Raw genomic sequence first — 288,358 nt, 5'->3', positions numbered from 1 at the left:
AAGTACCTATTACTGGAGTTGACCTCAAGTTGTCACTAGAAAGTAGTTTTGATACCTAAAGTGGGGGTCCTCAGCTGGACCATCAAAGCCAGCTTGGGAAATTTAATCAGCATGCAACTCCACCACGCATTGATTTCAACCTCTCTATACTTGGTTTTTTTCCCTAACGTCTACAAAGTATTTAATCTTGCTTACAATATATTTAATCATTATGGGGTTGGGGCTGAGATGCACAGTATTTACTATGGCTCATATTAATACAAGCAGGCATAGGGCATGATTTAAGGATGTAATAGTTGTGAATATTTTGGCTTGCACTGGAAAAAGCAATTATTTTTTCACATGCACTTTGAAAATTGAATAAAGCGCAACTTGAGGAGGGGCTTTCTGTGATGGTCGCGTTTAGAGGGTGGTTCTCTTACAGAAAGAACAACATTGTCCCTACAGATGTTCTTTCAGAGGTGGAGTGCCACAAGGTTGCAGGCTGTCCAGTTTCACAATTTATAAGAAGGCTGCATTATATTTTCATTTAAGTATGTGCTTTCCAAACTGTGGTGACATCAGTTATCTGTTACAGCCTAGCCTGCTTCATTAATGTAAGTGTGGAAAAGAAAATTCCACCCTGTATCCACTGAATTAGACAAGGAAAATGGGATTCTCCCATGGGCCACCTCAGAGTATTTTCTAAAATCCCACCCATGGAGGGATTGTACAAACTTGTAGCAGTCAGTACCCGCAGAGTTAAGGCCTTCCTTAAGTCATGGTTCAAAATATCTAAATTAATGGATTCAGCATGGGGAAAGGAAAATCAAAAGTCAGGGAGGATTGTGAGGTTTGTGTCTTCTAAACATTTTTGGTCTGGACAGTTTGTTCACAATTATAGCATCTCAAGGCCAAATTGTCTGGTTTGTGTCATTCATCTTGTATTATACAAAGTGAATGTATTCCAGCCAGGCAGAGGGATTCACTGCTGGGGAACTCCCACAAGCCGGGGCAGTCTTTGACAACTTCAGACGCCGCAGGGAGAGCTCTGCCATCCGTCCCCCATGCCTGTGTCACCACCTGCTTTCCTGAACACTCATCCCCTGCAGGAAGGGAAAACGGCACAAATTAATATTTTCCTTGTGTTTTCTATCCAGGGAGATTCAACACAAGAAGCAGGTTTATTTTATAGAGAGTAAGCTGGAGGCGTGCTTCTCACAGCCAAAGAAGCCCCCATTTTTCAAGGCCCAGTTGAACGGGGCACTTGTCTCGCAGGGCGGTTCCTCGGTGTTCAGCCTCTCTCCCTTCTGCAGGAAAAGGCTGTGAAAAGCTGCTCTACCATCATGTCATGGTTTAATCCCAGCCAGCAACTAAGCACCACGCAGCTGCTCACTCACTTCCCACCACACCCAGTGGGATGAGGGAGAGAATCAGGAAAAAAAAAGGTAAAACTTGTGGGTTGAGATAAGAACAGTTTAATAGGACAGAAAGGAAGAAAATAATAATGATAATAATAACAATAATAAAATGACAATAATAATAAAAGGATTGGAATATACAAAACAAGTGATGCACAATGCAATTGCTCACCACTCGCCAACCGATGCCCAGTTAGTTCCTGAGCAGTGATCCTCCCAGGCCAACTCCCCCCAGTTTATATACTGGGCATGACATCATATGGTATGGAATACCCCTTTGGCCAGTTTGGGTCAGCTGTCCTGGCTGTGTCCCCTCCCAATTTCTTGTGCCCCTCCAGCCTTCTTGCTGGGTGGGCATGAGAAGCTGAAAAATCCTTGACTTAGTCTAACCACTACTTAGCAACAACTGTAAACATCAGTGTGTTATCAACATTCTTCTCCTACTGAACCCAAAATGTAACACTATCTCAGCTACTAGAAAGAAAATTAACTCTAACAACCCAGCCGAAACCAGGACACATCAGATGGATGCACTGCCCAGCCATGCCACCTTACATATCCATTTTTCCTCTGCTTTTACTAATGCAGGGTTACCCTTCTAGCTGTTCAGAAAGTTACTACAATCATCATTTTCCTAATCCATCTCTTTGACTGCTGTCACCTTTCTCCTTGCAACTTAAACTGTGTTTCTTTACTCTTTCACATCAGAGAAAAACTTCAGGCTCCTCACTAGCTAGTTCCTATCTCCCCTACTATTGCACCTATACTGATAGTCAACTTCCATCTTTTGCAGTCACATAACTTCACATAATTGAATTTTCAAATATGGTCTTGAAAGCAAAAGCATTTTACTGGTTTCCTTCAAATCCCTATTGAAATCTCTCTTTTGACAAGATGCCTGGGAAAATCTTGGCATAAGTTAGGCTACCAGAGGGTTGACATTGCCAAGATCACTGAACATACCTGTAACCAGTCTTCTGCTGGTATCCAGCTCTGTCATCTTCCTTCAAAGCAACCATAAATTTGTAGGAGAGTCATCCCCTTTTGATCTCACCCACCAGTGTTCCCCATGTTGTGTTGGTAGTGTATGACTATGGCTCCTAAGCACAATGCAGACATTACCTCAAAAACGTATTATTAGTAAAAGTACTAGGCAGGGTTTTTATAGCTCACTTTTCCATTACAATTAGTTCAGGCATTCAGGAAGTTTCTCTTTTGTCAGTCACACACTTAAATCTCCAGAGCAGTATTATTCATAACTCAGCTTAGTTTTCAGAACAATAATAAACAAATGTTATAAATTAATTGATAAATTAATTAAATAAATGTGGCAGTAGTTTCCTCACATTTTTCTAGTTGGAATGTTTACAGGAGCATGCAGACACTGGCTTTTCCTAAGTAAAGCCCAGGATGAAAACTTCTTACAGAAAAGAGTACAGTTTGACTAAGTTTGTAGGGAATTACAAGATCATCCTACCAAACTCTTTAAAGGGCCTCAGCCACTGATACAGTCAATATATTTTAAAGTGATTCCAGTAGAACTCTAATGTCTTTAGAACATGATTGATGTTATTCAAATCATACTCTTCAAATCTTTTACATCAGAGATATCAGCACACCGGACACACCATAAAATGACACCCAAGAAGACAGCCTGTGTCAGAGAAGTGGTGCCTTGCTTTTCTTTTTGCTCACTAGTGAAACAATATGGATACAGATCTCACGGAAAGAAAAATGTCCATGTTAATTGGAAATTTGGTAAATCTGCTCTGTCTGTTCCTAATATTCCTTTCCTAATATTCAGCTTTTCCCATCTCTTAGAAAAGGAATAAAATTACCCATCTATTCCCTGCCAGGCACCCTGGATTACCAGGCTGGCAAAAAGTACATTCCTTGCCAGTTCTCACAAAGTCACAGCTGAAGAGGATGCTAACAGGAAAGCTGTTCTGTATGGAGGCTACCTCTCAGCTGATGAAGATTCATTTCTGATGCCATATATATTTGATGTGGGGCATTTCAACTGGAAATAGAAGAGTAGAGTCACAAAATCAGCAAGGCTGGAAAGTTGCCGTCTTCATACTACTGTGGTGAGGACATCTGTACAAAACAGATCCAAGATCCCTCCTTCTCTCATCCAGCACAACGCAACGAACCAAGGAGTAGCAAGCAATGACCATAGTGATTCACTGAAATTGAATTCTCCCCTGTTGAGGTTTGTTTTACCTTCTACCTCATTCTTAACTATTTGGAAGGAAAGATGAAAAGTAAATGATTCTTCTGTCTGGCAAGTGATTGATCTGTGGTGTGATTTTTGGAAAGTCACATCATATTAATTTCTTGTCCTATCTTTTAGTTGTCAGGATCACTTTGATCACTGACTTTTAAGGGCAGAGCCTGTCTCTCACCATGTGTTTACACACAGCCTAGTGATGCAGGCTTCAGTTTGGATCAGGGCCTCTAAGTACTACCATCGTATAAATAGTCATTCTCAGAGAAACAAAAATCAAACACGAAAACTACGAGGAGATGAAAAGCAAACATGGTTTCCTGGTGACTCATTTTGCACAGTCCTGAACATGTTGTTTTATTTTGCTCTCAAAGGCCAAGTCACATGTGGTGCCCTCCAAAGAAGAGTAAGGATGCCAGCATGGAGGAGTAACTAACAGCAGAACTCAGGGCAAGCATTTAGGGACTGGGCTGCTTTTTCTCCTTTTTTTCCTTCGCTGAGTACTGCATCACTAAGCAAGTATCTCTCCCTGTCAGTTATAAATAGGCATTAGTACCTTATCATGTTCTCTCTCACTGGGAAAGAATGTGGATCAGCTAAAGAATGAGACACCCAGGAAACCTGCTGAACAGCAACAACAATTTTTTTTTTTAAACCCTCTCTCCTAGAGTCAGAGGCATACATTCTTCGGCAGTGAGTTTCTTGACCTGGTAAATGACATGATGCTTTATATACAAAAATATTAAAAAGAGATTAAGTCACTGGTAAAAATGTGCTGAAATGAGGCCTTTCCCTTTTGCAAGCCTTTAAAGGAACTTTCCAAGCTTACCAAAACTGTGCAGTCATGCTGCTGACAGGCAGCCAAGTTCACATAAGGACCAGTCCAAGGGCACCTTCAAAGCCAGCATACTGATGGACCTTCCATATATAGTGCAAGGTGTGTTAGACATCACACTGCCAACATGGGATCTCAGTAACCAGAACCCAGAAATAATTATCTTCCTTCTTTCTTGTATCACAAGGTGAATCTTGAAAGACTTTTAAATCAGGACTCCAGGAAACATAGAGATGATCAGAGAAAGAGAAGGTGTTAAGACAAGGCACTGGATGGGGATCAACAAGACACAGGCGAAGATCCACATAGGTTTTTAGATTCCTATCCTTCCATCAATTTCACGGTGAGCATTGGTGCCTAAAAAGGAGTTACAGTCTTAAATCCTTTTGCAGATTTTGGTCCTGTTTTATTCCCACGCTTGTTCAGCTGACAAATCAACTCACCTCTTTGTAGAGAGTTCACGGTTCATAACTTGTAAAACATGTGCATAGCACTCATGTATCACAAGCGCATCTCCACAGACTCAATGTCATGACAAGAAGGATGACAGAATATCCCCAGGCAAAAAACATTTTGGTCAAATAATTGAACATCTGTTCTGCTTGCGTGGTAGGAAGTACTTAATATTTCAGCAGGTACTTCCAACAAAGCAAGGCATCAGATTTCTCTTAGCAGTTCAACTGCAGCCATAAGTGATAGACAGGCCAGGGATCTTTTTATTTTTGAGCAGGGGAGGGCAAATTAATTTGAATATTGTCTCTTTGGAGACACCTGTCCTTTCATTTCTCCATACAGTAAGCACATAACTCAAATTGCTCCTGCTTTATTCAGAGTTTCCAGGTAGAAGTTCTATGAATTGAATCTTTATCATCCAAGATCTTAGGACTACAACAAACTTAAAATAATTTTAAAAAAACCCAAACCATTGTATATAAATAAAAATGTGATCAGTATTTGACCCCAAAAGGAATGAAGATTAATAAAAACCGAAAAATAATGATCCTCCTTTTCAGCTTTGCAGTTTGGTTCTGCAGGAGAATTTTAAAAAAAATATTCATTATTTTAAGCCTTAGGAATGTCTTACCTAAAGCATGTATAGAGCCAAAAGACAGAGCTAATTTTACAGTGATATTTCTCAGCTTGTTTTGGCAAGGTAAATGCCAAAGCATTTGAAAGACTTGCGTCCCCTGAGATTATAAACTTTGAGAATACACAGGTCAGCCCCTGTCCTCAGGGAAGTTTGGCAGACACCTACCCACAAGAGAAAGCTTTCCAGAAGGAAACTTACTTCAATAACCTATTTGCTGGGAGTCAAGTATCCAGGACAAAGTAATACCCACCATTGCCCAGGGTTCTATAAAACAGGCCATTAGTACTGTATTTTCTAGATTACTCCATGGTTCTCAGTGTTTCCTGAATCCCTTGCTATAACAATCCATCCCCTTCAGACATTAAAAAAAAGTGATGTTGGAGATCTGTTTTCTTCCACTAATACCCCAGAACTCTTTCTGGATCTCAACAGCAACTGCAAAAGACTGCTCTGGTTTCAAATCCAGCACAATTTCAGAGGAAAGGGATACTAAGTGAAAAAGGATCCCTCAGTCACAGATAGCTGTCCCACATACAAACAAGATAGACAGCAACAAGAAATGTTCTTCCCCATACACCTGAAGTTTCATCTAGCGGATCTTCTCCTACCTCTGGTGGGAGCCATGGGATAGTGCAGTAGCTTCAGCATGAAGATTAAGAGCACCCATTGGCACTTCATTCCCTCCTGATGTTGTAATCAGAGGTCACCTAGTACTTCTCGAAGCCACCCAGCCTTCTACAGTGCCTTTCCTTTCACGTGCTGCTTTGTGGTAGTAAGTAAAAAAATGGGTCCACTTAAGCATGCAGAGAGTAACAAGGGATGAAGTAGGTTAGTGTTACTGTAGCAGCTAGGAGACCTTTGTTTTTCAGAAGCAGAATTCTCATTCTGATTTTACTAATAACTGTGCTAGAATAAGGAAATTTTTGTTTTGATTTTTTTTTTAATACCATCAGAGACATTTTCTAAAATAAACGTAACTGCAGACAGGAATCTAGGCTAGGTATGGTAGAATTACACAAGCAGACTGACTTACATCAAACTTAGAAAACTGCTCCCAAAATGTATACACACCCTTTAAGCTTGAAAGTCCTGGACTTTGATCTCCATTTCAATTTAAACCACAGCCAAGGTCTAATTTCCCTTTCTTCACACTTTTAAATTCTCAAAACCAACTCAGCAAGTTCTCATCCTCCCCTGCACCTGGGGAGAAAAGAGGCCAAAAAGGCAAGAGAACCAGCCAAAAGGAACAGGGGTGTTCCTGGGTTGCTAACTAATTTTGCTCCGAGAGAGGGGAAAAAGGTTGACCCACTCCTAGTAGGTGTTGTCGCTCCAGTTCCCACTGACTTCCATATGTTTTGGATGCTAAGCAGAGAATTAATCCTCTCTGACAGTACAACATGCTGACATGGACATGCTATCTAGTTTTTTGTTCACAAGATTCTGCCAGAATACTCTTTTTAATATATCTGGCTGTCTCCATATACATCTGTTCTTGGCCACATAGTAGAGGGACCCTCAGATCAACCATGCCCTTTCCAAGTTCTTCAGCTTGTTATGCATCTCTTAAAAATGTTTGGGAATAGTATTAGAAGAAAGACTAACATCTCATGTAACGGTTTCTCTGTTGTTTTGTTGTTGGTTTTTTTAATCTGAGAACTTGCATTTTTTAAACATACACATTAATGAAACAAAGATTCTAGCCCTGCCCATAAAATTCCTTTATTCAACAGCTCCCAGACTTGAGTTCAATGTAGGACACTTGCTTTTCAGATCTGGGAGCCTGTGCTTTTACAAGGACAACTCAGAGTACTTCCAAATCTCATCTATTTATCCCTCTAGCATATTATAAAGGAGCCTTTCCTGAGAGGACCTTGTCTGCACAATGTCAGCCATGAAATAAGTCTACAAGGACAGACAAAATCATGGTGGCAGCGCATTGATACTGTCTATAGCTGTGTGTCAGAGCCTTCACAAGGAGTCTGTGTCCAAACATTCTTTGCAGCACGTTCAGAGGCTTTTCCACAGTCAGATGAGAGCAGAATTTTATTCCCTCACAGTGCGAACATGCAGCAGTTCATGCTCAAAGCATGGTAGAGACATACGCAGCACAAAATATCTAGAGATGGGTACAGTCCTTTGTGCATCTGCTCCATGGCTCCAAAACAGACATAAACCAGGTGTAGTTTGGAAGTTGAGCAATTACAGAAGTGCAACACTAAACTCAAACCAATGTATCTGTCGCACAGCAAAGTTAATCAGCTTTGACTCAGTATTGTATTAATGTAGTCAAAGCTTGCTGTTGGCTCGACAGCTCAGCTGGCTTTCCCCTGCTATATACCAGAACTCTTTAGAGTACTTGGACAGTGTAAAGAGTCTTAATGTGAGTTTACCTGTAGTTTCCAAAGATTTTAATGCACGTTATTGAAGCAGAATATGCCGAAGGGTGTCCGTGGTGCTGTGAAATGAAAGTTGGACTATTGCACTTGCTAGCGTCACAGGCGAAAACTGGGCAATTTTACTTAATTTAATTAATTACCAAGTAACAGAAATTTCTGATCACTTATCCAAGTATTGAGAAAAAACAGAAAGAGACAACATAAACAATTAAACACTTAACATCTTTTCTACTCCTTCCTCACGCTCACCTTAAGTCAAACACCTATCCTCCTTACTTCTTAGTCTCAATTTCTTTTACTCTTGCTGTGGGACACACTCAGTCCTTCCTAACTCCTGCAGTGAAGCTGTGGGTAAGTTAGATCCAGGAAGTTGGATTATGCGCATAACAGCTTCTGCCTGTTGCTCTGTGCTCATGGCTTCTTTCTGCCCCACTCTGCTTCTTACTGGTTTTCTTCAGCCACTCTGGTGCTTCTTCCTGGTTTTCCAGGATTGCCTCCTCCAAGCTCAAGAATGGTCTGTCCTGAAAAGCAGGAAAACAAGCAAAGGTGATGGGAGGCCTGCATGGATAAACAAGGATCTCCTGATAAATCTCAAACATAAAAAGAGTGTATACAAGAGGTCAAAGCAGAGAGAGGTGACCAAGCCAAAGCCCACCTGGAGCTGAATCTGGTGAGAGACATGAAGGACAACAAGAAAAGACTAGGGAAAATTTGGGCCTGCTGCTGAATAGGGTAGGTGCCCTTCTAACAAAAGACATGGAAAAGGACACAGTATTCAAGGTTTTCTTTACTTTGGTCTTTACCGGCAAAAACAGTCTTCAGGAATCCCAGGCTCCTGGGATCAGTGGGAAAGTCTACAGCAAGGAATACTTACCCTTGCACAATGAGGATCAAGTCAGGGAACTTCTAAACAAACTGGACAAGCATAACTCCATGGGACCTAATGGGAAACACTCATGAATGCTGAGGAAGCTGGGCAGGGTCACCACAAGGGTACTTGCAATTTGTCTTTGACAGGTCTTGGTATTCAGGGAAGGTTCCTCAGGATTAGAAGAAAGGAAATTTCAATTCTATCTATGGGACGCAGTCACCCAGGGGTGTCTCTGCTCTGGTGTGGGTCATCCTTGGCAACAGTCCCTCAGGGGCATCCCTGAGCCGGGGTGGATCACCTGTGGCTGCAGTCCCTCAGGGGTGCCCATGTTCCAGTGTGGGTTAGCCTTGGCTGCAGTCGGTCAGGGCTGTCGCTGCCCTGCTGTGGGTCACCCACAGCTGCATTCCCTCAGAGGTATCTCCTCCAGCACAGAGCACCTCCTCCCAAGCCTGTCCCTCTAGCCACCTCCTCAGCAGTGTCACCCTCCATGTGTCCACCATCCCCAGCAGCTGATGCTCTTTCTCAAATAGAAAGTGGGGGACATGTAAGTGGGGACACCAAGGGTTCTGCTAACCAGCCAGGGCTTTGGCATGCAGTAGATAATGGGGAAAACAACAGCACGTGGAGTAAGACCCATAAAAAAAGGGAACTAAGATATACAGAGCAAAGAAAAGAGATAAGGCACAGAGATGACAGGCATAGACTTGAGAGGTCTATTCATATTTCTGGAAAAGCCTCCTTTATTGATTTTATTAATATTATAAAAAAGGAAAAAAAAAAAAAGCTGATGGACTGGATCCCCAGTGATCAGATTCCAGTCAGGACCTGAACTTCATTATAGTTGTGGATTGTTGCGGCATTAAGAGTGTTGCCTGCTCTCTGTTGTATAATTGCATCGCTTGAATAACAGGCCTGTATTCACTACAAAGAATTTGAGTATGTATTGTCTTTCTTTTCACTGGAGTAAATCTGGTTTGAAAAGTAAGTTAATTGCACAAGGTAGGCTGCAGTGTCTGTCACCATTTAATCCCTTTTGTAAACCTGATCAAGTTTCCACCTTAATCATAGTGGGAGGAGGAAGAATAAGCATTTACTTGGAAATCTATGTAAACTTTTCAGTAAAAACAACTTAATTGATCATGAAAAGAACATACGGAATTAAAATAGTTAAGAACTGAGGAAAATCACATTTGTGTTACATAAAATGAAATGAGTGAACGAGACAGGAAGACACTGCTTAACACTATAAGAATGCTATTATAACTGACTACCCACATTTAGAAGTTGTAAACACCGTAAGGTGAGGCGAATTGCATATAATTATGAGTGATAATATGACATTGAGCAATGCAAAATGTTGGCTTTGTATCTGGAAAACAACCCTCTTTATTAGAGACGAATCTGCTATACAGCAGCAGACCTAACTCCACCTTAGTTTTCTGCAAGTGTTCCAGTGTCAGGCTAGGGAGAGCTTTGGGCAATGTACCATACCCAGGGTACACTATCGGCAGAAGGATAATCATATTCTTCTTGTCCCTGAGAACTAGAAACATCACTTGTTTAATGTCCATATCATTGTTCCCTGTTTCCTGATACTGCATGCATCTTCCTTGCATTCAGCAAGCTGTGTCTTAAAACTAGTTAGGTTCCTTGCCCCAGACTCATCATACCTCTGCTAAAACTTTGCAGTACTGCCAGTTCTTTCAGTTTCTAACCCACGGTGATTCACAGTCATATTAAAAAAAAACCAACCTATTTTTCTCCTGTGCAACACGGTCTTTAAGCTCAGATAGTTCCTTCCCCTGCTTTCCTTTACCCATCAACATACTTAGACAGTGCAATCCTGTCCTTTGTTTTACTGTGCTAGGCTATACAAGCCAGTCCTTCTCAGTCTCTATCTTGTAAGACAAGACTCTCATCCCCTTGCCATTTCAATCATCCTCTCTGCACATGTTTTGTTTAAATTCACCTTGCTGCAGAAAATGTACTAGTTGCCAGAGGCAAAATCCCCAGTGATGCTTCAGACTCATCTCCAGGCTATATTAGAAACATCATATTTGATAATCTTAGGATGATGTGTGCCTTGTTCAGGACTGGTCCTGTCCATGTTTCATAGACATCCAATGGCTGACTAACACCCTCAGCTGCTGTAGCATACACTCCATCCTGATTTCCAACAAATGAACTCCCAGCTTCCAAAGGAAAATCTTACTGTTTACTTCTGGGTGTGTAACTTCTGCACTTTGACAATTAAAATGCAGGACAGGTTTCTAAATCACCTAATAGTGCAGAACCACTGCAGCTGCTATGATTCTCTCTGTCTTGAGAATGGTTAGCTCTTCCCCTTTTATGGAGAAAAAGAATGACCTAAGTAGAAATACAACGCATTGTATGTTTGCATGACCTCACCCTTGTCTTGTCTCTTTGGAAAGTACCCTACACTTGACATGCATTCCAAGTATACACTGCATTGTAAATGTTTTTTATTCCTTCTTCCCAGAGCTTATTTTAAGCTACTAGTTCCTAAACGAGGGTCACAACCTTACTTTTATGCACAAGCTTGGCAGTATAGTTGGAAATGGGGTCATGACCCCAGAAGTGGGTCTTGATGGACAGATGTTCTGAGATTCAAACCCCTTTCTGACCCCTTTTAACACCGTTAAAGTCTCTAGCAGTGTGAAGCACATCATGAATGCAACAGGAGAAGATGAAGCTCTGCTTACCATCATTTGAGCAGTTCTGATGAACTCTGCAGCTCTCAGCCTGAGCAACAGTCGTGTTGCTGCTCTCAGGACATAACTCTCACGTGTTTGCCCAATTAGCAATACAATTTTCTTTGTGTCCATACAGGGTATTTTTAAGCAAGTGCAATGCAAATAATATAACAAAGCTCTTAGTAATACACAGCACTTCGTGAAGGCTGTGGGTTTATTCTAGGCCTCTCTACTTAAGCTGTGAAATTATTCTGACATGCTGATAAAGTCTTTCCAGGCTTCTGCAGGGATCATATATATCATTCCTCTCAGATAAATTGCACTCAGTTATTCCTGTGAGCTGAAATAGTTTGGTTTAATTACAGAACAGTTCATGCCCAGAGAGTGCTCTGGAAGGAATTCAAGGGCAAACATAGCCATTTTCCATAGAAAAGGGACAGAAGCAAAATAGATGCAGCCTGAGTCCTGTTGTCACAAACATTATGTAGGTCCATATTCTAGGACACTCATAAAATGAAGAAGTGCCTTATCATATTAGGGTGGGTGTGGACCAATGATGAAATGTGTGACAGAGCACTCTGGTCCCACAGTTGTCTGGATAGTCACCCTTCTCACTCAAGTTTCCTTCTCAGAGCAGTCAAGGCATGAGATCGCCTTTCTCTCACTTCAGAACATGGCTGGGAGGCAAGGGGACATATATCCCGATTCTGGAGTTGAGAAGCTCTCTGAAGTAAGAGTGGAGTGGATAGTAGAGACTCACCACTCTAAGTAGTTGAGTCCACCTCTTTAGACAATGAGGCTATGTCTACACTAGTAAGGTAAACAGTGCCCAGGAACAATCCCAAGCACTGGAATGCAATTGTCTATACAGTTCCCTGTCCGAGGCTCCCAGGCACGCTTTAAGTCCTTGCCAGCCAGCACCCCCAAACAATTCCTGGACATGGTCTGGGGTCTGAACATTCCCGGGATCGTTCCCAGTGGGGACTTGCATGCAAGTCCTCTGTTTTGCAGGCTGAAAGAGTTTATTAGAATAGACATAGACTATTCCTGCCAGTAAGCTGGTTTAAATTACATATGTAGAGTGTTAAAAGTTCCATTACCTTCACTAAAGCTATTCGTGATGTAACGTGTTATTGTGGTTAAGGTGTTGCGATCCTCACTGTAGGAAGACAGTAAAGAGGCTTTCTGAAATACTCTGAGCAAGAAGCAAGACTGTGAATGCTTTTAATGGACCTGAAGGAGGCAGAAGTATCCACTTTGTTCTTGTTGTTGGTGTGTATCTGCTCATAATATCAGTCCTGCCTCCACAGAGCACGGAGACAGACCTGGCAGTCATGCTTGGGGAAGTATATGCCAGCCAAAAGCATAAACTCTTGCTGGTGGTGGATCGTCTGTGACAAAGGGCACCCACAGTACAGCTTAGCCCTTTTTCTATTCTGACTAGCAAAGGCGGTAACTATCAATGTCAGCCAGAAGTCTAGCAGCCTAGTGGTTCAGCGATGTATCGATGTATGCCCTCTAATAAGAAAGTCTCCACCACCTCAACTAAAGGAGCCTTCACTTTATGTATTAATACTTCTCTTCACTCTATCATTTATTTTATTTCTTTCCTGAAGAAGAATAGCTGACAACAAATAGATTAATGTTTTTTTCTGTCATGATGATATTACCTGCTTTTCCTTTTTGGTGGGGACTTTTTTCTCCTTGTGAAGTACTGACAGCTTTTCTTTCTTTTGATGCTGTGTTCTCCACTTTTAATTCAGGCCTGTGTTTTGACTCAGTGGTCCCCCTGATTTTTAAGTAGTTTTGCCACAATTCCTAATTATTATCCCAAATTTGCCAAAGGAAATGAACATGCCTTCACAGGGGTAGTACTTACCCTCTTTAAACTACTGCAAATGTCCATGTCTAGGACTTAACAAAAATAAATCATCCTCTGCTTTGATACCATCAGTTCGAGGTCTGTGGCTCTGAGCCCAAGTGTGTTGCTGGTACCCAAAGCCCACAAGCCAGTTGGAAGGACTGTGCATCAGCAGCCAGGCAGGCTTGGTCTGGTGTATTTAAACTGCTCTTGACACCTGGCACTTTTGTGAGTATTTTTCCCACTGTGCTTTAGCACATACATTTAGCTACAGAGCAGCTCTTGAACATTCAGAGTCCATTTGTATTTGTATCTGAATTTACTAAAGTCTGGTTAAGTGTCTAGTGTGTGCTGCCCCTGGCTTTTCCAGTCAGAATGACTGAAAAAACCCTTCTCAGATGACATATTTTCACTGAAACTTTTATCCCCTTAAGATAACACAAAAAATCTGGCAATGAATATTCATGCCCACTTGAGTACACAGGTCTGGTGACTATACCTACACATGTAACCATATGGAGAACTCAAACAGTGGGTGACAAAGACAGCACAAACCTTTGAGAAGGCCTAAATCACTATGCAGCGGGTATAGCAATTGAATCGTATGTGACAATACCTCTCATCAGTGTGTCCTCCTGTTCTGTTCATCAGTTTGCTTTTTTATGAGGAACATGATTGGAATTTAGGCTACAGAAAACAGAAATTCTTCTAAGTTCATGTTGCTCCCTGTTTGTTGCCTTAGTATTTATGTTGTGATTAAACTTCTTAAAAACCTCTTGCAAGGATCATCTCTTAGAGTCAGACCCATGTACCCAGCCAGTACCATCAGTGGCTAAGTGAAAAAACAGAACTTTTCAAAAAAATTCCATCTGCAAACCCTATGGCTCCTTTGTTTCCTGGAAAGTGCTTCCACATTATATTTTGTCAGGCAGCAAAAAGCAGCTGACACCTATTAGTGTCCTAGTCATGCCTTCGGCTGAGGCAACTCAACTGTTTTCAGTGTGTTGCTTTCTGTCCAAGGTGAATGGAATACTTGGGGTGTAAAAAAGGTCCTATAAAACAAAGGTGCACTTTTTAGTCCAGATAATTTTATTGATATGATTAGAGCACAATGCCACAATTACATCAAGGCACTGGAGGGTGCAGTTGTTCTTACCTTCTCTCAGCAAAGACTTTCCTTTCCCTCTCCCCTTTCCCACTTTCAGCTGGTTAACGTCACCCCAGGGCTGAGGCCAACTGCCCTCCCAGCTGTGCCAGAGCAACTCTTTGTGGGGTTCCCCTGCAAACCCTGCACTGAAATGGCCAGGGTGGGTTTCACCCTTCCTGAAGCAGTTGCATTTCTGCCGTGGGTCACAGGCTGGACTGCTCCAGAGAGAGCTGCACGGGCACTGGTGGGAGGCAACCGCTGCGTCATGGGGAAGGCAGTGGGCATGAGATTTTGTATACCAGCTTTACCCTCAAAGCTTTACTCTATGTCTTGACAGCACCTAGCCCAGGCGTAAGCCTCATCAGGAGATGCACATCAGGCCCAGTCTGGGAGTCCTCTGGCCACCACTATTCTGGATAAAGAATTACTCTCACACAATAACGTAAGAGCTTGCAGTGGATCAGACCACAGGACCAGATCAGCTCCAGAAGTGTCTTCAAGCAAATGCTGAGGGAACATCCTAAAAATAAAACTAGCATGCACGATGTTTGCCCATTATACTGTCATAGCCTCCAAATATTTCCATCTCAGTGGAATCTTGAAGGAGATAGAATTTCAGTGTGTTTAGAAATTCTCAACAAATTTCCCTGAACTCATCCCATCTCCCTTTGAACTTAGGTCAGCTTGGACCACTACAACCATGTTAATAACCTTCTCTCCCCACCCCGAATCTGGCTATTACTAGCACCATTTCATGTCCTGTGGTTTTACTGTTGGAAGACACATTTAAATCACACCCACCACTACTTACTTTTTCTGTGCGACTCAAGAGTTTATAGACCTCCACTACATCGGCCTGAGTCATCTCTTTCCCAGGCTGAAAAATTTTAGTTTACTTAATTTTTTGTCATGCAGAAGGCATTCTGTATCTCCAGCTATCCCTGTAGCTCTTCTCTGAACTCTTTCCAGTTCTGATACACCCTTTTTCAGATGACAGGATGAGAGTGGCATGCAGCATTCAAGGTGTGGGCGAACAAGTGCGTAATGCTGTTCCCTGTTTTATTCAAACTTCCTCACCTTCTTACCTGCACTACATTTCCATCTCCCGAGGATGGCACTCATTGTTGCTTACTTCATCACACAGCTAGAGATAGGAACCTGACGATTTTTTTTTTCTTCCTATTTAGGCCTGAAATTTCAGCCTGTACAAATTTGGTGTTACTCATCAAGGCAGTAAATTTGTTAATTTGTTAATCTACCTTTACGTTAGGTTCTCATTAACTTCTAATATTACTGCAGTGCCAGAAGAGTTTACTATGTTTTCAGGTATATTTTGTACCACCATGTGCCGTGGTGATCTTTCTTCCCCCAAAGCTGCGGCATATCCAGTGTCAAGATTTTCATGAAGGGCTGTGTAGTCCAGTTTTCTCATCTTCTTTATTAGACTCCTTGCAATCCTCTGGAAGCAGGCATACCACTCTTTTGGTACCTAGCACTCTAAATGACAGTTTTCCATTTCTTATGTGATTTTTGATCCTCTGATCTGTCTCCTATTTAGACACAGAATCCAGAACAGAAGAATTGTCTCAAACCATGAGCTCTTCTATACCCATCAGCTTCCTTTGCTGCTCTTCAGTTTAAAAACTCATTCACAACCTTCTTCTTTTAGGTGCTAGAATTGTGGTTTCTTTGATGTCTATACAAAGCCTGTATGCCTGTATATGTCTCCTATACAACAGAAGGACCCCCGTTCCTATGATCCTGAATCCCTGCTCATCTACCATCTTTTCTGCTGGACATTAAAACTCTGCCTTTTGGCTTCTCTCTCCAGCCCTGCACAAAGTACTGTAAACCTTTCAGAGAGCACTGCCATGGACGCCTTGCTGTTTTTAAGGTGCCTAGAATTCGCCTCCCAAATCTCCGTCCTGCCTCTCCTTCTGCCCTTGGTGCCTATGTGGACTAGGACGCCAGGATCCTGTCTGGTGCATTTTACAAGCCAGCCCAGAGTCCTAGGGAGATCTGCCACTTTTGCAGCCCTCCCCAGTCTGCTCCCAGCTGCTGGTCACACCTGCCTCCCAAAGGCAGAGTGGAACCTCAGCTCTGCTGGAGCTCTGCATGTGCACTCGCTCCCCAGCCCAGATCTTTGGGATCCAAAGCTTTGCACAAGGGGCCAAAATACTGGAGTCACTGGGATGGCAACAGACCAAAAAAACCCGCTTTGCAGAAGGGAGAAGTTCAGCAATGTTCTCCTCTTTCCCTAACCAGCGTGGAGACCCCATGAACTCTCCCCACTGCCCAAAGAGCCACCTGCATTGCCAGCAAGGAGCAGCAAACCCAATTAGTCCCTTCCCTTTCAAAAAGGACACAGGCCCTTGGGCCATGCCAGGTGCAGGACACTGAGCCCTGTAAGAGCTGGAGCACAGGCAGGCCCAAGATGGCTTGCTTCCTTTTAATTACTTACAGTTATAAATCTGAGAGTATAAACTCTGCAAGGCTAAACAATATCTTCTCCCATGACTTATTAAAGTTGAATGGCACGCAGTCTTGTTCTTTTGCCATGCTGCTTCACAGAGCTCCGTCTCAGACCGGTTGGCGAAAACTCACTTTAAGATGAAAAGCTTTTGGAAAGAGAACAGCACATTCTGAGCACATAACAAGTACTCTGAGGCAAGAAAGGCTTTCTCATATTTTTAAAGTTAAGCTCATTAGGGATTGGGCTCATGTTTTGTAAGTGATGTTGCAATGGCAACAAAGCTGGCTCCTTAATTGCTCTAGGTGGAACAGACTCACCTTCTCACATCTCCCTCCTGCATACTCCTCTCACTCCCCAGATACTCTGTTCCTCTGACTTTCAAACCCACTGACAAATCTGCAGGCTGTGCATCCCTCTCACTCTGCCCAGGAGAGTTGTGTCTGACTGACTGGCTGATGATCGCAGACCACTTTTAGTGTCGCTCGCTGAGTGTATGGTGGTCTTCTGCTGAAGCAGTGGAGCAGATGAAACATCCTTTAGAAGCTGTCTGCAGCTGTGTTCTGTATATCCACAGCTGTGCTTGTCATACTCTCTGCTTCCACTGCTTTCCAGTATTGCACAAGGAGATCATGATATTTTAGAAGTCAAACAATATCACAAGGATATGTAAAGCAGAATCAAATCATCCTTGGCCCCCTTCGGAGAAATAGGTACAAGGGACCATCATGTGAAGCATGCTGTCACTCCTTGTTTTCCTGCATCACCCTTTGTTTGCTGCCTCTCCTCAAAGCTGCACAGTTTTGAGCGCTTACGTGCTCCAGTATGTCTGGGTAGATCCCAACACTCTGCAATACTCTGTGTTCAAGCAGAAAGGATAATCCCATGAAGAATGAAAGCTGGAGGCTTTTCCCTGGCTGTAGTACTTTCTGTGAACTATTTTGCCTTGTTCTGCTGTTTCCACGTGGAATGACAAAGGTAACGCTATTACGGTCTGCATTATATTTGTATCTACTCATTTACTACTTCTATATTTTCCACTGGACAGAGGACAGGTTTTTTGCCCCTTTTAAGTAGTAAATAAAAAAGAATGACAGATTAATTTCTCTACTTTGTCATCTTTGTCTCAGATAGAGGACTAGTTTTATTTTGCAAAATCTCAAGTAGTTTTGGTGATTAAACTCACAAAGTGACTCAGGAGCCAATTACTTTTCTAGACCCCAGTATTTGAGATGTAGCATTTCAAAATTCTTCTCCAGCTGCACCATCACAACTTTTACGAGTCTGTGAAAAATAATGACAAAAAATATGGGGTATCTCTAGGGAAAAATACTGACTGTGGTGTCAAAAAGGACATTGACTGTGACATCATGAGAAAAATATACTTAAACATTGTGTTCCAGGCAGAAAAAAATGAGAAGTCTTGGCTTGAACTGATGGTGAAAGTTGCCTTGCTGGAGCAATTTGCCTTTGTCCATGCTACTGTTAAGTACATATATATGCATATAGAAATGTTCCCATGAGGAAAAAAATTCAATTTGGTAATGACAAAGTGTCAGCATCATATTCTGCACTGGATTAAAATATTTTACATCAGCCAGATCAAAGTAAAAATTTCAATAAAAACTGACAAATTATTTCCTTCAGCTGGGCAGAAGAGAATGAAAAGGAAAACAAAAAAAAAAGGAAAAGAAGAAGCCACAAAGGCAATTAAAAGTAGAAGAGGAGCAGGGCACAGATTTTATCAGATGGGCATACAGAGAAGCTGGCTGGCATGACAGTGCGTTAGGAGCTGGAGAACAAAAGCTTGATGCTGTGAACACTCCGCTTTGCTTTGATGCGGTCACTAGCATCCTACCTAAGAGAAAAGACACTGTGTACAAGTGCCACACCATTTTACGAGCACTTGACACAAGGCATTAATCATTTTTCCTCACTAGAAGCAGCTTGCCAAGTATTGTTCTCTGTTCTGGGAGTGAATTCAATGAGCACTGCACCTACCTAATAGAGACTGAAAGCTGGCCCAGGGTTTCACTTTGAAGGCATTTTGCTGGAGCTTTCCTGTCATAATGCATTCATTTCTATAGGATTCGAAATCTTTAGCTCCTTAAAGAGCTACATGGGGACACAGATATGTAGGGGTCACTCCATGCAGTTCAGCATCCTGCCTCCAACAGCCTCCATTTACCATCGCCCTGGGAAAAGATGGAAACCACCCAGACAACTGCATAAAGCTCTTGTGGTGGGAAATGCCTTCCTGGTTCCTGCAGAGATCAGCGTGTCCCCCGAAGCATGAGATTTGATTACCTTACTCCAGAACATAAAACTTCTAATGCTATTAGAAAGCCTTCAGGCTATTAGGCATTTTCCTGAAATACAGCTACCATGTCTAGCTTGATGACCCCCTATAGAACAGTCCATGTGCCTGGTATTTCCTTGTACTAATCACCAATCATTAATATCATCGCATGAGCCTTGTTCATAACCAAATGTCCATTTGCAAGAAGCCAAGGGCCACCCTGTCTTAGCTTCCACCAGAAAAGAAAAGGCTGGTCTCGGATTCGGGACTAATAGGACAACTTGCTTACAAGAAAGGTCTATTCCTCTACTTCCTATGTGCGGCTGCACACCCCCCCCACTCTGGAAGCCCAAACCTTCTCTGCAGCAGGGACATCCTCTGAGGAAGCATGCACCTGCCAGCTGTGCAAAGTGGGTCAGCAGCCTGGCCATTAGCATTTCATCCAGAGGTTTATTTATTTTCAACCTTACAGTGCACCTGCTTTTCCCAGGGGCTTGGACAGAAAAAAGTCCTGTGAAGTAACTGTGATTTGGAGAATATCAGGTCTGAGCTATTCTGGGAGGAAAAGAAAGAGGAAAGATAGAAAGACAAAGCAAGATAGTTTACTGTTGGCGAAGGCTGTGATCCCTTGTAGTAAAACTGACAGGCAAACTGCGCACCTATAGGCAAAAAATGTGATGTCATTTGCTTGCTCTGCACCAAAACCACAGCTCACTCCAAACAGTATAGGGAATAGATTTTTTTTTTTTTCCTCTAGCCCCATCTCCTGCAGATCATTCAGCTGTGAAGAGTTCTTACCTTCCCCCGGAAGAGACAAAATGCACTTCTTTAGATCTTTGCTCAAAGTAAGGCCCTGCATCTTGCCTGACCTGATCTGACCTGGTAGCATCTCTGGCAAAACCCTTGCTGCCCTAAATGAAACCAGGATTTCATTCCCTACCCCTTCAAAAGCTCCAGGTTCTGCAATTTCTTTACAGTAAGATCTGTGACTCTCAGAAACCTTTTCTCTAGGTTACCCTTTAGGCATTTTTCCACCATATGCTAACAGGCATTACAGCCGTGTAGTCAGCTGAATTGTACCAGACAGTGCTGGGCCAACTCACACGGTGGCCCTGCAAGCAGAGTCCTTTCCTCCTCCATACAGGTCTTTAACAGAACAAATAGCATGCAGAAGGATGCAGCATTCTCCTCCTACAGGGATTAAAAGGACATACATCCAAAGATGTGTGTATATTTAATGTTACCAAAAGATCTGAAAATAAAAATAACTACCTCTGTATTGAATAATTGTGTAGATGGCACAGAAGATCTGAGAGAAGGCAAACAATGATCTCTGCCATACCATACAGCAATGATCTCCTCTCTGATTAGAGATATAGATGACTGGAGAAGGGATTTAAACCCTTACAGTTGCCAGAAAGAATACCATATGCTTTATTTTTCAAGTTGTGCTGGAAGGTGTCAATATATAAATATATTTAAAATAACAAATATATAGCTGGATATATAGCTCAACATAAAGATTTCACGATTTCAGAAAAAGTATGAAGAATTGAGACAAAAATGACCAGGACTGTATGGGTGATACATTGGTATCAGAATGAGAGGAAAATCTCAACATCCTCCATCTCACAAAATGACTGAAATTAGAATTAAGGGAGGTTTGTTTTTCTGCTTAGTGTCTGTGTCTGCTTAGTCCTTTATGTTGTCAAATCTTAATTTTATTTGAATTTTGTGTTGAAATAAATGCAAGAACTCAAAATTAAATTAAGCTAGAATAGCAAATTTTGTCCAATTTTAAGATGACATCACCTGTTTTTACAGGATTTCTACCTGAAAACAGTTTTCACCCATGCATTAGATAATGGAGAAGATCAACTGAGCTACAAAACTGAGATCTGGATTTTTAACCTCTTTTTGTCTTCAAAGCTTCAGAGAATTTGGAGCAAGGCTTTTTGTTTTGACACAACCAATTTAAACGACTGCAGATGTTTGTGAATCTTTGAATACATCTGCACTATGAAATTTTCTCTGTAACGGGACACTAGACAGATTTAATCTGCCTCCAGTCTTCGGAGAGAACATTCTGAACCCTTTAGGCCTGAATCAATTGTCACTAGCTCAGGGCAGAACTATGTCTTTCAGAAAATACAGATCTATTCACATGCAATGTTCTTTGTATGAACTGAAGAAGTGCATTTTTTCTTTCTGGCAAACTTTTTTCTGACAACATTTCATTTATGCACTTTCAATATTAAACTGGGGCAATCTATCAGAAATGAACTTCTGCTAAGAGGAGATCTGGCAAAAGCCAAATTAGAAAAGTGTCTTATGTCTATGTAATAATCAGTTTTTCATTTAATTAGAGGAGACAGTACAGGATAAGTAGGGAAATGATAGTAGTACTTTAAAGTAAGCATCTTACGAACATTCTGTGACTTCAATTCCCTGCTATACATATAAAGTAAGCCAAATGATTGTTAAAAACATGTTTATTGAGGATTAACATTCATGTAAAGGATGCATGCTTCCTAAGCCTTGGCAAATCTGTTTTTAATGATCAACTGGCATGCAATTAGCCAAGAATAATGAACCTTTAAAATCTACATTAAAAGTGTGTTGGAGACTTTTGTTTCAAACTGTCACTGAAATATTTCTTAGCTAATGGCACCAACATTTTTATTCAGAAATACAGAAATAATCACAGGCTCTTATTTTTATTGCCTCTCACTGAAGAAGGCCTGATTGGAATAATTAAGTATGTCATTTTAGATTAATCCCTTCTGTTTCTTAGAAGATGAAAATGGATTCCTCCCCACATTTGCATTCATTAAAACCCATAAGCATTGTCTCCTGTTCATGCCAGCATTCTAATGACTTCTAAAAGTTAACAACATTAAGGTTCGAGAAGAAAAGCATTCATTAAAATAACTCTGTTCTCGTAAGTTTTCTCACCGTAGCAGCTCACTAAAAACTTTGCAGGTGACATTGGTGGGTAGGAAGAAGCCATCACGCTGAAGCTGTCACTGCTGCAGAAGAGTTTATGGTTGCACTGCGCTAGCAAAACTGAGCATTAATTTTTTAAAGCAAGCAACCGAAGAATAACTTGTCCTCTTGAAATATTGTCTTTCCGGCCAGTAGTTGTTGCCGAGTTTGGGTCAAGCTGTGGGGAAACTTTGGGCCAGTTCTGTTCTGCTACTCACCCTACCTGGGTGCTGGCGGCTCTCGCACTTCCCTTCAGCCCCTAGATCACAGGGCCGACTTTCCCACAACAGCAGAGCACTTACATTAGATAATTGCAAACTGATCCTTATGCTGGTTCACTCAAAAAGCCCCGTGACCACAGTGCTTGGGTATGTTTTGTTATTTGCAAAAGCCCACTGTCCTAACTCTGACTAGAGGCAATCATTTCCATTCCTACCTGTGAGGGCCCAGGATCGGGACTTACATTTACCAGTTTGCTGGTAGATTTGGATAGGTACTTGGCAAGAAGAAAGCAAAAGAATTATTTAAATGAAATTAACTGTTTCTTATCCTCCTGTATTTCTAAGTTATACCTCCTATCAGTGGACTCTAAATCCCACAAAACAAACAAAAACAGTCAGAAAACTATCATTGGTGAATTCTTTGTGGTAAGAAATACACTTCCAGAGGCATGTCAAGAAATGAATACTAAGTGTTAACAGTTACTGTATTAGTTTGTGCTAAGTAGTGGGTTGATCTTTTTCTTTTTAAGAGGCTGCAGCTCTCTGCTTCCTGAGAAACAATAAAGCTTTGGATTACTCAACACGAAACCCTAATTTTTCAGAAGAATTTATTATTTCAACCATTCTTTTACCCTTATTCTTCTGGAAAACCTAAGGAGAGAGGAGCAGTTTGTCCCAACAAGGTTGCAAGGATTTGTTCATCTCTTCTGGGTGAAGAAATCCTTTTCTGCCACTCCACAGCACTTATTCTTGTGCTCAGACTGAGCTTCCTCATGATGAGAATAAACAAATAAGTAAAAGCAAGTTCTCTTGCTATGTATCTTTATGGTCCCCTTCAGAAGTCTTAGTTTAAACAGCAATATGGCCCTCACTACAGCAAATAAGTAGGAATGTCATGATTTGAATTTACATGAACTCATGCGATAGAAATCCTATGCTTCACATTGGACAGATGTGTAACTGAAGCACAGAAACTGAGGCAAATGCAGCCTGTTGTAGCTCTGTGGCTCAGTGATTTGTGCAAGATAACACAGGAAATCTGTGACACAGATTTTAATGTAGGTTTCCTACATTTGTGGCTACCATCCTGACCACCCTCGTGCCTTTTCCCTCTCGTCGGTAGTATCACTGGACTGATCAAACATATATTTGGAGAGGAAGTGAGAGGTAGTTGCTAAGGCTAAAACGAAAGTCCATGTTTTAGACAGAAAACAAGCCCTGTACTCTCCAGCTGGCACCCATAGTTCGAAAATGAGCTTCGCTTTCCGTTCAGGGTGCAACTGAAAATGCTATTTGGTTTGGACATATGCAAAATATGCATAGAGGAGAACTGTCACAAGCTGGGTAATAAAATAACCAAGCAGACAACACCACCGAGCCTTGAATACCCTGAAAACTGCTTTCTTTAGAAAAAGGGCAGAGGAATTGTGAGGACTTTTCCACTGTTGTCATTTCTCTCCTTTTTCTGTGTGCAAAAAGGAGGCTTCCCCTTGCTGTGCTCTTCGTCTCGTGACCTAACTGAGAAAGAAACCCTCCTCGCCTAAGTGGCACCGTGGCTGGCCTTCAGAATGTAAAGCTTTCTGTGTAAAACATCCATGTTAATTTCATAACACACCACTGCTGTGGAGAGACATGCTGAGATTGGAAATTGTGCTTATGAAGTAGCCTCGCATTCCTGTGCATCTCTGGCATGCCATAACCCTACCCAGTCTGCTGCCTCCAGCAAAACAATGCGGTTTTATAGAAAAGGCCCCTAGCCACAACTGCAGTTGAGGGTCTGTTGTTTTGAAGTGACCTTAGACATAGGCCACATCCATTCACAGGGCAAAGGAGAGTAAGTCCTCCTCATTATCTCCTCCAGAGACAGGCAAAGCATGTGAGAAGGTAAAACTGTACAGTTATCACTGACAAATATACAGTAAAGAGGCAAGTCTGCTGTAAAACTCTGCATTCTTTTCAGTAGTGGAATGAAACTGTGAGATAAGGCTGAGAAAAGTAATTCTCTGAAACTTATCAGGAAGTCGTTGTTGTTTTTTTTTTTGTTGTCACACACAGATGACTTTGCCAGCACAGTGAGAATCCAAGAGAACTTGGTGTCCCCGTTTGGGCTGAAAATGGCCATGATAAACAACTGCAGGGTGCTGATAGCATATTGCCCTACATGCATTCTCCACAATATCCTTGCATTGCTCGTTTTAAAAGAAGAAAAACATTTCCTGCCTGGATACATAACAGGGGAGGGCAAATGTTCTGGAATGACCTGAGACAAAGGCAGGGGGTTTGTTTTGTTTTCTTTTGTTTTAATGAGACTCGGAGAATAATAATGGTTCAGGATACCAGCAAACAGCCCAGTTGGGCTTTTGCCCTAGTTCTCAGAAGGAAGAAAAACAATCTCCCTGGACTGCTGATATTTTTTCCCTGTATCTATCTTACATCTGACCAGGAAGGCCTGCTAATACTGGGAAGGTGGTATTGCTTGTGCTAGACTTCATAAAAAGGCCTTCAAGTATTAAGATTCCTTCTTTATGTTAAGAGTGATGGAGTTGCCTTTTCTCAAGATGTTTCCCCACTGCACAGGTGTAGTTGTAGCGGCAGTGGTAATGACTGTAGTAGCCAGGCATAGGGCTGACCTATTCATCAGCACTGAAACAAATGCACAAAAAAGTAAAAAAAACCCCTATCTTCCAAAGCTTCTATTCTGATACTTTTTAATTATTTCACATAAGAAACTAACTGGTGTTTGAAAATGCATATTTTTATTCAGTTGAAGTATTTTAAAATATCTTGAACAACATATTAACTCATCAAAGTCAGAACCAGAGAAAGCCAGAATTTGGAGAATCTGCTGGATTTTCCCATCAGAAGCAAGAGGCCTGGCTTTGAACTTTGACTAGTGTTTCATTATTTTTGCTCAGCTGGCTTGCAGAGAACTCTTAACACCACTGTTAAGTGCAATAGGAGCCAGGGTCAATGTTTTGATTGCATTCAAAAATAATTTCTTGTGTAACAGAAGAATATATACAAAGATATTCAACTCCTGCTTCTCAGCCCAACCTTCTGTAGGGTATAATATCAACAGTCACAAGAAGTTTCCACTTTCCTCAGCTCTCAGTTCCATGAAGAAGTAAAAGCAAGAGGCACATGTGGGATGATTCTGCTTTCACATCCCTGAAAATCAGGACTAGTTCCAGAAAGATCAAGTGAGCTGTACTAGCATAATGTTAGCATAAGTGAGAACACAAGTGATACGTAATACTGCTGTAATTGTTGGCAGTAAGGGTTCTGCCCTCTTGTGTATTTGTTCTTGTAATTTTGACTGTCTGCCTAGTACCTTTTCACATGCTGAATTTCATAGTTATGTTAGCCCCTGTTTATTTCTTTTTGTCTGGTGACACCCACTCTCAGACATTTTTTTTTCAGTTTCTCCTGATAAGGTTAGGAAATCTTGGTAGATCATGAAATTTGAAGAGTGTTTTAACATTGAAAGAAGACTAACATTTTCTCTTTCTTTAGGCCAAAATTGCAATCTTTGCTATAAATCTCTGGATGATTTAATTTTAAAAGTCTTGATAAACAAATCTGAACAACTAATAGTAACTCTTGTATTTCTCTGTTCAACACTGCCATTAAATTTTCAGGAGCCTTTTTCCTCCCCACCTTTTTTAGCACAGAGAACACTTTGTTGCTAATACATTGTGCAGTACCAGCACCTTTAGGTATGCCCCCCTCCATCTTATGAATGGAACTGGTGGCACACAGTATTGTCTCTCACTTCAAACCTTTTTGCATCATCCAGGTGTCTAATACCCAAATATTATCCAGATCTGGAGTAGGACTCATCTCACATAACCACCCCAAAGTTATAGGATCTGGTCAAGTCAATTCCTCTGTTTTCTTCTGTAGTTAAAAGAGAGAAACAATTATGTTAAGATACAAGTCTTTCCACCTTAAGATCAGTGAGCTGAATTGCCTTACATCAATTAGAACCTTACCCTAGACAGCTAGCTTGTACTAGATGTCAGCTTTCAAGTGGCAATGATTAAATGAGATGAACCTGAATTCTGGTCACAGGAGTTGAGGTCCCCAAGCACACAGTGAATGGAAAAGGATAACACTAGAAATAGTGTTTTCAAGCAGAGAAATTATAAATTTCACCAGATTCTTATCACACCATTTGAAAATATCTCCAGGGCTAATATGATAAGGCTAAGGGCAGCAGAAATTTCATTAAGGCATGTTTTTGCAGTATGTACAGGTAGAAGTCCAAGTTTATTGTGCACAGGTACAGCCACTTAAATGGGTATAGTGACCTATATTCAAGTGAAAATGAAGTACAAGAAGACTTCTTAAATGAGGAGTGCTAAAAAATTTACACAGAAGGTAAGATAGTTGTTTGGTTGGTTTGGCAAGACAATGCGCAGGGAGTATTTTTCCATTTTCTACAAATGAGACGCAAGGCAAAAAATAAAAACAAAAAAACAAGGAAGAAGATTTAAATTAAAGAGTGGCACTGACAGAAGTCTAGATGGGAACACAGGGACCACAGACACACTTAGGATGCTTGTCAGAATGGCACTGTAGGAACAGTGCAGCAGCATGGCTTTGTGGATGTGTCATTAACTCTCGGCTTTATGTGTGATCCCAGGAGAGAGGCTGAGAGCCCTCTGTTCAACAGAAAGTGGGTTGGAAAAAGAAGTGTGAGGTCTTTTGGAAGAGGTACCGTGGACACGTATTTACAGAGTACTCAAGCCCCTTTTTGGTACTGACACAATACATATCACTGCTAAAACCAAATTTCTTACAATGGTTAACAGAGTAAAAAAATAACACTGCTCATCACTTCTCCACCCAGTCTATGCTACTTTCTTTTTAAAGTGAAGATTTTGCTAACTGCTGCCACATGTAGTTTTAATACATGAACGAATGTCTTAGAAAAGTATCTAACAAACATTAATCTAGTTTGCAATTTATATCCAAAGTCACTCTTCCAAGATAGGAAAAAACACTTCCACGACAGCCTTCTGCTCAAACTGCTGGTAGGAAGGTCATAACCCCTTGAAAAAGAGTGTTGAACTGGAGATACTGGCAACCGTTTCAGCAGAAGATCCCCATTGTACACTGCTATAAGAAGGATATGGAAAGAATGATACTTATGACATCAGCTATCACTTTCTTCAAGAGCTTAAAATTTTTTCCATAAAGTGTTTTTACCATCTTACCAATGCTGTAAAAAATCTTGTTGCATCTCTAAATGTGGGCCAAATTAGGCAGCCAAAAAGGAATTAAAGCACCATTACTTTAAACAGAACTTGCTGGTGCAAGTAAGCACTTTTTGGATGTAGTGAGTGCTGTAGAATCTGACCCAGTATTAATAGACACTAGTGGTATGCTCTCCATTTATAACTTTATGCTCAATTTAGAATAAACAGTACTAATGAGGAGTGGTTTGAAGTACATGAACGCTATGCCGAAGTGTTTATTCCATGTCAGTGCCCCATTAACAAAACTCCATTTGGTACTGGTGGACATTTTACCTTCCAAATGACCACTTAAGGGGAAGAGACATTACAGAGAATTACAGATTCTCTTCTGCTATATTTTCCAAAAGGAAAATGTGTTTTGACACAGAACTTGACTCAGCCAAACATACTTGCTTGCTGAAGGTCATAGGTCAAAATAAAAATAATCCCCTAAGGGATCAGGAGTGGCAAGGCTGGGGATAAGAGGAATACATGCAGGTGCAGACTAAGGCACAGGGTACATGCAGTGTGTATGGATCAGACTGGACATTAGATCCAAAAGCAGAATTAAGTTCTTGAAGGACAGGTATTGCAACATTCAATTTTTCTGGCTGTGCCCAAAAGCTTAGCTCTCCAGTTTCCTTTGTACTACGCCTCAGCAGAGCTGGGCACCTGGGTCTTGAACACTAAAGCACCTGCACTCCATCACCTGCAGCTGCCTAGAGCCAGCCAGGTGGGACAGACTGAGCCTTGGTACCTGCTTTCCTCAAGTGTTCAGTCGATGCCCATAGAAAGGTGAGTCACTTTTTGCAAACATTGGGTAAAACATAGAAACTGCCCCACAACCTGCTAGCCCTTAAGCGTCATGCTCTCTCTCCCTCTCGTCCTGGCCCAGTGAGTGCTGAATTCCTCATTGCGTAAGGTTTCCTCTTTAACAGAAGCTGTGGAAAACAAGTTTTCCAAAAGCCAGATGATTAAGAAATTCTTCAAGGACATCTGAAAGCAGACAACCCACAGACTGGGCAACTGTACTATTAGATTAAGTAACTTGTTGAGGACTAAGTAAGGCGGGATAAATCCTACCCTAAGTGTCCATCGAAGTGTAAGATGCTCCTTAAAATCAGAACTGGACACTGCACCCCTGATTCAGAACTATCTGGTGTCCAGGCTGCTGAAGCTCAGAGATGGCTAGTTTTGAAAGACTTAATTTTAATTAGCTCTTTGTTTATTTGTTTGTTTTTATAAACAGTGATCTCTACTCAGAGATCCACAAAAGTAACAGCACAGCACTTTGAGCCTCTTCACACCCATTCACCACAGGAACAGATCAATATTTTGTTCTTTTTATAACATACTTTTTATATCATGTCTTTTTGCATCTGGGGCCCAGTAACAGGGATACTATTTCATGCCATGGAGTACATATTCCCTTTGAATACCTTGCATCCTCAGAAAGGCCAAAAGCAAGCAAGCAACAAGAGAGGCCAGACCCTCACTGCCAGCCCACCACACCAGACTTCTGCTCAGCAGTGAGGACTGGTACTGACAAAGCAAGAGAGTTTTCTGCTAAATACACCCTCTACTTTGGAAACTTTCTACAGGCTATCAGTGGACCCCGGGTGTCCTTTCCCTGGGCAGAATGGACTCACCACCTCAGGAAGCTGCTCTCACAGCAACACGAGGGGGATTGAGCACCTTATGGAAAATGACTGCCTCTTCTCCCTTGGGTGCAACCTAGGTGCAGCCTAGGACGGTGTTATCAGCCCAAACTTGATTCTTATGGTACCTGTCATGAACATGATGGTCCCAAAGACAAATGTATGCTTAGGAACTTCTGTGCCCTCCTGAGCCTCAGAAAGTTAAAACCCTTAGAGCTCAATCCACCTGCATTTTGGTCAACCAGAAGATTCCCGTCGGCCATAGTCAGGACTGAACTGACAGCGATGCTTGCTGCCAAGAGCAGCATTTCCTTAAACAGCTGCTAGGTAACCTGGAAGCTTTCAATCATGGTAAACAACTGGAAGCTGTAATGCTGTGTGCCATAAGTATCCCCAGGAATTTGCTTAGGAAACGGAAGCTGAGGATGTAAAAAAATTCCTTTGTTTTAGTCTTCAAGTATCATAACAGATTAATTATCTCTCGCAATATTTAATCTCACTTTTCCCAGCAAAATACTTTTATGAGGCTTTTTTGTATTTAATCTACCTGTTAGCTTCTGCACTTTCTCACTAAATCCATCTCCCTCCTATTAAAATGAATAAAAAATATATCCTGGTCTGAGCTTTTGTCCCATCTCAAGGTAGGGCACTTCTGTGACTTGGAAAGTATTATGTCCCACTGGTTTTGTGGTGGTATCTGGCTCTCATGGAGATGCGGTTCGTACTCACTCAGCTTTTTTTGGACTGTTGCGTGCATGCTGAAGGACATTATTACAGCAAAAATGATATCACCTTGGACAAACTGCAGCTTAGAACTTAAAAAATCCTGGGAAGAGAGAGAGCCTAACACTGTTCCTGTGGCTCACACTGTCTCAGATGCAGTTTCTGAGAAGATCCAACCCTATTATGGATCATGTTTTTTCATGGCCTACCGCTATACTGCATTAAACAAACAAACAGAAAAAACATCGAGAGCTGCCTTGAGAACTGGGGTTGAAGAGGAATAAATGTAGCATAGTCTTTCCACAGAAAATTTGGTAACAAATTAGCAAAAATATTAAAATATTAGAAAATTTCAGCCTTCACTGGAAACAGAAGAGGTATCATAATACCTTAAACATGTTATAGTTGGTGGGCTTTATGCTCATACTTCCCTCTTCAGGCATAGCTCTCTGGTTAAACCACATTTTCCACAACACACCACAGCCTCCTCACTTGGAGAGGAGATGTGGTTCATTACAGGAGCCAGAGGTCAACACAGGAGTGTGTCCTTTTATAAAAAAATTTGAACACAAAGATTCAGCTATACTGCTGTGCCCAAAACTAACTTGTTTTGACTCTTGACATTCTGCTTTTCCATAGCTAGCAATCTACATAGATATACAGGTAGGTAGGCAGGTAGGTAGAGAGGCAGACAGACAGACAGACAGAATTTCTACCAAAGGTAAACATTTTCTCATGTATTGTTGTTTTTGAAAAGACAGTTTTCAAACATCTGTAAAATGACCGATTATCAAAGAGTAAACAAAATTTGCAATCAGCAGCAATTGAAAGTCAAATTACAATGTACAGATTCATAACCCACCTACAGCTCTGTGGTTCTGGTCACATCTGGCTGTTCATGCTGAAATTAGAAAATGTGCTGTAAGCCTGAGACACGGTCCCACAGGGCTAAGAGGAAGCTGAATGCTGTTTCCCGTAGGAGCAGCAGACATGCCTGAGTTCATAGTTCTCAAGGTGCATTTGATGTCTTGCTATGGAAATGTTTTCCTGGCCCACAGCCAACAACAAAACTAATGGTGTACCACATGCCATTCTCCTTGGCCAACTGCACTGATAATGGGGTCTCCTTGTGACCTTTCACAGGACATGTTTGAACACCATACTACATTGTTATTATGTCTCTACAGCTTTCAGGTCAGAACTGGCTGGGCAGCTTGGAGGACAGAAACAATTATTCAAGTCTAACCTGTACCCATTTAGAAAAAGATGCCCTCGTAAGACTCATCATGTCTTTCCTGGATGTTTTATGCAGGCAACACCTGAAGTGATGTAGAATCAACTATGTGGAAGGAAAAGGGAATTTCACTTCAGAGCTCATACTCTTAACCAGTGGGAATGACTCCTTCTCTTGTCTCTTTAATTCTTTTTTTGAAAATGTAATTATTGTCTGGGAAATCTGACTCCAGTTAGGCACCTGCCAAGTACTGACTCACATCTGAGTACAAGATGTTCCAGCTCTTGTGCATGTATTTGTATCTATTTGCAGAAGTATGGGATCTGCTACTTTCTGCGTGCACAGAAAGAAAGTGGAAAGGACCCCCAGCATAACCAAAGGGGGAGGTTCTGGGGTTTCCTTCCCTCCTACTTGCTCCTGCTTGCAACTTTCCACTCACGATGCATTTTGACAAAATTTCTCTGTGTGGCTCAGAAGTGCTGTCAGGGACTCACAGGCACCACTAAGTCATATGGCAAATCTCTAGTCTTCACTTTTGATAAGATGCTGATTAATTAGTCTACTATGAATATATGGTGTCTTGATAACAAGCTGGCTGAAATGGCTTAGTTCCTGTTCCTGAACTACCAGATTAGAGCATTTCCCTAGTGGTGGGTGGCAGTTTTACACTTGGTAGGATTCCTGAAAAGGCTTAACTGCTAATGAACACTAAACGTCACTCATAATCAATCACTTAGATTGGCCTTGTGCTTTGGTTCAATCTCCCATCAGGGTACTTAGCACACCTGAGGGATGCCCTGAGGGGAAGAGGAGGACTCCTGAGAGTCACTGCCTGGTGCAGACAGAGCAGAAAGTCCTTGCACCCAGAGCCCTAACATATACCACTGGGTAACAGTCAAGCAACCTCTCTTAAATGTTAGACTAGCCTGTCAGTAATTTATGCAGACTAGGAAAGAAATTCCTGCTGGAGCTTGTGATTTGTTTCTTGTTAGTCCATTGCTGGCCTACCTGTTGGTTGTTCTTGCAGTATAGCACTCAAGGAAACCTGAAGTTACACTGTCAGGATTTGCAGCCTTTCACCTGATGAGCTGCAGAAGACGCTGGAATTTTCCGTAAGTTGGAAATAGCTGGAAATTGCATGCATTGAGCCACCTTCTGGGAGCAATTCAGAGTCCGTCTTGTCTTCAGAACTGTGTTTTGTCTGAGGAGCTTGCTTTCACCAGTAAGAGAACCTATTGTACCTGGGTCTCCAATTATTTTCTTTAATTTTCATTTGACAGAAACAAGATGGAAAGGGAAGGGGAAGGGGAAGGAAAAGGAAAGGGAAGGGAAGGGAAGGGAAGGAAAAGGGAAGGGAAGGAAAAGGGAAAGGAAAGGAAAGGAAAGGAAAGGAAAGGAAAGGAAAGGAAAGGAAAGGAAAGGAAAGGAAAGGAAAGGAAAGGAAAGGAAAGGAAAGGAAAGGAAAGGGAAGGGAAGGGAAGGGAAGGGAAGGGAAGGGAAGGGAAGGGAAGGGAAGGGAAGGGAAGGGAAGGGAAGGGAAGGAAAGGAAAGGAAAGGAAAGGAAAGGAAAGGAAAGGAAAGGAAAGGAAAGGAAAGGAAAGGAAAGGAAAGGAAAGGAAAGGAAAGGAAAGGAAAGGAAAGGAAAGGAAAGGAAAGGAAAAAAACCACTTGGGCTGCTTTATATAGCATTCTGCTGAATAATAAAGTTCTTCCAGAGGAAAGAACTTCTGCTGACTACACCTAAAAAAAGCACAAACTCCTCTGTGCTAAGTGAAAAGTCATCTACAGTATTTTACCATATTTTAATGTTTGTGTCATGGCAGATCCTACCTGCAAATTATGTGCATGATCAAGCTGACTAGGTGTCCATAAATATAATGTACATGATGTGTTAACAGTTTGTTCACACTCAGAGATTTTGCTTTCAGAAGCAAAGATGCAACAGGTTGGGCTCCTGTAGCCTTGTACAAATAACACTTCTGGTTGGTGAACAGAAGCATTACCAAACTGTATTACCCGATTGTCTAGTCTTCCTTACATCCACCTTGCTGCAAAGAGGAATGCTCAAAGTTGCACTAGACAACTGAAAAACAGTATCTCAGCTACTTTTCACAGAAACATATATTAAGACAGTATGCGACAGCACCCCAGATCTCCCTCCAGTGCATTGATACCCATCTGGCTGCTCAGCAAAAGTGCAATGGGTCAGTATGGTTGTGACTGTGTTGAAAAAGCAATTACAAGACTGTCTAAATCACTTAATGAATCCAGCCTTTGGTCCTGAATATCTCTGAAGTGCAACTTCATCAAAATGATAAAAGCCAATGGGATGAACACAAGTGCTGTTGAAAAAAAGAGAAAGAGTCCCTTCTGCTAAACTCTCAGAGAGACAAGTCCCGTAGGTTTGATGTTTATGTGCCACAGATAGAAACTAGAGCTGGAGACCAATGTCTGGAATGCATTTTGCTAGCAGCTGGAGCATCAGTCCCCCATAGTGTGGAAAGAGAGGTGACTATGGGGTGGCCCAAAAGAGATTGGTTCAGAGTAATGCAGTATGGTAGCAGAGAAGGGGTGGACTCTGGTAGGTGGGTTTGCTCATAAGGAGAGGTAGATGTACTCATCTCCCTAGCATTCTCTTTTGACTTGTAGCCAACTGTGGCTGGGGAAAAGTACAAGGACAAGACAAGCATAGAGTGATGCATCCATCTGGAAGAAATGGCTGCAGTTTCCTAGCTATAGATCAGCATAGCCTGACTTTTTCAGTGAGTATTTGATTTTGAAATTTTGACTTCTTAAATGATTCAAAGGATGGAACACTGAAAGCAGAGAAGAATGGGAAAATCAGAGAAATAAGGTCTGATGTCTCCTGAAGAGCAACATGAGCCTCTGGCTGTTACTTCATCCCCTGATGCCATTTGGCAGAAGTCAACCATATGATGACTGCACAGCACACGTGACGACTGCTTCAGAGCACCTTCAGGTTGCTCTCATGATGTGTTTCTACTAAGTGCAGAGTGTATTCCTTGTTTTATTCTATCATGATCACGATCACCTTCAGTCCCAGTTATTTCTTTAGCAGAGATACAGAAAAAAAAGAGCCTTTCCTGCCAAGGAACAATACCTATTCCCATTATGTAAAGAGTAGCTGTATGGACTTTGCTTCCACAAAACAAGTAACACTTTGCTTAAACAGCTGTATCTGAAAGTGGTGTATGCTAGAAGCAAGAAAGCAAAAATAGTAAAATGTGAAATTCTCTATGGTAAATAATGCCACAGGTACAAAGCTCCAGTGAGGGACACTTGGAATCACTGTGAGACTGAAAAAAATAGTTTCAAGACAAAGCTTATCAACTGAGATAGTGATGTCTGCAACTATGTATCATTATAATGACAGCTATAGTAATATTTGTTGGGTTTTTTTCTAGATTCCTGAATATGACTGACATGACCTCAAGGAAGTACTCCAGGATGTCAATAATAGTCTCATTACCTGCTGGGACAGCTTGCACTTACCATGCAAGTCTTGCAGTACCACTGATCAGCAATCCTACTTTTATCACATTGGCTGCCCAGCTTTCGGCAGCAACTGCAGTGGCGACATGGCTGGAGCTGCTGCTGTGTGCCTCGGAGATAAAAAAAGAACACCCTATCTGACTCATTGAGTTAATATCTACCAGCTCTGCCAACACTGTGTTCAGTGTCTGGGAAGCTGATATAGTAAATTTCTGCCCATATTGGTAATGGCAATGATTCACTGAAGCAACTGGAAAGATGTTAGGATCATGTAACAGGATTAAGGTTTCTCTACCTGGCAGAAGAAATAGGGATTTAAACTACCATAATTTATTCCCGAAATCTTGCTTTTGCGTTGTCTTTCTTTTCCATATTTAGTTGGATTTCTGTTCTCAACCATCTTTCTTTCTTTGTTTCCTTCATTCCTTCCTTTCCTTCTTTCTTTCCTTTGTTTTCCTTCTTTCTTTTCCATTTTTCTTTCTTTCCTTCTTTCTTTCTTCTTCTTTCTTTCTTTTCTTTCCTTTTTCTTTATTTCTTCTCTTTTCTTTTTTCCTTCTCTGTCTCCCTCTCTCTCAGGCTCTATGTTTCATTTGTTTTTTTATCATGCTCTATTTCTGTCTTTCCTCAAAAGTGTGTGTGTGGAACCTAGGAGTAACTGTTATGACTCACTCATGAAATCCATGTGTATCTTCACAGTATTTTGCAGATCGTTACTTTCCCTTGTCCCAAGTGAAAGGATGTGTTTCAAAAGTCAATTTTAGAAGAACAGACAGAGGTACAAGAAACCTATTGATTACACCAGAGTGTATGCCTTTGGTTTTTAACCTGTTGATACTGATTACTGCTGGGACCCTGTAGTTTTGCCAACACAACTCTGAAGAAAGCTTAGACCCTGCAGTTTTCATTAGGGACATACCTAAACCCCTTCCTGAGAATTCATGTTACTTTGCTACTGACTTATTTAACACACCAGAAAAATAGCTGGTATGTAGAAATATGGTGTTATATGTGAGAGAGCTAGAACAGAAACTCAAAAAGATTAATGATAAAGGTGGGGGGAAAGGAAGTTGCAGGGTTCAGACATAGCAAACAAACATGATGCTTCTATTTTGGGTGGGCTTGTGGGGGGAAGGATCCTGAAGGACAGAAGACAATGTGGACATGGAGTTGAACTGAAATTGAATTTAAGTCTGCCAGGGAGATGGCAAAAGACCCTCACTAAGCAGCTGCCACAGGATCACTAGAAACTGGACTCCTATGACTCCTGGGAAAGCTGGACTTTCAAAGAGGGACAGACCCAGGAAACTTGTCCTTCGTTGGTCATTTCCCCCGCTTGCCCCCAGCAGTAGCTCTGGATATCAAGTATTATATGATATATGATATGATATTGAAGTATGTGGAGGTCCAGGGATGAGCTATCAGTGGAGTCTATCTAGTATTCATTAAGTCCCACTATCTTTGTTAGGTCTATCTTCAGCAGTACCTCTGGGTACTATAGTTGGCTGGGCCAAAAGAAAATCATTGCTTAGTCTGGTGCAAATCAGCACAGCTGGAATTTTGCTGACTTACGTGAGACTGAAGATCCAGATCTCTTCCTAGGATGCGTTTTCTTCAAGCAAAACCCCCAAAATATGTGTTTGTAAGGGCCTGCTAACGTTTGGTTGTTTGTTTTTTTTTAAAAAAATTAGGCAGAAAGAACCAAAACAAAGTATGCAGCTCAGTTCATTCAAGGTGTCACAACAGCAACACACAAGACCAATGTGTCACAACAACATACCATCTTGGACTGTACTCAGTACATAGCATTCTTCAAATATTGAAACAGAACAGTGTTTAGATCCTGAGTTTGCTCAAAAACACTGGAATGAAAAAAATATTAAAAGAAAATAGCTGGCTACCACTTACATGGCTTCTGTTTGTTTGGAGTTGGGAGAAAAAATGTTACTAGAAGCAGTAATTGGTGAGACTTCTGAAATTATACTGAAAGAGAAAATTGAGGCCCAGGTTAGTTAGATGTAACTATTGCCCACTAGCTGTAAAAAAAAGGTGTACTTTTCTGATTTTTTTTTTGCAAAAAGTACCCTGTGGCTTCAGTGAGGAACTGGAAAACCTCCTCACCTTGGCGCATCCATGGCATATGGTGCTCCATGCTTTTTCCCATGTGTGTTATTTTCACTTTTGGCCATGTAATCAAACTTTGTAAACCTAAAAAAAAATCCCTAAAGATCTATCTGCAAAGAACATGCAGTACCAAATAACATTTGAGGCTGATGTGGTAGAAGAAGAAACTGGATCAACAATTTGTGAATTATAGGTTTGACACCAATGGGGGAAAATGCTGTAACACACTTCACACCCTCAAATATTCACTGTTTCCCTGTCTTTGCATGGAGCCAACTTCTTGAGCTCTTGTATGCATCTACTCATTACAGCTCAACAGCCTCAAATGCCAGTGCAGAATGACATTGACCAGTTGAAGTGTGAATGTTTGCAGATTAACTGAAGGCTAATCATTGAACTTCCCCAGTGAAGGAGAAAAATTTGGTCACGTTTTGCCTTTTTTTTTTTTTTTTGGTGGGGGAGAGGATGGGGGAGATTAAAAACATTTGATTTGGCCTGAAGTAAAAGTGCATACTTCACACATATTTCTAACCAACCCCCAAAAACAGTCTCTGGCTTTGAACGTGTTGAACAGGAAGCCATTTAGTGTTGGAATGCTTGCTTTGCTGGTCCAAGAAACACACATTCTTATTACTCCTGGGCTATCTAAAAAGGTTCAGGGTGAAAAAGTTTAATTTATATGTAGAACCTTGTTTCCTGTTTTGTTTTTTCCCCTTGTGTGCCAAGTCTGTTTTTTAAACTCTGTGATAGGAAACACATTTCCCTTTTACTCCCTTTCGTCTCACTTTATTTACCCAGCTGTATATTTCACTTCAATTTATAGCTTATGCTCTTACCTGGCATAAAGTCCAAAGACACAGTGAGAGAGAGGGAAAGATGGATGTTGTGTTTTCATGGTTACTGAGGAAAGGGAAGAATCTAGGTGGAGGTGAAGCTGCCTTTATATCAATATCAAGGGGTGGTGGATGGAGTCTTCTCTTTCAGGATGTGCCACAGTATATGTTCAAGAAAGGTGAGGAAGAGGGCACAAGGAAAGCAGTGGCAGTGCAGAGCATCCCCTGACCATTGAATGAACTTTTATGCATGTTTTAACTGTACTTACTTTACTTTCTCCAAACGAGATACCCATCAGTAATTTCGCTCAATTTGGAACTACTTGCATGTAGAAGCATGAGCAGCTAAAAATAAAATTAAAATAAAATGAAGTGAAACAAAGAAAAACAAAGCAAAGCAAAGCAAAGCAAAGCAAAGCAAAGCAAAGCAAAACAAAACAAAATAAAATAAAATAAAATAAAATAAAATAAAATAAAATAAAGACCAGTTCACAGATCTTTGGTGTGCCTAATACACATATGTATTTACACATGTATGCTGCAAGGGAGTTAGCTCCCCAAAGAGGAAGAAAAGCCTTCCTGAACAAGGATTGTAGCATTTGAAAAGAAAATTGTGCACATAAATTAAGATTTCTACAATTAAAACCAGGGAGTGCCTGTTGAACTGTTTTTTATTATCATTAGTTTAAGACCATTGTTTAGAACAGACTTTGAGCAGATGGATGTTTTTTTCACTTTGGAGGTAAAGTGATGGCTAATGAAAGCCATTCTGCACATAACTATACACGTCTACCACAGCTAAAGGGAACTACCAGGCACACTACTTTATTTAGTTTAGTACTCAAATTTTTAAGACTACGACAGCCTTTGGAATAGTTTGAGGCTTTTCTTTTATTGCTGTCTTAGCATTTTGATATTGCCCAATATAAAAAAATCCAAGCTATTAAGTGGAGGGAATGCACCAACAAGAAGCCTGAGGCTTTTCTTGTGTGCTGTCCTGGGGGTGAAGAGAAGTAAAAATACCGCTCCTGTTTTGCACTGCGTTTCCTCTAGAGGTCAAAGTGTTTATGTTAATAGGCTCAGATTTAAAGTTTAGTGTAAATGCGTATGATTTCTTCTGTATGTGCAACAGATCCTTCACTTCCTTAAACCTCTATTACTAAGAAAGCCTGAGAGGTCTATAAAATAGTCAGTGCGCCCACCAAATCTGTCCAATCCCCATTACTTCAAGACTTCGTGGCTGGGACATGCAGGCTGCCGATCACCCAAACCTCCAGAGAAAACCCGCTGCTGCAGTGAGCTCTCACGGACTGCCACGCTGCATCACTCCCGCACGCGTTGCTAGAAGGCCAGGCATGGGACTGAGGAGACTTGGCATGGCACTTACCCATGTTTCTGCCAATATCCCCAGCCAGACCGCCCCGCACACGCTGGCTGGTGCTGAGGCAGGATTGGCAAAGCTCTCTGGGAAGCAGAAATTCTTGAAAAAGACTGTTGCGTTTGTAGCATGTTTTCCATTTTCCCATAGGCCTGCAAGCAGTTGCTTCCTATAGCATTGGTGGCATATCCCAGATGGTGGCCTGGCGTGCAGGCTGTGCTGTGTGCTGGCCACAGTGGGTCTAGAGTTTGAGATCTTTCATCTCCCAGGGCCTTGCCTTCTTCTGAAAGGAAGGTTCAAGAGCAGAAAGAAAAATTGTTCCTCGTTTCTTGCCAGAACAGCACAATCGTCGCTAGAGTGTCTCTGGAGCGAGCCTCATGCTGGTTTGAGGAACCGTTCTGCCTCTTGTCTCCCCAGGGATGTGGGATATGGGGAAGGAAGGAGGGCTGAGCCTTCAGTGCATATCACCCTGCTCAAGAAGAAAAGATGCTCCATTCAACTCTTAGGTTTTTAATGTAAAAAATTCTGCAAGGGACTCACCTGACCTCTGGACAGCAAAATAAAAAGAGCCTTCCACGGTCTGTCAGAATACTTGGAAAACAAAGTTAAATTATGACTTTTTTCTGACTAAATAATATAAAAATGAGGCACTTACTTACTCAGTGCACCATTTCAAAGGCTGGATGCTAACAACAAGCAATAAATATATTTCACTGGTAATTGAATGCAGGAATTATGGTAGCGCAAATCCCTATTTGGGGCCTGGCTGAAGCATATTACAATGAAGTATTGGCAGAAGTAGAATGAGCTTCTTTTATCTAACTAGTGTGCTTTTCATCCATCATACCTTTTATTGTCTGAATAGATTGTAAATATATTTTCTCCTTAGGTCTTTCTCATTCTTCTGAGAATCCTTAAAAATACCTCTATTTCTTCCCTGGTTTAGGAACTCTCCATTTTATCTCTGCAGTTCCAGCTACAACCATGTTGCTACAGGCTTACCCCCAGGGACCGATCCTACACCAGGTAGCATGGGGTGACTGGCATCCATACTGCTCAGGGCTATGCTGTGCAGCAACTCACCTGTCTCCTCTGGAGGCCATAGGAAGCCCCCATGGCCCTAAGAAATAATGATTTTATGTTGTGACCTTTCAGAACCTTTCAGCCTGTTGCAGCAGTGTCTTTATAGCATGCTGTGAAATTAATGCACACCATGGGGCATGGCATCAGTCTGTGCGAGGGTACCTGAGAGCATGGGTTTGCTAGAATAACATAGGAAAACTGCATAGAGCTGAACAATCCAGACTAGTTTTTTCTGGGAGTAAATTATTCCCAGAATAATTTGTGGATTTCATCTCAGAGAAGACTAGATTTATTCCAAAAAACAGCCCAGAACTCTGGTATCCATGGTAGAAAATGAATAGAGGTCCAGAGCCTGGGAACAGGCTGAGCACCTGCATTACAGTGTGGACTTATCCACAGCCTCTGGCATTTCTAACTAACCCCTAGCTCTCTCAACTCTTCTTCCTAATTAGCCATAAGTGGTCATGCAAATGACAGCTGAGCACATCCTTATCTGCATGATTCCTGAACGTTTCCAAAAGGTTAGATGGTTCAGAAGAGAGAGCAGCTGCCTGTGCTCTATTCCTTCTTACCAACACAAAAATGAAAAGTCATGGGCTTTTTAAATACCCTTTTCCATATCCTAAAAAAAAGAGTTGATTAGAACTTGGTGTGACAAAGAACTCATCCCATTAATTTTTGTTTTATCCCAGCGGGGTCATTCCAGTCTCAGTCACTACCGTGCAAGCAAGTTGAAGAGCTAGTTTTCTCTAGCTACCTGCTCTGGTGAGAGGGGACTAAGAGCATGGGAGCGATGCTCTGACAGAACTCCGGCTGCTTCAGCCATATTAGTTTTGGCCTGACACTTCCAAAAACTTCAAGGGCCTGACTCTATGCTCAGCAAAGTTAGTGGTAAGTCCTGTTGATTTCCACGTTTGCTTGATTTGGGTCAAAGCATCCAAATCATAAGAAAGTCATTGGGGGTTTGTGCAAAAAAATTGGAGAAACAGTGCCCAGAAAGAGGTTTCTGGAGGGCCCTTAAATCAGCCTTGTACAGGGCCCATTAAAACCAAAGCTAAGTCTCCCCTGACTGCAATGCAAGTGGAAGTAGGCAGTCACACAGGGCTTTTGGAAGTCACTTATCACCAACTAAGGTGTAAAGCCTAAACACTTACTCAGGAGTAGGTGTTTGCTGATAATGCCTAGAAAACTAAAATCCTTATTTAATGGTTAAGAGTTTTCCTTGCTGATATGAGAAAACTTACTGATAAGGTTTAAAAAACCTGGCAAGCACTTTGTAAGCTTCCTAGGCTAAATGGTTCAAGCTAATTAGAGAACCTGTCATTATCTTCAGTATTTCGATGTTGGTATTAGCCTAAGAAAAGGTGCTTTTATACCAATTCTTATGAAAGTCTGCAAATGTAGCAACTCTCTTGCATGCATAAACTTAACTCCTGCCTAATCTGTGAATCCTGGCATACAGCCTGCCACCTCCAGGATCTATGTCTCTTATCTAACCAACCCAAGAACTATCAGTCCACTGAAAAACAAAATACACCTTTCCAAATCCTTCCCAGTGTGCCTTCCTTAAAGTTGACCATATAATACCAGTAGGAAGCACAGAAGAATTTTCTCATCCTGTATAGTTCTCAGTGACTGGAAATCATATTCAGCCTTATAGATACTGTATAGAAGAAGATACGGTTTATATTTCCATTTCTGAGTTAAATAACTGCAGGCACTTAATGAGAACTGCCATATACACATGGATGCTAGAACAATTTTAATGCTAGAAACTTTTTACACGAAGAGGATCTTTAGCTATTTTCTGTTCCCTGACAAAATCCAAATGACTAACAAAGAGAAGATGAAGGAGTATAGCACAAAGCTTTTATTGCTGTAGACTTAAGATTTTGAACCAAAATAACTAACATATATTCTGTTTCTTTCTGGCTTTTGAACTTCCAGGTAAAAAGAGGTTAAACTGTAAACTATTCTGTGTAATACCTGCACTGCCAAAAAATTTGGGTGACTTCTTAACCTGAGTACCTCTGATTACTTAATTCAATACACTCAATTATGTAAGTATGCAAACATTTACAAAGATGAAGCAGAAAGGAAAATACCATTGTAATAATCACAAAACAACATAAAGTATCTAAAAAAAATCTAGTCCATAACTTACTTTGCGCATAAGCTACTTGACAGTAAATGTTGTGCTAAAGTCCTAAGCTGTAGAAAAAGTAGGTCTTCCAAAACACCTAGAAGGGAGCCCCCAACCTGTCTTCCAGCAGCGAAGCAGAATTAAGTACACACAGGCCATGCCTGACAGATGTTTGTCTATGATTGCTCTTAGAAATCCTTGCATGAAGGGTGCTCCACAGCTTCATTAGCATCTGTTCCAGTATGTCGATAACACAATTAGATATTTTCACCTAAAGGTTAATTTCTTTCTTTGGCAAAAATTAAGTAGATCTCTCCTTGTCCTGTTCCCAAAGAGAAAAGGAGAGCAAATGTAAATTGTCCTCTCTATAACATTTTATATATTGGAGGATTATGTTAACATGTCCCTCTAAGTCTTCTGTTCCCTAGACTAAACAAACCTAGTTCCTTTAGCCTCTCCTCTATGTCATGTTTTCTAGTCTTACAATTTTTACTGGTCTCTTCCAAACTCTCATGCCAAATGTTGTTTCATTATTGCAACCAGGAGCGAAGCAGAGCAAAAGAATTCCCTCTCTTACCTCACTGTCTTAAAAATCACATTCCTCTTAACATAAACCCAGATTGTAACCTTTTCTTTTTTTCATTGACATTGTAAAAGCATCCCATATTTTTATTAATATTTGTTTTGCATTACCAGCTAAACAACCCCCATTCTTTGAAAAGCACTGAATCTGTGGCTTAGTTTCACGTAGCACTGGTCGTCTGACACCTTCCCTAAGACATTTTATTCCAACATACTTCGCACATCAGTGCAACCAAATTCTTGTTAACAGGTTGTTATGCTCATCTGATCCTAAACTGAGGGGTGTCCAACTACCTTTTTTCATGACATGACCCTTCAAACATATTTCTATCCCCACACTTAGTATTGTGTCAAAACTACATTTGCCTCTTTGCATCCAGAAAACACTGTGCCAGCCTGGGGTGGAGGTGCATGCATGGAGGCAGACATGTGCCAAGAGCACAGAGGCAACATGTCCTGGAGTTTGGCACAGCATAAGGAGCTGGGAGTGCTGAGAAAGAGAAGCGCACTCAGGGACACTGCAGGAGGATCAGCTGGGATACCTGGTTAAATAGCTCCTTAAGGAGTTTCATTATTTCTAACTCATCTAGGTAGCAATCTATTATAAGCGGTTGCAAGGAGACAGTGACAGAAGGTCAGCAGCCACAGTCCTTAACTAACGTCTAGGTGAACAAAGCCATAGCTACCCCAATACCAGTGATTGCGCCCTTTGTTTAAAACGGGGAAATTATTCAGTGCAGCTCAGTGTTAGCTCATTGATTCCCTGTGGTGGAAAACTGGGGGAGCGGGATTGTATCACTTTTAAAATGTATTTTTTTCTTCTTCTCTGCCAATTGTGGGAAGTGTAAGTAACTGTTAACGATTCCAGGTCATTAACTTCAGCTTCCTTAAATCCCAGAGCAGACTTTTTAAATTCTACTAAAGTTATCTTCATTTTTCAAACTTTGTTATATCTGTATGGCTGGCAATTCCCCCACCAGTGTATTTCACCAAAAATAAGATTATTTTTATACCATTAGTATAAAGATATTAGTATGTCTACAAGAAAAATAGACTTTAGTTAATACTGTGTCTATGGAAATGAGGCTAATGAAGCTTATTGCATTACCTCTCCATCAGTTGTAATTTACTTTGAAGATTAGAAATGGAAAAGTTGAGTTTTTATACACAGTAGAGTCTGAGGAAGAGAAAGTGACTTTTGCTTTGAACCCAAAGGACCAAGAGGCATTTCCATTAATTTTGGATGATCTGTCAAAAAATAATCCTGAGGAAGTTTAAGAACCATAGTATATAATTCCCTCTGCCCCCTCAAACACTTGAGGTTGATATTTTTCCACCCCAATTTACCAAGAGTTATCCTTCTACTATATATGATAATGAGGTCACTTTTTTTAGAAAAGTTTTTATGTTTTGGGTGAGTGAGCAAGCATGCACATGTAGATGTGGATGATTTCATGCACATAGTGTCAGGCTGTGTTTCTGTCTGCATTAGGCTGTATTTATGATTAATTTTACCTCTAGAAAATGCTACCTGACTGTCCTTAGCGTCTTTCTAGGATCTAAGTCACTCCCTTAAAAAACATTAGTTACAAATCCAAGAAACCGGTTCCTTTCTGTTAAACCTTCAACTGCTTCCCGTAAGTAGTATTTTGGGAAATGGGCCTTGATAAACATTTTCATTTTCTCTGAGTTTTGCGTGTTTATATATATCTGCAGATATGTGTATATCAATGACTTCATTGTTTAAGGCAAAAAAATCAACCAATCTGTGCATTAATGATCTTGTTTATTCCTATTCCTTTTTGACTTGTGATCCTGGTGGGACTTGGGTTTCTTTACTGTTTTATTTATAGATTATGTAAACATTACAGTTTTCATTGTATTTCCACCAAATCCTGCAGAAGTCCCGTAAGTCTTAAAATAAATAGTTTTCTGTGTGTTGTCAAAACACTATTTAGAGCCAGGTTGGCATTTAAGTGTGGTTCACGTTTACTGTCTTTCAGTGACTTCCCATCACTTTTCCTCAGTTTAAAAGCAAAAGGATGCTGGTGGTTTTAGCTGTCATGTCAATGAGCTGTTTCTTGGTTTGAAAATAAGGTAGGGTTCTTCCTGGCTCATGTATCATCACCTCTAAACCAGTCCCAGTTGCAGTAAGACATTACTGTAGAAAATAAGGGAGATCTTGAGAAGCCCACATTATCCAGGAAAGCACCACAAGGTGCAAATCATTTATAACAACGAGGCATGTTATTTGTGGTGGGGTAAATGGTAGAGCACAGGGATAAGATTACTAGCTTCTACTTATCAACCATACACATGACCCATGGGATTGAAAGAAAAACAATATTTTACATCCATTTACAGGATTAATTTTTTTTAAGCCAGAAGGAGACAAAAAACATGGCCTATACCAGCATTTTTAGAGAAACACTTCAGAAATTAGACTTCAGTCTAGCCATAAATACACTAGTCTGAGAGAAGGATTTCTCTCCCTCTTCATTAGTATCTACTACTATCTAGCAAATACAACGAATCCATCCTTGATAACACAGTTCACAGGTTCAAAGGTTATTTTCCTTTTGCTGATACATATATCATTACGCATCGCTACATTTGTCTGTGTTCATGTAAGAGGTCCGTGTTTTAATATCTTGAGGTTTCCTGGCAAATGCTGAGGTGAAGATGGGCAAAGTAATTGAAGTGAAATATAAGATCTTTGCCTATTCTTAGCATCAGTACTGCCCAAAGCTTGCCTTGCTTCCTGAAATGTTAGGGTGGTCCTTTTTACAAATGTTTTTACTTTTGTGCTTCCTGATCTGGGATAGACATGGAAATAAATGTCAACATTACAAAAGAAAAGCTGAAGCTGTGGTAGTGCCAACTGGGACCAGAAATATTGGAAATCTGTCAAGGAAGTCTTATATTCACATCACTTCTCCAATTTTGCAGTATCAAGACGTTTGACTCATTCAGATAAAGTTTGGATAAGAGTCTGGGCTCTCCGACTTGTGTCCAAACCGAAAACACAAACTAAAGTGAAGTTGCCAACATTTTGGGACAAAAATATCTGGGCACCGGGTAAGTTTAAATGTTATAGGAGGAATATTCTAAAAGCTCCAATATCCAGCTGCTGTATTGTTTGAAATTCCACCATCAGACAACTTTTTGCTAAATGGATGAATAAAACCTGAATGTGGAAAAAAAAAAATCTCATTAATGCAGTCCCTGTACCTAGTCTGGGAGCAGCGACCAAAATCTAGGGGATAAATTATGAGGAGAAGTCCTGCTCAAAGCTCCGGGGAGATGGGCTGATGCTTAGCTAGGCATCTTTCTAGTGACCTTGTTGAATTTTGGATCAGTCCCTCAGATGTCAGTTTATGTGTACATTGGAATATAAACACTATATAAATGCATGTGTACACTGTGCCTTAGGATCTGCAGAAGTATAGATCAAAAAATAGAGATTGGAAAAAAAGACAAATGTGAAGGTAATTAAGTCAGACGAAACTAATACATTTTCCAGCTGCAGTTAAGAGCTGTTAAGCAAATGGCAGTTACATATTTTCATCTTTCTAACATGGGAATGCAAGTATTTTATAGCTGTTGAAAGACAGGCTTTATAAACCACATTGTCAGAGTATGAGCAACCAGTTTTTACTTTAATTTTCCCAAGGTTCTGTCTTTTCACAGTAACAACATAATGGTTCTTTGGGAAAAGAAGAAAATAAAAGGGTTCAGCCTGTTAATAATGATAGCTTAGACATCAAATAACATTTTATAATTACAGATACAGAGTAGAGTTCTCATGTTAACCTACTCTGTGGAGTAAACAAAAATTTCAACGCTAAGTTCAGGGAAATAAACTGAAGCCAGGATTTGAAAAAGCTTTTTTTTATAACTCAGTCACTAGTTCTTATTATCGCTAGTTCACAGATGAATCTAATACTGTTCCCTATTAATACTCTTGTCTGAAACATCACATTCCAAAACCTTATTTTCTGTTAGTTAAAAGCATATCAGATGATTGACCTTTTGCACATTGTGTATCTGCCTCAAGATGAATGGTTCTGAAATGTTTCAGCCAAATCTATAGGCATGTTCCTGAGAATATGCAAGAACTTAGAGACTCGGTGCTTTTGTTTTCCTGACCAGACCCATTTCACAACTTGGTTGTGTTTCAGCTGGAAGTGGCTGTGACTGCAGAACTCAGTGCTGAGGGCATGTGCTAGGCAGGCTAAGATATTGCTTACAACATCCAGTCCCATGGACTTAGGCACAGGGCTGCTTAGCTTACAAAAGAGCAGAAAGAGGCCATTATCATCAGACAAGCCAGCAAAACCCCCAGAACTGAGGCAGCATAGGGATGTTTTGTGTCAGCTGCTCAGATGCCTGCAGACTCTGCCCCAGAAGACAGGCCATTTCTCACAAATAGCTCTGACAGCTACATGTCTCCATCCTACCTGAAGTGAAATTTAAGTCCATTTGTGCTTCTGAGATGTGAATAAAGAGCAAGATGTGCAATGAACAAGTACCAAATTGCTTCTTATTTAGTGAGCCCCAGCCAACCTGTGTCTCAAATGGAGCAGGACTTCTCTTGCGTAACAGCATGTGAATATGTGCTGCATCAAAATGTGGACATGACAAGGTGTTGAACTTAAAAAGAGTGTCTAGATACTTCCTAGCTTGGCCTTGACTTTGCGTCTTTTGCATAATGACAAATTGTCACATTGTGGGTGTTTCTGGGGTGGATGATGTAACTAAATAATTTCCTTGTTTAATGTTCTTTGTGTTATTATGCTTCGAACCATTAGAAAGTCCAGTTATTCCGTAATTACTTTAGTCTGTAGAATATGAAGTGAAAGTAAACACAGAAGCGAATTGTCAGTGATGTATGTCCTTTCTTTGAATGCAGTCAGGGCAGTATCCTTTCTGTCAGACTGAAAGCACGCAAATCGTTATCGCCCCTACAGTTACAAGTCAGCTCAGTAACGTGAGGTTTGTTCCCAAAGACTCACTGAAATTTGAGACGTGTTGCACACCTGAAGATATGGCAAGGTCTGATTATCAGTCTGCCTCTATTCAGAGTAAAAATGTATTAATGTCAGCATCAGGTCTGTTGAACAAGTTGCAAAAGGGTTCCAGAAGGCATCTTCCCTCTCATGAATATCTCTAAGACCTTTGTTACAATTCCAGAAGCCACAGGAACTGCACCAGATGTAAAAAGACATATTACAACCTGCAGGTCCTGTATTACTCAGTTACAGTCCATGAATTGTCACTTTATAATTGTCAAGCAATTGTAATAGCTTGAGTAATTTAGAAAAAAAAATATTCCAGAAAACACTTCTTTTGCTCTTCCTCACATCCAGCAAATTGTGTTGGTGTTAGAGTCATATGAATGTCCTGCAGATGACAGAGACAAGTTGTCTTCTGCATGCAGTGGGTCTCTGATGCACTAACATTAGCAGAAAGGTGATCCAGCTGTTGCATTTTACTTTTTGTTAGAATTCAGTTTTAAAAACATCCCTCTACTGTTTGTTTCTTCTCCTAATTAAAATCTTGTGCTGGGAAAATATGATGACTCACCTACTTCTCCCCTTTGCTACAGTAAGATAAAAGGGGTTGGCAAGTGGCTGCAGAGCAAGATGAAATCGAGAAGAGAAGCCCATTCTCCTGTCCCACCACAAGCAGGATCTAGGAGTGCTGCCTTTGTAGACCTTTTCTTCAGGTGACTCAATCTCCCACATTGACTGTGATCCTGGAAAAAGGGCTCATGCCAAGTAACTATCCAGATAATGCTGCAAATTCCAAGCTAATCAGGGAAATTGCCTATTCATTTGAACAACAGTCACAGGCCTGGGAGACGCCAGCCTCCAACTGCAGTCATGCCTTGGCTCATTAGTCCTATGTGCCCCTGAAACTAAACTGTCAAAGGGGTGTTGAGTGCACAAAGCACTGGGCAGCATCTGAATTAAATTCCTGCGCAGAACCAAAAATAGAACACTTTGAGCCCCTTTTCTGTTGTGAAGAAAAAATGCCAGGACAAAAAAATGCTTTTCTTGGTATTATTTAATGTGTTTTTCTGTCTAAAAAGCTAAAGATTTTTGGCCTCAAGGGGTGCTAGCCTGTTACCTTAGAGACTGTTTCTTTTAGAGGCAGTGGAGTGGCAGAGGGCATGCCTTTGCTGCTTACCTTGGCAACCATGAATTGCTAAATGCTGTTCCCATGAATGCAAGCCTTTCACTGCCATTAGCGCTTGCCCACAGGTATAAACATTCCTTCATGAAAAGGTCCAGGGGAATGTACACTACCTCGATAAAAATCAAGACGACAAACAAAAGCATATTATATAACAGAGCAGTTATATAAAATTAGATTTTAAAACAAGACGTGTCTTTAATGACATTGATCCTGGACGTGGTCAAATTTCCTGTTCCATTTATATTCCCTACAGCCATACCAAGCAGTGGCAGTGGGGAAGGGAGGAAAGCGAGAAAGCTCAGCGGGATATTCTTGTTTCTGTAATTGCAAAATGGAAGACCACTGCGTCTGTACTCAGAATAAATGTGCTGGATGGCTTCACAGGAATAGTACGATTCCAGCGGTCTCCCTCCCTGGCACTGGGGCAGATGGAGGCAGGAGGAAAGCAGAGCTTGCTGGGGCTGTGCAATGGCACTAGCTCTCCCAGCTCACAGGAATTCTTTATGGTCTAGCTGGGCAAACACTACAGGCAACATTCTCAACATGTTTACCTGTATAAAGCCCTTGTGCTGCAAAAACAAGAGATTTGTTGTATTCTTCCTGTAAATGAGGCTGTTGAGCGTGGAGGAATTAAGTTCTAAACTTAATTCTCCCCTCCCTCCCCACCCCCCAGTCTCCATTTTGTAAACCGATTTTTTCTTTAAAAACAAGATTTTCATTCCATTATCAAGTCAATTCACTTCTTCCGGTCTCATATGATAGTCAGTACTTCTAATAAAACCTTGGCTTACCTGGGTTTTTAGATTGTAGTGAGGTGTATTTTAGAAGGAGAATAATCTCTCAGAACAACAGTTCCACTACAAGACATGCCTCTAAATGCCTGTCAAAGGGAAGCCAGAAAGCAACTAATGGCTCACATGGGCTGAAAAGCTCAGACCTCAGCAAAGCACATGGAGGCTATGGTCTTGATCTGCCTATACAAGAGCAACTTTGTGCAATGATGTTGGGGTACTGTCCTACAGCAGGTTTGTTGGGCGAAGAGAAGACTCCTCTTGCCTTGAGAAAATCCATGTAGCAACGGTGCGTAGCACCTCCCATGTAACCCTCCAGGTGAGCAGAGTGGGCTGGCCTTGCATCCCTCATGTGCTGTGACACCCGGCAGTCAAATGAGCTCTTGAAAGCTGAGCCTAATGCAAGGGCAACATTGCAGATCTTCAGCATCGCCACTGAGCCAATGGCCATATAGCTACACCCAGTTAGCCACATGTGTATGCAGACAGCTGCTTCTGAAACATTTGTGTGTACCCAGAAGATGTCGGTGGAACAGCAGCTCTTAGGATACCATGTAATAGAGCATGTCTAGGCCAAATCCCTACAGAGCCCCATTGATGACAGAAGAATGACCAAGCTATCGGTGTTGCACACAGTGCCCTGATGCACTGGGTGTCTCTAATCTCTTCAAAGACTTGATTACATTAAGAATCAGATCCACTATTTAGTTTAGGTTTAAAGTGTATCTAGATTCTCCTTTATAAGTAATAGAAGAAAAAACATGCCTTACTGTATGGGCTTTTCTTTCTTATCCCTTTTTGGTGCAGCACAGAGAATTTCTTCTTTTCTGGCATTAGCCAAGCTTACCCCATATATCCCTTTCCTCCTCCCTCCCTTGCAGGTGATTAAATGGTGGGCTCAGCAGTGTATAAGTGGCAGGGAGGGAGACTGGCAGGGCAAGCGAACCTCTCAGTCAGCTGCAGGCCCCTTAATTATTAGATGAAATTGTTACTTTTTTCCAAAATTTCAAGTGAATCTTTCTCCACTTTGTATAAAGGGGAAATGCTTATTGCTGCCAAACAAATGGCAGCATGGCCAGCAGGTCGAGGGAGGTGATTCTGCCCCTCTAGTCCACTCTGGTGAGATCTCACCTGCAGTACTGTATTCAGCTCTGGGGCCCCCAAGATAAAAAGGCCATGGACCTGCTTGAGTGGGTCCAGAGGAGGGCCACGAAGATGATCAGGGAGCTGGAACACCTCTCCTATGAGGAAAGGCTGAGAGAGTTGGGGTTGTTCAGCCTCAAGGAGAGAAGGCTCCAGGGAGACCTTATTGCAGCCTTTCAATACTGAAAGGGGCCTTATAAGAAAGATGGGTACAGACTTTTTAATAGGGCCTGTTGCGATAGGACAAGGGCTAATGGTTTTAAACTAAAAGAGGGTAGATTCAGACTAGATATGAGGAAGAAATTTTTTACAATGAGAGTGGTGGAACACTGGCACAGATTGCCCAGAGAGGTTGTAGATGCCCCATCCCTGGAAACATTCAAGGTCAGGTTGGACAGAGCTCTAAGCAACCTGATCTAGTTGAAGATGTCCCTGTTCATTGCAGGGGATTGGACTAGATGACCTTTAAAGGTCCCTTCCAGCCCAAACTATTCTATAATTCTATGAAAACACACGGAGCACTTCAGCAGGCATAAGCAACAGCCACCCACCAGGCAAGCACGAATAAGGCAAGCCATCACGGGAGGAAACCTGGTCTGTTGGCCAAGCTCTGCCCTTCCCGGTTCTTGGCAAGGAGACAGGAGGCCGAGCAGAGAGGACGTGCAGAACGGGAGACCCAAGCCTGACCGGGAAACCAAAAGTGGCCTTTTCCTTTGCTCCTGAAACCTGTGGGTTTGACATTTTCTCTCTCAAAAGAGGAAATGTTATCACTGATAGGAAAAATATTCACAGAAGTCACTTCATAAGATACTTCTCTCCCTCTTTCTCTCTCCCCCCTCTCAAGATCCACCCAAGTGGTTCTCAGTTCTTTGCTGGTAAAGCAGCTATGTTTTTATTTTCCTTTTCCCCCACACTGTAGCACTGTTAGAGGGCGAAGTGTGCAGTAGAGGCTCTTCTCTGGCAGGGCTGGCCAGACGGCCCCGAAGGTCCTGCCTCAGCATCTCCCCTCACTCTCCGGCCTCCTCACGTACCCTCACCAGGCCTGGCATCAAGTGCTGACAGCCGCGACAGAGCCGGGGATGTTCCCAACAACCTGTGAGCGCCAGCCAACAACCCAGTATCTTCTCCCACTGAAGTGGCACAAGCTTCATGCCTGCTGACCAGCTAGGGCTGTAACTGTGGGCCTCTACTGGTGTCACTGGGGGAAGAGCTTTGTGCTTCTTTCTGCTAATCACACCAGTGATCACAACACTACTGCCTCCCTGGAGGAATGGGGTCTTTACAGATATACATCATGTACTTCTGTGAAACCACTGCCTATTCTACTCCTTTCTACACACACCTTTATTGACATTTCCACTCCTGGTGCAATGTCAAGTGAATGAGGAACCTCCTGGTCTGATGCACTGGGCAGTGTCCCTGAGCTCCACAGACCCAGGGGCTTTCAGGGCCATGGTGAGGGTCTAAAGACCTAATTCTCAGAGCTTTCCTCTGAAAAGGAAACCAGAAAACTTGCAGAGTACAGGACTTACTCCTCCTTGAATTCAAATCTCACGAGAGATTACCAACATCCGTCTGTATGCAAATAAACATACAAGTGAACCAAAACAGGCTGAGACCACCAGGAAAAGATAAGCATTAAAAAGGACAAAACAGCACTGACACTTTTGGTCCCCCCAAAAGTAAATGTTCTCCTCAGCAGCACTAAATGCAAAAACAACAAAAAATGAGAGCTATTCCTTGGCTTCTTGAGTGAAATAACCTTCCTTCACAAAACTAATAGTATCGCTTTCCAGGTGTTTGTCAAGTGAGAGACAATGGTAGTTAGGGGACATTTCTATAATCCAAAACTCCCAACAGAGAAAAATGGAAAACACATTTGCTTTATGAGACATGAAGCAGTTGTGAAGCAATGCAGTTGTGAAATCCATTAGTGCAAACATCTTTCAAGGAACTAAAAAACTGGTGACACATAGATGAAGCTTAGCAACTTTACAAACTCAGAATGTTTGCTGTGTAAGAGTTATGGTGCAACTCCAGAAAACAAAAAAAATTTTTTTATGATATTTTTTCCTGGTTTTTTCCTGCATTATCTGAGTACATGAAAATGTTCTAAGTAGCAGAACAATTGTTCTGCTCAGTTCAAAGTAGTAGAATAGATAATACATGTAATAAGCAAAAAAGTCATAAACATTTCTAAATTGAATATGCACTTAAGAAAAATATTCTGTCACATAGCTGTGTGTTCAAAAACTGTTGCTTAGGTTGGTTTCTGAAGCCCTTAGTGTACTCAGAAGGCCAATGTGAGCTCTGGCATCTCCTTCAGGAAAAAAAGAAAAAGAAGAAGAAAGGAAAACAGTCAGGAGGGCTGGAGTATCTGTAAGCAACCATCTGGCAGCTGAGCTGGTAGCAAGCAGACTTTAATATTTAGAGGCAATTACATTTTTTAGTCAAAACCCATAAAAATTCTGTTTCATTTTAAAAGTTTGGATGGTTCAGACTTGGGGTCCCTTCCTTCCTCTACGCCAAAGGCACCCTCACTTTCCTCCATCACTCAACTCCATTATGGAAGTGCAGCCCAATGACCACTGCTGTCTTTCTTGGCATAGAGCAACAAGAACCATTTACATCAATGAAACATAAATCTGGGCACATAACAGCATCAGATATCAAACAAAACAAGCCAGCTATTGAGCAGACCTGAAGATTGGTAGTGGAATAAAGACAAGATTAAAGGCTACAGTTATCACTTCAGTGTGAGCTTTTCCACTGCGTCCCAGTCGTGCCATTACTGCTCAACCGAGTGACAACAGCCCACTGTGTTTCAGAGCCACCAAAGAAATTTCCATTACAGGAAACACACAGAATAAGGTCAGATGATACTTCATTATTTTAGTTTTCCAGCATCTGTGTCAGGTCACATTTAGATTTGTTTAGCTGAATTTCCTGCACCTGGGCTGTAAATTCTTGGCATATTCAGTAATTCCGCCATAACTACAGCCCCCAGAATAAAATGTTCTTGCCTTGCCTTGCCTTGCCTTGCCTGCCTTCCTTCCTGCCTGCCTGCCTTCCTTACTTCCTTCCCTTTCCACAAAAACTCTCCTCCTTCTCCAAGACAGGAATTTGGTGTGGTTTGGTCACCAAGTTATGACACTTCATGTTTTGGAGGGTGGCTTTCCCCAGGTCCGTGCTGACCTCAGCCCCCTGCAGCCAGCCAGCAGGTGGTCCTGGAAAGCAGCACAGCCCCAGCCTTGACCCAAGAGCATGTACATGATCACCAGGTCTGGCATCCCTCCCTGTGACATACAGAGCTAGCTTCCAGGGTATAATAGTCTGGGTGGGTGAAATCAAATAAACTGGTATAATTTCAGGGTAAGCAAGTAGCAGTGGTTTTGGTTCACTACACTGAGTATGTTAAAGGCTGAGAGTTGCCAAGAAAAGGACTATGCAAATTAAGGGATATTTTTTTTCTGTAACATGGTGAAATTAAAGAAAAGCTAAAATTAGCACTCTAACACTAGCTTCAGAGGTCCCAATTCTGCCATTACTGGATGAATGTGCTGAAATGTGGGGAAAAAAAGACTCTTACTTCTGGCAGGGAGCTGTGAAATGCTGTGATCATCAGGGACTAGTGGAAAAGTTCCCTGGAATTAGCTAGTGGTCATGTATCAGGCTGTTTCAATGCATACCTGAACAGCTCATACCTACTGTGAACACATTAAGGGAGCAGCCCTCATCTCCCCCCTCCAGATTTTTGCTGTGGGCTGGATGGCCCTGATCATTTACTTCCTCTAGGTACAGGAAACACACTAATTCATCCACCCACATAACTTGTCAGCTTCTATTGTAAAACAATGGCCACAGTCTGAAGGTATCAGTAGAGGTGGACCACAGTGATCCTCTTATATTGCTGTACCAAAGTCACCATCAAATACTCCTCATTTGAAAGCAACCATAGCTAACTGCGTTGCTGATTTATGTCACAAGTTATTGTATACTACCTAGTCATCATTAAAAATCCATCTTACTCTGAAAATTTTGGACTAACAAGTATTTTGGATGGTAAATACCACAAGAATATGCTACTAATTATCCGGTAGCTTACTTTAATCACTGCCTCCATAGTGAAGTCACTGCTGGGATGGTGGCCAACAAATATTTAACAGTAGTTGATAATGCTGTGCAAAAGTGTAGGGCACAAACTGAGGAAGGACACCATATCCAATCGAAGTGGCAGAGGAATGCAGTAGGCAGAATGTAATTGATTGTATGAGAATTTGCCTAGGAAACTGAAGCTAACACCTCTGCTCCTTTGAAAAATGTACTTTTTAACATATAATTGCCTAAGTTTCTTTGCTAGGTGAACATTGTGTTGTTAGAGTGTTGGCAGGAAAGTTAGGGTGAAAAAAAAAACCAAATACAACAGAATTAATGTTTCTTGAATGTCTATTAATTTCAACCTGATATAAGGAAAAAAATGCCATAACTCTAAGGAAAGCAAAATGGAAATCAAGGGAAAACAAGGTTTGTTTTGAGCTTCACACATTTCTGAACTTCTGGAAGCCAGGGCCACAGGCAGAAAGAACCTGAGATACTTCTGACCCAGGAAGTGCTAAACTCCACACGAATGCCTTTTTTTCCATAGGATTTAAGACCTGGGGCTAGATTTACATGTGGAAACTGTTGAAAATGGTTTGGCAATTCATTATTGTTCTGATGAGAGCACTCAAATGTTTAAAAAAATACCCTTGGATCTTTTGGATGCCCTTAAGTCCTGGAAGGAAGGCTTTAAGTCTATACTCATTAGTCAGAGCAAAAGTCTACGTCCAGAAAGCGATTCAGAGGCAGCACTGTGGGGATGCCTGGTGTTTAGAAAGCCAGCACTCAGCCCTGCGATACTGGGCTCCTACTGCCGAGCACTGTGCAGGGGGTGGCTACAGGGAATAGCATCCACCCTGTGTGCTGCTGAGACTAACACTGAGTAAAGAGCCTCTCCAGCTAGCAAACAGGGAAACCCTGAGGACAGGCACAGATTTTAACTCTGTCCTCAATGGCCCACATGTTGTATGCAGAGTTATTGGAAGGCACCTTCTCCTCTTCAAATCAAAGTCCCAGCCTGTAGGAAAACAGCCTAAACTACAACACGGAGCAGAGGTGTCCAGCCACGCTTTGCAAAAATTACCTCAGGACAGTCTACAGCGGCCTGGTCGACATTTGCAGTTACATGGGAAGTGGCTGACCGCTACTCACCTTGGCCCTTCAAAATTGGGAGAAATGGGCTCTACCCTTCCCTATTTCTTTGGAAAGCTCCCAAATTAGCCAGTAATAGGCACATGCCCTCCCGCCTGCTCAGACACCCTGTGCAACAGAAGGACAGATGCTTTCGGACAAAGGGAGAGCAAGTGGCAATTTACACACTATGTGTAGAGGATGAAGAGGGGTGGCTCTCTACGTTTACCTTAATCCCTTGGGCCCTGGAAGCAGCATAGCTAAAAAAGCTACTTAGCCGAAATATAGCACCATGCAGAGGAAGCAATATTCCTTTTCATCCAGAAGCTAACTTGGGTGTGCGAGGTCTACATATGCTCTGTGGCCAGAGGAGAAAGGGGCTAGGGATACTTGGCTTCAATCACCGCTCTGGTCATCAGTTTGTTATGCTGTCTGATTTTCCACAGGTGATAAAAATGGGGTGTTCTGGTATCTATACAGGCTGAAGACAAACATTATACATTGAAACACAACAGTATACAGCTGCAGCAAGAAAGAAAACAGAAGAGACTGGGGAGATGAGCTTCAAATATAAAATTTACTTTAATGACATATTTTAGGCCAGCCTCCCTTCACAATGTTCCACAAAACCAGTCTGAATAGAGACGTTTACAAGCACAGAGTATAGATTTGGAGGAAGCAAAGATGCCTTTTATTCCAGGAAACTGAGAGAAACTTTCCACGCACACATATGCACCCGTGCACTCACAAAATCTCCTGGAGTGTAACTTTAAGAGAAGCAGCAGCATTGCTCGGCTCAGATCAGCCAGAACCACTTCATTTTGATTGAAAAGAGGAAAAACAACAACAGTAAAACTCAAACTGCTGGGTTCAACAATTTGGGCCAAATCCTAAAAATAGAACTGCTTTCTTATGGAAAGAAATACCAAAAAATCCCCAATCCAAAACAAAAAAAACCAACCCAAACCTCCAGATCTGAACTGTTCTCAAAATTGTCTGAATTTGGTGCCAAGCACACAGGGCAGCTTAATGCTTAAGAGGCTGCCTGTGCCAGCTCTGAATCCCTCCAGTAACTAGAGACTGCATATCCAAGACTGGGAAGTGACTATGGAAAAAAACCCTGTTTTCCAGTGGGCAAGCTGTCCAGCCATTTTAACCCTTGCCCGAATGCTTGCCTTGAGGTCTCAGGATGCACAGTCTTTCCCTGGCAGAATGCCTCCAGCTGCCAGCACTTGTTGCCCAGCAAGGCACTGTGGTGGGGCCAGCCTCGGGCGCCCACTCTCCAGGAGCATATGTGGTGAAGCAGCACCTTTACGGCTTGCGAGAAGAGGGTTTGGCCCCGCTGGTGAGGCCAGCAGCTCCAGCCTTCCCCGCTGCCCGGGCCGGGTGTCTTTGGTAGCATCCGTCTGCGAGAAGGGAGGTGGTTTGGCCCTGAGCACAGGGCACAGAGCAACCCGCCAGCCTCCTCCCAGCAGGGAACAGGGCATCGCTGGGGAGAATGGATCGGCTTTTGCACAGCGAATCACTACTGTGAATTACTTGCCCGAAATTATCGTCATGGAGCAAGGCCTTGCTGTGCTTGGGGCTGTACAAACTCGGAAGTGTTTCTGTAGGACTGAAAAGGCACAGGGGGTGTGCTGTCAGTGGCATGCAAAATAATTTAAAAGGAAAGGCAGTTTTCTGTTTCCCTGCCTGCTCTGTTCAGAATGGGCAAACCACAAAAAATAATGTTAAGAAAATAAGTAACAAAGCAGCTTACGTTTATCCCCTGTGAGACTCCCTATTATCTTACTAAGAACCAGGCAGAAATACAGCTCCTCATGATTTTGCTTTCATGCTTTGCCCCATCTCAAAATGTATGGTACTAAGAGAACGTATCCCCTTCAGGGACAGAATATAGGAACAAATGCTTTCTGGACATTACACTGGCAAGAAACACAGGTCTTCATTATCCATGCAGGAAGGCGGGATTCTGGATTTTCACAAATCACCTGAGAGCTTCATGCTAAAACACCTGAAATGCCACTACTGACATCTGGCAAACGAGTTCTCAAGTTTGATAATGCTTACCAAACCTGCACCTCCTTCTCTTTCTCTCTAGGCCGATGGCCTAACAGTTTTTTGTCCAAAACACCTGAAGATGCTGCCTGCAAAGACTCCAGGAGGGCAACTCCACCATCTCCCTCTGCAATCCTTCTCAGCCCCTGCTATTCTTGCGAGGCATTTCACTTGTGGTCCAAGGCAGTCTCTGTATTAGTGATTTTGACTTTTGCCTTTGGTAGAAAAAGGTATTTTAAAAAAGCGTATAAAAAAAAATCTTAGTAGTACAATGTTAGTTAAACTTCATCAGTTTTATTGCTGCTAAACAGGCTCCACTGTAGCTCCACCAGTTTCCACATAAACTCCAGATCCAGTCCTAACTTCAGTTTCCTGAAAACCCTTGTTAGGGTGGCAGGATAAGCTGCTTTCTCGCACGCCACATGGCTGAAATTTGTATAAGGAGCAAGAGAGGACAGGATATTTAAGGAAGAAAGGTCACTTCTCTTTTCATGTAAAAAGGGTTTTTAAGAAGCCAGGATCCCAGCTGAATTTTTGCATGCCAAATACAAGAAATATAATATGAGAGAAACAGAAGTGCTATTTTGGGTTACATAAGTATTATATTCTGAATAATCCTTTTATTAGCAGGCAGCCCTTTCCTGCCTCTTCTTTCTCTCCAGCATTTACAGACCTCAGGCTCATACATTTCCATCGCTGCTGTGAGGAGGGCATTTGTCAACTTCCTGTCCCTTAAAAAATATAAGTAAATCTGAACTTGAACTTAGCAAGAAGCACATCACAAAGCACAGAGCAGCAACTCTCATAGTTGTTTAAAAATGTGTTTTCAAGGAGAAGGTCAATATTTTTTATATTAGATTTATCCTCTTTCTAAATGCCTGACCCAAATAAGTAATCAAAGAGAATGAAAGCCTAAAGCAATCAGTTCGAATTTCATCATATGATTCTGGCCTGGTGTGTAAGAAAACAATCCATTAACTTAACAAGCAAACTGTGCATTGGAAATATTATTCTAAGCATTTAATGGAGTTGCATAACTCTTGTGTGTTTGCTAGAGATAGTAAAAACAGTCAAGAGAAACTTTTTTTTTTCAATTAAAAATGCCCATTTAAAAAACAAGAGTTGCTTATGCTTTTTACAGACATTTAGTATCAAAGTGCTTCTGATGATAAATATTATCAATGCTTTTCAGGTAACATGTTTAATAACAATCCTCATTAAAAAATAGTTTCATTTGAACATGATAAAATAAGAATTGAAACCTTTTTTGCCAAGTTTTGCTTTCCAGACAGCTATCACAAATACTTTCACTTCAGAGTAGAGAGTGGTTAAATTTGTTCATTCAAGAATCTGAATAATTAGGGCATTTTCTCCCATCCTGTCTTTTTAAGTTTAACCCTATGTATAAGTTTTCAAGCTTTCATATGATTTGGACCAATTACAGAACCCCCTTGGAACCAAAGTTATGCCTGTACTAGGCATGGCTCCGATGCCAAGGCCAACCGAGTGAGTGCAGGAGCATTTTTAATTACAGCACCACCCTATGCATTTATGATTACTTAAGTGCACTTGACCCTAACAGTTGTCTAATCCTTCCTTTTAACTTCTCCACGGTCTATTAAACATCCCCATTTACAAGACTCTTTGCTGGCATCAAACCCTTGGTGGTTGCAACGTCTGCCTTTCCTGCTTACAATGTTCTGACAGCCCTTAACATATTCCAGTCCAGATCTGACCTCTCAATGGTACATGTCTAAATTGAGTCGATCTCACTGACAAAGATCAAACTGCTACTTAAAGCGTCTTGTGGCTGGATTTCCTTCCCAGCTGACCCACAACTCCAAGACGAAGTAGACATGAAAGGCTGCATAGAGCTGCAGGCAGTATTAGGTAGGAGAACAGGGCAAGCCTCACATGATCTGAGCAGCAAGTGCTCCTGTGGGAGCGGTATGGGGAGAAGGGAGGGGAAACGGGCAACGGGCTCCAGGCCCTAGGGTACATCCATGCCTAGAAAGCATGATGGGGATACTCATCCATGCACAACAGTGATACCCACCACACTACTCATGCACCATGATGATACAGTCAGCACTGGATAAAAAGGTTCTCTGAATAGAAATGAAAGATTTTATGCTATTTCCCTTCTTTGCCGTGTTGCTTGATTCATTTGTACTTATGGCTCAGAACTTTTCACAAATACCATCCGGAAAACCAACTTCCCTACAAACCCAGGAGATCCAGCAGCACAACATGCAGTATAGGTCTTCTGCAAGGAAAAAAGATTGCTGCTTTCAAGTACATAAAGTAATGAATGCTGGCCTGAAGGTGATTGCCAGCTGACATTAAAATAGACTAGAGAATACAGTTCCTACTCTTTTCCACTGAAAAGTCACAAGCAATGTAGACAAACCCACTGCTTTTGCGGGGAGATTGAGAGGCTAAGCAAAGAGCTATAGCATCTACAGTTTTATCTGTGTTTTCATTATTTACTTACAATCAGGCATTTCATTTTCCTTTGAAGTTATATCCTCTTTAGGGAGAGAGGATAAAGCTCTTGATTTCCCTTTCTTGAAAAGGCAATTTTGCCATTAATATACTGGAAAACAGCCAACAACTATCTTCCTGCAGGGCCTACAGAAACAGAACTAGTACAGGAAAAAAAAGTCTTTGAACTAGTTCTTGCAATACCAATGTAAAAGAAAATCATGTGCTTGCCAGACAAGTTCTTTAGGTCTAGTACAGTCAGAATGTGTACTTTAAAAAAGAGAATCTATTTCCCAGATAATAATGATCTTTGGAAACCATTCCATGCTCCTACAAATTAATCTGTGAAATTTATTTCTGGCTACGTGGGTGGGGGAACACAGATCCAGGAAATACACTCATCATTCTCAGTGGATTAGAAAAGTTAATGCCTGTCTCGCACAATTCTTTTAACTTTCCTTGTTCCTCTCCTTATTTTCCTAGCCATCATATTTCCACTCGCTCCTACAGTGACTCTGACCTCACTGAATGCAAACTTGTCACTCCTGGATTTCTTTCTTGAAGAAATGGGTGGAGCTGTTACTCAAAACCTTCTTCTAGTGAGTCCAAGCACCAAGGTAAACAAAACTAGAGGCTTGATAAGATCTCACTGGGTGATTGTGAGGGGTTGGGACAACTAAGGTTTTCTCAAGTTCAAGTGCTAAAAAACCATACCTCTTATTGTTCTGGTAATGGAAGGGAGAAATCAATTAAATTGGGGGTTTCAGAAAGCAACTCAAATCAATTACTTTAGATTTTGTTCTTATAAAGCAAAAATGAAACCAAGAAATGAGTAAGTTCCCAACTACCCTGGGGTAAATGGGTGAATAACTGTTCTGTACTATATCCTGGCAGTGAGAAAACCACTATCTCATTTCAAGAAATATATACATAGGTATATATAGCAACCACTGATACAATATATCCCCTAAGAAATGTTTCCTCCTTCACCTATTACACAATGGACTGAAGAGTGTTAATTATCCCCCCCCAGCTTTGTACTAGCTCTCCTCCCTGCCAGGATGAAAAACCCTGTGGCATTTCAATTCCACTCTGCATCTAAGCATTTTCATTACACACTGTATGTTTCTTGCCTTGGGTAACAAAATCAATTTGTTAATTTGGCTGTTAATTCAGGGGGAGAGGAGTGCCGTTTCACGGCTTCTGTGTAATTCTCCATCCCTTAGCTATGTCTGGTTTTCTTCCAAATATACTGTGGGGTTTGGAATTTGTAGTAAAGATGAGAAATTATTCTAGGATTTGCTTTTCCTTTCAAAAGGTATTTAAATTGAGGTATCTGGCTAGTACTTGGCAATTATTACTTAGAGAATAAAGTTTCTTGCTAAATCCTGTGTTGCACCTGGTGCAATACCCTCAGTCACTGTTGTGAAGGAAATTGAAGGTATTTCTGGTGATTCCACTAGAGATGTGTGAAGACTTGAAATTTCAACACACACCATGTAACCAGTTACTATTGTTTCTGAACTCCACATTTCAACAATACCTTTGTCTTTCCTGCCCACTAAAATGACACAGGGTATAATGACAGTTAGCACTTCCTCTTCTCACGAGATAAAATGTGATGGCATCTGTCTGTAAGCACACACATAAACCTGCTGGAATTGCATATTATGAAACATTTGAGGCAAGATGTCCGATATCTCTCGTATGAGAATATTATGCTGTAGAAATACAATACAGAATAGGATTAACAGTACCTAAGACACATAACAGCTCAGAATCTAGGCAGAGTTGAACTAGCATATACATTTCTTTGCACTCAGTATGACTAAGTCTTTGACTAATTTAAGCATTTTAAAAGCATTTCATGTGTATCTCATAATTCTAGGAACACAGGAAGCCTTTTGCTGCATTGCTGTTTGGATGTTTTAAGTGGTAAAACCTGTACGCCATGTAAGCATCTGCTTCCATTACACTTGTTCTGGTTCCCAAGAAACAAGACCGTCTGCTTTTAAAAGCTTCCTCTAGTTTCTTTTCAATACTTTTAATAAAACTTGTGGAATATATTTCATTTGCATAGAATTACCACATACATTTTTCTGTGACTTCTTCCTGAAAGCATTATTTTTGACTGTGCAAAAGCAAATTATTTGTAATTTACAGTACTAAACTCAACATAAACTGTCAACAAACCAGTCAATCTCTGACCTGACTTTCTTCTGTCAAAAACAGGACCACAATAATGTATGACTCAAATACTGAGCAGATCTTCAGGGATTTCATTCATTCTTTGCTGGACTCCTGGATAGGACAGAAATAATAAATACACATCACAAAAGCTGCTTTGATGGTTTTGACAGTCAGACCCACTGAGGGTGGAGTTTTCTGACTTCAACTTACACATCTTATCTGAGCTAGCTTTCTCCCATCTGAAGACTGAAGAACCTTCATGAATCTGTGAGGCAAGGCCTTCTTTGGTATGAATTTTCATAGTTCCTCCTTTTAGCTCTCACTTCTTACAATAAAGTGTTCATCGAAAGCTCTGTTCAAACCCTTTCTGCTCTTCTCCATAAGTGAGCATTCAAGTAGCTGATTGTATTGGAAAAATGGAAATTACACAGAACAGTGCAAAAACTTACTACTTTCTATTAGATAAATACTATACATATCTATTCCTCAGAAAAAAATATATTGTAAAATTTCCAGGTTCTTTGGCCAGTTCAATTGAACTCTCTAACAATATTCTTTGCCTGGGTCTTTTTCTCCTTCCAGCCATTTTGTTCTGTTTCGAGGGCCTGTGCTGCTTTGCTCAGTTAATGTTCTTCTCAGCTTTACCCCAGCTGCTGAAATACAAAATAAGGCAAACAAAAAGTTGTATCCGTTCCTTCCTAATCTTCTGCCACTCCTCTCTTTTTCTCTTCAAGAGTCTTCTTTCATGCCAAGACAACAGAACTATTCTCTTTTCCATGTCACGGACCCCAATAAGCCCTTTTTCTTCCAATGCCACTTCTCCCTGTCTTTAAATCCCTTCTTCCTTTTGGGACAATATTCCCCTTTGAGCCTCCTGTCTATCTGCTTGGCACTGAGACTGGCACTCAAAAGTTGCCTCCTGTTCACCTATGAGGTATCTCCTGCTCCAGCACAAGTCCTCCTCAGCTCCAGTGCTACTTCTTCCCACAAACTGCTCAGTTTAACTGGTTGGCCAGGGAAGAAAACTGTCAGATATATTACCTTCCAGGTGCAGTTTTAACACAACAGGCACAGGGGAATCATCAGTCCTGCCTGAAGGATGAACCTTCAATATTCACATTTTCACAGGAACTATCTTGCATTTTATAAGTGCTTTTTATACGTTCCCTATTTTCATTTCTGTCTAGGTCACCAGTTTAGGATATAGCTGAAATAAATTAGATCAAATCCATGAACAGTTTGCTACTATGTGTCTCTCATTCTCAAAAAAAAAAACCACCAAGGTTTGTCAGTGTGTTTTCTGCAGACGTAAGAAAGTAATTTGGCCTAGGTGATTCACTGTTTAGTCCTTTCCAGATTTAGTGGTCACTATGAAAAAATAAAGATCTTTCTTTTAAATGCCCTGCAAAACAACAGTAGCTGTTTTCACAGACTAAGTATTGTACTCCTAAAGAAATATTGATACAGTAATTGAATTGTCAAGAGTTTCCTCAGTTTCTTGTACCACAAAACTTTAGCTACAGAACATTATTTAAAATGAAGCACATGCAGGAAGGAGCTCAACTGACTGAGTCTGCAGAAGCACAGCTCTGAAGAAGAATCCTGCTTTAACAGAGATTGTCTCTATCTTTCCTAATTATCACTAAGGCATTAATCACTGCAGCTTGTAAGGGCAAAGCAGAACATTAAGACAAAACATGATCACATTACATTCACAAATCTCAGGTACCATCCTGACTTTCTTATTTCTGGTTCTACAGGATCCTGATGCTTTTTGTTAATCCTGACTATACCTATAACTGACTTCAGAAGTGGGCCTAGCTGGGACAACTTCTCACAGGAGACCTTGGCAGGAAGAATGCAAGAGCAAAACCCCCAAAAGAGGTTTCTCACTGCATGTGGGGTTGTTACATGAGACTTTCTTCTAGGATGGGATACATATCTAAAGCAGACTCGTTCTTAATATCCAGGCTAAATCATCGAGAACACTACAAACCATGGTATTTAAATTAAGAAGACTAAACAGCAATTTTCAGTCATGTTGTTGCTCTATTCTAACACGCTGTATGCTGTGGCTGAACCATCCAACATCTGGACTGTGAATATGATACTGCCAAAGCTGTACTCAGTGGTTGCCAAACTGCTGAGCCCATGTGTGGCTTCACAGCTTGATATCCAGAGAGCTCAACTATGATTCAAATTCTGAAAAATCACCAGGTCTATGGTTGCAATATGATTCAGCAGTTTGGAGGAAAGCCTTCTTAAGGAAAAAAAGAAAACAGCAGCAAAATATCCACAACTAACCATATATGGCATACAACTCTTAACAAAGAAGTAAACTCCTTGAACACCTTCGCTTCACAGCAGAGCTCCATAACTCGACTAGTTGGTACAAAATATGGCTTATCACAAGCAGTAGGGGCTAAATTCTGCTCCCCTAACAACCGTGCAAACTCAGATGAACTCCACTAATTTCAATGGTACACAGCCTGTTTAAATATGAATATACAGAAGCTCCTCAACATGCCTCTTGCTGGTGCTATTTGAGGTAAGCTTGAAATCATTAACCAGGTAGAGAGCAGCTTCCTTGCTGAAGAAAGCCTCCAGTGGTATTCCAGGAATGTAGCTAGAGAGGTGGACTCAGTCCCTGCCACACAAAGATACTTGATTTGTAAATGAATTAAGGCTTGTGAACTGACAAGGAACAAAGCCCCGGGTTCTGCACACACACAGAATGCACTGGGAACCTCAGCCTTACACTAATTGCTCTGTGTGCTCCAGGGATGTTTACAGACACATAAAAGGTGACCATAGCTTGCCAAAATGAGGTGCCTATTGGCCTGGTACATGGAAGAGTTCAGCTGCTAATTCACATTGCAAAGCCTATTCCTCAAACTTGGCTCCTTGCCTTCTTGAAGATAAAAATAGTTAAACCGTGATTTTTTTCTTCATTTATTGATTGTTTGGGTGGGCCAGCACTCCACCAAGCCATGAGAGCGCTCAGCCCTCACGCTGTGCTGCTCAGGCCTGCCTGGTCAGACAGGTCAGACACCATCCATCCATCTGTGCTGGCCTCATTCTTCTGATGACGATGCCTACGCATCCTTTGCCAAGCAGAGTGGCTTAACGAACATGCCCTACTCCTTACAAAATACGTGCTCAGTCATTTGGGAAATTAAAAAAAAAAGTGGAATAAATGCTGCTCCAGTTCAAGTTGAACAATTTGTTCAGCACTACAAAATGTTGCTTTAGGAAAGCTTTCTTTTAATATAGTACATGAGACAAATGGAGTCCTTTTTTCTCATTTCCTTCTCTTTAACAGTAATTGAATGAAGTGGAGATTGTGAGGTAAAATCAAGCACATCTGGGTCAATTAGCATGGAAAGTCAATTCTTTAAAACCTGATGGATGCCTCTGGGAATCGCACACTTCACAGCAAGAATCTCAGCGCAGTGCCGCACTCTCAGCAACTCAACTCAATTAAGCCATTACGTGGTTCTTTAAATCTGGGGATCTGGGGGAATTGGTTAATTGTCTGCTTGTCATGGTTCCTCCTCAGGGAGCATGTAAACGTCTTCTGTCTCTCCTATAGATGTGCAGTACACATAAGAACAATCCATTTTAGCTGACTTATTCAAAGCTTATTTCTCCCGTGGGAAAATTAATCTTCCTCCTCAAACACTGCCCAGAAGAACAAAGCTCTCCAGTGGAATCAAACTATGCCATCAATACGGAATAGGTTTTCAATGACTACAGTCAAGTTTCTATTTCCTTTTCCTTGCAAGACTCAACTATTTCTCCCCACTTTCATATGTTCATAGCTTTCACAACCAAACTCCTTAGGCCTGTGATGGAGTTTCACCGTTCTCCACAGCTATGAGCACCTCTGCCACACTCTTGGACTTACCTAATGCACCATAAGTCACCCACTGACTTTACAGTCAGCAGAGCCCAAGCAAGCTGTCTAAGCATTTACGAAGCACTTTACTCCATGGATAGAGCTGAGTGTCTCCAGAGGATAACTCATCCCACATCCGGATAGATGGGCAGGATGACACATCAGGGAATGCTCACCTGTGCCCTCCACTGAGAGCTGCTCCAGATCCACTGACCCAGGGGGTCCACTAGAGAGATCTTGAACAACCAGCCTAAGGCAGACATCCCACTTTTAGACAGTAAAATTAGTGAGATTAATCCCACCCACATCTCCCCACCACTGTGACTGTGACAACCACCCAGGAAAGACTGCTGTCCCTGTCTCACCACACCACATCAGTGAGCTTCTCTTCGTGTGCACACAAGTGGCTGCTTTCACTCTTCTTTTGCTTCATGTTTCAGACTGCTGAACACCCAAAATCTCTAGCTGGCCTTAGTAGGAGACAGTTACTGGGTGCTCAGGACTGTGGAAAACAAGTCACCCCATTTAGCCCCTAAATATGGATTTAGAAGGCTAACTTTAGCTTCAGATTTTTTTTAAACTTGGCATGGTACTAAAATCCATCCATGGGGCAAGTTAATTTTTTACCATCAAAGAGAAGTAAAACAACTTCTCCAAGGTCATACAGCAGGACAACTAGGATTAGAACGCCACAAATTCCGTGTGCTATAACCAGAAAATTATTCTGTTTCCTAAATGTAACATAATTGGGACATAGTCTGATAAATGGAGACTGAGTAAGCCACACTAAATCTACTGATGTGTTCTGCACTGTCTGGATGTGTCCCCAACCCTAGCTATGAAAGGAAATGTAATTATGGTAATGGGAAAGTGCAGTCCACCCATCATTTGGGTTACCACACACATACGTAACCGATTCCAAATACAGAACTGCAGTAATGTCTCTTACACTCTTATCTCCCTTAGATCCCTTTCCCTTAAGTTATAAGCTTGCCATCTTTTCCTCTGACAGAAGAAACAATCTATTTTGGTGTGTGCACGCCAACTAAAGGGCTGTCACATCCTTGAGGACATGGGGAATGGCTGCTCAACATTCACTAGACAGCTGCCGTTGGGGCAGGCACCTTCACTTGCCCACGTAGATGTAACCAGAGTGTTTGCTCAAGCGCAGTGTTGGGGATGAAGGAGGGAAGGTAAGCCTGAGGAAGAAAGTTCAAGGAGAGGAAGATCAGGAAGCCAGAAAATTTTATAAAGCACCCTTGTGTTTTGGAACCTATGCCAATTTTAAAAATGAGGCATATGTTTCTTAGTGCAGTCTTAGCCATGAATGCAGGGCAGTGTAGAGATTCACAAGCCTTATTTAAATAGCCTAGTTTGGCTCTGGAGAAGAAGAACAGCACAGCACACTGTCCAGGCTAACTTACACAGCTTCTGCGATGGCAGCTTAGACCAGTCAGCTCCTCGGATGTAAAAAGTCAAATTTATATTGGTGTCCTTAGCACGTATCACTTACATGGTTTACATCATCTGGAGGACCTGTCTTCAGAAGTTGTGCAATATGTATGTGTAACTTAGAAATTTCAGCCCCAGAGTACGTGCGAGGGATCCTGACAACAAACTTTCTGGCTCTCCTGCCTGTCTGCAATCCAGGGACACAATGCCAGACACTTTTCCTCCTGTGGTGGACTGGCATGCAATTATTTTTGTGCACCTCGGCTTGCCTTGGTTACAGAAAAGAGAGGAAAGATTTTATTAACTTTCACCTCCTAAACCAAAGTGTGGTAGATAGCTAGACCTCCAATTTCACCAAGTTTTTGCGGGCAAAGGAGAAATGGCTTATTGCCAGGTGTCTATAAAGGCATTCAGATGTATCTGAAGTTGAAAAAGAGTTCTGACTCTAACTTGAAAATGTTAGTATCCTTAGGCTGTTGCGCCTAGATATTTACTATGAGTTACAGGAGTACTCTCAGAGGCAGCAGAGGCAGCAGTGAGAAGAATTAGAGAAAGGGATTGTGACCAGCACACCCCCACACAAGACTATCTTCTTGGAAGTGCCTTGTTCTTGCACTGAGCAACAGCACATTGCAGCAAAGTAATCCCAGCCATGGAGGGGCAGCCAGTCCCAGTGCATCCTTCAGCGTTCAGTGCTTCTGGACGCAGTCAGATCAGAGCTTCGCGTCGAAGGGACTCTGTTCAATTTCCACCCACAACCAAAGCAACACGATAGCTCTGTTCTCAGTGAAAATAACACTGATGCTCATGTACGTGCACCTGGACCAATCATCAAGCTGTTGCAGATTCAAGATACTTTAATTTCCTTTTTAGAAAAAAAGGAGAAAAAAATCAGCAAATTATCTCTTCTGCCTTCTGCCTTTCTTATTGCCTGGAATTCACCAAGATGGTGCCTGATCAACCATGGCTGGAAGAAGAAAAATAGGGAAGGACTAGAATAATCAGTGTCAATTCAATCCAACCAAGTCAACAGCGGCTTGAAGGCTTTCTGGATGCTTCGCAATCCACATGCAAGGAGCTCCCCCAATCCACTTTCTGCTAAAAGTGTATCTGCATCCCAAAGTTAATGCAGATAGAGGCCAGTAACAGCTGAATTTCTTCCTGACCGTAATGTACAGTAGCCCCTACAGTTGAATATACTTTATATACCTGTTGAGGAAGGGACAGACCATTGCATGGCAACTGCATGTAGTGTAGCCAATTCCTGACTGCCCTGCATATTCTGTGCTGTGGTCTTCTATTCCAATTCAGAGATTGTGTAAAATGCTGCTACTGTGCTTATGCTGGCTTCACTTTGATGCAAAGGACTACATGAAATGTCACACACGCACACACACACTAAAGACAGGCCTTCTTCCAGACCTGTCAGCAGCACCTTTGAAATGTTGTATATGCACCTTAGGAGGGGAAAAAAAAAAAAAAAGAAAAGAAAAGAAAAAGGGAAAAAAAAAGGAACCATTTGCAATGAGTAAGAACTTGCTTTTCTAACCTTTCTTCAGAAACAGCTCCAGCACCTTCCAACACCCAGGGCAGCACAAAACCTGGTATGTTCACCTTGGAATTACAAATAGATACACACACATGAACATACATACACATACCTACACAGACCCAAAACCCTCTCCCCAGGAACATGGCCTTCCCTTTTCAGGTACATACCAGCAGGAATGCATACACTGAAGAAACAGAGGCAGAAAACAGTCATGTTTTTTCACACAGTCGTTTTTATTCTGCTTGCAGCAGTTCCTTCCTTTTCCAGCCACAGGCAACGGTTGAATCCAGATGAGCCAAAGGCAGTCTAGGCGGGATGTAAATGAGACCACACCTTCCAAACACCCGCCAATCGTAAGGGAAGAGCATGGATGTAAATAAAACCACACCTTTGCTGGACCAGCCTCCTCTTCTTACGTAAAACAGTTTCCATGTAAATGAGACCACTCCCTTGGATGGCCTGCCTATTTCCATTCGTGATGAGAGGCATGTAAGCAAGGCCAATCCTTCTTACAAACTCTTAAGCAGAACTGAGAGGAACGTAAGTAATTTTCACCCTTCTCTTGACCAGAGAAAAGCTAGATCCTTCTTTGGAAAGCACTTTCTTGCTGTGTATGGGATACCATGAGCCAGCACAAATCTTTCCTCAGTCTTCCTGTCAGGCATTGAAGACTGCTTTATGAACAAATTGTTTGCCTATAGGACATGGATACACATTTTAAGATGTAACTTTTACCTTGCACTGACAAGCCTTCTCAGCCTTTACACTGACATTAGATGGGTGCCTTCCTTCCAACTGGGCAGAATTCAAAAAATACAACAATGGAAACAGTGAGATCCTCCTGCATTTTCTCTTATATCCTTCTTTCCATATGAACTTCCAAAGCTGATTTTGAGATTTCCAACCCAGATCAAATGCAAGAGGCTTGTCCCAAAAGGTAAAGCACTAAACTGCAGCCAGGCTTCAGTATAACTTTTTCCAGATGTCAGAGCTTACTACAATCATCTCTAAAATCAAACCTGGTTTGGGCCAACAAGCAACCTAAGTAAAACATTACTGTCACTAAGAGTCATTTAACTACTTGGAAACATTTAACATGTCTAGGTTAGGAAGGCAAACAACTTGAAGGCATTCTGAGAGGAAAAACACAGTTCTCATCTACGCTCCTCACACTAAGAAAGTACTGGAGAAACAAAATAGGCAGACTCCAACTTCCTAGAACAAGATATATGAGACAGAATGAAAGTGCTAGCAATGGCACACGCTTTAGCCAAAAAGGTGGTTTTTAATAAAATTGGGAAAGGGTGTACTGCATTCCCACAGAAATGGTGGAAAGACAGATGTTGTCCAAGTTTAGGAAAACAAAATTGTCCACATTTTTGATGTTTGCACCAAAGGAAAAACTACCGCTTTGAACATTTGATGAAAGACTATTAAAGGAAATCATTATTATCATCGTGGCTCCCACCAGTGATACAAGAGGCCAGGATCTGTCAACATTTTCCTTATAAATCCATCTTTCAGTAGAGTCTAAATTGGCCTGAAATAGCTAGTTGGGACAAAAATCTGGATTGTGAGATCTCTGGAAGCAAAACTGCATCTGGCTGTTTACAAAATTCTAGTCTAGAGAGACCGTGAGAGCGGAAGAGGGAGCATTTTTAGTGGTTAAAGCTATCTATCTTGTTTGTGCTGCTTTACAGTGCTAATCAGTGATCAACAACCAAAAAGGAAGCTTGGAATCAGTGCTGATGAGCATCCAGAAGTCCACATGCACATTCAGCCACCTCCTCTAGCATTTCCTTCAGAAACATGCAGCTGCCACATAACACAGGCCGTCTCATGATGTATCTGGAGCTCGCACTTCCAAGGACATCCTGGACAAAACCCAGCAAGGGGCACAGCAGGAAAAGAAAGATTCCCAAACATTCTTGATTTTCAGCAAAGAATTATTTCATGCCTAGCCTTAAAACCAGGCTATGTCTAAAGCACGATTATCATACTAATTTAACAAACCAGTTCATTAGACTTAAAGGGTAGCACTCAAACCAAATGATAGATGCAGTATTCCTTTTTGAGACAGCTGCCCAAAAGTGCCTACCCCAAAGCTGTATACTTTAACGGAAGACTGAGAGGAAGTAAAATGAGAAATGCAGTCATAGGGCAAATCCAGTTTGGCAGATATTTGATTTTATGGACTGAAAATACTGGTTCCCATCCACTGCTCCTGCATCATTGCACTGTCCAGTGGCCCAGGCCACTCTCATGTACATGTAGCACATCCCAGCTGTCTATGTGCTTCTACAGCTTCCTTCCACACTTCAACTTTCGTAACTGTAAAAACGAAAAGAGTCAATTGTGAAGTTAATTAATGTTTCCCTGTACTAAGCTAATTAGGCATCAGGCAGAACAGCAATGGGCCCTGGTACAAAACCTGCCATGGGCTACTCTTTCAGTCATCCCTCCACATGTTTTTCTGCTTTGCAGTTTGTTGATCTTCCTTTCTTGCCATTTCTGCTCCAGTTTATGCCACACACCTCCTCTTCCTCACTCTTCCTTCTTCATAATGCTTAGCCCCTTTCCAGTCTCCATGCTCTGGTGACTACGGTCTTGCACTTAACCTCCACTCTCCTTCCAATGGCAACACCCCTAAGGTCAAACCACCTTACCTGCACTCTCAGGAAATACCCATCCTGAGTTATTGGTTCTCTCCTATTTTACTAGATTTTACAAGCTCTTTTACAGAAACATGCTCTTAATCTGTGCAGCACAATTGGCAAAATCAGGACCTGAGTGTGGTCTCTTCAACACAGAGGCTGTGTTTTACTGTGCATTCCTGTAACACTCTGCACAACTGGTATCCTTTGCACGCTTGTTTACTATTAAAAATGTATTACGCCATCAATTATGTCTTAAATTTACTAGTTCAACAAATTATATAAATCCCTTACATTTTAATTAGCTAATTGGTTAAATCCTTTAGGAAGATGGTCACTTAAAGTCCTAGGCTTACAACAGAATTATTTTGTGAACGAAATCTGTATAACAGTATCTGAGAGAAACTTTGAAACAAAATATTACAAGAGAGAAACTGCAGTTGGTGAGAGACCAATAAACACACTGTAAATTCTGAGGGTTTGCACAAGAAACATTGAATCGTGAATGACTATTCCAGAAATGGAAAAATAGAGAGTCTCTTGACATCCAAATAGGGTGAGCAGGCAGTGCTCCAACAAACAAATCAGAAGTGGAAAGAGAAAAAATGTCTTCTCAGATACAAATAGTTTTGAAAATGAAAACAGGGATTAAAAAAGAAGAATTAAAACATGGGAAGCCAAAGCCTATTCCCATATTTTATTGCACCACTTGAAAGAAAGCTAAATGCAGGCTCTGTCCTCATGAGAAGCAACATCCTCTGTTTTTCTGCCAGTGTTAGATAAGACTTACTGATGAAGATGGGGTTTAAAATAGGATGGGATTTAAATCGGTGCATAGAAAGACAGGTTATGCCACTTCCTCTTCTGTGTTTAAATGCAAGGATGACTCTTCTAACCTGTGCACTTGGGGGGTGGCAGATCAGGTAGATAAGGCTCCCACATCAGCTCTTCCCCATGCCAATCTGCAAAGCAGTGAGTCTGAAAGAGCAAGTGCTAAATGCTACTGCCCTTTGCTACGAAAGGCAGGAAAACCCCTGAAGGAATAACCTGCACTAGCTCTCAGACCTGTAGGCACCAGCAACGCAGCCCACACTTGAGCCCTCTGAAAACGGCCCTGGCACGTCACCCTTCTGGGAGATGCTTGAGGGGTTATGGCAGAAACCCAACTACGACTACTTTGGAGAGCCGTTCAGTGTTACATTTGTTCTGTAGGGCCACTTAGATGAAACTCGATAAACACAAAATGGTCATGAAGTGGCTGTGAGTAGAGGTAAGGCTCTCATATGTGAGTGCCATCAGGGAAGGGTTTAGTACCCTCAGGTCTCCAGAGGAGCTCTCACTAAACTCAATCCCTCCTGCTCTGTGTCTCAGGAACTCCCCCTGCAACCCCAGCAATGAAGACGTACGACACACAAGCACCATTTCTGTACAAGTAGCGAAGCTTTAGCCAATGCGCCCAACTACAATGCGTACTCAAGCACAGGACTCAAGTAAAAGCACAGAAGATGCAGAATGACAGCTGGTCTCCAAAGAAGGCATCAGTGACAGATCCCTACCTGTTGGACTCACCAGCCTGTTATCCAACACTGAGCCTTTGAACTACCCAATCCAAGGCTCTGTACCACAGACATTCACAACAATGGGATTTGTTTTAGGAACAACTACAGTGACAGAAAACAGTAAAACTGCATTACCAAATTTGCTTTTACACAATAGGCTTTCATGACTTTAAACGAATCATAGAATATTTTTTCAGTGTTCCCTGTTGTGGGCCAGAAAATGAATTTTCTGCTCCTTGAAGAATACTGCATTCCAAATGTCTCTTCAGCCCCACTTATAGTGACAGACATTAAAAAAAGTCCCTCAAAGTGAAAATTTTAAGTGTTTTTCAGGCCAATCAAGACCAGTAGGTCATTGACACAAAGTGAATTTCAAAATCAACTCCCCCAATGTTTCTTCCTTCCAAAATCAAACCAGAACATTGACATGTTTACAAACAGAAGAATTCCAAGTTTTTTCTAAGCTTCATTTCGGTGAAAATTAATGCAAGGGATGCACAGGGTCTATTTCATCAGGACGCCTCTTTCTAATGAAAACAAACTTTGATTAAAGCTTCCCAGTTGCCCTAGAAATTTAAGGAGAAAAGACTACAAATCTTCCTGGTGACTTCTTCTCAGTGGAGAAAAGGATAGGCTGTATAAACTGTGTAAGACAGATGAATAGATAGGCAGGCAGATGCCCCCAACTTTAAACACATACCAAAAAAAAAAAAAAAAGTCCTGGAGATCTGAAGGGGATTTTTGTAGCCTGTCTGTAGTTCTGACTGGTTCCCTAAGAGGAAAACAAATATCTGCCTGCCTTATATACTCTCGGAAAAAAAAAAATCCTGTCATAATTTTTAAGTGTGTTGAGCATAGTTTATTTTTAGATCTGACAAACCACAGAAACATCTCCAAAAATATTCTAAAGAAACACAGTGACCTTTCCAGCTTGGAAAGCAGAGATATTTTAACAACAGCATCCAAGCTACTGTAAAGGCTGAACAAACCTCTAAGACCCCTCGATGGCCTACTAAAAAGCCTCCCACATTCACCTATACACTGTCCCATAAAAACTTCTCACCTAGGCTAGCAAAGGTAGTCTTAACTACCAGCTCATACTCAGAAGCAGATCAAGGAGTCACCTACCAAAGAAGGGAGCATTGCTCTGAAGACAGAAAAGGAGGTTCGTGGGAACCCGAGCTGAAGGCGGTGAGGAGCAATGGCTAGCTTTACCTCTGTGCTTGAGAGGAGGCAATTCACTTAAGACCCAAGCAAAACGAGGAAGGGTGGTGAAAAGGCACTGAGACTCAGACTGCTGTAGGAATGGGAAAATAATGGTCAGGAAAAGGAGAAAGCTTCCAAAATGAACAGGGATTTGATACACAAACAATGCAAAGGTAAGTGAATATTTTGCAAGGTGCGAAGGGCAGAGGTGAGCAGGGAAGAAAGTTTTACCCCTCATGATCTGGTGATGACATGTTACAGCGGTCAGGCAGAGTGTCACCACTGTCTTATGGTCAATCTGCTGAAGCTATCTTTAGCTGGGTATTGTATTATGTCTAACAATTATCTCAGCCCCTACACTTGCTTACTGATTCAAAACTTCCTTCTAAGCAAGAGCAGTCATTAGGCAAGTGGATCACAGACCTTGGGTCTATTTTCACCAGAAGTCTCCCAGCATTGATACTGTGTCCCCATATCACACAAATTATGGGCACTCTACTGCCTTAATCTTTGGAGTTTTTTTCTCTCCACCTTCCGTGTTATTACCATCTTAGCTCCCCACAAAACTCTAGTACATTGGTTCACTTAGTCTAGGACTATCAAATATGCTCTAAGTCCTGGAACTATGTTCCTGCTTGGCTTTCTTGGTAAGTATCCGCAGGGCAGAACTTCTTGTTATCTTGCTGCGTACTAGTTTTTTATATATAATTAAGTGATAAGAATGTACTGCTCTGTGTTGGTCTGCAGGAAAAGCAGCAAAAATGAAGGAATTTTGAGCTAAAACATAACTTTGGCAGGATTTGCTCTGATGGCCTTCAAGAAACAAAATTTAGACACCTCATCCATTCATCAACTAATCTGGCTTGAAATACAGCATGTGTGGTTTTCTTGCTGGAATTATATTGGAATAAAATAACCTTTTTCAAATGTCAAAAGTGCATTATGAATCAGCTCTGGACATAATGTAAAATTAAGTCTCTGCAGGAACGAACCTGTGACCTCTAGCACCAGAAGCATACATCTAGACCTTTTCAACTAAAAGAATGATTCAGTTACACTACATTCTTCAAATGTTACGAAACACACACTGTGCCCAGAATTAGTATCTTGACACTGTACTTTGCAAAAGCACTCTAATCAGGGTCTACATTTTTATACAGTTAGATGCCTGCCTTTTTATTCTCTTCTTTTACGTACTCACACTTCGTTGCCAATTTCCTCAGCAAATGTTCTAGGAAAAAAGCTCTGACAAACCAAGCTGAAAGTGCTTTAGGAAGAGTGGGACACAAGTGTAGGTATCTTTAAAAGTAATATATGTGAAACTGTGACACTGACTCAGGTCAGTGTTCTCCAGGTTTTTATTACTGAAAGACTCCAGGTAAGTGCAATAAAATGTGGTACAACCTTCAGTATGTTTCTGACCTTAATTCCTTCTGTAACTCATGCATCATTGGAACTAAGGGAAAATTTCAAAGTTGCTCTGAATTTATTTAATTTTATCTTTTTCTGTTTGCATTTTTATCTCGAGTTAACTCCCTGAATTGGTAACAACCATCCCTAAGAAAAAACAAGAACAGGAGCACCCAGACTTCACTGCAGACACATCTCCTCTTCTCTTCTTCTGGCAAATGAGTTTGCTCATGGTTGAACAGACCCAAACACTGTTTCTCGGTGGTAAAACACTGTGAAGACAGCGGGAAGAAAGCTGCCAAGCCCACCTCATCCTTGGCTGGTTCATTCACACTGCTCTCCTCACACACCATTTCCTCCACTTCCTTCTGTGTCCTGCCCCCAACCCTTCCCACACAAACACATACGTGCACCTCTCTCTTCAGCCCTATTTACCCTTTCCCACTCGGCACCATGGCTGGTTGTCTCTGGGTACAGGCTCAAATCCGGCACATGGGTGGGAAGCTGACAGGAGGGATAAGCCCCTTTCCACCCTCTTGCCATGCTGCACTACTCCAAAATCCCAGCCCACTCCTTCCACTACTTCACACCTACATCCCCATCTCTGCCCACATCCCTCCTCAAAACTGCACCAGGCCCACTGGCGGGCAGGACGGTGGCTGACAGCTGCGCTGCTACCGCAGACCACGCGCTGCAAGAGTAGCTGTGGTCAGACATGGGACAAGAAAGTAACGCCGCAGCTGGGGCCAAAGCAGGAGGAATGCATCCCCCTTCCCCATCCTTGCTGCACAGGACCCACAGAGTACAGCTAGTCATGCATTAAGCAGACAGAGCAGATTTCACCAACACTAGCGGTCCCATAAGAACAATCCTTTTCTATCAAGTTGGCAAAACTTTCCTCACTGTGTCCTCTGCCTTGCAAAGATGCCTTGCCTCTGCCTAGCATTTTTTCTTCATTACCAAATAGTCCTAACGTGGGAAAAGCCTTTTGTCAGAACGACAGGGATTTTGCAAGTACTGTACAACTCCCACATGTCATCTTCCCTCCTGAGGCAGGAAAACAATTCAGTCACATTCGCCTTACATCTGGACAGAAAAGCTGCTTGGAATGAATAAGAAAAACAGCGTGGGTTTGTGATGCAGTGAACCATTCAGCTTGTCCCAGCTGCAGAAACCCTCCAGCTCCTTCCTCCAACCAACCCTTTCACTCCTAGCCCATCCACTCTTCTTTTGCACCCGTTCTTCTGCCCGAAGGGACTGGCCAGGGCACGCACGTGGAATACACCACTTGCCTCTGTGGCTTCTTGGGCAGCACAGTCCTTTCAAACTTCTACTCCCCCCTGTGGCAGCTTGATGGCAAAAAAGAAATATAAAGCATGCTTCCCAAGTCATGTATTCTACCATCACTCTTTGCAAGCCATTTATGAAGAAAAAAAAGATATGTGGATATGTGAAGGCCTAGGAGAGGTCTCAATTTAAGATGGTAAAAATAAGAAAGCTGCTCCCAGGGAATTTGAAATTCAACCCTCTCTATCTCGTGAGTGACATAAGGAGAAAGAAAAAGATGTGGCTCGTTCATATATGCTTTTAAAACTCACCTGAAATTTTTGTATTACAAACTTCCTAACTCACAGGTGAACACTGGTTAGGACAGTTTTAGGATTTTCGAATACCTTGCAAATCTTAAGTAATGAAAAAAGGCAATTGATGAACTGTCTTTTCATCCCATGTCATAATTGAATCTTCAATAATCATACAGATCTACCATGCTATTAAGGTTAGACTTTTCCACAAGATCCATCACGGGTAACTTCCTCACAAGAAATGCACCACAAATAACTTCATAGACTCCATCTTCATAAAGACGCCATTGTCCAAAATGGTCAAAACAAACACCTAGGTACAGTAAAAACCTAACCTTGATTTCTATTTAAAACCCTTTAATAAAAGGTTTATAAATGGAGTAATATGCTCAGAAACACTTGCTGTTAGTGTGAGTCCTACCACTTTTACAACTTCATGCTTATTACTTAAAAGCCACTCATCACCAAGACATTTGTAGCAACATGGTTGTAAACTCTAGACCTGGGACCTTCACCGTTTAAAACAACTAAGTTTCCTCAATTAGTTCCTGCAGGAAATAAAAATATCCTAGAAATGTCCCCACTTCCCTAACAATGCACATTTCTTGGAGTATCTGCTTTTCTCAGCTCCATGTGGAAAACATTCTGACAGAATTTCCCACCGACACCAGAGAGATTAGCATTGTAAGACGGTTTTCAGACCTGGTCCAGTAGCTGCTAAATTTCACACACATCCATGGGTCAATAAGGAAGCCACCTTGGCTGTTGTAGGTTACATCCTAGTTTCCCCGTCTGCGTCACTTGTACAGATATATTTGCACAGGTCACATACCACACATCACTTGCTGGAAAAACAGTCAGCCAAGCTGGCAGCTGAACCATGGGGAACGATTTTCCTGAAAATCAAGCAATCTCTAAAATGTTAATATGTTGAGGACGTTACGTTCCTTTGTAGGTCAGCTGCTGCAGTGTGCTTATGAAGTCCTCCAGAGGCATGAGAGACCTATACAACAACCCAGCTCCTCCACTTTCTCAGGAGGGCCTGTGTAAACAGAAAAGCCCACGCTACAGTATACCAAGGTCAGTGAACTCAGGTTGCATCAAAAAAGGGGCAAATTTTACAGACAGTGATCTCTCTGTTTCTCCCCGGAGAAAACACTCCATCAACCCTCAATGTACAAATATCAATCCCTATCTGACAACATGGACAAACGTATCCCGCAGGATTCTCCCCAGGCCTCTACTTCTCCACAGCAGCTACAACATAAATTAAGAGATCCCATAATTTACAGCAGAGCTAACTGCATTTGTTAAGCGAAGTCCCTCATCCAGTCAAGTCTTAATTAAACATTGATGTCTCTCAGCTTGGGGAAGAAAACCCACAAACCCTCAAAATTTACACTGACAGCTCCTGAGAGAAGCAGGTAGAAAAACTGAAAACAAAATCACATGCATTTTAGAATATGCAGATCTGACTCATTCCTGCCCACATAAGCCATGACAAAGTGGGAGGAAGTGTTCCTCCAGCTGTTTTCCACGTGGTTCCTCTAAGAGATGGACCGCAAAGGATGGCTGGTGGATGTTCTGAATCAAGTCCCTGGCCACATTTCCTCTCCAGCCAGTGACACTTACTTTTTATGAATTGTTAACCATTTATAGGACAATTGTCAAAAGAGTGGTTAATGACTCACTGCAGTCCTACACTAGTTGACTTACTACCGCAAGAGGTTGTGAACCTCAGCCAAATCTGAGAAAGAAACTGAAAGTCTCTTTCCTCCTTACTCACCTTTGTGAGCTGCAGAAGGGCTCTGCACTTCCCCACAAAAACCTAGGACACAGCCAACGTCTGCAAAGGTGTAGTGAATGCTGCTCCCTACAGTGCTGATAAGAACTATGGCAAATTTTTCAGAATAAAATCAGATAAACTGAACCTGAGGCTCAGTAGGTAAAGGACCTTTGGCTTCATGCTACTCTCTCTTTCGTACAAATAGTTTTAAGTGTGCTTTGAATACTCATATAGATTATTCCACTTCCAGTAATGACTTTGCTGTTTTAAGATCACACACATTCATAAAAACTCATTACTTTTTAAGAATGAAGCCAAGAGCTTAAAGCAGCATTCTCAGTGACTTTAGAAGTAACAAAATATTACAAGTTAGAACATAAAAAACGTAAGTTTAAATAACGACAATTATGGAAAACAACAGAACTCAGATCTACTAATGGGAATCATATCTGATGGTTTTGCTTTGCTCATAGTGCTGAGTAGCTTTTGCTCAATGGACTTCGGCTTCTCAAGTCCAAGTATTTTGATGGCCAACAGTGCATTCAGTGAATCTGCCCAACTGACGCTAGCAGAGAATCTGACTGAGTATCTCGAGGAACTTGGACTAGGTCCACCAGTTCAGCAGCGAACATTTCCATAGACCCTATCCCATCCATTGAACTGCCCAGCCTTCTTATTCTGGTTCACTTTGGAGAAGAGCTAATGCCTCTCAGTAAGATTAGCTGACATGAACTGCCACAGCTCCAAAGTGGAAGGCTCGCACCGCGTGCCTCACTCTAACAAAGCAATACAAATGGCACAACGTGGATAACTTGCTTGACAGCTCCTGGGGAATGTAGTTTTCTATTTTGCTTCGCCTTTGTTGATTCATGAGCTCACGCATCCCTCCAGAAAAGGATGAGTAGAAGTCCAGCAAGTAGTCTACTTCAGAGCGCTTTCTATGCCTACAGACACATAGAACAAGTTACCAGATGACTTCTTAGAAAGACAAATACCAGGCAACCACATTCACGATGGAACAGATCTCTTTATTTTTATTCTGTGTCTATTTCTGAGCTAGTAGAGTAAGTCTTGCTTGGAATCTGCATTTTAAGCAAAAGCCTACTAACGTAACTTTAACTAGACCTCTCAGGATTTTGAGATATATTTATTACAATTTTTAAGAAATATCCTGGTGAGCATTTTGGGAAAGGAAGTAATTGGCATACTAAACCTGAGGCAAGCCAGAAATGTCTGAAGCCAGCTACAAGCCTATCACGATGATAAACAGCTCAGAGTCCAGATGTCCATATATGGCAAGACTTCCTATAAGACTGACAGTACTGTATGTGCATTGCGTATGGTTGTTGGATCAGGTTCACATTCCTCGGGTATGTTTCTCTGGGAGCTTTTGATTTCCGCTTTGAGGGCTGGCTCAGACCTCCAATTGCTCTTATAAAAAAATATCTGTGACTGAAAGTTGAAAATGTGCAAGATTCTTTCTTTAAGTACACAAACACTCCAAGTCTAGCCACTTTCCTGTAGTCTTGCCAGGTTTTCAGTATGTCTGATACCTGATCAAGTGACTTTTGGGGGGGAAGGAGGAAAAAAAAGAAGGAAAAACACAAGAGAGGAATGTAGCATATCCACACCTGTACATTTTACAAGACTTCACCAAAGGAACTATAGCAACTGAAGCTGATGTAGACACACGCATACCGTATATAGCTGTGTAAACAAGTCTGCAAGGCCAGTGTACTGAATTCCTAGTTTCAGCAGAAAAAATATACTATCTTAAAAGCATGTGCTGTATAAACATCTGCATGGAAGTCAAAATTAGTGCATTTTAACCATTTTATGCATCAACGCCAAGATGTACTTCTCCAACCCATGACATGTTGTCACCAGAAAGGATAAGGTGAAGACTGATTGGACTCTGAAAGAACTACCTTTGCTTCCAGGTTCCCTTCACCCCTGTGCGTACATACACATGCACAAACGAGGCACCCAATGAGTCACACCTAACAGCACAGAAATCAAAATGACAAAAAGGCAAAACCTGATGGACTGTGATTCTTACCCACTTTCGTGGGCTGGTACAACTTGTAATACAGTGGGCTAATGCCGGATTCACAGTGGTGCAAGACCAGAATTAGTTCTGAAGTCCAAATGCCTATTTAAGTCTTTTTTCTCAGGGCAGCAAGTGGATGGGGCTTGCTGCACTTGGCCCGCACTGTGAGGGCTTAGGACAGATTTATCCTTTAATTTTGGATTTCCTGGCTTTCTGGTGGTTTGTTACTTTTAAACATACTTTTTCTGTCAGTGAGATTCTTAGGTTTTGTTTAATAAAATTGTTTCTCTGAAAAAAACTCTTACATGGAAAGTTATAAAACATGTCTAGAGCCTCTCTCTCTCTCTCTCTCTGATGTTCTCCTACCATATTTAGGCATTTAAAAAAGGCATTCTGTTTACCTGGTTACATTTGCATTTTGGTATGCATGTCATACATAGTTTGGTACACATATTATTTACCCAGCACTGAGGCCATTGGAGTCCTTCAAGTAAATACAGATTTCAGGAGGCCTCATGGGTATGGGAACATATATTGTTTACCATAACTGTTCTACTGGGATTATTTTTTTTCTTTCAGAGCCAATTTCATTTCTTTTAATGGAGAGTTTCAAGTAGAAGAAATGACATCCAAATTACTTTACCAGCCAAAGTACAGTGCTGGCAGAATATAAATAACAGTTTTACAGTACAACATATCCTACTGAGGCTTTACATGAAAAACGTTTCTTTTTCCCTCAAGAATCTGGTGCATACATATTGCTGCATCATAGAGTGGAAGTATGCCTACATATGGAAGGATGGAAAGAAGGGGGGTATGGCAGTGGGAGAAAGCCTCCATGCAAAAGATGGTATCTTTTAAGATGTCCATCGGATTTCAGTTTGCCTAATAAGATGCATTAAGCCAGTCTCTCTCATTAAACACTAACATACTTCTCCAGGTCAAAAGCCAAAACGCTGGCATTCCTTGTGTTAAAGCGGAGGTCAAACAACATGACATCACTGAATATTCAAATGATACATGGGGGAGTGGGGGAAGAACCATTCTCCTGGTTAAAAAAAAAAAAAAAGAAAACCATAACAGTTATCTGCAATGATTCAATACAAGCCACAATGCTTAGGTCTTGGGTTCGGTCAAATACAAACCACAGCGTTAAGGTTTTGGCTGAGTGCGGTGGCATGCCAGCCTCTTCTTGTTGCGATCCTGGGGCGGACCATCAGCAAGGTTGGGAAGCAGGGATATGCGAGGAACGTGTTGCTCAGAAATGACAGCTGCACACACGCAGTGGGAAAATAATAGCCACTTCTTCCACGCTTCAGACTCCGTCCGCTGTGCCAAATATTTCAGAGTAAATAGGCGCTCTCTCTATTCATAGAGAGCATCTATTAGGGAAGGAACACATTACAAATATCCAGTATGATTCAGTGGTACACAGAGTCAATTTATACCCGGTAGCGTAATTATACCTTTTTTTGGTGGTACCAAAGCGCCGGGACCGTTCGCCACCGGGCACCCCGAGGCGAGGGCCCCACCGGCCGGCCGCCCCCCCCCCGGGCAGCTCGGCGGGCGAGGGCCACCCCCGAAACCACCCGCCTCCCGTCCCCTCTGCCCGGGGGAGGGACGAGGGGCGAGCGGGGAGAACGGAGGACGGGAAACAGCGGATTCCCCCGGCCGCCCCTGGCAACCGCCCCGCCGCCCCCCTCGCCCCTTCCCGCCGGACCCGCCGCCCGCCTCGACATAACGCGCTGCCGGGGGGCGGCCGGGAACCGCTGGCAGCGGAGGTGACTCACGTTTAAAAAACACCAGGACGAAAAATAAAAAGATGGGGGGGCGGGGGGGGTGCAGACGGAGGAATGCGGGAGTCAGGGGTCAGGGCCGCTCCGGGGCGGCGGCGGCGGCGCGGGGCGGGGCGGGCGGCGCGGCGCGGCGCGCAGGAATGCGCGGAATGTCGCTGTTTGTCCGCGGCCCCATTCAGCCCATTGGCGAGGCCGCGCCGCCGCCGCGTATAAAGGGGCGCCCGCCCCGGCACTCCGCAGTCACACAGCCACTCTCCCCCGGACTCGGAAGGAGCGGAGCAGAGCGGAGCAGCGCAGCACCGAGCAGCCGCCCGCCGGCCCGCCGCCCACCACAGGCCCGATCGCGCAGCGCCGCGCCGCTGAGGAGACTCGCCCGGCGGGAAACTCTCCTCTCCTCTCCTCACCTCACCTCGGCTCACCGCCCCTCACCGCCCCTCCGCCGGGCAGCCCGACGCCGCTGCCGGCCCGACGCCGCGCCGCCCCCAAGCCGACGACCGCCGCGGGATGGCCCCCGCCAGCCTCGCCGTAGCCCTTCTCCTCGCCCTCCTCAGCCCGGTAAGTGCCGCCGCCGCCGCCGCCCCGGCCGGCGCTGTCCCGGCGGCGGCCCTGACGCCCCCCTCTCTCTCTCTGCCTCCCCCGCCGCTTGCAGGAGGCGCAGGGCCAGGAGTGCAACGGGCAGTGCCAGTGCGGCGCGGGGCCCGGCCCCACCTGCCCCGCCGGCGTCTCCCTGGTGCCCGACGGCTGCGGCTGCTGCCGCGTCTGCGCCAAGCAGCTGGGCGAGCTCTGCACCGAGCGCGACCCCTGCGACCACCACAAGGGGCTCTTCTGCGACTTCGGCTCCCCCGCCAACCGCAGGATCGGCGTCTGCACCGGTGAGTGGGGGCCGGGGCCGCCGCCGGCCGGCGGGGGACGGGGCCGGGGGCCTGCCGGGCTGGGGGCCGGGGAAGGGGGAAGCCGGGGCCGCGGCCCGGCCTCGCTGCCAGCGCCCGCCCGCCTCACCCTCCGCCTCCTGCTCCTCGCAGCTCGGGACGGAGCCCCGTGCGTCTTCGGCGGCATGGTGTACCGGAGCGGCGAGTCCTTCCAGAGCAGCTGCAAGTACCAGTGCACCTGCCTGGACGGGGCGGTGGGCTGCGTGCCCCTCTGCAGCATGGACGTCCTCCTGCCCAGCCCCGACTGCCCCTACCCGCGCCGGGTGAAGCTCCCTGGCAAGTGCTGCGAGGAGTGGGTCTGCGACGAGGCCAAAGAGCAGACCGCCGTGGGACCTGCTCTCGCTGGTGAGTGGGGGTCCCTTTGCGGACGGCAGCCTGGGGAGAAGGGGCGCCCCGCATGGAGGTTGAAGGCGGTGGGATGGGTTGACGTGGAGCACCCCAGCGGCTGCAGCGCTGCAGTAAGTGGAGTCACCCCACAGATAAGTGTGGCTGCCTGAATTTCTCAGGAAACGGAAGAGAGCCTTTAGCAGGGCATGAGGTCAGGCAGTGGTCTCATCTGGCTTGTCTGTCTGCTGCAGCCTACAGACTGGAAGACACTTACGGTCCAGACCCGACAATGATGCGTGCCAACTGCCTGGTTCAGACCACGGAATGGAGTGCTTGCTCCAAGACCTGTGGCATGGGCATCTCCACCAGGGTCACCAATGATAATGCCTTCTGCAGACTGGAGAAACAGAGCAGACTCTGCATGGTCAGACCTTGTGAAGCAGACCTGGAAGAGAACATCAAGGTAAGTAGTCTCGTCTTTGTGTGTGATCTATGAGGATGCTTCCATCCACTAGCAAAAACCCAGTGTCTTACCAAAAAATGTGCAGTTCTGACAGGTAGTCGGTTTCAAGTGGCTCACCTTCAAATTTGAGTTTTGCCCCAGCGGTGAATAGTTTACAATTAAATGTCCTTAGTTTTCTCTTGCGCTGTATTATGGCACTATGTAAGACATTCTTGCCTAATGGAAATATAATAAGGATTAGCGTGTCTGCTTGCCCTTAGCTTCCAAGCTTAGTGCTGTGTGAAAGCCTACCTTCTAAACATTTTGTATTCACTTATATCCTAACAGAAAGGCAAAAAGTGCATTCGCACCCCCAAAATCTCCAAGCCCATCAAGTTTGAGCTGTCTGGCTGCACCAGCGTGAAGACCTACAGAGCTAAGTTCTGTGGTGTCTGCACTGATGGGCGCTGCTGCACACCCCACAGAACAGCCACCCTCCCTGTGGAGTTCAAGTGCCCTGATGGGGAGATCATGAAAAGGAAAATGATGTTCATCAAGACCTGCGCGTGCCACTACAACTGCCCGGGAGACAATGACATCTTTGAGTCTCTGTACTACAGAAAGATGTATGGAGACATGGCATAAAGCCAGAAGGAGACGCTAACTAGATTCTCAACTTGAACTGATTTGCATCTCATTTTGTAAACATGATTCAATAGCACAAGGTATTTAAATCAGTTTTTTTAATTTCAACAAACTGCTCCATGTGACTTAAGACAATTTTTCTACTGACCCCAAATGGTGGTCTGAAGAAGGTATAAACGGACAGTGGGACCACAGCAAGACACAGCTTCAGAACATGTTGTTCATGAGGTGGTGTGAAGGGGTTAAGGGAAATAGGCAGGAAAAGCAGATTCAAGCAAATGTTCCCTTAATGTGGTACAGCATGCTTCATCTAGTAGTGCAATTGAGAAGGAGACCGTTAGCATATTTGCTGGTGCTGGTTTAGTGACAGCAACAGCTGGAATGCAAACCCTCACCCAGCAATGTGCTAAGTAGAAGGTGTTCTGTTAGTCAGGACAGTAATGTTTCAGCTCTGACACTCTGATTCATATGGCTTGGTCAACAAGAATCAGAATCATGTCTATTAGACTGGACAGCTTGTGGCAGTTAATTTACCTGTAACAAGCTACTTATTAATATTGTAAATACTGTGTATATATATTTGTACAGTTATCTAAATTAATTTAAAGTTTTGTGCCTTTGTTTAATGCTTTGAAATTTCAATGATAGCCTTCTTTTTTGGAACAAGATAGGTAGGATTTAAAGCTTGTTTGACAATGCATTCAAAGCTTGAAGTAGATACTCTAGTGGAAATTGTTCAGATAGGGCCAAATGGTGAGTTGAGATCACAATGGAGATTGTTAGAGTTGAGGTGCCAGCATCCTTACAAAGCATTCATCTGGCAAAATAAATTTACTTCCACTTTATTGGACAAGTGGCTTTAAGAAAAAAGTGGCTCTTCTGTAGCTCATCAGTCTTTCCACTTGAGCATTTGTTTCTTTCTTTGACTATGGCTCTTTTTGGACAGTTTATTTGTTGAGAAGTGTGACCAAAAGTTACATGTTTGCACCTTTTTAGTTGAAAATAAAGTATTTATATTTTTTATATAAATGGCTTGGTATTTCATTTACCTTTAGTCTTCACTATTCCTTTACATATTCCTAAAAGGGCTTGGCTTTGCACTAGATGAAAATCAAGTAATGCATGGTGGGGTTTTTGTCCAGAAGCACATGTGCTTATGAATGAGCTAATGATTATGGTTACTTATTCTGTTGCTAGTGAACCAACTGTAGTTTGTTACTCCTCTGAATTCAGAATGGAGGGCAGGGCCAGGTTTGCTTTGCCAAGCCCAGTATTGCATTAGAAAGTGCAGCATCACATGTGATGGCTTTAAAATGAGCCAGCTGGCCACCATAGTATTCATCTCCTGCTGTGATATACCATGCCACATGTTTTAATTTCATTGGAGTGTTCCACTGGTTGTGATTTGTTTTCAACTAAGGCAAGGAAAATGTTTTTAAAGTATCTACATTGAAGTGGCTCCTGACTAGAGTCAAATCCAGAAGTCCAAAATTTGGTAAAATTCTCATTGAAGACCTAGTGAGTTGTATCGTAAAAATCACAGAATAACACAGGTTGGAAGGGGCCTCTTTAAGATCTTCTGATTTAACCTTCATGCAGAGCAGGGCTAACTTAGATGTGGTTTTACTTGAATTAAGACCTTAGTATGGTGTGGTAGACAGAGCACTGAACTTTGATGGCGAACACCTGGGCTATCTTCCTACTTGATGACTGGGGCAAATAATTTGACAGGACAGTGCTGTCTGTAAAGCGTCCATTGATTCAAACTCTTGCAGGCCCACAGATGAGAAGTAGGAGCTACACATTTTGATAATGGTCCAAACATCTTCTCAGATAAACAAAAAACAATAGAAGGACAGTTGCGAGTCACTTGCCTCACGCCCCTAAAGCTAAAAGGAAAGCTTCAGTCCTGTGCTAGGTCCTACATTAATAACAGACTTTTGTTTGTCCGTTTATTAAGACGAGGGGATTCTTTGAATTTAAAATTAACCTTTGATCTAGAAGCATTAGTTCTTGTTTTCAGAAAAAACATGTACTCTCCAACAAGAATCCTTTTCAGGCAAACAAGTTCAATCTGGAATTTCCTGATGGTGAAAGAGTGTTAGCTTACAAAAATGTCCATCCTTCCTGAGAACCTTCCAATCCTGTTGATTTCAGTTAGCATTAGCAGCAAATCGGTGTAACACCAGCTTTGACTAATGACGGACAACAGAGCCCTAAACTAATGGGAAGTCAATGGGAGTCTTGCCAGTGGCCTTGCCAGGCTTTGCACAAGGCCATAGAAGCATTTCCCCTTCCTCTAAAAAATACGAGGAATTCTCCTGGCATGAGGAAGTGGCTTTCTGTGTCCCATATGAAATAGTTTTGGGTAGCCTCTGGCTCTTAAACTCCTTGAGAATCTCCAGCATTTTTTCTCTCTCTCCTTTTTTTTTTTTTTTCCTTTTCCCTTTTTCCTCTTTTTTTCAGGTTATGAATATGATGCAGCTGTTCAGTTCACCCTGGAAACATTTCGAACACTCATACACCCACAAGCACCGGTTGTCCAACTGCTTCTGTGGCTCCACCCCCAAATAACAAGAAAACTGTCATTTCTAGTTCCAGCAAGGACAGGATGTACATGGACTTTGTAGCCATCACTATAGAAGCTCTCATGATCAGAAGAACAGAAAGAAGTGCAATATACCTGGCAGGTTGGGATTAATGCCCTTAAGAGATGGGGTGTTTATGATGCTGCTCAAGCCCGTTCATTAACAACTCTGCCTTGCGTTCTTTTACAAATTGATATCAGACATTATAATGAATAGCCATTCCTTATAACATCAGTCTCTTGAGCCTCGTGACCAGCTCATGAGATTCAGGTTCTGTTGCCAGTCCTTGGCAGTGTGGGCTGTATCTCAGACACCTAAGCTGCACAGCACTGTGGCCTCCCCTGGCACTGTCCACCAGCTGTGCCTGGCTACAGGGCCAGAGAGCAGCAGCAGTGCTTTAGTTTAGAAGGCCATCTGTAATTAGACACCCACAAAGGGGCTCCCCCAAAACAACTTGGGACCACGACCTGTTCCCTGCCTGGTAATGCAGTGATGCAGCTGCTTTGCCTGCCACCTGACAAATTATCACACTCCTTCGCAGGCCAGCGGAGAAGGACAGAAGAGGCCTCCTGTCAGAATATTTTAATGGTAGTTTGCTGTTGCCAGTGTGAATTAAAATAAGGAAGTATGCTGCATATGCAAATCTGTTTAGCAAGTTGTTGCTCTCCCCTGAGCATATCAAGGATCATAAATCTCAGCTATCATTGCATTATAATGTTTCGCACTCCTTTTTTTTCTAGGCACTCATGTAGTCTTCCGACAGAAGCATGCATTTTACACCGTTTCATAGGTGCTAGACCTCTGAAGGTTTTATCTCTGAAGGTAAAGACATTTAAATACTTTCTTATAAGGTCTCCTAGAGGTGTAGGTAGGCATCATACTGTTTGTAAGACTGTCTTTCAAAGGTATCCTGGGAAAACGGAGCCTTTGTGTGGAATTTATGGCATCTTAAATGATGGTTAAAATGTGGGCCTTTCAACCGTAAAGGCGTTTCCTGATTTCATTCTTTGTGCCTAAGGTGCATAGATGCAAGAATAAAAACTTGAGTTCAAAAGTCCAAAGTCACTTACATGGGAGAGAATGTTGGTTCACATTCCTTCCAAAATACCTTGTTTTGGAAATCTGCTTTTGGATGTTTGCATCCTCAGAAAATCCTATTGTGCAGGTTTGCTACTGTACTTTTAAAATATTTTATTCATACATGAAAGTATATTCATTCAAATGAATTGCTCCTTAAAATGGATCTCCAGCAATACTAATAATGCAGTTGGTAAAGGACCACTGTGAAGTCAATACTCATTTAATAAATGATAGTCAATTAATCATTAAACAGGAATTCAAGGTGGCTGGAGACTAGACTATCAAATAATTTGTGAAGTAATTCTAAACTGTCGTATTTCAGATTTTTTGTACCATAACACTTTTGCATGGATTTGCAGCTTAGCTTTCTAACACAATACAGATGTGAACAACAGACACGGATTATAGCCCTTTCATATGAAATAGGCTCTACTCTCCAGATGGAAATTTGTCAGATTCCTCAGAGCTAAGAAACATCCAAAAGACTCTAGTTAAGAAACTCTTCAAGAATGAGCCACTTTTAACGATCCATAACCACAAAGGAACAAATAAGTCTTTGAATAATATCCAGTTGTTTGTCTCACAAAGACAGGGACTCAGCTGAAAAAACTGACTTTTGGACACCACTAGAAATAGCATACTCTTAACTAGATCATTTGTAGGTTTTTTCATGTAGCATAGCTTTTTCAGACATCACACTTGAAGAAAGCACTCGTACCATTACACTGAAAAGGACGTTAAATGTAAGAAGGAACAGCAATATTCTTACCTAAACATATAATAATTCAACCATTCTGACTTTGCATCCTACCACCAAAAACCTAAGTTCTTTAAAAACAGTGCTTAAATGTGGCTTTAACTGATGTTATACTATGCCTACATATGGAAGTAGTTAGCAAGGAGAAGTTGGGATGAAATACCAGTGTAAGGCTTTGCCCAAAACCCAAGAAGAATCTGAGAGAGGAAGTAGCTCAGTTAACTTATTTTTCCTCTCATTTTCCACTTTTTTCCTCCCTGCAGTTCCTTTGATTCATGCCCATAAATGGACATACCAAAAGCCACCACATTCTCACAGTGTTTTTCAGCCTGCCGGGAACCAGGAAATACCAGGAATTTCTTCAAGGAACCTGTTCCCAAACTGTACTAAAGCCTTCAACACATTTAGCGTTTGAACAGAGCTTAGAAGCATGACTAAGGTCCCACGTCCACTGCATGATCCTGCGTTGCTCCTGCGCCGGAGAACAACTGCTTGCAGTCATTACCGCTAGCCCTGGCTGTTGCAGCTCTTCTCTGTGCCGGTCCAAGCCCACACCCTCAGAGAAGTGGATTTGGGACGATTCTGAAAAGTCCCCCCAGAAACATCTGACTGTGTATTTTGGCAGCAGTCCTCAGCTCCTGTCTGTTATTGGGGCAGTGCCAAATGCAGGAGTATTTACGTTTGCTTAATGGTAAGTAAGTCCAACCCTAATAGTAGTATAATAGTGTTTATGCTGTGAGGAACAAAGCATTTTACAGCCTTGCGAGCAGGACCAAAAGGTTGCTAACGTGGTACTGCAGTGTAAACACAATCCAGTGGTGCCTCCATTCATTACTCAGCCCCATTAATTGGGCCACTGAAAGAAATGCACAATCCAAAGAAATGTTTGTTGTTTTAAATTAGTCCTATTAAAAGCAGGTATTTAACAGCTTTCAGCAGCTATGAAATATGTTTTCCTGCTCCCGAGCTAAATGCTAAGAACCAGCTTTTCAGCCAGTTTTTGGGACTTAGGTCAGCCTAGCTAATTGACATAGCTGCAGTCACACTGGTTTAGACCACCTGTGGCCCAAAGTCCTGAGGCTGTACGATGTCAGGGGAACCGCACAGGGCTGTGTGCCTGGGAAGGCTCCCAAGAGGACACAGGCTGGGTCCTGGGGCATTTGCTGGACAACAAGCACTTGCAGCAGCATAAATTGCAGAGGAAAGTATTCTGTAAACAGCTAAAATTACAATGTACTAGGGAAGTGATAAGCCAGAGTATCTGGTAAGTGAATGGGATGGAGAAGGATCCAAAGTAGATCTGAAATACTGTTCAAGCTTTAGACAATGTAACACCTGGGAAGGTATTAGATATAATCTTAATACACTGTGATATGATATGATATTAATTATGCTTTCACAATTACATATTTCTTAAATCATGCAATTAAAAAAAGGTCTTTTTTCTTCACCGAAGAAGACATTTGATGTCTTCTGATGAGAGGTCATCTCAACATGGACTTTGTGATGTGGCACAACACCATGCTCTGGAGGAACTTACTTTGCCCTAACTCTCAGGCTTTGGTTACATCCCATGTGCCGAGCCATCCACTGATCCAAGGACAGATATGGCCCAGACGACGTCTGTAATGGCGCTCTGGTATCACACAGCTCCAGCCCCAAGTGGAGAGCCTGGCAGGAGGAGAGGAATGGTAAAACAACAGAAAAGAGATCAGCTAAACAGATGGCCATCACTCTGGGGTTCAGCTTCACAGCCAACAAGAGCAAGAAAGAAAGGTAACACTGTGCAAAATTTGCACCTTCTTGTCTGTGAATCAAGAGCAAGAGAGAAATGTGTATCTGATGAAATGCATGAGAATAGTTGAGGACCACTACATGCTGTAAAGCCAGGGAGTAAAAGAACAGAGTCTTGCTAAGAAAATACTTCTTTTCACAAATTTCCAACTTCTGCCACCGTAAGGAAGGTCAGTGTTAGAGTTCATTGATCTCAGTGGAAAAGAGTATTTGTTTTGACTTAATTCTCAAGAACACCATGTATGCAAGGGAGCAAATATGCAGAGTAATGGAAATATATAAAGAGTTATGTATGGCCTTTTCCATTTATACATATTGTTCTAATTCTAGGCTTGTTCTGAGGTCAGAAAGTCCAAGGTCAATGAGTTGATCAAGCTTCTAAAATCTAATGTGGTAGGAGTTAATGAAGAAGGCCAGCTCACCTTATTTTGGGAACTGCCATGAGTGTCTCTCCATGGGTTTTCCCATCAGTATCATAGCTGTAGTTGCCTATCTGGGGGATTCTGCTCAACTGAGATTTTTCTTCTGCGTGTGACTGCGAAGATTTTTATAAGGTGGCATATAAATTAAATGTTTCTTTCCTTCCATTGATCCTTCCAGCCACAGCTCTATAGCCAATAAGTAGCCACTTTGGAAAGCACTACATAGAACAGAACGTGCCCCAGCCAGTGATCTCGAATGGATGTCAGCATTGCTAATGCCTATGAAAAACCACCTGGGATCAGCATCGCAAGGGAAGGCACCATTTGGCTTTGCTTGCTGTGTTACATGCTCAGCATTGCTGCTCATCCTTACGTTCCTTAGCAATAATAAACAGCACTGTAGAAGTGCCATTTTATTTTACAGTTCTTTGATTAGATACCCAACAACATGCTATTAGAGAATAATTGGCAATGTTACTTTCACCTTCACTTAACACCCAGAGTACCTGACTCAGAGCTAGTCAACATGGGATACATCTAGTGTAAGGATATCCTGTAAGGTCTAACCTTACACACACACGGAAGCACGCATGCACACACACACCTCCATTGTAGCTTTCTGTATGATGTAATTATTCTCATGAGGATGCAGTTATAATATAAATGTGTCATATACAATATTCTACTCTATAAATGTGAGTATGCTCATCTTACCCTTTGGAAAACTATACAAATGGGATTTTTAGGTCTGGCTTTTCCGACTTCTGCAAGTATATAATGAGCATGGCAAAACTTGAAAGCACAGCCAGCCTTTGGAGTGCAAGCACCCTCTGGGTAAAAACTTGGTTTCTGTATGAAGAATGAATAGACTTTCTACATGCAGAAATCAAGGAAGACTCTTCTATCCTTAAGTGTGTTCATTTCCTAGAGCTGAAAAGCAAATTAGAGACTATTTATGTAATGTTTTCTTTGGCTCCTGCATGGCATTCCCCACAGACCTTATCACAAAACAATTTGGAAACAACATGTGTATTTGCTAGCAACCACACACAGACATATATGATGGCCCTCTCAACAAAGAGCAGAGCCAAACAAGCAACCGTAATGCTGGTTGATAAAATCTCCTTGTGCTGTATGGTGACTGCTGATTGTGAGAAGCAACAGGTTCTTGTTCCAAATAGTTAACAGTGTTGCCTAAGATCTCTCTAAGCTTCTTTATTAGACTTCATTAAATCAGTCTTTGAGTTTTTCGGTGCTCTGTATAGCCACACCAGGACAACTTGTGGGCTAGTAGGGTTGCAGAGAAATAGCCTGTCCTTTAGTCAGAAAATAAAGAATGGTGCATTGGCACCTGTATTTTGTCTGTCTGCTTCTCCAAAACAAGGAGGAGGAAAAAGTCGGTCTGTCATTTTATTTCATGAGCGCCTTTAGATAAAAACTGCTTGTTTGAGGAGGCAATCTTGGAGCATGTAATTTCCGTTACATGATGCTGTTAATAGATGGTGTAGGGAGTACGGTAATATATTCTAACATTTAACCTAGCTAGCACTTGCTACACCACCTGAACCAGGACCAGGCTAACGACTCCTGAAAGTGCAAGTACAGCCTGTGCTGTGTCCCACACCGGCCCCGGCGTGGGGCTCTGCTGCTGGGGGCTGCCCGGCTGAGAGCCGGGGACCAGTCCGGGCTCTTTCTCTGCATCACACTGACACCGTGTGGCTGCTCTGCAGCTGCAGCACCTCCTGCTCCAGGTACAAACTTTGCCTCCGTGTAAATGAAGATCAACGAGCTCATTGTGCTCTTTTTGGTGCTAGGCATCTCATTTCTCACTTGAAACAGTTCGCGCTGTTTTGTTAAGAAGGGTGGTGCGAGCTAAGCATAGACTTGTTTAGAATATAGGAAATATTTCCTATTTTCTTATAAAATATTAAAGTAATAGCTACACAAGTCTGTCTGAGCACCATGCATTACTTTTAGACATATGATTATACACTCTCCATATCATTGTTACCTATACTAAAGATGCAGAAAACAAAACACCCAAGTGTGCTGTTAAGACTCCTCTGGAACGAGCTGCAAGTCACAGGATGAGGTCTCGCTGATCTCCTTTCTCTCCTGCTTCAGGCTGCTGCCATGCTTTGAGCTGGAAGAACAGGAGCCCCTTGCAGACCCTCCCTGGGCTTCCTCTGACTTCCCAACAGCACCCATCCTGGAGGAACGGATCACAACAATACATTACAATAATTGTCACTAGCAGGTACCCAGAAAAATCATCCGAAAGAGAAGAGAGGTTTATTTATTAAAGATAATAATAATAATAAAAAAAACTTTATTTTAAATGTCTTGCTTTTTATCTCACATGACTCTTAAAAATCAATCAGCCCTCTGTGGTCCAAGTTTTAGGATAAGCAAGGCTTGCTTCTCCTCCTTAGATGGGTACAGATGCACACGTAAGTGTTGGGGATCTATCAGACATCCATGAAATTACCTTATGTAATTGCACCTCTTTTTTCCAGTTGACTATGTTACAATAAGCCTTTGAGTTAAATTGTTGAAAGGGAAACTCATTTCCCTCCTGACGACTTCAGCATGCATAGACAATGAGTCGTGTCCATTTTGTGTAGGTTTGGTCTGATGAATAGGACTTTGGGTCTGATGCTCTGGGTCTAACCTAAACCTAATGTAAAAAAACCTCTGATCCAGCTTTTTATTTGAGATCCAATGCTGTGAAATGGGTTTGGACATACAAATGGCAAGAGGGCTGCTATGCCTTGTCCTCTGGATCCTCCCTACTGCAGCTGGCCCCCAACCGAAGTGCAGAGCAGAGTCTGGTACATGGACACCTACATTACTTTTAGGCTCAAAGACATGGTAAGAAATGCCAAGTGTTTGCTAGGTGCATATACTTCCTTCATAAACAAACACGAAGAATTTTACAACTTGTTTGAATGACACCTTTATTCAATAGTAGTAGTGATGGACTGGCTGTTCTTAGTCACTCAGAACCAGAGATTCACCTGAGATTTGCTTTCATTGCTCCTTAAAAGCACTGTGCACCTCATCTTCTGCATGAGCAAAGAGGCTTTTTAGAGATGTGTTTCCTCACATGACCTTTCCCAGGTGAACAACTTTTAACACAGGAGCTTCACAGACCTTCAGACCTTTGCCATCGACTTCTTAACTAACCTGGCTGGAACTGCTCAGTGAGCCTCAGACCTGGCACAGGACCCAGAGGCCTTGAGATATCAGTACCACTGGGTCAGGCTGGGGTCAGAAAAAAAACAACTCTTCACTTGCCTGGTGTCAGCCTCCTTCTTGGAAAGGCCTGTGGACAGCCCAGCTTTGTGCTCACCATCAGCCTGGTCCTAACTGACCAAATTCTTCAGCTTCTAAATCTCTCCCAAGAGTTACATCGCATAACTACCTGTGCACAAGTATGGCTCTCAAGTTGCTGGTCTGAGAGTCCAAACTTTTCCTTACATAGTTTGCTTTACACAGAAATACCTCTACCCCGTTATTTTCATGTTAAGGGTGGTGGCCCAGCCAAGCAGGTTGAAGAACATGTTTAGGTTAACTTCTCTCCTGAGCACTATATTCCCCTCCTAAGTATTTTGTGTTCTAATTCAGCCTTAGCACAGCTATTCTAGTTGTTTTCAGGACAGCTTTGAAATTCTTATCATCCACACACCCCAACAAAACCATCGCCTACATAAAATGCCCTCTCTATACCATCAAAATCTGTCATATATATTACATGTCTGAGAAAACCATCTTTGAAAGAGAGGGCTAAAATCAGTGCAAGTTCTGTTTTCAAAGATGGGGTTTTAGGAGGTGTTTGCCATCTACCAAGTCCCCCAAATTTATCTTCTTACTAATAGTTGAAAATGTTTCCTTTTTACATATTTATCCAAGTCTTTTGGGCCAAACCAGGCTTCTGGTTAATTTTTCTTTTTTAAATAGTCTTGTGGTTGTTGTCAATTAATAGAGCCATTCCCTCCAATTCCTAAAGCACTACCCCTCTTTTGATGCCCTTTCAGTAATGGAACAGTTGCAGTCTTGCTGAAATATTTACAACTCAGCGACTGTTGTGGACTCTGATATTAAGCTCCACATGCCATTTTGTAATACTTTGGATTGACCATCATGTCTGTAATGTAAAAAATGTCCATCTTTTGTAAGCTTTATTTTGGCATGGATGATGCTTTGACAAATTCTCGTTGCTTTGCAAAGGATTCATTCTGGATGTTGTAGGAATCCCCATGCTTTCTGTATTCAAAGAGCTACACATCAAGAAGCTATGCGTATTGAACACAACTTTCATCAGATGCTGAATCTGAATGGCTGTGACCAACAGTTTTCCCAGAGCTGCAGCTAACTATGCCCTCAGATGAGAAAGCTATGGAGCCTGCAAGTCATTTTAACAGACATTCCTGATAAGGACTTAGAGCCAGCTAGTGGGTATGTCTAACAATTGGTGCCTTCTTCCTCAAGGTGTTTTCTGATCTTTCCAAATTTGTTTGCTTTGCCCTTTATACCCACTGAGAAATGTCCAATCAAGCTAAAACTCTTCTCTCCTCCATGTGAACAGTGTATCAGTCCAAGTCCTGTCCTCTGGAACTTGAGATCTGCAGCCAAATTTGTTGACTTAATAAAATACAGTCTTTACCACTCAGTCCATTAGCTGACTTTCCTCTGAAGTCATGAGTGTTCATTGCCAGAATACCCCACCTCTCCAGTTTGAATCAGGCTGTTTTGGCTGCAGTATGTTCTGATCTTGCAGTATATGGGGGCAAGGGGTCTGGGCTCATGCTTTTGCTGGTTTTATTTTTCCTTTTTTTTTGCAGAAAGCTGTGGACAACCTGGTTTATATTATGTAAGCTCCAAGATTACATCCATTTCTGCAAGATATCCCGAGAACAGTTATTCCTCCCAGTGATGAAGTGGTTGATACAGAGTCACACTGCATTTTTGCTCCATTGAAGCCACCAGTGGGAGTTAGCAATGCACATTTATGTGATTTTAGCTCATTTGTACAAGGAAAGAAAAGTGTTAACATCTGCAGTGTAATAAGTTCCACTGGCATGTCTGATACACAGGATATACAATAATTTATATGAAAAAAACCTTCCTCAGTCATAGGAAGTCGTAGCATAACCACCTTCTGCAGAATTTTTTTTATTCTTTACATGGCAGTAATTGAGTCCTCCCAGTGCTCTGGTCTCTAAAAATTGTAGTAGGAGTGTTAGCTAATTAAAAGAATGTGAAGTATTTCATAAAAAGCCTAGGAAAGCCCATTCTTTTCCAGGTGGTTTGCCTGGATTTCTACAGTCCCAGGACCATATTTCCTTAGAAAATGTACACTGAAGAGAACAGATCTTTTCCCAGTTATCTCAGATCAGACCAGAAGAGGGCCAGATATCACCAGCAAATGCAGTTGCATTCAGTTTTTGTTTAAAGTAAAATGCATCCATACGTGATTATCAAACTTCGCACCTCCCCAAACAATTTATTTTGAACAGCAGAAGCAAGTGTATGTCATTCCTTTCTCCATTTTGAAGACACTAGGTACAGTTTTAAACATATATACAGCACTATAACAAAGAGTATAATTAAAATTCTATAGTGAACTGTACCAACTTATGCAGCCAGCAGGTACAAGATTTAAGAGCGAATTCATCGTCCTCAAGCAGCACACTTTTTGCGACCCACAAATTCAAAGCTCTGGTACAGACGCAAAATGGCAAAGGTAAGGCCTCCAGCACAGAGACATACAAAGAGACAAACAAATTCTCTTTCAAGCCCCAGGCAGAGGCTAGTGCTGAAGCGCAGTTTTGCCAGAGTGCCATGAACACAGAGTCTCATACCATCTAGACTGACGTTCAGCCATGCATGTGTGCCTTACAGGCATGACGAAAGGGCCCTTCCACTGTCTTCTGATCAGGGGGAGATCAGTCAGGAGCTTTGGGGCCACTCAAAATTTTTCCATCCCGCTGTAGGCTGTAGTCTCTCTGCTGAAATAAAGCAAATAAAAATAGAAAGGACTAAACCTGCAATAAAGGGCAACACAAATTTAACACATGTTGTGGCTGAAGAGGAATATGATAATTTGCAATGGCATCCTCTAAAATCTGTTGCCAGGCTTCCATAATTATTGCAAGTTTGTCCATGGTCTCCATAGCAGCCCTTCCTGAGGCTCAAGGCCAGTGTGGTGACTCACAGCGGTTCAGTGAGGGACTCGACTCCCTTCCAAGGGAGTCTGAGTCACAGGATGCCAAACCTGGACTGGTTTCCTGTAATATAGAGGTTCCCGAACTATGGTAGACGTACTGCTCACGATACACAAGGCACCTCAGTGTGGTGCTCCAACACCTCCCAGACATTGCCGCAGGGTGTACAAGGGTAAGCAGGAGACATTGCTGCTGCTGCCACTGGTGGTATCCAAACAAAAATATTTGGAAACTTCTGCTTTAGTAAGTCGCTGGGCTCATGCCAACTCTGTCCCTGAACTCCTCAGAGGAGTAAAAACAGTTTACCACAGCATGGCAGTAAAAGAGCTGAGTATAGCCCTCACCATGAGCCCTGGGATGGTTTCCTAACATCATTAGTGGTGCCGCTGTGGGCACACAGTGTTGCAGCAGCTGCCCTGTGACCCTGCGGAGGAGAGGTCCCTCAGTGCCGTCACCCCTGAGCATCCACCCCAGAGTGATACGATGGGCAACGCAGCCTGGCACAGGTGCCTCCTCAGCAGTCTTGAGCTTTGCAGCAGATCTTGGAAGAAGGGAGGTCAGAAATGAGGTCTTTCCTCCCAGTTGAGTGCCCTAACCACAGATTTAGGCTTTCTTTTATATCCCTTCTTTTCTTCTCGTCCCCATGAATCTCATTTTCCTGGAAAAGTGGGTGCCCTCCCATGCAGCAGTGGTAGCTCCTCCCAGCTTGCCAAGCCTGGTTTATAACCTTGTATTTAAAGGGATAATTTTGTACTTTGAATCTTCTCAGACTAAGGGAAGGCAGAAGCCCAGGCCACCCACTCGCCGGATGAGACAGGGCAGCTTCTGGCAGGTGCTGTTAGCAGACGGCTGTTGTGCACTGGGCTGAACACAGTGGTTTAGTGGGTGCTGAATTTGTCGAGAACAGATTTGCCAGAACAGACCTGACTCAAATACTGACAGTTAGATATTACTTCATTTTCTCAAAATGCAGTGGATCCTGAGGTAAAAAAAGACCAAGAAACCCTGTAACACATTAGTCAAGTGAATTACCTCACAGTTACTGATGGGAGCAGCCAGCGACATAAATCTGTATCGCCTGAATACCTCTGAAGGGACAACTCCACATGCATTTCTTCAGCAGCAAAACCATCCTGAGATGTCCTCTGCCCCACTCCTCATTCCTACTTTGCCATCCCAGAGCCATCAGCTTCTCAGGTATGTCAAGGCTTGCCTACCCCAAATCATTTCACAACCCATTTCATTCCTGAAGTAGCCAGCCCACCCCACTGCTTAACTCATCCCAGTTAGCCCATAATCTAACCCAGATGTCCCCTGTTGCAACTTCAGGCCCTTTTTCCTTTCTTCCTGAATGTAACAGCTGCAAGGACTAGATTAGCTCTGTCCACCCTGGAACAACCTTCTAACATCTACGAAGACTCCTACCACATTCTGCCTCAGCCACCCTTTCCATACCCTGAGCAAACACCATTGCTTAGGAGATGGAGACTGGTCAGCACCTTCCCTGTATCAGTGGGCACCAACTGCAGCCTACAGCATCTCCTGGGGCCTTCCCTGAGAATGCCTAGTGACACATGACACTGCTAGGCACATCCAGACTGACGACCTTTACTCTGCCCCTCCACTGCCTTTTTTACCTGCAAGAAGGCCAGCATACGCAGCAGCTGACACCAAGAGGCAGTTATGCTGAATAACGCTGACAGTCATGTCATGACAGCGTTGCTACGACACCTTCCAGCTTCACCTAAGAATGCTCAGTGGAGCTCTGATACCATCCATCAGCTGAAACAGAAAATATTTTACATCCAGATAGATAAAGCTGTAGGTTTTTTGTAGAACTATGAGTTTGATGGTGGCCGTAGCATGCTCCTTGGGGCTCATCGGGCTTCAAAAACACAACCCAGTATCTGCTGTCCTGGGGTATCACCAGCCACTGGATACCATGACTAGCACCAGCATTTATTCACAATGCTCTGGCACCACCATTACAAATGTTTCTGAACACCGAAGATGAAGAAATAAAAGAAGCAAAACTATTTACACAAAGATTAAATCAGGATAACTCTCTTCCTTGTCAAGTTAACTTGTCAGTTTCTGGCAAAACCACACCCCAAACCCCTCTCAGCCACTACTCTCTCTTGATGACCACAGTAACAGCTTTCACAGCCCCTCTCCCTTCCAAAAATCCTTCCTAGGTCAAACCAGCAGTCATCTGCTTGAAGCCTATCCTGTTCCATCTTTACCCAGGAGCTAGGCTAGCCCTGCCTCTTAACTGAAACGGGCACCACTCTCCTTTCTGAAGATGTTAACATCTGTCACATCCATTCAGGAGACAGTACCAGTTCTAAAAAAAATTTAAGAACATTTTGATCATCTTTCTTCCCATCTCCCCCTTCCAATAATGAATGTAACTTCAACTTTCCAGTTGGAGAAGTTATCTTCAACTCAAAGAGCAGGGATTGAAGCAACCCCCTCCCCACCCCCCAAAAATAATGTGAAATAGTGCTCTATATCTGCACCAGTGTTTAACTAGCCAGTAGCATTTGGTACAGAAAGGGTCAGGAACAGCATACTACTTCTGATGTCTTTATTGGTCACAGGCAATCTTACAAAGCAGTTACACTGAATAATGCTGTCACAGTCATATCATAATGTGAGGTTGCTACAACACATTTAAATTTTACACAGTGAAACTACTTTAGGAAAAAAAAAATCATGCTTGTAACAGAAGATCAAGAAAATACATTTGGTTAAAAGAAAAAATGGTCCCAGGATTTCAGCCCACTCAAACGGATGTTAATGGAAAAGCTTCCACCAACTTCAGCAGGCTTTGAATCCAGCCTCCAACATCCCCTGACCAAGCTGTAAGGTAAAATGCCTCTCTGCTCAGTCACAGGCTCTTCATTCTTCTAACACACTTGTGCGTGATGTATTTTCTTCTTTTTAAATGAAAGGAACATAAATGTGTAATTGACTATGCCAAACTTCATACATAACAGAGCCAATTTTGGCTCATCAGCTTTAGAGAGAGTGGGAGAATTACAAAGGTGATAGCATGTGTACTGGAAAAGGAGGGAGTTCCTACACTCCTGAGTGCCTATAGCAGCTGTTTGTGTAGCCTGAAAGCTTCCAAGAAAGTTCATTACATGCTTCTTCAGAACTTGCATCTGGCAGCATATGCATTCAACATGGGTAACTTATGTGAGCTGGAATTTGGATGATGTAGCACTAAGAACAGCTACAAATGCAGCTAGGATCTCATCATTTGCTGCCAACAGACAACTGAATGGCCTGTGGGCATTTACCGTAGTGATGAGATGTGCCATTAGAGAAGATCAACTTAGCAGTCTAAGGCAACATTCTTAGTGCAAAATTACCTTTTCTTGACAAAAATGGGATTTCAAAACCACAGCTGACAAAATCATGCACCAAATTGAGAAAGACATCTTTGTTTTGAGGAAGCAAAATCTTTACATCAAATTTGTTTAATTTGAAGAAAGATAATTATTTCTAGGAGCTCAGAGATATTCCTGATTTAATTTCTTCTGATTTGCAGGTGACTTGATGCATCCTATACCTGCTCATTTCAAGAATGCATATACAACATCCATCAAATTCTCCTTCAGTGTTGGAGACACCAGAGGGCAGCAACATACCAAGGCTTCCCAGGTAACAGAACTCCTTTAGCCAGGCTCTTTTCCGTGTTGGGGAAGTTCCAGTTACCAGTTTTGCTAACCTCAGTATAGCTTCTTGCACCATAACACTGCATTATTTTATGAGACCCAAAGCTCAGAATGTAATTCATACCTCAAGGAAAACTGGAGTGAGAGGTGCTGTTTATATTTCAAGAGTCACCAAGAATGTAGTTATTTCTCAGAACTGTATTGGGTAATTATCTATATTTTTGAAGTAGAATATTGATCATAACCCATACTTTATAAACTTCTCCCTCTCTAGTGCATACAAAAGATAGTATTTTTGTTTGTGTCTCAGACTATGATGATCAAATGCTGTTAGCATTTAGTAATGGACATGGTTCTACCACATTCAAATAGGAATGAAAGGAGCTGCCAGCCTATGTTACATACATAGTCCATCAGGAGTCCCTGAGATACAGATATGGCACCCACTCTCCTCCCTACTGGCATTTTGGTCAAGAGTTCTCAATAAATGTTCCAGCTTATTTAAAAAAAAAGTTTACATTAATTAAAAACAGTCTATTTACATATCAGTTGTGAAATGGATAACAACATTCCATAGGAAAAATCAGACTGTTTCAAAAGTTGGTAAATATGTTTTTAACTGTAAAATCTCAGATACTGGCTGTTTTCTGTCTTGATAGAAGCTGAGTCCAGTAAGTAATTCTATATCTCTGATCCGAGCTGTATGAAACTTCATTCTCTCTTCAACCCACACAGACTCAGACTTGCCATCCTGTTGGGACAAAGGAAGGAAAAAAAAGAAAAAAAAAAAAGGTTTGTAAAAGACTTTCTGATGTACATTTAATCAATTAGCAAAAGACCTTTTGATGTTTTATAAAGGCACAAAGCAGTAACTGTTGGCAAACATCTAAGAAACAGTGAGCACTGGATTATAAATCATTATAAGCTTGCCTGAACTTAGTACTTGCTGCTACTTCCTCAAGTATAGAGAGCTTGTAGCTGTACCAGTGATAATGGGGATATGGCAGATGAGGTCCAGCATCTATCCACCATCTCTATGTTAAACTATTTCTGAGAGCTGTGCCTGACATGGGAAGTGACTTGTATAATTCTTCGCTGACATTTTCCATGCTTTGTTCTGGTTTACATGGAGTGTAGCTATGTGCATTCTCATCACAATGCCAAGGTACCTGAACTAGAAGGAACCAGTGCCCTTCAGGAACATCTGTGTCTTCTCCTTTTGGGTATGCATTTGGCCTAGCACTGACCCTTCTTTCTGGATGGCTTATCTTTTCCTAGAAGCTCTTCATCCTTCTCAGCTGTTGACTGTATATTTGTGCTGCAGAAGTCTATGTATGTATCACATTGATGGTCTCAACATACTCTGACTCTACCCCGCTAGCTCTAAGTTTTGCTCTTTGAACAGGGAACTTCTATTTTCACATTTGAGCATATATACAGACTTTAATATAATTCTGTTTACAAAAATATTGTCTTCTCTCTCAAGATGATCATGATAGACTACTATGAGGATAGAGCCTTCATAGACTCTAATTAATCATGGATATCCAAGCAAAACAAGCTCAAGCCTGACTTCAGGTGTTTATATGGGGACTGAACAGACTACTTACTGCACAGCTTTCACTGTTGTCTTCTCTGTGAGGTACAATGAAAGACAAAGCATCTAGAGACCCTTCACACTCCAGAGGAGTTTCAGAAGTATTTTTACAACTAGTCAGCACAATGAAGAAGTGAGTTGGAACTGGAACTTCTGAATTACTGGGGTGTCTGAAACACAAGAGATCTTTCTGTAAATCCACCAAATCATACTTGCACAAAGACTAAATGACAGCAATCAGCTATATTCTGGCATATCAATTTTAGCAATCCACCTATTTAGCCCAAAGAAAGCTTAGGCCTGGAAGAAGAATTCCAGATTGCCATTTTGCAAATCAAGTTTGGCTTGTAGGCTGATCTAAGTAACAAGTTTGACGAGGTATAACAACAAACTGATTTATCATAAAAATATGTAAGAATATAGAGTAGATGGAGGGTTCAGCCTGAGCCCAGAAAACTGTCTGCCTGCTGGCTTGAGCCAGTTTTGCTTACTAGTGTATTTGAACTCACAACTTTGTAGAAGAACACTGCCAGCTTAGGAAGTGTCAACTATGACACCAGGGATAAGCCCCTGCCTCATCCACTCCTAGAGGCAATGTCATAAGATTTCAGGCTAGCAGACATTCTTCCACATGCAACAGCTTCTCTTACATTTCACCTTCAGGTTTTAGGATAACACATTTTGAGGGTGCATTTTCTCTTTGTGCTTGTTGCTTATTTCTTAGCTTTATACTTCTGTATCTGCTTAGGGCCATTTGTTTCTCTGAACTGACATAACCTGCCAATGGCCCATCTCTGCAAGATGCTTTCCTTAATAACGAGGATCATAATTACTTTTTCACCACCAATGGAGGAAAGAAACAAAAGATTAGAATGTGAAAAGTTCCCACCTTTTCACCTTTTCTGGGGTATCATAGAGCCCATCAGAGTCATAATCAAACACAGGACCGCTGACTACATTGACACCACTCCTGGCTGCAGCATATTTAGGTAGCAGGTATTGATGGAAGTAGTTCCATAACACTGAAACACAGTAATGGAAGTGGGAAACAATCTCCAAGGTAGAAGCTGTTAATACAACTCTGCAGAGTTTTCAGTGGAGTATAAACAGACATGATAAGCTAGGGAGAATAATGTTGATAATCCACTGATGTTTTAGTATAAACACTGCTTAGCAACAACTAAATCAAGGACTTTTCAGCTTTTCATACTGTCCTGCCAGCAGAGGCTGGGAGTGCACAAGAAACTGGGAGGCGACACAGCCAGGACAGCTGACCCAAACTGGCCAAAGGGATATTCCATACCATATTACATCATGCCCAGTATATGAACTGGGGGGGAGTTGGCCATGGGGCACTGTGGCTTAGTGATTGGCTGGGCATTGATCACCAGGTGGTAAGCAATTGTATTGTGCATCATCTGTTTTGTATATTTTATTAATAGTAGTAGTATTTTCCCTTCCTTTTCTGTCCTATTAAACTGTCTTTATCTCAACCCACATGTTTTACTCCCCCTTCCCCCCCTCCCCCAATTCTCACCCCCATCCCATGGGGTGGGGGCGAGTGAGTAGCTGTGTGGTGCTTACTTGCCAGCTGGAGTTAAACCACAACAACGATATTTTTAATTACAGTTAAGAGCTGATCCCTATTCCGTTACAAAACGGGACATCTCTTGTCCAGAGGAAGTGCCATAGTTATCCTTCTTTTTCACCAGGAATATGCTTAATCTCCTTCAGCCACGTATCTCATGTTCCCTTTCACCAAGGCAAGCCCAGGTCTTCATCTCTTTTCTACCAGAGACATGATTATTTTCCTGTTTCCTTAGTGATCAAGACCCTAGATTCCTGCCTGGAAACTCATCTGAGTTTAGAAGACATTCCTAAACTGGAAATAAATTTAACTCATAATTATATGTAGTATCTGGGTTCTCTAGAAGTTATGCAGTATAAACCCCTGTTTAGGTAGGTAGGAAAATGCAAAAAAAAAAAAAGTCAGACAGTAAATGGAGACATTTATGCTATGCTCCCATGTAATGAGCCAGTTGATTAGGAGCTCACAATGGTGGGCCTTTTTCACAAGTGATAATCCTACTTCAAGGAACTTTTCATCGAGGTTAAGAAGCCCACAGTCAGGGAGGTCTTATTTTACAGAAGCAGTTGTACCAGGGATCATTTGCATGGTTTGGAAGCAAGCAGAAAACCAGCAGTCTTTCTTATATTTGACTGTACACACAAAATATGCATACAAATAAAATACCTTTAAATGCTGGATACATTGGCACAACGTTGGTAGTAAGCAAGGCATCATAGTGAGGTTTCTTTTCACCTGTCATGAAATCTAAAACAAAAAAAGCAATTAGTTACTTGGATTTGTTACTTTAAATTTGCATTTTAAAGATCAGTGTAATAACATTAAGGTGGAGCTGATGTGGGTCTAAGTGCTAACTTCAGTACATGCTGGATCCCATCCAAAATAATCTTATAAGCAGCAACAGTAATTGCACTTGTCAGATATACAGTGGACAAATTTTGAACAGACTTTTGAATTATGGGGAAGGGAATAAAATTCACCTCATGAATGTCAGACCAACTTGTTCTGACTGCAAAATCTAGGCATAAAAATAGGAGCTCTATTGGAACTTTGCAAATTAAACTTGATGTGGATGTTTAAATAACCTACTACTCAGTACATTATGCAGTAAAGTCGATGTAAAATGCTTCCAAATCAGGTCTGCAACAGTTCAAGCAATTTAATCAATTGTAAACAGTTAAGTATTTTTTAATATGTTTGAGAATCAGAGCTACGTTCTTCAGACCAATGCTGAATTGCTTCAGTAAAGACCACATATGGCACACAACAGTATATTTCAAATAGAAAATAAACTTATCAAGGCAGTTTTTTACTTCATGAAACATCTCTGAATTTTACTTTGGATAGTTCCAACTAAAACCTGTCATACAAAGTGAATTTACAATTTACTAGCTTGCCAGACTTGACACAAGGCTTACATGTTCCTTCCAGTTTCTTCTACAAGATGCCATTTTAGAAACCTGACAAGTTCCAAAGCTTTCAGGAAGTACTAAATGACCTTACCTTGGAAAACCCACCAACTGCTTAAGTGCCTAAAATGTTTTTCTTTCTCATATACTGAAGTGAACTGCAACAATTCAGGAACTACTGCTTTGTACTCTGATTAGTTATCAACAACATCTATAAAAGACTACATCTACTACATTAGAAGTTATTTAAATCAGATATGCTGTACAATGAAGGCAATGTACTTACTTAGAGGAGAAAGGAATCCATAAGTTAGGTGAGGGTGATTGTTGTAAAACAAACATGTCTGGTTATGATTAAAAGGAATACGAACATCCTTGTGTAAACAGCTGGAGATATCTTCTGTAGCAGAAACCCATTTGGCCTATTAAACAAGAAGAAAGAATCATTGGTAAAACAGATAGCTGACTTATAATAATTGTCTCTCTGTGGGACTGCAGAACTCTAACTATTTAGCTGCAACTACCTTTAATGGTGTGAAGGGACTTAACTAAGATGCAAGAATTGTTCCTGGAAAGTGGAAAACAAGCACTCCCATCCATTTCATATATTTTGGAAATAAAGTGAACAGAATTGCAGCATTTTAGTTGAGTTGAGAATAATGTCTTCAAAAAGACAACCTAGAGGTGCCCATTAAAGATAACCTGATCTACTGTAAAGGTACTTGTTCATTCAGGCTAGCAATCAGTGGCAGCCAAATGTGTTGTTAGCCATCTCTCTCTACTGGGCCACTTGTTAAGAGTAACTGGTCGCTTCAGGCCACTAACCTCAAAATATTTAGGATCAAACAAATATTGCCAGAGTTTAGTTAAATAGTGACTGTTATAATTAAATTTAAAACCTATGATTCCCAGATAATCAAACTGAAAAGCATCCTCTACTGTCCTAATTCCTTTTAAGCATGATATGGCTTCTAAATTTTCTCTGAATGGGAAAGGCCAACTTGAAAAACACTTTCATTCACAAGATCAGTGCTCTGCATGAATATGCGCACCTTAGCATAGGGTTCAGGACAGCAAAGACCAGATTTATCTCCACTGACCTCTTTCCCCCCCCCAGTCAGGACAATCTTCTGAGAGAAGGACTGGATCAGGGCATGAATGGTTCAAAATAGTCCTGAGATTTTTTTTTTTTCCAAAAGGATCCTGCCACATTACAAATACTGCTTTAAGACCACAAAACCCATGTTGAGACCAGACTTTGAGGACAACACTGGCAGACTGCTATAGCAGACCTGCGCTGCCAAGCAGTAGCCCAGTGTAGACTCATAGGGCTTCTATATCAATGGCAATAGGGTCCTCATATCCTGGTGGATCTGCTCACTTTGGAGGCAAAACTGCAGCTCACTCCAAGAAACAGGACAGTGTCAAAGCCAATCCTTATTAATATAGGAAAGCGAAGAAAAGCTCATACAAAATTCCTCTTTTTCTCTCATGTGGTTCTACTTTGTTCCCTGGGAGATAATATCATTAGATCTAAGAAGTGTTCAGGAATAACTGACATTCAAGCTTTTTACCTTTCAAGGTTGCTTCTAACCTTTCTTCATATACTTACATCTTTGTTAACAGTGTACGCACTCCACAGGGACATCCCATATTCCCTGCTGTATCCACTCACATAACGGTGATGGTAAAGGAGACAGTAACTATGTCTCTTCTGCAGAACCCTGGGCCGTCCATAGGGTAAAGTAAGTTTCTCTATCTTCTTAACTGCAGCAGAAATAGTGCTTTTTACATTTCAATCAATACCGGTTGTTAAGCATCTTTCTCTTTTATACAGCTAAGGTTGCCTCAATTTCCAATTGCCAAACAAAGAGAAGTCACAGTAACAGAACAAAAAAATTTTCATTCTTATATCAAAGGTAGAGTTTCTATAAGGCAATAAATTAAATGACAAAGCCAGTACAAAGCAATCATTTAAACTTACACTGTACAAATTAAGTTTATATTTAAAACAAAACATTTTGCCATTTAAAACAGGAGATGGATCTAAGTTTCAAAGTTAAAGTCTTTGCCAACTTTATGTTTCAATTTAAGTATATAATGTGGGATCTGCTTCTATGTAACATTTAGATGGGACAGTAACCAATTGTGGTGATTTGAAATCCACTGAGGGGACTATTTTAGTAGAAACCACAAAGTCACACGTAAAAGTGACATTTAAAGGACTACAAAATATAGACATCTAAATAAATGATACAATGAAGTGAAGTACTGGTTGGATTTTCAGATGTGCAAGGACTCGCTTTATAATGAGTGTGATAGTCACAAAACCTTCCTTCTCCTCCTCTCTCATGGACCACATTTCTTCAGAAAGTTTATATACAGAGAAAGATATCTCCAAATGTTTTATGTATGACACTGCACAGAGTTTTTGGCAGACCCTTGCCTAAGGCATTGCCAACTACTGCATCCAATGGAAGAGTGAAGACTTTCCTTTAAAACTGTATCAGAAAGAAGTTATGTGGAATCAGCAGAGGGTAAGTCATTAGACAGAAGCTGAAAAGTAAAGCAGAGTTAGAAACAGAATTAGAGTCACTACCATTTATCTTGAAGAAAAAGCAAAGAAGGAACAAAACAGAGTCTTAGGAAACAGGTGCTCTTGCAATCATTTGCTGTAGTCAAATGTCAGCAGAAAGTTTCAGTTTTTAACCACTAAGGTAGACTTCAATTTCATCAAAACATTGAATATTTAAAATTTGCCAACTGGAAACAAACAAAAGTTTTCAAGTTTCAAGTTCTCTGATGTAAAATAAAAACAGAAGAAAACTAGCACATCACAGAAATATTTTAGAATAACAAAAATATTACTTCGCTGTTGAAAATGCAAGTATTTTCAATCATTACATGACTGGAATTATAAAGAAGGTGTCAAAGTATATTTTCCATTAGATAGGTCACTACCACCCACAAATTATGCATAACTACAATTTCAAGGCAACTGTTTTAAATGGGGAAGAAATTGAGCAATAAATACTGCAGATTTTTTCCACTGTAATGCCACAACACAAAAATAGTCAAGATTATGCCATTTATGTCTCCACCCATGGGGGACAAAGCAAACAATTCACATTTTTTTCATAAAACTAAAGATGCAGCTAATATTTTGTTGTTCTTACAGGCTGTCAAGTTACGACAATCAATGAGACAATATGCAAACTGAGGAAACTAATAAACTCTAAATAGTCTTAAGAAGCTTCTAGGCTGATTACTAGAAGTTTTTTGTGTGATAATGCTTTTTATATCTAATTAATAAGTGCTTAATTCATATAATTTATAAGGAAATTACTGCTATTAAGACCAGTGCTAGGCAAGGTCTCACTGATAATCCAAGCCAAAATCCTACTGTTTCAAAAATGTAGGTTTAAAGCCTTAGGTTTCTATTTCTATAATACGGGACTGTGCCTGGCCTTGCCATATTTCTTCAAAGCCAGGTTCAGCAAGGCACTCTGGCATCCACCTACACATTAGCCAGGCCTGTGTCAGTGAAACCACTTACGTGCTTACAATACACCATATTGTACTAATTGGATTTAATTTTGTTGCTCTCATGAGTGTTACAACACTGAAAGTTATTTTAAAAGGTTTCTGGGACACATTTTAAAAAGATGCCCTGTTGTTACTGGAAAAGATTCAAGAAAGCTTTATCTGCTCTTTGTGCCAGGGCAACCTACACAAACCAACAGAAGCCTTAAGTTAGCCCTGAATAAGCAGCAAGTACTGGATCCTGCCTGTAATGAGCATTTACATCCAGGTCTTAATAGTGAGCTACAGTGGGGTGTCACCAAGTACAGTTTATTTGTGTAAGAAACAAGGGTTCATGAACACACATAAGGCAAGGTCTCTGTCAGCTTATTTCTCTGACAGCCTAATCATCTTGATTTCATCTTTTAAGGTATTAGCACCAAGGGCTACATTCCATTTTGACTTACGGTTTTCATGTTTTAATTATTGTCTTACCTGCTTCATGCTCAAAATAGTTTATTTTGTTTTAAGAGTCATGAGCACAGCTACAGCCTTAGAAATTGCAGCTCAAACATGGCATGTATATGTCCAAAGAATGGAAATAAAGCGTAAGTAAAACAAGCAATAGCTTAAGACCAACTCAAACATGTAAAATACCCCTTATACTTCATTAAAAGTATTCTGCCATGGTGATGTCTCTATTTGCAGGGTTTTCTTATTAGATACTTCCCCATACACCACTTTTGCTTCCCATTCTGGAATGCTCATCACTTCAGTGCTAGAAAATTCAAAAATATCAGATAATACATGTGCCATAAAGACACATGCATAACGATACACATTTGAGAAAAAAAATGGTTCAGTAGGACTGTCTGAAAACCTCAAAGCTATGGTCCCAGTGAGTATTTTGAAGAACTTTTACCTCATGTACTTGAGAGTTTCTCAGAGGTTTAGACATCAAACATTCTTTATTTTTTAATAATTCTTACATTTTTGTTACAATTTTATATTACTACCTAAAGTTCTTACCTTCTGTTCCAGTGAGATTTAAACGCTGATGAAAATCCCTGATTGGCAAGCCCTATAATTACAAAGCAAAACCAGTGAGATTCTACTAAGTGTTCTACAAACCATATTATGATCCACTACTACACTTAAAGTACCAAATGCAACATCTGCCTCGCAAGTTATCCCTATACAGAACTCCCTGACATCTACTGGAGAGGGGCTATGGAGAATTTGCAGAAACAAATCTTTGCCACAAGTAAATCTACAGCCTTGAAAACCACAGCCCAAACACATAACATTTACAGAAGGGAAATTTCAACATAAGTAAGTGAAGCAAGGAAGAACTGAATTTTCCCATCAAAGCTTGCTTCTGTGGCATCTTCCAAGCTCTTCAGAGCTGGATATGACTTAACATAAGCAAACTGCAAAAATGAATATACAAATACAGACTAATACCCACTAACCCCAGGCAATATTTGATTTTGAAACCAATAGTAGGGGACTGCAAAACTAGCAGGTAAAGATATACTCTGGAGAATCCAGAGTTTCACTCTGAATACACCACAGACATCTGCTTCCACAACTTCAACCATTTCAGTACTTACCCCTGTCCTGCAGGAGCAGCCAAGGCCCACTGAAAAGGCTCTTTGTCCTACTACAGAGCATTCTGAAGGATGGCTTGTTTCTTTGGGATGGTGGGGAGTGTAAACAGGGTTCCTTAAAAGATGGTTTAGGCGCCCATGAGTTCCATTGTTTGGGGCTGGTTTCAAATCAAGCAAATCTATGAAAGAATTCAAGTGATATTAAGAGGATGAGAAAGACTGTAATACACTGCTACTTGCATTGTGATAACAAGTATGGGTGAGTCAATAAAGCTGCACTGCTTGCTGCTCCTAACACCCAAAAGAGAAAGCAATATAACTCCTTTAAAAGGAAGCACACGTGTTCTTAGCTAGGGCTCAGGATAGTATTAGTCTGCATGTAAAGAGGGACAGAACAAGTGCAAAAAGTGACAGAGGCTAACATCTGAAGGGAAGTGAACTTGCAGCATCCAAACTTGCAGTGAGGGACAGAATGGGAATTCAAACACAGGAAGCTAGTGACTACATAACATTGAAGCTTTGGGGAATAAGTCTGGGGGCTTTTTGGTTTTTGTTTTAATTATTTGGAAATTAAATACACAAGCTTCAGTTAATAAGCACCTGTCCTGGTTTCAGCTGGGACAGTTAGTTTTCTTCCTAGTAGCTAGTACAGTGCTGCATTTTGGATTTAGTATGAGAATAGCATTGATAACACACTGGTGTTTTAGCTGTTGCTAAGTAGTGCTTATCCTAAATCAAGGATTTTTCAGTTTCCCATGCTCTGCCAGCAAGAAGCTTGGAGGGAACATAGCCAGGACAGCTAACCCAAACTAGCCAAAAGGAGATTCTATAACATAGGACATCATGCTCAGTATATAACTGGGGGGAACTGGCCAGGAGGGGCAGATCGCTGCTCAGGGACTGGCTGGGCACCAGTCAGCGGGTGGTGACCAATTGTGTTGCGCATCACTTGTCTTTCATGGGTTTTATCTCTCTCCCTTTTTGTTATCTTCCTTTTCATTACTATTATTAGTAGTATATTTTATTTTATTTCAATTATTCAACTATTCTTAACTCACAAGTTTTATGGTTTTTGTCACCAATTCTCTTCCCCATCCCACCAGGGAGATGGGGAAGGAGTAAGCAAGTGGCTGCATGGTGCTTAGTTGCTGGTTGGGGTTAAACCACAACAGCATCACTAAAGGGTAAAGCCGGAAGAGAACCTAGACAGAATATAGGTTTCTGCTTGTCACTTAGGTCTAAAATGCTAAGCTTCAAAATTCTCACCAAAGTTGTCTAACCACAAAACCATCTCTACCCCACAAACACCTAAATCTCTGCCATTAAAGTAACTCAAACAGCTAAAAGCTGCCTACCACCAATGCTCAGAGACACTTCAGACACCTTAAATACTGAAGAGATCAAGCCCTATTTCATGCTTAATCCTTGCTAGCATTAATAGATTTTTTGTTCTTCCACTTAACTTATACTAAATCTATGAAATAAGTTTTTTTCAAAACACAGCAGGTGATGAGATACACTTGTATCCAAGAGCTTGATGTCTAGATCAAGCACCTACAGCACAAGAGTTAGAGCTGAACTTCCATTCCTACACAGGGAATTGAACACATTTCTCCCTGCACTGTGCCCCTCATGTTTAATGTCATTCCCTCCAGATGAACCTGTTTTGCTTTGGGAAAAAAACAAAACAAAAACAAAACAACCTTTCTAATCTTAGTAGCCCCTGCTCCAATTAATACATCACACAAAGCAGCAAAAAACCAAATCAGAACCAGTCCCAGAACTCAGGTCCCCACTTCAACAGTTAAATTACATTGTTATGTTCCTATTAAGTGGAGTATCCAGGAATTCACAACACCCCAGAAATCCCCAAGTCTGGCAGTTTGAACACCTTAGAAAACATGCGGTGAAATTCCCCAATTCAGACAAGACAGTCATACATATCTGGTGCTCATGCTTTAAATGCTGAGATGTTGGACAAATGGGAAACAGTATTGCTTCTCTGGCTGCGCTTTACAAGAAGGTGCAGTCAGGCACTTCCATGAGAAATGCTAAGGCCCACACAAGTGAAGGAAGATGCCTTTCTGGAGTCCAGAAGGCACCTAAGGCCTGGGCAAGGAAAAGGTTGAGTAAATTGCCTCACTTAATTTTCTATCTGAATGTTAATGTGCTGGCTTTTGCACATCCTATTCTTCTAATTCTTTCTATACAGTATGGAGGAAATCTAGACCTCAATGACTGCACTTAAACACCTGATCTGTCCCTGAACTTGCTTCACTGAGATGCCAGGAAGAACTCTACCCCTCCCATGCAGCATACGCAGAACAGGTCAGGGGGGCACAATAAGGTGGCTCAAGATCAACCATGACATAAGACAGCAAAGCATACAAGGCTGAGACACACACTTCCTGACAACGGCCTGTTTCCTATTCCAGCAAAGAATTTAAACACATGGTTTAAATGTGGTATACCTGAATATCGCCACTGATCTCAAGCATGTGCAGTGCTCCCGTTAAGTGTTTCCTGGATCAAACCCTTTGGTAATACTTTCTCTCACAGATGCAGATGTTAGAGCAAGTATAGGTCCTGGCAAGAGAGAGAAGTAGGCAGGAAATAATGGAAAACAGGTGAAGACCTCAAGGGGAATAAATGAACAGAATGTGGTAGGACTAGTGAAAGACTTTTGGAGAAACCATGAAATACAGAACAAAGATGGGACAAAGGAACAAGGAGTCACAGTAACATTGCGTTTGAAAGGGGGGGGGGGAGGGCCACAAGGCATCTAATTTTCAGAAACACCAATTCTCTGGTGCTGTGTACTGTACGGTGTCAGAAAATAAAGTGAAGAGTATCTGTATATGGAGCGTGCTGTCTGTCATACTCAGATGCAGAAGCAGAGTGCATGGAATAGAAATCAATTATGAATTTTTGAGAGACATCATAGAGGGGTGAGAAATGTGAAACCTGACTATGGCAGAGACAACTAGCTCTAAAGTGAGACTCCAAAGCAATAGGACTACAAACTAATAAGAGAGTTGCAGCCCATCAGTAAAAAAACAGTGTATTTGAAACACTTGTTGTGTTACACAATAAGAATGGACAGGGAAACATCCAAATCTAGTATTAAAAGATACAACACATAAATTAAACAAGGGACACATACAATGATGAACTTGGGGGAGGGTTTATTATATGAATCAAGTAAACAAAACCAAAAAACCTTAAATTTTATCTGAATTAAAAACCTATTTATATCAAGTAACTAAAAAATATGGTAAAGGAAAACAACAAATAAGAAAACACATGACAATATAAGGAATTGTTCAAGTGCATAAAAAGCAGAGGGGGTGACTGACTCAGGCCTTCTGGAAATGAGCTGCCTGGCAGCTGTATCCATACCCATTACTACGCTTGTTATATACTGTTCTGCCTGAATAAGGTTGCCTGAGTGATAGTCTGATAAAGCCTCTAGCTAGATATGAGAGATAAATATTCTTTCTTCTTGATGGTAGAGAGATTGTGAAGTATTCAGTTTTAGTAGTGGCGAGTCAAAGCGGCAGCAGCCAGAGGAACACACAGAGTGACCAGTGGAAAGGATAGATACAAGGAGGCCTGATCAGTAGATCCTAAACAGCTGCTAGTCATTTAGAAGCTGGACCTTTCTCAGAAAAACAAACAGCTTTTTATTTGTGAAGATCCGCAGCAAGTCTTAAGGACAAATTTCTAAGGACACTTAAAAATCTGTTATTAGAAGATTTACAATGTCCAAAAGATATTATATTTTACCGAACAAAGATGTCCCCCATCATCAATTGTACTTACCACACATTAAATTATATACTTCAATGTTTTCAAATGGATCAACTTGAGTACGAAACTTGAATCCTGGTCCAAAACCAATAAAGATAGCCTAGGGTTTACAGAGAAAAGTACAGTGGAACTCTGTTTAAGACAAGTTGAAATGGAAAATATCTTCATAGAGGGCATTTTCTTCCAAGAACTTAACCTTTACTTTACCAACATAGTATGGATCAAGTCAAAAGCAGGTTTTTTTTCTTAAGAAAAGTAATTGTATAAGAATAATTTTAAAAAGTAGTAAAAGAGTATTAGGAAACACAATTCTATATCATTGTTGCTTTTAAAAAATTGCCTTCAGCCACTTATGAAGTCCCTTGCTCTTCCCTGCTTTTGAAGAAATTAAATTAATTTTCTTAAATGGTTTAAGAGATTTAATGGAAAAGTTGAGCCAAAATAACCATCACATTTCATGCCCTGTAAACAATTTGGAAGCTTTTAACTTAAGGTTATAAAAACATTTGTTGGTAGCAATGTTTTAAATGGTTTAAGCAATGGCAACATCCTAGGCTTCTACGACTGGTTTGCAGCTGTTCTTTCTTCTTCTTGCACCACTTCCTGAGCTGTACTGGCACAAGCTATTGTGTAGCCATACAGTGAACCTGATCCAGGAACACAGCCAACTCAACAAATTTTCTTTTTTCCTGCTGGGTCTTTTCCTTCTGGTTCAGTTCCCCGACCTACTTAACACTGCAGCCACGCAAAGCTTACACTAGCATAGAGCAGGGTTTGTTGCAGGAATAAGAAAAAGGAGGCATGGGCAGCAGGTGCTTAAACTCAACTGCTGACAAAAAGATTGTTTTTAAACTTATCCTGAAATATTCAGCTTATTTTTAATTAAGTGAAACAATCTGTGGTATCAAGATAGTGAATGACTGACAGATGCTTTGCACTCTATAGCATCTTCCTAGGTAAGATCTCAAAGCTCTTTCCAAACAATGCAATTGTCTCAGATTTCATAGTTGTGTGGCCAAAAACTCAATTCTAACTTGTTTTTTTGAGATTAAAGCATAATGCAGGCTGTCATTCTGCAACTGCTGATACTAAAATCTGTAGGCTAATAATTTACTCAACAAGCCTAATTTGAATCAGATGAGGCAGGAACATGGTACCTTCTTTCTGTTGAATTAGGTAATTAAGAGTATGAAGTTTATGCTGCTATAATGTTAGCCTCAGAAGGATAAGTTATATCTGTTTCAAGACCAATTAGGGATGCTATGAACTGACAGTCCCAAGTCTGGCAAAAAGTTTGAATAGAGTCAACCTACTGAAAAATATTTACACAGTCAAACTGTAGCAGACAGAGAATATACTAAGCTGGCATTTGGCATCATGTGGCCTTGCTGCTTGTAACCCATTACTGGGTACCCTATCAACAGGTTTTCCATTGTCAAATCATGGAAGATTAAATATGGAATAGTGTCAGTCACAGATCTTAAAAAAAAAAAAAACCACCAAACAAAAAACAAACCAAAAAACAAACCAAACAAACAAACCAAACAAACAAAAAAAAACCAAAAAAAACCCCCCAAAACCCAGCAAACACATTTAGAAATAGAAGAAGCTAAAAATAAGAGCTAGCATAAGTTTAAGTCTCACCTGCATACTGGGGAAGCGATTGTCTGAGCCATGGAATCCACCTATGCAGCTTTTAATCTCGAGCGGTTTCCTATTAAAAATTCACAGTTTGTATAACTCACACTTTACAAACCATATCAGTATAAAATACATTCAGTGATGCATTGTTTACTTGTCTATTAAAAGATTTAAAGGATTGTCCATAGGCAATAGAAAGTCTTTAAGCTCTAGAAGAGAATGCCTTTAAAATCAGAATGATAGTTTTCTCTGCAAATGTTATCCCTTTGGACTTCTCAAGTATCCATAGTCACTTAAAGTAAAATATCAGATGATAGATGAACAAAATGTTTGTTCTCAGGATAAGAGATTTTCACTTCACTGTCATTTGGGTAAGAGAACTTTGCAGTACTTTATATAAGTAGATTCTTAAGTGGGGGCGGGGTGGGTGGGTGGGTGTTGTATTTTAATAAAAACTTTAATGTAATTTAGAGCATTCAGCTGGGCATCTTACAGTCTAATAAAACCAAATCTCCAACATATGCCAGGCCCATACCTATTACTTAGATGCGTACAGTTCTAGCAACCCAAACGTTGTTTTCATGACTTGCACGCATTTATGGTGTTATACAACAGGACCTACTGAATACATAGACAGAAAAACTCTTACATGATTAAAGCCCTGGAGTATCACAGAGGCGTTCAAAATTATATTATTATAGCAGATGCCATTATATCAGGAGTTGTAAATTCATTGGTCAGAACATGTAGGGTAATTAACAACAGTAGGCTCAGTAAGTTCAATGTATGCCAGTGGATCACTCACAAGACTGATTCAACTGAGTAGTTATCCCCATGCTTAGCTTTCGTGACTCACTTTGGAAACTCCTAAAGCATGGCAAGATGTGCTCAAGTATCTGGCAAAGGGGACCTTAGTTTCTAACATTTGTGTCACAAAGACTGCCGCTACCTGCATACTCAGCAGGGAGAGTATCTATAGCTGCCAGTTTAGAATTGAGCCTCCTCAGGCCAGCAAAAACTGTTGAGAAAAGCATGCATTGTTTCTTTGCTATGCCTTTTGCTATGACAAACAAGAATACCACACTCCAATAGCTATCACTGAACTCTAAGCATCTGGAAGATAAAAGCTATGAGAAAACAAGAAATCATTTGCTGTTTAATCAAGTACTGAAAACTAACTTACCTAGCAAGCTGCCATTGGGAGTCTAAATAAAAGTGCAATGGTTCAATCCGGTCGTTATAGGAATAATGGAAACGCTTGGGTAGCAGCTGTTTCATATAAGCTTTGAAAGGCTGATTTGGTTCTATGCACTGAAATGTTTAAATTAAAATATAAAATGTACATTTCACCAAATTTTTGCTTAATGTCATGCACAGTTAAAGCTCTTCAATTGCTAAGGGTCTGCAATAACTTCCACTTAGGACAACAGGACTACATAAGGTTTGGAGTCATATGGTCTGCGACATAAATACTAGTAACTATTTAAATAACAAATACTGACTGGTTTTGCATTCAATAGTTATTAGAAGAATATTTATATTGGATTATGAACATAACTTACTCTTTTTTCTTACAGCCTACAATTGTACAGAACCAAACAGTACTGCTTAGAATTAATAAAGAACTACACTGAGACATGAACATCACGATACTTTCACAAGTGGTAGGAGACTATCCAGTGCAGTAATTCTACAGCTGTGTAATACAGAAAGTAACAGACATTCAAAGGGTTTTTAGATTGGTCACTCAAGGACAAATACATTTTTCCACCAACTAAGATCCATTAAGCATTAAAAAAAAAAACCAACAAACAAAAAACAAACCAAAACCCAACCAAACAAAAATCCCTCTACTGTAATATTAGAATTTTTGAATAGTGAAGTCATCTATACAAACAGCATAGCTCTCAGTGACAGTGGTGCCTCACAACTGAGAGGCAAACAGATTGTGGTGCAGAGATGAGAACAGAAGCCAGGTATAGAGCAGAAAAGCAAATTCCTTAAGCTGGAACTGACAAAAAAAAAAAATCAATAACCTCTCTCAAAGCTGTTTATCAAAAAGGTGTGGGCAAGAAAATCTTATGCTTGCCCAGGAAACGGAGCTGAGCTTTACACTGACTTGGCCCTCAGCCAGTATGGTTCAGATACAAAAGTTTTCTAGTTTGAAAAGCAACATGATACAGTGCTATCTAAGAGTTAGTGAAAAGAAATGAACACAAAACCTTAGTTAATGCACAACCACAAACAGCCATATGACACCTTACTCAACTTTGACCTTCCCTTCCCCTGTGTGGAACTACTCCTGTTGTTGTTAACTGTATAGCACATGGAAGGGCACTGATTCAAAGTCCAGATGCTATGTAAATAGCCCAGTAAACAGCTAATGCTATAAAATAACTGTAAATGTCAGTACAAATTAAGCTAGAACAACAGATAACACTTACTGTGAGGTTTCTGACAATGCCTTCATAATTAACTAGAAGAATCATATGTAAGAATTAGTCACCTAAGTTAAAAAAAAAATCAGATGTAAAATGAAAGCATTCCCACCATGTAATATAATTAGCTCAGTTTCAAAAAATTTCTGGAGATAAGAAATTATTTTTCCAGAATGAAAATCATGTGGAGCAAAACAATCACTAAACTGTCAAGCTATTGCTTTTATGAAGTTTTAGTTCACAGTCTCTCCTCCCCTTGCTTACTTATTTACAGCTTAAAATTTTAAACTGTTAGCCACAGTTAGAAAAATAATCCAAGAAGTAAGATTTCACAAGCAGCAACTAAATGCTGTGCTAATCAAGCTGGATTTTTACTGCTTACTAATAAACTGCTAAGGAAAAAGAAACAAATACAACTAATCAGGACAGCAGTTTTACCTGGCAATGATCCTTAGAAAGATAGCCAAGTGCAAGCTGGCTAAGATTCACATGCTTGGACTCAAGCCAAAAGGGACCATTACATCATGTATTTTGACATTTTGTCTAACACAGGCCCATTACATTTCACACAGTTACTCTGTTCTGAGACTGATATCCAATGCTTGACTAAATTACATAAAGGATAACACTGGCAAGGGAACCATTAATAATTCCTGCATAGATATATTCAGTACTACAAAGACAGCTATGCTACTTCATGAAAACAGTGCATGTGTCAAAAGCAGGAGATACTCTGCTTTTCTTCCTGAACTTGTTTCTCCAGGGACAACCTGCAACTGCATTTGACTCCCACGTTCTCCAAGGAAACATTTAAAACAGTTTAGAATAGCATCAAGCAATGAAGTAAACAGGACTTAAAGTCACTGAAGTTGAGGCCTACAAGTTTTAAAGGGCATGGAGAACAATAACCTAGATAGAAAAAAGCCTTATGAAACATGAAGGAAATGCCTGCATTCAACATTAAAAGTACCAAAACCTGCAGGCATTAAATCCTTCACCTAAAATGAGACTGCATAATGAATCAAAGTTTAACATTTGTAAGCATTTGTTGATTTTTACTCAGGTTTTTCATCATCTTATTTATGTTTGTTTGCAGTTTACTCAATTGCTGTCAGGCCATTAAGCCATTTTTTAATAACTAGAAAATATATTATAATACTCATAAAATAGTATGTAAGAGATAGTAACAATCTAACAATCCTTTAAGACAGAAATACAGCAAATTTATACATAAACTGGTAAATCAGGAAAGTAGGTGAGACACAAGGGGAGATTTTTGGTCTGTCTTGAGCACAAGAGATCTGATTCAAAGGAATACCATTCACAAGGCAAGAGCATTTGCAGTTGGTCACTGAGGCAGCCTGCAAAAGTAATCTGTAGGATTCAAATACACTTTCAGACCTGCAAAGTCAAATGGTCTTTAAAAACACAGGTGCACTACTCAATATTTTTTTTTCATCATTATCCAGGTTGTCCCTAGCTGACCTTCACTCACATTTACCAGTGGAATGTGCAGATCCTAAGTTTCTATTCATAAAGTACAAAAGCATATAGCCAAGTAACAAAAATTAGTTTAGCAATTACATACAAGAGAAATACTCATCTGGAACATTATTAGGTCTTAGGCGAGCTGCAGGACCAGGTACTACCATGAAATGTTGAACATCATCCAGATAGCTGTTCAGATATGCTGTTTTTCTGCAGCTCCCTGCTTCCATCCCTGCAAAAGGAAATAAATTTTATTAAAAGTGGGAATATCAATGTAGAGTAGCCTTTCTGAGCAGACATGTAAGTTAAGTTGTAGAAGTCAGAAAAGTAATTTCTCAAGTCTTTATCAGCAACCCCAAGACATCTGATCCAAGGAGATGACAATACTCACGTACAGAAAATAAAATATTACAGAAATACACACAATCAGCCATTTCCTCAGCCGAGAAAGATACTACAATTGAATAAATAGATAAATTTTCTTATCTGAAGGGAAAGAAATCTTATAAGCCTAAGAACAGTAGTAACGGTCAGACTAAATATTCATTTAGCCCAATATCCTACCTAATAGCGTTCAGTAACATGTCTAGAGAAATATCCCATAAGCATCTTCCTTGCAGAGTTCCTTATCAGTTTCCATAAGTCAAAAGGGACTTCAAGTTGCATATTGCATTTGAATTCTTAATTCTTGACAGGTTTACCCTCCATTCATTTTGTAAACATTTTTTAAACCTGTATAGATATTTGGCTTGATCATTCCCAGTGGCAATGAGTTCTGCAAATGAATTTCGTGCTGCATAGAAGTGTGCTTATATTTTGTTTGCCAGGAAAAGAAGCAGAAAAAAATGTATTGGTAAAATACGTAACTTATAGAAATAATTCCAGAAATATAGAAAAGCTATTACAGCAATAAATCAAAGTTTCATATTCACAGCCTTCTAATAATGGATAAGCGAACTAATAACTGAAAGGAAGATATGGTTTGTATTTTCACTTCAGCAATTCTCAAACTATTGCTGTGTAGTTAAAAGATAGAATAAAATGAAGTTATTTTTTACAATTCACATTTTTATTTCTTTTATCAGCTGCTAATGGTCACACGAGGAATTAGGAATAAAATATGAAAATTGTTTAATCCCTCCCTATGTTCTCCAATTCTCCCCTCTCCCCCTCAAAATAGTCTGATTCTCACCTACACTGATTATCTCTTACAGCATCTTGATAATAAAAAAACATAATTTCTAGGTAGTAGCTGCTTCATTAACCTTGCCAGAAACATGCAAGTATAAACTCAGAATGTTACTTTATAAAAACAGCTCTTCAAAATTCTGATATATTTTATAAAATAAAATTTACCATGATCTGATATAAAAATAATGTTCAGGCATTTATGCAAGTTCATTTGCTTGAGACCATCCATCAGCATCCCTACTATGTTGTCCACTCTCTGTAATGCCATAATGACCTGCAGGACAAAATAGGAATGTAAAGTAAGTGTTAATCCCTTCAATTAAAAAACAGTATTTATTTCTAGGGAGAGTGAATAAATTTAAACTGTAACAGTACATGCTAATAAAAAATAAGGAGCTCTTCTTATAGACCATTCAAGGTTAGATGCAGTCCAGATGTAAATGAAGGACACAGGGGACCTAGAACAGTGCAGTAACCCCCAAACTCATGACAGAGCACATACATCGCACACTAATATGAGGAACTGTGAGGACGGGAGACTTACAGCATTCTCAATACCCCGTTAAACCTGCTTTTTGCCTGTTTCTCCTTCTCTCAGTTGTACACCTTTTAGATGCATAGTCTTTACATCTAGTGAGAATGGACCCAACAGGTACAGCTATACTGCTAAATAAAAATGGGAGCCTGCAGACTGTCTAGCACCTGCACGGCTCGGGGCTACCTCCATCTACAGAAGACTGGCTATGTCTACACTATACAGCTCCTAGCCCCAATTTTTTCTGGGCCCCACACTGTACTAAGACACAGCTACACATTTTTATGTTATTTCAGTTGAAGACATTTAAAAAAAAAAAAAGTAAAAAACTCCAAACCCACACACCCAGATTATAACCAGCAAGGGTGGTTTTAAAGTATGAAATTGAAGATGTTTGTTGCATCTACCAGGGGCACAACCAAGGACAACAGGGAATGCCTAAGAGTGCAGATGCTGATGGGAGAATACCAGAGCGCTGAAGAGAATAGAGGAAGCCAAGCCTGCGGCACTCTTCCTCAAAATCCCTGTTTGGAGAGACCCTGGAACAAACTGTCCTTGAAATTGTAACTGGATATTAGCCTCAGAGCAAACTAGTTTAAAGGGACTGAAAAAGCCAAAGAACAAGCTACCAGTCCAGCACTTTTCATGATCAGGGGTCTGGCATTCAAGCTCACTTGCGTAGGTACAGCCACTGGGGCTACTTTTGACTACTTGCTAAGTAAACAAAACAAAAAAGTATTTTTAAATTAAGTCATTCTGTTACCTCACTGAGCTACTTGGATAAGCTGTCTTGCTTTGTGTGACCGAAGATGAGATGCTCCAGAAAGACTACATACAAACCCTCAGGGTCTTTCTCTCCAGAGCATTCCTAACATACAGAACTTTAGATCCACTTATTAACCAAAGAAAAGGATAACCAATTTGAACACATTCCCTATAATGCAGTTCCAATTAGTTGTCTGCTACCTCAGGAGGCACTTACATTCATCTTGCAGTTCATTTCAGGAACAGTAACTGCTCACACCTCAAGAGAAGTTGGCAAGAGCTTTTCATTGTCATCACTATTGAGGGTAAATACCTAGTTAAGATGCCCAAACTTCCTAACCATTCAAGACAGGAGAGTTTTTACAGTGTTCCTGAATTTCCAAGAGCTTTTTCCTTTGCATTTTTCACTTGAGTTTGTTAAAATGTAAAGCTATTTTTCAGACTTTTTTTGAAAACAGTCGCAGTCCCAAAGACTTCCTATTTATACAATAGGTACAACACAGACTGTGATGGGGTGAATGCCCCTTTTATCACCCTCTTTCTGAGAAGGCATAAAAATCTAACTGCAGGGAGATAAGACCAATATTCATCTAACCTTTGCACAGAGACTGGGAGAAAATGAATGACAATTATAACATGATTACTTAATCACCAAAACTTGGGACCATTGCTATAAAAATGTTGGTTCTTGCTAAATTGAAAGTATATAAACTTTCTGTCTAACCTCGCCCCCACCCCCACCAAATCAACATAATGAATTAGTAGGAGCAGATAAAGCAGCATACAAGACATAACCAAGCATGCTTTGGCAATTTAAAACTTATTGAAATAAAGAAAATAAAAATTAGTCTTACTAAATAGGCTGTTTATTACATGCTTTGTATCACTGCTAATTATGGATGGGCTGTCTATTCACAGATTTATTTTGTTTTTCCTAATAAGCATACTGAACATGGTCTTGGTTAATCTAACATGAATTACTGAAGTTTATTATAGAGCCAGAGCAAAGCTTCAAATTAAAAAAAAAAAATTAAAAATTAACAAGCTACAAAACTACTTACTCCGCTGCTTACTGGTCCAAACTTATGGCCTGAGGAATCTGGTTCTTCTAAATACAGAGTGTAAAAGTGTGGTCTATATCAAACAGTACCAAAAATGTAATATTTTACATACACGTTGAGACAGTTTGAAGAGATTATATTTCAACAATGGATATCAAATATTGGAAACAATGCTCTCATTCAGAGGAAGGATACATGTCTCTATTTCCCTTTAATGTAACTTAATAAAAAAGGCTTCAGTCATAGAAACAGGCTTGCATTAAATAATACTTTAACATTGTTAGAATAATGCATAAGATGTTGTCTAAAACAGAAATCATATTTACAAAGTAATTCATTGTAATACCACTTGAACAGGAACTTACACTTGCAAATGTATACCTACCTTTCATCTTCAGGTAGCTGCAGCCAGCGAAGAACAGTTATCACTCTTTCTTCAAAGGGGATTGAGCTGTATCAGAACAACACAAGATCAACCAACCGTGTATTTCCAAGAGCTAAAAAAATTTTAGTCACACATTACAAAAATCAATGTACTTTAGCAGAGAAAATTGAATTCAACTGGATGCTGTTAATGGCTATTTAGCAGGATGTGAGTTTATCAATGTTAATTGCCTGTGACTCCACAGGAGTTAATGGCCTGATCTACAGCTCCCTTGAATATTGTCCCCATTGATTGCAATGTGATCAGGATAAAGCTCCCAGTATTGCTTATGCTCATTATAAAGAGAATAATTGGCTTCAAGGTACAAAATCGTTGTCTAGGTTTTCATTCCTGTATTATGTTTTGAAAAAGTTTCAGTTTGGGGGTGTTTGAGGTTTTTTTTTAAATGTTTAACCTGTTTGAATACAAGTTCTCATACTATGTCAGAAAGAAGACGCTCTATATCAATTACTGAAGTAGACCAACAATAAGCATGTTGACCTGTAACAACATGAGGTACCCAAAAACTTAGTACTTCAGCTACTTAACACAAGTTCATGTAACAATGTACAAGTTCCTAGAGGAAAAACAAAATGTAGGTAGTAAGTCAAGAACCAGAATTTCCATGCTATATGAAGGGTGTAGTAAGAGAAAATGATCCTAGGAACATAGAAATTAAAAGCCTCATTTCTTGGGCAAGATTTGAGATTATTAAATAAATGGTAATAAACAGATTTATGTAGAATTTTCATTAGGCAGAAAATGTTTAATTGCAGTGAAGAGCAATCACTGACTAAAATATGACTGCCTTAATGTGAAATTTTTTCAAAATTTGCAATGAAAATAATTTTAGATTAGAACAATTTACCACAGTCAACAGTAAAACTTTAGTTTTCATGGACAATATCACATCATGACCTGATATATTCAACTGTATGAGAGGTTTGGATTGAATGACTCTAAACACACCCATAAAAGGTTTTTATAAATAGAAACAGAAAAGCACTAAAGCGTCAAAGCTGGCTGCTCTTCAAGCTGATTTTTCCACATCTTTAAAACATTTGCTGAGGAATGGCAAAATGATTAGATAAAGAATCTACATTATACGGAAACAAAGTTAACTGGATCCTATCTTTTTTTCCACATTGTGTACAACTATTTAGAACAGCAGGAAAAAAAAAAAGTTATGCTTTCTCTGGTGTCTGTCCCATTGCAACAGTTAAAGTAAAATATTCATCCAAGACGCAGGAGTTTACATACCTATTGTATTTTTCATACAGGTTTGGAAAGGTTCCATTAACTGCTACGTCTGACCCAGGCCAAAAGAACGTACCTGCTTTTAGACCTTGGTACATAGCCGTTAGCCAAATCTGCAGGAGAACAAATCATCATTATTAGTGTGGGTCACTGAATTAACTGTCTAACTGCCAGATCCACTACTGCCCCTACCAGCTCTGCATCTTTTCAGCAAGATCAAAAACTAAAAGTGTAACTAAGTGGAGCACTCCAGACAGTCAATCTTGCATGTCATCACTGTGGGCAGTTCAGATATACCTTGCAGCCTGATTCCTTGTGGCAAACACTCACATTCTTTCTGCTGCTACACCGGGGGGAGCCAGGACAGAAGTAGGAACCATTAGCTCCCATGGAGGGAGCAGTAATGCAATAGTAGAACCACAGCTGAACACCAGAAAGGGGAAATGTCTCAAGAATAGTGAAGCAAGAAGAGATGGGAAAGTTCCAAGGACCTACGCTCCACATACTTTGAAATATGGGAGCAACTCTTCTGATTTTACTGCTGATCTCATGATTTGCAGATTTGTCTGCCTTCTGCCTGACTTTTACACCACTTTCTTCTCACTGGCCTGCAAAGTCTATGCTTCTGTGTTCTTTCCCCCCCCCCCAAAAAAAAAAATCCCGGTCCTCCCCACATTACTAAATAGTTGCATCTGTTCCCTCGCTATTCTTCAGGCTAGCACTCACCCAAACTTTCCCATGCCACTTCATTTTGACGGCAGTCTCAGCAGATTTGCCATAGCTGTATGATTGAACTGAGACTTTTTCTTCTAAAACCACATCTTTAGACATAGTAGTAATTTGGGCAGAGTGTAAACCTTTACTACTGCTTATTACTAAAACTAACTGGTCTGTTAATTTACTCAGCGAAGTTAACTGCAAGCCCAACTTATTAAAAATAGAACGAAATCTGGTATCTCTATTAGTCATTTTAAGCTGGTTTTGTCCTTAAAGAAAATTCCATTTAAGTTCAACAAAATCCGTTACACTGTTTCATTTGTCGTTTTGCAGCTCTAGTATGGCAATTCCTAATCATACTGAGTCATGCTTCTTGGCTAACTTAGAAGTACCCTCTGTACTCTTTTAGCATCGCTGTGCATCCAAGTGATATTAAGTAACATAACAGGCTGATGTACATTCTCAGCAGTGTATTAATACTTACAGGCTGTCCTTGGTACCACTGTGGATTAAACTTCTCTTCACTTTTAAGCGTGAAGGATGCATTTGTTTTGGGGTCATACATCTTGTTATCAATTATACCATGAGATTCAGGATACAGCCCCTGTAATTGAGAGTATACCTTGTCACAATGTTATAAAGAAAAAGAACCTTCCAGCTACACAAAGAGATGTCCATTAGACAAATATGTCCAGTGAATCATCTATATGAGACTTCTACTCCACCAGTACCTCAAGACCCAAATTTAACAGCATCACCTACCATTGCTACCAAGCCCTATCTTCCAATTCTTAATTGCTTCTCAGTGAGATTAAGAAAAATAGGCAAGCAACTTGCTCTGGGATCAAACTGAAAGACACCGTCTCAGTTCACGCATTTGTTGTATCTTTAGTACCAATGACAAAGCAATTACCTACGCTGGACCTCCATCACATGACCAAAACCTGGGGATTTCAAAGGAGAATTGCACATCAGCAGGTGAAAGCTCTAGCTGGGGATAACCATTACATGAGCAGAGAAAGAAGTTCTCAGAGGCACCAGCTGTTAGGTGGTTTTAACAGATTTTGTGCTCTACCTTCAAGCAGACTAGCTCCTTTTTACATTAAAGGATATAACACCACCACCGCTAGGACCCTAATAAACACCACACCTGCTACTTTTGACAACAATAGGGAGCTGAGACAAAGGCCTATACTGTATTTAGGGACACTTTCACATGGCTGCAGGGCATGATCAATGCCATGCCTCTTAGCTGCATATTCAACCATGGATATTTGTGAGGATTACACAAATAAACATCTCATTCCTGAACCTGCACTCCTCCCCAAAAGTCCTGACAAACTGGGAAGGTAAGAAAGAAGGTACAGATCCTCAAGTATTTGACTGAATTTTAGGTCTGATGTGATGAAACTAAGAAGTATCTACTGGATTCCAACTCTGCATTCGGTGTTGAAAACCTCCATTTTTCTTTTTCCTCCTATACACAAGTGGTGGTAAATTTACAAGATCAGCTTTGTGACACTCCTATCCAGGTTTGGGTACAATCCATCAGAGTCAACATCAATGCAAGGTTCAAATCTTTCCTTTCATTTCATACTCTTCTTTGCATCATGCCAAGCTACCTTAAAGAAGTGAACAAGGCTGGCAGTTTAAAGGAGTAAGGCTGCTCTTACTCCAGAAGAGAGCAAGCTGCAATTTAGTGGAAATATTTACACAAATGAGGAGTTGTAAAGTGATGTGGCCTTCCACCTATACAGGAATTCTTGCAGCTAGTTTTAGGAGGATTGGATTACTTAATAAGATGAAATCTGACCATTTAGCTGCAGTGTTACATAATGACTGTTAATCTAAATTAGATAAAGAGTATAATAAATATATTTTCATATTCTGAAGGGAAATCTTATTATTTTAATAATCCATTAAAGAAATATACTATTCCCTTGGAGACAACTTGATAACGAACAGCCTCTTCAGTAGCGGAAACATAATATACAGGAATTCTTACTGTGACAATGGAGTAATGATTGGGAAAGGTTTTTGAAGGATACACTGGTCTCATACTGGAGGTGTATGTTCCACATTTCTCTAAAGGGAGGAAGAAAGAAAATCAGCAAAATTACAGAAATAAAAACCCTTGCAAGTTGCTGTCATGAAGACATAAACCTTTTTAAAAAAGAAAAAGAAAAGAAAAAGACAAAAAATATTCCCAGAAAGTTTTCATTCTTCGAAATTCTGGCATTAATACTTCATTTTTCTTCCCACAATCATTTACAAGCTGACTAAATGGCTATTAATACAAATTTTATATATTCCTAACGACTGACTTCAGTGGTCATGAGCAAAACCTACAGTCCTTATGAAAACCATGCACAGATAAGAATGAATAATCAAAGAAATCACACCCTCCAAAGTTGTCCTGGTATGCAGTAAGTGAAGTCTGCTGCTTGACAGCAACTGGTTACTTCACCCTGGGCACTCCCAGAGATGAACTGGCCACTGGCACAGTGGTGCCCTGGTGCTCTCAGTCACCTGTCAAATCCCTATTTATTTTGCAGTCTCCTTTTTGTTTGCAGGTTTTTGTTTGTTTGTTTTTAATAAAAATAAGCTCTTATTCCAAAATGAATCTCAAAGTTTCCTTTATCTTAGTATAAAAATCATATGTTTCTAAGGAGAGTAGCGCACAGTGTTTGCTAGTACAAAGAGTCATTAGCCAGGCCAAAACAGTAAAGCAGACCTTACTGGAGTTAGTTGCCTAAATTTTCACAGGCAAATGTGTAGGCCCTGATTTAACAGAAAGAAAAGAAAAAGAAAAAAAAAAAAAGCAAGCCTTTAACAACAATTTAAAAAATACTATGTGATAACCAAAACCACTTTAACTGATGCTAAAGAGCCAAAAATAATGACCCTATGGAAAGACCACCACTGGACAGTCTTCACTGGCCCTCTGTGTCATTATTTTTATGATATAAATGAAAAAGAAATAAAAGGTTTGATAACATAAAAAGTGTTGCATCAAGGCACTTAGAACTCATTGGATTAGGGCTTTGGATTAGATCTCAGTTGAAATAATCAATTTAAGCTAATCAAGATAAAAAGAAGCCAACCCAGAAAGTTAAATCTTCTGAAGTTACATAGACAGTCCCTCTCACATCTGTGTTCTGTAGTAACAAATCATCACTTGTACCATTTTTGCTACTGCAACACACTCAACACGTTTCAACCATTTCTGAATCTGTTGTTGAGGCTGTTTTCTGAAATCATAGGGGTTTTTGTGGGGGTGGATGGGGAGGTTGGAGGGGGTTTTTGTTTTGTTTTTAAAGTAAGACTAAAATACACTTAAAAACTTTTGTCCAAAATCCTAGAGGGTTTTGCTGGGACTTTCTGTAAGAGTTACCTTTCTTCTTTCTGACTTGTTGCCTTAAAGACAATTTAAGACAGAAGGAAGATTTCTTTAAAAACTATAATATCACAGCATAAAAGTATGGGAGAATGTCTTCTCTGAGCCCCATATACACACGTTATGGCTATGTTTGGATTCACTGAAAACCTTCAGCTCCATGCTGAATTGCCCACCTTTAGGCAGGTAGCAGAGAGAATGAGTATATAATAAAACTTGCTAAAAGTGAAATTATGATATTGTCTTACAGGCATCTCTTCTAACTGATTTCTCCAAGGAGACATCAGAATTTCACTGTAGGCATGGCTAAATTAACAGGGCTAGATAATGGGAATATTTTTATCTAACAGAATGCTGCACTTGTCATCAAGTGTTTTAAAGAGGAAAATCCAGGGATTTAACATTGTTCTAACTTAATAAAGAACTGGGAAGTCCGATAAGTTACTTAAAGCCAATAACTGTTCACTGCTTTGTAAATGCTGTTATTCAAACTGTGTCTCTTTTTGAACATTTACTAGTCCTGTAAATTAATAACTATGAACTTCAAAAGGATTCAATACAATTTTTCAGCAATATTCAAGCAATTTATCCATTTTTGTTATTTATCTACCACAAAGTACTAGATTTCATTACCCTTTCCTGCACAGTAAAATACTGTAGCAGTATTTACATACTCATATAAATGTTTATCTTTACACTATGACTGCTTCCACCATTTTCAGTGCCTAGACACGTGGGACATGAAGAACATGGAGATTTGAAGCTACAGGCCCTCAGGTGCCATGCGATATACATTGCAGTGACACCAATTTCCATTCATGAGACTGTTTTTCTCTTACTAAAGAAAATTTGCCTTATCTGAGCTTTTCACCCACCATTTTACTATGAGGGGAAAAAAGCCTGGAAAGCAAGGTTTTGTAACAAGACAAAGCTGAAGATCCTGTAGTATATCATATCTAAAAGTCTTGTATCAGATTACAAAAAAAATGCTCCATAGTAATGTAGAACTGCAGACACCATGCAGAAATAATATTATTTTCCCCAGACTGTTCCTTATTTTGCTGTGTCTAAAACATGTATTATTAGACATTACAGTTTTAGAATCCTTTAAAAAAAAATAAATAAGTTTTAACCACCAAAAACTCCATGGTTCTGGAGAAGTGAAGTGACTATGATGAATATACTAAGTTATTTGTATTTCTTAGTGGTCAGAATTTATCATGGGTTCAGTGGAAAGAGAAATACAAGTTTATTATAGGAGTCAGCAAGAGAAGTCCTACAGATACTTTGTGGCACTGTTATTTTGTATCTCGGCTACAGCTATAACTACCTGTAATAGCCAGCCTCTCCTCACAATGCCCAAGAAGTCTTCTTCAGTTGAAATTTTTTATAACTGCATCTAATAAAATTGTTTCAAACATCTCATTTTATTTAACATGGAACAAAACGAAAAAAGCTAAAACCTCAAATACATCTGTGAAGTGTTATCCTCTGGAACAGATCAAGTTGTAACAACCACTGTACAAAAAAACCCATGTATTTTTACTGATTTATTTTTAGTCAAACTGAGACCAGCCACCCCAGGTAGTAGTTTATGAATTCCAAGAAAATTGGCATATTTTTCAGACAAGAAATGCCATCAGTTCTTTACAGACCACAGCCAAAATAGAGACAGGAAAAGTAACTAAAGTTACTTAGACACTACAAAGTTAAGACAGTACAAAAGCTAGGGTAAAAATATGTACTTATGAGGTTCTCATTTGTTCTGAAAATGTTTGTTATATCAAAGTTTTCTCAGATTCAGCACATTTCTACCAGCTGTTCTGTATCATCTGTTCCTAATCTCTTCCTTCTCTATCTTCTTTTTCAAATCTAATCAAATGCTTTCTACCTCGCTTTCCATTTTCTAAAGCCATTCCACCTAAATATGAGACAACATGCAATATAGAGCAAAAAGTGGGTCTACTTCTATTTTGAAGAAATAAAGTAATCTCACAGCAAAAAAGCATCCACCTGCTAAATATAGGAAGGACTACTTAATTTTTAAGGTTTCACTGAAAATCCAAAGAGCCCTTTCCTCATGCCCTCCCTCTCTTTGCCTTTCCACCCTCCCACACCTCAAGTTCTCTGTACGCAGTTGTTTAGAGCAACAACCTCCATTTCCAAAGAAGAAGAGTGAGGATTTTAAAGAGTAAGCATAGCTGCATCTATGGATTTTTCAGGTAAGACATCATGATATTGCTTAGACAAAGAAACTACTCACGTAATTTGCTAATAACAGGTAGAAGTCCACCCCAAGTCTGCAAATATTCTGCTCTGAAGCCATCCAATGAAAATAGTAACACTGGAGACTTGGTAAATCTGAACAAACAGAAATTGAAGTATTAAAAGACAGAGTCTGAGAAATAATTTCCTATCACTTATTTCAAGAAAGTTTCCCCTAAACCATGAGGATGTTCATTACGGGACTGTAAACCAGGCCATGGAAGTAAGTCTTCCTAAGCAGGAAGGTTCACAGGCCGGTGCAGCCCTGAGCAGCCAGCCACCCGGCCCCTCTGGTTGTAGGCTGGCACAGCAGCCCTGCCCGAAGAGGCTGAGGGTCGCAGTAGGGCAAGCACAGGGAAATCATGACAAGGCTTGATTTCACAAACACCCATAAAATAAAGAACAAGACAAGATGCTCATGTAATCCGTCTGGTGGGTTTGGTACTCCTTATCTTGAAATCAGTCCCACTGGAGCAACACTCTGCCCCTCCGACCCAACCTCCCTCCCCGAGGGTAAGAGAAGGGAAAGAGAAAAAGCAATGTGAAGCCACGGCTTTCATTTATTCACTGTGCTCCTGAACAACATGTAATCTATCTGAAAGAAAGGAATTTATCTTTTTACATATACAGTGCACAAAACCGTAAGAAAGTCTAATGTATATAATGTATAACAGGATATGTTAAATCAGCAACTATAACGCACATATTTCCTTTCATCTTCTCAAGATCACATAACAAAGAAGAACTTGGTTACTGTACCAGAAGTACTACCAATCTCTGAACTGAAAAATGTGGCCCTGTGACTGGAAGACTGTAACAGTATTTTTGCCTGGAACTTGACAAATAAATTCAGAAACTGATTTCACTGGAACTAGCAAAAATAAATTCTCGCCTTCCAATCTCCACAGAACCTCTGTTTTTCAGCCTTGACTTGCTCCCAGCTTCAGCCCTGTTCAAACAATTTCTCTCCAACTGTAAGCACTTAAAATATTGCATCACAATGGGAATAGTCATCAGTAACTTCTTCCTTGAAGAAAAAATATCCCATGTTTGACCTATAGATATGAAGACATGTGAGACTGCAAAAAATCACTGCAGTGCAGCAACGACCACTGAAAATACAGATTTGCATAGAAGAATCGAATATTTTTTACATGCCAATTGCAAGCTCATTTTTCCTTTTTGTTTACAAATTGTAAAATGAAAATATTTTTTTTTTAAAAAAACTTTGTTGCATTTTAGTTTCCCAAAATAAAACAGTGAGGATAGAAGACAAATATTATTTATAAAGTGTTTACAATTTCTTTAGTGAGGCACCCCACAGAAAGATCCAAACAGTCATTTACAAGTGAAACATTTATAAGCCTTATTTCAGTCAAACAAAGGTGACTATATTAAACTGAAGATTAGTCAGGCAGTCAAAACATGTCTATCCTAAAAAAATTTTAATCAACAATTTGGACAACAGTTCAGCCAAAAGGATTTCACTAGTCAGAACCATTACATAGCCTACCCTACACCCCAGACAGAATGAAACATTAAGGTGTATTTGTAAGATGTGTGTTTGTAGCCCGGTTTTTATTTATATGGTATATTTAATACTGTATTTTGAAAATCTTAGGGCAATTAGCTGGGAACAAGAAATTAATGATCTTCAGAACAAGACTAAAGTTCTTTGGCAGAACAGAGTAGGGAAACTTCATGTACTACTTCTGCCCATATTACAAGTATTTTTTGCACCACAGATTCTGATCTCTGCAACTTCTCCAAATACCTTCTCCACTGCCCACCCCAATAAATTGATTCCCTCCAATGCAGAGGTCTAACAATCTCCACTGCAAAGTTTCCTGCAATAAAATATGAACTTTGATGCAAAGACTGGTCAATATTACTTACCAACAAGTTTAACTAAAAAAACCCAACCAACCAAACAAACAAAAAGCACAAAAAACCCAAACCAAATTTAAACCAACTCCTTAGAAAGGGACTTTACACAACCGTTTCTGGTTTGGCAGTTACAAGCAAACCAACTGTTAAGTACATGTTTTGGTTGTCTGCAAACGCAGCTACTGACCCTCTCGCACATGTAAAATTAAACTTGGCAAAATAGACCATTGCCACAACTAGGGAGATTGGCCATTTTGCTTCTTGTATATTCTACACATGCTGAAACTCATACAGTTAGTGATGAGCCCTGTGCTCAGGGAAGCAAAGCATGACAGACCATGTTAACTGCACTCTCTTTGGAGCAGCTCCAGTAAAATCCCTAGACAAACTGACCTGAGCTTGGCTCTGAGATATAACAGCGATTTCCATGACTTTTTCTTGTCAGTAGCCCAGGTTACACTTGCTACTTCAAAAATGTGCTACCATGAGCAAGCAAGCCTGGTAGGCTCAAGTTTTGGCCCTGCCAGTGATTCATGCTGGCTGTGTCCAAACAGTATGACAAGGGTGCTTCACAGGTCTTGGATAAATATGTACACCACAGCCACATCCTGACTCCAAACTGAAGGAAATGCAGTGGCAATTATCTCCTCCTATAAACTGGCTTCTATGGAAACATAATGCAGGCAACACAGGCTTGCTGTGGTCTAGCAGGTTCATTAGTCTGGATGATGAAGAGCCCAGAACTGCAGACCATACTGTCAACCTGACCTGCCTCACCGCAGGCAAGTTAGACCACAATTAAAGGAAAAAAAATAGAAGAAAGAAAGAAAAGGAAAAAAGAAAAAAATCCTCTTTAAAAGCTAAACATACTACACAGGAAACTTCCTATCCCCCCGCTAGTGCCTATATACAGCATAAAGCACAGGAAGTAAAGCTCTCTTTTCCGCTAAATGTACATAAAGCCTCAACAGGAGGCATAATAGCAAATTTCAAATACACAGGGGAGATCTGCAAAGAGGAAAGTAATCAGCTGCTCTTCCAGCTCAATGAAGATAGAACAAATAGTAATAGGCTTAAAGTACAGCAAAAGATACTAAGACATCAGGAAAACCATCTAGTTAAGCACTAGGATAAACTCCTTAAGTAGGTTTGAATTCTCAGAGTTTTATTTTACTCCTAGAACAGTGAGAAGGTCTAAATCTCTCCTCAAGTCTTATAGCCCATTAACTTTATAATCCAGTTAAATAATATAGAACCTAGTCTTGGAAAGACTTAGGTGAGTACTTAATTTTAACAACTTGATCAGTCTCACTGAAATTAGTGGGATTTCTCAGGTTAAACACCTCATTGAACACTGCATTGTCTTGTCTATTCTGCACCACAAGAGCAAACCCAACTAAAACCAAAACAGAATAAAACCAGCAATCTGAACCCACAAAACATGCTGTATTAATACGCACAGAATCAGAATTGATATCCTGAGGCCTCAAAATGAGCACTGAGCTAGTCACCTGCACTCCTGCCTACCCCACCACAGGAAGAAGTGGATTGTTTACAGAGTTGTTAGTTTTGGGAGTGGTTTGTGCGCTAATAGTCCAAGATGAGCCTTCAGTCAACACTGTTTGATTCAACTTTGACCCCACATCACCCTTTCCTGGCCTGGGTTTTATTGCAACATTTCTGGTTTTGCTAGGATTAAGACAATTTTAGTAGAGTAACTACGTATCCATTTCATGCGCTGAACAGAAATAACTTCTTTTTAGGGGTTTTTGTTTGTCAATTAACAGGAGTTGCCCTATGGCATTTACACCATTAACTTTGACTGTGGAGCTGCACAAGGCTCTTGCTTGTTTATCCACCCCGTGGGGGTAACACTTCCTAATTTTGCATTAGGGAAATCAGCATCCTAGAGTCAGTTCCCATTACACAGTCCTGAATGGCCCCTGACCTCAGAACAGGAGTTAATGACAAAAGCTTCCAGAACCACCTGGCTACCACCCTCCTACATGGGGGCTTATCAGGGACCTGGACTCCAAGCGGGACAGAAGTTCCAATTTCTGTCTTGATGAAGGTTCTGAAGTGTCAGCATTTGTTACTGCTCTGAATGAAAAATACTTGTTTGGTATAAAAATATTATGAAAGGAAATGTATTTTGTTTGACAGTATTATAACGCCAATGAATAAATATAGCACAATTTAAGTATCTTAACATAAGTCAAAAAAAGTAATGACATAAGAACAAAGTGAAATGTTTTTACTTTATTAGAAATATCCCCAGCACACCATAATTTCAAAATCATCAAGATGAAAATAGTTTTGACTTTTTGACACTTTTCAGACAAGAACATAAATCAATTCAACTCATCCCCACAACATATCTACAAACTACTTTCCAGTTGAACACTGTTCAGTCAAGAATGTTCAAGTCACTTCTATTAAGAACTTATACATACAATCATAGTTTGCAGTCAACTTTAGCTTTAAAGTTAATTTGAAGATCCCACAGCAAAAACAGTATAAGAAATACAGGTTTTTTTCCTGGCTGGGAGCTTTGCTGTACTGCTTGAGCCTGAGTGCTGATGCCATAAAACTACATGAGTCATTCCTCACACAATGTACACATAACTTGCAGAAGCGGGCCCACTGTAGGGCTGAGCCAGAGCATACAAGGATCCCATGCCATTCTACACCTTTTAAAGAAAGTAGTTCAGACAGTTTGCAAATAATGCTGTCCCACTGCTGGTGAAACTGGGACAGTGATCTGCCCACATTTTGCAGGTCTGGGGCTGGAACAGGCAAGGAAATGGAAAGGTCTTTAGAAGTGACCAGGGAAGGAGGCAGTCTTAGGAGCCTGAGATTGCTGGATGGGTCCCAAAATATTTGGGACAGCAGGTATTAGAGCACATGTAGGACAATGAGGCTGGCACAAGACCGAGCTGCCCAGAGCACACACATCTGTGAGAGGCAGCGGGGTTCAGGAATAGGCATGTCTTGCAAGTCAAGCAAGTGCTGGGATACATGAGTGCTACTGGGATAGAGCAACCTATCTGTTAGTAAGTGCTACCAAATGCTGGCCGAACAGGTGTCCTTCTCTGTCTGGCAGCTGCTCTTACTGTGGATAAGGCAAGCAGGTCCCAGGAAGGCACAGTAGGGAAAATAATCTCAAAGATGAAACGTAAGCAAAGAGTAGAGCTATGCAAATATACAGTATCCTCACCCTTTTGGACACTGGCGTTCAGTAATGTCCTCACACTCCTCTTCAACCCAGCTTGCATCTCCTTAAAACAAATGAGTGCAATTTATTTTTTAAGACAGTACATTCTTATTGCTAAATGCAAGTTTTTTCATTTTACTGGATGCTTTTGAACTTATATTATGTTCTTGCTCCTTTCATACAAATATGGATACATATAAGAGACTGTAGGAACTTGTTTAGGATATTTACCTTTACAAACAGCATGATAATTGACACAGCAATCCTTATTTTCCACACAGTCATCTGAACAGGAACAATGATATTCTGGTCGCCTCTTCTCTCCACACCTGAATTTATTACAGGTCCATATGTGGGCTAAAAACAGATGAGAGAGAAGGACAGCACAATGATTAATACCAGTGTAAGTGTAGAATTAATAAACTGAATCTTGTTCTGTCTCAAATGTGTACTCACTGAAAAACAGTCCTGAGGTATTTCACGCACGTATAATATTGCAAGCTTTGGCACTTTGGAAAATAGAAACACCCATGCCTAAATAATCCAAGTGCATAGCCATCTGAATACAATTTTGCAGCATATTATTATAAATATCACAGATCAGAAAGAATCCTTTTTACAGACCTCCTTAAATATGGTAATTTATGCATTTACCAGATTAAACCCACATACTATAAAGAAAAACTCCAGATTTGAGCCTGACTTTGGAATGCCTAGAAAGCACTGAGCAGCAGTAACTTACTCTGATTTGCATTGAAGTCACAATGGATTTTACCAGTCACCATCAGGCACTCCAGCGTCTTTCAGCACCTCTGAGGCATAGGTATCACTCTGCCACTATTTGAGACTATATACATAAGCTCACAGGAAGACCTACTGACTTCAGCTTCATTGCTGATTTTAGTAAGAGAATTTTTTTCCCTGAATCATATTGATTTTCTGAATGGAATATTCCAATACATTGTATCATTTGAAGATGATCATTTTGCGATCATCTGATGATCTACACAAGTAGATCCTTTGAGGTCAATGAGGATAAATGTGAATGAGTTTACCAACTGAGTGAATACTTAAGGGAAGGTCTCAGAGACATGGAAGCCAAATCTAAATGTTTGATTAGAGGACACTCAGCCATCTTCATACATGACTAGCAATTATAAATCCCTAAAAGCATTCTCAGGAGGTTAATGTCACTTTCAGGAATACTGAACTTCACTAACTCTACCAATGTCAGTAGATCTTTACTTCTGAGAGAGATAGAAGAATCTATTATGGTTCTAGTTACATGATACTATTTAGAAATTAGAATTTGATTCTCCACTGATGTTAAGGCTAATTAATTAAAAAGAAATAAATAACACCAAGCAATGAATTCCCATTCTTAGTGCTAAGACAGACTCTCCAGTTTGTTTTTAAAGTATTCCTTAAACTGAGGCAGAGTGGTGTAATGAAACAAAGTGGAGGGTAAATCCCATGCAACTATTCCATAAGCAAAGAGATTTATGCAATTTAGAGGATCTTTCAATAACAGTCAGTTGCAGCAGGGACCTAAGCTCAGTCTAATAATTTGGTTTTAAAAGTCAACATTAGAATTTTTAACTTCAGTGTGAGACTACATTGATAAACTTTACAGATACACATGAAGAGATGAAGAGGGAGTGAGAAGAAAAACAGTTAACTGAAAAGAATGCTGCATATGAAGCATTAAGGCAAAACTAATTTAGAGAAAACAGTCAAGTTCTGTCCTTAATGTTACTACCTGCACTAACATATTTCCCTGTAAAATTTCTCCACGGTACTTTTCACACTTTTGCCTCTCTGACCTTTGCTTTCCCGCAAATCAAGAGACCTGCTTCTCACTTCATAATAATTCTCCACCAGCACAGTCTGTTTTGTCATCCTGCCTTGTCCCAAAGGCCAGCACATGACCCTTGCTTCACACTCAAGCTGGGGAGTAACAAGGCAGAGGGCCTGAGTAGGTGGGTAAGGAGAGACAGCAGCTTTCAGAGTTGCTCTGTCCTACTTTTTCACACTGATGATGACAGAGAGATACAGTATGCAGAATGCACTCCTATTCCTGGTTTGCCTGAGAATGTAGGATTTGTCCCTGATGCCAGGGACAATGCAGATCACTGTTCTCTCACCCCCAGACAAAGCACAAAAGGCTGGCTGAGACTGAGTTGCAGTTGTTCCTCCTCTTTCCCAAGGGGCAGGGCAGCAGCACAGTCCCTCACAGCCTCTCTCCCCAGAGGAGCTATGGAAAAGCCAGCCTACCAGCTATGTCAGCTCTTATGTAGTCCAGCTGGGTGAAATACAAGCTTGCTTTGTGTGAAACAGCTGCACCAGAGCCCTGATGTTTCCACATGAGTCCCCAGTACCACCATCATCACTGCAACTCCACCCATGGTTGCAATGGAGGGAGCACAAAACGGGGGAGACCACTGGCATCAGAACCACCCTGTTGTTCAGCAGCACTCCTTTGTGCTCACAGCCCATCTGAAAAGTCAGGGGTACAGCCAGCTGACCACAACAGTACTCACACATGCTGAGCTGTCCCACGTCACAGAATAGAAGAGTTTGCCCCACAGCTTTTTTCCATCCTTACCTGGTTGTATACATGTTTCCTGGTAATCTAAGCAGCAGTTTTCAAGCTTGACACAATCTCTATCACAACGGCAGCTTCCAAAGGTCCTTTCAAAGCAACGACCTTTGCAGGTTTTCACTGTAATATTGGATAATGTTAGATGTCAGTCAACATGCAACAGAAACGACTAAGGTCAGCATGTGGAACAACAGAGCTGGTCATTCCACAACTTACAGGATGGCTGCAAAACCAGTGACAGCCAAAGGAAAAGGAAAGTCGTGATCCAACTAAATGTTTATTTTCTCTTATTAAGCAAAAATATTTTTTCATCGTATTCAACAAAGAGTTCTGTTCTGTTTTAGCAGGACAGAGTGTTTCATTATTGGCAGAAATAAGTGAAACAACAGACTACAATTCTAGTTGTGACTGTCCTTGCCTTTCTGTATCACCAGAAGATATGAGTACAGTCATTTAGAATATGGAAGATCTCTGTCAGAGGATATCTGAACCTAGGTTTTCAATAAGGGTGCCCTAAACAGTGAAACACTTGCAGAGAACACTAATCTTCATCTTCACATCTGACAATGTTCCACTTTCTATAAATAATTAAACATTAATTAGAATTTAGACTGCATTAGCTATGCTTGCAACTCTCCCATGTTCATGCCCTGTTTGAGTGACTGTCTTCATACAAATCAGTGGAACTGAAGAAGCCTCAGTCCAGCATTCTGCTGTATGATGGTTAAGGTACTATCTCAAGACACAGGAATGGCTGTTCCAAACCAGATACAGGAGATACAAACTTGAGTGTACTGGCTTAATTTTTGTTCAGTTTTAATGTTAAAAAAAAGGCACAGCATTCTTCCACTAGACTGGAGCTGCCTGGGGAAAAAAAACCCAACATGAAACTGGTGACATGAAGCTGTAACAACACGTAAGTAGTTGGTCAGTCTGTTTCATCCTGTGCAATCACCAGAAGGGAGTGAGGTAAATCCTTCATCATTTGGCTCCTCTCATCAAGAATCTTGATGTGTGTGATATTAGGCAAATGAGATAATAATGAGCCAATATTGCAAAGATGTAATAAAATGAGAAAAAACCTAAACAGATTCTACTGGGAAATTAATAATCTGAATTTTAGTTAAAAATCATTGTAGGCCTGTTTGTTAAACAGAGCAACTTTGAAATTATTCTAAATAGTTGCTCCCAAAGTGAAGCTTGATTTCTTAAAATATCTTTCATAACCTTCTACCTGAAGAAACTTCACCATTGAAAAAACCCGCATATTTTTCAGGACAGAAAACAGCCTGAGGAATTCCACAAGGAACATTTTCAGGCTACAATTCTAACCAGTTAAAAAAATAACTTTTTTTTTTTGCCCATAATTGACTGGAAAAGATGAAAAACAAATGTTCCAGGACAACATGAAATAGAAATTGTTGGGGTTTTTTTATAGTGAACTGAGAAAAGCCAGCCGTGTGACATCACCACAGTGACAGTTGGCATATATGGAAGCTGCCAGACCAGACACTGAGTGCCAGGATCAGTTTACCTCTCAAGTGAGTACACACAAGTACTGAGTACACCTGACTTATTTCCCAGTATTTTCATTCCCCTCTAACTGAAACTGCTTCAAGCAATGCATCCAATCCTCTTCCTACAGCAAGAAAGGGTGGTATTCTGATAATATCAAAATTAATTTACAAAAAGAAAAAAAAACGAAAAGGAATTCCTTAGAAATATTACTAAATAAAAGGCATATTAGTTACCATCTTTTGAACAGCTAGGCTTCAGGCCAAATATACATCCTAGGATTGTCGTTAACATGCAGACACAGAGCACCTGTGGGACAGGAAGGAAAAGAAAGTAATCTTAAATGACCACTGATGGTTTGAAAGCCCTTATTTTCTCTATACTTTTATACAATTATACTGAAATTGATAAACATGCAGATTAGGAGGCTGATTTCACTGCTTTCACAGTTTTCACTCACACAAGTAGTTATGTTGTTTGTAATTAATTATTGCTGCATGAACATGAATATTCTCAAGACTAGGCCTGTGTATTTCATTTCTTATCAAGTAATTTAATGTAGACGTGATGATATAATTGTTTCTCACAAACAAATTAAGATGTTTATGGTTACTCATATATCAATTTTATAGAAAACTCTTTGCTCCACTTCTTCCTTTCTCCTAGTTTGTTCTAAGACGAAACAAAGTTTTGCCATTGACCACAGACTACAAACAGAAGGCATGGCTCTTAAGTGATACCTATAATTTTCTTAGGCAGGAAAACCTCTTCCCACTTCCTAGTATCCAGTTCATACTAGATGTTGGTCCATACCATGGTAAGCAACTGTGGGATGTCACGCTAGACTGACCACAGTGTCTTACATTGACCAGAAACTATGGCCATGTTTATTTTGGATTCTGAATGCATTGAAGTTATCAAACAAGCACCTTATTGTCCTTGCCCAGCATTTTAGGGCAAGACCTAATGCCTACTCAAATACAGGGAAAGATTCCTTTTAATCTCATGAAGTACTGGATTTGGTCCATAAACTCTTAAGGAAAAGTGTATATATTATCAATGCATATAGAGTAATTAAAGAGTCCAGGAAAGCCAACAAGGCATTTATGATGGCTATGCTATTCAAGTGTAGAATGTAATAAGGTAGTTTGCCAAAAGTCCTGAAAGAGATAGCACTGTAATAATGCAGACTTTCTTATTCAGAAGTATTTGAGGAAGTATGGGTAGGAGAGAATGTACATCACCTTTATGGTCATCATTTTCTGAGGAAAAATTGCTTTCAAGCAATACTTCAATAACTTTATGTACATGCCTACACAAAGTCTCTGCCTTTTTTCCTCCTCCCCAATCAGCAAAAGCTGCTGAGTCAGTCTTTGAGTGTGATGCCTGAATCATGTTGTGATGTGGCAAAAATTCCCCCCATTTTAAAATGCACCTAATTATTTCTCAAGCTTACTTTTTTGAAGTCTGTGAGCACTTCAGTAAATAAAAACTATTTGTGTTGTTTTTAACAAATATACAGTTCACTATACAATTTTGTTCACTAAGCAGTTAGTAAAGCCAGTAAGAACACAATTTCTGGAATGTGTAGCATTGAAATTCAGGTATTATTCTGGATTTCTGAACTGAAAATTATCATAAACCATATTAATCAATATAAATAATATTACACACACAGCATTCATGAAAAAAGGGAATTATAGACTGGAACTGATGAAACCTTGGCCTAGAATTCTGAACTAAGCAAGTCTAGAATCTTAGATGATTCAACAATGTCTAACAGAGAAATAAGTACTTTTAAAGTTCAACTCTATCTTTGAATTGCCAGGGAAAGAAAGAAAATAAGAGAATGAGAAAAAAAAATCTGGTATTATCAATGCACCCAGATACACTACAACTGACAGAAAGGTGCAAGTCTCCATTAACCCAGCTGTCAAGAATGACTACAACTGCAGAGCTCTGTACTTACCTTTTCTTTTTTTAAACAGCATACTAACATGTGCAGTATCAATAACATTTTCTGTTAAATCAGTATCAATAGTATTATCTTCCATGTAAATTGTTATGGACCTTTGAAGTCTTCCATATGAAATACCAACTAGATAAGAGCACGTGCACAGCTAGGTAGGTAGCACATGAGATGCAAGATGTCAAAGCCCAGCAAAATCAGTGGAGAGAGCAAAACCTGTTATTATCCCTTTAACTTACGTATTATTTGGAAATTACAAATAGATTAATTTGTTTTTAATAAGCCAACTTGAGAACAATTTTTTTCAGGGTGGCAATATATTGCTTCTCTACTCCCACCAGGCCCTGCTACTAAGATCAGAGAGTAGAATGTCCTCTGACATGTAACCACAAACATGCTTTAAAACAGACAAAACCCACACCTACTCTATCTGCAAGAGCTTTATTCCCATATCTTCAAATAGCTACATGACCTATGGGACTTAGGCCACCTAAGGCATCCTTGTAACAAAAGCACATTGCAGTGCCACTAAATGCACTATTAATATTCCCTTAAGGAGCTTCAGTGTAGATAATGCATGTTTGAAAACCACAAATTTAATTGTGACACCAAATTAATGTAAAAATTAAATCTAAATAAAACCCACTCCAAAATGACAGCATTATAGTACTTCCCAACTAAAATTAGTAAATCTTCACTAAAGTTCTCACAAATAGTTCCTGAGATTTTGGCACCAAATGTTACAAAATCAGTTTTGTATTGTATTCCAGATTTTCAGTTTTACATTTCCATGAACATAATTAATTCCAACAAGCAAAAACATGAAAGGATTATGTTCACTGAGGCATATGAATGTTCTTTTGGGTAGGAAATACTACAAAATGGTAATGCTACTTGATGCAATAACACAACTTGTGTTTCCTGCAAGCAATACTCTGGAAACCTCATAGCATCACAAAACACAGCACACTACAAATGCTCTCTGTGTCTCTACTACAAACCAGCTCTGCTCTCAAATGTCTTGTATATACACAGGAGAAAACGTGGTCCAGGTCCTTACCTGGTGTACTATGCCCATCTGTAATAAATGAAGATCTGGGAAATTCTATTGACTCATTACATTCAAGCCTTTGCTTTCTTAACATTAGTCCCACTAGCTTAAATTTTAGTCTTAAAAAATATTTTACTGCAAAATACTAAAGCTATCCCCCCCCCGTGTTTTTTTATTCTTTCTTTCTTTAACACTTAAGAACCTTCACAAAAATGGTAAGCTTAGAGGTAAAGCATTTGACAATGTTCTGGGACAGCCAGCTCTAATCTAGTGGACTATACCATGCAATTGCAGCTTAGTGTTTAAGACCTTGAATCAAAACTTTATCTTGAGCCTGAATGACTTCAGTCATGTGGATATTACCCACACAAATGGCACAAATGTTCAGTTGGAACAATGTGGAGCAACTAATACTGGCCAACAGCAGCAGTAGTCCTGACTAGGCACAGCAAGAGATGTTACACTAGTAGCTGACCTATAATTAGTGGAAAGGGTTTAAGATTATCAGCTCTACAGATGACGAGGAATAATCAAGCTAGCTTTAAAGGTCACCCAGCTACAGAAAGTCACCACGCTGCTGCAGCCCAAATGTGGACTAATTTACTTTGCTTCTTGCTGTATGGGACCTTGCTGTAACAGTAGGTTACTAATATTACCTGAACTATTTTACATACAGGTAGCTCAGGTTTGGGATGCTGCAGTCTGCTGTGTAAAGATTATTTTTTTTTTAATCTATATAAAGACAAGTAGCTGCACATATAGTTTAAGGTTTACTATCAAGAACCTCATTAGAACCCTGCAGCGTCCTACTGCAAGCACCAGACTCAAATCTCTAGCTACTACCACACTGTCAACCTAACACCTAATGCCTTCAAGGTGTAGTCTGTCTTTTTAAACAAAAGGAGAAAATCTTACCTGTTCTCTCTCTCCCCCACATTCTTCCCCTCAAAAGAGAAAGCAAGAACTGAGAAAAAGGTGCAATTAAGAAAGAATATGGGAACCCAACATTTAGTAGGAAGGCAAATAAAATTAAAGAACCTGGCCTTCTTATACACAAAAGTAGCACATGAACTTTTTACGGTAACTTGAGAGACTGCTAAGACAAAATGTCAGATTTGGTTTTAATATAGTATCTGAGAAAAGTTTTTAAACCAACACAGTAAAAACTGCAGAGAAGAAAGTGTCCTTTTTTGTTTTAAAAATGTATTTTTTAAAGTTTGTTTTGGAATCAAAAAACATTGTCATCTAGGGATGAATCTCTGTCCCATCACTGCTTCCTTTACGTGGGCGGAAGCAATAAAAGCTTTGCTTTGTAAACATTATAGCAGTTGGGAATAGGTAGTTGAGTGTCTGGAAAACTGCAATCCTGAAAACATTTGAAAAGCCTTTTATTTTGAGCTGGGCAGATGGAAATATGATAACATGGTTAGAGAGCAGAATCATTTCCATCACTCATCTCTAGAACTGCAGCTGAAGAGAATTTCTCAGCAGTGATTTTGGAGAGCTGGTAGAAGGGCCACAGAGCCAGCATGCACACAGGCTGCAGACACAGGATCCCAAAGAGACTGGTCAACTGTACAGGTATTGGTGACATACATAGAAACCTCTCACCAGCCTTAGCTACTGTCATCTTTCCTTTGCTATTGTATTTTACTCTTCCTTTACACAGTCAATGCTACTGTCCCTTTCTCTTCACTCTTCCCTAGCTCTGTCCATCTTCCCTACTTCCCCTCTACTCTTCTACTCTGCATTTTCTTCAGCAAAGAATGCCTTGGTATCTCTTTTAAGGAATAATCATTCTGAATTAAGTTTCTTTGTGTTGATCTTCCTCACCCTTTACCTACCATGTACTCAGTTGGTTTCCATCTTCCTTTTTTCATCCCTTGTGTTCCATGGCCAACAAAACTTGTCACTCTAAGGTTTAAGGCACATCCATTAACAACTACACAATTAACAAAGAAGCAATGCAAAGTAGTGGTTTTTCATTCTAATCTCCATGATTGACTCTCACATTTGTGCCATGTTCTCCCTTCGCAGATAGACATCTAGTCTGGGTCTGTAATGCCAGTATTACAAAAACCCATGGAATTTTCCAAAACCACTGGAAACCATGAAGGGTATACTATGTTTTTCACTGTTTTGTGCACCTAGAATAGATGACTAACAACATAGATCTTAACACTGAAATATCTTTGAGAAAGAATTTAATCTGCAAAAGAGTAAAGAACACTGTAATAAATAATGAATTTCAAGTAAGAACAGAGCCACCGTCTGTCTTAAAAATGCAGAAAGCATACTGTACAGAGAAAAAAACCCTTATCTACACTTGCCAGGGGCAGGAACGCTTACTCATGCTTCTAAGAGTTATTTTTAAACAGAGATAATCCCTCAACAGCTCAGTTATATTCAAAAGCAGGGGATACTTAATAAAGTTTACTGAACTGAAAGGAGGTAGATACTTCACTCATACCAGCACAGCTACATACCTAAATAAATCACCTTAAAAAAAAAAAGTTATCAGCACTGAAACAAGTGCACCACCTTCTCCTTGCACCACTCACCTCTTCTTTCCACATTTGTAAGTATTTTTAAGCTCTTCGAAGACTTGCTTTTGTTGATCCACATTCCACACCTAGAGCCCAGGAGGAGAGACCCTGAGGCTCTCGGGTCCTGGTTGTCCTGAAACACTGAAGGTGACTGAATTATCCTGAAGTCAGTGGATGGAAAAGCTGGAGCTTACATCCAAAACCTTTTCAGAGCTAAAAAGATTTACTCTAAAAACATATAGGGATTATTGTTTTTCTTCTCAAAGCAGCACACAGGTGGTCTACTCTGTTTCTACTGAATGTTCTGAAGACTGTTATTACATACTATTGCAACATAAGGTCATTCAAAGGACAAGAATGTTTTAAAGGTAGCTCGAGCCACTGTAAGATATTAAAAGCCTTCATGGAGCTTACCAAAGAACAATAACTGTTCATTCAGCAGGGAATTACCAGCAGAAGACATATCATACCATAGCTCTCTAACTACCTTCCAAAACTATTCAAGCATCTGTTTTTTAACAAGAGACAAAGATATAGAACAGAGTTAGCATCTGTCAGCTAGGTTCTAAAATATTTTTCTCATTTGTTGCTTGTCCAACTGTATAGGTACACATTGTCCTGGAAGGTATTAACACATGAGCTGTTATCAAAGCACACACATTTTACCCCTGGCTGGTTTTGGGGGGGTTTTTTGGTGGGTTTTGGTTGTTTTTTGTTGTTGTTTTTTTTTTCCCCCAATGCCTTTTACATCATGGGGGAATTTAGAGAGAAACTAAAGTGCAACTATATACTAGCCAAAAAGAAGAGGAAATATAACTTCTGGTTAAATTCCCAGAAAACAGACAGCTGCTGACTCTACTTAATCAGCAGGTAGGTTTTTGTAAAAACCTAAGGATAAACAGGACTGAAAACTGATCTTGATTTATGAGAAAAAAGTAGATATTGTGCTTTCAGATACAATTATTTTATTCAACACAGCAGACTATGAACACAGAACAAAGACCACCACATATCATCTGCTTTTGTGGCAAGCACATATGAATGCATGTTTACATTGAAAGAGAAGCTGTCAGTATTATGCCAACTCAAAACTGTTGGCCAAACAAGCTGCACTTGACCCATGAATAAAAGCAAAACTGGAGAAGAAAACATGGCCTTGAGCCATCTTCATGCTTTTCCTATTCCAAAAATCCCTTTTCAAGAATAAAGCTAAAGCGGTTCCAATCTGTAGTACCATCATGAGAGTTGTAACAGAAACAGTGTAAAGAAGGGACTGCTGCTACTGGGTACTGATAGTACCACCAAATATACAAAGTAAACCTATATTCACCTCCAATTTTCCATGGCAGATGCTGTTGCTACTGCCAGCATGACAGCAACATTAGGCTGAGCAGGAAGACATAGCGACCTTAAAGAGCAAGTGAAGCAATCCTGTAAAACACCATAAGAATGTAAGGAGCATCAGAAATTGCGACGCCAAATTGGTACAGGAAGAAGATGGCACAAATAAAGTTTCAAAGCTATTCACTGCAGGTCTTTACTAAGCACACTGATATCTATCACAGGCACATCTTTATCCCTGAATCCTTTGGCCATTTTCCCAAAACAAAGGCCAGGGCTGACAGGCCATTCTTTACCTCTGCACCTTTTGAATATAGTCCCTCAAAAAACAAAAGGCAGACTATCAAATTTTGATGCCTCACAACACGGAAATGTGTTTCAGTCAGAAGGACTCAAGAACTGACCCACTTGATCATGCCAGAGATAAACAGCACAATGGAAGACAAATGGCTGGTTTTGATTATTGACTTTTGTGCAAGCAGCTGTAACAACATTATACTTTTTATTATTCAATGAATAACAAACAAACAAAACTTTTATACAAACTTGTACCCAAATACTACCACATATTGGAAGGCATTTATATAGGTTGATTTGCCTATATGCCATTACACAGCAGAACTGGGACAAGGTTCACGCTCACCTGAGTTTCTTCAGGAATGCAAATATTTCATCTTTTCTCATTACTTCACTTTTCTCTTTAGCCAACTTATTCAGTGGTGAACAGTTAAACAATAGCCTGTATGTCAAGTGTCCTTACTTGTACTACTTTCCTTTGCCCTCCACCACATCCCACTTACAATAAAATCCACTGCTGTCTTATAAGGACCCTTAAAGAAAACTTTACACAGCTGACCTGTGCAACACCTGTGCAGAAAAGTACCTTTTGCTTTTCAGTGCAGAAAGTATATTTTTTTTACACTGCTTTAATATATTTCCTGTCCTATTTTCAAAATACCATTCCAACACTGATCATTATAAAATAGCTTCTCTGAAAATCATATATATACACTACTGTTTCATTCAAATAGGACACTACTGCAATGTAGCACACTGCCAAATTCTGTCAGACAGAACATTCTTTAAAACAAGTATTTATCCGCAACCCATAGCATATGGTCACAGCAATGTTTGCCAACATATCAATTTCTAATACAAGCTCCGAGGTGAGAAAATTTTCATACCTTTCATGTTTTCAAAGCCTTTAATTTACCCCGCTCCTCCTTTCAGCTGAAAGCAACAGAAACATAGCTTCCATGGTAAGTCAAATCAGAACAATAGTCTCCTTGTGTAGGTCTACTGATATTAGTGAAAGAATGCCAAGGAAAAGAGCAGGAGAGTTGGAAGGAAGCCTTGCATAATTTTTATATCTTTGGCCTTGCCTGAAATCTAACAGTTTTAGCACAGTAACTAAACTGTTCTGAATTCAATTTAATAATTATCTCTACAGAAAGTCTATCCATTTAAACTATTAATGTGTTCCTTACTATTTTAGTATCCAAGAGCCTTGCAGAACTACATGGAAGCGGTATTCAGACCAAGACCCCCACCCCACCACCACTACCACCCCCCCCCCCCCCGCCAGGAGTTTGGCTGCCTGTGCTTGGGGCCAGTTCTCTGATACCGTTTCAGCTGTTGAGAGCACTGTTTGTGAAACCTCAACCAGCCTTGAGGACAGCTCTTCAACAAAAAGCTGGAAGAAGCCTCAGAGTCACCCCTTCACCTTGTTTTAGCCAGCTCTTGCCTCTGTCCCCTGCCTGAACTGTTACAGCCACGCTGCAGTCAAGTCCATCCTGGCCAAGCACTCTATTGACCCTGACCCTAACTCAGACTTTACTTCCTCCCTTCCTTCACCTTAGACCTGCCTCATCACTATATACTCATCTGGCAATCTAGACTACTGGCTGACCCTGGTTAGCATCCCCAAACCTGCTTTGCTTACCTTGCTCGGGTATGGTGAGACTGTCCTTTCAGTGAGGCCACTGCCTGCATCTGCCTTGTCATCACACCTAGATACAGTTTTACCTTCTTTCAGCATGACCTGCCCTTGTCTGGTGCCTGACAGGTAGACAAAGACTATTACTGCAAAATTAAAGAAAGGTAATGAAAACCCTAAGGTGTGGATTGAGTCAGAGCTCCAAATGCTCAAGCAGGGAGTCTGAACACACACGACACTAATCGTGGCCCCAACCACTCATTTGCTTTGCCTGACTGGACCAAATGGCTGATCCTAGCACACTGCAGCCTAATCCATCAGCAGATAGTCTACACAAATTCCTAGGCAGAACATGGATGTTTTCAGACAGGCAACCAGCCAGCAGTGTTGACAGAAGCACGCAAGTCACACAGCTGGGTGTCCTTCAGCCTGTTCCAAGCTTTGCACTCCAGCTGGAGTCCAGGAAGCCAGAAGCATTCACACACTGCACTCTGAGGGGTGACCGAAGCCTCCCAGATGGCTTAAATCCTCCAGCTCAGCTACATAAGAAAGTATCTTGCAGCCTGTCCTAAACGCCACACTGTTTTCTCTATGCTGAAAGCAGTACCTAAACTACCCAGCTCAAAGTAAGCTGAAGTATGCTTAGCAAAGTCACAATCACACCTTTGACTGTGGCACAGACATACCCAAAGTCAACCTAGTTTGGCAATAAAATTTGAAATGAGTTGCGAGTACAATTATAAACAAAGGCAGTCCCTACTCTCCCTTGGTGAAGATTTTTGTATAGATGGATTTTTGGGGGGGCGGGGGGGGCAGTTTGTTTGGTTTTTTGGTGTTTGGGTTACCAGTTTTTTTGTTTAAGTAAAAAAGGCTTTGTCTAAAGCCTCAATTCCTGCAAGTGTTTCTTTGGATAGTATTTTTTATTTCTTATCAGCTTCTCTCATCTAGGATAGGATATGCTGACTAGCTCTGTGAAGTAAAGTGCAAGTAAAGCAAGAATACAAGTTACCCCTGGAAACCCATCAGAGTTAAAATGGCTAAATATTTCTTAACTTTTACTGTGTGAGAGCAAGATTATGATTTTTGTCTTTAATATCCAGCAAGAAGGTACCCATCTGAAGAAGCATAAAGAAATTGTGGGTTTACAGCTCCCTGTGCATAATGAGAATTATTTGCAAAGTCTTCCTTGACAAATGAGTTGACTGAAGATAAACATTAAAAGTTACAATGATCTTAAAATTCACCGAACCCCAAATTGTCTTCTGATGGATTAAACTGGATAACAAAGTATTTATTGTATGTATTTATAATTACAATTTGTATTGGCTTTGTATGGCAAGGTTTTTGGGGGGGGGTTACAGGGGTGGCTTCTGTAAGAAGCTGCTGGAAGCTTCCCCTGTGTTCGAGAGAGAGAGAGCCCATACCAGCCGGCTCTAAGACAGACCCGCCACCAGCCAAGGCCAAGCCCATCAGCGATAGTGGTAACGCCTCTGTGATAACACTTTTAAGAAGGAAAAAAATGTTGGGACAGGAAGAAACAGCCGCCAGAGAGAGGAGTGAGAACATGTAAGAGAAACAACTCTACAGAACCAAGGTCAGTGCAGAAGGAGGGGGAGGAGATGCTCCAGGCGCCGGAGCAGAGATTCCCCTGCAGCCCGTGGTGAAGACCCTGGTGAGGCAGGCTGTCCCCCTGCAGTCCATGGAGGTCCACGGTGGAGCAGATATCCACCTGCAGCCTGTGGAGGACCCCACGCCGGAGCAGGTGGGTTCCCAAAGGAGGCTGTGACCCCGTAGGAACGCCGCGCTGGAGCAGGCTCCTGGCAGGACCTGTGGATCTGAGGAGAGAGGAGCCCACAGAGCAGGTTTTCTGGCAGGACTTGTGACCCCGTGGGGGACCCACGCTGGAGCAGTCTGTGCCTGAAGGACTGCACACTGTGGAAAGGACCCATGCTGGAGCAGTTTGTGAAGAACTGCAGCCCGTGGGAATGGCCCACATTGGAGAAGTTCGTGGAGGACTGTCTCCCATGGGAGGGACCCCACGCTGGAGCAGGGGAAGAGCGTGATGAGTCCTCCCCCTGAGGAGAATGAAGCGGCAGAAAATAATGTGTGATGAAATGACCGTAAACCCCATCCCCATCCCCCTGTGCTGCTGCGGGGGGCTTGGTAGAGAATCCGGGAGTGAAGTTGTGCCCGGGAAGAAGGGAGTGGTGGAGGGAAGGTGTTCTGAGATTTCGTTTTATTTCTCATTACCCTACTCTGGTTGATTTGTAATAAATGGAGTTAATTTTCCCCAAGCTGAATCTGTTTTGCCTGTGACAGTAATTGGGGAGTGATCTCTCCTGTCCTTATCTTGACCCATAAGCTCTTTGTTATATTTTCTTTCCCCTGTCCAGCTGAGGAGGGGGAGTGATAGAACGGCTTTGGTGGGCACCTGGCATCCAGCCAGGGTCAACCCACCACACAATTGTATTGTAATTAGATGCATTTAAGCAGTATCAACAGCAAATGCAATAAAAAAAAATCAATCTTTTGTCAAACACAAATTTTTACTGTGTCTGCAGAATTCAAAACAAGCCACCGTTGGAGCTGGAGAGCTGTAATGTTGATGGAAGACAAGCAAGACACTTACTGTAAAACACCCTTGTTTCCAAGCATTGGAATAGTGTTTCCTACAAAATATTAAAATACTGGAGATTGGCCAAACACTGCTTTAATATTTCTGAACCAAAAGCTCTTCAAAGTCTATTTAAATTATGGCCATCCTGTGACTGTCATTTTTTACCTCATATTTCACCAAAGGACATTTGATGCTAAAAAAAAATTAAATCACCTAACAGTCAGCTACTTTAATATTACTGTTAAACTGTGTGGAGTTTCTTGGAACACGAAAGTCCCATCTAAGCTCAACCCAGCACTCTCACAGGAGCAAGTAATTCCAGCAAGGACTACTTTTCTGTACTGAAAAAGGAAAAAAGGCAAGGCACATAAAGCAAAACAGTACAAAAAAGGCTGAAACGGAATGATTTGCTGAGGGCCAAAAAAAGTTTAAAGACTGAACATGGCGCCCAGGTCTCCCAAACTCAGGCACAAAGTACAGTGTCCTTGAATCCAGTGCTTCAGAACTGACTGACAACCATAAAAAATACCCAAGCCAAAGTTGGCTGAAGTCAACAACCACGTTCCAAATCACAAGGTTTGGGCACAAACATTTTGCTGTCATTGTCTTTCCTCTCCTCACATGAGTTACGTTAATTCCCAAGCGGGTATGATGAGCACAGAGGGAAAATCTGAGTCTGGAACCAGCTTTCTATGCAGTCCTTCCCCTGGGAATCAAGACCACATTGCAGCAACACAGCAGAAATGGCAGAAGACAAAGGAGTTCATCCAGTGATCACATTCCCCCTAAGGAGCCCGAGCCCAAGAGCAGAACAAGCTTTTGAAGGGTCTGGGCCAACACACTACAACAACTCCAACTAATTTCTCACCTGCTCTCTAATTGCTCCCCATGTTTCCTTCTCCAACAGCAGATGTAGAAGAGAGAGTAAGACTAAGTTGACAAGTATATTAAATAAAATAATTAAATAGGTATTTCACATCTTTTCTGGAGAAAGATTATAGAAATGCATTATTCCAAAAAAAGTAGTAACCTATACAAAAGTTTGGGCATCCTCAAACATATTTAGGAGTAAAAACATCACCATTAAAACAACCTAACAGGCATGCTATCTTCTAGACACCTACATAAGAAAAGGTCATTTCCACACCTTCATCTCTGTTGAGGAATTAAAAAAAAGCCAAACAAAAAACCAAACAAACCTATAGCTGTCTCCAAAATCCTGACACAGAACACCCATCTTTCCCTGTATGAGCAGAAAGTCAGCAACTATGGGTTATTTTGGAAGAAAGTAGTGAAAGACTTTCAGGACTCTTATATAAAATATCTTGATAGCCAACAGATCTCTCTTCTATACTTAGACTCTCTCCTGACTGCAACAATGGCACATATTAATTGACAGCAGATACTCTCCCTTGAGCCAAGACCATCTCACTCATTGTGAGAGACTGAAGGAGTTAATGTCTCAAACATTGTGGTGGGGCAAGTTCTGCTTAAAGACAAACCCTGCACAGCAAGGAACCAAGGTGAAAAGCCCATCAGCTCAGACATCAGCAACAGGAGGGGGAGGGTGTGCTGGAGGGTGGCAGCTCCCTGTTTTGATAAGCTGTCCTGATACAAAGATCAAACAATGGCCAGGTCTGCAGGGAAGGAGAAGTTACTCCACAAACGACCCCCAAGCCCAAAGGCTCACAAACTGCTCATTAGCCTGACAAGTTCGGGTGCCCGCCCAGAGGGGCAAGGATGATAAAAGGACACAAACTGAAGCCCCGGGTGCGAAAGCCCACTGGGACTGGACCCCTCGGCTGACTGGACCCAGGACCAGTAAAATCTTTCTCTCTTCTTTTTAATTTCTCTGTCTTCTTCTCTCTTTCCTTTTCCACAGTCCCTGCATCTCATCCCTTTCAGACATAAAACTGTTGACCAAGTCTGGGACTAAGAGTGGATGCAGCCACCCCTGGGCCCTTCTCTGAGAAGGAGTCTAGAAAGCAAGGGGGTCTGCTCTGAATCTCATGACTCAATGGGAGGGATCTTCTTATTCCCTGAATTGACATATGGTTACCCTGGGTTACACAGTTTACAGAAGTAGACTTATGACAATTCCTGTTGTGAGAAACCCTGCCACCTACTACCATGCCTCCCCAGTTCAGTTTACTTCTGTTATGAATAAAATCTTTAACTGATCATTTGGTGTCATTTCACCTTAATTTAGCCCAAGGGAATTTCAAATTAAACATGACTCCCTGGTCTGTCCAGTCCGGGGGGTCGTGACACTCATTTATGATTTATGTGGGTTTATGATTCAGATCTTACACACTAAACTTAATACAGAGACCAATGGATAACTCGAAACAGATTTATCTAATCATAAGGCTAGAAGGTACCTCAAGAGGTTTTTGGTCCAATCTCCTGCCCAAAGTTGGGTCAAAACTGAATTCAGACCTGGCTGCTCAGGGCTTTATGCTGTTGAGTCTTGAAAACTTCCAAGGGTGGAGACAACACAATCTGTCTGTGCAACCTGTTCCAACACTTAATTATCCTCAGTGATTTCCCCCCCATCTATATCCAGCAAGAACCTCTTTTGTTTCAATTTATTGCCCTTGTCTCATTCTCCCACTGTGCACATCAGTACAGAGCCTGGTTCCATCTTCTCGATGATGTCCTTGGAGGTATGGGAAGGCTACTGTTAGGTATTCCTCAGCCAAGCCATCTCTTCTCCTCACAGGAGAAGAGCTCCAGCCCCATACCACCTTGGTGGCACTCTGCTGAACTCACTCCAGTTGAATTGATCTTTCCTGTACTAGAAGGCCCCAGCCTGGACACAGTATTCCAGGTGGGATCTAACAAGTGCTGAGTATAGAGAAAAAAACCCCTCTCTTTCTCTACCACTCCCTAGATATAGCCCAGCACACTCAACTTTCACTGCTAGATAAAAAGACAACCAAGATCAGCACAGAGGCTCCCAAGGATGCCGTCTTTATCACGGTATCCTTCACCAGCTTCAGTTTGCAGATGATTCCAAGGCCTTGTCCCACTCACTGCCTTAGTCTGATCCTCAGGCTGATAAAGAGTTCACCAACCATCCAAAAGAAGAAGTAACCAAACCTACAGGAGTGCAACCACATATCCTGGATTGCCTCTCACTGCATCTGCAACCAGCTGTAAAACACAGAGCAGCCTTCTGGCAGTACATGCCAAGAGTTACACTGTCTTAATTTAAGTAAAACTGTTTTAATTCACAAGCATTGTACAAGTTCTGGCTACCCTCTCAACAAATTGCAGAAGGCAATTGAATAAAAGAAAGTTTCCAAGGACTGTTTAGTGTTTGGCACACACATAAACCACTAGTCTTAAAAAAAGATTGGACTGCCTTAATTAAAAAAAAGTACATGGAAAAAATAATCCCAGACTTACAAAATATTTTTAAGTGTATTACAACAGCATATTTTTTAAAGCTTCACAATTTATTGTCTTTATGCACTCTGAAATACTTGAGATACTCTTCGGAGGAGACTAACACACTTTCAATGTCTCAGTCCGGACCTCACCTGGAATTTTTTGATAATTTTTTTTCTAATCAGGAATTCCCAAGTTGCAAAAACTCCTTAAGAAATTTTCAAACAAAAGTGTCAGTTTAAATGAATTTTCCACTTCTGACAAAGAAAGCCTGAAACTGTCAAAAAGAAACATTGTCTATTTTGTTACTTTTTTCCCCTCAGTGTTTCAGCTGTTATAAACGCATGGAAAATTTCATCTTAATGGAATGAGTGAATCAGACCAAAATGCAATGCCTGAGAGTCACTGGCAAGCTGGAATAGAAAACCTCAAACCTAAGCAAGTGTTCCACTGCTCTTGGGCAGGAGCATGCTGCTCAGTCACACATCAGCAGTGGGTGAGCCTGGAGAGACTACAGACAGGCAGCTCGTTGGGCTTCAAGGGACAAAGGTGCGAGCTCAGAAAGTTGGGAAGACACTAAATGACAAGGTGTGAACAGAAGTTACATACAGTAATCCTCTTATGCATTTATCTCATGATTACTCAAAGCTGGATGTTTTCATTCCATTGCCTTAAGGAAGCACCATGGGTTAGTAAATCCCTGTGGGCCTGTCCCACCATTTGGGGAATCCTCCCTGGGCAGCAGCAACAAGAAGAGGGACCTGCACAGTATGAAAACCTACAGCTGAACTTAAAGTTACACCTGCCACAACAAGCACTGCTAGAAGTGGAGCTGACTCTATACCACTTCCTTGTCTACCTACATCCTCCCTCAGCTAACATACATTCAGTTAACAACTAAGTACTGCCATGTAACACAGAGGCTTCTGGAGCAACCAAGAAAACCCATGCATAGAGCCTGCATGGTACAACCTTGTGTACATGGGAACTCTGCAGTTCTTCTGTAATTCGGTAAGGTTGGCTCATTAACAAAAGCTGGGAACATCAAGGTTGTGTTCACAAATTGTGCAGACATCTACAGGTGGCAGGCACACAGATAAGAAGAGGAGAATGCAAGCAAGTCTGTGCTTTCCAGAAAAATGAAAAGAGTAATTCAAGTATTTTTTAATCACCAGAAATGCACTCATCAGTTTTTACAAAAAATTCAACATAAACTTACCTGAAGCCAGGTTGGTTTTTTTTTTTATCTGCCCAAATAAAGGAAGCAACAGTGCATACAATGAGGGTAAATGCAGGCAAAGGGAGTTTACCTGTGTCTAGTCACGGTTACTTTTTCACACTGCCCAACCCAAAACACCAAGCAGGTAAGACTGCTCACTTATTTCTTACATTAGGTTGATATCATCAATGCATTATAAATGCATTGGCTTGTGAGAAAGAACAAACTGGCATTTCCAATTCCAGTTTTCTACCTTCTAACATGATGTTTAGGTTAAACATAGTCTTCTTTTACTCAATCCAATATCACCTGCAGTATTCACAAAGTTTTTCAAGTTCTCACTGTATATTCTAAATTATCTCAGTGTCTCCAGTACCTGAAAAGAATAGCACATGGTCGTTTATATTTAGAAGTTTTTAATTATTTCTGTATAGATGGTGGATATTTCACTCTGACAGTTTAGCCAGCACAGGATGAATGTTTTGCCAATTCTCAGAGAGCACCTATGGGTTGGAAATAAGGACTTAATCCATAAAAGTAAGTACCTGCAAACATTTTAACTTGTGCCCAACTCCAATCTTTAAGTGGCTATGTATCTCTAATAATTTTGTTGCATTAGAGCCTAAAAAAACTCAGAACAACAACATTAGGTTTTGAATAGCACATGACTATTTTCCACTATCATTACCTATTTCTAAGACTGAAAAAAGCTGAGCTGTTTTCACCATCCAACTGCAATGGTTTTTATGGCACAACCTAACCTCCCCAGAAGACAAAGTAATGAAACAAGCTACAAACCGCTACCTTTATTGAAAGTGACTTTTCATCAGAATAGCTGCCAAAAAACTTCTACATGGAAACTACCATAGACCTTTACATGAGTTTTGATATTTTTCTTATAGTATTCTGACAAACTTGGAAATGCAACTTAGCACCCAATGGGTCAGAAAGTACAACCAACATGTAGTCACTATGATATGGTGGGCCTTTCATGTGAAACGGTAACCAGATTACAAAGCTATAGGTAAATCTAGAAAAGCATCTTGATCCTTATGCTTTAATGTATTTAAAGGAGGACTACTTATGGAGATATATATATAATAAAAAGTCTGCTGCAGTTCCCCTGAAGCTTCCTCGCAAGAATGCCACAGTTCTTTCACCTTGATAATGATTTTTGCCTCATAATGGTCACTCCAGGCAGTCTGGAAGGTCTTCCTTTCCCATCTCTACAAGGAGGATAATTACAATACAGCAGCATGGCTAAAACTGGAAAGTGACCTACCTGCTAACAATGGCTTTGGCCACCGGGGCCTCTGAACCAGGGCTGAAAGTGACTCCAGGCAGCACTTGGAGACAAACTTTCAGTCCACAGTACTTCAAATTCTGTGACAAAAGCAAGTTTTTTTACTTCCAACCATCCTTTTGGCTCCTGAAGTCTTTTTAGCTTCTCCAGCCATATTTTCCTGTTTTAATCTGGTTTTGTCTTCGCTGGTGTGTCCCCTACGCCAAACAGCTAAAACCACACGACGGAAGATGGGACAACCATTAATACTAAAAAAGAATCGAGACGATTCAACCCTGACCACTGTCAAAAGAGCAAAATACACCAACTGACAAAAGCATGAACCCCCCTTCCAGGCAGGTTGCTGCTTGTAGGCAGTAACACAGGCGCAAGCCCGACGCTCCTGCCCGAAGCGAAGCCCTGAGGCGGGAAGCGGGGGCCGCCCCGCAGCACCGCCGCCCCGGGCGTCCTGAGGAGCCGCTGGTGCCGAGGGCGGTCTCCCCCCTCCCGACGCCGCTCCAGACCCCCCGGGAGCCTCTGAAGGCCCCGTCACGGGCCCCACTCCCGTCCCCGCGGGGCCGGGGAGAGGCTTGCCCGTCCCCAGCCCCATGGGGCCAAACACCTGCCCTCAGCCGCGTCGCTTCCTCACGCACCCGCCGGCGAGGTAAGCCCCAGGCGAGACACCCCGCCCCGCAACCGCCGCCGCCGGCCCCCGCGGGGCCCCGGCCCTTACCAGAGAGAGCACTTTGTAGGTGTTAGGGTCCTTGCTCTTGCCGCCCGGAGCTTTCTCCGGCTCCTCAGCCACCTCCATGGCCGGCAGCATGGGCGCGGCCGCAGCCGGCGTCCCGCCGTCAGCCGCCCCTATCCCGCCGAGGTGATCCTCATGGTCCTTCCCCGCCAGCGCCTGCCGCCCGTTGCCCTGCATGCTGCCCGCGCCTCTGCCCTCCGCCCGCCGCCGCCACGCTTATTAATAGCCTGGCGGCCCGTCCCCGCCCCGCCCCGCCCCGCCCCGCCCCGCCCCGTCCCGTCCCGTCCGGCAGCGCGGCCACCGGCGGCCTCCGCTCCCCCGCCGGCTCCTCCGCCGACCGCGGCACGGAAGAAGGAGCGGGCTGCTCCCCTCCCTGCCCGCCCCGCTCGGCTCGGCTGCCCCCCGCTTTCCGCCCCCTCCCTGCAGGTGAGGGCGGGCCGCCCGCCCCGCGGCTCTGCCCCGCCGTGACATCACGCCGCTCCAAAATAGCGGCCGGGGGAGGGCGCCGGGCCGTGTTTACGAGGGAGCGCGGAGGAAGTTTCCGCTGCCCGACCCCCGCCGCGGGAAGCGGGCGGAGGCGGCGGCGCGGCCTTCCCCGAAGCCGCCCGGCGGCGGCGGCGGCACAGGTGCGCGCGGGGGCGGGGGGTGCCGGTGCCGGTGCCGGCGGAGGCGCGCAGCCAGCCCCCGGCGCCTGTTGGCCGCCGCGGCTCCGCTCGCCGGAGCTGTATTGCCGGCTGCTGGTCTCCGTGGCGGGCCGAAGGCGCTTCTCTCTCCCTGCCGCCTAGTCTTCGCCCCTTCCCGGGGAGGGTTTCCCCTCCCGCCCACCGAGTGCCCGCGGAATCCCCCCCCCCCCTTATACGCGGGGCATCGGGCCAGCCGGCTACCCGCGCACCCGGCATTAGACATTAGACTTCGTCTTTCAGTGATACTGTGATGATGGTTTTGATTTGCTAGGGCTTGAGGAGTCTATGGTAGATTTATTTTAACTGACAGTGTATTCAGAAAAGAGTGGCACTCATATAGTTTCTGACAAAATCTGTGTTTTCTGAAAAATAGCTACGGTAAAATGAAAATTTCCTTTGGAAGTGACTTTGATCCCTGTCAAAATGTTGTTGCTCTGTTTTCTGTTTCAGCTGAGTTGCACAGTCAAACTGCCACTACACTTTTCCTTTAAAAAAAATTGTAAAGATACAGTACTTCCATAACTGCTGTTCTGTAGTGCTACTGCAGCTCACGGTATAAGGAAGGTTACAGCAGAGCTGTGTGCATATGCCTGTTGTCATCTAGTGAGGTTCCATAGGTGCGGTCTAGAGAATTCCTACACTGACATTTCACCTGATCACAAAGAAAATAAAAAGGCAAAGAAAAGAAAAAGAAGCTGTGAGAACTAAGCACTTGAGTCTACAGTAAGAGTCTCCTTTATTCCATTAATGTGGCATTTCAAACAACTGTCCAACTGAGCAGCCAACTTACTAAACGTTCAAGGATTTTGACATTTGACCTATTAAAAAAAAGTAAATTGAACACTGATTGATAATTTTAAAACTCTCATGAAAACTGACATAGCCAAATTGGGGTTTTTTTCAGTGAATGTGGTTTTAATAACTAGCACAAAAACTGGCAGTAACAACCTCACTTTTTTTTTCTTTCCTAAAAATGAAAAGATACTGCTATCACATGGTGGTAGGTCAACATCTTCTTTTTCCTTCCATTTCCAGTCACACTAGCAGGAAAGAAAATGCCTTCCCCACCCCCCCACCCCCCAAAATCAGAGAAAATTAAAGGCTTTCAGGTGTTTTTTTTACAAATAATTAAAATTTCATTTCTCATTTTCATGTTTTTGTATGTAGAAAGATATTTTCTGATTAACTTTATAAGTCAAATAGAAATCTCCTTTTTTGTCCTGTGTAAGTCATCTACTCAAAAGTTTGATTAGCACACTCTGTGTACTCATGATTCAAACCTATAATGTATAACTACATTGCAGACAAAAATGTATCTTTTTTTTCCACAGAAAGAAAGGGTATTCTGCAGCTGGAGCTAAATTCTGCGTTATTCATCCAGTAACTATTCATTAACGGTTACTTTCCTATGTGCAAATACTCATGAAGCACCTTCAATTTTGTAATTTCTTTCTGCGTCAATACAAACACTTAAGGTGCTTCAGGGTAAGCATGGAAAATAATTACCCATCATTGAAAATAATTAACCTACCAGTGAGAAGTACACTAATTTCAGCTGATTGACAGGGTGTCAAGGTACTCTAGAAAAGAGGAGAATGGAAAACCAAAAAGGACTAAGTTTTGACACTGAAGAAATGGGGTGAAAAGTCTTTTCTGTTGAATACTGGGAGAAGAGATGAAACTTTTCCAGCGTTAAACCTTCAGAAACCTACAGCTGCTCGATCTTTTCGGGAGGAGATTGTTAAATAGCAGTCAATTACCATTTTAATAAATCTATGACAAAAGACATCTTTGTGCAATGAATTAATTGCAGGGATTACTGAGGTTGCAAATCCAAATTCCAAAGAATTGGCTGTGACCATTTCAACAAAGACTGAGGAAGCCAGGGCTGCTGCCACCTCAGCTGCCAGCTCCAGCTGTGACCAAATCAAGCTGCCTCACCAAATGTCAAGGGAGAACAACGGCAACACCAGCTTCATGTTTCCAGGCCTTATCTGTAAAGGGAGTCATCAGACATTATGAATTTTAATTTGCTGTTCAGCCATTAGCAGCTGCCAGGAAGACAAATGAACATAAAAGATGTATTAGGAGAGAAAGGTAAACATAGGGAGTTTACCACACTGCTGCATCTCAGAGCTTGTGACACTTGTCACTTGCATTTTTTTACCTCGATAAAATCTCCACCAAATATCTGTCTCTTAGAAAGACTGGAGCAAACACCAAATGCCCACATAACCCTCATCTGACCCCAGTTTGTGAGGTGGCTGTGGCACAAATAGGAACTATGGGCTAGCGACAGAGGGTGTAAATGGCACCTCCTTGCACGAGTGGACTATCTGCTCACTCCAGGCAGGGTGTGGAGACCCTTCCTGCTCTCGCAGCATGGGGACAGACGGAGCTTGCCGGCAGAGCAGTGCCGTCATGCAAGGTTGCCTGTGGTAATCAGCTCCAGGCTGGCTGGGTATTGACCCTTAAATTGCAGCATAAACCTTTTGCCGGTGGTTGTGGCAACTATTTTGTGTCGCATTGTCTCTAATCCTCAGCAAAATTTTTTCTGTAGCCTTAAAAAGAGGCTGGGAACTCCAGATTAAAAGCCTGGGCTGCTTGTTAAAGAATGTTGCTGCTCAGTGTAACACTGGACTCTCCACCTTATGGGAGCTAATGAAGCTCTGTTTCTCAGCTCCTGCTGTGAGGATTTCTCTGGCCTTGTTGCATGAGAGCTGCATTGTAAACTATTCTAAAAATTGACGAAAAAATAGCACTTATCTTGGTTTCTGAGATACCCTTATGGGGAGTTTTATTTAGTACTCAAAGTATGTCTAAAACTTTACAAAAATTGAAGAAATCCTTAATAAAAGGGACAAATGAAACTGGAGGTATATCTGAAACTGTTTTATTGTGTCTGGCAGTAATGACTAAAATGAAGTCAGAAATCCCATGGCATTTATAGACATATCAAACCATGTGGACTGAACTGTGTTTTTCAGATTTATATCTGTAAAACCAGCATCGAGGGATGGTACACAGCTGAGCAAAGATCCAAGACACAAGGGCAAGGTTTCAAGACACACATTGCAAGACTGAGGTTCTGAACTTTCCATCATGATATCTCTTTGTCAGAAAAAACTGATAGTCTTTTATAACTACCTGTTTCAGAATCTGTTAATTTTACTCTCCAACATGCCCCCTTTTTGATAAGTACATGAAGAAAATTGTTTTTGCAAAGAATTACCCGTTTTTTGGCTTTTACTGGTCTTCAAGAAAAATGGCATAATCCCGCCTGCTTTCAGTATTAGTTTGGCATATATTATTGCAAATTTAATAACTATTAATCTAACAGTTGTTAGATTGCTGGCAACAATACAAGCAAACTATGAAAAGCCTTTATTTTAGCAATAGGAAATACTTACTTGACAGTGATTACCTATCTCTCTAAACTATATAAAAATTCCTTTCTTTGATTTCAGAAAAAATGCCTCAACACCTTTAAACTATAAAATCCTGACATGATGACAATGTATTGGCAGTATTTGGTGGGAAGCACATTATAAGATGTTTGAATAGTTTAATGCTACCCAAGCAGACATTCATTATGCTGTTATCAGTGTAATCTCTCTAGTATACACAGTTTTAATCCCTAATCCCCTGACCATATCTAAGTGGTCTGCACAGGCAAGCCTATTACCAGGAAGAATACTTTTGCACCTACCATGGAAAAATTGTAGGATGTTCACCAACAAGAAGAAAAAAAAAGAAAATACTGTATTAGAGTAACTAGTCCAGTGGTTTCTTGAAGACCTGAAGGCTTAATTCAGTGATGCTAGTGAAATTAAAAGCAGTGTTTATCAATCTGAGAGGAGTCCAGAACAAAGCAATAGTGTAGGTACTGTAACATCCACTGCAGCTAGCTGGTGATTTAAAGAAGATAAAACATTCTTTCACAAGTTAAATGTTGTGTTACAATTTAAACTAGATAAATAAACAGAAGGCATACTTGTGTTCTCATCCATGCTGGTCTCTGCATGATACAGACATACTACGACCAACTCCTCTTTCAGTTCCTGCCTTAAAACCCGTTTCTTCTAAGACATCTATAACAACTTGGTGATCCAGAAGGTAACATATAGAAAGACTGCTGTGAAATTACATCAACTAACTCTCATCTGAATCTGTTAGATGGATTCCTAAGGCCCAGCCTCACCACCCTAAATCACATTGAGAAATCCCCTCACGTCTCATTGATTTTTGACAACTTGAAGTGAACAAGATTCAGTACAAACAGGGATGGCGGGGAGGGGGGGGAAGCTTTCAACATAGATGGTCAACTGGGGGCAGAGATTTGAAAAAATGCCTAAAGAATTTAGGAATGCACATCCTGCATCTCCAGACAGATTTATATTCCTGAATCATATAAACAGTTTTGAAATCCACCTTTATTTCATGCCTAAGAGTACAACAACTGCTGTATTAAATCAGGTTAAACTGCAGTCAAAGATCTGCAGCTGAGAAGATTTTTGAGCCAGAGGGAAGGTCTCCTGCTAAATAATGTTTGAGATAATTTTTCATCATATCTAACCACTTTTTCAACACAGGCACACTTTTAACATCTACCCCATTCTGTAGCAGGAAGTTTTGCAGTTTAATTCTTGGCGCCTGAAGAAATACCTCTTTAAATTTTAGTAATTATTGTCATCATGTAAAATATATAGGTCAGTGTAATGCAAGAAAGTCCTATGCCCTGTATAGTAGCATTACCATTCAGATGCTACATGTCTCCTTTTCAACAGCTACAGGCATTGGCATTCACTATCTTTTTACTGGAAGGAAGCACATGGAATGCCAAGTTTGTATTTCACTGTTGGAACAACATCTATTTCATATGAACACACTAAAATGTCATCAAAACAAGATTCTGGAAAATACTCTTGAAAAGTACTCAGAATGATGCTTTAAGACTGCCTGCACTGACTTATCATGAAAAAAAAGTTTGTGATTTTCACAATGCAAGTTGTTTCTTCCAGTGTTTTAACAGACTGCAGATGATCCAGGAACTTGTTGCACATTTAAGGAAATATCTGATATTGTAAAATATGATATTACTTGATAAAATCCACGCAATTAAAATACTATGTGCAGGGATAATGAGAGAAGTATCATTTGTTATTCCTTTCAGAAAAAAAAAAACCCAACCAACTAATGAAGGCATAAGACAGGAGTTTAAACATTATTAACATTAATATTAACATTATTAACATTACAGTTGACAAGTATGTTAAGACCAACTGGAAAACTCAAGAGACAAAACTCAAAGATCTCCAGAAGGGAAGGAGAGGAGCACCTGGGAGGAAAGGGAGGGGAAGTTGTGTCTTTGGTTTTTAATGATGCAGATGCTATTTCTCATTCATCTGAATTTCAGTACTGTATATGCAAGCATTGTAAGTTTAGGAGATGATCAGATTCAATAGAACAAAACACCTAATGAAAACATTTTGTTGTTTGGATCAAATTTCCCCTCCGTAAAAGGACATCCATAAAGCCTCCAAGTAATTTGAATAGCTGTGGCACTTCTGTGCTTCAGAGTAACAACAACAAGTACTCCATGTTTCTGGAGTCTTGACCATCACAGCCTTCAGACATCTGATTTTGCAATCCTGACAGGTCTGTGCACAAACACTTTTGAAAGCTTAAATACTGTTTAAGAAAAACTTCTGTATATAAATTTTAATCAACCATGAATTGTAGGGTTCTCTAATAATCTCTAAGTAAGCTGACTAGAATCATGTTTTCTCAGGAAGACTGTAACTCTTTTCCAATGGAAACAACTATCTAACGTTAGGGTCTAACTTGTTACTACTGTCAGGAATAAATGCCTGTCCTCGCACTGCCACATCAGCCTGCACCCAGGTTCCTATCTCCTGCTCACCCTGTGTTTCTTCTGGCTTGATGCAAGCATGCACGTACAGAAAAATTCACCAAGCAGGGAAATCCTGTCTCCTGGTAGGAAATATTCACACTCTTGTCTCCAAATAGTGTGAGTGGATATTACCAGCACCAGAGCTCACCCCAGTTCTCCTTCAACTCTAGAATCTTCAACTCTGCCCTGTCACCCAGTTAATCCATGCCACTTCCTCTTAGCCTCCCACAACAAAAAAACTATCCAGGGAAATTCCTGGAGAACATTTTAGTAGTATTCTTCTGGGCTCCATAGTTTGCCTCCTTTGCATTTATGAAAACAGATCTTTAGAAATATTAAAGTACAAGAGGATGCACAACTTTGCTTCTGGTAAAACTGCTTCAGAGTGATAAAATGAAACCATTTTCTGGGACATGGCCCAGGCAAGAAGCCCGCCAAGAAAGGGAAACAATGCATGTTTAAATAATTGTAGTAAAAAAAAAAAAATCCTTCAGGATGACATCTGAAGGATGCAGTAGGTGTTCTGGGGCAGGGCACTGCACCTACCCCTTTTTTTTGAGAACCAGCATGAAGTCTCTAGCAGGGTGCCTACTGCTGAATCCCTGCTACTTTATGGCCTGGGCATATTATGCCTGAGCTGGGCATCATCAAAAGACTGTCCAGAGATTGACCAGAGCTAGGTGTCAGGAACAACAGCTAATTCAGGCTTCAGGGAATGCCAGGAAGCTCATTCTTCCAAGTTTGATTCAAGGTCTATACAAGGTGCTCTAGGCAAGATCTTCAGGAGCCCAGAAGATCACAAGGGATATCTCATTATCCGAACTCAACCCACTGCTCTACTTTCAGAGCAGAATTTGAGTAGGTTGATATGAGTCATAATTTTGTTAGTGGACAAAGAGAATTGAAGTCTGCAGGTGAGGCTGACAGACCCCATCTAGGGAACATGTGGTAAACCAGTCCTGAAGGGACACATGGTGAGTTGGTCAATACTGGCTCCACAATCAAGATGAAGTAATAGTAGAAACAAAAGTCTTCCAGTCTCTACTATTCTCCTTTCATACCTTCTTGTAGCCCATAAGAGAAGTGGAAGGCAATACTCCTGAAGCTATTCATGAAGTAGAATAACAAAAAGCAGGTCTTTTAGAAACAGAGCAGCTACTCCTCTGCTGACTCCAGCCTTCACTGGGTATTTCAGGCAGCAAACTCTCAGCCCATTCACTACTCTATTCACTCTTTGTTCCAGCATAATTTGCAAACAAATCTTCTGAGTGGAGTTAAGTGTGCTTTATAAAACTTCCAAATAATTTATGTCGAGTTTGTTAGTAAATTTTTTTTTGCAGATGTCTACATTTAACTAATTCCCTATGTGGACATGCCACAACCAGATTATCTTCAGATGTCAGAGAGATTTGCTCATTTCATATTTTCTTCCCTTGCCTAAACTTGTTTGTCCCCAGTTTCTCAGTAGCCCATCACTTATGAGAAAGTCCATATTACTCAGCAAATCTTGGCTAAGTATCCCTTGCTGTAGGATATGTAATGCAGAGACTGTGCAAGTGTTGCCTTCTGATATAAGCCTTTCATGCGAGGACTAAGAAGCTGGAAAAAAGGAAAATACCTCAAAAGGCAGGTGCATGAAATTTACCTGACAAAGAGCTCCTCTTTTTTTTCTATTGATTTTTCTATTCATTTGTCTTTTTGTAAGAAGGTATGAAAAAAACCCCACACTTTTATCTTGTAGGGATGTTTCTTTAGACTGTCACCATTTAAAAACTAATATGTTCAACCAAACCCAACTATGTATTTTAAGGGAGGTTGAATTGACTCAACCAGGATGTTAGTGGTGTCTAAAAGTCATTTTACCCTCACTCCAGAAAGAAACATGGTGTATTTTTAGTGAATGTTTATTTTTGTTTGGGGTTCCTTTTTCATGGAAAGTTCCAAGAGCTCTGTGTACCAGATAGCTTGGCCACAGTTTACAAGTTATTGGTAAATCAGTTTGTCTCAGACTAGCCATTTAAGCGACTGAAGAATTGCTTATCTTCAGGAGGTATCTTCCTATAACACTTTCAGGGTGTTTACTCACCACAGGGTCATTGCTCTTAGTCACCCTGGTACTTACACTTATCTTCTGAATTGCAGCATAATTCCCAGAGAAAGCATTTGAATAATAGTGATAGCTGATATTTTGAAAAAGACAAAGCATTTGTGCTAAGGCACTTCTTTGTTAGTTAGCCTTTCAGACTTGTTCAGTGTCAATAATCATGATAGCATTCATTGACAGCAAGTTGACTCATAGTGATGCCCTGTGACACATGGTTAGAACCGTTAATCAAACAGCTAGACAAGATCTTCTTATATTTTTAATCTCAAATCATGTTTTTAATCTAGCCTATTTAGAAAAAGATCTGGAGTTTACTTTTAATTACTCTCCAGGGAGGAGAGGGGTAAGGCAAAAAATTCCTTAAGATGAAGTAATGATGCACTTTAATTGACAGTCAGAAGTCATGGCCCATATTCTTCTGGTTTAGCAATCCACCATGCCCCATGGGCTTTCAGAGCATGTACAATTATGGAATGAGGAAAACTTTGGGCATAGCTCCATGTTCTTCTTGGCATTCTTAGAGAGCAATGGGAGTGTCTAAGAGGATTCTGTAAATGCAGATTAGCTTTTCCACAGAAACGACACAGACTATTTCCCCGTGTAGACAAGCCATAGTTTCTTCGCCTGATGCTTCACAGAGATGTTTTCTCTGGCTTTTGTCACAGCCCTCTTTACTAGGACAATTTATAGTACAGAAGCCCCAAGCCTGTCTCTTTCCATGACTCGTATCTCTCTAACATGAGGAAATCCAGCTCAACAACACTGAGATTGATCAGGAAGACTGACAAGATAAGGAGGCCTGCTTACACAGGATCAGCAACTGGCGCTCCCACTGTGACCTGGTTTCTCACCACAATCACCAGTCCCAAAAATGAACTACTCAGTTGGCACCAGGTAATAAAGTGGGATGAATCCCAAACACTGATGGCCAGTTCCAGCAGTGCTGCTGCCCTTGTACTCCATTCAGTCTGTACTTTGTTTACAAACAAAAGCCACATGTTAGCAAAAACTATTATTGTTTAGCTTTTCCACTAGTTATTGGAAGATGGATATTAATGGAAAGAGTTTTGAGGATGCAAGGAAAATATTACTATACTTCTTTCTGTGTATGAGCTTAAAGTCTCAAAGTACATGCCAGACATCTATCTTTTTAGAAGTTTTATGTAGAGAGCAGAGATAAGTAAGCATTAATTGTACCCTGTGAACTATATAAATACTGTATCCTTGCAAGGCTTACATGAAAAGTATTTGGAATAACCTTTTTATAAAAGCTACAAGGCAGTAAATCTGCTCGTTCTTCCCCTTTGTGGTATAAAATTCCAAAGGTCCAGTGTATCAGGTTTAGGTCATGCATCAGCAAATATGAATGAATTTCCCTCTGATCTTCTTTCTGAGGTTATTTCTCAGCCATTGGTGTTTATCTTATACATTGCATGTCCCCTAGATAGTTGAAAAGTGGACAGAAAGGTAGATTATTTTTTTTCAACTACTCTGGAAGTCTGCAAATGATAAAACAGGTGGGTCTTTCCACTGTCCAGCATCCTAGGATAACAGCTGAGTAGTCTACTGTCACTAACAAAATAATGATTCTGATGAATAGTGATCAACAGCTGCATCCTGTATCCAAAATAATAAAGAGGCAGGGACCCAGCTATTATGATAGTCACGTAATAGTTACTCAGTCAATCAGCTCTCACATCTAGGTAATTTAATACATTTAATTGCCTTTGGCCTCCTGCATTTCTTCTCCATCTTCTGACTGACTGCTCTCAGTGAATATAAATGGGAATGACCTGCAAGGCAGCTTCTCTGCAATGAAAGCTTCTGAGTGGATACAGTAACTACCATATCCTCCGTCATGTGTCTTGGGCTCTTTTTAGCCAAACCGCCTTGCCCCAGTCTCTGTTTATGTTCCAACTAAAATTCACATATCTTTTTCTTATGAGGAGTTGGAATAGGATTTTGGCAAAGAAAGCAATGACAACAGCATGAGTTTTGGATGTGCTGAAGAGGAGAGTCGTGGCAGAAACGCTGTGCTGGAAAAAATTTCCTGTCCTGAGGGCATTTTTAGGACTTCAGAAACTCTCACATCCTGCACCAGGTCAGAGCCATCTTTTAGATGGGGAGAGCAGTCAGACAGAAAGGCAACAAAATAAGTAGCAGGCTAGTTGTTAAGACACTCAAGTTGTACAAAATCCAGCATCAAGCTTGTACCTGCAAGCTGCTCCAACTATGGATTTTGTCAGCTCATCCAGCCATGGTGCAACATGGCTGTCAGCCAGGACTCAATGAGTTCAGGTTGTCTGTCAGCTCAGGAGAAGCCTGAAAAAAAAGCCATGGAGATAATATGTTGGCATCTAACCTGGTTCTGAAAATTGTTTGGCTGACAAGGTTGTGTTGGGACACCACTGAGAACAAATTCAGACTCTGCAAAATTATTTCATTTCAGTGAGCTGACTAATTCATACCAAAAAAACCCCAACAAACCCCCAACTAAGTTTTATTAAGCTTTTTCTGACCAACTCTATCCATGCCCTTTTTTCCCCCAATTAATCAAAGGCACTTTGTACGGACATTTTCTGGCTCACCGTGACATCTCCTGTCGTTACATTTCAGAGAGGCTCTCTTTCACATATTCTTGCAGATGTTGTGCAAAACAGTCAATAAAGTCAATACAGGAAGGAGGTATTGATGAGTTGCATTACAACTCCACCCTTGGAATAAAGGATCCTCCCCATCACCTTTTCCTTCAGACCCTCCTCACTGCCTTTTCCTTCAGTCATCCACACACATACTTCCCAACCTCACAAACACAGCTGGAAGTAAAGCAAGTAGGGAACAGTTTTCCTATCCAAGTGTTCAGGAAGATGATTCACAAGCAGTGAAACCAGAGCAGGAGCTAGGACTGCTGAAATGGCAGCATGAGCAGTGCTCGTACAATCCCTGGCAACACAGATACTTTTTATTTAAGTTGCAATAAACCCAGGTAAGTTTCTCAAGTTCCTGGCCATAAGGTCTTCCGGTGTTAATTTCTTTTAAATATCCTTGAGCACTGTCTCAATCAAACAGTTCTTGTATTACCTTTCTACAGTGAAAATGCCTTTTTTTGTCTTTCATTTAATTGTTATTCATTGAGGCAAAGAACACAGATCCAACTGAGTCATTGAGGCAGTTCCCTGTTATCATGGGTAACTGTGTAATTCAGGCTGATTCATAGTTGACCAAGCTCTTTCTTAAAAGTAGTTTTGTTTATCCCTTGCAATTTCCATTGAGTAGCTGTTCCAGAAGCTTACTAGTGAGAATCTGTCTTCCGATTTCAAGCTGGAATCTACTGCTAGCAAATTTATCATTCTAATTATTTGGTGCCAGCATTGTTCTATAGCATAGATAGCTCTTTTTTTCTTTTTCTGCTGTTCATCACTACTACCACTCCTAGCAATACAGCTAGAAAGAGTGGTTTATCTCCTCTCAGGTTCTGGGTTTGCTCTGCTAAGCAAGAAAAGCTTTTAAAATCTCTTATTGTTTGAGAAGAGATTAAAGCAGGTAAGAACATAGGGGCTTAATTTTCCATATCGTAGCAGGAGCCTTCCTTCGCTCCTGCTCCAAACTGAAATCACCTCTTCAGCGACTGGAATCACAATGTTCCCTTACAGTTTGAAGCCCTCTTCACATATTAAATAGCAACAAAAATGTATCATCAATGTGCATTAGCCAGCCTTACATCAGTTCTACTCTGTCTCTACCTACAACAACTACCTCTGGAGACCATGCGGACAACTATTTGACAAGCTGCTTAGCTACTGACAACTAGCAATCCAAGATGGGGAGGTGTCACCAGTGACAGTCACCTCCTTTTTCACTTTCAAGCAAGCTTTTGCTTAGGCAAGAGACTGCTGCAGCTCTGGGTGAACTCTGTACAGGCTTCAGGATGACTAAGACCACTTTCTTGGAAGTTTCACTGCCACTAATGGTGATTCCAGGTCTACAACACAATCCTTGTGCCATCTAGTCTGAGCTGGCCAAACCTGTAAGCAGCTATATGCGAAACCACTCAGAATTAATATCTAAAGCAGAAAATAGGCAATTCTTTGTTTCCTCTCCTCTACTTGGCCATTAGGGCATCACTGCAGTTGTTACTAGGTTCAGCCAAGTCCACCACCAATACACATGGAATACCTCATTTGTATTCAAAGTGATACATAGAAGTTGACAGCAGTTCACAAATTACACCAAGTAGTTAAAAAGCAGATGGATTATCAGAAACCAGAAGGAAATAATTGTTTTCTTCAGTTTAACCTCAAACCTCAGTAAACCATCCAAGATGTCACACAGGAAAATCCCTGAGTATAAACACCACACTGGTGTGTCATGTCCCGTGTTTCATTACCCCATGCTATAGCTGTCCAGAATGCTGTGCAGCTTTGTTGGACAAGAAGTAGACTGTGGATTCAGTGATTCATAAAGCAGAAGCTTTAGCCAGAACATACAAAGTTTGTCAGTGCTATTTTTCTCTGCATTTATTCTGCATTAATCGTAGTATAGAAACATATCACAGAAAATAGAAAATCAATTCCTATGAAGAAATATAATCTTTCTTACAGTGAGTTTCATAAAGTTCCTGAGATGTTCCAGGAATCAGTTAGACAACTTGCCTTTTGACTTTATGTCATTCAACAGTTGTGTTTCACCAGGACCTGTTTTTTACGGCAATCAATCAGCAAATTTGTCAAGCAATATTACAGCAATCTGTCCATGGTTGTATTAGGTTGTTCATGACTGGAAAAGAGGGAGCTTTCCATGACTGCACTAACAGCAGGTATCAATTCCTGCTACTTTGAAATACACACTGCGTGTCTTTGTGCGAGATACAAAAATCTTTATCCTATTTTTATTTCTATTTCTAGAAAGCTTTAACATTGCTTTTATGCATAACTTTTAACACTTGGTAGCTTTTAATAACTAGAACATTTGGTAGTACCACTGACAACATTTCTGCTGGATTATTTCTCTTAAACATTTCACACATTAGGAAGACAGTGAAAGAAAGACTATATATACTTCTATAACCCACACAGTTTTACAGCATTTCTCATACAATGATGTTTACTTAGAAATTCTCACCCACAGGTCATTCAGACCAACAGAAATTTTCTATCTAAGGGTCTTTACACCAGTATGTTAAATGAAATCAGTACCTCAGAGGACAGTTATAATGACATACATGTTACCATAAAATGTTAGTCTTTTGTCATTGAAAACACTTATTTCTGGACTTCCCATAGCTCATCCTATTCCTTTGGCAGAAGCCACATGATTTTAATGACTATATTAATCACTTTACACTTAAGCTTTTTGAAAGTCCTGAGTTGCAGAAGCAGCATCATTTCTGGTCTGAGAAAGCACAGGTGGCAGTGATCACAGTCCCAAAGGCTGAGCAGGGAGTTACTTTACATACTGGTTTTATTCCAAATTAATTGTTTAGGGAGTAGAGTTGGCACATGAACAGTTCAGCCAAATGCTAAGGGCCAAGTTGGAGAAAGGAATGGGGACTCCTTTCATTGCAAGTGGCAACAGCTGGAGAAGCCAGAGATCACATTAAGCCACAGGTGCTGGGGAGAAATATGACTGGGGCTGGGATGAGAAAAAGACACATATTGGAGTAAGAGAAAAAATAAGCAGGAACCATGGGAAAAGGAAGATGCTGGACAGCAGATACAGCCAGTGACACACTGCACAAAAAATAGAAATTGGTGTGGTTGCTTCTTATACCAAATGCTGTGGGTCAACTACAAAAAGGGGTCACTGGCCAGTCCTTGTGTCCTCCACAGCCCACAGTCTCCTAGGGGAACGTTACCAGTCCTTTTTGAAACATGCCTCATTGCCAACTCCTTCTCTTTTCTCATTCCTCTGCTTTCCCACCAGACAGCATCCTGTTTGCTGTCACTGAATCTGACTGTGCCTTTAGGAACCAGGATTATAGGGAATTATTTGCTGCCAAACCACCAGAAGCTTGTTTGATATGCCAGACAGAGCCTGAAAGTTGTCGGCAATGTTCATAAATAAAAATTTACTAAAACAAATATGAGATCATATCATGTGCATTTCCTAAGCACATGTAGCTAAACTGTTTCCAAAACTATGTACTATTCCCATAAGACTAAGTTGCATACCATGTAAAATGTGATCTAACTCATAATTAAGAAAAGGAAATGAGGCAAGATTTCTCTTTCTGTGGAAAAAATTAGAGTAAGCAACAGTCTGAACTCACCTTTCCCATGGGTCTGCAGTTAAGCTTTTAAAAATGTGAAGGAACAAAAACTTGAATATTCTATTCTTTTCTGCATTCAGACAGTGTTTTTTTCCCGCCCTTCTTCCTTCTTGTAACTGAAGACTGATTTGAAATGCTTAATGGTGCTAGGGAGATATCCAGCATCTGTAATCTGAACAAAAAATTTAGAAGAATATAAACTGGTGAGATGAAAAGATGTGGACAATGCCCCTTAGGGAAGACTGGAAAGGAAGGCTGCAAACTAATCTCTTTGGAATCTGCTGCTGCATGAAAATGTGCTCCCAGAAAGAGAAAAGGCATCCTTTTGCCTAAAATGGAGGAGAAATTAATAAAGAAAAATTAAAACCAACTATCATGTCTGAAGCATGTTTTACATTCTTGGTCGATGGGAATATCCTTCAAATGATCTAGTGATGATAGAAATGGTATTCACAGCTGTAGTTTTGCTAATTAGACACAAATCTATCAGCTTTTCTTCTGAAAACAAATAGCAATGGGAAATAAAATAATCCAATCCAGAACAGCTGAATAGATGGAAATTACATTTACTGGCTTGCCTGCAAAGCAAAAGGGGCATTCCTTTCCAAAATGCTTTTTCTCAGCCATTCCCCATCAGTCCCTTTTCTTCCCCTGGAGAACTGGGTACTCCTGAGATTTGAGAGAGAATTCTGTGGCATGTCCTGCATACGATAATAAGAGGAGGACAGAAAGATTGTTGGTTCCCAGAGTTATTATGAAAAGTTTTTTTGGTTGATCAAATTGAGTGTTTATGTTTACAGCTGACTGATACAGCTTCCATCTGTGCTGGTAAGTGTTAAGCCACTCATACAAAAAAGTCCAGGCATATCTGAAATGCAGGATTTTGAGAAAACTCCTTTATCCTGCCTACAGAATAACAGGCTTGTATTCTGCCACTAAGAAAATTTCCTAACAATAAATAAAGACACTGGCTTCAAAAAGCATTCCTGAAAAGGCACAATGATTAGTCTTGCAACCTTTGAGGCATTCCCATTGTTAGGTAGTGCCTAATTTCTGTATTTGCTTACAGGTTTGGTTCTAATACTCTAAAACTCAAAAAACCCGACACATAAGAGACGGAAACAGGCAGATCCTTCCGAGTTCAGATTTTCAGTGGCTACAGCAGTGCTCAGTTTCTCAGCTTCAACAGTGGTCTATGGAAAATCATGTTTTACAGAATTTACATTTTTAATTCTCACACATAAGGTGGCTACGAGAGCTGGGACTCAGCAACATCTGCTTTTAAAGTCAGCAGATTGATTTACACCTATTACACTCCAGCTTCATACTTAGGGGTCCCAAAACTGGCTAAAAATCACAAAAACAAAGGGCTTGCCATTTTGAGGAAGTTAGACCCACATCCCCTAGGAAATAGGAGAGTTTGAAACTTTCAGAAACTATTTCTTAGTTCTCAGGATAAAGCAGAGTGGTTATCAAAGGAGTGTTTTTAAATTCAATATTTGCCATATGCTGGTTTTGCTATGTGTTATTGTCAATTTGTTGTTACTTTTACAGTTCCTTTATTTTAACTTCTGAATTTCTTAGCATTTTTGAGTAAAAAAAAAAAAATCAATTTTATACATTCAGTCAACTGTTCTTTTGTTCTGCTTTTCTACAGTAAGGAACTTGTCCCAAGTAGACTTCTTACAATGTCACATACAGTTTCACTGCCTTTGAGCTTCAAGATAGAACTTATTTCCCTCCTACTCTCCCTACATACCATAACTTTTGTATATTTGATAACTTCAATGAAGAATAAGTATTCTTTTCTTTTGAAATGCAAATGAGGACAACCAGTTAAGAGTCTTGAAACCAAGTGGCTGAAATGTTCCAGGTCAATGTTGTTTAAATAAAATAAATTTTTTAGATTCTTGGAATGACTGTGCTGTAGTTTGTAGCTTTGGTGGCACATGAATTCTTTTTGAGGCAGCTATTCATTTCCATCTCCATGCAAATTGCCAGAGTTACTCTATTTCAAAAAGGAAAATTTCTGTACAAATGTCTTAGGGAACTGCATAAGTTTCAGGCTATATCTCTACTGGTAATGCAACCATATGTACACAGTATTGAGTGTTTTCTTATGAACTGGCAAGATTTTTTTATTTTTTATTTCTATAAATGGATAAGGCATTACATTTGTTTTCAAATTTAAACAAAAATGCCTGTGCAAACCTATGAACCTGTTAAAAATTTTAGATAAAGTCACCAAAGCCCAAATGCTAATGAATTTCCCTTGCATACATCTCCAGGCTTTGACAGCTGCACTTCCTCCCATGTGCAGCTTTCATTACGTGATACAAGGGTGGTACACAGAGCCAAATCTATCCCCTAATCATCATTCTATCATCAACTTCACTACTAGTTCTCCCAGTCACCACTACAGGCAGTGGCTCGTGTAACTATGGAAGGGAGAACAAGAAAACTTAGCCCACAGTTTTCCACCAAATCAGTCAGAAATCCAGACATGTTCTAAAGCTGTCAATGACAAGGCTCCCTGGTTGAACTTAGTAGTGGTAGTGGAAAGAAAACTTCCCGTCATTGTTCCTGTACCAAAATATGCAACAGGTTTAAGGAGGCCTATGAAACCACAAGATCAACTAACAGATGGACATTACAGCCTCTGGGGAGAAGGAGAGGAAACACAATGCTGCCAGAAGCAGTTTGTAGCAGAGTTTACATCACAGGGTGTGACAGAAGCTGTATGATACTGCATAGAGAATTGGCACTTAGAAAGCTGGAGACTCTGCAACCTGAAGAGTGTACCCAGGCATCAGTGCCAAAGGAAGAATAAAGGGCTAAGAACCAAGTCCTTTACTCACAGAAAAATTTCAGTTAGATATTCCTATGCAATCTCCATACTTCTATCTGTAAATGACCCACTGCACTTTTGAAGGCTAGATATTATGACTGCTGAATGAATAGTAGGGGAAATAAACATGACTATAGCAAAACCACTGTCATATTTGCTTTCTTAGAGTAACTGCAACTTCAGACTCTGTTACCACAAAAGTTTGCGTAAAACCCAGATATATGATCAAGATCCTCTTGTGTTAGATGCTATACAAACACTGAACGAGAAGTAGTTTTTGTCAGCCTGATAGGCAGGGATCTTTATGCAGAAGGGGCCAACTTTTATTAGCAGGGTGGGGTACTTTCGGGGAGGGAAGGCTAGATGTTTTGATAAAGAAGAATAGTGAAGAATGTTGTGAAGGAGAACAGAGAATTAGTTTTGCTGCTAAATAAGTCTGGTACCTGTCGCATGTGAGAGCATGGATGAAATTAATTTTCAGAAGTCTGGGCAAACCTCAAAGACATTATTTCTTCATGCAGGTACCCAAAGATATATGTAATTCAAACATGAGTGTAACTGGTCACAAAGGCATAACTACACCAGAAATTTGCTTTCATCATTGAACTAGAGTACTGGCCTGAAACTTGTATTGTTGCCATGGTTGGTGATACAGGGGTTAATTCAAACTTAAATATACCAAGTCACAACAACATCACATCAGTCAAGCTAGTTCTACTTTAAATTGCTAATGTAGACATACCAAATATTATACTCTTAAGAGGCTATTTCTTCTTCTTATCTCTGAAATTAAATTTATTATTCTAGAGTAGTTAATTTACATACCTAAATTAGTATGTTATGTAGGCTCATTGACTAGAGTTAGGGTATGATTTACTATGCAGTGAAAAATCAGTTGTATTCTTAATTGAGGCAGTTTAGCAGAAGTCTCAGATTTAGATGGACTGAGTTAGATGCCACAGTGTTGCAGGGTGAAATACAATTCCATGGGAAGTGGTGTAATGGTTTAATCAAAGATATAAATCTTGACATTCAGCTTGGTCCCACATCTTGATGTAAAATAAATATTGCTAAGCTACGTTTGGACTGTATGTGCATACACTGATCATCTAAGACGTGGGGAAAAATATGTCCTGTGGTGGTTTTGACTTTTTTTTCTATATGCTTTTAAAGCTTCCTTTTTTAAACAGACATATCTCCTTCATTCCACGGTTAGTTACAGATTGAAACACTCTTTGACATGTTTCTTTAAAACTCCCCCACTGTGCCGATAAATCAGACAAATGGTCAATTGTCTGCTGTTATTTATACCTGTGCTTAGCAGCATTTTCAGTGGAGAAAATCAGCTCAACACTCAATTAATGCGTGACATTTCTGTAATAGCAGAATCTGGGAATTTCCACTGCCTTGTCCCACTTACCTGCCCTCAGTAGTAATTCATGTACAGCACAGTGTGAGTGAGAAAGTCTATGGCTAAAGTCAGTACGGAAAGGAACACTGACTATTTTTTGGATGTCACCACTATTTTTGTGTTCTAATCTCAGGCTTAAGTATTTAAAAACAGATGCAAACATATAGACATTGCCAGGCATTTAGAAATCGTTGCAAATACATGTAAATATCTAGACAAAATTCTTCTGGCTAGAGTGTTTCTTTTACCTCTTCATGTTCAGAATGCTTTAAGATTTCTGAAGGGTACAGAATATACCTTGTTTACTCTAACTTCACTTCACTCATTACTAGCATAATGAATTAACTCAAGTGGAAAACACAGGGGATGATCATAGAAGACACTTCCACTGTATACAAACTTCCTGCGAGTCTGAATATGTTTTTTAAATACATAGCAGTTTCCACGTGAATTAATAGGTGAGAAAGAAAAATTCAGAACATTTCAGGACATACTAGTATTATATAACCATAACCTCTCTGATAAACACAAGAGAGAAAACCCACACACTCCTCTCAAACTGCTTCACTTTCCAACTGCATTATAGAAATATTTTCTATACAGTTTACAATTCTGGAGTCTCTCTACTATGAACCATGTTCCTTTTGCAGGTTTTTTTCAAACAACTACTAATAAAATATTCTCTGTTTTGAAACTCTGGCTGAGCAATGATGATTTGATTTACTTTAGGTAATTTTTATTCAATTGGCACAAAACACTTGACCAAAGAACACGCGTTTGAAAAATGAAATTATCTCCTCTAAGTGTGTTTTCCTATAGAAGAGCTGTAGTCATGTTTCCTACACACCTTAGCAAGGAAAAAAGTTAAATCACTTAAATTTGCTTTCTTCCAAGCACTGACACTTTTTTAACAGACACTCAGTTAATTTCAGTATCAAATATTGGCAAAAATGTCTTTAGCTGTAAGATCTCAGAGATGGGTTCCTTTCTTTCCTGGTAAAAGTCAAGCCCAGTTAGCAGCTCCACATCCCGAACACGTGCAGAATGAGCCTGAACTCTTTCTTCAACCCATTCGGAAAGTGTCTTATTTTCCTGCCAAAACAAACAAGAACAACAAACAACTAAAAGGCATTCTGTTGTTTGGTGGCATGGTGTTAGTTAGACAATAATCAGTGTTTTAACAGGTTTGACAGACTAAAGGCCTCCAGTTGGTAAAACTTCTTTCAGGTTTTCCTAGACATCTTTACAGCCTTGCATTTAGGGATCTCATTTAAACAGAATCAAATGGATGTCCCCTCTCCCCACTTCTGCACTTCTGAAGTAACAGAGGAGAAAAATTATGCTGAAATGGCAAGTATGACCTTTAACTACAAAGTACAGTTGAGTCAGGTTTTAAACACACAAGTAAGGACAGTTTTAGTTACAGTATAAATTAGCTGCAGTGCTCAGGCTAGCCAAACAACAGACACCTGGCAACCTGAACAAAGTCCTTACAGCAGCTCAGTCTTGATTGTTGGACAGCAATAATAATTGCTAGAGAGACAGGGAAAACAATAGAAATGTAAGCACTAATCAATCAAAAATGTTATTGTTCAATTCTTTTACTACAAAAGTTTTTTTGCAAACAGATGGTAATTTGCTTTTCCGTTAACAGTATCTGTTTCTGACACAAATGGTTCCCTAAATTTATGGCACTGCAAGACACAATGAATATGAAGTACAATGATATTTGGGGTTTATTGCTAAGCTTTAGAAATAACAGATGTTGATTTCTAAAGTATAAAGACTAATTCATTCAAATAATTTATTTCATATATTTAGTCAACTTTCAGCTACCAAAAAGATAACTGGGCAGTTGTGGATTATCCACACCACAAATGAGGAGACACCCAACTTGTAACTTATTGCACTTGTATAATAGAAACTGCTTCTTTCTAAGCAGTGCAAGCTTGTACCTGTCTGGAGTTATGAGTTCAAAGTTATAAATAAACTGAATAAACACAATTGTATTGCTTTGAGGGCCAGTTCAAGTCTGTGCAGCTATACTTGTATGTGGGGAGACTGTAATACACACACTGAGCTAAGGAACCTTCTGCATCCCAGAGTTGATGGAATAGACACTCAGCTGGCTCAACAATACATTTTACACTCAGCTAATTTCTTTTGTTTGCTACAAAACATGAGATTTACACTGTTAATGGTAAGCATAGATTTTATCTAATTCAAGTATGAACTTCCACTGCAGAACCATCCATCTAAATGCCTACTGTCTAATTTTTTATAAAGGCGGAACAAAAGATTGAAGGAATTCTAGCTACATTGAAGGGAATAACACTCAAAGTCCTCTGTTACCTCTGGAGTAAGTTTATCCCGCATCCTTCCATAAAGCTATCTCATCACCCTGTTGGCTGCGCTGCTGTTCTCAGCCCTTCTCAGGTGACAGCATTTCCAAGTGCTCTTATCAAACCCTCCTTTCTTCTTCTTCCTTGCCTTCCTGTCAGCTCATTAGTTTCCAGCTACCTCTCCTGGAGCTTCTTACTCTCCTAGAGCTTCTTACTCTCCTAGTCATCGCTTTAGCTCTCAACTCATGGGGAATGGATTAATTAAACACTTAGACTTCTAAAGATTCTCCAGATGACTGGATCCCACTGGGAATCAGTTCACAAAGCTCATTGGTATGCAGGAGCATAGAACTGTACTTACAGCACAGCTTTCAGTGTTGTCAGGTCGATGAGGAATGATAAAAGACAAAACATCCAAGGAGCCTGAACAGTTCAGTGGAGTATAGGACTTGTTCTTGCAGCTAGTCAGAACCACAAAGTAATGGGTTGGGACAGGGATTTCTGTATTGTTTACATGCCTAGAAAACAAGTATTAATTAAGGGATTTATGTAGATATCAAGTATTAAAACCACTGACGCCATTAGTAATTTAAAGAACTTAACATAGATCTTTCACTACTATATGACTTTTATTTATTTTATAATTGAAATAAATACCTGATGGGATAGACAGCCTCACTATCTGTTTCATGAACAGCCAAACACACATGGATTAGTCCTTTTGCTACAAGCAGTCCCACTGAAACCAACAGGATTGCTTAGATGGTCAACACTCTATTTTACCAAAGCCAAAGATCTCTACATCTGGAAGAGGCAGGATAGAGCATCATATTTGCCCTTCATTACATTAAGAATTTCAACCACATGAAACTGAATTGGGGAAGAGTGATGAGAAAATTAGCTTCTGGTTCCTTGCCAGCAAGAAATGCTGGAATGATGAATTGTGGCTATGTGCTATAGAAACTAGTTTAGGATACCTGATTGAAAATGTCTTTGCTTCCCTTTTCTGGCTATTCTGTGAACATGGTCACTTTTGTGTATAAAGTTATGAGGAGTCGAACACTTCCCAAATTTGCTGTACATCTTCAGTATTCAAAAAAACACCATCACTGAAATCATTATACTGCTTCGTATGACTGACTAACCATGCTGAATAAAACATGCTTATTCCAAACTGTAGACATTATGTGGTCAACTGGATATTGCAGCATTCTGCTTGGAAGGAAGTTCTAGTCTCTCCTCCCTTCCAGCCTCCTACTTCGTGGCAGAGCTGATTTTCCCATTCTCAAACCATTTTTGACAGATGTGGTATTAAGTCTAGCCTTGAATAAAACATCTCCAGTGACAGATTCAGCTGTGTAGATTTCCCAGCATTTTTCTACTACATAAGCATTCTTACTGTCACAAGGCATTTTACCTATATTTGGAACAATCTAAATTGGTTTTTTTTATTCTGTTTTTTCCTCCTTCTGTCCTCATTCACTAACATAAATAATTGGTCTTTATCTTTGTATTGGTTTTATGTGGCAAGGTTTTGGTAGCGGGGGGGGGTTACAGGGGTGGCTTCTGTAAGAAGCTGCTGGAAGCTTCCCCTGTGTTCGAGAGAGAGTGAGCCCATACCAGTCGGCTCTGAGACGGACCCGCCGCCGGCCAAGGCCGAGCCAATCAGTGATAGTGGTAACACCTCTGTGATAACATTTTTAAGAAGGAAAAAAAGTTGGGAGAGTGAGAAACAGCCGCCGGAGAGAGGAGTGAGAACATGTAAGAGAAACAAGCCTGCGGACACCAAGGTCAGTGAAGAAGGAGGGGGAGGAGATGCTCCAGGCACCGGAGCGAAGATTCCCCTGCAGCCCGTGGTGAAGACCCTGGTGAGGCAGGCTGTCCCCCTGCAGTCCAGGGAGGTCCATGGTGGAGCACACATCCACCTGCAGCCCGTGGAGGACCCCACGCCGGAGCAGGTGGGTTCCCGAAGGAGGCTGTGACCCCGTGGGAACCCCACGCTGGAGCAGGCTCCTGGCAGGACCTGCGGATCTGCGGAGAGAGGAGCCCATGGAGCAGGTTTTCTGGCAGGACTTGTGACCCCGTGGGGGACCCGCGCTGGAGCAGTGTGCTCCTGAAGGACTGCACACCATGGAAAGGACCCATGCTGGAGCAGTTCATGAAGAACTGCAGCCCGTGGGAATGGCCCACGTTGGAGACGTTCGTGGAGGACTGTCTCCCGTGGGTGGGACCCCACGCTGGAGAGGGGGAAGAGTGTGATCAGCCCTCACCCTGAGGAGGTGAAGCGGCAGAAAATAACGTGCGATGACTGTAAACCCCATCCCTGTCCCCCTTGTGCCGCTGGGGGGGCTTGGTGGAGAAATCCGGGAGTGAAGTTGTGCCCGGGAAGAAGGGAGGGGTGGTGGGAAGGTGTTCTGAGATTTCGTTTTATTTCTCATTACCTTACTCTGGCTGATTTGTAATAAATTGAGCTAATTTTCCCTAAGCTGAGTCTGTTTTGCCCGTGACGGTAATTAGTGAATGATCTCTCCTGTCCTTATCTCGACCCGCAAGTTTTTGTTATATTTTTCTCTCCCCTGTTCAGCTGAGGATGGGGGAGTGATAGAACGGCTCTGGTGGGCACCTGGCGTTTAGCCAGGGTCAACCCATCACAGTCTTTTATATTTCTCTTTTATAGATTTTTTTTTTTATGCAAGTCTTCTCTTATTCCTGTTTCTACACACAGATGAATTTTTAAATGTATTTCGTTATGCTACCAGAGCTCACTAAAATGTACCTAGAACTTGTCAGACCTTCAAGTGACTTGTGTAAGCCATAGCTATGTAAAGGTAGCACTCAGGAACGTTACACTTTGCATTCTCAGTTACATGACTCAGTGAAGGCAAACACAGAAATCTGATCTTTGATAAAACACATCAGTCTGAGACAATAGGGAGGAACAACAAACAGGTGAGTAAGCACAACATGAAAGTCAGAAAATTACACTAAAGCACATCATCTGTATATTTAGATGTCATCTATTCTCCCAGTATTTCTGTTGCACAGGCCCAAAAATCTAGGCATAAGCTTGGGAAACAAATTACTGGTCTGTATCTGTGCATGTGTACATAGATCCACATGTAACTGCAAAGCTTTTTTCTCTTTACTGGAACTTCAACTTCTACAGTACTGTATCTGTTTGCAGGAGTATTTGCTGTTGTATGAGCAACAGTGGGTTTAGTATCATAAAGGGAATACTCCATTCTCTGTGACACTTGTTCCTTGTTCTTCTTGAATAGAAGTTTGTGGGGAAATACAGTGGGAAATAATCTGGAGTTTGACTTCTAGCTTTTCATGTACTTACCGCTTAATTTCATCAAAAGTATCAAAATGGCCATCGTAATTGTAATCAAACACTGGTCCACTGATAACATTTACTCCATTCCTCTCTCTAGCATACTCCTGAAGCAGCACATTATGGAAATAGTCCCATATGTCTGTCATTAAAAGAAAATACAAGCATATTTACATAAAATTGAAGTTATTTCACCACTAAAGAAAAAGAACCTATTTCCTTTTTTGCTATAGATGAATAATAAAAAGTTCTAAACTAAACCGCCTGTGAAATCAACTCTTTCTAACACAAAATTTGGATTTCATCTGAAGGGACATACTCTCACACACCATTGAAAAAGGCATAGTAAATGCTATTATAGCTCTGCAAGTTCCATTGCACTACTGGAGATAATGCATTTGAGCTAAAGCTGAAGCTACAGTTTTAGAGCTGAGAGGTCATTCATTTCTGGCCTATCTGCTAGCACCTGCAACTCTGCCAATTAGTAGGAACTGAGATAACAGCTTTCTGAGAGCAATATTCACCACCTGAGATTTAGTCTAACTCTACAGAACTCATGTCAAATATCACTAGACAATTTGGCTTATTTCACAGCTGTTTTTTGAGAAAATACAATTTATAGGATATAAGTTAGTGAGACTATACAAATATTTACAGCTATCATGGCAAAAAACCCAGATGCATCTGGGGAGTTGAGGGCATCCCCTACTGATTTAGCTCTTGCTTATGATCTAGAGTAACTTCTTGTAAGTTTAAATCTCTTGTAGAGTTTTCTTGGAAAATTGGATTTTTCATAATGTCCTTGATTTAATTGGAAGATTAAAGCCAATTAGGCTTTCTGGATATCTGTTTTTTATATGACATGGGTGAATGAATAAATGAGGTCTGAGTGCATTAGAAAGGTAGTTATATCATTGCTTTGCCTCCAGCTTTTTCCTTACACAATTCCTCTTTTTATCCTTTGTCTAAGAAAATAAGCCTAGGCCTAAGAGTAAAACAGGACGATATGAAGTTGTAGAAAATTTCTTAACAGTGATTATGAACAAATGTGAGTCAGCCTGGATGGAAAGAGTTAATGTAACTTATTGCACTTGTATAATAGAACCACCTGCCTGAAATAAATATTCCAAGATTAATATCATCTGGTTTGAGTTTCTGCTTGATGAAACAGGCACTGTATCAGGGCATTGATTACAAACTTCATCCTGTTTTCTCTTGAGACCTTGCAAAAGGAAAGAAAAAGTGCTATTTTCATTCACCTTGAGCATTTCCCCAAGGGGAAATTTTCATGAGAGCTTCATAGCTAGGATTTCTTGTTAGGACAGCACACAAGAGATGAAGAGGAAATTCAGAAGGGAACAGGTACACCTAAGCAGAGGTCAGATAGGACTATACACAGAAAAAAAAATTAACTTAAATAAGTGCATTTTAAAGTTTCAAACATCTACTTTTAAAAAGTTTTAAATACATTTGCACAAGATCTGGATATACTGCAGGCCACCCATTAATGTTTTTAAGTCTTTGTCATAGCTTTATCAAATCCAGAACCATAATTACAAAAAAATAATAAAAATTAATCAAAACTTTGTGATCTACCTCTGAAAGCTCTATACATGGGAACAATATTGCTGGTGAGTAAGGCATCATACTGTTCAAGAGCAGATGAATTGAAGTCTATATAAAAGAACAAAGTAAAAATTCATGAAATATTATACAAAGATGAATTTGATTCATATGTCGCTATAAATTGCAGGTACATGTAATTCAATTATATTTTACATTTGAGCACGAGTGTATGATCCTACTGCAAACATATATCCAAATTTGTTTGTAAAATGTGTTCAACAAAGTAATCATCAAATTTGACAATAGGAAATTAATATTTATACAGAGGAAGAGGGACAGCCCTTTATATCTTTCCAACCAGTTTTCATCAAATTCAAATTGTTCAATTTTTTAAAGAAAAACTTAAATGTTCTAAACTGAAAATATTTAGATAAAAGTAGCAGTTGCCCTGCTTTTGGTCAGTCTACAAACACTGGAAACCTTTTTCTGCCCAACATGCTGATCCGCAGAAGTTTGTTTTGGTGTTTGGGTATATGTTTAAACATAAACCCACATCCAGCTGATTAAGACTTTCTAAGTTCTAGCTATAAAAAGAACCATGCTCACTGGGAGGATAGAGGAAACTGCGGATGAAGGTCAGCCCTTCTGGGTAGTTGGAACAATTTTGGCTCCGAGCAACAGGGATCCTAACATCAGCCCGCAGACAGTCTGAAACAGTGGGAGGAAGAGGAGATGTGTTTTCCTGTGAAAAGGGGGGGGGAAAAAAAGTATTACACCCACGGCTGTGGCTAACCCAATGCTTTGTATGGTTTTAACTTTCTAGAATGAACTTCATTGAATCTTCTCCTATTTTCATAGTGAATCAGGTCAATGCAGGTAATGGACACTGATGTCTTCTGCCTAGTGTTTTTCTTCTACTTCTTCTGGTTTTAGGTAATTCAGGGAAATCCTTATGCAGCATGTAAAATTGTAGTAGCAAAATAAGGTTATACCTTAGGCAAAAACAGGTGACAAATTTGGCTCATTTGTCATTTTTACATATTTCTGGAAACACAGACTTGATGTCACATCCTCCTGGAAAGCAGCTAGTATATAAAGATGACACTATGACTTCATCTTAGCATCTGAGGATGCTATCTCCATAATAAGAGTCTGTGCTGCTGAAGAGTTAAAGCTAAATAAATTCATAGTAAATTCAGCACATTTTACTGGCTAGCTTCACTACCTTCACTGAGACATGTTAACATGCACACTAGCTAAGATCTGGCCAAAAGTGATGCTGATGAGTATAATTGTTTCTATAACCTTTACTTTTGTTTCCATAACCTTTTCTGTAACCTTTATTGTAATTTTACAATAGCATTAACTAAAACATCAGAATATGCTTTTCTGTGTTTAACTGCATTTTCTTTTTCATACTCATTTACATGTAATTTATTTTCATTTTGGTAAGAATGGAACATATTTCTTTTCTTTATACCTTTATAAACAGTAGTTAAACATGTAAACTGATTTTCAGTACATTGTTTATTTTGATCGGTAAAACTGAGCAGAAAAAAGAACTGGAATGTTCTTCTTGTGCCTCTTTGTACTCCTTGATTAATTTCTTTACTTCTATGAGAATTCCTGTAGATGACCATATTATGGTCAGGTTGTATATTAATGGAAAATATATATATTTCATTCATATGGGATGAAATATAAAAGACAAAAGACTGCCTTTGCTACCTGAGCAGGTAAGATGTCATTGTCAAGCAAATGTAAATCCCAATACAAAACTGACATCCAATTCATTTGAGCAATTTGTCCTTTCTAGTGTCCAAATCAATAAGGCAGGGTTAATGGATCAGGGTCACTGAAGAAACCAATATTTTAAATTTAATAATTGAGCTGTGATATTCAACGATGGCTTCAACTTCTTTATGATCTCTGAAGGGAAACCTGAATCAAAGTAACAAAGGTCTGAATAAACATGCCAAAGACTGTCCTGAAGAGAAGTTAATTATTCTCACTAAATACAGTGGTCACACCTAATGTTATCCAAATACAGCAGGGAATCTACTTTTGACCTATATCATGAATCTGGATTATTAGAAGTATTCACATTTTCTCCAACTTGAAGTGATGAGGACACCATTCAACTCTCTTCTCATTATTTCACATTTCTTAAAACTAACTATATGAGCTATGAGCTATAATCCAAGTGCCAAGGCAGGAGGACAGTGTTTTAGAACTGTCTGTCCATCACATATGTAATACATTATATAACCTGTATTTTTACGAACACTCCCATACATTTAGGAGATGAAGGCTGCTCATGGCATTTCCATTGGACATCACAGGAGAAAATTCTCAACTGAAGAAATGAGAATTCATAATGAACCTATGAACTCTCAAAATACTGAAAAGCAACCGCTCAAGAATATTTCAGCTTTTTTCAAGGATCTACAAGTCAGCAAGTAAATAATATCAAAAGCTGTTGAGAGATGAAAATGGCTTTGTCTGTGTCACCTTTTAGTACAATGAGAACAACAGTTAATGCAACCCCAGATTGCAAGCCATATTGCTAATGCTCTGTGAACTAACACATTCACCCTGCTACAACCTCTCTTCATTTCTTTTCCTCAAAATAGAGGAATAAGCTATTTTTAAACAGATCATCTATCAATAAGAATAGAATGATTCTCAAAGAAGCTAGTCAAAGTGCTCATTTATCAAGAAATGAGGTCTTGACAGTGATAGCCATCACCTCAAAACTTCAGAATCAGAAAAAAAACATTCAACACCAATTCAACAGCTTTAGCCCTTTGGCTCCTTGTGTTTTAGGTCAAAGAACAATAGTGTCTTCTGAAGAAAACAGTTACAACTAAAAAAATGGCTTTGCACATCATGCATCACCTTTTATGATGCAGGTTATTGTCTTTTGACAAGCTAGTAATTAATGTTGAGAAGCATGAATTATTTGCATTACATGACAGACTTCAAGCATCTGCTGTGGTCTGTCATGTTAACTTCAGCCACCTCCAGGAATCTTTTTTCAGTAGTCAAGAAGAAAAAATACTAAACCATAAAAGACAAAACTCCCATAATCCCCAGTGCACTGAGCTTTAGTTCAAAAAATCCTAGTCATTTATACAAGTCCCATTGCTGTTTTCATCCCATTGCAGCATAGATTAGATTGTTATACATTTCAATATCTTTTTATAGTAAACTTCAGTGATTCTACATAGAAAAGCTATTTAAATTCCACAGATGTCTGCAGGCAGGTGGAAGGACTATCTTTTTGCCAGAAAATTTGCCTTCCTCCCTGGAAGATGAGGGTAAAACATCAAGAAAATAAATGTCCTTCACTCTTAAACTTTCCTTTGACTGCGAATGCTAAGTAACCAGAACTCTATCTGACATAATTTATTTAACATTTATAACTATATATTATTCATAATATCACTGATTCTGATATCACATGCAGGTGCAGTAATACTATGCAGGCTTGATCAGCCAGCCCAGTTTCAAAACTTCCAAATCATACAAAATCAGCAAAACTCCAGCCTGCATCATTTATTTTACTCTTTAAGCCCTTCTTTATAGCTACCTAATGTCAAGAAATTCCCCACCTTACAAATAGTGTAAATCACTGCACAGGCTTCATCCACAACATAAATAACCTAGGATGCAATAAAAATTCTTACAATTCTTACAATTCTTGCAAGAAAAAATTCTTGCAATTTAAATTGCAATTTTCTGTCATTCCCAAGTATTGTAGCCAAAGCTTACAGTCAAAGGCATTAGCTCTGTCCTTCCACTGCTCTTATAAATTATAAAGCTTTTTTCTCTTGATTAGTACATATTGTAATAAAAAATCATGATGTCAGCTTACTGTATAAGGTAAGTCAGTGAGTGAGCTCTTAGACTTATAGCATCTCACCATTGTGTCTCTGAGAGTATTACAGAGGAAATTTATTCTTTCTTATCCTTTCTATAGAAAACATACATCATTGTATTAGAGTCAGCTGTGAACTATACCCTCCAATACTTCAGTCTCAATCATTCGCTGCTTCCCACAATGTTGCATAAACTACTGTAAGAAACACCCACAAATATGTGTTTCTGTTGATTTAGATGGTATATTGAGCAAGAACTTATTTCATACACTTCTTTTTCCAGCTGAGAACTTGGTTTTCAACAAAGGAAAATGTCTGAAAAGTTATTTGCTTTTTTGGAGCTTTTTGCTGCTAGTGCTGAAATATTAAAAAGACTTCAGTTCTGGTGGGACTTTTAAATCTTTTTAAAGTGAAATCCAAAAAAAAATCTGCCCACAATTAACTGGTTTTCATTAGGGTAATGCACTTTCATAGCAAGGTATAAGAGCAGATCTTCAAATATGATGAAGTAAAACCATTCTTTGTTGAAATGGACATTTGTTTCACTAGACTTTAAGCTTTCTTAGGGTTGGATTTGTGATCCTTCACCCACATTGTGAAAAATCAGGAGAAAGTATGGAGTAAAACTTTCTGAAATACTAACATTCTAGCAGCATATATTTGATTAAAATAATTTCCCCATATTTGTACTGATAAAATAAGAAATCATGTAAACATCAATAACAGTTCTCTTCAGACAGAAAAATCAGTGTAAAAGTTATTTCCTCAGGGCAACTTAGAAAAAGGGTCAAATTACAGGAGGAATTAAGCCCATGAATGTCCACTAGTTTACTAACCCTGAAAACTCAAACAATTTATTCCAGAGCCACATAGTCTTGAACTCTCAGAGGTTCATTCAGCTATAATTACATTTTTCAGACATTATATAATATATAGAGAGCAACTAAACAGAACATGCAGAAGTGTGCATTAGTACAAACTGTCTTGCAGAATTGTATAAAGGTTTGTTAATAGGAAAAAGATCATGATATTTATAGGAAAGCTTAAAACCTTCTGATTTTGGAAATCAGAGCCTGCTTTTCCTCAGGAATCGATAGGCAAGTTAGAGCACTATCTTGACAGCTTATTTTATAGAACAGGCTTAATGGAACTAGCTTACCAGCAGCTCTATTCTTCATTATCTTTTGTGTCCCTAACAGATGGCCATTCCCACTTTTTTAAACAATAGCTTAAGATAGTTGACATTTAAAAGATATCAAAGACACTTTTTCAGACATAAGGACCTTAGTCACATGATATCCATCAGTTCTTAACCTGGACTCCTGATGACTGAACCATGTTTTCAATCCATTATATTACATATTTAAGAATAGTATGAATATTTGATAACCTACAGGTTTATTCACAGTGTATGCCGTCCACAGTGGCATCCAGATATCATAGCTGTATCCACTCACATACTGATGATGGGAAAGGAGGCAGTAGACATTCTTCTTCTGAAGAACTCTGGGTCTCCCATATGGCAAATGATATGAGTTTGCCTTCTTTACTAGAATTTAAACAATAATTATTGATTCATTCTTCTATAACATTTTGGATGGCACAAAGGTTTAAGAGAGCAGAGAAAAAAATGTAAATTAAAACACTAATAAATACAAATAAAACTAACAGTAAACATGGGCATGTGTTTCTTTAAGCTCTTAGCTTATGAGTGGAATAAAAAAATGTAGAAAATAGTTTTCATGTTAAGTTTAACACACGAAAGTCAGTGTAATATATCAGACTTGCAAATTCTTTCTTCTTTGCAATTTCATACCAATATAAACCTTTTGAACTTATCTTGCCAGTAGAGTGAAATTTAAATCTTATTTGGCTAGGAAGCATTACAACGCTTCCTAAGATTTCCAGAAGACCCATAAAAAAGCACACAGAAATATCTATGGGAATTTTTGATCAGAGAAAGGCAAAGTTATGGTTACAAGGTGGGGAACAAGAGTTACAGCATATAGCCTGGAAGTGTTCAGGCTTTCTCTAAAGACCACTGAAACCTGTATGGTTTTTTCCAAGATTTTAATGGGATTCAGATCTGATTCCTATGCATAAGTGTTGCTGTAACAGTATTAATTAGCATTTTTTAAACAAATGCAAAGAAAAAAGAAAAAAAGTTATGCTTCTGACTTGGCTTTCCCACTTCACTTTAAATTTTAATTAACACTCCAAAAATTCCCACTGGAACCAACAATACAAAATCTAAACCAGGCATAGATTTAAAAATATTGCTGTGCTTTTCATCTCTTGCTACTTACTTTCTTCTGTGGTAAGATTTAACCTCTCATTTAGTACTGAAACATTTGATATCTGTAAAATATAAGAGAATCTTTCACAATGAATCCATAGTTTAGAAAAACCAAAGAAAAGAGAACATACTTGACAAAGATGATTAAAAGATCCCAGAAGCCCCTACTTACATGCTTGCATGTGCATCCTAGATCATCTATGGGAGTCAGATGGGAAACTGGACATGAAGAAGGAGATGAGTTTTCTTTTGCATGTGAAGGATTGTAAAAAGGTTTTTTTAAGAGGTGATTCAAGCTGCCATGTGTTCCATTATTTGGTGCTGGTCTAATATGCAGCAAATCTGTTGAAACATTTGAAATTTGTAAACATTTTAAGACTAAAATGGCATTTTTAAAGGTCATTATCTTTCCAATTCTACACATTTCCTATGCATTCATTCTAAATATTAGAAATAGCTTATTCCGTTATCTAAACTATTATGGTAACTACTACCATCAACTTCCAGTTTTCTAGGTATGAAGGTTCATTGCTATCTTCCATTGCATCAAGATTTGGTAATTATGTATTTGAGTACTGTCAATACAGTTTTATACATTGCCATAACATTCATAAGATTAGATGATTTAATGCAGAGTACAAATGTGATTGCAAATGCATCACGTATTGTGAAGCACACTAGCCTATTGCATTTTTGTGTGATGCATTAATCCATATTTTCTGAGGCACATACTTCCTAATTGCTCACTGCCAGGACTGCAATGGTCCATTTCAAGTTATGAACAAGAGCGGTAACTCTCTATAAGATTCTTATCCCATAATTATTCCACAGGCATCATTTCAACAGCAAGCCCATGTGGCAGGAGCAGTTCTCTCCAATGCTTTAGTGGAATCCTTCTGCAATCAGAAACAACCTGCAAAGCACAACAATTTTTGGCAGTTAACCTTTTAGCACTGTACAGAAGGCAAAAGAGTATGGCTTCTGCGTTTTCTGTGAAAAACCTAGCTTCTGATTTAATTCACTGAATTTTTAGTTACCCTTCTTTTAGCTCTTACAACACTGGTATTTGGAAATACTGTTGGTTTATAATCTAAAAGTACTGGATTGTTTCTACTCACCACACATAAGGTTGTAAACCTCAATGTTCTCAAAAGCATCCACTTCTGTTTTCTCTTTAAAGCTTGGGCCATATGCTAAGAATATAGCCTAGATTGTAATAAAACAAAAGTTGTTATCTAAAGGAATCCAAATTCAAAAAAACAATTCAGTTGGATTTTATGGAAACAGGGACACCGGAACAAAATACAGTCTTTTCACAGTCATAAAAGTTAAAATATAGGATTGTTCTGGTAAAGAAGGCAAATTTTGCATTTAATTTGCATATAATTTGAAGAAAAATGCAAAACAAATTAATTTATCAGGATAATTTAAACTATATAATGAATCTGGAGGGGTGTTCTTTAATATTTTGATGCATACTTACGAAAACTATTTTTTGCTATGTTTCAAATTCACACCTTTTTATGTTTTCATTGCAACAGCCTGTAACAATGCCATTTCAACAAATGTAGAGTTATGACACTCACAGATCCTATCTAAAGGTTAATATTAAGCCAGAAATACAAGCACTGGGGGGTTGGGGTTTGTTTTAATACATTGCATTCTCTAAAGTCTTTGGGTCATTTAAGAGCCTATAGCCATGGTTAAATCTAAAGCAAGGAGCAGGGAACTGCAGAGACCCATCCCAAGCTCAGCAGAGACCTGCATCAGTACCACCAATGAAGCAATGTAGTACTGGGCAGCCCTTGTGGGGTCTGCAAGCACTGTAGCAGAACATTGATACTACTTACAGTGTCACATTGGTTTCTACTAGTTTATAAGCCTTTTGAGCTGCCTGCCATAAGATACAGGAAACATGACTAAACAGGACAATGATCTGTTCTAAAATAATATTCTCATGTTCCCGTAACAGAGAAGGAATTTTTAATTTTTTTAAAAAAGACAACACTAAGACATTTTTCTCCTTTATAAAGAAAAAAAATTTCCTCAGTCATTGTGCCACCAGCATAAGGTTATCTATGATCAAGGTTTCCATGGTAACCAGAATTTACCTTTTCTTTCCATACAAACATTCAGCACCATTCTGATCAGTATATTGACATATGGTTTTAATATTGCGGTGAAGATCTGGAAGAATCTGATTCTTAGGCACAGAATATGGGACTAGTAGTGGGATGCTTGATCTTAGTTAAAGGTTCACATCACAGAAAGTACATGAAAAACCAAAAGCTCAAGAAGTCAAAATATTTTCACTGTGACCAGAAGTGAAAATGAGATGAAACAGGCTATACTAACATACAGGTTATAATAATGAGTTTTTTACTCTGGTGATATGATTAAGTCTTGTACGATAAGCGGAGTCAATGAGATTTAGTTTATTTGAGCATTCAGGCTTTCAGATGCTCAACTGAACTCCCAAGGCCTATGGAGATTTTTCAGTCATTGCTTCAGTAGAAGAATGAAAGAATTCAGTGTCCCATAGCTAAACATGGTATGCTTGGTTTACTGTAGTCTATTTGGCTCCGTGGAGGTAAGGTGAGCCCAGACAAGTTTTACTACAGGATCCCCAGGCAGCAGGCCTTGTACACATCAATGAAAGGCAACACGAATATGTGGACCCAGTGGGTGACACAGAAGAAAAATCACACTGCAAAAACTATCATATATTCTATGTTCTGGTGGTTCACCTAGCACATTGTGATTTTCTATATAAGAAGGTGCAAGACTTGAACAGAAATCATCTTACCTCCATACTTTTAAATTCGTTGTTATAGCCATGGTTACCCCTATCACAATATGTGTAATCTGCGTTCCTAAGGAGAAACCATCATATAGTGTAAGTAAAAATGGCACAAACAGAACCAGTTAGTAACAGTCATCCTGACTCGCTGGACTCTGGATCATGCCTTAAGAACTGACTCTGGCATAATATTGTAGTACTTTTTGCTCATCCAGTGTTCACTTTTATGAACACCTCTTTCTTGTGTAACAGAGATTGCTATGGACAGGAATTATCTTGTCTAGGTAGCTACTGAGTGTACAGTGAATCAATGTTTTCAAAATACATTGACAAAATGGCTATTTTTGAACTGAGGCCTTCACCTAGCTACAAGTTTCAGAACAAGTGTAATCTGCTTAGGAAGAATTCCTCAGTTATTTTCTGTGGTATCTGCATTTTAAAAGAAAACCTATAATGGGAGGACTCTGCTGTTAATCTCTGTGGAACAATATAAATAAGACTGCAAGGGACTTGCCTTACAAGACAGTGCATTTTCATCATAGATTCTAAAGGGTGAAGGAGCATTGTGGTTGGGGGGGGATTATAGGATTAATAACACATCAGAATAGTCTGACTTAAAATGACTAACACTTGTTTTAATTTACCCGTTGCTGAGATACATGGAAAGATATAGTCATCCCATACTGATTCAACACACAGTTGTCAAGCACATGTATCCTGTTTTCAGAGTCACAAGAACATTTCAGCAGTTAAAAAAAAGGTGAATACAAGATTTTTCAGTAGGCATTTCTTTTTATATGTCCAGGACAATTATTTGGTTGCATCAAAACAAACAATCAAGTCATATACTGATCGAGCATTTTCTACTATTTGAATAGTCTTAAAATTCCAAGTCAGCTCACGCTTCTCCTACTGCAAGACTGTAGCTCAGTAAATACAGCATTGCTACTAACACCACAGGCTTTGTATTGAGTTTTCAAGGCCTCAGGACTAAGGCTTGTCTGAACTGCTCCTGACTTGCTCAGAGCTATTTTATTTATTGTTTATCTCTTACAGCAATTTTTTGTAATGGCAAGGTGGTTATGTCTGATTTGTTTTCTTATCAGTTTATCTTTACATGGTAAAGGCATAGTTTTTATGCAGATAGAAGTAACAATTTGTTATTCTGTGTAGAATGGAGACTCTGAGGCTAGAAATAACTCACCAATGGCCAATTAAGGAAATGCAGACCTGGAACTGAGCAAAACCAGACTTAGAGGTAAGAAAGAGAATAAAGAACAAATATCTAACACTTGCAGAATGCACCATATCTAGTGAACTGAGATGCGATGTTAACTTGCAGGCCAGTGAAGAATAAGCAAGCTGTAGTGTTAACATACATACAGGAAGGACCCCATTCAGATCACAGAGTGTGGAAGAAGGAACATGGACATCATATTCCTCCTGATGAAGGACTCATAATGCTGATTGCTAGCCATATCCACACCAGACTGAAGCCATCAACCTTAGGACCCAGAAGGGCAGCAGAGGGGAGACTGTAATGCCAGGAAAAGGGCTAGATACTAGGAAGGCATTGTATAACAATTTTAATTGCATTGTTTTCAGACCTTTTCTGTGTAGTAGTAGTATTCATTTCTTTATTTGCTTTTTTCTTCATTTTTTTTCTGAAAAAATTTCATCTGGAGTAATGACGATTCTTTTATTAGACTGTTCAGATTTGAATCATACTAATAATAAATTCTTGGTTTTAATTATAAGGTGTGTTTCCTTTTTTACACATAGTAAGATTTTAAAAGTAACAAACATGGAAATGTTACAAGTCTAAAGCAAAATGGGAAGTCAGGCATCTGTGAAGGAAACTAAAAGGATGAGAATGGGATGAAAAAGATAAGGTAACAGTCACACAAATTATGTTACCTCACAGCCAGCCACTGTCGATCCACCAAAAGATGAACTTTATCAATACGAATGTTGTTAGCATAGTGAAATCGTTTTGGCAAGTCAGGTGTCAGATAAGGCTTGAAGTGCTGAGGGGATCTTTTGCACTGTGGAAGAGGAAAGAGCCCAGTCATGAGTTTTGCTCAGTATCAAAAATAAACTGATCATTCAAAATTATCACAGATAGCTTCTCAGATAACCTGCAGATCTCATTTTTGGCCCAAGAAGCAATGGAAGGAAAAGTGGCTTTTTTTGGAACTGTTTGAAAATATAGTGCTATAATATGAATAGCAAGTTCACAAATACTGTGGTAAAAGTAATCCTAAGGCTGTAATGTTTAGTCTATGTGTCCATACTAATGTCACTGGCATCTAGTATGTAAGATTACACTCCACAAGAGAAAGTTCCCTGGCAGTTTAGTTCTGCCATCTTCTATTACTTTACCATTCAATAAATAACAAAGAAAACCAAGTATATGTAACAAAGCACAGTCTAGGGTTTTAGCTGCAAGACTGAACATGTACTCTCATGCCATGTAAATGTCCAGTACTCAGCTCTTAGATAAATGCCTTAGCTTTTACATCCACATTTAATGTGTTAACATAACTGCTGGGTTAGCAGGCATGCCATGAATGAGTTTGCATTGAGAGCCTAATGACAACCATATGACATACTGAAAAGATTTAACTACACATGGCCATCAGGAGCCATTCCAGCTGGCTGCAAGCATCATGGCAATGTTTCAGAAGTGTTGCTGCTGATCAGCAGTCCAGCACTGGGACAACACAGAACATCTAAAATGCTGAGGGAAGAGCTGCTAGGAAGCTGGGTAAGCCAGAGAAGTGGACCTGTTCTACCACACAGGCAGCACAAACTATAGCACACTTGGAGTCTGATCTGACATCTTCACCTCTAAGTACTAGAATTGTATACTCTGCACAGAATAACATTAATGTGAAATGAGAGTGAGTGTGCCTGGATAGTCATCAAAGAAGCATAGTGGAATCCAGGAATGAAAAATAAGGATTCAATGGGTTTGCTAGCCCAGGACAGGAGGTCATTCTACAAAGCATAGTCTAATTAAAGGGGAAAATAGAGGAAATCGATATATAATATCACTTTATGTCTATCAATTAGCAATTAGAATACAACACACAATTCCCTTCTCTGGCCAAAACCCTCATTCTAAGAACTTGAAATGAACAAAATACACTAACTATTTATGAATGAAAAAGGAAAGAGGAAGTATCCTGATACCAGGCTATTCCTAAAAGGCAGAGATGCCACATCTCTGCAACTTTTAGCAGTTGCAGTCTCAACTGGGGTTGAGAACAGAATATGCAAATCGTGCTATTCCACTTACACTACTGCTCTTTGACATGACAGGCTCCACATCATACAGTGGGGTAGGGAATGTAGCACTGAAAAAGCTCCTTCTGCTATTCCCAACCATTGATATCCTACTCCTGCAACTGTATTCTTAGGTATTCAGAATCAAGAAAAAATTAAACAGGAACATTCGCTGCTCTTTGGACATCAGTGGCAGGCAAAAGCTACGTTTAATATTGCACAACTGAGTTGTTCAACAGGTTAAAGGAAGGCCTCTAGTGGTGATTTATCAGAAATATACCCAGCTGAGACAGCCCAGAATTTTTCCAAGCTGAGAGCATTTATTCTAAAAGTATAAGAACATCTGTCTACTGCTTGGACTAGGACTAGTCACAGAATAGAAAACAAACTGGCAATGAAGGAAAGGGAAAATTATGACAATGCATGGAGAGCAAGTAGTTTTAATTTTTAACTCACTGTAAATTATAAATGCAAAGAAAATACAAAAAGGCAACTTTCCTACAAGCATTTTAGTTTGTCCACCACATTAATCTCACATGTATTAATGTATATCTTGAACACTAAAAAAAAAAGGCAGGGAATTATCTATCTAAAAAAGTATAAGGAAAAACATGCACTGCCACATCTTATCACCTTTCAGTAAAATAGGCTTGGTCTTCCTTTGTTTTGCACTCTGTTCTGCACTCCTTCTGTTGCATCCTTCAGAGCTCAGCTGTCACAGAGTGTACCTACAAGGAGGAATTGCCTACGTGGAGACACAGACAAGCTTGATCTTGCCTTGGAGTGCTACATCCACACGGTATGGCAGAGACCCAAGTAGAACTATCAGTATGGCACCCAGTGGTAGTGCAGCATACTTAAAACCACTGCAAGTACTTAAGTGGTATGTCATAAAAGATCCTAAAAGAGCCATACCGCCTCATGCCAAAGGTCATCTTGCCTAGTACTCTGTTTCCAATCAGATCTCCAGAATTTCCAGAATCAGATACTCAGAGAAAGTGTGTAAGAACAAGTCAAGTATTGAATGAACCTTCTTTCTTGTACCTGCTCAGTTTCCTCTAGGCTTCAGGGACTTCTTAAGGCTGAGGTTGCTTGTGTATCATGTTTAATAGCCCTTACAGGCTTGTCCTCCATTAATTTGTCTCAAATACCCCCTTGTTATTTATATTTCCAGCTCCTACAACACCCTGTGGCAATGTGCTCTATAATGTCATTATCTGTTGTGTGGAAAAGTTGCTTTCACCTAGCCTGGGTGCAGCAGTTGTATTCCAGAGCTAACAGATGCCTATTATCTGAAGCATCTCTGTGTTGTATTCTGTTCTATAATGAAGGTATATCCTATTTTCTCCACATGAAGTCAGCTACTTCTCTTTCAAAGAGAAGTACAGAAAATGCTTTTGCTCTAAACAGAGATCCCCCCCATGACAAACCTTTGTGCACCATCTTCAAACAACTTCCAGAACTGTCTCCTATGGTACACTGGAGTCAGTACACTATTTAAACTGGCACTGTAGTCTCCTTTTCACAAACTGTGCTTTTTTTATCAGATTCCTATTAAGAGGAACTATGAGGAAAAATTATGAAAATATTTACTCACTGTGAGGTTTTTAACAATTCCTTCTGAGTCAACTGTTAAAAAGAAAAGATGAATTAACATACATTCCAGCAGCTGAAGGTCCAAAGCCTCATGAGAAAAATTTCAATGTGCTTTTTGTCTGTAAAATTGCATTTCTTCATTAGCCTGTGAAGATTATGGTAACCATAGCCTTCCACAGGTAGGAATGTTATGTTTCCAAGAGTAACTGTCTGTAAATGTGGTAGCCTGTGGACATACCTAGCACTTTGGGTACATCAAGACAGACTGTAGAAAACTGCCATGGTGATGACTGCCTACACCTAAAGCTGACACATCATCAGAACCAAATTTTCTCTCCCACCTAACCTGTATGAAGTATAACCTTTTTTACACTGAAGTGGACTTGGAGCACTTGTCTTGTAGTCCTCTTCCAGCAGCAGTCACAGAGAAAAATCCAGTCTGTCTTAGTACTTTCACCTTCCACATTTTCAAAGAGTGACCTTAACCTTTTGACATTAGCTTCCTAAAAAACAAATCTGAGCACTTTACAGAAGGAAAATTCCTTCAGAAAAAGTAAGATCATTAGAGGAAATGAGTCAACAATTATATTGAGCTTAAGACACATACAAAACACCATTATTCTCTCTGCTTATTACTCTGCTCCTGTCTGACTTAGACTGTCTTCTACTTAAACCAAGGAAAGTCTGCTTTATGTTGTATAAATATTGTGTCTACAAAGATAAATACAATTAGAAAAGATAAAGTACAATGGGATCCCAGCTTTTATTTGAGATCTGCAAGAATTAAGCCTTTTAGAATACTTTATGAATTCTATAAACTCACTAAATCAAGCACTTCCATCATTTTACCTCTCTCCATTCTTTTCCCTGAAACAGAAAGTTTTGATGTGGTTTGTTTCATTTCAGTCTGGTAGCACAGTATCTATTCCGAGTCAGAGACAGCTCACATGGTTTCAATTTTGTGTTCTTTTGTGATACTAGCTAAAGGGCTCAACCAAGGCTTAGATCCTACTGTGCTAAGATTCAGATTCCGTAAGTTTGTACACACAGTTAGAAATAGTCACTGCTTCAAAAAGATGGACTCTGCCAACATGCATAAGAAATCTGTGAAGAGCAGTGGACTTATGAAAGACCTGAAGTTCCAGTTCAAAACAACAAAAATATCTTTTCTTCATCTTTCCACATGCTAAGGAAATGCAAATCAGAGTCTGCAACAAGCTTTTCTAAGCTTCAATTTAATCTAAAGGGATTGCTCTTGAAAAAAAACCAAAAAACAACCAGAACTTCCAGGGATGTTTAAACCAGGTTAAGTGAAACAGACAGCTGTTCACTCTGCTGATTACTACTGATTATCTATTTTCCCTATTTATTTATTTATTTATTTATTTATTTCCTGTTATATTGATTGTGCAATCCCAGGATTGGTCCACACTTACAGGTAAAATAGTCCTTTGGAACATTTCTTGCTCGAATGCGAGCTGCAGGCCCAGCATACATGTAGAAATCAATCTGTTTGAAGTAATTAGTCATATATTCTAACTGTTTGCAGTAGGTCATTTCCATCCCTAAAGGACAATATAGAAAGAGTTTTTTTTATATATACAATATATGGCAAGGAAGATAAAGTTAATTACAAAATTGATTAAAACTAGTAAGCATCCATATTACACAGAGGAAGAAAACTATGACTCAGTAAAATTTAGATTGAAAAAAGAATTATATACATTACCATGATCAGCTAAAACAATGAGGTTTACACATTTGTGCAGGTTTCTTTGTTTAAGTCCATCCATTAGCATCCCCAGTGCTTGATCTGCTAGCTGTAAGGCTTTGATTACCTGTGAGATAAACCTGTTTCATTAGAATTTTTCTTTCTGATTTCAAGTTCTCACTTAAATGTGATCATCAAAGTCTGAAAAAAGTGAGCTTTTCTGTCAGTTTTCAGGTTCTTAATGTTGCTTCTTCTTTTCTTTTTTCATCACCACTAGAGTATAGATGTGCAGAATTCCACTACTCTACCACAGAATATGCAACTTAAAAAAAGACTCACAATTATTTTTTTCTATTACCTTACAAATTTACAAATTTACAAAAATTGAGCTTTAAAATATGTTTATGGAAAGAAAACAACACATTCAGATCAAATTTGTTCCTCACTCCAAAATTTATATAAAATATCAGATTTGTAACATTAAATACAATTTTTGCTGTAGTATGAACATGCCATTGTATTAACAATAAGCAGTGTTTAAAAAATATTTACACACACATATTATCTATAAGACCAGTGTAGCCTCCAAGAAGGCATGGTGCCCTTCTCTCATATATACAGTCCCTTAAACTTCCTACAGAAAACCACTGACCACCACTGAAGTAATATGGGAGAAATGCAGCACAACAGTCCCTGCAGCCATTCACAGTTGATGGCTCTTCCCTAGTTGGCACAGCTGACTTACAGTCTTCCTGTAAGTCCTACAGTAAGGACGATACCTGACTGAGTCTGAGGACTCCATGTCTGAGCACTTACACCCTTCTTGTTCTCCTAACGCTGCTGCACTCTCTTGAATGTCTTGGGTGCATGGACAATGTACACATATACAATCATGCATACGGTAATGGGTTTTTAAGCCCTTTATGTACAAAGAGAAATGGAGGTCCCTTTCCAATTAGGGAGCCTAAAACTATCCTACAAAGATCAGTTTTTCTGTCCTTGTTCACTATAATGAGGCCTTTTGCTGAAGACTATTTTCAAATATATTAAATAAGACCATTCCAGGAAGGAGCTGATATGACAAGCCCCAAGCTCCTTTAAGACTGAACTTTTTGTCTGCATGCAAGTAAAAATGTAATATTTTGGGTTACAAATTAACAAACACTGAAGTACAGTGTTAGGAATAAATAAAAGACAGTTCTGAGGATTTGCCAGACCACGTGCTTCCAAATATCACTTGGCAATAAAATTAAAGTTCAGTCTAAACACAACCATTAATATTATTTCTAATAGTATGATCTGAAACAATTTTCTGCCAGTCTGTTTGGTTTACAGCTCTTTTGATTCACACAGTGTTGGAATCAGAACAATGGGATCAACCACAAGCAGGAGTTCTTAATAAAAACTCATAAAACAGTTACGGTAATTTTTGATCTACTGTCCTTTCCACGTTTGTAAGTTGGTTATGTTCATACTACAGCACTATTTTTAGTTCAATTTAGTCTAAGAAAAACACAAAAACTACTTACACCACCACTAACTGGTCCAAATGAATGTCCAGAAGAATCTGGTTCTTCAATATATAAAGTGTAGAAATCAGGCCTCGAGTTAGAAATAAATAAGAATGGAATATTATGAGAAATTAGAGACAGCATATCAAAAGAACACTTCCACTTAAAAAAATTAAATCAAACTTAAAACAGAATTATAAATAACTTCTTTAAACCTTAATAAAAGTCCATACAGCAAATATAATGATTCAACTTCTTCTGAGTTTTGTAATTAATCAACACAGACAATTTGAAGTTACAATTTCAGAAACAGTATCCAGTGTCTTTAATTGGTATCCAGAAATCACTCTTAAAAACTTCAACAGCAGAGCAAGCTGTTCCTTTTTGAGATATAAATAGAACTACCACCTAAAGGATCTCTTCCTGATTAAGCAGTGAGGCTCTAGAGAGCATCTCCTAACTGTAAATATAGTAGGAATTTGTTAACAAATTATCATATGAAAGATTTCACTTGTTTACATGTCACAAAGTTGAGCATGATAATCAGTACTGACAGGTACTTTTTATCCTGAATTACTGCCTGCGATTACTTTCAGATATTTAACCTTTCTTGTGCAATATCTTTCATATAACATCCTTCATCCATACACTTAGACCAGAAACTGGATGTTCCATGTTTCCTCTAGGCCATGCACCAAGAAAAAAGACACAACAATAAAAGAAAACTTCTACAACAGTACATCCCATTCAGATATATGTTCACTTTTTCATCTTTTCTATCTACAATCGTATCCTGAAAATGATTAGCTATACTTACAGAACAGGCTTAAATTCAGTAAATTATCATTTGAGATGGCGAGGAAGATTCCATGTTTCACAAACACCAATAGAAATTTCAGTTGCTAAGCATTAAAACCTTTCTAAGATATAGTCTCACAAACCAGCTAGATATTACTAAGTGTTACCTCTCAGACTTGCTATAATCAAGCCATTTCAATACTCCTGAAATTCTCTGTTCATATGTAAGTGAACTGAAAAAAAAAATAAATACGTTAACAAGATTTTAACAAGGTTTTTCTGATAAGCCCTTCTAATTCCAAGATACAGAGAGTGTCTGCCCTCTAGTCATATAGTAAAGTCACAGATTTGGATTTCAAGAATGATGCATCTTAACAAGGTACCAGCAATCGGTTTTATTATTCTCATTTTTGATTGAATGTAACTCACTTTTAATGGCAAATTAGACAGCTCCTGATTTTGCAAACAAAAACATGTGATGTTGGTTGCAATACCCACATATTTATAATTAAATACATGCAAAAAAGAGATTTCAAGTTCAGGACATAAACCTGAAGTACAAGTCAGAATAATTTTTATTCTTTCCAGCATGTATAAACCTTGGACTTTCACATTTTAAAGGTAATGTCCCCAGCAAAATCTTTGTGAGGTCATGCTTTGTCTCCTATGAAGGAATTCACCCATTAATAGCTTTGCTTTCCCCCAAAGTCATGCACAAGCTTTATGTTAGTTACCTATAGTACCCAGGTGTTTTCTGGGTACTAATCCTACACATCAGTGCAAAACCTTTGTTATCTATAGAGACTTACAGTTACATACTTGCTTTAGATTATCTTTGTAAATGTGAAGAATCATGGGATATCTACTGAAATCATCATGAAAATTTAGAAATAGTTTACTAGCATCAATGCCTTACATAAGGAAAAAAATACTATGAAGGTAATTGCTATATTTTCACATGTGTAACCTGTGAATTAACTAGACAAAACATACAGAACTATAATTCAGCAGCAGTGTGCACATTATCACATGTGCAAGCAAGACCGGAGGGAATTGATCTAGAGCCTGACTTCCTTCAGTAGCTTCCCTATCCAGCATCATCTCTTCAATTAGTTTCTGCCTCCTATAGCCTCTTGCCATGACTTCCAACATTCTGTTCATTACCTTAGGGTATAGGCTATCTGAAAACTTATTCTCAAGTACAGCTACAAGTATTTGTAAAGGGCTATATCATATGTGTAGATTTTATGTGTGGAAATACAGTAATAGTTGGTATAGCTTTGCAGTGGATACTAATCAGTTATAGGATGCTTTCCTAGTGGGAGATCAGTAGCTTGCAGTTGGCTGAAACTTTCAAAACTCTCTAGGAGAGCAGAATATACAGTACCCTTTGACTTTCTCATTGTGAATCCCCTAAATGATTTTGAAAATTTCAACTACTATTGGTAGTTCCATGGCAAAACCAGGACAATGTGACATGGCATTTACCTCTCAGACTGTTGTTTAAAAATCTTATATTTCATTTCCTTCAACTGTCATATGACAATTTGGATTTTTGGAGTAATTTACAGGAATTTACTACAAGCCCTACAAAAATTTACCTGTTGTATACATTGTACAAGGTGGGGTATGTTCCATTAATTGGAACATCAGAGCCTGGCCAAAACAAGGTGCCTGCTTTCAAATTTTGGTACATTGCTGTCAGCCAGACCTATGGGTAAAGATACAAACAAATTACTTTATGGCATTTACACCACTGGAGGACCACAGATCACCAAAGCAAAAATACATAATTGGATCAGAAATATGGGCTGTAAGCATGCATTCCTCTCTTTTTTCACACATCATGCAGTTGCCTAATGACCATATCTGATTTGAAGTTTGTTTTCTACATACACATTCTGAAGAAAAATTATAGAATCATAGAATCATTTAGGTTGGAAAAGACCTTCAAGATCATCGAGTCCAACTGTCAACCCAACACTGCCAAGTCCACCACTAAATCATGTCTGAAACTGCCACTTCTACATGTTTTTTGAACCCTACAGGGGTGGTGACTCCATCACTTCCCTGGGCAGCCTGTTCCAAGACTGACAAACATTCCAGTAAAGAAATTTTTTCTAATATCCGATCTAAACCTCCCCTGGCACAACTTGAGGCCATTTCCTCTCATCCTGTCACTAGTTACTTGATAGAAGAGACCAGCACCCATCTCACTACAACCCCCTTTCGCGTAGTTGTAGAGAGCGATAAGGTGTCCCCTCAGCCTCCTTTTCTCCAGACTAAACAGCCCCAGTTCCCTCAGCCGCTCCTCATAAGACTTGTGCTCTAGACCCTTCACCAGCTTTGTTGCCCTCCTCTGGACATGCTCCAGTACCTCAGTCTCTTTCTTGTAGTGAGGGGCCCAAAATTGAACACAGTACTCGAGGTGCAGCCTCAGAAGTGCTGAGCACAGGGGAAGTAGTAGCATGGAAGCCAGGATGTTGCCATTTCTTGGGTATTCTCAGCATAGAAAAAAATCGTATAGGTATTTCCATAACTGGCAACAAGAAGTGATCTTTCTTCCTGTGGCAAATGCCAGTGGAATGGATCATGAAGATGGAAAATGGTTCTAAGCTGCATCAGAGATGTTCAGACTTGACATCAGGAAGCATTTCTTTACAGAGAGGGTGGTCAAACAGTGGAACAGGCTTCCTAGAGAGGTGGTTGATGCCCCAGGCCTGTCAGTGTTTAACAGGCAATTGGTCAATGCCCTTAATAACATGTTTTAACTTTTGGCCAGCTGTAAACTGGTCAGGCAGTTGGACTAGATGATCATTGTAGGTCCCTTCCAACTGAAATATTCTATTCTATTCTATTCTATTCTATTCTATTCTATTCTATTCTATTCTATGGATTCTAGTTATATGACTTTATTATAAGAGGGCATATTTCTATTTATCTTAAAGAGTGCAGCTGTGGTTCTGTTACGAACCTGATGGAATCCTTCATGAAACAATAGCACCAAAAACCTGGGTACTTGAGCATGCTACAAACATGACTACACAGACATATACACACACACACACACACACACACACGTAAACAAATATATAAATGTATTTTAAGTAGATATACTATATACATGTGTATATACATGCACTATATACATGTGAATTTTTTATATTTTTGTAGCATTATTATAGCTTGATATTTCTAGTAAATGAATAATATTAATCATAACCATGGGCACAATGGGGGGAGTTATGAAATGTGCCATACATTATACACAAATGTTCATTTTGCTGGAAATTAAGCTCTTTGCTATTCTCTTCCTTGCTTTAATATGCCTGGACTTTGTAAGTGTATTTGTAAATTGATATAATTTGGAAGTAGATTTTCGTATTTCATTTTGTAGCTAGTTGTCAAAAGGCAAACAAAAAAATACCCCACAATAAAACCATATAAAAAATTTACAGTGGTGTCCTGTAGCAAGAGATTAATTCCAATACTAACCAAAATATTTAAGTCTTTTCTACTAACTACCACATCAAGTGAAATTGTTAAGTCTCAGAATTAACACTGTAAGAGTTTTTTTTACTTTCATGAAAAGCAAACTGTTTTGTAGGCAGCCTATAATACAAAGCCTACAGGATATTTAGCACATACTGCAAATATCTCACACAGCTTTGCATTTCATCCTTGTTTTGTTTTGTTTTATAACATGGCACATGAGCCACTTGAGACTTAAAGGAATACCACAATGAGAAATAAACCTACTGGCTGTCCCTTCCACCATGAAGGTTCGAATTTTTCTGTCCCCGAAAGCGAGAAATGCTTGTTCAAGTCTACATCATACATGCTGTTATCAATAATACCATGAGATTCTGGATACAATCCCTGCAAAATGAAAATAAACAAAAAACCCCACTGAATCTTGAAATCAAACGGAGCATAAACTATGTTGCAATGCACACTGTTGCAGTGTTGCAATTCTTTTTAGGGCTGTTTTATCACAGAAACAGAACATGCTTTCCTAACTCACACAGATCATCAGATTCCTGCCAATGAATTCAGTGTGCCTGTCAAGTTCCCTTGAGTTTCCCCATTTTCTCCCCAGCCCAGTTAAAACCTGATGTGCTACATATTAAGTACCATATATGTCATATGGCTGTATATCAGCTGCCAAACCCATCCTAACACACACTCTCATCAACTGGCTGTGTCCTCACCCATATTCACCCATATACAGTTAGACTGACAAAGATCAGGAATAACCAGTTTACAGGCCAGAATCAGATAGCATGCCTATATAGCCACATTGATCATGCCTGTATGTACTTTCTCAGCACCTCTCTCTTTTACTCCTATAGCTTGAGTTCCCATGTCCCACAAAAAGATTGGCACCACAAAATCCTTTCTATGTCGTCCAGATAATGAAAAGGAAAAATAGCAAATTCTCACTTACTGTGACAATAGTATAGTGGTTTGGAAAGGTTTTTGTGGGGTAAACAGCTCTCATGTATTTCGAATGTGTGCCACATGTTTCTGCAACAGATCATGGAATTAATATAAATTTGCTTATAATTTTTTAAAATTGAAAACTAACAGTCTTAAAAACAAACAAACAAAAATCGCCACAGTCAGCTGCTGTGGTATTAGAGGGGAAATGTGACTACAAATTAAGACGCATACATTCTGGTGTCTCCTTGTGAGCTAGGACTACCATCCCATTCCAGTCAATGGACCGTGGACACTCAATTCAGCTGCCTAAAGCCTAGACACCTAGGGCCATTTGAGACATCTTGGCCTTCAGATGCTGCTCCTACATCCTGTCTGCCAACCCAAATGAGTCTCTCAGATACTTCTGAGATCCAAAATGGCACTAGACATATATGTTTATGCAATGAGACTGAAACCCCAGGTCAGCCCAGGCAAGATATTCTGCAGAGCTCTCTGGTAACCAGATGCATGGGAAGGACTCAGTTGCTTTTAAGTACTGGCATCTGGTGCCATTTTAGATATCTTCAGTTATCCAAGACATCTGCATGAAAGTTGACAGTTTTGATGCAAGATCACCAGGAGATCTGTGTCCTCCTGTCACAACTGCTGAAGGCCACCTAGGATGTGCCACAGCACTCTGAAATATACTAGAAACATAGGTTAAGGCAACAATTTGTCCTGTGGCACCTGAGCTGATTTGCTCTCTAGGCTCTTGCACTGCTCTGTACAGACTGTATTAACCATAAATGCACTGACTGACTACAATAAGCATATAGATATCTCACACACAGACACCTCCAAGAACGTATCTAACTGTAGGTCTCCTGCTCTGGAGTGAATCCCACTCCAGGTGTCCTACCTTTATCTCCAAACATGCGTCACTTTACAGCAATCTAAGGCACTTACCACACCTGAACATCTGTAATATCTAAATGCACTATAGGATCCAACTTATTTACCCACAAAACAAAGGTGCGAAGACTGGAAGATGCCTCAATGCCATTTTTAAATCTAACTCATGTGGAGAACAGTTCTTTATTAAGCTGTAGTCAAATGATTATTTGATTCACACTCAAACACACTTTCTTCTTTGATGTACAGCATTTCAGTCAAAGAACAGAAACTGATTTTAACTAAACAACCTCAACTAAACAATGAAAGCCTGAAATTATTCAACAAAACTGTTCCAGTGTGGTACAGAAAAAAAGGCTTAAAGAGTGTTTAAAGAAGGGCTGAATAATTGACAAATACATCAGAAAATCAGCATAATTTTATATGGATTTCTCTTGGATGGTAGAGGAGCTACATTCATAGTGTACATATTCTATAACAACTAGCTTGATTAGTTCTACTGAAAATCCTAGTTAAGGGAGTTAATATAGAAGAAATATTTTATGCCACAAATCAGCATTACATTTTTTCTTTTGCAAAGAAAGGAATTCTTCTTTCCTTTCCACTGTAGATTTCTGAGAAGTATAAGCGTGAATGTGCATAAGCAATTGTTAAAATTGACAACAAATATGAGTAATGCTGAATTAGATCTGTTTTCATTTGAAAGGATATCTTGGAAACATACACGTAGCATGGTTTTCGTGCCTTTTGTCAACTTGGCATTTCCTTTTCACCTGTTTCAAAAGACTGGAACTGAACACTGACTTCTGCATGCATGATTTCTTCACTGATTCAAATGCCTTCCAAAGTCAGAATGACATCAAAGAATAAAATATTTGCACAAGAAGTCAGGTTTGCACACTGCTTCAGGTTCAGGCTTCTGGCTACCCTCATTATCCATAAACGAGATTGTTAACCATTCAGTAAAATGTAGCACTTTGTAACATCCATGTTAAGTTTTTAAATGAGCACATTAGAAACAGAATATGATAGATTCAGAACAGATATGAACACTGTCAATTTAGACTATTACTGCTGAGAAGAAATGAATAAATATGCAGACATTTTGTCCAGGTACAAAGTATCTTGGGAGCTGAGCTCGAAAATATTCAGGAAATTTTAAGGAAGTGTGCACTAATGGGTCCCACTTTTTAGAGCCTTTTACAGCACAAGCTAAAGATTGTCAACTTACTCTTTCTCCCAATATTCAGAAATACTGGGAAACAGTTACTTGAACCTTACTGCAATCATATCAATATATGAAATTATACCAGTATGTAAACTACATTGCATTTAAGTCTAATATAATAATATTCACTGACATACTTTTAAATATGCAGCTTGTCTTTAATATCTTAAAATATCTGACTTGAAAAAGTACATCTTTGAGGAAAATTTCCTGATAACCCTATGCATTTTCTCTGTGTATTATACTTTAATGATAATCTCCTTACCAGTTAGAATTTTTCAATGCAATACAGACAATGTAGGAAATCCTTCTCTGGAACTTTTTTCAGTCTTAAACTGTATTTGAATGTATATTTCAAACTATTTATTTAATAAAAAGCTGCTGAACAGTATTAGAGGCCTTGTTAAAAAAAAAAGTCATGTTTGCTATGCACTCAAATGCAAGAATTAATATAGAACATATAATAATGAAAATATACAACTGATGAGGGAGACCTGATTTGTGATTTTCTTATTGCTGAGCAACACATATGCATGACAGCAGCAAAAGGGATTGGAGAGGTTGTATGCAGACTTTTAAAGAAAATAGTCAAAGTACTCTTAGTAACTTACTGAGTTTTTCAATGTTTGGCAGCAAAGAATTCCAAGTCTGCAAGTATTCTGCTCTAAACCCATCCATTGAAAAAAGGATAAGTGGTGGCAGATCAAACCTACAAGAAAATATGAGTTTGTCATTGTAAATGAGTTTGGAAAGTTGGTGACTTGTTACGATCTTTAACAAAATAAATTCTACTTTTAAAAGCAGGATCCAGAATTTCCAGGTACTTCCCAGAATTAATATCACAGTGTGAGATAAACAAATAGTTCAATTTTGAGAGCAAATACACAATCATCCTGAAAAAAAAACACTGGAGGAAAAAAATACAAGCTACTCAGTATATACAGAACCTAGAAAAAAAAAAATCAGGTTTTGTTAATCTTTTAATTACAAATACAAATAAATACAAATGCTGCAGACTAGCACCCAAATACCAACCCAGAGTAGAGAACAGCCAAAGTACCTCTGTACATAGTAATGGGTTGAATTCTGTCTCTTGTATCTCAATGCATCTTAAAAAATCTTTCAGGGCAGCTGCACAAGGACTGTAAAAGCACAACAGTCACCCAGCAAGCAGTTAGGGTCAATTGGCCTCACTGCTGAGAAATGTAATCTCTTCGCAATGCCAGGTTTGTGCTAACCCCTTACCTTACCACATTTCCTTTGTGAAGACATCACTAAGCAACCCATGTTCTTTGTGGATTTTATCTTTCAAGTTTCCCAGCTCCCATGGAGATGGAGAATGCTTCTTTGCCTCAAGGCCCCTGACAAACTGAACTCAAAGCTACAAAAGGAATGCAGCATCTGCTAATGTGCTTGGGGTAAGACTTTATGTAAAGAAACAAGGATAAAAGCCTCAGATCTGACTTCATATGTAGGTATGATAAAATACACACAAACTGCAGCTGATCTCTAGAACAGTGTTTAAATTCTTGTTATAAAAATTCTAACTAGGAGGTGCTAGCTGTGAAAGTAAACTTCAAAGTTATTAAACATGCTTTCTCCTAGCCAATCTAAAAGGACTCCTAAAGAAAAATGCATTAGCAGTTATGAAGTGCTGGTACTATTGCAACTTTTTTCATAACACCAAGTGACAAAATCAGTAGGATCAAGTCATCTAGTTCTGAAAATTCAGTCTTTTTGTTAACCATCATTACATATTGCACAGTCTCCTTAGAAACATATAAAGAAACATAAAAATTGTAAACATACAGTTAAATTAAATATGTAGTTTGAAGTAGGCTTCACTACACGTAGTATCTAATAAAACCCAAACTATTTGTAATTTATAGGAATGGTTCACTAAATAAGCCTGCAAAATACTGGGAGAGAGAATGATTGATAAAATGCAGTTACTGATAACTTACTCCAAACCATTTTTTTGAGTAAAACGTTGAGTCATGACTATTAAAAAAATTTATATATTCACATCAGGCAGTAAACACTATCCCAATTTGTTTCTCTTTCACAGTGGTCTTTACAAAACACAGAAGTACACTGGCATTAACAGTTTGTGTAAAAACAGTTTGTGTAAAACAGCTTCCTGATCTGAATCTGAAATTAAATGGAGCTTTATATAGCAATGCTGTTTACAGCACTTAAAGAAGCCCTCCTCCACTAGTTTCCAAGCTTTAGCCTGTGAAGCTGTGTTAACTCAGCAAGTTATTTGTTAACCTATAAAGTATATTTTTATACCTATGTTGGGAGGCGCATGCAGGAACCCATGAAGAGGCCACAATACTAAAGGTATTATTTTTATAATTAAACTAAACTGGCAGTAAAATAGATAGAATAATGGATAATAGCACAATGGAACCAGAAAAGAATCCATTTTTCTTTGAGAACAACTTTTAAACTGTGTTTCTGCCTAGCCTTTACCTATGATTCTGCAATACTGCACAAATAGCAAAATACCTACAGGCAGACATCAGAATTACCATGTTTCAGCGTTAGTAGATATACAACTACTTTCATAGCTTCCTTTTTAAGACACCTTTCTTCCCGCAGATAATTCAAGTAAAGAAACCTCTGTTACTTAGATAAAGAATTGCAATCGCAGAGTCTAACTGTTATTACACCTTTCATAAAGTGATTTATCTGAATTGTCATGAAACCAATATGGTAACAAAAATGGACTATGGACAATTTGTGACACATGAACCCTGAGATAACTCCAGTAATTTTTCCAGGTCTTTGCAAACTGACTTTCAATCTGGATTTGAACTCCTGTACTCTGCTCCAAACTGTAAATGATAAATGAACATGCAACAAAATGACAAAGGTTTTAGAAAGAAAAAACATTTCTAGCCACAAACTGCTTCTATAGAATATTCCTCAGGGCAGGAACCTTATTCTCAGTAAATATGAAAATCTCATGAAGACCTGCTTCAGGCCACTGGAGTATTTCTGACCATCACAATGATTTTATTTGCTAAGAAGACAAAATTATTTTATCCTACCCAGCTGGACACTGAGGGGTTTCAAGTGATATACATGGTTCTTCTACCCAAGGTATTTCGCCTAGAAGGACAAAAGAAAATAGTGAGTCAGCATTAAAAAAAACCCCACAAACAACAAAGACGTTTCCTGGTTGATCGTTTCAGAGCTCTTCCTGGTACTTTTTCTGCTTCAATACAGAATTATAGAAACGTAGGTCTGAAGATACCTTTAGAAACCATTTAGTGCAACCTATTAGGTCCTCAAACCCTGAAAGGGCTAATGCTTACAATTGTAAGTTAAAAACAAAGCACATATACTACACAAACAAGCAAACAAACAAAATGGAGAAGAAATCACCATGAAAGTTTAGCCTAAGTTTTCTCTGGTTTTAAATGGATAACATTTAAACTGTATCCTTGCCACATTGGATTACTGACTTCTTTTTTTGCAGATACCATTTACATATTCAGAGATGATTGCCAGGGCTCCCTTTAGCTTTTTTTATTTTTTTTTTTTCCTGTAAAGAGTCCAAACTCCTTCAACCTTTCCTTGTTGACCATGGCTTCCAAATTTCAAGTAATTCTTTCTGTTCCCATTTGAATATTCTCCACCTGTTTCACGGCTATACTCATTTATGATAATATTTGCCCATCTCTTTGGAAGAAATAAGGGAGGTCAACAAGAGGAGAAAGAAGGAAAGCATCCAAAAAGGAAAAAATATAAAAAAAGAGAAGAAGCAGTGATTGCTGAAGTTCTCAGCTCACCACAGAAAGTTTCTCTCCCAGTAAGCAGCCAAAGACAGGGATGTACAGCGACCTTAACTACGTCAGCTCAATCAATTTAGCACCTAGTCAAACTCCTGACTGCTTTTAGCTTTAATTTGCATTTAGGTGACAAATATAATTTTGCAGGAGTTGCCTTAAATCTCTCACCTCACAATATAAAGGAATTCTGGTAACAGATACCATGTTTTATGCCACTGGTATACTCCTCAGGTACCATTCCTGTAATCCAATTTTACCAGTGCTATTCTTTATGTGTTTAGCCAGAGTCTGTATGAAACAACCAGCTATGAACAAAGATATTCAGAAATAAGTAAAACATACGAAACCCAATCTGAAAACTAATTTCTAACAAAAAGGACAAGAAATTTTAAATTAGGGATGATTACTACAATATGTACTTTGGGTTGCAAGAAGTTTGAAGCAGAAAACATGTCTCCATCTATTTTTGAAAAAAAAAAAGAAAAGAAACAACGAAAAAAACCCACATTTGGTATACTGTGCAATATTCAAAACATTCTGTCTTTCTTACGAATGACACACATTCACATTGTTCTCCAGAGACCATCTTTTTCCCAGTCAAAAATATCAAAAGCTTCTCCTCAAAACATCTTAATTTTCCAAAATATCACTGTAAGACTCTAATCTTGAGAAACAAATGCATCTACCTTTATATTTGCCACGTTTGGTCATCTATTTATTTCACAGGACAATTTATATATAAATATCTTTGACTTTTGATTTACCTTTGCAAATGCTGTTGTAGTTTACACAGCAGTCTTTTTTCTGCAAACAGTCATCAGAACAAGAACAGTAACTTCCAGGTATCCGTGTCTCACCACAGCGGAAATTAGTGCACCTCCAAGATCGGGCTGAAAATTGGAAGAAAAAGATTATGATTCAGTTCACAGAACCTTATGTAAGCTCCTTGGTGTGGAAATCCCCCAAACAGGTAAAGAATAAAAAAAAAGAGTTTTTGTTAAGCTATAATTTACATGTCTTCCTTGAGTTGCTTTAGAAGTTTTATCTGAAAGGACAACTCCAGATTTCATTTAACACATAAAGCCTATTTCTGTGGCCATTGAATGATAACACGGAGTCATAGAATAATTTGTTTTACAAAGGTGTCCCCAAAGTCACATTCTTCAATGCCTTCCACCCTTCCAGGAAGTTCTAAAAAAACATAATCAAACCCATATTTCTCCTACGGAAGAGAAAGAGAAGGAAACAGATCTTTTTCCCGCTCTTCCACATGATTCCCAGCAGACAGCAAAAAAAGAGATGTAAGTGCTGAAGCAGGCAGAAAAAGAGATAAGGATGAAGAAACATCTGAGCAGCTGCTGGGAGAGCAGAGAGGAGAACTGGAGAAGAGTCTGGCCTCGATGCAGAGTCAGGCCTGTCCCCTGGAAGATGAGTGCACTGGTCCAAGCCCAGGCCCCCACCGAGTGCTGCATGAGGCTGCAGAGTGCACCTGACTGGGAAACACCCATTCATTTTCAAAAGTGCAAGAGGTGCCGGCACAGCGGCATCGTTTCAGGATCCTGGTCAAAGATAACCTACGATTTCCACTCATGCTCATCCACAGCTTTATCTGGGCCAGGAACTATGCACTGCAAATGCTCTGGTTATCCAGGGGGGACACAAATACAGGGATCTGATTTGAGAAAGACATGGGAAGACTTTGTGTCCTGCCAGGTCACCAAGTTATGGCCCTCTAGCCACCTGAGTGCAGAATTATCTTGACACCGCCACATCCTTCCCTCCCTGAGGGAATGTGACATAACTTCTGTATATCTGTGTAAATATGAGAGTTTATCCTTTTCGTATTACTACCACGTGAAAAAACAAACCCAGAATAAAGTGGAAACCAGTGAGCAGTGCCTGTAGGGGAACATACTTGGCTCCACGCAGGCGTCCTCGTAGTCCCAGCAGCAGTCCCGACGCTCTTTGCAGCTGCTGTCGCACCGGCAGCCGGGCACCTCCTTCCTGTGCGGCTCATTGCACTTGTGTCTGCAGCTGACTGTAAGAAGAAGGCAGCCAGTCTGAGCGCTCAGATAACCCTGTACAGGACGGGTCACTTAAATGGATCACAGACACGGGTTCCATGGAGAAATGTGCTGAATAATTTCCCAAATCTGTTTTCCGAGTCATTTTCCAATGCGGTCACTAGCACACTGTGGGTCAGCGAGGTGAAACGAAAGCTGTAGAAGTCCTCTGGACATTGAAGGTCCCAGTGGCTATTCGGGCCGTGCTCGCGCAGAGCCTGTGGCGGGGCTGTTTCTGCAGCAGGTCTCCCCAGGACTGGTGGCACAGGAGGCAATGCCCGGGTGTCCCACCCTCCCGGCATGAGGCGGTGGAAACCGGCATCTCCCCTGCTCATTTCTGGGTCCGGGATGCAAGAGGAAGAGCGACTCCCTCTTTGGACGTTCCCTAATGCACCTGCCAGGGAGCTGCGTGGGACGGGGGCTCCCCCAGGGCCAGGCACCCAGAGCCATGGGCGCTCCCCCGGGGGCGGCTGGGCAGGGCCTGGCAGCCTGGGCCCGTCCCACCACCGAGCCAGAAGGGGGGCAGCCAGGGCACCCCAGGCACTGGGCACCTCCCTGGGGACAGGGACAGGCCACAGTCAGGCTCTTGGCGTGTGGGTGGGCCTGGCTCAGCGGGACCCATGGCCGCGCAGGGCGCAGCTGCGGGGACCTGGAGATCAGGCCTGCTGCGGCACTGCTGGGGCAGGGGCTGATGGCCCCAGGGGCTGAAATGGGGCCCTGGGCAGGGCCCATAAGGCTTATTAGTGCACTCGGGACTCTGACCATACCTCTCCCACTTAATCGTTACGCTGCCCCTTAAAAATCTTCAGGTTTGGTTGCTTTGATCGAAAGAAAGAAAGGGTCCAAATAAGGGCCTCATGTTGGAAATGGAGACATGTATTTCCTCACCACAGCTCTGCCACCTTCATACAGGGTGAAGGAGAGCTCTGGCTCTCCTGAGGGTACCCAAGGACAACCCCAAATCTCCAAACATCACCCGCAGCTACACACTAGCCTCCACAAGGACAAGCCCTGTGTCCACCTTCTTTCTCTGTATTGCAGAAGTACTGTTCGAACCACTCTGAGCACCTACATTTCCAGCTTTCTTGTCCACTCACACTGTTAGACAGGGATAAGTATAACTACTCAGATTTGCTAGTGCAGTTCTATTACAGTTGCCAAAAGGCTCATGCTTTTGTAGGGTGCACTCCCTACAAAATTTGGGCTTTAATATCCACTGTGTAGAAACCATGTAGAGCTAAAATGATTTTTTTCAAGCTAGGCAGCTTGTTTCACATGTAGAAAGTTCTCGTGTTGTACCTTGCTCTTTAAGTGCTTACATCAACAACTATTGTTCAATGCAAGAAAGCTTTGCAAATAATTAGAATAACAAACAATATATATAATGAGCATAAATGGATCTGTCAAAAGTAGAGATGAAAAGAAGTAATTGAGGGTTAAGTGTTTTATGACTGGAGTCTGTTCTGTCAAGAAACAGCTATGATTTTTCACAAATAAGCATGAAAATATGCAAACAGTTTTTCTGCGCTTTTTTGGCTGAAGTTCAGAGTATTTAATTTTTCCTCTATCCATTGGCTTTTGAACAACTCAAAGTTGTTCAGATGGTCTATCTGATTTACAATGATATAGAATGGTGAGTCTAAGTCAGAAAAAATATTAAGATAAAAATATAAACCTTTTCCTCTGTAATGGAACTGTTCATAACTCTCATAATTTGCAACCCATGCTTCTAATTTCTTTACACTATTTACATAACTGTGTGAGGTCAGGAATTTAGTATTTCATTAACTTTCATTTGGAATAGTCAGTACAATTACAGGGATATAAGGAAATGTACCTTGAGTATATAAACAGAGTCAATTGTACTATCACCAAATGCAAACTCCGTGCTAATTTTTAAACATACAGAATGCCAGGTCCTCCTGACTCCTTTCCAGGCCTCTTCTCCTGCGACCACAAGCCCCCAGCACCTGTCTCGACTGTGACTCCTTTTTCTCCTGAACAGCAACACTCTTTCCCACTGCCCTTATAGCAAATGCAAGTGCACAAAAGTGCGTGTTGCTCAGGGCTGAGGCTTAACCTCCCACTCTGCAGTGTAATACTGTGTGTTGCTAATTCATCTTTCCCAAGTAGGTCTGGCTATGAAAGCAGAAAATAAAGCTAGTCAGTCCCTATTTAGGATTGCTCTGTAACACCTGCAGAAGCATCAAAATGCTAACACACTGATTTGGTGCTATCTTTCACTTACTACAACTATGACCAAGTTCCTCAGCTAAATGTCAGTGAAGACTCAAGCTGTGGGTATCTACATATTTTACGCAGGAAGTTGTAATACCATATATGTGTCATCAAAAATCAATTACAGTTCCATCTCATCCTATTTGCTAGGCCCATAGTATTGGAAGATCTCAGAAGGAGCTAAGACTTTATGAATAAGTAGGTAAACAACTTCAATATGTGTTGATTAGGAATGAGAAAGAGACTGTGCTTCCTTGAACTCCTCTAGTATGAGATCACTATTGTTTTGATTCTAAAGGAAGTGTTCTATTTAATTCACCATGTGGTGTGTTGTTCTGATCTGGCTTGACCCCTTGACTTCAAAATGTTATGTTGTTTTTCTAACTAAAAGACAACATTCCACCAAATCAAACCATTATTGCCTTTTTACCATAGCTTTACAGAAATTGAAGTTTTCAGAGAAATTCATAATCAGTTTTAACATTAGCTACCTGAACTATGCCAAATGTACCCAAAGTGTGAGTCCCAAAGATGGTCCAATGATATCTCTTCTACTAAACAAATTGCTTAAATATTTGCAAGATATTATATGGAGTAAGATAACCCCTATTTCAAATTTCCTAAAAGTATTAATATAAAAAATTTCCAAACCTGTTGTGAACTAGGTTTAGCACTTCTTAAAAGAGAAGCAAGGCACTGAGTGGTTTAGGATAGGTTTTTCAAGTATAGATTGTGAGTGTACAGTTTTTATACAATCCAACTTGAAAAATGCAAGAACTTTATCTTCACAGGTGATAAGTTTTGACAGAGCATTTATATTACGCTATGAAAGAGCCTCTGCTGAAGGCCTTTACCAGTTCTAGCTTCAGTGGTGATTATGCTGAAAGTATCAAAAACATACCTTGCTCCTGGTCTCCACGGTTGAGTCCTAGTCCTAAACCTAGTCCCAGGGACACAACCACCAAAGCACACAGCAGAACCTGTCACAAAGACACCGGAAAATTAAAGTTCACAGTTGTGATAAGCTGTTACGTTTATTAGAAATTAACCATGTGATTATTACCTTTTATGAACTAATAATTTCTCTGAACTTGTTCATCAAAAAATTGGAGACATTCTGAGCCTGAAGATAGAAGAGGCACAAGAATGATAACCTTGTGAACTGCTTACAAGTCAATGCCTTAATACCGCACTTTTAACCTATGGCCAGTCCCATGTTGTAATCAGGGAAGTCTTTGCTAGGGAAAAGAGTGTAGGAAGTAATCAATATATTTACCCGTTTTGCAAATTCTTAATCTGTGTAAAGAGAAGGTAATACCTTTTATTTAGATTTTGTGTTTTCCTGAAATGCTCACAGGGATTTCTTAAGAGACTCAGTTGGATTGAGGCTGCAGGTGTCAAGTTTTCATCCACAAAAAGTAATGTTACCCCATTAGTGAGGTTAGAGGAAACTGGAAAGAGACAAACGGCCCAAGGAAACGCCATAACAGAAAGCAGCATAACATTTGGGAGGTTAAGGAAGAGTTGAGGAGGCCTCTATCAGCTTAACGGACTCTCAAGATGAATGGTGATGTATGCTGGCTGAAAGGTGCAGTGAAAAGTGACAACCATCTCAGAGTATTTCATAGTGTATGCACTTTCCATTTCACTAAGGCAATGATGGGAAAGAAAATGCATATCACAGATTCACATTTGTAATTGAAATAAATAGATGACACTAAATTGAAAGTAGAGCTATTACAGCAGCAAACATTCTCACTGCTACAAGCAATGAGAGAGCTGAAGTAAAAACCAAAAACTCATATCAGGTATACAGATGAGATGCTGCATTTATTACAGCATTTACACAAAGACCCTTGATTTTGGGACGTTCATCCTTAAGGTGAAATAACATTGGTACTGCCTATTCAAATCTTCAGACTTCCCACAGCTAACTTCTATGTCTAAATTCAGGACTATGGCTACTTATTCATAAAAAAGTTGTTCCTAATGCATATGCTCTGTTCTCTGGAGGACTTATTAGACAGTGTGACTACTATTTGTGAGTACACAATTCTTTGCCTAAGCTTTCAGGAAAAAGTTGCCAAGGAAGTACTTCAGGCATATAGTTTCTCAAAAATGTAGATAAATGGTGTAGAATATTAACAGTTTACACCTCCAATATTTAGATTTTGTTTTTTTCATACAGGCAGGCATTTGAAAACTAGTGCATTTGAAAGAATGAATATGTTTTAGGATACTTAAATTTCTTACTTTACTCTTCCAAGTACCTCTTGAAAGTATAATTTACTTTCCTTCATATTTAGCCATTTTTCCCACATTGTTTCTCATGATTCATTTATTTTTACTGAAGACTTAAGGAAAAAAAAGTCTCTTAATCCTCTCTTTTTTTCTCCATTTCCAATATTTCCTTCATATTTTAGGCAATCCTAGCACAATGCAGCATTAAATAGGAAGTAGTACTATGTGAAATTGTTCTGATGACAGACCTGAACAGTGTCATAACTTGAATCTCTTTTTCACAGGACTGTTTTCAAAATTAAGTTTGAGTCTTTCTAAAATCAGTACCTGTCATTTGCTTTAAATTCCAATTTACAGATGCAAGAGCTTGTGCAAACATATACACATACATATATATATATTTAATGTTTGTTTCTTTTTTGGTCACAAACAGAAGCTTGAAACTGTGTATTGGCTACAACAAAAGATTTAAAAAATGTAACAAAACCCCCCCACATTATTATTTACAAGGCAGCTTCATGACTTTTAAAGCCCTGGGGAAGAGGGAAAGATTTGACACAATATTCGAGATGTGGGACTGATAATACTGTACAAAATGGTTCATAAGTCTTTTCCCATGCCCTGCTTCCTGTGTGTTTTTCACCAACGCCTTGCCTACATGTTCTGTTTTGTTAATGACATATCCAAAGATAAAAAAGTAAGCAGAAAAGAACTGCTTTGGCCACAAACGCATCACTTTTAAACAAATGTATAAAATAAAGTATTGAAGTAATGTCTTTGCTGTGCAAAAGAACTGTCAGGTTATCGTAATAAAACAAAAAGTGCAGTTAACTGCCAGAAAAAAAGCAAATTCGCTTGGTAAGTACCAGAAGAACTTTAGAAATCTGCCAGTGATGTTAGTGCATTCATGCAGTAAAACTTCAAGCACCAATTAACAAGCGACCCTGAATGTTTATATTAATACAACAAAAGTTCTAAAAATTCTCCAGATTTGACAATTGTTAAACTAGTAGCCCTGAAGAACAGCACCTACTTACAGCACAGATGGCTTTGTATTTCAGAAGGGTTTTCCTCTTCACATACTTTGTTGGTTTTAAAGACACCTCATCCAAATGTTCTCTTTGATGCCTGATGATATCATCCTGAAGCTCCATATTGCCAAGATCTGCCTCTTGGCTGTGCGTATGCTGTGTTCCTCAGCCTCACCAGCTGGTTTAGCTGCTACTAAGATGCTACTCTTTCTTCAAGTGTGTATGTACTTTGTTCATAGGTTTTTTATGAGATCCTAGTTTTTGCATCAGGTCTGTGGCAAGCCAAAGTAAGCAGGAAAATGACTCAGAAAGGTCAAAGGCTGAAAAGCGTTATCTGTGTACAGAGAAACTGTCTGTCACATTTCAAGATAAGGATGACATTAGGTAAACTCTGACACAAATTCAAGTACTTCAACTATTTGGTTAAAAACTTGTCATCCAGAGTATTCGTTATCTTCAAAGGAAGTGTTAAATATGTTAAACGAAACAAATATGAAAGTAGACAGTTTCTTAATTCCTGCTCTGTGCCACGCCTGTCTTTTCAGGTCCCTTCCCTTATTTAGCACCAGATGATTCCTCGCATTTAGTTCCAATCCATCTTTGTCACATACTTCTTTCAGCTTGTTACATGTTTTTTTCAGTAGTGATAGATGTATTTGTTAAAAAAAAATGGCATAGAGCCAAATCAAATTTGTCATGGTTTAACCCCAGCCAGCAACTAAGGACCACGCAGCCGCTCACTCACTCTCCCCCATCCAGTGGGATGGGGGAGAAAATCGGGAAAAGAAGTAAAACTCGTGGGTTGAGATAAGAACAGTTTAATAGAACAGAAAAGAAGAAACTAATAATGATAATGATAACACTAATAAAATGACAACAGTAGTAATAAAAGGATTGGAATGTACAAATGATGCGCAGGGCAATTGCTCACCACCCGCCGACCGACACCCAGCCAGTCCCCGAGTGGCGATTCCCCCCCCCACCCCTTCCCAGTTCCTGAACTAGATGGGACGTCACATGGTATGAAATACACTGTTGGCCAGTTTGGGTCAGGTGCCCTGGCTGGGCATGAGAAGCTGAAAAATCCTTGACTATAGTCTAAACACTACTGAGCAACAACTGAAAACATCAGTGTTATCAACATTCTTCACATACTGAACTCAAAACATAGCACTGCACCAGCTACTAGGAAGACAGTTAACTCTATCCCAGCTGAAACCAGGACAAAATTCAATAAAAAACAAAAAGGTTTTGTTTAAGTATAATTTGAAATCTATTTGTTTTTCAATTTGGTGGTTAATGGAAGGGTTGTTTGTTATGAAAATGTACCTTCATAGCCTACTAGGGCTACACAAGTATAACTATTGAAATGTTGATCTGATTCTAAAGCTGAGCACCACATGAGCTGTAATTTATAATATTTATAATTATTAAAAAAAAAACCCCAAACATAGTACTATATGAGCTGGTATGAAGAAAATTAATTCCATCACAGCCCAAACCTGTACAATCTCTACCCTTTATTCTATACCATTTGTGCCATGCTCACGTCCCACATTATGCAATACATCCCACTAACCACAACCCACCCCCCTGCCCCCTTTGATATTTAGACAGATATCATTCCCTTAGTCTATGGGCCACCCCTGTTAAACGTCCATAAACTGTCCGTGAGTTCACTTCTTCCATGACTAGGGTTCCATCTGTTACAGTGGTTACTCAGGACAGGAGAGGCAGCGTGTTGTGTGGAGTTACTGGCTGCCAAAACCTATTCAGGTTGGGTCACACTAGCAGGGCTTCTTGTCAGACTTGTCCTCTGTTCAGGTGGTTTCTGCTATAGTGCTTCCTATAACATGCAACTCAAACAATGGGTTACAGCAATTTAAGGACCCCGGAGGTGTTGGTCCACAGTCAGCTCAATATGAGCCGGCAGTGTGCCTGGGGGGCCAAGAAGGCCAACAGCATCCTGGCCTGTATCAGAAATAGTGTGGCCAGCAGGAGTAGGAAAGTGATTGTCCCCCTGTACTCGGCACTGGTGAGGCCGCACCTCGAGTGCTGTGTTCAGTTTTGGGCCCCTCACTACAAGAGAGACAGTGAGGTGCTGGAGCGTGTCCAGAGAAGGGCAACGAAGCTGGTGAAGGGTCTAGAGCACAAGTCTTATGAGGAGCGGCTGAGGGAACTGGAGCTGTTTAGTCTGGAGAGAAGGAGGCTGAGAGGAGACATTATCGCTCTCTACAACTACCGGAAACAAAGTTGTAGCGAGGTGGGTGCTAGTCTCTTCTATCAAGTAACTAGTGACAGGACGAGAGGAAATGGCCTCAAGTTGTGCCAGGGGAGGTTTAGATTGGATATTAGGAAAAATTTCTTCACTGAAAGGGTTGTCAAGCATTGGAACAGGCTGCCCAGGGAAGTGGTGGAGTCACCATCCCTGGAGGTGTTTAAAAGATGTGTAGACATGGTGCTTAGGGACATGGTTTTGTGGCGGACTTGGCAGTGTTGGGTTGACAGTTGGACTCGATGATCTTAAAGGTCTTTTCCAACCTAATGATTCTATGATTCTATGATTCTATTATTCAGGGGTGTACCTGCTCCACTGTGGACCTGTCCACAGACACAGATGCTTTGGGGTGCATCTGCTCCAGCATGGAGTTACTCACAGGTCACAGTCCCTTCAGCTGGAGTTCAGACTGTAGTTACAACATGCCTACTACAGCAGTACGGGAACAGCAGCAATGCCCTGGCCATATGCCAGCCCAGGCATGTGGCCAGCACTGTTATCAAAATGTTCCCAGGCACAGCAAAAATGATAAGCGCTACAGAAACAGCAGGCACTAAACAATCACTAGACTCTAATATACAATACAGCAAAGCAAGCAAGTCCCGGGGCAAGCGCAGGAGCCTGCTGATTAATAGCTAAACAGCTGTACCAGCTATAAATCTGGTCTAGCACATTCCGATCAAATCTGTTATCTTGAACCCTTCTGGCCCTACACTGGGTATCAAAAAGCACTCTTGTGGGTTAACCCCAGCAGGCAGCTCAGCCCCTTGCTTCCCCCCACCCACCCCCAGTGGGATGGGAGGGGCAATCATAAGGCTAAAAGTGAGAAAACTTGTGAGTTGAGATAAAGACAGTTTTATAGGTAAAGCAAAGCTGCACATGCAAGCAAAACAGCATCAGGAATTCATCACTACTTCCCTTCAGCAGGCAGGTATTCAGCCACTTCCAGGAAAGCAGGGTTCCACCATGCATAATGGTTACTTGCGAAGACGAACAATGTAACTTTGACTCTCCCCCCTTCCTCCTTTTTTCCCCCAAGGTTTTACTGCTGAGTACAACATCATATGGTGTGGGGTACCCCATTGGCCAGTTGGGGTCAGCTGTCCCAGCTGTGCCCCCTCCCAACCTCTTGTGCACCCCCAGCCGACCCGCAGAGAAGGCCTTGAAGCTGTGGAAGTACTGCTCAGCAACAGCTAAAACAAGGGGGGCTTATCAACAGTTTTCATCACAAATCCAAAACATAGCACCATACAAGCTACTATGAAGAAAATTAACTCTATTCCAGCCAAAATCAATACATAAATTTACAGAAGTAGCAAATTTGACCTTTGAGAGTGTGAATCATCAGTGTAGCCACCCAGGGTGAATTTCTGCTCCTATTGATATAGAAGAAAATAATATAGGAAGTGGAACAGGATGTGATCTCATATATTTGATTTAGCTACTTTTACATAATCATTGCTCTCATTTCACAAATGTTACTGCCCACGTGATGAATTTCTATAAAATTTCTCACTGATAAAATAAGAATATAAAACTTTATAAACATTGACCAAGAAACCAGACTTTTCTGTTTAAAGATCAAGGGCCTCACATGTTTAAAAATACTTCTTTTCATCCCTACCAAAAGACAATTCACATAAAAAAAAGCAATCCATGTGATCAATACTTAAGAGTAAAGAAAACAACAGGGAAGAAGGAAATAATTAGCAATTATTCTTTCTGTTCTCAGTTACTGAATCACAAATTTAAGTGACCAGTCTGCGTACAGTCTGACACTATACAAATGCAGGGCTAGGGTACAGACAAACCCATTCCCCTATAGTCAAATTGCCGTCCTCAGTTCATCTGGCACTTCCAGAAATGGGAAGATGGCTTTGAAGAACACAGGCAGGACATCTGTGCCATATACATGTTAACAAGCACCTTGGGGAAACACGGAGAGACGTTTCTGAATAGCATTATGTTGTGGCTGCTTTCAATTTTCACTACGATTCCCGTAGTTTTAAGCTACTAATATAAAGGAGCTGAAAGTCCTCTAAGGCCATCAGGAACTAGACAGACCTCATATATCATCAGTTAAAAGACACCTTTATACTCATTTGTCACCCATCTTCTAAAGTGAATGGTACTCACTTACAAAAAAACACCTCAAAGCTTAACCATTTTTCCACAATTATAGTGTGCTGAGTTCACTGTGGAATAAGCAGTTTAAGGAGACATTTCAAAGGAGACTATGAGAAGGAGAATGTCTTGAGGAGACATTTTTCTTCAGCCAAATGTTTATCATCCTTAAACAAATGGTTATTTTGATAAAGGGGTTTTTTTTGCCAGAGTAACATGACATTTACACACATTTTGAAAAGTGCATTTCCTTTTCTGTCTCTGGATGAAGAAAGGGTCATTCCTTCCTCATGCCAATGCTGCTTTTCTTCCTTGTTTGGTGAGGCTCGTGGCTCTGTGTTACCTAATACACAGAGCCTGACAGGGCTTCATGCCTTGGCAGAGGCACTGCGGTACAGTCCCTGGGCCTAAGATCTTTATGGTTCCTCCTCTTGGACATTTGGTTCCCTTAGGCAAAGCACCCTTCCCTTACTGTGGCACCCCTGGCCCTCAGCTCCATCCCAATGACTAGATTCTCTGCTGAAAGTAGGATCATAGATAGTTCAGTTTTGTTAAAATAAGGTCTGGTTAGATGAGGGGTTAATTTAGGAGATAAATCACTGTTGGGACCTCTTAGGGGGTTCAAAGCTATCACGTGGTCCACTTTTAAAACTCAAAATTGGGTAAAGTATTTGGGCCAAGTTGTGGACCAGGACTCTAGTTAAGGTTAGACCAAGTCTGTCTAATAAACCAGTTAGATTTGGGCTGGCATGGTAAGTACAGTTTAGAATGAATGTTGGTTAATGACCTAAAATCAGGATAAAGTCCTATTAGGCACAAAGTTGTGGACAGATTGTGGCTTGGTACATATTAAGGTTGGATCAAGATCTGGAGTCCAAGGCACCGTTAGGAATGGCTGTTAGCCAGTGAGTGTGACAGAGTGGTAAGGCAGACAAAAGTAATAGTAGACTGGTCCTCAAAATAAGGGTAAGACATAATGACAAGTAAAACAACCTCTTTTGGACTTCATTTCCAGTCCTGTTATGGGTCACTATGGGAATGGCTTAGGAGCTGGGCATAGAATTAGAGTAGACACCTACCCCAGGCATTGCCATTTTGATAAATTATGAGCCAGTCTGCCCAGGGCAGGCAAGTACTGACAGTAGATGTTGATGGGACATCCAAGGGCATGTCAGATTGTACTGCAACACACTTTAAATAAGCACACAGTGAGGAGTATAATGAATGTTTCTTACAGAATAGCTTTGTGTTAAGACTGAGGGCAACCCAATTATAAGAGCAACACAAGCAAGTACAAAAGGACCTTCAATTATATCCTCTGTTTCCAATGATCATTTATTACATGTATATGTACGTAAAAGTCAAGGATTTTTCAGCTTCTCATGCCCAGCCAGCAAGAAGGCTGGAGGGGCACAAGAAACTTGGAGGGGACACAGCCAGGACAGCTGACCCAAACTGGCCAAAGGGGTATTGCATACCATATGATATCATGCCCAGTATATAAACTGGGGGAGTTGGCCTGAGGTGGATCGCTGCTCAGGAAATAACTGGGCATTGGTTGGCGAGGGGTGAACAACTGTATTGTGCATCACTTGTTTTGTATATTCCAATCCTTTTTATTATTGTTGTCAATTTTTTTTATTATTATTTTTATTATTTTCTTCCTTTCTGTTCTATTAAACTGTTCTTATCTCAACCCATGAGTTTTACTTGTTTTTTCCCAATTCTTTCCCCCATCCCACTGGGTGGGGGGGGACTGAGTGAGTGGCTGCGTGGTGCTTGCTTAGGTGCTGGCTAGGGTTAAACCACAACAACAGGTAAGCATTAGTTTCCCAACCAGGTATTTCCCATTGCTGACAAGAATGCACTGACTTCCATCATGTGTACTACTGCCTGTTGGCTACAGCACATATCTCTACTAGCTGTGCAAGTGCTGGTGCCCCACATATCACGATTTCGTGAGGTACTTTTTTAAAACTTACTTACATTTCTTATTGCTTATGTTATGTATCCTTCTAGGCCTGTTTACACAAAAGCTGTTTACGTTTACAACAAACAATCCTCTACCCAATTCCATGTAAGCTTTTCCCCTATGGGTACAGTCTTCTTATTTTCCACTCAACTCCAAGCCTGGAATTGTTAATTTCTCACTGCTCTGAGGCCTTCATCTATCAGTTAGAATTTGGGATGATCAGCTTTATTCTTCTGTGCAGACATAAATTTCTATCTAGTTACCAGCACTAGCTGAATTTAGGTTCATGCCCAAACAGCCACAGATGACTCTATATAAAAAGAGTGTCAGAGAGCCACAAAAATTTAAAAAAACTGTCTTGATTTGAAATTTTACGTATATTTTTAAGCTAAAGCCCATTGCACATATATAAAGTATCCTCAGATGTTTTCGGAAAAATGCATTTTCAGTTTATTCTGTCTTTATGACTTTTTATAGGAGTGAATAATTCTAACTTTATAGTAATTACAGCAAACTCTAGTCCCACAACAACGTAAGGGATCCTTACTGTAAGAACCAGAACAGGCATTTTGTCAAATTATTCTAAGAATAGATTATTCAAAGAACAAAGACGCCTAAGCAAATATTTCCCTAAAAACAACAACTCCCAAATTTTAAATGGCCGTTGCTCTCCCCCCTTCGCCCTCGGTTCCCGCTTCCTCCCCCACCCCCAGGAAGGGGTCCCGGGCCGTCAGTCGCGGGGAGAGGGGCAGGGGCAGGGGCAGGGGCAGGGGCAGGGGCAGGGCCTGCAGCCGCCGAGCCCGGCACCGGGCAGGGAGAGGCGGGCGGCGCCGCCCGGAACGCTGCCGCCGCCGCCGGAACGGCCGGACGGGGCGAGCAGTCGCTTCCGGGGGAGCGGGATCAGGGACGGAGCTTCCGGCGGGGGAGGGGGGCGCCGCGCCGCGCCGCCGTCTCTGTCTCCGCCTGACAGAGGGCCCGGTGGGGGCCGCCGCTCGGCCTGTGGGGCCCGGCCCGGCATCATGGCGATCCCCATGGTGCCTATGGAGACCCAGCTACAGAGCATCTTCGAGGAGGTGGTGGTGAGTCCGTCCCCGGAGCGCCGCCGCGGGGGCGGGGGGGAGCGTTGTGGGCGGGCCGGCCCGGGGCCGGGCTTGTCGGGGGCCCCGCGGCCTGCCGCGCTCCCCCGGGGAGGGGTCGGGGGAGCCGTCCTGAAGAAGATAAAAAAACAGCGGAGAAAGAAGTTTCTGATTTTCCTGGCGCACTTCGTGCGTTGAACCCCCGGGGGTGTGAAACGTCGCCGTCGGCTTCGGCGGTAGTGCGTTCGTGCTGTCACCCCCACCCGGGAGGTCGGTGGAGGGGAGGTGGCTTCTCAGGGCTGAAATCCTTCCTCTGCTGAGTTTCTGTAAGGAGGCTGACGGAGAGTAGGACTGGGCGTAAAACGGGGAGGCAGATTGCTTACCCCAAACCGAATTATAGTGTGCTGAGTTCACTGTGGAAGCAGTTTAAGGAGACATCTCAAAGGAGACTATGAGAAGAGGAATGTCTTGAGGAGACATTCTTCTTCAGCCAACATAACAGTGTGAGCGAATCGTGGAAGTACACCAGCACAGTGATACCTCCAAAATGAAGCATAGTTCGGTAGGTCATTAGACTAGAATAGACTAGGATAGACTATTTCAGTTGGAAGGGACCTACAATGACCATCTAGTCCAACTGCCGGGCCACTTCGGGGCCAAAAGTTAAAACATGTTAATTAAGGGCATTGTCCAAACGTCTCTTAAACACTGACAGGCCTGGGGCATTGACCACCTCTCTGGGAAGCCTGTTCCAGTGTTTGACCACCTTCTCTGTAAATAAATGGTTCCTAATATCCAGTTGGAACCTCCCCTGGTGCAGCTGTGAACCATTCCCACGTGTCCTATCTCTGGATCCGAGGGAGAAGAGATCAGTACTCCCCCTCCACTTCCCCTCCTCAGGAAGCTGTAGAGAGCAATGAGGTCACCCCTCAGCCTCTTTTCTCCAAACTAGACAAACCTGGACACCTCAGCCGCTCCTCATAGGACATTCCTTCCAGCCCTTTCACCAGCTTTGTTGCCCTCCTCTGGACACATTCAAGGACCTTCACATCCTTCTTAAATTGTGGGGCCCAGAACTTCACACAGTACTCGAGGTGAGGCCGCGCCAATGCTGAATACAGTTGGATAATCACCTCTTTTGACCAGCTGGTTATACTGTGTTTGATGCAGGATGCAGTTTGGTCCCTTGGCTGCCAGGGCACACTGCTGGCTCATATTGAGCCTACTGCTGACCAGCACCACCAGATCCCTTTTTGCAGGGCTGCTCTCCAGCCACTCCTCTCCCAGTTTATACTTGTGCCTGGCATTACTCCATGTTAGGTGCAGGATCCAACTTGTTAAATTTCATCCCATTAATCATTGCCCAGTGTTCCAATCTGGATCCCTCTGCAAGGCGTCTTGTCCGTCAAGAGAGTCAACAGCACCTCCCAGTTTGGTATCATCATCAGACTTGCTAATGGTGCATTCAACTCCTGCATCCAGGTCGTTGATAAATATATTGAACAGGACTGGTCATAGAATTGAACCCTGAGGAGCACTCCTGGTGACCGGTCGCCAGCCAGATGCAGCCCCATTCACTGCAGCACTTTGAGGTCTGCCCTTCAGCCATCTCTTCACCTAGCACACTGTGAACCCGCTCATCCCACAGTTGGACAACTTGTCCAGAAGGATGCTGTGAGGGACAGTACTAAAAGCCTTATAAAATCCAGAAAAACTACATCCACTGCCTTCCCTTTGTCTACTAGGCAGGTGACCTTATCGTAGAAGGGTATCAGATTAGTTAAACAGGACTTTCCCTTTGTGAACCCAAGTCATTGGGTCATTAAGTCATTGTTTTGTAGAGCACAAATGAATGAGTTTCTTGGTTGATGTGAACACTTCATGGTCGGGAACATGGGGGTGACAGTAGCTGATAAGGGCCTGAACAGGAGCCTGACTGACGTTTCTGACAGAAAAGGCTGGTCAAATTGTCTGAACTGGAAAGAATATGTAGGTCTCACAGAAAAGTGTAATTGAAAATGATGTCTGTATGATGAATTTCAGTAGAGGGAAGGTTGGGGTTTTCTTTCTGTTTTAAGTTTGCATTATAAAATGCATGATGTACTTTTCTTGGAATGATGTTAAGTTGCTCGTAGCATATTAATTGTCCATACCCAATTGATTTCTCATTTTGGCGCTGTCAATTCAGATTATGTTTTCACCTGTTTAACATTGTGATTTGACTGTGTTGTCACATTGCCTGTTTTGAAGCAATGTTATTTGCTTAAAATTTTTATGGAACAAAATAAAAGGCCCTTACAAAATTTCATTGCATTTTTGAAGCCATAACTGAGAAAATATCAAGTTGTTACTTTCACTGCTGCTGTTACCGACTTGGTGGACAGCAGCGAAACTTACCTAAGTTTCTGTGCAGAACAGATGAGTATCGGTTTCTCTTTTGCTTCTTGAGAAAGCTGTGAGTAGCACTGACAGGCTGTATGATTCTAGGCTGTATGATTGAAAAGGATCACCAGAAAGTTTATTTTGTTACATGCTCTTATTTCCACAATATAAAAATACATAGTGGTCAGTTACAGATCACATCTGAGTATAATATGAAATTCTTAGAGACGGTAGAAAAAGTTGTAAGATAGTATTTTCCAGAATCTCTTTGCTGATGTATTAGAATAATGATGTAGAAACATTTCAGCAAAAGGGAGTTTAAAAAAAAAAAAGGGTGGGGATGTTTTAGAGAAGATAAATTGGATATTCATAGATAGTCTTGCACCTAGTACAAGACCGTATAATCATTCAATGGAATTTAAAAAGCAATGAATCTAAACTCAGATGAGAAAGTAACTGTATATAATTGATTTGTGTAACTGAGTGTCGTGGAACATAAGTGGGGCAAAAATTTAATGGGATTCAAAAATACTATTTTTTTGAAAGTATGAAAAAAGAGCTGCAATAACAGAATTGAACAATTTCTGCAACTTTGGGAAGTAAACTAATCTCTAGGTGTTTAGAAGAAAAAACCCCAAACATAACAAAGAGCCTTAATCTGGATCTATGAGTTATGTTGTTTATATGAAAACAAAGCAATCTCAACTTTGGAAGAGTCTAGCATAGCAGAAGTAATACATCTTTCTCTGATACAGTCCCATAACAGTAGGATTGACTCTTTTCTTCAGAAAAAGAGTAAAAAGAGCTTCATCCTGGTGGTGTGATACTCATAGAAAACCTTTTCACAATAGCTCACTTAGGGTTTTTCTCTTACAGAAAACAGAAGTAATTGAAGAAGCTTTTCCTGGGTAAGTGTAATGTTAGTTTATTTATGCAAGTCTTTCCATATAAATGCATTTTTCTGTTTGTGCTCTTTCATTGGGTACTGCTAATAACTAACATTCTTGTTTGCATTAGTATGTTTATGGACACTCCTGAAGATGAGAGAACCAAACTGATCAGCTGCCTGGGTGCTTTTAGGCAGTTCTGGAGCAGTCTTTCTCAGGTTAGCATTTAATTTGTTGCTTACATGTACTTTATGTAGTTTTTAATATAGTGATACCTTGTCTAGTAGACAAACAGTTAAGCTATAAGGTCTGTGTCCAGTCATTCAGAATCTGCTTTCAGATACGGTGCGATAAAGAATATAAGAAGACTTTGCAAGAAAAAAGATTAGTTTTGACATTTATAAGATTATATACTTGTTCAGCAGAGGTTGGCATGCAGTGCAAGTGAAGATAAGCAAATGGAAGTATAACAGTAAAGAAATAAACAAAAAAAGGTAATTTGTTACAGGATTCCTGGTAGAAATCAATAAGTAGGAAAAAAAAAAAAAAGAGATAGATGTTTATGTTCAAAAATTACCTTCCAAAAGTTAGATACCTGTAGGCACTCTTCTGTAATTGGAGACCTGGTCATCTTTGTTTTCACTGAATTTTACTATAAATGTGAAAAGGGAAGAATAATACAGAACAGTTTTATTTTATTCTATTCTGTGCTAACTTACATGTGAAAACAAAGTTGACTATAGAAATCAGTGTTTCAGCTATGAGGTGTTTCCAGTACTGGACAACTGGAGAACTTCTGTTAGGCAACTGGACTTCTTCAAAATAAGATCAAAAGACTTGTAGGAGAAACTATATGTTGAACAACTGGACAACTTCTACCATTTATAATCTTGTTCTTGTGTTAGTTTCATTTCTTCATGGTAGGATACTATATGAATTTTACAGTGTGTTTCACTACCTGTAAATATATTCTTTCTCCCCTCTACTGCTTTTTCAGGAATCCCATGAGCAGTGTGTTCAGTGGATTGTAAGATTCATTCATAGCCAACATAGTCCTAAAAGAATTTCTTTTCTTTATGACTGTTTAGCAATGGCAGTAGAAACTGGACTTTTGCCACCCAGGTAAGCTACGTTGGAATGAATCCATAAATAAGATACAGAACACGAGCTTATTATCTGTCATTCATTCTTGCATTGTCTCCTTCTGCTAGGATGGTTTGTGAATCTCTTATAAACTCTGATACACTTGAATGGGAAAGGACACAGTTGTGGGCATTAACATTTAAATTGGTCCGGAAGATTATTGGAGGTGTAGACTACAAGGTATCTTCCACCCATTCCTTTCTTTGTGCTATGACACGTTATTTTCTGGCTTTGTTTTTATGATTTATGTCAGAGACATCCAGTGTTTCAAAGTCTGCTTTGATTATGAAAGAAAAAAATAATTCAGTGTGACCACTTTTAATGCTTTCTCATAGTTGAGCTTTACCTTAATAGATAATTCTGTATGGACAATGTAGGTCTTCCTGCTCTTTCCTCTTTTACACAGTCATCTTTCATCCCTCTTTCAGTTACAAGCTAAATAATGCTAATGCAGTTGCAGAAGTGGTACACATGGGAAAGTAATGCTATCAAGCATTAAGGCTGAAGTTCTGTCATCTACTCTGACCCTTGTTGCTACGTAGGAAAGAGGTCCTGAAAGCTGAGTCTTTGGCAGGGTACTCTCTAACAGAAGGAGTTGGAAACCATGCATCTCTTGCAGAGAATCACCTCACCAGCATTGGTGAGCGTGTTAGAGCAAAAACACAAAATGCAACAGTGTACTTTGGTCAGCCTGCACAAGCCATTGTAGGTTGGATGCCTCTGGATGCACATCAAAATTTCAACAGTTACTTTCTTGTCTGGGTTATCCTAAGTTTGAGAAGTTCATAAGGAATTTAATGTCATTAGCGTTCACATTCTTAGTAGCAGTATCTCTTCTGACACTTAGCATCAAACAACTAGTTTGTCTGTCAAAATATTGTCTGACCATATTGATTGTGTCATCTTTCTGACAGAAATAAAGAATATCTGGGAATGTTAATTTTGTGTGGTTTCTTTTAGGGTGTGCGTGACTTATTGAAAGTGATCCTAGAGAAAATCTTAACAATTCCGAACACTGTGAGCTCAGCTGTTGTACAGCAGCTTTTAGCAGCAAGAGAGGTAACAATCTGAATTCTATATGCTATCACTATAGAGCAAGATAGGCCTCATTCTTTTGTTACTAGTGAGTTTCTAATAGCTGGGATGGCTCTCTTTGACAGTTGGTACAGTTCAACAGCAAAGACTTACTCTTTGTGCTCTAATCCTTTTCTGTGATTGCATTTTACATGGTATACAAAGAGCTTTTGGGGATAGTGCTTATTGTAGATAAGCACTAAAATCTCTAACAGGAGAGTCAGGCCCAATGTTTGACTTGCCTAAGGTAAGATGTGTGAGGTATAATATTGAGATTAATTTCTTTATTTTTTTGTTAGTGAATAAAAATAATAATTGTTTTCAGTACTTTGGAGGCAGACATAGAGGCATAGTTTTACTTAGGCTTAAACAGTCAAGTTAGACTTGTACAATTAAAAACAGGTTTTAAACTAATATAGTAGTATCAGAATACAACTTCAGAAAAAGTATTTTAATTATGTCTATTTTCATGGGCTGCCTCAGACTAGCAGACAGACTACACCTTTGTTTACCTTATCCAAAGTCTTTTACATTGATGTATTTTTTTATTTATAGGTGGTAGCCTACATTTTGGAAAGAAATGCATGTTTGTTACCTGCCTACTTTGCAGTTACAGAAATCAGAAAACTATATCCTGAAGGAAAACTTCCCCATTGGGTAATGATATGATATCAAATCATGTAATCTGGATTTTTGTTCCACACAAAACAAAATTACTTTTATTTTTCAAAACCAAAGTTTAAATGAAGATTTAAAATCTTCTGTTCAACAGTAAGCTCTGTGTTTAGGCATGTAAATTAAGATACAGGTTTGCTGTGATTGCAGCAGCAGCATCCTGCGTTTTTGCATGAAATTGATGACATAGTTTGACCTGTGGCCTGATGTTTGAAACTCTTGAAGCTCTGAGTGGTTTTTGTTGAATACATTTGGAAATGCAGGTCATGCTTACCTACCAGTTTGTGCTTTCTCTGTGGCTTCAAGATAAGAAAAATCACTTTAAATAGCTGACCAGTGTTTTCTTTCTGTTTAAATTCAGTTATGCAAATATATTTGGGGCTCTGGTGCAATGAAAATGGTCACTGTTTCCAATAAGAATGTAATGTTGATGCAGTTTTTAATTTTGTATTCTGTTAAAATAACTAGGTGTCAGGAAAAGGATAAAATCCTGACTCCCTTGAATTAATGGGAAAACTGTTCCTGACTTCTTTCGAGCCAAGATTTAATCCAGAGTCTACTAATCTAGGTCTTTTGTCTTTGAGGAATTGTTATTCAGAGGCAAACAGATTTGTTATGAACAGGAATTCTAAAGCTTGTCTTAAATCATCTGTTACTAAATGGTGTGCACTGAAATAATATAGCATGCATAGGAGTAAGAGTTACTATGTAAACTCTTATTTGAGTGCAAACTGAGTGCTTCCTGCCCCTTCTTTATAAGGTCACATTTTTCCTTTTGTGGTTTTAGGTTCTCAATAATTTTTCCTACTCACTGAAATGTGTATGAAGCTAGTTATTTTAGTAGATTCCTGTATATTTTATTAAAATGTATAAACTATTTTTAAGTCTTAAATATTCCTTATCAGTATGTGGAACTTAAACCCTTAACTTATTTTTTTTCTCCTCTTCTCACCCAGTTACTAGGTAACTTAGTATCAGATTTTGTGGATACCTTCAGACCTACAGCAAGAATAAATTCTATTTGTGGTAAGAGAACGACTTCATGAATGACTTCAAAATAAATTAATTTATTTTGAATTGTTTTGTTTCTTATAACCTTTTGGGGCATGTATTCATCTAAGCAAAATGATTCAGAGCTTATGTTTCATGTAGTATCTTTCCTCTTGTCAGTTTGTTCTTAGACTTGCTTCTCTTCAGCTTTTGCTTTGAAGGGGAAAATTTATATTGATGAGATCAAAATAATTTTTTGCTACAAGCTGGGAGTGGAAGTGTGCTAGTTACATGGCCATATAGTTTCTAACTACAGTAGACATTTAGAATATCATGGGTTTTCTATGCTCAAGGATTTTGAGTTATACAGATCCACTGGTCTGTTAGTGATGGAGTGTTTTTTGGCTTCAATTTCCATTGGAGTTTTTGTAGCTGCTCAGCCATATCCCAGTTGTTGCAGACTTCTGTGTGAACATTTCCTAGCTTAGATGAGCACTGGCTGTCCCTTTCTGTGAAAGAAAAACTCACCTTCGTTTATTGCTAGAAATATGAAGATTAAAATTTGGCTGTTTTAATTGTGATGCCTGTTGCATTTTTCTTCAGAAAGATAAAATGTCTTCTGTTTGCTTTGAGAGTTAAGTAGCTTAATAACAGCTGCATTATTTCTTAGGTTTGAGCAAGGTTTATTGCAACTGAGCTTCTTCAATGCAAAGATTAAGAATGTAAATTCATCTGTAACGCTCCAAAGCATTTTGTGTTTCAGAAGTGTGTAGTTATTCTATTGAAAGTGTGGTATAGCTTTTATGCATGTAACTCACAGGGTTCACACACAAATTTTTACAAGTCTTGTATGTGTGAATGAGATATAGATATGGTTGAAGGGAAGAAAGAACTATTTATTTACTTCCTATTTTATCTGATAGCAGTATGGCCAATCTGGACAATAGAAGTCGTGGAATTTGAACTGACAGTGAGATCTAGGTCAAAGTTGAGGCACCTAAATTTACATGCTGGTATACAGGTGTGCTAGGGGCTCAGTTCAGAAGCCCATGTTTGAGCAACTGAAATAAATACCAGGCATCTAATCTACACTAACAAGTGTAAATTTACCCTACAAAATACTCTTTATGTGTGATCAGCTGAATCACATTGGCCTACACTGACTGTGATTGGAGTACAAATGCTTGTAATTGACTAGTTTACTGAACAGAAGCCTGTCCACAGTTTGTCTTACAGGGTGAATGAAGGAAAATCAAAAGACTAGATTATATACTTAGATTAGTAATACCATTTTCTCTGTGGAAAGGGTCAGCGTACCAACATTAAATCCCTAGGTTAAGCAATGGCAATGGAACAGTCTTTTGGTAACCTAAAAGGGCACTTTTAGATTAATATTTGCAAATATTTTTATTTGTGGGGTACCTAATCGGAATAAATGGGGATTTTACTCCTTAGATATTTTAGTAGTTGAAAATTAGTTAGAAAAATAAAATCAGCCTGAAGCAATCCTATGGTAAAAAGCTTTAAACAGTGGAAATTTAAAGAGAGTATAAATGTGGCTGAGGCCAGTTTTTGCATCAGAATGATTAAACAGTAGGCCAGTTTCGCTGTTTTAGAATTTATGTTTCATTGCATGTAGGTCGCTGTAGTCTTCTTCCTGTGGTAAATAACTCAGGTGCCATGTGTAACTCATGGAAGCTGGATCCTACAACCCTTCGTTTTCCTTTGAAAGGTCTCTTACCGTATGATAAGGTATGCCTTATTAAGTTTCTTAAACATGTTATATTCAATACATATGAAGCTTTTATATCATTGGGGGAAAAAAATAATTTCAACTGTGAATGTTTAATTGTTCCCACTAGGTTAACGTAGAAGACGTAGATATTTTCACCGTGTTATATATTTCAGTGATTTCAAGCTATATGCGGAGGACCTTTAAAGTAGTGTGTGGTATAACTGCTGCCCAGGATGGAGAAGAATGTGAGATGTTTAATGTGCTTCGTGGGTGTGTGCCTGTGAGAGAGCAAGTGAGAGCAGAGAGTTGATGGAAAATTAGTTTAGCAGTGTGGAGATGAAAGAGAATGGGAAGGTAGTTTCTTCTTTTCTGTGCTCTTTGTTATTCCATAGGATAGATAATTTTACAATTCAAGCTTAAATATAGTTAGTTTATTTAAACTTAAAAATAGTGGTGTACTGAAAGAATTTATAAACTGTAAAGGATCAGGACAAAAATCCAGGTTGTCCGTCATCCCATTCCCCATATCCTAGGTGTCTAAGGAAGGATATAAAGATAATATATCTAATGACATGTATGGTGTTCATACTCTACATCCATTATCATTTTGGGTATTTCCTGAGACAGATTTGGTTTCTGTATGTTTAGTAAACCTGCCTCTTCCAAATACTTGTTCAGTCTCCTCTTGTGCCTGTGTAAGCTTTCAGCATCCTCAACATCCCTTTGTCAAGGAGTTCCACTTTTCAACTTCATATTGCATGAGTAATTGGCTCCTCTTTTTTGTTTTGAACCTAGCTTCAGATAACATTTTTCTTTAAAGTGGTTCAGCTATCAGAAGATACACTGAGCAGTTGTTCCATATCTGCTTTCTTCACGCTACTTATGATTTTTATGCATCCTGGTCATGTGGTTCCTCAGTTGACTTACCTGGCTTCCTTTAAGTTCTCAACAGTCTTTCAGTATTTCAAGGCTGTTTCAAAAAGTGTGCCATCCTTTTATTGGATGAAGAATGTTCTTCTACTTGTTCCCCGTAAAATCTGTCACTGCTTAAGAGCCGTGATTATTTCCTCCTTTCTTTTGGGTATCAGAGAGCAAACAGATTTGCCAGATAATACATATCTGCATAAATTAAGCATTCCTTCTTACATTGTTTAACTCGGTTAAATATAAACTCGATATTAAACATAATCTTGAGGCAATACATGTTTGTGTGTGATTGCTTTTCTTTTTTTCAAGGATCTGTTTGAGCCACAGACTGCTTTGTTGAGATATGTGCTGGAACAACCGTATTCAAGGGATATGGTCTGCAATATGCTAGGTCTGAATAAGCAGGTACTGTACTATGCTGTAACACGTGATTTAATTCTGCATAGAATCTGCACTATTCTTTTTCTCTTTTCTTTGCTATAGCTAACTAAGCAAAACAGTTTAGGTCCAGAGAGTGATTTTTTTTTTTTTTTTCTTATGAGATCATATTAGGTTAATTGGACACTGTTGCTCCTATCATTTGTATATTGCTTTACGAATGTTAAATTGAAAAGTAGAGATTTAAAATATGATTTTTTTTTTGCATTGCTTTTTTTTCCTATAAGGCCAGCCTCAAGTACACCTTTGACAGACAGGAGGAGACTGCTAGCTCAAACAATAAAAATGTGTTTTTTTCATTAGTTTTTAAAGCATTGTTGTACTCTGTTATATTGGCATGTTACAATACTAGAATAGTGAAAAGCTGGGTTTTGTTTTGTTACGTTTTTTTCTTTTTATACCTTAGAATGGGAGGGCTTAGTCTGACTTGGGGATCCTTGAGGCTGGCCTCATAGTCACTGTTTTGTCTTTTCTTTTTTTCTTCCTTTATTTTTGTTCTGTCCTGTCTTGTCCTGCCCATCCTCCAATGCTCTAGACCTTGAACATTGCTCAGGTATGTTCACAACCTTACTGTTGTATTGTGACTAACGATACGCTGGCCGCTTTGTAGCCACTGATTCCAGTTAGAGAATACATGTACAGTCAGGGCTTGAAATTGGCAGGACCATTAGTTGAGGGCAAATTCTCACTACAAATCTCTAGAGACATGAGAGATGCAGCATAAAGCTGACAGTCAGTGGTCCTTTGGTCCTAAAATTTTTGTTGGAATGGACTGCTACCATTTCCATTACCAGTTATAAGAACTTTTACTTTGTCTGCTGGAATTTTCAGATGAGAAGAGATTCTTAGTTCAAAATTTCTTTCCTTATGCAGGTGGAAAAACATCCGCTGCACTTGATTGTAAAATTATAAAGCTGTAAATAAATCATTGTTTAAAAAAAAAACAAAACAACTTTACTAGTGGAATATTCTTATCATTAGGAAGTCTCTGTAACAAACTTCCCAACAGACAATTATAATATTCTCCAAGCTAGGTGAAAGAAAGGTAGTGCAGAATACCATGTGAAAAGTAGTTCCTTAAAATTTGACTACTTGTTTAAATAAATAAATAAACGCCTGAGCAAATCAACCAAGTGGACTTCTGCTTGAAATTTGAAGTTATGGGTATTATATTTACAGTTGATCCCTTGTTACAATAATCAATTCCACACCTACTTTAAAAACCATTGTTTAAGATTTATAAAATAGCGTTGCTGTTTGCAATACTATAGTGAAGGTTGTGTCAGTGTTTCCATTTAAGAAACTTTTTTTAGATTTGTAACTTGACTATAAAATTTACATGATCCTGAAACCTTGTGTATATTTCCCATTGTAAGTGAAATACACCAGTGCTCTTTCTGGATTTGGACAATGTTTTTGAATGCGCAGATTCCTACATCTTGGCAAACAGTACTCTGTGTTGTATATGACAATCTTCTGTATCGGAGACTTGAAGCAGCTGAAATGTTAAACCTTGGAAATGAGCTGCTAGGTTTAGTGTTGAAATGAGTAGTGTTTGTATTCTGTGTCTATTTCTGTGTCTACATTCAGTTAATAAATCAAACTATTCCTCTGTGCATCTTGTAGCTGGTAAATAATACAAGATCTAGACAAAAAAAACATACTGAACCCATTTTATTCTTCTAACTATGGATAGTCTGTGCCTTCAGTTCAAAAACCATTGAAGTTAAAAATGCTGGTTTTAACTCCTACTTTACTGTCCTCTAAAAGTAATCAAAGAAAATTTAAATGAAGTAATTAAATATATTGAACTATACTCCTTAAAATTTGTTCACTAGTATAGGAATTCCTACACAAAGTTTCAACCTGGCGTGAATTTTTATGGCCAAGGAACAAACTTGAAGAAGGTAGCTTATAAAGGAAATGCTGACAGAACATGAACTATAGCTGTGCTACTAATATTACACCAGCATAAAGATGTTTGGGCTATTGAAAATTTGTGAGTTAAAATTACAAATATAGAGTAGGCTGGTGTAGTGGTGTAGAACAGGAAATAATGTTCCATTTAAACATGAATATGCTCTTGTTTAAAACTGTGGAAAACATTAAAATTTTACTCACTTTTAGGTACAAATTAACTTCATGTTATAGCTGAATTTCTTAATGTAGCCACCTGACAAAAAATAGTAGCATGCTTTTCAGAAGTTGTATAACTATATCGATGCTTTCAGTAAAATGGCTGATAATTTTGTATTTTATTATTAGAACTGAACTAACCTGCAGAAATGAATGGTCAGTATAATAGAAGACACTTAGAAATGCAAATAGTGCCAGGTTTGTTTCAAAATAAATACAGAAACACCTCAAAGCAATGATCATTATTTATTTATGATCATTAATTATTTATGTGAAGCTGCTTGTATGCCCTGTCAACTATTTACACAGATCCAGTTGCAGGATTGGAGCCTTCATTTGAATCTTTTGGCATCACAAACTAGGTATGGTTCAGCCAAATTTGTCCTAGTTCTCAAATATTCTTGAAGATGAACAATGAAATTTTCTGGTTCAGTCTTAACTAAGCACATCTATGTTAGAAAACTGTTCACTCAAGCTATCTCTGAGTTGTGTAAAAAAAGTACAAATCCAGCAGTCCTGTTAACCTTGCAGAGAGAAAAATGAAGGTAAAATTTGATATGTTTATAGATTCATATGTTCCTTTCAGGATTCTAAGTTTTGCTGTGGATTTTGTTGTAGGATGAGGTTTTCTAATAGCTTTATCAAGTATATTGCTTTAAGTCCAAATGTAATAATATGGACTTCAAAATGTTCCTTCTGTTGGAATCTGGGGATTTTTATTTTTTGCTACTGTGTACTTCTGTGTGGGTCAGTACCTTCTCTTGTATACCTGTTTGAACTTGTCTATAGGAAGTAGAGATTTAAATTGTACTTTATCATGTATGTTATCATGGTTTATGGTTGGACTTAATGACCTTAAGGGTCTTTTCCAACCTAAATGATTCTATGATTCTATGTCAATTTATATTCTGCTGTTAGCTGGGGTGATGCTCCCCATACTTAATTATCTTTTAAATAATTAGTTGAGGTATGTAACAATCCATTTTTTGGAAAATGATTAACAGTTCAAAGTGTCCTAATACACTGATGCCAAATTAAGATTCAGTTTAGGGATCCTACAGTTGGTTCTTAAAATTGAATTTTAGTAATGTCTTAAGGACATTAAGTCACTTTGAACATTTCGGTTTATATCTTTACCTTCACTGTATGTACAGACTTGCATGAAGAATAAAATGCCATTTTTGCTTGCATAATTGCAGTCAGGATTGTATTACAGTCCTCTAAACCACGAAAAATTTTGTTAAGCTTTGATTTCTCTGGGTTGGGGAATATTTGAAAGAGGAGGTAATTTTCAAGTGTCTTGTTTCTGTAATGTTATACAAACTTTTAATTAGCAGCTGTTGTATTAATGATTTTGCTCTTCAAATAGTATATTTGACTGGTCACCTTTTAAACCAGCTGTGGTGATCTACAGCTTTGAGTAGGAAATTATCTATGCCATTCTCTGTTCAGGTGAATGTGTAGTTACTCTCTCCTAGCTACAAACAAGATAGTTTGCTTTGGGAAGATGTTGTTTATTTCATGTCTGTCCGTGCATTGTGTAAGCAGAATCATCAAGTGAAAGGAATGACATAATGCAATATTAAAAAATTTACTTTCCTTTCCCTTTTATTTTTAAAATATTTTAGGTTGATGCTGGGAACTTCCTATCCAATGTTACTAGTGTTAACATGACAAAGTAATTAAATCAAGGGGTGTGATTATTTTTTATATATTTCTGATTGTAAGAGTGTGTGTTGAGAACACTTGACTGCAATTTCTGTGTTGAAACTTACTCCATTTTTTAATGAGGAAAACGAGAATGCCCACCAAACTTAGTAGAAACAAAATCAGACGTAATATAAACAACAAGCTTTAAGGTTTTACGTCTTGATAGCATACAGTTTTGGAAAATAAAAGTCAGAGGGAGGTTATAGTTCTGTTTTGTATTAACTACTTCAGGCATTTAACTTACACATTTTGAATTGGACTTCTGGAGACACTACTCTTGCAGGGATCTTGGGCTCTGCGGTTTGGCCTTCTGAATCCATTTATTAAGTGTAGACATTTATTAAATATTTTTGAGCCAAATGTTGTTTGCTTAAAATATTCAAGAACTATAATAGCTTGCAGCTAGCCTTACTGACTTCTTAAAATACTTTTCTTTTAGGGAACACTTTTAACACTACCAGCCCCCCTCCCCCCCCCCCAAAAAAAACCTCTAGCCAACTGAAAAAAAAACAACCACCAAAGCCAATTGAAGCTTTGATCCACTTAAAAAAGTACCACTAGTCCTTTAGAGGGCTGGTCTCAAGAAATTCTAGTCTCAAGTTGTCATGGTAGTGCTTCCCCCCCGCCCCCCGGTATTGCTTTATGGTTTAATAATGTTTTCAATGAGATTATGTATTTGTCAGATCTTTAAATATTATTTTCAGGGCAAAATGGAGAATACATATTCATATAACCAGTTTACAAAAATTTGAATAATGTTCTCTTTAGGAAAAAAGCATGGTGTTTTTGAATGCTATATTTTTCTATATATAATCCAAAACAGTGTTTGGGGTTTTTTTGTTGTTTGTTTTTGTTTTCTTTAAGCCATACAAAAACATGAATTCCTACTTACTTGTGAGGGGAATCAGCTCTCACCTGTATTTTTATTCGTCTCAGTATATACTGAGATGTTCTTTCAGTTATGAGCAATTAATAAAACAAGGCCCCAATCCTGCAAATTCTTATGCAGCATAGTATTTTAGTTCTGAGTGCTCCAAAACTATAGATACCAAATCTGTGCAAAAATGTATGTTCACTGAAAATACAGAAAAAAAATGCCAGAAAATTAAATTAATGAAGATTGAATGTGAAGTACTGCTATATTTCTTACTGAAAGCTTTCTTAAAGCAATAAAAGCGTGATTTTCAGAATAAAAGAGTGAATTTATTTTTTTAATTTCCTGGCTCCTAAACTTTTCCCAATCTTAGAATTATTCAGAATAGTGAAAATTCCTACTGGAAATTCTGGCTTTCTTTTTAACAGTAATATTTTCCTTTGTGTTCTTTGAATAACTTTATTCTAAATTAATATAGCCTAACGTGATTAGGCTTTTGGACATTAACCCAGTGCTTAGCAAACTATTAAATTTCAAGCCCTGTACATAGTAGTTTTGCATGCTGGATTATAAACTAGTCTGTAGTGTTGTCTGTTGCACCCTGCTCTGCTTCATAATTAGTTGCTTTGGGAGGGGGAAAAAAAAAACGAACCACAAAAAACCCAAAGTATTCTCAACTGGTGGTGTTAATACTGCTCTCTGTAAACCTGTAATGTGGTTGATCCGTGATAATGGCATTGCGTACTGGAAGAGAAGGTGAAACTGTAATCGATGCTTTCTGTTTTAGTTAGAGGATTGTGTTAAGCATGCTTCAGGAAAGCACAACTGGAATTGTAGCTTTCTGCAGTTTTGAGCTGGCGAAGAGCATGTAACAGGGGATGCTGTTCACTATATTTTGTCAACTTTTCCCATTCTTGCATTTTATTTTTAATTGAAGAGAATCTCTTTTTTTCATGGCAAAAGACTACCATCGATGAAGGTAGAGCAAGCATCTCCTTTCAGCATCTCTCTTTCCTTTTATATTTCTTTCTTTATTACTTAAAAGGGTTTTTTTAGGCTGCCTGGCTAGTAAGTCAAAGAACTCATCTAAGGCATCCCTAAAATGTTTTATGAGTATTTGGGTGATCTTTTAAAACTTTTTTATGTATACCTTTTTGCCTCTAGAAAGGGATACTGCATTTTCATGATTAGTGTTTGAGCAGCTCAGTTCCTTTTCTTTTGTGTCATTAAAGTAATAATGTTTTCTTTAAGGCTGCATTATGTTACAGGCACCTGGTGTAAAAAAAAGAAAAAGTTACCATTCTTGCATAGAGATTGTAATGAAACAGAGGTTAGATTATTTCCGAAGTGCTAGCACTGTCTGAAATAAGTTACATGCCACACAGCTTTTTGTTCTTAGTAATAGTACTTTGTGTGAGTGTAACTATACAAGTGCAGGGTAATAAAAGATTGTTGCACTGAAGAACTTGTGATATGTGACATTATACTTGATGGTCTTAAACTGAAGATTTATAATCCAAGTTCCAAATCGCTGGTATTGGGCCTGCTTTACATACATCTGTACTAACATACGTATCTTGAATATATAATTCATTCCTTACTTGATCATTAAAAGTCATCAGGGAGGGTGTGTATTTTAAATGATTTCTGTGTTTGCATAGCTCACTGTGGAGACTGTGGCAGTCTAAATCTAACATCTAAAGAGCTCATCACTATAATATGGAATTTCTATTCTATTCACAGTATGTAAAATATACCACTTCTATTAGATTAATTTTAACTCTCTTTGGTCTTGTCTTGTACTAGGTGGTGCTGTGTCAGTAGAACAGCACCTAATTATACAGGTATTAACCAGATGTTAGTTCTGCTGCAAGTTGTAGGTTGTAGGTGAGCCTAAAATGAGAGTGAAAAAGAGAATAGTCATTAAAGACCTATACTGTGTATTGAGATGTTTCCTCTGGGTTTGGTGGTATAATTGATATATCTTTTTCTTTATGGTGATCCCTACTTTTGAAATGGACTTAAAGGAGAAAAGAAGGAAGAAAGAAAAAGCAAACAACAAAAAAACCCAGAACAAACAAAAGAACACTCACCAGAGCGTTAAAAGAATGGGCTGTGTTTCCCATGAATGCAAGATCAGAGAAATAACATTCTGTGTGAATTTATTAAAAAACATGAACAAAACCCCCAGATGTTATTTGTGCATTGATGATCTGTGTTTTAGAACTGGGTAGGGAATTATGTAATGTGTGATAAAATGTAAAAATCATTGTGACCTGTAACATAGTGCAGCTTTAATACACTGGCTTATCCTTAACTTAAGTTCAGACTTCATTTCATGCTTCCCAGCCTTCTGTCAAAATACTGTACTGTAACTGCAACTGTACAAGTTCTGAAGTTAATGGCAAGGCTTTTGGAATACTGTATCTGATCTCTGCCTTACAGCACAAGCAGCGCTGCCCTGTGCTGGAGGACCAGCTGGTGGATCTGGTGGTGTATGCCATGGAACGGTCTGAGACTGAAGAGAAGTTTGATGATGGTGGAACCAGTCAGCTTCTGTGGCAGCATCTCTCCAGCCAGCTCATTTTCTTTGTGCTCTTTCAGTTTGCAAGTTTTCCTCATATGGTCCTGTCACTCCATCAAAAGGTAAATTGTTTGTATCGCTCCCACATGGTAAGAGAGATTTTAAAAACAAAACAAGTTGGAAAGAAAAAAAGGTCACTCACCCCTGCAAGAAATACCTTCTGTGTAAGAATTAGGTTTTTGATTGTTGTGCTCTGTAGAAGTCAGTCAAATTCTTAAGTTACATTGCTGTGAGCTAGGTCTGTTTCTAGTGTATTCAGTTAGGATGTTGCATTATATTTGGATGCAAAATGTGCTAGTAACTAGAATAAGGAGATAAACTGGCATAATTCAGAAGATCCGAGTACTGTGCTGTTGCATCCAATTTACTTCCTAATAATAATTCCATTAAAACTGGTATACTTTCTAGTATTTACCCTTTTCTCTGGTGCTCAATGCCTCTCTGAATTCTAAGGGTGGTAGTGCCAGTCCTCCATAAGAAAGGAGAGGATGGGTTACAGTAAGTCAGCAACATCCTGAGCTCTTTGCCGAGAGAAAGTATGGTGTCAATGGTAGGAAAGGGGTGTTCTTTCTCCTCACTATAGGTTTAGCTTGTGGCTATTTAGATACAGTTTCTAACACTCACTACGCATTGCTCTATCTTCATTTGTCCACAGTTCCATGTTACATCAAAATTTACTATGTATGTTGTGTTTTACTTGTGATGGATTCTAGTTCTCTGTTCTCTTTGATATCCCTGAAATTAGTTTTACCAGGGTTGCATTCCTTTAATTACTGTTAATGAACCATTGAAACAATAAGCACTATACAACAGATTGCACAAATCTAATCTAAAACTAAAGCAAGCTAGAAAAGAGTAGACATTAAGAGTACTGGTTATTAGAGAATGGCTTTTACAGATAAATAAGTTAAATAATAAAAAAACAAATCCAGATGGGTCCAGGTGAAGCAAGCCCAAGTTGTTCTGGTTCAGAGACTTTCTTTATAGATAGAGTTAATATAAAACCTGTGGCCTGCTGCTAGCAATGGCGATCCTGTACTTGGCTACAGGGCTGCAAGGTGACAATTTAAGTCCAGTATTTAAGAGTTGCTAATTTTTCAAAACAGTGATCATCAAGAGCTAAATACATTTTAAATTTTACCATAAATTATTGTGGGCCTCCTAGAGTCTGTTTCTGTGTTACAACTAATGTAGCTGTTTGCCGTCTTTCTGAAAGCATGATGTACATTTGTGCCTAAGTCCTGCTATAAAATTCCTAGTAATCTCTGCTGTAACTGTTTTAGTCTTCCCTTCTACTTTTATAGGAATCTTTGCAGTGATTTTTCTTCTGCATGCAGTATTTTTCTGTTACTGAGTGTTTTTGACAGTTGGCAGGACGTGGCCTCATTAAAGGAAGAGACCATCTGATGTGGGTGCTACTCCAGTTCATCTCTGGCAGCATCCAGAAGAATGCACTGGCTGACTTCCTCCCAGTTATGAAGCTTTTTGACCTCCTGTATCCTGAGAAGGAAGTAAGTCTTCTCTCTGAAATTAACTGTTTTATTTTTTTAATTCAGCTTGAGACCTTCATATGTCAATATTACTATCACTCTTGAGTCACTGTTACAGCAGTGTTCTGCATAGTTGGAGAGAGATGTTTCATAATTAAATGAAAATTTTCAGGATTTCCTCGCTATGTTTTTCCAGCAACCATGTTTGTGCAGTGTTTTTAGGGGTGAAAAAGACTTCTGTTAACTCTTCTCTTCCTTTTGACTAAGGTTTTGAGGAGTTTGTTAAAACACTGAGGATACTATTAAGGAATAATGTGGAATTTTATTGTTACATCTGGGCTGTAACAGAATAATACACTGAGAGATGCTTTCAGGTGCGAAGAACTGAACATGACACTTTAAATTTGTTTTGTAGTAATGATTACTTAAAATTGATTCTGTGGTAGCAAATCAAATCCTAGTCATGCTTTGTACATTCCTCTAGAATGAAGGTTCCTGAGGAAGGGGGAGTTAGGCAAAGTTCTTAAAATTTCCATCGTGACAGCCTTGTCAGCATGAAGTCCTCATTGCTTACTCTTATCATAGTGCCTTCTATTTTGGGCCAGTAGATATGTTAACACAAATGTATGGTGTACCAAACTGATATGTAGCAGTTTTTCCCCCTCTTAAATTAATGTGACCCGCAGAAATTCTTCAGTACAATTTGTTTCATGAGCTTGCAATTGTTTTTGTCAGCCCAAAATATGGGAAGAATGATGGGACTATTTACTTTAACTGTAGTGATGGGCTCTGAGTTACACTTGTTTAAAGTGTTTGTGGGACTAGGGCATTTCTGAGGATTCAATTTCACAAGCAGTTTAAATGTTATCAACGGCTGTTGCTCTTAAGAGGATGTGTCTTACTATCCCCTTGATTATGCATTGCTGCTGTCTCCCTTGCACTTGCTATCGGTGGTGCTTGTCCAGTAGTAACTGTGCCAAAGGGAAAGAAATGCGAATGTTGGCAAGAAAGCCAGGGTGCCTTTTCCAATGGCAGTAATATACCTGAGTCTGTAGCCAAAACCTTTTGAATTTTGGTGTGTATCTGTTCCTTTTCGTAGGAAGTGTATTAATCTTTAAGTATAATGGTTGGTGAACCACTGAGTACCTACTATGGAAGCACATACCGTAACTGATTTCTGAATAATGTAGAAGTGTGAGGCTGAGAGTAAAAGTATATGCTTTGTAACTGTATGTGTCTTGAATTTGTATACTCTAAGCATCAACTTCCATTTGCTGAGGTCTTTGTTTGTCTGTTTGTTTGTTTGTTTGTTTCAGAATAATTACTGAGGTCCAGGTCTTTTCCACAGCTCTTGATTTAAAATTGCATATACAGATGAGGGTAGAATCTGTTCTGTAAAAATGTTGCGTTTGGTGTTGCAAGTCAGAAAAAGAAAAACTTGACCTCGTGAATGCTGGCTGCCTAAGTTGGTTTTCTGTACATTAATACATGCAATATGTCACATTCATGTGTTCTCTCTTTAGTGTATTCCCGTACCTGATATTAACAAACCCCAGTCAACTCATGCTTTTGCAATGACCTGTATTTGGATTCATCTGAATCGGAAGGCCCATAGTGACAACTCCAAGTTACAGATTCCCATTCCTCATTCTCTTAAACTTCACCATGAGTGAGTTTTGGGGGGTTTGTTATGTTTTGATTTGTCTAGACATAAGAGAATAGGAAGCTCCAAATCTGTATTCAGAATGTATTGTGTGATGGGATGCTGTATAAGGGTTACCAAAGGAATGAAGCAGAACTAAGAAAGAGCTCAAAGTCAAAATATGCTGTTATCATGCAGCTAACAGAAATAATATATTCCATCTAAGATTAATAAATCTTTTTTACTGATGGAGAATCTGAAAGAAAATTGACTATTTTGTTTTATTATGCTGTGGTTTGGAAAGCGTGCATAAGCAGTACATTGGGTTAAGTTCTGTTCAGAAAGGTGATTTTTAAAGTGTATTTTTTCCTGAGGTATTTTTCTGATACAGGAAAATTGTAACACAGTGAAACTGCAGCATAAGATGTAGTCGTTTTGATGTGGTGCAATTAATAAATATTTCACTTTTTCTACTATTTTGCAATGGATTTTTTACTGGGGTTATTGTGGGTGTAATCCTGGAATGCATGTGTATTCGGCTTGTGTCTTTCTACTTAATGTTTAATGTCTTTGGCACACAGGTTTTTGCAACAGAGTTTAAGAAATAAAAGCTTACAGATGAATGACTACAAGATTGCCTTGTTGTGCAATGCTTATTCAACCAATTCAGAGTGTTTCACTTTGCCAATGGGTGTGCTAGTAGAGACTATTTATGGAAATGGCAACATGAGGATACCTCTTCCAGGGACTAACTGCATGGCATCAGGGTCTATTACCCCGTTGCCAATGAACCTCTTGGACTCACTCACAGTTCATGCCAAAATGAGGTACAGTATGCAGCTAGCGTTTTTTTAACCTGTAAATCTGTGTGTAACTAATTATCATCAGGAAATCTTTCCTATGTCTGTGCATGTCATGTGTAGATCTGTTTGTTTACTTAATAAATTTCTTAACTTTCAAGTCCTTGTTTTTGATTGAAAAATACTTTCTGTCTTTCCTTCAGTCTGATTCATAGCATAGCTACAAGGGTAATTAAGTTGGCTCATGCAAAATCTAGTGTGGCCTTGGCTCCTGCTCTTGTGGAAACCTATAGTCGCCTGTTGGTTTATATGGAAATAGAGTCCTTGGGCATCAAAGGCTTTATCAGTAAGAAAGAAAACCTTTTTTTTTCTTACCCCCCTTCCTTTTGTTCAGCAGCATTTTCTTTTAATGGAAACTAGAGACCATAGTAAAAATGAAAATCTAATGATGCAGCATGTTGAATACCTGTATAAATTATTTTAATATAAAGGAAATTGTAATGGTTATCCTAGTGCTGCATTAAATTTCAGATGAGTGTGCTGCTCTCCCTTTATGCCATCACTTGTATGGTCAGGACCTTCCTAGTTACACTGCGTTGTGCAAAAATATGCTTAACAGAAAATCGTAAGCAAAGTTACTTAATTAGATGCAAATGATACTTGTTAAAATAATTTGCATGTCTGCTGTATATGTTCATTCAAGAGATTGAGTTCTACACTTTCACAGCATCTTCAGACAGTGCTTGCACATGCACTCTTTGGAGATAATACAGTTTTCAAATCAAATATCTGACTTGCAGCCTAATATAACTGTCTATCCACAGTGTACTCTGTAGTTGTATTTTGAAGTGCAATCACTTGGAAAACTTACTTTACAAAATCTTTTTCATAAGGTCAGCTCCTGCCAACAGTGTTCAAATCTCATGCATGGGGAATTTTGCACACTCTGCTAGAAATGTTTAGCTATCGGATGCATCACATCCAGCCTCATTACAGAGTCCAGCTGCTCAGCCATCTTCATTCCTTGGCTGCTGTACCGCAGACTAATCAGAACCAGCTTCATCTGTGGTGAGTAACAGTTACCATACTTAACTGTAATCTCATATTCCTCCTTCATCATAAGTTGAAAGCTGCATGAGAACTCTGTTTAAATGGGACATAAGTACTTCCCAGTCTTAGTTCTGTGGCTGAATTGTTTTGTGGTATCTCAGCAGGTCATGTTTCAAAAATACAATTAGGTATTAGTAGTAGTACTCTGCAGAGTTGCATGAGGCAGTGTCTTGCACAGATGTGGCAGCAGTGTCATGGCTCAAAACACAGGAACGCGCACCAGAACTGTCATGTCAGGAAGTGTTGGAAAACTGTTGAACTTCTTGCACTGGAGATAAAGGGCAATGCCTGCTACTTGTAGTCACAGTGATTGGCTTATCTGCCAGTGGGACTGTGCTTGCTTACTCCTGTAGCAGATGTTTAACTCCATTACAAGAGTTAAGTTGGTTCCACTTAATTCTTCAGTGATGTTAATTTTCAGTCAGATCAGAGAAATAATCTGATTCATCCTGCAGCTGTAAAGGAGTTGTTCAAACGTTAGACGTTCAAAAGATAACAAAAGGGGGGGGCTCTAAGTTGAAGATACTTGCGGCTCTTTTTCAGGGGCTCTCCACCAGGAATTTTCACTAAATCAACTTTTGAGAGCTTTATTTGAAAATAAAGTACTTAAATAGTTGATAACAATTCTATTAAAAAGTGGGAAAAGCAAACTTTTCCAAAAGGTTAAGATCACTTTCAAAACAAAAGTTTTTGTATTATCTGAAGCAGAAAATGGAGGAAAAATAGGTATTTTGGGAATCTTAGAAGCTGCAGTATAAGCATTATTTGCTAACTGGACTGTTTCCTTCTTTCAGTGTTGAGAGTACTGCTCTAAGGCTAATCACAGCTTTGGGCAGCTCGGAAGTCCAACCACAGTTTACACGATTCCTCAGTGATCCCAAAACAGTTCTTTCAGCAGAATCAGAAGAACTCAACAGGGCTTTGATCTTAACTCTAGCAAGGGCAACACATGTGACAGGTAATAGCAGTACTGTGAGATAACATCTAAGTGAAAGCTGTAGTCAAGCCATTTTGCTAAAATACTGTTTAATAGAGTATCTTTGAAATGACCCAGTCATAAAACATATCCCATACACTTCTGGTTTTGAAACAAAGTCTAATTTTAATTTCTAACTACTTGTTTTTAGGCAGAAAGCTATTATTAAAGCAGTAGTGAAATCAGACATTGTTTAAAAGTTTATTTTAATGCAGAGATACAGTGTGACTAGTTATTTTTTACTGTCTTATTTTCAATGTCATTATTTTAAATTTAAGCGTTTGGATTGATTACGGATACATGCCATTTAAAAAAAACAACATGGAATGTTCACAGCAAGTATGTTGCTCATGTGGAAGCCACCCCCGCTACAGCTTACCTTTAAGAAAAAATAGTGTGTGGTTTGGGTTTGCTTTCTTGGGGAAGGGAGAGGGGGAAGCTTTTATTGTGTGTTTTGTTTTAACAATGTGCAATGACATGGGTCAGGTTTTTGTTAGTTTTGACAAGGGAGATGTCTTCTGCATTTCCTTTTTTTATGGTTCTAGTCTGCAGAGTCGCTGGAGAGTTAGAACAACTGATTTTACAAAAAACTGGTAGAGGTGATTTGAAAGGGAAAGGGCTTCTTTGTGTTAGTTTTCTTTATTTTTTAACCTTTGCTCAACCTTTAATGTTAAATCAACACTGGGTTTGGGGGGGATGAGGCTTGTGTTCTATTTCTACAGCTTAATTGGGAAAGGTACTGCTGAGCAGCCTTTTTAAAGAAATATAAAATGGCATCTGGCAATTTCATCATCATTATCTTCCTCAGGAATTTTTTTTTAAGTTTAATCAGGTTATCAGCAAAAGCTTGTCTTACCTTCATTACAGGAAATTAAATATAAAATCTTAAAATCATGATTGCTTTATTTCTAGCTCAAAACCTAAGAATAATTTTGTTATTGTTAATAGCATAAAAAAATAATATCCAGCTTGTTCTATAGAGTAAATAAGATTCAGAGAAAAAGGATGGGAGAAGTTGGGCAAAAAGGAAGCCCCGTTGAACTAGCAAAGCCTTGATGCATGTGACTGCAAAAGGAATACCAATAAGAAATGTTTTTTTGTGTGAGATTCTAATATCATCAATCCATTTTCTAGACTTTTTCACAGGCTCTGATTCAATTCAGGGAACTTGGTGCAAGGATATATTGCAGACTATCATGAGTTTTACTCCACATAACTGGGCATCACATACACTAAGCTGTTTTCCAGCTCCTCTGCAGGTAATAGTTTCAAACTGATGATTTTTCTAATTGGAAATACAGAGAATTTAGTCACTTAACAAGATCCTTTGCCTTTTGCTAGTTGGTGAGATTCCTCCCCTGTCCAGACTACATTAATCTCAAGTCCCTAAAGAATGCAGCATGATTGTAACGTTGCTATTTCTTCAGAAATGCATTAGCTTCTCCTAGAGTATTCTAAGGCCAAGTTTGGCCAACTGATACTTCTGGTAGAAGGTAAATCAGATCTTTTAAAAAATTTAAAGAAAAAAAAAAAGAAAAAAGTTGAAGCCTTTTTTCTTGTGGCAATTTGCCATGTAGCTTTGTTAGTGACAAAACAGTCACTGTGGTGTCAGGGTGAAGCAACAATCCTACCTAGTAGGTTTGTGTTGTACAAGGAAGTAGGAGCTCATAAGGTGCTAAGTCAGGCAAAAGTTTGCCTGTTCAGATGTTTTATTCTAGGCTGTCAGTCACAGCAAAGCCTACTTTATTTCAGGTATTCTTCAAGCAGAATAATGTACCTCAGGAAAGCCGTTTTAACTTGAAGAAGAATGTGGAAGAAGAATACCGAAAGTGGAAGTCTATGACCAATGAGAATGATATAATCACACACTTTTCTATGCAAGGTTCACCCCCACTTTTCCTTTGTCTTCTATGGAAGATGTTGTTAGAGACCGATCACATTAATCAAATTGGCTACAGGTGAGATGTAGCCAAGATGTGCTACTTCAAAGTTCTTACAGTAGCATTCTCAGTTCTGAGGACATAGGCCTTGTGCATTAACAGCTTGATTTGTACTTTATTGATTCAGAGCATGCAGAGCATGGAAAAAAGCAGTGGAGTGAGGTATTAGCAAGCATATCATAATAATTGTGCAGTGTTTAAGATTGGTTACACCACACAGTGGTCTGCAATGCATATTCTTCCTGGTAAGAGACAAGGATGTGAGGTGTTTGAATTAAGCAGTTTACTTGTAATGGCAGTGTTTCAGGCAATCTGAAATAGTAAACAGGAAATATAAAGCATTTCTTTACTTTGCCTTTATACATGAATAAAGGCCAAATATTTTTTTCAAAAAGCAAATGTTGGATTAAGATGAAAATTTTTTGTAGAAGTAGTAGTTCTACAGTTTTTTTACTTGTTCTCAGTAGTAACAGGATCAGCTCTAGCTGTGAAAAATAAATTCTTTCTTTTCAGTCCTTGTTAGATCTGTTGAAACAATTAATATTTATGATAGCATTTGTTACTTTTCTGTGCAATGAGGAAATACCAGTATTTTAATACAATGGTTATATTAAAACGCATACTGCAGGAAGATAAAGTTGAGTTGCAGAAGATCGTCCTAAAAGTTGTATAACTAAAAATGTGTAAGGCAGGTGTGGATTCAGGGCAGAATACTATACATAAGAATTGGTGAACTTGAAGCATTTCTTCTGATTCGTATCCAGACTTTGGAAATCCGTTGCTCTAAGGCTTTTTTTGCTTTGCTTTGGGTTTTTCTTCAGTTCATTTAATAAAGACAATTGTATTAAAACCTACTAACTCTTATAAAATAGACCAGTTAAAAATGTATTAAGAACATAACAATTGCTTGTTGGTTTTTTTCTTTTCTTCTTTCCTGCTAGAGTATTAGAAAGAATTGGGGCCAGAGCTCTGGTGGCACATGTCAGGACATTTGCAGATTTCTTGGTGTATGAATTCTCTACCTCTGCAGGAGGCCAGCAGCTCAATAAGTGTATTGAGATTCTCAATGACATGGTGTGGAAATACAACATTGTAACACTGGATAGGTTGATATTGTGTTTGGTAAGTATTGCCTTAGAAGATAAGGCACCAGTTCTTCACACAGTCTGCTTTCTGAGTCACTTTTGTAGGAGCAATCTTTTTAAAAATGCATTGGTTTTAAATAGCGACTATGTGCTAACCCAATAATCAAGTAAAATAATAAATTACTTCTGTAAGCAATGTAAAACTCAGTGTCTTACAGTTCTCTGAACCTTCAGGGGAAGCTTTTCTTGGTTATTTAATGGCAACCATTGAATTGGTGTTATTAAATGTTGTTATTAGTGGTTTGGGTCTCTGATCTCAGAGCTATGCAATTATTTCTGCAGCCTGAAGAGGTAGAAGGGATGTGGCATGCCATGATTCAGAAGCAAATGAAGAATATTGTACCCATTAGAGTATGCTTTCTTTGCTTAGAATTCAACCTGTTTCATCAGAAAAGTTAGAGAGAAATGGCATTCTCTGTCTTTCCAGGTTATCCTACAAAATAAAGCAGAACTCACCTAGAGAGAATTAAATTTTCCTTCAGTAATTATCCTTTACTTATATTTTAAAATCTCATCTTAATGTAAAGCTGGTTGTTTGAATTTTAGTTTGGTTTTCAAACTGAAATCCAAACATGTCAGAGTGGCCAGAAGTTTGATGCAATCTTAACTTCATTAACATCACTTGGTTATTTTCAATAAGAGAACTGACAGCTAAAAGAGAGCTAGAATTCTTGGAGGACATGCTGTCACTGGGGAGTTTGTAAGGCTTTCTGCCAATGGAATAAAAAATGTGATGCGTACTTTTCACAGGAGGTGATTGAACCTGCCTCTGTTCTACGTCTTCACTTGAAAAAGTAGAGTTGAAAGACGATGTGCTCAGTGTGAATTTGTGTGCAGATGTACCTAATGTGCAACCAAATCTGCTAGCCAATGTTTAGGGGTTATAAAGCAGACAGTAGTGTCAACTGTAATTCTGTGTTTTCTGATCCATTTTGTTTAAGGCTATGCGTAGTCATGAAGGAAATGAAGCTCAAGTCTGTTACTTCATAATTCAGTTACTCTTACTCAAGCCTAACGATTTCAGAAACAGAGTGAGTGATTTTGTGAAGGAGAATTCTCCGGAGCACTGGCTGCAGAATGACTGGCATACTAAGCATATGAGTTATCACAAGGTATCAAAGCTAATAAAATTCTTTTATTGTAATACTTTCTGTGGAGTAGTTATCAGCCAGAGAGTCTTTTGTCCTCTAAATGACAGGACAGCTCTGTCAGTTTTTGGAGTTACTTAGTAAGTAATTTATTTGGACTAGTATAAGAAAAATTAATCACTATATTTATGTAATAACGTTAAAATTATAATGCAGTGATATTCAAAGATAGAAGCAGCTGAAGAGTTGGTTGGAGATTCATTCCTGCTCATCTAAATCCCATCATTTTAAAATCTTGGTTTTACTGAAATTCATTTAGAACAGTTTTTGTGCATCAGAGAGAAGGTATTTCCTTCTAGTGTTCTATGACTATAACAATAGTTAAATCTATGCTTTCTCCTAATTATTAAAGCTTCTTCCACCTCCTTTGTGGCAAGAACATGATGTCCTATTATGTTAGGGAAAAGAATTGCTGAGATTTTAATGCTGCTGTAAACATAGTGGCGTCTGCTGGCTAGAAAAGGATGTACCAATGGTGTGTTCTGTCAAATGATAAATCACCACTGAGATTAAATAGATACAAGCAAACTCTCATGTAGCTAAACACATACAACCTAGTTCTGATCCAGAAGCTATTTGGTCTGTATTAGCCCTCTGCTTTAGCACTCTGCTTTGGCCATACAGTGTCTTTTAACAGCGCCTAAAAGCATAAGGGTAGCAGGGAAGCAAATTGTATTAGCTTGGGAAGTGCTCTGACATGGCTACACAGATACTAGACCCAATCTGCAATATAGACATTTCAGTCACAGGTAAAACACTATAAGCTCAACCTTCAGCTGTACTCATCTGGTATTTGAGTACACTCTGGTTCTTTCCCAGGGAGTTATTACATGCATATTATGTCTAGTGTTCTGATGCAGTATATGATGCAGAAACTTTCAGTAGTGCTGATTTTTCCCTAGGTTTTCTCTTAAAATACTTGACAAGGGGCACATAAGTGCTAGCTGCTTTCAGCTTTGCCTTGGGATGCTTAATGTTCTCTTATGCCCATTTAGAGTGGTGGTGAAACTTTGTTTTGTTTTGTTTTTTCTGAAGAAATTGTTATCTACTAGTCTAATAAGTAAATAATTTCACTCAGAGTTCAATTTTCTTCAGTAAGCTTTACAGTGAAATCATCTCACTGCATTCATATCTGATAATGATGGTTATGAAGTGTCTTTTTAAAGCAATGTAGATGCTGAATATTTAATGCACTGCTTTTAAGGAAGGAGCTTTTGATTTTGTTGGATTTCTTTCCCTCCAGAAATATCCTGAAAAGCTGTACTTCGAAGGCTTGGCAGAACAAGTCAATCCCCCAGTTCAGATCCAACCCCAGTACCTACCAATTTATTTTGGAAATGTATGCCTGCGCTTTCTGCCAGTGTTTGACATTGTAATCCATAGATTTCTGGAATTGCTTCCAGTGTCCAAATCACTAGAAACTTTATTGGATCATCTGGGAGGTTTATACAAATTCCATGGTAAGTTGTCTGTGAATACAGTTTTATTCCTGTTGCAATCATTCTATTCTCCTTCATCTCCTTCGTTCATAATTTTTATCTACTAGCACAGCAGTGTTTTAATCCTTCCCTATTCTGTAAGCCCTGTGTACATTTCCACAGAGAGGTACAATCCCTATTTAGTGAACTTCGGCTTACTAACAGTGAACTTGCTTTTATTCAGGTAGCTCTTGCTAATTCATGTTTCCTTCACACCTTTCCCTTTCGTTCCCTTCTAGTAGTAACTACTTGGACCTGTGTCCTAACAATGCAGTTCCTCCATCTATCCTTGTTTAAGATTCAAATAACTTAACCTGATTTTTTTTTAACACTTTTTTAACAGGACTTTTATAATAAGGTTTTGTATAGATGTCATTGCTACGTCATGCCCAGACAATTTACAATATTCTTTCTTTACTGTGACTTCATACCTGGATTCTTCCTATTTAATACCTTTTATATGAAGAGATGATTTAGACAGTTTACTTACAAATATATTAGTATTATCATTAATATATGAACTGTTAGTAATAGTGACTTTCTTTGCTCGATTTCTACCATTCTGCACACATGTTAAAGTACAGCTTTAATACATACAGCTTGGTCTTGTAGAGCTCTTGATTTTAATTTCCTGTTTGCCACCATAAACATAATAGTGATGCTAGGAAGTTATTTCTGGGTTTTGTTGTTTTCCTTTTCTTCTTGGCAGACCGTCCAGTGACTTACCTGTACAACACTCTTCACTATTATGAGGGGCATCTCAGAGAGCGCACAAACCTCAAGAGAAAACTTGTTCATGCCATAATTGGCTCTCTCAAGGATAATCGCCCACTAGGCTGGTGTCTAAGTGACACTTATCTCAAATGTGCTATGAATGCCCGAGAAGAAAATCCATGGTTTCCTGATGACACTTACTATTGCAAGCTCATTGGAAGACTAGTAGACAATATCCTTCTTAAAGTTTGCATTAAGTAAGCTGTGCCAATGTCTTATAGCTTCACTTCATCAAAATATAAAATTCAATTTCTGTCTATCCTGATATGAAATAAAGCTCGGAGTCTTTATTTAGCTGCATATATCAGTCTAAATTCATATTAGATTACTTCAGTGTACACTTTTTTTTTAATTATTATTCTACACAAGACTGTGCTGCCCTAGTAAAAACATCTTGAAAAATATGGTGAAAATAAAGTACAGTCTTTCTATAAATACTTCACTGTTTAATGCATCACTTATAAATACAAATACTCATATTTACGCATTCTGAATTGAATTCTAATTGCCACATAAAATCAGCTTGATACAAAGCATGACTATTTTAAAAAAAGTGTAGAAAATGAGGTTACTTTTTTCTAATGCCATTATCAATATTACTAAAAATAACATATCGTAAGCAGTGCCAGGTTTAAGATAGTATATAACTAGCTGTGTCTAGTTGAAGATCGGTATATGTGCTGTTAGCAACTGCTGAGAATCTGTTTTTTAGGAGGGAAAAACTGGAAGTTATATTTTTAACGCAAACCTACATTTTCTTAATTGCTGCCTTTTATTAGTTTTTACAGTTATGACTACAGCTGATTTAAATTTCTATGGAAATAGCTGGTGAACCCATGCAGCTATGTTTTTAGAGAACAGCACTAGTGGAATCTCCCTGGATATTCTGGATCAACTTTCTGGGTCACCTTTATGGAAGCTGACCAATTTTCCGGATGTTATGTGTCTTCCTTTATTCCTTTTCCCGAACTTGCCTTTCTTTTATGTGTAACTTGAAAGAAGTTTATTAGGTCTCTCTAAAGAAAGCTAAAATTATATAAAACCCTTCTTTTATGCAAATGTTAACAGTGTGTTCAGAGATCTTTTCTATATGTAGCTCAAATAAGTTAGTCTTGGTTGGGAAAGTAGAATATTTTCAGAGACTAAGCAGGTGCTCATTTTGCATAAACTGTCACCCTAGAAATCTGCTAGAAGATCATATACTGAAGCAAATTAATGCTTTCAGATTATGCAGAGTAGAAAATTCTTGTTATTTTCATATTCTTGTCTTGGAAACAGATGGTAAATGAGATGGTTGGTGTTGGTTTGTTCTACCTCTTAATCGGGGAAATTTATCCTCTGCGTGACCTTGTGTGTGTAGTGTGTTTATAGCTATGTATTCATGCAGTCCTTCAGTGATTGAGCGTCATGGCCTTATATTCATACTTTTGTCCATATGTCTTATTTTTATGAAATGCCATTGTTTTATTTGTTCTCAGTAACTTACCTTTCAATTCAATTCAACTCAGTATGTGTGGTGTGTATATATATTTTTAAGCAGTGTGCTGCTTACACTAGTCTGTGTTGGGGCAGCTTTTTTTTCCTTAATCACTGTCACCTATGGCAGGCAAATCACCTGGTCCATTTCCAAATTGTGACTGGAGATTCAACGAGTTCCCTAACCCAGCTGCCCATGCCCTCCATGTTACCTGTGTTGAGCTCATGGCTCTGGCTGTTCCGGGGAAGGATGTGGGCAATGCACTACTGAATGTTGTGCTGAAGAGGTACGTTGGCTCTCTGAAACTGTTTTCTACAATACATAATACATAATTAGAGATTGCTAAGGTAGTCTGTGGTACTCATTTTCTTAGGTTTTTATAATTTTTTAATTAATTATAAATACTTGAAATTTTATAGATAAAGGACAAACAAAGCTATAGGGATCACGCAGAAAAGTCGTGTTATATTTCTGTGCTGTAGTGGATTGTGTGTGCTTCAGGAACAGTTGATTCAGCATGATCCCCTTAAAAGGCAGAAGGATGACCCCGCACAGGCAAAGAACTTATCCAGTGGGTTCAGTGCTAGAGAGGCTGGAAAAAGTCTGGCGTTCTTTCAGCTGTGCTGGGAGGAGGACGTTTTATCAGTTAATATCACAGGATCTTTGAACACAAAGAAAGGGGCAGAAAGCATTGTCAGGACTGAATCCTCCTGATGCTAATGTAAAATCAGAGGTACTTTGAAACAAGTGGTATGCCAAGGCTAGCCTTTTGTCATGATGCATTAAGTTTGACCCATAGCTGTCTCTTGCTCACCCACTGTGAAAAGAACTGAAGTGAAAACAAGGACCTAGTATTCTTGCAGCGATTCAGATGTCATCTTGGAGCAATGATAAACTGAAATGATTGGTTTTCAGCCTCATTCAGCTTAGTAATGTATTATTGTTAGCTCTGTTTGGGGCACGTGGAAGAGTCAATAAAACCTATTTGTTAGGAAGAACAGTGTGATAACAGCCTTTGAAGCTACTAACACAAAATCATGCCTGAACAAAGTTTTGCAAGCAGCATCACAGTGGCATTTATACTGTCTGTTGGCTCTTCTAAATACCTGTATGTGTGTAGTTCTCTCAACTTGAGAAATATTCTTTGCCTAAGTATACCTTGTCTTTAGGTGCACCAGAAGCACAAATTGCAATTGTGAATTTCAGAGCTTCAGTTTTCTTTTTCTCTGTCTCTAGTCAGCCCCTGGTGCCAAGAGAGAATATCACAGCTTGGATGAATGCGATTGGACTAATAATCACAGCCTTACCAGTGAGTCAATATCTTATATTTTAAAATTAAAAAATCTCTTCTTCCATGTAAGGTTTATCATCTTTCTAGAGTATGTTGTGAAAGCTTCTGCAGTTTGCAGTGTGATAGCCAACATCTGTAGATTCCACAGAGAGCTATTCAGAAGGCTACTTGTATGTTTGAGAAACATCTGCTCCTCCAGCATGGAAAAAATGACCAGGTTTTCTGTCTGTCTTTTATGTTTTGAGGCTAGGGTGAAAAGAAGTAAATCACTCCTATATAAAAACATAGATAAATGTCACATGTGTAGTATTAATTGAGAACTGGAACTATGAAATAAGAAGGTCTGTAAGGATTCTGATGCAAATCTAATTTCCTATTAAAGCTTGCACTTGCATATCCTGTATCTCTTAAACCATATAAGTGACATATGCCTACAACTGCAAAAGCAAATGTATGCAGTATTAGAGTTTGTGTATCAGTAGAAACTTTGATCTTCTGAATATAATGACTGTTGTAACCTGACCAGGACTGCCTGAATAATTTTGATCTTGCTTACCAGTTGCTTGTGTGTGCAACAGATAGCCTTTCCTTTCACTTCTTTTTCCCCAACAAAATGGTTCCTTTTCTTGGAAGAAAGCCAACATGGATTTAATCCTTATTATTTTTATAAAGCTTCTTATGCTTCCTGTTCCCTCTCCTTGCAGCTTCATCTATATTCTTTGACTTTTCTACCGTTTTTTGTTTCTTGTTTCCTTCTTGGATTTTTGGTCTGTTTGTGCCAGAAAACTCAGAAAACTCTCAGTCTCCTTCCATTAAGGCTTTTTGCTTCTGCTCTGCTTCTCTGGAGACCTTTGTATTAGCTGACTAAATAATTAAATTCATGAAATATGTCTTGACAATGCCACACCCTCGAGCGTGCCATATCCACTAACATGGATGCTTTCTGTATTGTGCTGCTTAATTTTCATGTTTGTCAGACAGGGTTGTAAACTACTATGTAGTCAAAACCTTTTTAGAAATGCAATAATAGTAGAAAGAGTTGAGGAAGCGTTGTCTTACATGGTGTTCTTTTCAGAAGCAATTCTGACTTTTTTTGTTTTTTCTAGGAGCCATACTGGATTGTTCTCCATGATCGCATTGTAAGCGTTATCAACAGTCCCAGCTTGACATCAGAGACAGAGTGGGTTGGTTACCCATTCCAGCTGTTTGATTTCACAGCATGTCACCAGTCTTATTCCGAGATGAGTTGTAGCTACACTTTGGCTTTGGCACATGCTGTCTGGCATCATTCTAGCATTGGACAGCTTTCTCTCATTCCTAAGTAGGTGTAAAGATATTTGATGATTTAATTTGTCTTTTAAATTCCATGCATATTTTAAATAACAAAGCTGTACCTGTAGCACTTACACCAGCAAATATGTACAGGGGAGCTCCAAAACTCACCAGATAGATCACAACTTTTTTTCCAGCTCCCTCTTCCGGTGACATGACGCTTGTTATCTGTAAGCTTCGGGGCTTTTGTCTAGATTGTGACTGCCTTTAATGAGACATTTTTTGTCTTGGTTAGCTTTCATGCTTTTATTCATTTACATTTTTCTTAAACCATTGACTGTAGCATATTCCTAAAGCATCAACTGTAATCAGTAAATGTATCCTTATTTCTAGCAAGTACCCTCTACTGCATGTTGAGATGCTTTGCTAACTGAAGGATGTGGTAGTGGTCCACTTAATCATTAAAGCAAGTAAAAAATACCACTGCATTACAAAATTGATTAGACTTTCCTCAGTGCCATGTTAATGAGAGAACTAACAGACTTGACTTACTAAGTCTTAAAATATTGAACAAAAATGAAGGTGGTATGATGTATTCCTCTCAGTTAAACCTGAAGCTTGATTTAAGGTTAGTGTTAAAACGTCAGAGGACAGCTTTTTGACTGTGTGTAGCGTTCTGCTGAGCTTAGAATCATTGCCTGTTCTAGTCCAGTAATAATAGCTGGAAATGTTCTAGCACTTCACTGGAATAACTAATATTTAAGTAACTAATATTTGCAGACCTACACTGTATTTTCTGAAATGAAGGCCCCAATCTGTGAGAGAGAATGTGATGTTTTGGCTAGAATTTGGGGTAGGGGAAAGAAGGAAAAAAAAAAAAATCCAGTTGAAGCAGTGTCTTGAAATACTACAGGTTCCTCACAGAAGTATTGATACCCATAGTGAAAACAGAGTTCCAGTTACTCTACGTTTACCACCTTGTTGGTCCTTTTCTACAACGGTTCCAGCAAGAGAGGACACGATGCATGATAGAGGTAAAGTGTAGCTCTTGGTCTAATTTATACAGTAAATATTATTTTAACTTTGCTATTATATTACAAAGCAGAATCTGTTAGAGATCTTTGGGAAACATTCAGAATTAAATTCTATACAAATTAAATAGTATTTTCAAAGATCTGAGTTGCTGAGTTGTTATTCAGCTACCCAGTTAACTGTCAGCTTGGTTCAGGATAAAACACTTAGCTCCTTTTTTTTTTTTTTTTTTTTTTTTTTAAACAAACAAACAAACAAACCCCAAAACCAAAAAAAAGAAATACAGCCTCCAAAATAGCAAGCAATACATGCTTTCTTTGGCTTTCAAGCTGCATGCAAAATATGTATCAGATTTGCTGCCTGTTTTAAAAGCTTCTATGCAGGGGAAGGAAGCATGCAAGAGCTGAATTGTGAGGGTGGAGGAGCACAACCTGTTTCTTACCTTCATCTCAATGTGGATAAGGGTAGGGGAGGAGGCAAGAGATGGAGCTGACCAATAGGCAGATGAGCTGAAAAATGGCAGGTAGCAGAGACCCTTTTAGAAATAAGAGCTTAATTTGGGAATCCAAAGTCTTTAAATAGCTGTGCTTTCAGTATATATACACTAAGTCTCTATGTCAATCATGCATCTTGTCTCCCTCTAGAGTCTGACCGACATGACATACAGATCTGCTACCACTACTCATTACTTTTTCATCCCCAATGAAAAAGTACCAATGTCTGTGCTGGGGACTTCACTCTTAACTTTCTCAGGTCCCCATTAGTTCCTGAGCTGCAACTCTCCCCACCCTAACCCCCTGCCCCCAGTTCTTTCTAAAATACTTAGTTTGCATACATTGTCCTGTGAAGAAGTCAAAAACTGTAGGGATGCATACACAGTGGGAGAAGAGTTTTGTAACTTTTGTTCCCAAGTTTTTGGATATATCATGAACACAGGATACTGTAAGAAACTGTATCAGGTAGTTAAATAATCATATGGCAGTGTTTCTGTATATTTGTTTACATATTTCCTTCAGTTTTACCTCTGAGTTACGGCCTTTTCTGGTTCTTTTTAAGTATACTTTGGAATTATGAAACAAAACCTACATATATAATTCTTTAGTAATGCTTTTTTTTTTTTTTGGTCTTAAAGCTACAATAGATGTAACTCCATAAAGCAGTGCTTAAGTAAAAGTACTGAAGAGCAACAGAAAGTACTGTTTAGACATGGAGCAGTATCATTTTATAGATTTTGGTATAATACTATAAATTGCTAGTAAGTATTGCTTTGACTGGTTTCTTCCTCCTTCTGTCAGGAAGCAAATTTTCTCTGTGCCTGCATTCTCTGTATTGAACCAAAAATATAAGAAAAGTTAAAAAGCTGTCATCTTCCCATACTCTTAACATTCCCATACCACTCCTTTTTCTTTGCAAGGAGTTGATTTCAATGTGAGGAAATCGTAAGGAGTTGCTACCCTCAGAGTATGCAGCAACTATCATGTGACTTAAATGACCAAGCACAAAGTTCAGGTTTCACATTGCCATCTTTAAATGGTCCTAGGCACACATATGTCTGCACACAGCACTTCCTTAATAAGTATATTGAAACACTGTAGTTGTAAACTCTTTGTAGAGAATGCTTGAACCATTAAAATGCACTGTATGCATTTGCTGAAGACCTTGCTAGAGTCTATATACAAGCTGAATGCAATAAACTGTAGTATCTTCTCTCCAGAAGACTCAAATCTTGTGCTAAACTTTTCCTAGTTATTTACTAAGGTCTACTTTTGCAAATTTTGTAGGCACTTACTCAAACCATATTGCAGTCAATGATGTTTAAGCACTGATTATGTAGCATGTACCAAAATACCATCATTGGGCTCACTGGAAGTTAACTTGGGAAAATGGGATAATTTAGTTAAGCATAATGGGATGAGCTAGAGCTGCCCATTTGCCCTTGTAAGAAAGTAAATAGTTAGGAATCATAGATACTTAAAAAGTAGTACATATATTTATGACACTGTTTAACTGTATTTCTATGCTAAAGCATTTTAAAACCTGTGTTCATTTGGGGTGCTTTTTGTGTCTGTGGAAACAGATTGGAGTGGCATTTTATGAAATGCTCCTGAATGCAGATCGGTACAGCTCACACCTGAACTACATGGATCCTATATGTGACTTCTTGTATCATATGAAGTATATGTTTACAGGTGACAGTGTGAAAGACCAAGTGAGTAAACAGTAGATATTGATACTTCAGTTATCTTTCTTCCCATATAGCAATTTAATCTTTTTATGAATTATTTTCATAGGTAGCAGTACAACAAAATGCCTAACAGTTGTCTAGTGTCTGTGTGCAAACTAGGAAGTTGGTGCACTTCTACACATTTAAAAGTTTTAGATGCAGAAGACTACGTATCTCAGATTTCATGATTAATTTCTGTAGTCTGAAATTTAAGATATAGTTTGAGAGTGCTTTAAGTACTATTATTAAAGCAATCACTAAAAAATAAAGCTGTTGGATGTTTCATAGCTTTTCCTCATTTCAACCTATACCTTTTAAGTTTTTACCTAATTTCTGATTCATTAATATAACTTGACATGTGATGAAAGCAAGAATGCATCCATGTTCAGTGACAAATCGTTTACCCGACTTAAGTTTAGTTTATAACAGTATGTACTTTTAAAACTGTCAGTTGTGTGAATTGTTTTGCAAAGCTTTCATGTACAACTGTTACACCAGGGAGGGTTTTTTTCAAGGTTAGTTATCAGAAGAGGTCCAAAAGTTAACATGGTAAATAAAATATTAACATAAATACCACTATTTACTATATCTTTTTCCTTTATTTGTTGTGCTAATGTGATGTTTGTGTACAGTAGTGACATACGTCAAAATACTCCTGTTTTACCCATGCATTTGTCGTCTTTTTTTTTTTTTTTAACAGGTTGAGAAAATAATTTGTAATCTAAGACCAGCTTTGAAACTGCGATTACGCTTCATAACACACATCAGCAAAATGGAACCAGCTGCTGTTCCACAACAACCTCTCAATAATGGGTCACCAGCACAACAGCCTAGCCAAGTGCCTGTTAATGTTGCTTTGCCAGTAACACAGTGAAATGAAGTGTTCGGTTGGCCTTGATGTGAAGGCTTCCTTCTGTTACTGATCAAGGTGAAACATCATCTGATCTGAAATCTGATATGCTGTATGAAAGGAAGGAGAACCATGTACAGATTTCTGCTTCGTTTTCTTTTGCATAATGAAGCTGTCTAACTCTATGCCACAGTCTTCTTACCTGTTTATATCAGACACTAGATGAGGTATATGTTGCCTTTCTCTGAAAGCACTGAGTAAAGATTCTTTACAAGCAAATACATGGATTTCTGAAGAGTTTACAATATCCTGCTCCCTATACTCGTTTGAGTCACCTGGATTTTTCCTTTCTTTCTGTCTGTGATGTGAAAGGACACTCAATGTATGTAGTGTAGTAGAAAATGGCCTTTTTAAATTTAGGTTCCGCGTTATTAAAAATTTCTATTCTTTTTGTCCAACAGAAGAATTTAAATTCTTTTTGTCTTTTGGGCAGACAAGTTAAGCCCTTACACAGAAATGCTCCTAGACAGAGATTGCATCAATTGTATTGAGTTAATTATAACATCTTTCCAAAGACTAAGAATGAGCCTTTGAAAATATTTGTAAATTTTGTATGTACAGTTTACATTCAACACATGAGCAGTGGGTTTGATGTAGCATCAATTACCAGACTGTTAGATTACTACCCAGAGGCTGTCTCTAATGAATCTATTGGAAGTCTGCATATTCAGTTCAAGCTGTGCTGGTTCATATTTTATCTTTCTGATTTGGGAAATGGTGTAGTTTTTATTAAGTCACATGAATTTTATTGATATCTGACTATATTTTAGATTTGTATAATATTTTACCTTGGTTTATGTGTACTGTGTTCAGCAGGCTTTGATAACAGAATTGAAAGGCTCAGTGTTTTGTAAATACTCATCTTGTTTGACAAATGTTTTTAATTAAAAAAAAACACTTTAAAAGACTGTATTAGTATTGTTAAGCTTGTTTATTTTCCATACTATTTACCTTAAAAATAAAAATTGACCATAGCAAGTATACTTACATGTCCCAAGTTCTCTATCAGCTTTACAATAATGTCATTTTTAACCTCTTACAAACGGAGTCCAGATTAGTAAGGTCAGGTCTGATTTATATCTCTCTGTAAAAATTTAACAGTTATGAAAAGGAGTTGTTGATTGAATGGGTGGAAGATTTTTTGTCTGTTTGTTTCTGAAGGACAGCAAACCTAGATTGCTGGAAACTGCTGTCGTTTGTACTTGGATCCTAAATTCTGACAAGTGCAATTTGAGTTACAGAGAACTGTGACTGCTCTTCAGTGAATTTGTAGTCTGATAGAAAAACATGTTTGCCTATCGTATACTGTTATGTTTGGTTTAAAAGGTCTTGTATTCCATTCTAGAGTCAGGTGACTCTAATACCATTGGGCTTGATTTTGATAACAAGATGAATATAGTTGGTCTCCAAAAATCCAGTGGACCTTTACAGACCTTTCCATAGGCTTTCTGGGGCAGCCCTGCAAAGCAAAATTCTGGTCGTGGGTTTGCAGACTTCGGTCAGCAGCAAAACTGTGTTAAGACGACTTCTCTTCCTAAACAGTTTTTGGAGCCCATGAAACAGCTATTCTGCATGCATGTTCTAACTGAGCTAATGCTAACACCACAGGCATCTCTCTGAATTGTCTTATTTCATATTGAAATAGTTTTGATGCTTGATGTGGAACCCAGAGTGTCCCTTTTAATATTTAAACTAGCACCTGTTTTCAGTCACTGGGATTTCACAGATAGTATCAGGGAAGTTGGATAGCTCTTCAGAAGCAAATCATGAGAGCTGTTGGAATTCTTTAAAGCTTTGTGTGTTGTCAGTTTTGCTTTGGTTTTTTCCTTTCTCTTGAAGGTCTGGAAAATTAAATTCTTTAGTGTTATGGCAGGTGACAGTGGTGTACAGAAACAGCTCCCTCATTCAGCTTTGTGTCTTTACAACACGTGCATTTATGTTGAGAGGCTGACTGCAATGCACTGGCCTGGTGCTATGTGGTGGTGATTGCCGCAGCTGGGCTGGCACTAGCAAATCATTGAAAAACTTGTGTTTCATCAATACTGGACTACATTTGAACTTTTGACTTAGAGCTTAAAGACTGTATATCCCACTAACAGCGCTACAAATCAGGACCCTGAGCCCTTGGTTACCTAGTAGAATTAGTGATTTACATGGTTTACGTATTATGAAATGCAAAGGGAAGACTCCTCTTCCTCTGAGCGTGCACACTCATTCTCTGCAAAACTCACCAGGTTTCTGAAGGCGCTAAACCCTCACTAGTTGGAATAAGGTGTCTCTTCTGCTAAAACCTACACTTGGCATCTTCAGCAGTACAGGTCTAAAAATTAATTCTTAACAATGCTTTCTTTGAGTTAAATAACTTACCCTTTCAAACCCAGCTAACCAAATTCACTTTCTAAAGTCCTAGCACAGCAAGACAAAATTCCAGTGTAATTTCAGACATACATTTGTAATTGATTATGACTGTCGTATGGCTGGTTTATAAAATTCAAAAAACTGCATTTGGCCCTCTGCTAGAACTTATAGCAGTTGTGAGTAGTGAAGGGAAACTTAAGTCTGAAGTTTTGGTTTTGGCTTTTGGGTTTTTTGTATTCCAAATTACAGGTAGCCAGTATGGAACGGACACAGTAGTTCCAGGCTTCCACCACCTCATCTGACTTTTATATTTATTTAGTAAGATTTGAACAGTCTATTATAATATGGCTGGCTCAGTCAACAGATGGCTAGAAAAAATTGAATTCCCTCTTTAACCACCAGAGGGAGATTTCTTCAAAAAATTTTATCTGATCTTCAGCTGAGAGTGTGTATAAGGCAACATCCTGAACACTCAGATCTTCCTTGGATATACCAACATTTTGATCCAAGATTTAACAGCTTAGAAGCCATCTTACACTGTTGTCCTTGATGTTTAAAATATGCTTTGTTATTTCTCTTCCTCATAAACAAGTTTGCTGGAGGACTCCCTAGAGCTATGGGATTTGCAAAATCTTCCAAACAAATACAAAGATTTTTAATCTTTCAAAATTGTCACATTTTTTGTTTTTGTTTTTTTAAAGCCAATCACTTAGTGCATGCAACAGCTGCCAGAGTTGATGAGAGATTTTTGTGCTTAATCACCTCAAAAAATAAGCAATAGATAAGAACAGTGTATTTGACTTTGATTTTTAGCACTAAGACTTTTTAGGACATAAATGAATACTTCTGGCTTGGCAGACTATACCTGAAATCATGCAGCCTCTTCTGGAGATGCACCAAATGAGGATAATGTAATTGTAAATGGCTCCTTTGACTGTTGAATTCACTTATTCCTGTGACTCTCCACAAGATGGGCTTACCCCCACCATGTCTACTGCTAAAAGTAATCTTACAATAGTGAATGAATATTTGAATGAAACAATCACACAATATTTAACTTGCAGTACCCTCTGCAAGTCCAAAAGGTGGAGGATGTTCAGCAGATACAAGCGCAGTAAGGCACAAACTTCTTTTTTTGGTTTAGGATCTAGGAACCCCGGACAGAGGGGTTCCCATCCAACCCCTCTATTTCTTCACTTACATATCTGCTATTAGCAGTGGTCAGAGAGCCACCACTGTGTTTCTGCATCCTTCCTTCTAACCATTTGAATTGAAAGAATGGTCATTTTGTTGTTGTTGGGTTTGGTTTGTGGGGGTTTTTTTCCTTTTTCCTGCCCTCCCCTGTATGTCTCTTCTGTATAAGCTCTTGTGAATTGTAGTGCTGTTCATGTCCGGTCCTTCACCTTATTAGTGTTTCACACAGAGACAGCTCCATGACTTGGTTGTGTGCATCTGATGTCAGATTTAATAGGATTGAGTTGTTTTAAAGGTAAGTGGGCACCTTCTAATATTTTTCTCCAGAAAAGTGGGGGAATCCTGTCTGTGTCCTGGTGAGAGGAACGTGGTGGGTTCCTGTCAGCCATCAAAGACAGAGGATCTATAGTTCTGCCCTAACCCTGTTTCAGCACTAAGTGGACCCAGGCTGCTTTATAGTTTAACTTTTAATTAAAAATCTGAAATGCTCGCACACCTGATTGCCCCCACATCAGTGCTGCATGGGAAATTTTTAAAGCAACACAGACGCCTTTGAAGCAAAAGGCTGAGCTGCATGAAGGAGGAGAGACTGAGGGAGACCATGCAGGCACATAGTTCCTGGGTATATAATTTCATCCACATTGTGTAGGGCTCTGATCATTTCATATCTTTGTTCTATAAATAAATTGGAAGTTTGACATTCCAGATTTAAGGTGGGACTCCATTAATGATTTTTGCTCATGAGACGAGCTACATAGACTAATGTAAAGCTTCGTTTGGGTCAGAATTCTTTATTGTGTTGAAGACTTGAGGGAGATGAGATTTATGTTTGGAAAGTGAAAGCAGAAAATACTGATGTGATAGCAAATTGCAGTTGGATGACATTAGGATTCAAGAAAAAAAATTTGAAAAGAAAAAAAAATCATTTCACCATAGTAAAGCTGCTGCTTTTTATGAGTTGCATCTGTAAGCCCTACCTGGGGATTTTAAACACAGCTGTGGTACTGTAAGCCCACAACTACAAAGTGATCCTTTTTCACTGTAGGCTGAGCCGAGCCAAATCAGCCTGCACATCAGCAAGAGCCATTCTCAGTTACTGCCTCTCAGATGCAATTTCTTCATCACATGTATGAACCAACATTCATGTGCTTTATATTTTTATAATCCCTACTAGTATGGATTTTGGACACCTCCACCTCTTTAATGCAGGTCTCTGTAATGGGGGGGGGGGGGAAGGCTGAGAGGGAATATTGTTCTGTCTGTGGTGCTGGGAGGAGATAGGCTAAGACTTGCATTGCATTCCGTGGAAAATAAGTCATAAAACAAGGCTGCAGATGACCTTGCTCTTGAATTACTCATAAGAGCATCCATTCATCCTCTCCAGCACCGGACATAAGGTGCAAGGCAGATGAATGAGAGTGAATTAGTTAGTTGGTTGGTATTCTTTTAAAAAGGCAATCAGGAAGGTGAGTAATGGTGGGGTCCTTCTGGAGCCGGCGGAGAGATGGTTGCAAGGCTCTGCAGTTTGGTTCTTGCTCTGAACTGGCCTCTGGGAAGGAGCCTGCTACTTTCCATTACTGCTCTTTGAGTCAAGGGAGACTGGCTGGCCAGGCTGGGTGCTGGATGCTGGATTGTATGAATACCATCCAGTCTGTTGCTGATAGGGTATAATACCTAGCAATCTCTCAGACGTGTTAAATACAGCAAAACAAGCAAGGAGAGGACATACAAGTGTTGGTGAGTTCCCTGATTCACATCATTACAAATAGATGACTGATTGCTACAGTGAAAAATGAGCAGACAGAGAACAGTCTGACAGTCCTTCTGTATAATACTTGTACTGAGATACAAGACTTGCAGGGGCCTGTTCCACACTGATGTGAAGAATGTATCTGTCATGACACTAACTTTTTTTCTTTTTTATTTTTTTTGGATGAAGCACATTTTCCCAATGCTGCTCTTGAAGGCAACGGCAGGTACATTTAAAATTAGTGAAGTTCTGCTGAAAGTTGTATAAAATACAATTAGCATGTTCAGTGTGAAATGACAGCATAGCATTATTGGTATGATTGCAGTGGAGTTGAGAAACTCAGTGTTGATTCCCACGGCAGCTGTAACTCAGGCATGCCATTATTGATTAAATACTGTCAAAGTGAAGGGCGCAAAACAAGGTCCTGAATGAGCCAGTCCCTGCACTAAAGAACTTACAACCTATAAATGAAGGTGTGCAGAAAAACTGCATAGTTGAGAAAAAAAACCCCAAACCAAACTTGTTGCATTTTCTTATTAGCATATCAATTATCCTGCAAGTGCTGCAAAAGCAGGATGCGTGTGTGATATCTTTGAATGACTTTATGGAGGTGTTTGGCAAATAGAGAAAGGCCTTAAGAGGTGAGGATGAGATAAAGAGATGGGAACGGAAACTGTTGATCTTTCCAGAAGGGTTGTGAGGTTGCATTCTCTAAGAAAAGCTCCGTAGGCTCCTTCCTTCCTTCCTTGATGCTGTTTCTGCTAAGACATAATTTAGCAGAAAAGAGACCTGGCTGTAGCTTATAACATCAGTATCTTTCCTGTTGGTTTTTTTGTATTATCAAGCCCCAGATGAACCAGCCTTTAAGGGCCCTTACAGGAGTAAATTCCCTCTTTTTTTACTTGCTTTCTTTAAAAGGGTAGATGAAATGATTAAAGGAGTGTAGATTGACTCCATGCACGGCAGTAGAGACAGATTGTCATCTGCCTTCAGCTGGCATGTAGCCTCTTTTAAATCAACGGCAGTGCTCTGACTATGGATAAAAAGGGGAAAGACAGAGAATGTATCCCCTCTAGCGCTGCAGAATTAGCATTGCTCTGGGAGCAAAAGCCATGTTAAAATACATGATAAAAAGAATTCAGCAGTAGTACTGGCTTCCACTTCTCCCTTCCCACCTATTCTATTCATTCTTGTGCCCACTGGCTCCCCTCCTCCCTGATTGCAGAACTGCCCTATGAAAATAAAAATGACTTTTCCCCTACGGGAGCAGATCCTGTCTGGGAGCCGGTGGAGGAGAGGCTGGGTGGGCACTGGAGCCCGGGGGCAATTCGGCATCGTGAGCATCTCCCAGCCTCCGTGCTGCAGGTGCAACTGGTGGGGAACGTGCTAGCGGAGGGCCGTCAGCATGAAATGAAGTCCTAAGTGTTGAACGGGTACGTTTGGGCTACTTAGTAGCTTTAGAAATAGATCAGTGATGGGGGAAGTTCTGTGAAGTTGGAAAGAAAGATTTGGGGCGCAGTTCTCGCCTAACGAAGCCACAGCACAGGCTGTTGCTGCTGGTTGAATTCAAAGGACCGAGCCCACGCTGGTAACCGCTCTCTAGGCCTGGATGCGCCCACGCTTTGGAAGCGCAGGTCACACAGCAGCTGTGTCACCTCCTCTTCTTGGGTGGCTTTGTGCCCACTTTCCTCATGAGAGCTTGGCGGGAGAATCAGATTCTTCCAGAGAAATGCCTTTTCCAGAGACGTTGAGTGCAAATGCTTAGAGCAGCTGAAACAGGGCCCTTACAGTCTCTTTCCTCCCTGTGATCTCAGATGAAGACCTGTGGTGCCTTGGGAGTATCCTGGCCCTCCTGCGGACAAGACGGAGAGGATTTCACCTCTCCTGCGATGGGCTGTTGGCCTGTCCTCGGCTTGTCCCTCGGAGGGCCCTCGCTGTAGGTGCAGGGAGAAAGGGCGCTGAGGGCTCACGCGTCGTGGGTCAAGCTGAATTTTGACAGCGTGCGCATCAACAAGCGCAATAAAGGCTTTCCGAGCCTTCCACCTCTATAATTAAAGGAGCAACTGAGAGAAGTCTGAACAGCACCCAGACGTTGGCATTATGGTCTGGACCCCTGTAGGCCTCAAATTTAACATCTCAGAAGCACTGTATGTGCTATATCTAGTTGAAGAAGTAGCCTTAAGTAAGTTTATTTTATCATGTTAAGGCAGCTGTCTGCCAGAGTGTCCACTCTTCAAGATAGCATTAGGATGAGTAAAGCTCCCATGCTACAGATGCAAGAGAACAACCACCATAGCTGTTTCATTTTAACTACACCCTTTTTCTTAATAAAAAGTCACCTTTTAATATTTAGACTCAGTTTTACACATTTTAATATCTGGGTTTGAACTCTGCAAAGGTCGGGGTTTGGAAAAATAGGCCAAAAGAGGGGCCTGAGATGAGACACTGCTGAGGGGCCAAATCACTCTGAACACCGGACAAAATTAACTTCTGGTTTTCCCCAAACAACTTCTGTGTTAAGTTCAAAACAAAGACGACAAATGTCAATCCTGAAAGCAATATTTATGAAAACTCTTTCTCCTCCCCAGTAGAAAAATGTGGCTAAGTTTTCCATGTTTTCCATGAAGCTCCTTTTTTCACACAAAAGGAATGAACAGCCTTGAAGAAAGGTCACAGTCAGTGGCAACTTCATCATTCGCGGCCTTGCACACTCTGAGCAAAAATGTTTCTAGATTGGTCTGACAAAATCCAGAGATGCTGCTTGCCTGCCCCTTTGAAAAAGGAGCTCCAATTATTCCAGCTCATGGCTTCAACTTGATACTCATTATGACACCTGCAGTAGAGGTGAAGTTACTGTAAGGAGGAGATTTGTTTTTCTTTCCATCCACAGGAAAAAACAAATGCACGAATCCAGCAGCAGCAGTTACTGCTTTCTTGTCCTTGAGCCTCTTTCGACACAGTAATTTTTTTACTGCTTTCTTAGACTGTTAATTTGCAGTCTTTCACATGACTAAAATGCCACTTTAGCAGTTTTGAAGAAATACATGTTTCCATGATGTACAATGCTGGGTAGCACCTCTTGGGTATCTCTGAAGGACAAAGCTTTCATAGAATACATCCTATCTCATGTTGCTATTTATAATTTAGGTCAAGTCTCTTTGTTGGTGGTGGGTTTTTTTCCCCAACAGCTTCATTTTACTGTAGACAAAGGCATTTGCTTTAAAAGGATGGATAACCCTTGACCGATAATAAATCTGTCATCTCTGCACTCTGGCAACTATTTCAAATTCCCTTTGAGATTTCCTTGGGTTTTTTTCTATCATCTTTCTTTTACTTAGCATTTTCTGAAGGAAAAGACAGACAAATCAAGGCCAGAGAATTTTCATGATTCTCCACAGGGTACTGCCACACTTCAGAGAAAAAATCCTGTGCTTCAGTGTTTGCGAGAAGCTCTACCCCAGATGCAGGGCACAACTGGGCAAGCATATACAGGGAGGGCTGTGCAGAGCGGGGACACACAGCACCTCTCCACGCCTGCCTTCCCAGGCTCCACTGCCTTTGTCTTCTGCACCCCTGAGCTTTCTCCCCTCTCACCCAGTGAGCAAATGGACATGTTTCACATCAGCCCATGAAGGGTGGGCCCATCATGAACCACTGCAACGCAGTTTCTTGATTTTCCACAGACTCCATGCTGTTGTTATCCCATTTCTGTCACTTTTCCATGCTCCTGCTCTCATTGTTGTCATCACAGCTTTCTTCAGGACTTCAATGGCCGTGTCCCATGACTTTTGCTGGATTCAGCCTCCCCCCAGTTCTGAGCTCCATACCCCTGTGAGCATATGAAGAAGCCAAGAGCTGAGCATGCATATCACAAAGAGAAGTAACAATTTGGTGGAGACACAGGACTTTTTGTCCTTAGAAGACAAGAGAAATCATGATAATCAAGAAAATAATAAGCACAGTCACTATAATTTCTCATTATTAATTGCAGTGGAAATCTAAAAAAGCCCTTGAGAATTCTGGAAAATGCAATGAACCATATTTGCCATGCAGCTTTGATAGAAAATTATTTAGCAATTTTTTTTCGCTCTGTCACCCTAACATGTAGGCATGATTAGGATATTTGCCACCTGAAAAGGAATGTCACTATGTAATTTTATTTTCTGTAGCTTTGTGAGAGATGGGCTATCCCATCAGCTGTGGCAACAGTCCAGCCTCCCAGTCCACAAAGAGTTTTACTGAGCTTGTTGATGGTGCTTTTGCCTCTCTCAGAGGCAGTTTGGGCCACCACTTTCTTCTCTTCAAAATGAGCAGTCTAGCCAAAATGAAAATAACAGGGTACTATAATTATATTCTCTTTTTCTCTTGGTTCATGAAATCAACACTCAAGAAGATGTTGGCTTGATAACATTTCCAGCCAGGAAGCAGAACCTGCAATACTACAAGCTGTGAAACAGATTTTTATATACACATTCCTTCTCTGGGCCTTATTTACATTAGAAACTGTATGTAGTGTATTCAAGCTGTTACACACAGGAGGCTTTTCTAGTGTTGTATCCCAAAATACCAGTACAGCCCTTAGGATAGTCCCCGCTCTACACACCTTCCCAATGTTCTGGCTCATGTAAGAAAGCCTTAAAATGGAGAGGTTGCTCAGACATGTTGCTTCGGGTCCTCTGCCAAAACTTGGTGAAGCCCAGGGAAACCTTGTCAACCCTTCTCTGGGATTTGAACCTGGGATTTGGCTGCCTTCTGGGACTGGCACACACACCCCAGCCCCCAGGTTTCCCCAGTGGGGTTGTTCAGCAGCCAGCTGCAAGCAAGCAATGGCCCAAAGCAGGTTACGTGACATGAATGCTCCATTTAAAACTTTTCAAATGTGCATCATGTCAGCCCTAAATATTTGACTTGTGCGTGTGTTTGTGTATACCTATTTTTTCAGATTAAGACGTTGGAACATACAGTGTTCAGCTAACTTGAGGAAGATGCAGGATGGATAGTGGTATGAATGAAAAACAGAGGTAGTCCTCTGGAGCACGTGCAATGCTTCTGAAGTGGCATCCTGTGTCAACCCTGTCAGAGAAAAGGAAGCCCTTCGAAATGGATGGGACACCATAAAAATCCAATTTCTGTGATCTGTCAGCAAAGTACTTCTTCTGCTCCAGTAGATGACAAGCTGACAAAGCTTGTTTTAAAGAACATTTTCAACTTGCTTAATAAATTATAAAAGGCAGCTTGCAAATGGCATATTTCATTTGCAGTGACATAAATCCCAAACAGATTTTTCCGTAGCGTTAAAAATTAAATAAAGTGATTTATAGGTTTCCTTGGCATCAGTTGTCTGTCTTTCTCTCTGAAATTAGACAAGCTAAAAGAAAAGTAGGACAGCATTAAAAAAGCATTAGGATGAAACATTACAGAGTGGGAGTATTTGGGAAATTAAAATATAAAATGCTGAGAAACCACCAAGGAATGATGGGCTCATGGCTGAGGTACAAGAAGGGATTGCAAGAACCTAGATTCGTTCTTCTCTGACACAGTCTTCTGAAATGACCTTAGACAAAGCTCTGTGATTCACTGTCCCTTTATTGTCCATCAGTAAAATGTGGCACAAAAGGCTCCCCTACCTCCCGATTGGGCCGTAGAGACTGTAAAGTACTCATACATACACAGCAACAATCAGGGCCACGTGATGGCCATGGGGAAATAACAGGAAAAATCATGAACTAAACTGCTAAGAGCATCCTTTCCCTTGAGCCTGGTACTGTCCACTTCATCTTCTGCAGAGGTTCCCAAACTTGTGCTCCTGTGCTGTCACCATTGTCACTGTCGGCAGCTGCTGCCCTGGTTTGTGTGTTACAGAAAACTTTTGGTTGTTTGGTCAGCGTCTGTAGGATCCAAAATAATAGCTTATGTGCCCCATACCAAATCTGACACAATTCAGGAATCCCAGGTCAAAATATAGAATGATCATTAAGGTGGAGGTGGATTTTGTTTTCCCCAGAGAAAGAAGAGTAGAAAAGGAAGTTTCAGGTAGAGATGTAAGCATTCAAGGGACGGGATCATATTTATTCTATAGATTTTTTTTTTTTTACAAGCTGTTCTGCACACCCCTTGTTTATCTGAGTGGGTGATTCCTGAAAATTTCCTGCTGAAATCACTGTCCACAATCCTAGTCATCACCCCAGCACATGTGCCACCCTCCCTGGACTCAGGCTGTGACAAGGAGCCTCCCTCAGCAAGAGGAGCTGCATGGTGGCTCTTTCACTCTGGTGTTCTTCATCCTTAAGGCACGTGACAGAAGGAGGACAAAAAAACCATTAACAAAGGTATGGGAAGACTGTTGACAAGCCCCCTACAGCCAAACAATTAAATTCATCCCTGTAATAACTTAGTCAAGCCCCTCAATTTGAAACTGTCAGAAGGTATTAGTCCAGAAGAGAGCTAAGAGCTTGTTTATAGCAGAGCTTGTATCGTTCAGCCAAGCTCGTGTGTTAGAGTGGTGTAACTCCACAGTGTATATGGTGGCTGATACATGGTGCCCCCATTAAGCTCTTCCACCTTGCAGCGAGGTTTCTGTGCTTGTCCTTCCATGTGTTGTGCCAAGGTGTTTTTAAGCTTCTTTCACCTCCTTGTTTACAAAGTGGTGAAGCAACATCACAGCTGTAAATGAGGAAAAATTTGGACTTTCATCATTTGCTTGGCTGTATATCAAGCTGTTTTTTCTGTAAACAGCACCCCTGTGGTACTACCAGGAGCCTGGTGAGTAGGACAGACAGATGAGCAGATATGAACTGTGAGCACGGACACGCTGTGACTTAACACCGCTCCATAATCCCCGCATGGTGTCAGGCATGGGGATGGTGTGACTGCTCCTGCTGCTGCCGAACCAGGCACAGCCGGGCAACACGGACAGCTAGTTTTCTTTCAACAGGAAAACACACTTTTATGAATAATAATAGTCCTTCTTTTTTTCTCATCTTAAATACATGATGTGGAAGAAGCTATGCAGGGGAGGATTCTCCACCTGAACCTAAGAGGTAGCAGGGATCACTCTTTAGGTTGCACTGTCCCTATTTCTCAAACCGGTGTTTTTTTCTGGGCAAGTATTTCCCAGCTGAGCCCTGGAAAAAGAGAAGGCAAACTTAGGCACTTAGTTACGCCTTCAAGTGAAAGGTGGGATGGGAGATCTTCCCTTTCCTTTTCCCTTTCCCTTTCCCTTTCCCTTTCCCCACTGCCCCATACAGGGCATCAGGCCCTGGGCTGAACACTGATCACTCCATCATGGTCCCCAGGCAACTGAGGATGGCCACTGCAGTGCTACTTGCACTTGATGCACTGAATTTTGGAACACCCCTCCACGTCACCGTCATGGCCCTTGCCAGTCTGACAGGTCTCACACTGGGTCAGTGCGGGTGCGAGGAGGAGGGCAGGACAGGGGTGTCCATGCCCACTGCCCCCCACAATGGCAGAGCCCTGAGCTTTTCTCTCAGGAGACTGATACTCTGAGGACAAGGCAATCCAGATGAATAGGTGACAGCGGGAATAGAGCCCTGATTTTTGTGGTCACAAGGAGGTTTTTGTGGGATAAAGTGAAAGTTGAGGTGTTCCTCCATCCCTGCAAGGTCCCAAGAGTGCTGAAAGCAGCACCCTGCTGAGACATGGGGAACATGGGCTTTCACTCAGAAGTGTGTGTAAATCCAATTACTGTGGGTTTGTACATACAGATCCTAAGCTTGCAATAGTGTGCCTAACTTAATGCACTGCAGCTACTTTCATTGCTTCAGCACTTCAGGTTAATATATTGAGTTTATGCAGGAATAACTGAGAACTAGAAGCGACAGTCATATCAGTGACAGCAAACTTCAAATCCTTCAGGCAGCTAGAGCTTGTGTTTTTCCCACGTGGAAAAATGCAAAAACACGGTGACCTGAAAAACTTCTCTTCTGATTGCATGAAGAGATGGGACTTGATTTCCCCAGTGTTTACAAATTGCCTTCTCATCTCGCTGTTACCCGTTGTTCAGAAACAGGCATCAATGGGAATTTGTTGTGTCAGAAACTCTGGTGCAAAGAAACTTTCTCTCCTATCATTTTAGCTCTCCTCCTCCTTTTTTCCTCCTCTCCCTTTCGTAACAAAGACATTTCCATTATTTTTCTGAACATTCAGAAGCAGAGCTCATTCTCTGAGTGCAGCAGAGCCTTGCCAAAGTTACTGCTTCCAAACCAGCAGCTGCTTGTATCAGCAGGCAGTGAAGGGAAAAAAGGTTTGGGTTGTGTCATGTAAAGACCGTGTGGAGATTCAGGAGTGTTTGAAGGAAGACAAATAATGCACCGATGCTTCAGAAGTCCCAGCAGTCACACAGGAAAATTACACTCAGTTTTGCTATTCCCCTTGGTTTTCAAGTGAGATATTAAACTATCTTTCAACTTCAACTGATGCTCATACTAAACATGATCATTTTACATTGGCCAAATTCCCTACATATTTAGTGTGTTTGTCTACTGTGTCTCATAACATACAAGGGCTAAAGTTCCCTGGGACAGAAACTCTTTTTCTTATTGCATCTGTTCTCAGTAACTTATAAAATAGAGCTTTAATTCCCCTCAGCAGGGCTTTTAGGCACAGCTATGCTGCAGCGTTAGGTACTCTGAAGCCCCATACCTTTAAAGATGTAGAAATCTGCAGATTCTGACATTTACTTTTCCTTGTGATGTCTACACAGTGCCTCTCAAGAGCTTTGCTTGTCCTGCTGGGAATGCTGTGAAATATCCTCTGCTGTTCATATTTTTGGCTAAGATCCTTGAAACCAATCAATAAATCGCAATTTAGAAGAATCTTTTATAACTTCCTGAAGAGGGGGAACTAAATGCAGGTATCTATACTAGTATTACAACCTTCATCATAATTATAATGCTGCTACTTCAGTAAAAACTCCTGACTTCCAGGGCAACTGGATTTTGCCTCACTAAGAATATTTTAAAAGAATGAAACTGGGTACATGCTCCATTTCAGAATGCAGGCTCTTTCAAAGTGTTGTACCCTTGTCATATAAACTCCCAACAGATTATAGATGTCAATCTAGTCATGTTTTCATTTTATATATTCCAAAGATCACTTTTCCAGGCTTGGGTGTTCACCTTTACATTGAGTAGTGCTGTAACCATAATGAACCTTGATGTGACAGTGCTCCAAAACCACATGGAGTTGATTTTAGCAAAGCAGAAGTGTTGCAAGATATTCAGTAATATGGAGAATTGTAATTTTGTGCATTAGAGTAAGTGAGAGAATAAAACCCCCCCGCAAAAGTAACAAACGCAAACCTGGAGTTTGTTCAAAGAACCCAATGACAAAGGAAGAAAGTCAGACACGTGTTGAACAGCAGTCAAACTGTGACATAAATGCAAATCCTACATTAAAGATAAGAGAGCGTATCACATGCGAGATTTTATACTCATTGGCTGTTTTTCTTGGTTTTATTTTAGTAATAAACATCAGTGATGTTCCTCCATTATTTGTCAGCTAGGGAAAGACTATTATAATTTTTCCAACTCCTAAAATGCTGCGATAGCACAGTGGGGCATTCACAAGTGCCTTGATTAGGACATAAAATAGCAAGGAAATTAAAAAAAAAAAGAGAAGCAGAAGGTGGCTTTTTGTAAGTGTGATTTAAAATGAAACAGAAAGGAAGGTAAGATGCACTCCAGTGTTTTCTCGCTGTACAGAGACTTTCCCTGTGGTGGCCGGGGGTCAGGAGAGCGAGGTGAGTAGAGCAGACCTTGCAGTGCCCTGGAGATGCAGTAGGTTAGTCCGCAGCCCACCTAAACAATGTCTGGTCCGCGTAACCTAAATAATTTCTTAGGCCCAATGGGCTGTTAGTAGGCAGAAACATGTCTTCAGGTGGCACAGGCAGAGGGACGGGTAGCGCCTACCAGTTTCCCCAACCTCAGACAAGCACCAGGGAGGCTTAAAAAGAGCTGAGTGCTCGCTGCCCCCGCTGCTGTTCCCTGCAGACCCGAGCTGCCCCTGAGAGGCAGACCCAAACACCGGGTCACGCGGGGAAGTGCGGGACAGGCAACGTGCGCTGCAGCAGATGCAGAGGCAGTGTCTGTTCTTGTCCCCGTCACCCACTACGCTTAGGGTGGCTCAACAACCACGCGGCACGTTGCCTGGTCCTGCCGAGCAGCCTAGCCGCTGTGCCGCGCTCAGCCTGCACTGCATGAGTTTAACCGAGCGCATCTTCCCTGCAATATCCCCTATATGAAGCAAGGAGCTTTTTACCTTTTGCTCTGACAAATGCAATATGGCTTTACCAGGAGCCTTTTCTGCTACAGCGCCACTGCAACCTTTCCCATTTTCTGCAAACGCTTCAATTCCCTGTCAACATAATATGGAAAGCTTTTGGAGGGCAAGAGAAATTTCTGGATTTTGAAGATCTTGTGGGAATATAGCAGGCCACAAGACGGTGCCAGAACAGCAAAAGCCATCTCTGGACGGGTTGGTTTTTTCCCTACCAACAGATGGACTAAAGTCAGAGTTTTTAATGTAGGCTTCTATCGGGGGGAAGAAAATTCATAACCTTAGCAGAACTGAAATCCTATTTAAATATCGTATACTTGTATTTAAATAATTTAGTAATCACATATTAAAAAAGCAATATGTAATAATTCAATGCATATCAATAATTTAATATATAAATTTAAAATCCTTTAAAAATATATTTCCTACAGTGTTGCTGTGCAGAATGGCAGTATGAATAGATAAAAACACATTTAGGTTTTATTTATATTTTTGAATATATTAATACTGGACTTGTGAGGGTAAAGTATTTCTCTGTGTCTTCTTGTCCAGGACTGCTGCTGGCTCATCATAGAAACAGATACTTAGAGCCAGACTCTAAGAAACAGTAAAACAAAACATGCTCCTTTCCTTAGCATATCCTCCCAGCATTCATAATCTGCAGTTTAAGAATTTTATGAAAGTTGTGTTCCCAGGGTCCTGCGTTATCATTAATGAGTAATGAGTAATGAATAATGAATCTTGTACAGTTCCTCTCTAAATCTATTTGTACATCAAATATACACATTTATATAGCCCTCAGTGCTATAGCATACTAGCATCTCAGAAACAGCCCCAGCTGCACCTCAGAAAACTCACATATAAATGGGTCAGTTCTGCTTGTACTCTCTCCACGCGCAACATAGATCTGTAAAATGCCTCAACAGTAAAAAAAAAAAAAGGGGACACGGAAACAGTCTTGGTCTGAACATGTCAAAATGCTTCATATTAATGCTGTTGGATTAGAATGGTTTGATATTTCATTCAAAACAACAGGTTCTGGTATAGAAAGGAAGCAGAATTAGAAAACAAAATTGAAAGGAGTTTAATTACACACAAAATATTTTGTTTTAGTAGAATGAATCATCAAATTGTTTAGGTTGTTTTCATCTGAGAGGATATTTGTTTTGGCTTAATTAAAGCTGTTTGTTTCCCAGAGTGGGGGAAGACAGGGCAGTTCCTACAGTTCACCTGTGGACTTAAAACCCTGCATTTGTACACTTGGTCCACTCTCACTCTGTGCCCTTTCTGAAACCCTTCAAAAAAGCCTGGGTTTGGCCTCCTCTGGATTCCAATAATTCCCTGTGGATCCCTCGCTTTGCTTTGACTTTGCCACACTTCCCATGAGTCTGGCATCTCACCAGCATGTTCCTACAGCCCTCGCCTTTGGCTAATGGGCAACTGCAAATGTGGCAAGTGTCCTTGGACTAACCCATGGTCACTATCTATGCAGCTCAAGAGCTTACTGAAGAGTTTATTTTAGCAAGTTTGTTTGCACAAAACTAACTCTTTAACAATGGTTTCTGTGCATTTCCCTCATCTGAGCAAGGTCAACCCCTCTTAAACCTGCCTGGAGAGGTCATTTTACCATGCAACATTCTCTATGATGCAACATTTTTTTCATTAGGGGCCTTTTTTTTTGCTTTTGGCAAGGAGGAGTAGGTCAACAAAAGCACTGGTACCAATTCAGCTTTAAAAAAATGCGAGTAGGAAACTGCCTTATTTTTATCCTTGAATAATTTAAATCACAAACAGAGAAAATAATGTCAACAAGCAGCTACCTAGTGAGTTAATTAGCTGTGAGTTTTCTAGTTTGAATTCATCAGCACTCATACCACCATAAGCCAAAGATGGGAATGAACATTTTATGTTATTGTCCTAATATTCACAGCTTTTGCCTTAAATGAGAGAGAGATTGATTGACTGACTGACTGACTGACTGACTGCATCACAGTCTGGTGGTGAAGAAAAGCTATGAGGCTTTTATCACTGCTTGAGAGTTGGCACCAAATGCTGATGGTGTAATTCCCATTTGAGCTGGAAAACCCAACCACTTCATACACACAGGTACAGAGGAGCAAAATTTCACAATTTGTTCGTAAGGTCCAGCAAAGGCAGATGACACTGGAGCTCTGAGTGTGAAAACATGTAACATGCTAGGGAAATAAAACTTTAGTGACTCAAATGCTCCTATAAATACTGCATCTAAAAATAGAAAAAAGGAATTGATGAGGAATGTATCCCACACAATCCTCATAATGGGTCTTTTAAATAGACTTTTTTTTAAATAGACTTTTTTTTAACTATTCTAAAGTGACCCAATAATGTATAAGATGTGCTTTATTGCAGGAGGCATATATATGTATTTTTAAAGACCATTGACAAGGCTCTGCTTGTTCAAGAGGCTGCTCTGCCAACAAGTTCCTCAGTGGTGGGTTTTTTTCAAGATTCAGTAAGACTGAAGGCTAGTCATGAAAAAGATTTTCTGTGGAAGTTCAGGCAGAACTGAGTGATAAAAAGTGATTTACTCTTTCTTACAAACAATAACTATATATATATATGTATACTCAATACCCTTGAGACAGGTGAGATCAGATGTAAATTGCCTTCTTTCCTAAAAAACTTCAATTCTCCAATGTCTTCTGTTGAAAATATGAGAGAAGTTGGGAGCTTTTATTGCATTAACCTTGCTTGCATCAAATGCTAAGGATCTCCTTCAATACCTGGGTGGTAAGACTATTTCATGGTTTGTGAGTGGTGTGCATCCAAATGTCATCAAGTCTGACAGGAAGACGATAGCTTCACTGTGAAAGCTTTTGTGGATTGGAACAGGTGGATCACCTTGCATTAAGGCACTAGATCAAAACTCAGAGGAGATAGCTTACATTGCTTGATCTTTCTCTGAAGCTGTGATCTTTCCTTATACACCTCTGTTTTGCAAGGGTGTTGTCAAGAGGGATGCTTTGCATGTTTGACCAGATACTGTGTAAGGACTATAAATTAAACGGAGTAAAAATCGTAACTTCAGCTAATTGTGCTAGAAAATTCCTTGCACCTTCTACTCCAGGCCAACCAAAAATAATGAAAACAGAGGAATTCTAGTTGATGTGCTGATATTCTTCCTAAGCTGAGAGGCTGAACTACCTTTTTTCACTCCTTGCAGGAGAAACATTAAACAGTGTTGAACTTGATTTATTTCCACTACATTTCTTTTACCCTTATGTTAGCTAAATAGAGAGCTTCTGTCTTCATCATTGTCAAGGTAGGTGTTCAGTAAAGACCCAGTCTGATAACCAATGAAGTTCATGGGAGTCTTTCCACTGACTCTGATAGGAGATATTAATTGAAATGAAAAACGTCCTCAAAAGTTTCTGTATCCTCCAGCCCAATGTCCTTACTCATGGGTAATCTGTCTTGCTGCCTCAGCTTGGGGTAGAAAGAAGGAGATTTCAATGGGAGAAGACATGTATGAGAAGTCCAGCACAAAGTGTCCAAAACACAACAGCAGAGGGTAAAACCAAAAATAAAATCTGAAATAAGCAACCAGTAATGAACAGTACTCAGAATGGCAAATTTATGGGGCACAAAGTAAACAGAGTCTGAAATCAATCCAGCCTGTTATAAGATGCAGGAATTACTTGTCACCTAGATTTACTTTTTTACTTTACAGTTCGATTTTAAATGACTCAGAAAACACAAGAAAAGGAAAGCAAAGCACCACAA

General features: G+C 40.0%; 4 protein-coding genes across 9 annotated transcripts; 2 read left to right on the top strand and 2 right to left on the bottom strand.

Moving 5' to 3' along the window:
• Positions 1-84,218: 84,218 nt before the first annotated feature.
• On the top strand, positions 84,219-87,438 carry CCN2 (cellular communication network factor 2). The gene is made up of 5 exons (XM_075035722.1): positions 84,219-84,621; positions 84,716-84,938; positions 85,089-85,340; positions 85,574-85,785; positions 86,113-87,438. The coding sequence occupies exons 1-5, from the start codon at positions 84,571-84,573 to the stop codon at positions 86,407-86,409; spliced, it is 1,035 nt and encodes a 344-aa protein (XP_074891823.1). The 5' UTR covers positions 84,219-84,570; the 3' UTR covers positions 86,410-87,438.
• Positions 87,439-101,850: 14,412 nt separating this feature from the next.
• Positions 101,851-161,193, bottom strand: ENPP1 (ectonucleotide pyrophosphatase/phosphodiesterase 1). Of its 3 annotated transcripts, XM_075035721.1 has the most exons (26): positions 160,981-161,041; positions 160,248-160,478; positions 143,130-143,202; positions 141,382-141,498; positions 139,008-139,133; positions 138,780-138,840; positions 133,674-133,771; positions 130,019-130,098; positions 128,498-128,617; positions 127,300-127,409; positions 126,001-126,066; positions 125,616-125,688; positions 123,420-123,528; positions 122,164-122,295; positions 120,582-120,613; positions 119,321-119,448; positions 118,141-118,210; positions 116,509-116,596; positions 112,690-112,865; positions 112,106-112,157; positions 109,167-109,321; positions 107,841-107,976; positions 106,812-106,892; positions 105,447-105,579; positions 104,571-104,727; positions 101,851-103,711 (listed from the first exon to the last, which is right to left on the bottom strand). In XM_075035721.1, exons 3-26 carry the CDS (start codon positions 143,185-143,187, stop codon positions 103,544-103,546), a joined length of 2,526 nt encoding a protein of 841 aa, XP_074891822.1. In that variant the 5' UTR covers positions 143,188-143,202; positions 160,248-160,478; positions 160,981-161,041; the 3' UTR covers positions 101,851-103,543. The 3 variants fall into 3 exon arrangements, with proteins under 3 accessions (XP_074891822.1, XP_074891820.1, XP_074891821.1); XM_075035719.1 differs by lacking the exon at positions 160,248-160,478 and having other exon boundaries at positions 160,981-161,193; XM_075035720.1 differs by lacking the exons at positions 160,248-160,478; positions 160,981-161,041 and adding an exon at positions 148,475-148,600.
• Positions 161,194-181,141: 19,948 nt separating this feature from the next.
• On the bottom strand, positions 181,142-223,434 carry ENPP3 (ectonucleotide pyrophosphatase/phosphodiesterase 3). Its single transcript, XM_075036791.1, has 25 exons — positions 223,288-223,434; positions 220,911-220,989; positions 217,624-217,746; positions 216,473-216,598; positions 214,965-215,025; positions 212,520-212,617; positions 209,794-209,873; positions 209,106-209,225; positions 206,948-207,057; positions 205,514-205,579; positions 204,567-204,639; positions 203,056-203,164; positions 202,763-202,891; positions 201,328-201,359; positions 198,360-198,487; positions 196,449-196,515; positions 194,761-194,848; positions 193,815-193,984; positions 193,653-193,704; positions 192,741-192,895; positions 188,072-188,207; positions 187,496-187,573; positions 185,909-186,041; positions 182,927-183,083; positions 181,142-181,315 (listed from the first exon to the last, which is right to left on the bottom strand). Exons 1-25 carry the CDS (start codon positions 223,402-223,404, stop codon positions 181,142-181,144), a joined length of 2,661 nt encoding a protein of 886 aa, XP_074892892.1. The 5' UTR covers positions 223,405-223,434.
• A 7,150-nt stretch (positions 223,435-230,584) lies between these two features.
• Positions 230,585-269,969, top strand: MED23 (mediator complex subunit 23). Of its 4 annotated transcripts, none has more exons than XM_075035715.1 (30): positions 230,585-230,734; positions 233,990-234,021; positions 234,131-234,218; positions 234,998-235,122; positions 235,212-235,323; positions 236,104-236,202; positions 236,773-236,874; positions 237,849-237,918; positions 239,522-239,634; positions 240,854-240,949; positions 241,518-241,535; positions 248,148-248,348; positions 249,654-249,797; positions 251,300-251,445; positions 252,000-252,245; positions 252,422-252,564; positions 253,112-253,286; positions 254,123-254,286; positions 255,439-255,563; positions 256,057-256,262; positions 257,186-257,366; positions 258,331-258,501; positions 259,781-259,997; positions 260,725-260,961; positions 262,387-262,552; positions 263,503-263,575; positions 264,664-264,878; positions 265,743-265,863; positions 267,939-268,070; positions 268,786-269,969. In XM_075035715.1, the coding sequence occupies exons 1-30, from the start codon at positions 230,675-230,677 to the stop codon at positions 268,957-268,959; spliced, it is 4,152 nt and encodes a 1,383-aa protein (XP_074891816.1). In that variant the 5' UTR covers positions 230,585-230,674; the 3' UTR covers positions 268,960-269,969. The 4 variants fall into 4 exon arrangements, 3 of the variants coding, with proteins under 3 accessions (XP_074891816.1, XP_074891817.1, XP_074891818.1); XM_075035717.1 differs by having other exon boundaries at positions 230,718-230,734; positions 235,089-235,122; XM_075035716.1 differs by lacking the exon at positions 241,518-241,535.
• The last annotated feature ends 18,389 nt before the right edge of the window (positions 269,970-288,358 follow it).

Source organism: Buteo buteo, chromosome 9 (genome assembly GCF_964188355.1).
Source record: "Buteo buteo chromosome 9, bButBut1.hap1.1, whole genome shotgun sequence".
NCBI classification, from domain to species: domain Eukaryota; kingdom Metazoa; phylum Chordata; class Aves; order Accipitriformes; family Accipitridae; genus Buteo; species Buteo buteo.
This window is presented reverse-complemented; position numbering and strand designations above follow the sequence as displayed.

Excerpts from the sequence above, each read along its gene's own strand:
- MED23 (XM_075035715.1), top strand. The coding sequence starts at position 230,675 with ATGGCGATCCCCATGGTGCCTATGGAGACCCAGCTACAGAGCATCTTC. Across the intron at positions 254,287-255,438 it reads AAGGGCAACACATGTGACAG|ACTTTTTCACAGGCTCTGAT; the intron begins GTAATAGCAGTA and ends TCCATTTTCTAG. Across the intron at positions 255,564-256,056 it reads GTTTTCCAGCTCCTCTGCAG|GTATTCTTCAAGCAGAATAA; the intron begins GTAATAGTTTCA and ends ACTTTATTTCAG.
- ENPP1 (XM_075035719.1), bottom strand. The coding sequence starts at position 161,172 with ATGCAGGGCAACGGGCGGCAGGCGCTGGCGGGGAAGGACCATGAGGAT. Across the intron at positions 126,067-127,299 it reads CTGTATGAAAAATACAATAG|CTCAATCCCCTTTGAAGAAA; the intron begins GTATGTAAACTC and ends GTTCTGATACAG. Across the intron at positions 109,322-112,105 it reads AAATCTCACTGGAACAGAAG|TTAAGAAGATAGAGAAACTT; the intron begins GTAAGAACTTTA and ends TTTCTGCTGCAG.
- ENPP3 (XM_075036791.1), bottom strand. The coding sequence starts at position 223,404 with ATGGAGCTTCAGGATGATATCATCAGGCATCAAAGAGAACATTTGGAT. Across the intron at positions 215,026-216,472 it reads CTACAACAGCATTTGCAAAG|GCGAAATACCTTGGGTAGAA; the intron begins GTAAATCAAAAG and ends TTGTCCTTCTAG. Across the intron at positions 181,316-182,926 it reads ACAACACTGAAAGCTGTGCT|GAAAATAAGACACTTTCCGA; the intron begins GTAAGTACAGTT and ends TTGTTTTGGCAG.
- CCN2 (XM_075035722.1), top strand. The coding sequence starts at position 84,571 with ATGGCCCCCGCCAGCCTCGCCGTAGCCCTTCTCCTCGCCCTCCTCAGC. Across the intron at positions 84,622-84,715 it reads TCCTCGCCCTCCTCAGCCCG|GAGGCGCAGGGCCAGGAGTG; the intron begins GTAAGTGCCGCC and ends CGCCGCTTGCAG. Across the intron at positions 85,786-86,112 it reads ACCTGGAAGAGAACATCAAG|AAAGGCAAAAAGTGCATTCG; the intron begins GTAAGTAGTCTC and ends ATATCCTAACAG.